The sequence below is a fragment of the Nymphaea colorata genome, chromosome 9 (genome assembly GCF_008831285.2).
Source record: "Nymphaea colorata isolate Beijing-Zhang1983 chromosome 9, ASM883128v2, whole genome shotgun sequence".
In the NCBI taxonomy this organism is placed as follows: Eukaryota; Viridiplantae; Streptophyta; class Magnoliopsida; order Nymphaeales; family Nymphaeaceae; genus Nymphaea; species Nymphaea colorata.
In genome coordinates, this window is record NC_045146.1 from 5147907 (window position 1) to 5408099 (window position 260193).

The 260193-nt window shown below is 37.9% G+C and overlaps 5 protein-coding genes across 18 annotated transcripts; 2 read left to right on the forward strand and 3 right to left on the reverse strand.

Moving 5' to 3' along the window:
• The first annotated feature begins 26584 nt into the window (after window positions 1-26584).
• On the forward strand, window positions 26585-31811 carry LOC116259797 (50S ribosomal protein L22, chloroplastic-like). The gene is made up of 6 exons (XM_031637719.2): window positions 26585-27175; window positions 28093-28175; window positions 28534-28701; window positions 30770-30880; window positions 31043-31109; window positions 31218-31811. The coding sequence occupies exons 1-6, from the start codon at window positions 27055-27057 to the stop codon at window positions 31493-31495; spliced, it is 828 nt and encodes a 275-aa protein (XP_031493579.1). The 5' UTR covers window positions 26585-27054; the 3' UTR covers window positions 31496-31811.
• Window positions 31812-35186: 3375 nt separating this feature from the next.
• LOC116260309 (probable splicing factor 3A subunit 1) lies at window positions 35187-39769 on the reverse strand. Of its 5 annotated transcripts, none has more exons than XM_031638550.2 (4): window positions 39605-39769; window positions 38229-38261; window positions 35974-38116; window positions 35187-35725 (listed from the first exon to the last, which is right to left on the reverse strand). In XM_031638550.2, the coding sequence occupies exons 3-4, from the start codon at window positions 38113-38115 to the stop codon at window positions 35456-35458; spliced, it is 2412 nt and encodes an 803-aa protein (XP_031494410.1). In that variant the 5' UTR covers window position 38116; window positions 38229-38261; window positions 39605-39769; the 3' UTR covers window positions 35187-35455. The 5 variants fall into 5 exon arrangements, with proteins under 5 accessions (XP_031494410.1, XP_031494406.1, XP_049935448.1 ...); XM_031638546.2 differs by adding an exon at window positions 38625-38827 and having other exon boundaries at window positions 35974-38261; XM_050079491.1 differs by adding an exon at window positions 38516-38827 and having other exon boundaries at window positions 35974-38261.
• An 11366-nt stretch (window positions 39770-51135) lies between these two features.
• Window positions 51136-103216, reverse strand: LOC116260328 (probable LRR receptor-like serine/threonine-protein kinase At1g53430). Of its 3 annotated transcripts, XM_031638573.2 has the most exons (24): window positions 102879-103216; window positions 95624-95783; window positions 95447-95518; window positions 94711-94779; window positions 92287-92358; window positions 87813-87884; window positions 87023-87094; window positions 86699-86770; window positions 86547-86618; window positions 86159-86230; window positions 86000-86071; window positions 85591-85662; window positions 85411-85476; window positions 85079-85138; window positions 84944-84979; window positions 84782-84831; window positions 84278-84660; window positions 84004-84199; window positions 83526-83684; window positions 55626-55744; window positions 54507-54717; window positions 54036-54273; window positions 52901-53051; window positions 51136-51690 (listed from the first exon to the last, which is right to left on the reverse strand). In XM_031638573.2, the coding sequence occupies exons 1-24, from the start codon at window positions 102991-102993 to the stop codon at window positions 51409-51411; spliced, it is 2943 nt and encodes a 980-aa protein (XP_031494433.1). In that variant the 5' UTR covers window positions 102994-103216; the 3' UTR covers window positions 51136-51408. The 3 variants fall into 3 exon arrangements, with proteins under 3 accessions (XP_031494433.1, XP_031494434.1, XP_031494435.1); XM_031638574.2 differs by lacking the exon at window positions 94711-94779; XM_031638575.2 differs by lacking the exons at window positions 86547-86618; window positions 86699-86770.
• A 9412-nt stretch (window positions 103217-112628) lies between these two features.
• Window positions 112629-178794, forward strand: LOC116260243 (probable LRR receptor-like serine/threonine-protein kinase At1g53420). Its single transcript, XM_031638420.2, has 23 exons — window positions 112629-113628; window positions 144956-145001; window positions 145835-145903; window positions 146837-146908; window positions 150233-150304; window positions 150816-150887; window positions 151159-151230; window positions 152087-152158; window positions 152476-152547; window positions 152630-152701; window positions 159641-159709; window positions 159816-159881; window positions 160923-160982; window positions 161059-161097; window positions 171966-172015; window positions 172134-172504; window positions 172580-172775; window positions 172953-173105; window positions 174300-174418; window positions 175023-175233; window positions 175442-175679; window positions 175779-175929; window positions 178588-178794. Exons 1-23 carry the CDS (start codon window positions 112629-112631, stop codon window positions 178792-178794), a joined length of 3549 nt encoding a protein of 1182 aa, XP_031494280.2.
• Window positions 178795-203228: 24434 nt separating this feature from the next.
• On the reverse strand, window positions 203229-207845 carry LOC116260756 (seipin-2-like). 8 transcript variants are annotated; one of them, XM_031639218.2, is made up of 5 exons: window positions 206347-207845; window positions 204103-204715; window positions 203795-204023; window positions 203660-203705; window positions 203229-203526 (listed from the first exon to the last, which is right to left on the reverse strand). In XM_031639218.2, exons 1-2 carry the CDS (start codon window positions 207748-207750, stop codon window positions 204230-204232), a joined length of 1890 nt encoding a protein of 629 aa, XP_031495078.1. In that variant the 5' UTR covers window positions 207751-207845; the 3' UTR covers window positions 203229-203526; window positions 203660-203705; window positions 203795-204023; window positions 204103-204229. The 8 variants fall into 8 exon arrangements, with proteins under 8 accessions (XP_031495078.1, XP_031495079.1, XP_031495077.1 ...); XM_031639219.2 differs by having other exon boundaries at window positions 203637-203705; XM_031639217.2 differs by having other exon boundaries at window positions 203637-204023.
• Window positions 207846-260193: the final 52348 nt, after the last annotated feature.

Here is a 260193-nt window from a genome sequence, read left to right on the forward strand (position 1 = left end):
AAATATATAGATTAAGAGTTGCTATGCCCATTTTCGGTCTTGGGTTGTTCTGCCATTAAACTTAAAAGTTTTCACAAAAATTTAATGACAAACTTTATAGGATTTAAATGATTAGGGGATCTAAATCTTATAGGGACATTTATAGTTTGGAGCCATAGTGAACAGCAGTTGCCTGCCCAGACCTGAGACATCTACCCGATGCCAATGGTTTTGTTCAAGGTTATAAATATTGATCTTAGCATCGTATCGATTTGATTAGCGATACATTGGAATTTTTAATTACTGTCATCAGCATGTACTTAAGGATGGCCGTCAAGTTGGCTGAGGCCTGGCCCAAAGCTCAACACAGATGGGTTCAAGCTACCCCAAAACTTTTTCTAGCAGCCCAAAACTGGCCCGGTCGTGCCCGACCATCAATTTTATACCATCGGGTTACCCGATTTATTTTAATATCTCAGAAACCCTTAGTGATGTGCTAAGAATGTCATCGATAACACATGATGAGCTTTTAATGGAGTTATCGGCCATGATCTACAACCATGTTTACCCATCGTTTGTGTCTACCAGTAACACAATCCTCTCTACGGTCTTATGTGGAGTAGATGAAACCTTCTCTCTGAATATCTCGAACCATCTCTCCAAACCTCTTGAAGTCTCTCACTCTCTCTCTCTCTCTCTCTCTCTAGCCTTTTTGGAGAGTGGAGGAACATTTCCCTCTCCCCCCTCTCTTTTTTGCATGTGCTATGGCTGCAATATTAGCATAAAAAGAAGTTTTTGTGCTTCATGTGAATATTTTACTCTCTAATGTTCTTGTAAAGAAAAAGAAAACTTCAAGTGAATATTCACTCTTTCACAGCAAGACAAAGCTTACTATGGTGGATGTCACCCAGTGCTACCGTATCCACGCCCTTAATCCTCCATTTAGTTAGATGTAGTAAGGTTTTCCAACCCCAAAAATGCTCTGCTAGATCCATGAGTCATGCTTATCACTTTCAACAAGCCACATTTCGTGGACCTCATGCCAACCCCTCCATTACTGCAAGGTTCCACAATTATTCCCATTTCATCATATGTATATATCTAAGGAAATTCCACCATAATTCAATTAAGTCTAAAAATAGTTCCTCATGGGATTTTGAATGGAAAAGGGCACATTCATTGAGGTAGCATCTGCCAACAAATTAAAAGGAAATTGTGTTCCAAAGAAAAATTCTTTTGGCCACTTTTTTGCACTAAGAGATCATTTGAATGCGGTGAAATGCTACAGCATAAACAGAACAAACACCTTTTCCATGCCGTTGATGCAAACACTGGCCACATAATCTTTTCCACAATTTCTCCCTCTCCATTGATTTTGCAGGCTCTTCTTGTGACGTTCGTTGTTTGGCAGGACGGGTCGGGTCAGGGTCCAGACCCGGACCCGAGCCCCTCACTCGTGAGCGAGCCCGACCCCGCCTCCCCTCCCCCGTCTTTCCTTCTTCTCCGCCTTTCCCCCTCTTCGTCTGCTACGACAGTAGCTTGGTGAAGCTCGAGGGCGGTGGGTGGAGCAGCGGCGAAGGTGACTGAAGGGGGCAGCGGCAGCGACGGCGACAGAGGTGGCAGCGGCGGCGGCGGCGGCTTGGTAAAACTCTCTCTCTCTCGTTCTTTGTTTCCCTTCTCCACCACTCTCATGTTCCTTTGCCCTCCCTATCGAATGCTCTCTCTTCCTCTCTCTCGCCCCTCTCTTTTCCCCCCCCCCCCCTTTCCGATAGCCCTCTCCCACACGGTCCCTCTCCTTACTCTCCCACCGACTCTCTCTTCTCTCTCGTCCTCTCCCCTCACTGCCCTTCTTCCCTTTTTCTGTCTGAATCTCTCTCTCTCTGTCTTCCCTTGCCTCACGTATCCTAAGTGAGCTCGTTCTCCCCATTTTCTTTCAAATTGTTTTTCCCCTTATCCCAATCGAGCACTCCCTCACGGTTTTCAACCTTGTTTGTTAGGATTCCAGCTTGGAAAACGTGTTTTCCCCGTCCTAGCAGCGAGTAGGCAGTGTTGGTGGTGGAGGTTTAGCACGATTTTTGCCGTTCGGGGACCGATTGATCGTTTGAGGTGACTGCCGGAGGCGTTGCAGCAGTTCAAATTCTTGATTGAGGGTGAGTGAGACCTAATCAAGCCCAAATTATTGACTATTATCTTTTAGAGCATGTATAATTATGGTTCGAGCATGCTAGAGCTTAGAATTGATGATTTTGGGACGCATGTTAGTAATTTTGTTTTTGGGGGAAACTTAGGATTTGCGTTGGAAAGTGATGATTCATGTATTTAATGATCGTTTAAGCATGATGGATTAAGTTTCGAAGCTTTAAGGAAACATGGTAGAGATTGTGAGGTTGTGGAGAAGTTTTGGAACCGTCTTAGGGAGTGTAGCGCAGACTTCGGTGAACGGGTGTATCATGAAGTTAATTAGGGATATATGCGTATTGGGATGTGACTTGAGGTTGATGTCTTACTTAAAGAACGTTATTGAGGAAGGAATTAGTGATGGTTTGATTGATGATTGAAGGCTTTGATAATTCGAGGCAACGTCAAGACGTAAAGGATGAGGCCTTGTGGAGAGCTCGTTGGTCGACACTACCTGTCGACACCCTCTTGAGGCGACAACCCGTGCCTCAAGGATTTTATTTTTTGTATCTGTTCGTTTCTGTTTGAATGGTGTAGGCATCTAGTAGAAACCTTATTCTCGTTTATGTTTGCAGGTGCACCGGGCTCATCCCATCGACCTTGAGTTCGAAGCTTGAGGCATTTTGAAGAATTTGGTGAGCGCGCCACAGGTATGGCAACTTTCCAGGCAAATTCCTGCCTGGGGCAATTGTGTGATTAGGTGCTCCTAGGATCAAGGGATCCTAGGATTGTGATGTTAATTGATTGACTGTTTTGTGATTGAGTATGTGTATGTTGCTTACATGATATGAATGGGTTAGAAAGATTATTAGTCATTCGATTTAAAAATGTTACGCATTGGCATGTGCATGCTAGAATTGATATCTGTTTAGGACAGATGAGGTGGGGTATCGAGTCGAGTGTTTCCTCGACCCCAATTGTGCATTAGAAAGCATCATAGAATGATAACTGCATAGGACAGCTATGAGCCAACCGCAGATCGAGACTACTCTCTGTGGATTGGCTAAGTTTTTCGAAAAGGTGATTGACATGATTGATGTGAGGATTGATGTGATGATTGATATGAATGTGTATGTTGTTGCATATGCATTGCCATGGACAATGATGCAAATTGATGTTTTGGAGGGTAGTTGTACCCGTATGGTATGACGGCTAGCAATGACTGTTACTGTATGTATAGACCTCATGTGGAGGTAATCGGAGGTGTGGGTGCACTCGGGAAGTGTACTAACCTCGTGTGCTAGCCAGTCATCTTGTGAATGTGTAACTATAATGATAAGAATGAATAACTAAGAGATGAGAGGCCAGTGGGATGTGGCTATGTGTTTGGGAGACGTCCCCCTTGATTGCCACTGGTCTCGCCTGTCAGAGCGCAGGCGGTGCAAGGCCCCAGGGTTCTGTTGTGTGTTGTGCTTGGAGCGTTGGGCTCCTGCCTTCTCAACCTGGGTGTCCTAGGGAAGGCTGAGTATCTCACCTTGGATTTCACACATCCAGGGATGAGTGCTCTACCGCTGCAGCGGGTGAAATGGATCCATACTGTTATGGGCCACCACGGGGGTTGTCTCTCGGTTGTAGGCCGCCCGCGGTGTGCACATGCCTGTGTTGCACCCACAGGAACTGTTAATGCACTAAAGTTAATGAAAATGCAATGTGTTTGACAGAATGCATGTGACTGACGTATATGCGATTGATATGAATGCAAGTGTTATGTTTAAGCATGCTTCGCATGTGACTGATGTTGTGTTAGTGTGGCCATCAAGTGGCTTTTACGTGTCGCACTCAGACGCGACATGACGATAGATGGGTTGATATTTGTCCCATTATTTGAGCCTTACTTGAGAGGGTTTGGCATTTTCCTGGCTTGTTGCCATACTGCGAAGGCTGAGCCTTCAGTTGTTTTCTTTTTCAGGTTTTGGCGGACCCGGGGCAACAGGTTGAGCGGATGGCTTCACTCACATCCTACTGGGGTGGTTTTGGGATTGTCGTTTGTAGTGCCGGCGCGTCATGTTTTGGTTTTATTGATGTCTTCTTTTTGTTAGGCATCAATGTTATTGATTTTGGAGCATTTTGGTCATGCACATAGATGTGAATTTGTATGAAACAAAATGGTTATATTAATTAAAGTTCGCCCCATTGTTTTGAATTGCTTGGCTCATCGTCTTTTTGAATTGTTGGGTAGTCACACCTCGATTGCTTTATGTTTAGAAAAAAAAAAAAATAGTTTGAGTGTTAAAAAGGTCGGGGCGTGACAGTTTTGGTATCAGAGCCATGGCAAACCCCATTATAGATGTGAGTTAAAGCCTATCTGTGAAGTCGTGTTGCCCAGGTACGCATTTGTTTGATTAGTTGGTTATTGTAGTTTTGATTTTTCAAGTATAGGTATGTAATGTGATCTGTGTTTTGAACTTCGTGCTAATGCACGTTGTGATTTGACTTGTGAGTTTGGTATTGGTCGTGATTTGAGAATTAAGGATCTTGTTTGTACAGATGGAATATCATCGTAGGGGTAAGAAGCGAGCTGGGCCGTCTTCAGAGGCACATAGAGAGCCCAGCCCAACCCATTCTGATGCGCATACTCTGCGGGGTGACAGTGCGACAGAGCCCCAGTATGCCCAGCTAGGTGGGGGTGCCCAAACCCCACCGAGACAGACTCCGCCAGTGGATCAGCAGACTATATTGCTGACCACGTTGCAGACGCTGACCACGTTAATGCAGTCTATGGTCGGTACTAAAGGACAAGCTTACTTCTGCCCCTATTCTAACGCTTCCATCAAGTCATTCCGGTTTTGTGGTGTACACTGATGCTTCGGGGATCGGATATGGTTGTGTGTTGATGCAGCATGGCCGTGTAGTGGCTTATGCATCAAGACAGTTGAAAACCAATGAGCAACACTACCCCACTCATGATTTGGAGTTGGGAGCAATCGTATTCGCATTGAAGATGTGGAGACACTATCTTTATGGTGCAACATTCGAGGTGTTTACAGATCACAAGTCTCTGAAGTATATATCCTCACAAAGGGATCTCAACTTGAGGCAAAGAAGATGGATCGAATATTTAAAGGATTATGATTTCACCATATCGTATCATCCAGGCACGGCGAATGTGGTGGCAGATGCGTTGAGCAGGCATGCCAAGGCGACAATGTGCAGTATCTTGACTCGTTCTTGGACATTATTGCAAGATGTGATAGCTTGGCAGCCTTGCATATGTGATGAGCACAAGGCAACGATGACAGCCTTGATACGACGTCCTTTGATGGAGGAACTTGTAATGAAGCAAAAGGAAGATTCAAAGTTTGCTAAGAACATGAAAGCAAGCCAGAAGAACGATTCTCTTTGGCATCAAGATGAAGATGGTTCATTGCGGTTTCGGTAGAGAGTATGAGTTCCTAGAGATGAAGGGGTGAAGCGTCTGTTGCTTGATGAAGATCACAAATCTAAGTTTTCTATTCACCCGGGCAGTACAAAGATGTTTCAAGTTTTGAGAAGAAATTTTTGGTGGCCTGGAATGAAGCGTGAAATTGCAGAATATGTGGCAAAGTGCTTGATTTGCCAACAGGTAAAAACAGAGCATCAGCGGCCAGGAGGCTTGTTGCAAAAAATCGATATTCCAGTGTGGAAATGGGAAGACATTACGATGGATTTTGTGGTTGGGTTATCTCGTACCAAAAGACAACAGAATGCCATATGGGTGATTGTTGATCGACTTACTAAGTCCACTCACTTTCTGCCAATCAGAATCAGTCAATCATTGGAAAGTCTCGCAGAGTTGTATATTGGCGAGATAGTGAGATTGCATGGAGTGCCAAAGTCTATCATTTCGGATCGAGATCCGCGTTTTACCTCTAGGTTTTGGGGGCAATTACAGAGGGCTTTGGGTACCAAGCTTAAGATGAGCACAGCATTTCATCCCCAAACTGATGGGCAATCAGAGAGGACTATTCAGACCTTAGAAGACATGTTGCGTGCATGTGTCTTAGAGTGGAAAGGAGAATGGGACAAACATGTGAAACTGGCAGAATTTGCTTACAATAATAGTTACCACTCTAGTATTGGGATGACACCTTTTGAGGCTTTGTATGGAAGACCGTGCAGATCGCCAACTTGTTGGGCCGAATTGGGGGATGGTAAGGTCGAAAACCCTTTAGTATTGCAACACTACACCGACCAAGTGAAATTGATACGGAAAAAGTTGTTGACTGCTCAGAGTAGACAGAAAAGTTATGCTGACATTCATCGTAGAGAATTGACTTTTGAGGTGGGTGATCATGTGTTTTTAAAGATTTCTCCTACTAAGAGTGTTTTTCGCTTTGGTGTGAAGGGAAAATTGAGCCCGAGGTTCATAGGACCTTTTGAGATATTAGAGAAGTTTGGAGAAGTGGCATACAGATTGGCACTACCACCTGACTTGAGCCATGTTCATGACGTTTTCCATGTTTCCATGCTTTGGAAATACGTACCCGATCCAACACATGTGATTGATTTTCAAGGTATTCTAGTACAAGATGATTTGACAATGGAAGAACAACTCATTAGAATTGTGGATCATCGAGAGCAAGTGCTTCGCACTAAGAGGATTCCTTTAGTGAAAGTGGAATGGCAGTACCATGGGTTGAAGGAGAGTACATGGGAGCATGAGGAGGACATGCGGAAGCAATATCCACACTTGTTCCTGCATTGAGGTATGAGCTAAATTTCGAGGACGAAATTTTCTTTTTAGGTGGGTAGGATGTGACGCTCGTTGTTTGGTAGGACTGGTCGGGTCAGGGTCCAGACCCGGACCCGAGCCCCTCACTCGTGAGCGAGCCCGACCCCGCCTCCCCTCCCCCGTCTTTCCTTCTTCTCCGCCTTTCCCCCTCTTCGTCTGCTACGACAGTAGCTTGGTGAAGCTCGAGGGCGGTGGGTGGAGCAGCGGCGAAGGTGACTGAAGGGGGCAGCGGCAGCGACGGCGACAGAGGTGGCAGCGGCGGCGGCGGCGGCGGCTTGGTAAAACTCTCTCTCTCTCGTTCTTTGTTTCCCTTCTCCACCACTCTCATGTTCCTTTGCCCTCCCTATCGAATGCTCTCTCTTCCTCTCTCTCGCCCCTCTCTTTCCCCCCCCCCCTTTTCGATAGCCCTCTCCCACACGGTCCCTCTCCTTACTCTCCCACCGACTCTCTCTTCTCTCTCGTCCTCTCCCCTCACTGCCCTTCTTCCCTTTTTCTGTCTGAATCTCTCTCTCTCTGTCTTCCCTTGCCTCACGTATCCTAAGTGAGCTCGTTCTCCCCATTTTCTTTCAAATTGTTTTTCCCCTTATCCCAATCGAGCACTCCCTCACGGTTTTCAACCTTGTTTGTTAGGATTCCAGCTTGGAAAACGTGTTTTTCCCCTCCTAGCAGCGAGTAGGCTGTTGGTGGTGGAGGTTTAGCACGATTTTTGCCGTTCGGGGACCGATTGATCGTTTGAGGTGACTGCCGGAGGCGTTGCAGCAGTTCAAATTCTTGATTGAGGGTGAGCGAGACCTAATCAAGCCCAAATTATTGACTATTATCTTTTAGAGCATGTATAATTATGGTTCGAGCATGCTAGAGCTTAGAATTGATGATTTTGGGACACATGTTAGTAATTTTGTTTTTGGGGGAAACTTAGGATTTGCGTTGGAAAGTGATGATTCATGTATTTAATGATCGTTTAAGCATGATGGATTAAGTTTCGAAGCTTTAAGGAAACATGGTAGAGATTGTGAGGTTGTGGGGAAGTTTTGGAACCGTCTTAGGGAGTGTAGCGTAGACTTCGGTGAACGGGTGTATCATGAAGTTAATTATGGATATATGCGTATTGGGATGTGACTTGAGGTTGATGTCTTACTTAAAGAACGTTATTGAGGAAGGAATTAGTGATGGTTTGATTGATGGTTGAAGGCTTTGATAATTCGAGGCAACGTCAAGACGTAAAGGAGGAGGCCTTGTGGAGAGCTCGTTGGTCGACACTACCTGTCGACACCCTCTTGAGGCGACAACACGTGCCTCAAGGATTTTATTTTTTTGTATCTGTTCGTTTCTGTTTGAATGGTGTAGGCATCTAGTAGAAACCTTATTCTCGTTTATGTTTGCAGGTGCACCGGGCTCATCCCGTCGACCTTGAGTTCGAAGCTTGAGGCATTTTGAAGAATTTGGTGAGCGCGCCACAGGTATGGCAACTTTCCAGGCAAATTCCTGCCTGGGGCAATTGTGTGATTGGGTGCTCCTAGGATCAAGGGATCTAGGATTGTGATGTTAATTGATTGACTGTTTTGTGATTGAGTATGTGTATGTTGCTTACATGATATGAATGGGTTAGAAAGATTATTAGTCATTCGATTTAAAAATGTTACGCATTGGCATGTGCATGCTAGAATTGATATCTGTTTAGGACAGATGAGGTGGGGTATCGAGTCGAATGTCTCCTCGACCCCAATTCTGCATTAGAAAGCATCATAAAATGATAACTGCATAGGACAGCTACGAGCCAACAGCAGATCGAGACTACTCTCTGTGGATTGGCTAAGTTTTTCGAAGAGGTGATTGACATGATTGATGTGAGGATTGATGTGATGATTGATATGAATGTGTATGTTGTTGCATATGCATTGCCATGGGCAATGATGCAAATGGATGTTTTGGAGGGTAGTTGTACCCGTATGGTATGACGGCTAGCAATGACTGTTACTGTATGTATAGACCTCATGTGGAGGTAATCGGAGGTGTGGGTGCACTCGAGAAGTGTACTAACATCGTGTGCTAGCCAGTTATCTTGTGAATGTGTAACTATAATGATAAGAATGAATAACTAAGAGATGAGAGGCCAGTGGGATGTGGCTATGTGTTTGGGAGACGTCCCCCTTGATTGCCACTGGTCTCGCCTGTCAGAGCGCAGGCGGTGCAAGGCCCCAGGGTTCTGTTGTGTGTTGTGCTTGGAGCGTTGGGCTCCTGCCTTCCCAACCTGGGTATCCTAGGGAAGGCTGAGTATCTCACCTTGGACTTCACACATCCATGGATCAGTGCTCTATCGCTGCAGCGGGTGAAATGGATCCATACTGTTATGGACCACCACGGGGGTTGTCTCTCGGTTGTAGGCTGCCCGCGGTGTGCACGTGCCTGTGTTGCACCCACAGGAACTGTTAATGCACTAAAGTTAATGAAAATGCAATGTGTTTGACAGAATGCATGTGACTGACGTATATGCGATTGATATGAATGCATGTGACTGACGTATATGCGATTGATATGAATGCAAGTGTTATGTTTAAGCATGCTTCGCATGTGACTGATGTTGTGTTAGTGTGGCCATCAAGTGGCTTTTACGTGTCGCACTCAGACGCGACATGACGATAGATGGGTTGATATTTGTCCCTTTATTTGAGCCTTACTTGAGAGGGTTTGACATTTTCCTGGCTTGTTGCCATACTGCGAAGGCTGAGCCTTCAGTTGTTTTCTTTTTCAGGTTTTGGCGGACCCGGGGCAACAGGTTGAGCGGATGGCTTCACTCACGTCCTACTGGGGTGGTTTTGGGATTGTCGTTTGTAGTACCGGCGCGTCATGTTTTGGTTTTATTGATGTCTTCTTTTTGTTAGGCATCAATGTTATTGATTTTGGGGCATTTTGGTCATGCACATAGATGTGAATTTGTATGAAACAAAATGGTTATATTAATGAAAGTTCGCCCCATTGTTTTGAATTGCTTAGCTCATCGTCTTTTTGAATTGTTGGGTAGTCACACCTCGATTCCTTTATGTTTAGAAAAAAAAAATAGTTTGAGGGTTAAAAAGGTCGGGGCGTGATAGTTTTGGTATCAGAGCCATGGCAAACCCCATTATGGATGTAAGTTAAAGCCTATCTGTGAAGTCGTGTTGCCCAGGTACGCATTTGTTTGATTAGTTGGTTATTGTAGTTTTGATTTTTCAAGTATAGGTATGTAATGTGATCTGTGTTTTGAACTTCGTGCTAATGCACCTTGTGATTTGACTTGTGAGTTTGGTATTGGTCGTGATTTGAGAATTAAGGATCTTGTTTGTATAGATGGAATATCATCGTAGGGGTAAGAAGCGAGCTGGGCCGTCTTCAGAGGCACATAGAGAGCCCAGCCCAACCCATTCTGATGCGCATACTCCGCGGGGTGACGGTGCGACAGAGCCCCAGTATGCCCATCTAGGTGGGGGTGCCCAAACCCCACCGAGACAGACTCCGCCAGTGGATCAGCAGACTATATTGCTGACCACGTTGCAGACGCTGACCACGTTAATGCAGTCTATGGTTGGTACTAAAGGACAAGCTTACTTCTGCCCCTATTCTAACGCTTCCATCAGGTCATTCCGGTTTTGTGGTGTACACTGATGCTTCGGGGATCGAATATGGTTGTGTGTTGATGCAGCATGGCCGTGTAGTGGCTTATGCATCAAGACAGTTGAAAACCAATGAGCAACACTACCCCACTCATGATTTGGAGTTGGGAGCAATCGTATTCGCATTGAAGATGTGGAGACACTATCTTTATGGTGCAACATTCGAGGTGTTTACAGATCACAAGTCTCTGAAGTATATATCCTCACAAAGGGATCTCAACTTGAGGCAAAGAAGATGGATCGAATATTTAAAGGATTATGATTTCACCATATCGTATCATCCAGGCACGGCGAATGTGGTGGCAGATGCGTTGAGCAGGCATGCCAAGGCGACAATGTGCAGTATCTTGACTCGTTCTTGGACATTATTGCAAGATGTGATAGCTTGGCAGCCTTGCATATGTGATGAGCACAAGGCAACGATGACAGCCTTGATACGACGTCCTTTGATGGAGGAACTTGTAATGAAGCAAAAGGAAGATTCAGAGTTTGCTAAGAACATGAAAGCAAGCCAGAAGAACGATTCTCTTTGGCATCAAGATGAAGATGGTTCATTGCGGTTTCGGTAGAGAGTATGAGTTCCTAGAGATGAAGGGGTGAAGCGTCTGTTGCTTGATGAAGCTCACAAATCTAAGTTTTCTATTCACCCGGGCAATACAATGATGTTTCAAGATTTGAGAAGAAATTTTTGGTGGCCTAGAATGAAGCGTGAAATTGCAGAATATGTGGCAAAGTGCTTGATTTGCCAACAGGTAAAAGCAGAGCATCAGCGGACAGGAGGCTTGTTGCAAAGAATCGATATTCTAGTGTGGAAATGGGAAGACATTACGATGGATTTTGTGGTTGGGTTACCTCGTACCAAAAGACAACAGAATGCCATATGGGTGATTGTTGATCGACTTACGAAGTCCGCTCACTTCCTGCCAATCAGAATCAGTCAATCATTGGAAAGTCTCGCAGAGTTGTATATTGGCGAGATAGTGAGATTGTATGGAGTGCCAAAGTCTATCATTTCGGATCGAGATCCGCGTTTTACCTCTAGGTTTTGGGGGCAATTACAGAGGGCTTTGGGTACCAAGCTTAAGATGAGCACAGCATTTCATCCCCAAACTGATGGGCAATCAGAGAGGACTATTCAGACCTTAGAAGACATGTTGCATGCATGTGTCTTAGAGTGGAAAGGAGAATGAGACAAACATGTGAAACTGGCAAAATTTGCTTACAATAATAGTTACCACTCTAGTATTGGGATGGCACCTTTTGAGGCTTTGTATGGAAGACCGTGCAGATCACCAACTTGTTGGGCCAAATTGGGTGATGGTAAGGTCGAAAACCCTTTAGTATTGCAACACTACACCGACCAAGTGAAATTGATACGGAAAAAGTTGTTGACTGCTCAGAGTAGACAGAAAAGTTATGCTGACATTCATCGTAGAGAATTGACTTTTGAGGTGAGTGATCATGTGTTTTTAAAGATTTCTCCTGCTAATGGTGTTTTTCGCTTTGGTGTGAAGGGAAAATTGAGCCCGAGGTTCATAGGACCTTTTGAGATATTAGAGAAGTTTGGAGAAGTGGCATACAGATTGGCACTACCACCTGACTTGAACCATGTTCATGACGTTTTCCATGTTTCCATGCTTTGGAAATACGAACCCGATCCAACACATGTGATTGATTTTCAAGGTATTCTAGTACAAGATGATTTGACAATGGAAGAACAACCCATTAGAATTGTGGATCATCGAGAGCAAGTGCTTCGCACTAAGAGGATTCCTTTAGTGAAAGTGGAATGGCAGTACCATGGGTTGAAGGAGAGTACATGGGAGCATGAGGAGGACATGCGGAAGCAATATCCACACTTGTTCCTGCATTGAGGTATGAACTAAATTTCGAGGACGAAATTTTCTTTTTAGGAGGGTAGGATGTGACGCTCGTTGTTTGGCAGGACGGGTCGGGTCAGGGTCCAGACCCGGACCCGAGCCACTCACTCGTGAGCGAGCCCGACCCCGCCTCCCCTCCCCCGTCTTTCCTTCTTCTCCGCCTTTCCCCCTATTCGTCTGCTACGACAGTAGCTTGGTGAAGCTCGAGGGCGGTGGTTGGAGCAGCGGCGAAGGTGACTGAAGGGGGCAGCGGCAGCGACGGCGACAGAGGTGGCAGCGGCGGCGGCGACGGCTTGGTAAAACTCTCTCTCTCTCGTTCTTTGTTTCCCTTCTCCACCACTCTCATGTTCCTTTGCCCTCCCTATCGAATGCTCTCTCTTCCTCTCTCTCGCCCCTCTCTTTCCCCCCCCCCCCCTTTCCGATAGCCCTCTCCCACACGGTCCCTCTCCTTACTCTCCCACCGACTCTCTCTTCTCTCTCGTCCTCTCCCCTCACTGCCCTTCTTCCCTTTTTCTGTCTGAATCTCTCTCTCTCTGTCTTCCCTTGCCTCACGTATCCTAAGTGAGCTCGTTCTCCCCATTTTCTTTCAAATCTATTTTTCCCCTTATCCCAATCGAGCACTCCCTCACGGTTTTCAACCTTGTTTGTTAGGATTCCAGCTTGGAAAACGTGTTTTTCCCGTCCTAGCAGCGAGTAGGCAGTGTTGGTGGTGGAGGTTTAGCACGATTTTTGCCGTTCGGGGACCGATTGATCGTTTGAGGTGACTGCCGGAGGCGTTGCAGCAGTTCAAATTCTTGATTGAGGGTGAGCGAGACCTAATCAAGCCCAAATTATTGACTATTATCTTTTAGAGCATGTATAATTATGGTTCGAGCATGCTAGAGCTTAGAATTGATGATTTTGGGACACATGTTAATAATTTTGTTTTTGGGGGAAACTTAGGATTTGCGTTGGAAAGTGATGATTCATGTATTTAATGATCGTTTAAGCATGATGGATTAAGTTTCGAAGCTTTAAGGAAACATGGTAGAGATTGTGAGGTTGTGGGGAAGTTTTGGAACCGTCTTAGGGAGTGTAGCGTAGACTTCGGTGAACGGGTGTATCATGAAGTTAATTATGGATATATGCGTATTGGGATGTGACTTGAGGTTGATGTCTTACTTAAAGAACGTTATTGAGGAAGGAATTAGTGATGGTTTGATTGATGGTTGAAGGCTTTGATAATTCGAGGCAACGTCAAGACGTAAAGGAGGAGGCCTTGTGGAGAGCTCGTTGGTCGACACTACCTGTCGACACCCTCTTGAGGCGACAACACGTGCCTCAAGGATTTTATTTTTTTGTATATGTTCGTTTCTGTTTGAATGGTGTGGGCATCTAGTAGAAACCTTATTCTCGTTTATGTTTGCAGGTGCACCGGGCTCATCCCGTCGACCTTGAGTTCGAAGCTTGAGGCATTTTGAAGAATTTGGTGAGCGCGCCACAGGTATGGCAACTTTCCAGGCAAATTCCTGCCTGGGGCAATTGTGTGATTGGGTGCTCCTAGGATCAAGGGATCCTATGATTGTGATGTTAATTGATTGACTGTTTTGTGATTGAATATGTGTATGTTGCTTACATGATATGAATGAGTTAGAAAGATTATTAGTCATTCGATTTAAAAATGTTACGCATTGGCATGTGCATGCTAGAATTGATATCTGTTTAGGACAGATGAGGTGGGGGTATCGAGTCGAGTGTCTCCTCGACCCCAATTGTGCATTAGAAAGCATCATAGAATGATAACTGCATAGGACAGCTACGAGCCAACCGCAGATCGAGACTACTCTCTGTGGATTGGCTAAGTTTTTCGAATAGGTGATTGACATGATTGATGTGAGGATTGATGTGATGATTGATATGAATGTGTATGTTGTTGCATATGCATTGCCATGGGCAATGATGCAAATGGATGTTTTGGATGGTAGTTGTACCCGTATGGTATGACGGCTAGCAATGACTGTTACTGTATGTATAGACCTCATGTGGAGGTAATCGGAGGTGTGGGTGCACTCGGGAAGTGTACTAACCTCGTGTGCTAGCCAGTCATCTTGTGAATGTGTAACTATAATGATAAGAATGAATAACTAAGAGATGAGAGGCCAGTGGGATGTGGCTATGTGTTTGGGAGACGTCCCCCTTGATTGCCACTGGTCTCGCCTATCAGAGTGCAGGCGGTGCAAGGCCCCAGGGTTCTGTTGTGTGTTGTGCTTGGAGCGTTGAGCTCCTGCCTTCCCAACCTGGGTGTCCTAGGGAAGGCTGAGTGTCTCACCTTGGACTTCACACATCCAGGGATGAGTGCTCTACCGCTGCGGCGGGTGAAATGGATCCATACTGTTATGGGCCACCACGGGGGTTGTCTCTCGGCTGTAGGCCACCCGCGGTGTGCACGTGCCTGTGTTGCACCCACAGGAACTGTTAATCCAAGGTGAGATACTCAGCCTTCCCTAGGACACCCAGGGATGAGTGCTCTACCGCTGCAGCGGGTGAAATGGATCCATACTGTTATGGGCCACCACGGGGGTTGTCTCTCGGCTGTAGGCCGCCCGCGGTGTGCACGTGCCTGTGTTGCACCCACAGGAACTGTTAATGCACTAAAGTTAATGAAAATGCAATGTGTTTGACAGAATGCATGTGACTGACGTATATGTGATTGATATGAATGCAAGTGTTATGTTTAAGCATGCTTCGCATGTGACTGATGTTGTGTTAGTGTGGCCATCAAGTGGCTTTTACGTGTTGCACTCAGACGCAACATGACGATAGATGGGTTGATATTTGTCCCTTTATTTGAGCCTTACTTGAGAGGGTTTGGCATTTTCCTGGCTTGTTGCCATACTGCGAAGGCTGAGCTTTCAGTTGTTTTCTTTTTCAGGTTTTGGCGGACCCGGGGCAACAGGTTGAGCGGATGGCTTCACTCACGTCCTACTGGGGTGGTTTTGGGATTGTCGTTTGTAGTGCCGGCGCGTCATGTTTTGGTTTTATTGATGTCTTCTTTTTGTTAGGCATCAATGTTATTGATTTTGGGGCATTTTGGTCATGCACATAGATGTGAATTTGTATGAAACAAAATGGTTATATTAATGAAAGTTCGCCCCATTGTTTTGAATTGCTTGGCTCATCGTCTTTTTGAATTGTTGAGTAGTCACACCTCGATTGCTTTATGTTTAGAAAAAAAAAAAATAGTTTGAAGGTTAAAAAGGTCGGGGCGTGACACTTCTCCTATGTCTTCCCCTCTTTCTCCTAAGACCCTAGTAGAGTCCTTTCATGTTCCCTTCTTATTCTACAAGTATGAAACCCTTGCTTGCTCTCTATCTCTATTTCTCACTCACCTTCAGGCGGATTTGTGTCGGCCATGACAGGTGCAACCAGCTCTTGCTAATTTTTCTATCTCACTCATTCACTTCCTCTCCAGCATGAGCTCTAAATCCATGGAATGCCTCATTTGCAGCCTTTAGATGGTATGCTTCAACCCTAAATCCATGGAGTGCCTCATCTACAGCCTTTCTGTGGCCAGCTTCATCTTCGCTCTTTGTGTGTCTCTCACTCCTTGCCTAATTTCTTGCTCATTTTTGTAGTAGAAACATGCGAAACAACACATTTACAACTTATTTGAAGATATGTGTTAGGACTTGCACTCTACACATTTGATGCAATGTTTGATTTATGTGACTCTTTTGACAAAAAATATCTTGGGATCTAGCTATGATTTTTTTTTTTAGACGTAAACCTTTTGTATTATATCCTCAAGTCCGCCAACTCTTATAATCAGCTGGCAAAAGTAATTGTTTTTTTTTTCTGTTTTCAAAATAGGCTACACAAGTCTATTTCTTCATGATCGCATTTTAAGTCTTCAAACTATATACAACACATCTTTAAAATATGACAACTAATGCACTTGTACTATTAGCATTTTTCTACGTTAACTTTGTAGTCATGAAAATTATTAACTCAAAACAAATAAATCTGATGGGATTTTTGAAAAATATGTTTTACAAAAACTTTTTCATTATATGATTGCTCATACCTCATCAACTTTATAGTACCCATAACATGGCTGCATATGGAGCCCTCATACAACTTCGTTCTCTATTGAGTTTTCAAGTAAAAATGGTGCATACCTTCAGCGACTCTCAACTTATCGTCAATCAAGTGAATAGAGAATGACAAGTCAAAGACAAAAAATTGGTGTCATATCAAGAGATCGCCACCTCTTTGATTTGTCAGTTTGAAGAAGTATAACTGGCTCACATAAAAAGAAAATGCAACCCTATTGCAGATGGCCTCGTGAGTTTAGAATTCTATCTCCTTTCAAACCAGCAAAGCAATCCGTTCTTATGAGATTGAAAAATTAGAACATCCCACTTTTGAAATGATGAAACATGTTCAACATATCCAAGCGATGAATAAGCCTTGGTATCATAACATCAAAAGGTACATTGAAAGAGGAGAATTCCTAACTGACTGGAACACCCAAAAAAGAATAAAAAACAATTCAACGTATGTCAACAATTTATGTATTTATGCATAAGTGTTATACAAGTATGGGTTAGTACTGAATACTCTCGGTGTCTTGATGAAGATAAGACAAAGGAAATCATCGAAGAATCACATTGAGAAGACTGTGGGGGCTATGTTGGCTACCAAACCTTCACCAAACAAATAATTCAAGCATGATATTATTGAGCTACTATACAAAAAGATTGTTACTAATTCATCAAAAGATGTAAGAATGTCAACTGCATGCTCCAATAATCTATGCACCACCTCTCACTTGCATTATGTGATATCTCTTTGGCTAGTTTCAATGTAGGCATTTGACGTAGTTTGACCAATATCCCCTATAGCTTTTGATGGTCATAAGTATTTTCTTACTACAACAGCCTATTTTACTAAATGTGTAGAAGTCATCATGCTGAGAACAATAGAAGGACATTACGTAGTATCGTTCATTCACGAAAATATTCTTTGTAGATTTGGAATCGTTCATGATATAATATCTAATAACATGACTCATTTAAAAAATGAAAAGATGAGGTAGTTATGTAGCAAATGCCGAGTCACACATCATTTTTTAGCTCCTTATTACCCTCAAGGTAATGAACAAGTAGAGGCCACCAACAAGAACCTGAGAGCGAAAAATAGAAACTAGAAGAGATTGGAATGAAAAGGTGCACAATACCATGTGGGCATATCACACTACTATGAGAACTCCAACAAATGCCACTTCAACAGAGCTAGTCTACGGAACAAAAGTGGTTCTATCATTGCATGTAGTAAAACCCACTTTGAAGTTTGTTTCTCTTATAAAGCTTCCTCTAAATCACTATAACCAGAAGAGACTAATGTAACTCGATTTACTAGATGAAAAGAGGATAAAAGCGACTGATCATGTTGAAGCCTATTGCCAAAGGGCGGTTAGACAATTTACCAAGTTAGTTATCGAGAGACATTTCAAAGTGAATGACTTTGTCATACGATCTGTGGTACATCTCAGAGAACAACCATAGGAAAAGTGGGCACCAAACTGGGAAGACCAATCTGTTATTAAAGAAGCCTTGCCCCGTAATTCATACCGGTTGATTGATACTGATAGCATGAAACTTACTGATCCTATCAACGCTTCTTCACTTCAAGAAATTCTACACCTAGTTCTCTTGTATTCACCTTTCAATCAATGACAAATACTTGTATTCAACAAATTCAATCTACTATTCATTTGGATTTTTCCCAGTTGAAAAACATAATGATTACATCGGGGCATTGTTATATATAGATTATTATCGTACAAGTTGTGTTTCTGAGCTTAAATCACTCACTAAAATGCGTCAGCGACCAACTGAACCCAATTTGGATTTAAAACGAGCTTGAAGTCAGTCAAAACGGAGTCGGCCTCCCCCTTTGTAATATAACCATTTTTATACACATTTAAAAAATGATTTTATCCTTTTTATATGAGCAGCCCTCTTTTATTTATTTATTTAATTTTTTTAAAACTCATTCGGATGATGCGTAGTCACGCACACGATCGTGCATCACACAAAGCACAGTCGCGCGCGATCGCGCGACGCTATCACCTGGTGTGATTGTGTGATGCTACTGTGCGTATCACACACAATCGCATGTGCAATCACGCAACGTGCACGACAGCGCATCGCATGGGGCAAGCTGGCATGTTGCGCCTGGCATGTGCGAGCAAAACACGTCGAATTGGGGCTTGCAAGTTGTGCAAACTCCATTTCCTGCTAAAACCACCCCTTGGGGGTGCATTTGGCCCTGTTGGGTGGGCATTAACCCTATCCACACTCCAAAGAAGTATTTAAAACCTATTTAAAAGAATTAAAATCATTCAAAAATACTTAGAATTCACATGAAAATGTTGTTAAAAAAAAGAAAATTTTGAGTTTTGGCTCCAAAAATCTCTATAAATACCTACAGTCCTCTCTCTTGAGCATAAACTACTCTTGGGGAACTTCTATTGCTTTCTCACTTAAAAATATAGAGTTTCACTAAGTTCTCTCTTTCCATTTCTCTCTTCTTCTTTCCTTCTTTTTCTTTAACATTGGAAGCAAACTTCACCAAGTTCAAATTCTTCAAAGGAGCACAAGGATATCACTTTGAGGAATGCCTTCATCATCTTCGATCTTCATCCGAGGTGACCATAGGACCATTCAAAGGAGGAGACACATTTCTAATATCATCTATATTCGAGGTAGGTAGTCCTTCTCTTGTTTTTATTTATTTTTATCCGAGCTGACCCCATGACCATGCAAGAAAGTTCTAAAGATTTCTTCTCTCAAGTTGAGAGCTACTCTTGAGTGCACCGTGAGTATGAGCAAGACGAAATAAATTTCATTTATTCATTTATTTTAAAAAATATACTCATTATATTGCTTTATTCATCATTTATGTTTGAGATGATGTTCAAGCATGATAGATTAATTTTTTTAATTGATGAACAAATGCACGACAATAATGAGTGTTTGGTTGAGATTTTTTTATTCTTACATTGATTTTTGAGGTTGAGATTTGTCCAACTTGGAAAAGTCTTTCATGAATATGTACATGTTAAAATGTATATTCATGTCACTCTCAAGTTTAGTTTCTCTTTTAATCACTCGATTAAGAACCCTAAGGAGTGCTTTATTCCATTGCTTGATTTTTTTCTATACCCATGATGAGAAAAATATATTATCTTATAACAAACGAAATAATTATGGTTTTATGTTCATGTATAAAAATATTTAGAATCATGTTTTTCAGAAGATTTTTGAAAACAAGAACCCTCTTTAATGAGACCTTAGAAAGACTTAGCCTTGGCTCTTGAATGAGCCTAAGTTCATCTCCAGCATACATAGAAAAATCGAAATTAGATATTTTCAAGTTATTTCTTGATTTCAACTCTCATAAAGACATATATGTATATACATGTTACATATATATATGTGCACATGACTATCTCTCTTTGTCTTTCTCTCTCTATGATTCAGCATATTTTTTTTGCGAATTTTCATATACATACAAATAAATATATACGTGTGTTTCATTTTTCCTCTCTAGAATCTTTTGTTTTTCTCTCTTTTAAGTTAAATGTCTTCTTTTACAAATTTCTATGTACTTACTTATATATATATATATATATATATTCTCTCTCTCTCTCTCTCTTTTTCTAAAATATTCTTGTTCCTCTCCATTCGAGTTAATACTTTTTTTTTTATTTTGTGATTTTCAAAATTTCTCTCTCTCTCTCTCTCTCTCTTTTCCTATTCCTTTTATATTAAAGTCTTTCATCTTTTCCATTCTTACGAATATTTTCCTTCTATGATCTAAAGATCTAATTTTGTATTTGTCGACTTCATCAAAACCAAAAATCAAAGTAATGACCCAATATTGGGATTATGTTAGATGGTCTACAACTTCATTTCATTTTCAAAAGTTTTTCTCTATTCACAAAATATTTATAACAATTATGTAAATAAAAATGAAAAACTTAAATGTATGTGGTGATATGAATGCTTTGAGATGAATGTTATAATAAAAATAAATGATTTGCTTTTAATTTTGTAGGATTAATGTATTTATACATCCACATTCACTTAAAATTACAAATAATCACAAACACATTTCTAAAAGAACTTAAGCAAGATCAGATTGAGCTCTAGTTAGGTAGTAACCGAATAAGAACAAATTCCTAAACTTACTTAAATTCTTAAAAGAACACTAAATCGACTTCAAAAGTGATTTTCAAAGGTTTCCAAATGATATTTGTAAAAGTTTCTTAATTCAAATTTTTTCAAATCAAAATATTTTACATTCTTAAATGATTCTTCAAAATTTTCTCAAAAAATTGGAACATCAAATCTTCAACACTTTTTCAAACATCACACCACATTTAGAATAAAAAAATTGTTTAAACAAAAAATGAAATGTATCAAGAATAACCGTAGCCCTTAGATTTGTGACTACAGGTAAAGGCACCAATAACGGTCAATCTTCATATTGATGGGCGAGTCCCTTTCTCTCTCATTTCAAAAATAATTTTTTTCTGAAGCACTCCAAAAACCAAAATAGATTTTTAGATATGCAAACAGACATGAGAGATAGAATGGACAACAATTGACACAAACATTGGACATAATAGATAGTACAAACAAAAGAGAAAACATATACAAAGTGGACAAGACAGACAAAACAAATGTACATAAAACAAATTGCCAGATAGAAGGAACACTATGTTTTGTTCCTAAAACAATCACACAATGGATAAAAAGCACCATGTTTTGTTTCTAAAACAATCACACAATGAATAGAAAACACCACTCACAACACGAATAGGATGATAGTGTGGTAGACAGGATGTCTTGTCCATTTTGTCTAGCAGGACAACTATCAAACAACCTTTAAGAGTGCGATTGGTAGATGAAACATGTTGTTCCAAGAACACCTTTTCCGTGGAAATAGGTGATATTCACCAAACGCTAGACAAAATAATATTTTGTCCTTGGAGAACACAAAAATGTGTTCTAGATTGCCCTGCCCTTAGAACCTGAGGCCATGCTCCTTTTTCAAAGCCCTTTCTAGAAACCAACCAAGGGCGACTTGCCATCATCTCCTTGTTTCTCTTGCTTTTAGCACTATTTTCAATATATATATATATACACGCACACACACACTCCGACTATCACTACTCTCGTGGGAAGGAGATTTCTTTGCTTCTGATAGTCATTTGTCTCTCTCTCTCTCTCTCTCTCTCTCATGAGGTTTCACTATCCTGTGTCACTGCTCTCATGGAAGGGGATTTCTTCACCTTTGCTTGCCATTGTTCATTGTTGTCATCTTACAACATCGTTGGCGTCTGCTGGTATGTGCAGTCCTGCAAGAGAGCATGGAGGCTTGATCTGCCTTTATCTTGCTGCGATTGGACCTATTTCTAGTGAGGTAGAATCAAGAAGTAACCATCCCCATAACATTTTTTACAGTTGAACGATTTCCTCTCTTGTTGAGGCATCAACCAGTCAACTCAAGCCATTTCCTCTCTTGTTGAGGCATCAACTAGCCATCTCAAGCCATTCTCAGTTTATCACTGCTAATAACCACAAATTGCCGCCTCAAGATCGACCATTAACCATTGCCAACAGCAGATATCGGTCCATTGCTGGAAGGAGACATCAGCCTTATCTTTTGACCTGGTTTGAGATATTCTTGATATAATTACTTTCTCCTATAAGATACGCAGAGATCTGCTATTCCTTAGGCAGATTATATCCCTTTTCAAATTGTTTTCAGACTTTAGCATATGCTCGTTCATCCCTAATTATTATATTTTTTAGCATAAATTAGATTTTGTCAGAACCAGCAATTTCCTAAGAAGTTTATCACCGTGATATAATATGAGCCACGTAATTGCTTCCATAAATATTGTAAAAAAAAAGTTCTTATTCTTGTGTTTTGATCTGTTTTAGTATTTTCATTTGCTTTAGATTTTCTTTGAATAATCCATTTTTTTGTCTACAACAGAGCGAGAGAGAGAGAGTTGTTTGTTGTTAGTTGGTGGTGAGTTTCTTTTATGGCAAATTAAATTTTATAACTTATAAATATAATTCAATCTATCATCTATCCAAACAAACAAACAAACAAACACGGGGTGGAGTTACAATTTGTCTACATGGACGAACTGTATGTTCTTAGGACACTTGTTCTAAGGATAAATGTTCTTAAAACACTTGTTCCTGCAACCAAACAGTACCTAAGGGAATGCAAGGGCAGTCTTGTCTAACTCACGAATAAGGAATGCCCAAGAAAAGTAAAGGGATCCCTCTTGCCACTTAGTGCTCAGCTTGAAGATCTCTCTTTTATGGGCCTTATGTTGAATGAGAAAAATATAGTTTGTCCTTATTAAACCACAACCTTGCTTTACTTTTCAAGCAGCTAACCCATCATATGAAGCCTTCCATAGTAATAGTAACTTGGTCTACCATACAAGCTACGAAAATAGCATCAGCAAATAAAACAGACTGGGCTACGCACTTTCCTTTTGATGAGGCAAATTCAGTCAATTCCCATTTACAAGATCCTGACTATGGCTAGCAAAGATTGTGACTACAATAATAAATAATTAAGTGGACAATGGGTCTCACTGACAAAGCTTTTTTGGAACATGGAAAAAAGTCTCTTGCTCTCTCATGAAGAGACACTGGCAATGAGGTGGGTGAGACAAAACCCATCACCTGTAGACCCAAGCCAAATGAAATCTCATGAATGAGTGCCCACTACTAATAAACTCCAAATTAACTTTATCCCAAACTTTGCTCAAATTTAGCTTCATACTGATTTTTTGTCCCCCTGTTTTTACTAGGAGTTGAGCATATAATTGGTCAGAAGATATTTTTCTCTCAATATTCCTATTGGGCATTAAAGCATTTTGGTTGCTACTTATGAATCTCCCTAGCATTGCCTACATTATTTGAGTCATATGTGCTATGCATGCTATAAATTTAAATATGTTATTGTACAATTCAATGAGCCTAAACTCGTTCAATTGCATCAACCCTTGATTTAGACTGTTCAGGGAAAGGTTTAGTTGCATCACTCATTTATAGTTAACCTTTTTGACAACTTTGTCCTCTTTAAAGAACTCCTGCATGGTTGTGGCAGTAGCTAATCCCTACAATGTTCCAACACTTTCGGCAGAAGGATGCTGGCCAGCAAACTTCCTCCTACGTAACCTCTTAGAAGAGCCTAACATTATTCTCCTCCTCAAAGATTGGACCCTCAACTAATATATCAAACAGATCCCTGCTACATTTGTCTCTCAAAAGAAGGTCGTTCAAGTACTTGTTACACACACGACATATTTTTCCTTGGTCTTAACCCATCTCTCCAATTCTATTCTTAGAGCATCAACCTTTAATGCAAGCATAATAAAACTTAGAAAATTTTTTCCCCTCAATTAGCTATTTAACCTTTGCCTTTTGATGCCAAAAGGCTTCCCCTCCATCCAATGACCTTCTTTGATTCCTCCTTTGTGAAACATTTAAATTCATGGTCGACCTTTTGTCCTACTTCTATCAGCTTTTGAGTTTGATCAAGCTGTCCTTGCATTCCCTTGATGTTCTCAATGATATAACAGAATAGAGCTAGATTCTCACCCTTTTTTAGCGTTGGCCTATTGAACATTGTCCCTTCATCAAGCAGCTCAGATAAGACACTATTGATAGCAAGTTGTTAAGGGTCTCACAGGATAAATGATTGGGAGTGCGACCAATTTTGCCTTCATCCTTCTTGATAGCATTGAATTAGTCCTCAATACTATAGTAGGTGGGACCGATTCACCAATGTTCTTAGTAAGGAGACTTAGATTCCTGTTCATTCTTAGCATATACTTGTGAAGATGAGTCCTTGTAATAGCCAGTTCAAGACCAGACAAACGATCCATAAAAATACGGTCCAAAAAGAAACGGGGGCACAAAATATGCAAGAACACTGTGAGTTGATGCCAGATTATATATATATATATATATATATATATATATATATATTGCTGTCTCCTCCCCTTATTAATCGCTCTCGCTGGGTGAGAGAAGTTTTGGGTTTATGAGACCCTGTTTTGAGAGCGTGCGGTCATGAAGGACAGGGAAAAGAGTCCTGCATCAAGAGTTTTGGTAGCAATGGTGAAACATATATAGAATCCTATCAAGTAGAAAAAATTAATATCCTTTAAACTCCTTATTCATATTAGGTAAGCAAAGATTTTTGACTGATTAAAAGCCACATATATACATATATTAATGTGCTTTAGAGGAACTGTATTGTCTTCTTCATATCTGTACCAGGTCATTACTGGCTATAAAGAAAGAAATTAAGATTAGGTTTATGATGGCGTAAACTTATAAACGAAAAACTTGTTTGCGTCAAATCATGCAACTTTGTAACAAGGAGCTTCTTCTTGTTTTTCTTCTTAGACTTGTTCTTTCGGGCACTGAATAATTAGAAGGGGATCTGTTCTTGTTCTTCTTAAATTTATTATTAATATCATTTTTTGGCAGAAAAGAATTTTATAACAAAAAGATGTGGTGTCTTTGGCTACTTTTGCCACGCCACAAATAGAAATCACGCTGATTCATGGAGCCAAAGTACCCCTCATTGAATTAATGCTAGATCACGGTGTCATAGAAACTTAGCTGATTTATTATTGCTGTCTTAAATATTCAAAGTTGGCTGTAACTCAAAATTGATGTCTTGATCTGTTCATAGCAACCCTCTTCATACTGAAATTTTGATTATTATATGTTTTCCTTCTTTTTGTTTTCCTGTTCTTTCTTGACAACACGCTCCTAAATCAGTCCAAAACACAGAAGGTAACAGTATAATTCAGTTCGGGAGATTTACTCGGCTTGTTCACTAACTAATTTAAGTGGAGAATCGATTTAAACATTATGTAGACTAAAGCAAGCATGCAGTGCGAGCTATCGTACTTCTTACTAGCCTTGGCTTTTGTTGAAGCCAACTGAACCAACTAAGATGAGAATCACTCCTGGGGATGTTAATGGATCAAATTTGGATAAGATATATCCTTAATCATATCCATTTTTTTATATATTCACAAATACAAATAAAGAAAAGTTAAATCTGATTCTGAATCCAAAATCTGATTTTACAATCCAAAACTGATTTTCATATTCATATCCGAATCCAAATCCAAATTTTGAACTAAACGTTACCAATTTTCAAAATGTAATAGCATTAGATATAGGATATTTGTCTAACAATTAATCCAATCCGAATCCTTATCTAAATCTGATCGGATATTTATGTATATAAGAATCCGATTCCAAATCTGATTGGATGTCATTTATTAAATCCAAATCCGATCCAATTTCTTAACTGGATATTAACTTTTTTTTTCCATATCCGATTTTTTCAAATCGGTTCGGTTAGACATCTGATTCAAATCGGATATATTGACATCCATAATCACTCCTAAAATTTGCAATCGATATGTGTAATGTTGAATCGATCATAATGAGCTCATCCTGATCCTCTTGCCAATTAGCCTTGTCATTAGTTGAAGCAAACTGCACTGGCTAAGAAGCGGATCATTCCCATGCTCCACAAAAGCGAAAGTAAAACGCATTGAAATTTACGATTAATAGAAGAACAAAAACAATTGAGATTACAATGAATAAAAGAATAGTAATGTCGAATCGATCAGTGAAAAATGCTGTCTTTGTCTCTTGGAACGACACAAGTGGATGTCTTTAGACATCATATTTCAAATCCCAAGGCAAGAATATAAAAAATTAATCTAAAGTGATGATGGGTCTAAGGATTCAATGTAGTTGGTTGGGCTGACAAATGAGTGAAAATTTAATTGGTGGTTTGATTCTTGTGGATGTTATTCTCCGAAGCATTGGGATAAGGTGCGACGCCAAGTTGAAGGTGCATTGTTCCCACATTCGTGGTCCGATGCAACAACTAATTTGGAGGCAAGGGGAGGGACAGTTTTTAAGGGGTGAGGGAGAGCTTTGGCATCTCATACCCCATATTGATAATTACATCCCCTTCATGTGTTTGGGATTTATAATGAGGTGCAGCTTCTTGCTGGTAGCTAGGGTCGAGGTTGCCTGTAAAATGGTATACCTTGAATTAGATCTTCAGCTTGTGACCCTTGTGGCTAGCACATGGGCTTGTTTCACAAGGCACCGTAGGCTCTGCAAATTGGCCTGAGAACGGCTTGAGCTTTAGGCTGAGTCTACATTACCTTGTAGATCCGATACGACCTGCTGATAGGCTGATCCGTGCTCATTCCCATTTGCGTCGACAGTCGAGACGCGTTACCTGTGGCTTTCGCCGCCGCGCTGCCCACGTTGACGCAGCTCACTCATTCTTACTGTGTTCTTCTCATATCTCAAAAACCCTAAACCCCTCTACAAGGCCGTCCCCAACTCCTCTGCTTCGATTTCTGCCATCCTCGAAACGGAAATCATCTCATCTACATCCTTGTTTTGTAAAAAGAAACCATCGAATCACTTCTTACCCGTAGGTGGTATTGCGTCGATCAACGCCTGATGGAGTCTGTTGGGAGCTGACCCTGTGGTCTGAGTTACACGTTTCTGAAACGATGGCGGGTTGGTATAAGCATCTGCAGGCCGTCCTGCGTCAGATTTCCAGCCGAAACGTACACAAGTTCCAGGCACCCACCAATCATTTTGGTGCATCTGCAAGATTTTCCCCTTTACTTGGTAACCCATTGGTATCTTGGTCTATTGATAGTTTCTTGTCGTCATTGGTCTCTTTGATGTTGGCCATTGACAAATCTTTCTGTTTTGGTTCGTTTCTATTTGCCTAATTTTGAATATCGTTCACCTTAGAGTGTTCTTTGGCTTCGTGTCTGCAAAATCTCTCTGTTGCGTGTTGTTGGTGTTCGACCAATTTGCAATGTTTGATTTCTAATGGTATAATTTGGTGTGCTTTGATATGTTGAGCCAATGTAGATGTTCGGTCATCGGTTCTTCTGTAAGATACAAATGGCCTGTTGGTCATTCTGTATGTTGCTGTTCGGCGTTGATTCGTCTTTCGCTGCCTGTTAAACTTCGCTATTCATGGATCTCTGATTTACGTCTGTTGGTGTTTGTTTGCAGTGCTGTTCCATTTTGCTACTTATTATTGATCTGTAGATCTGGAACTTACTAAATATCTCTCTTTTTGATATTCGGGTGTAGAAATCAAGAATTGAGAGAGAATTAGCGAGTCAAGGAATGAACGGGAACAGATCAGAGTTTTCAGAGTCCAAAAGATCACCTCTCACATTGATCTTTTCATATACATACATGTTACAGCTTGATACAGAATTCTACACTCTTCTACAGCTTAGTCACTAACTGCAATTTGTATATCAGCTTACTGATTTGCTGAACTATCTATATGCACTCCTTCTACACTTAACATGGTGTATTAGAATGTTATGTACTAATATATACAACAACATCACAAAATTGCAACGTTCATATGTCATATTTTGTGGATACAGCTAAAACGGGGTGCTAGGCACTGGTCCCGTTGGTACTGGTTTTCAACATCATATAGTTATTGTTAACTACATGGATCATGTAAGTTATACCCACCGTTGTGTTGATTAAAGGTCGTGCTATTTTGGCAGGGCATCCTTCTTCTCTACAAAGCACATTAGCTTTTCCGTCTGGGCAGATCCAGCAGCCATTTTACTACTATCTGCAACGCTTGGTAATAATCTGGACCTATCTCTTTCAGATTGAAGGAATACTTGGTTCGTACAAATAATTTGACTGTGGATGTTGTACATGATTCTTCTGGCTGTGTGAGTGGAGTTGCCAAGTGTAGCGGTTATGCTGATTGGCATGATTTTTTACGTAGTAAATTTCCATAATGGTTAATATGGGTTTCATGCTGTCATAGTGGCACCCTATGCAGCTTGTTTTTTTTTTCCCCTCTGGAGATTACTACATCTTAAAGGCAATATTTGCTGTCTATGTGTTCAGCTTGCTACTCCTTGTACTATGAACCATCCGTGTATGTTTTGCATGCTTACTTGCACTGATGGATTGGTCATGAATTATTGAAGGGAGTTTCCAGTTCACGGCAATTTCTGGCTGAGGCGTCAGCTGATGCAAATATACAGCCCATCTCTTCCCCTTTAACACCGCTACTGGGGTCAACTGGGAAGGAGAAAAGTGATGCTGTGGTTAGCAAACCCAGCAGAGTCCAAGCAGTGCTAAAAGGAATCAAACAGGTGAACGTGCACCTTCTTTCTGCCTTTTCTTTTCTAAGGTTCATGACTATTTTATATTTATATACCTTTTTTTCTCCATAATTCTTTTTCATTGAACCATGTTGCTACAGATTGTATGTGTATTTTTACTTCTCTTTTCTGTTTTTCTTTGGATCTATTTCCTTTAGAATCCATGTGGAGGCCACATGATAAAAATTAACCAGTTGCAATTGGCAACTATGGTAGTTAAATGCGACTGCATAAAGCTGTTTGCAGATTCCTATTGTATTAGTCCCAGTATTAGAAGAAATCTGGTATTTGCTTAAGATACAACATGTTCGGTGATGTGAAGGGTTGAAACTTGAAAGACATAAAACAGTTAGACATGGATGGGGCTATGCTTGATGATGTCTAACCTGCAAAATAGAAGAGAATAGAATATATTCAGCATATACTAGAGGAGGATGGTCTTAGTGTCTATTGATGCATGTAGGGCCCATGAAGTTGTTTCCAAGGCAGATCGGTTGCACAATATGTTAACCATAAAATTACTCGGAAATTCTTTGGCTTGATATGGGGCGTAAGGAGCATGTTAGATACCAGACTCCTTGGAATGCCTAGTTTCATTCTTAGGAATCTGATTTCTAAGTAGAGTATGGAGAAAAATGCTGGTGAAGTCCATTAAAGAGCGTAGACAATAATTTTTTGAAAAGGTTCAGAAAAACACGTACACAAAATCTCACGATTTTTTTAGAAAATAATGAGAAAATATCCGACTAATGAGAAGACATAAAGAATATCTGACTGAACTTAGAAACTTACAAGCTCCTCTCTTGCACAAAGTGGAAAAAATTGAAATAACATTGTTAGGAAAAAAAAAATATCATGTGCTGGAGGAACATTGCATGGAGGTCACCCAGCTTTCTTGGTGAAAGTGAGGGCTCAAAAGCCCTTATCATAGTTAAGTTTCCCTTTTTACCATTAAAAGAAAAACACTAGTTCAAAAGTGCCCTTATTATACCTTTTTTAACATATAATGCCCCTTTTTGAAAAGAAAAAAGTGCACGTGTCTGTTCAAGGTTTTATTTTTTATTTTTTCAAAATGGCGAGACCACTCTCATTTTAGCATGTGATTAAAATAAATGAAAAAATTGTGATAAAAAAGCTATAAAATCGCGATAATAATGCAACAAGTGTACTATCTATGTCACATAGTTTTAGGTACGGGTGCCGGTATGGGTATGGGGATACGGCCACACACACACACACACACATATGTATATATAACAAAAAGTAAGATTTTAAACAAACAAAACAATATAAAAGTCGTGGAAAATCCTGCTGAATAGGTGGAGTTAGACCACCGAAAACATGAACAGCCCTTTAGTGTCTGTCAAGGGCTTTTCATTTTCATTGTATATACATGATAGTTCAAAATAAAACCTAATTAGTGGACAAAAATAGACTTGGTCAGAAGTTGGACTCTTGGTGCTTTTTACGGTAAAAGAAATTTAATTTTCAATGTCTGCATACACTCATTTAGATATGGGTTATTTAGCCATAGTATGTCAGAGACTCAGATGTACCACGTATGGTGCATGTACCTTGTTTAATGAAGATTTGTCTAGGAACGTCATGCAGAAGTGGACTCGACAGGATTACAATTCTCTCAATGGAAAAAAGTTATAAACTCACAATCTTATTTGCAAATATGAAAATGCATATTACTTTTCCCTTTTACGGATAATACTTTGAAAAGCGAGATTTACTTCTTTACTTTTTGTTCTAATTGTTTGAATGCTTACATCTATTCTTATTTATACATATCAATTTAACCACTTCCCTAACTATTACCTTTAATCCTGGGGACGAGGTTACAGTAACCACTGCAGATTATTGATTCAAAGGTTCAAATATTGGAAGTTTTGATATTGAATTTTGAAATTGACCTGGATCTTTCCCATTTTTGATGGATTTAGATCTAAATTCCAACGTTTGAAACTCTATAAAATTTGCTTTCTGACACTGATTTTAATTGTAGGTCTAATATGCATAATGAATCTGATTCTGTCTTAGCATGTACTTTTAGAGTCCAAAGAAAGTAAATTTGGTGGCAGCCCTGGTTCGCGGTATGCGCGTGGAAGATGCATTGTTACAGCTGCAAGTGACAGTGAAACGGGCTTCTAAGACTGTCTATAAGGTACCACTATGTCAAGCCGAAAGAACTATGTCATATTTCATTGGAAGTAACTGAGCTGTACCTTTGATGGTGTTAGCCATTACTAGTCCAAGTCTATGGTGTGTCAGGGGTGCTGCTATTGCTAAGATTGTTCATGGAGCTGACCAAAAATCTATAATTCAGGTTATACGTTCAGCTCGTGCAAATGCAACACACAATCATGGCCTAGATTCTGATCGCCTTCTAGTAGGTAAACAACTATTTTCTGTAGTCTGCATTTGTATGAGAATTCAATTTTTAGACTCTGATTAGTACTATTTTTTATCCTTGTTTTCATTTGAGTTCTCATTTTCAACAGCTGAAGCATTCGTTGGTAAAGGGTTCTATAAGAAGAGAACTTCTTATCATTCCAAAATGAGACATGGAATTAAAGTGAGACCAGAATGTAGATTGACTGTTGTTGTGAGAGAAATCAGCCCTGAAGAAGAGGCTGAGATAGCCAGGCTTCGGGTCAGTAAATTCAGAAAGCTGACAAAGCGTGAGAGACAGCTAGTTCCTCATAAGCTTATAGAGACAACACCAAGATGGCATCGCAAGCGCAAAGGTGATGAGCCAGCTGCAGGTGTTACGGCATGATCATGTAGCTTGCTTCTTGCTGTTGGAAAATAACCATTTCTTGTTCACTGTGGTCGGTAGTGATTTTGCTTTTCTTCCCCCCCCCCCCCCCCCCCCCCCCCCCCCTCAAAGAGCCCATCTGCAAGGCAATGCTCCATCGTTTTCCTGCAAATTTAGTGAGAGAGTATCAGAAACATTTTCTTGACAATCAACCTTTTTTTTTCCATAGTTGAGCTTGGGTTGGATAGTCAGTTTATACCAAAAGTGGCAAGACTATCAGTTTCTGCCAAGCATAACGACTGGAATATTGAAATATTAAACTCTTGCCTTCCTTCAACTTGAAATCTTAAAATGGAACGGCCTTTATAAGTTGATGGTGCTCTTGGGGAAAGTATCACAGTATTATGATGAGTTTGTCTGTTCAATATTGCCAAAAGAGTGAGTACCAAACAGGGGATTGGGCTTAAATACCTTCAAGCTGGAACATGTTGCCAAACTTAACCCAGCGTTGTATTTCGAGAGAGAAAAATTTCATTTTAAAATTAACATGCTTGTGTAGTAGTATGAACTTGATAGATGAAATGGGAACAATTTGGTTCTTGTGAAATTTTAGTTGTTTTTACCAAATGCCAAGAAAAATTTGTAACCTATTTAGGAGGCAGTAATTTGTTTATGTTCTTGATGACACTCGGATTCATGTTGGCAAGCGGTGAAGAGCCTAATATGTTTTTGAAATATTTAATTTATTCCAGTAGATTTTTATTAAATGTCAAACACTAACGTTATATTTATTTACGTATCAAGATACCATGTCATGTGTAGCGAAAAAGGGTTTTGAGTACAAACTCTATGCAACATTAGTCCACACGTGCACCGGCGTACACACACGTCAGTTATACAGAAAGCTAATTGCACATCGATTATGAAATGGACATAAAAATTTGCTTAAATTTGACATTATAATTTGATTTAACATTGATTTTCCTTTTACAATCATACTTTAAATCAAGTTCTCTGAAAATTCATTCAGTATTTTTGTTATATCAGGTTTTTGTGTGCTATATATTATTTGTTAGCGTATTATCTTTATCATTTAGTCACCTGATTGAATAGTTTTAAGGCTTGGAACAATAAAATTGCTTAATTGAGACGTCAGCATTTTGAAATACGACTTGGCTACTATATTTTCAACTTAAAATCTGTTATATAATCTCTTAATTAAAAAGTTATATATATATATATATATATATATATATATATATATATATATATATATATATATATATATATATATATATATATATATATATATATATATATATCAAATTTTTAAGATGAAAATATGGAAAACAAACTATTTTTTCAAGATACCGAAATATCTCTTCAAAAGGCAATGTTCTCGTTTACGGAAATTGAATTCTGTCCCAGCTTTGATGGATACTTTAATCTCTTGGAAAATAGCTTGGCACCCTTTGATTTATCATTCGATTTGCTTATATATATACGTGTGTGTGTGTTGTTTCCATCGACCCACTTTAATATCAGGCCCAAACTTTCGATTTGGCTGATTGCAACCCATATCATAACTTTTGTTGCACCCCCAAAAGACCATGAACCAGAACATTATATCTCTTAATCAATTTTCTTATCTCTGGAGATTCTTCTCAATGCTCAATATGAAATTAGGCTTCACTTTACTTGATCCCTTCAAGACAGACGCATCCACGTCTGTGGGACCTAGACCCGAATGTTCAACCAGTTTTGATGCAAACTGTAACCAATGCCGACCTAGATCCGAATATTCAACCAGCTTTGGTACAAACTTCAACAACTCAACTCACACTGGGTTCAGGCTGTATCCCAACCACCAACCCCCTAGCAATAAAAGAGCAAAGAATTATCTCTTTACCGATCTCTTTATGTGTCATCCAAAAATCCTCTTAATTTTCAACGCAAAACTAAACTTTACTCCATCCACTCATCCACAGGTGTGGAACACAAAATTTGACTTTTATGCCTGCTCTGATATTACTATATTATGAGATAACTATATAGTGGAAATTAAATTGAAAAAAATGCAACAGTATTTTAAAGATGACAAAAAACCTCTAAAAAAATTGGTTACATTAAAGAAAGCTTATTTCCTCCTCCCTTACATACATAAATGAGCCTCTTAAACTTGACATCTGAGGATCCTATAGCTACTAGATTTATCTCTCTCTCTCTCTCTATATATATATATATAGTAACTCCTAAACCGTCATATTATACTCAAAGGAGCCGTGCATCTACAGACGGCAAAGAGCTGTGGAAACCAGAAGAAGAGGTCATCATCACACGTAGCTTCAACTTGAAAAAGCTATCAGCAGGCTGGAATCATCTTGATTCCTAAGAAATCAAATGATAGAGCTTCAGTTGTAAAAATTTAAAACCACAATAGTTCTTTCAAGTTTCTAAAAGACAATTCCAAAGAGGGAGGAGAGAGAGTAAGAAGGAAACAAATGAGTTTCCTTAGGCGAACACCTTTAGAGGGATATCTCGAGCTCTTAAGAAATAGTTTTTGACTTTTACTGTTTTACATTTGCAACTTAATTTTCATTGTTTTTTATAGAAAACAAGAGTTTCTATGAAATTAATAAACATCCATCTCTTACAGAAGATTGTATCTATCAAAGGCCAGAACTAACAAACATACAGAAGATTGCAATCAGGACACCCAAACGTGCCCAGACATTTAGCATGCAAAGCTTTCATCTCTTTCAGTCATACATCTAAAAAACCATAGTATATATGTCGATATTTAGATCCGTCTCTCTCCCTCTCTCTCCCTCTATATATATATATATATATATATATATATATATATATATATATATATATATATATATATAGCCAATCCACGAGTGTGCACACACTCCGACAAAGAACAGGGTATACCATAGGTATGCACAAGACCTACTTGTCTTAAGATGCTTAGTTAGCCAAAGATACCCAAGAAAACTCTCAACAACTCAACAGGCGCCACTGCTGGCTGACTATGCTTATGCCTCTCCAGCTAAATCTCCAATTCGTCAAATTGGCCTAATGGGCTCCCCCCTGAGTCCGTGATTCTTTCCTCTTTGCTAATCTGTCCAATAATGTTAAGCCAATTATAACAGTCTAACACAGTTAAAGGCTATCCCAATATCTCGTACAATTGTTCAAAACAATGCAGTAAAAGTAAATTATAGTTATTGATATCTCAACATAACTTTCATTAACTGAATCATTCAGTTACCACTGTAGTCATCCACCATGGAACCAGGCTGTATTTGATTGATCAAACAGAGGACATCTCAGCATATGGCTTGTGGCTGAAATTTCCTAGAAAAAGCATTCAGCTTAGCGTCAAAGCAGACCTTGGTTGTGACCACCAACAAACTTAAAGCATGAGTTGCTTAATCCAAGTAGCAAATCAAAGAAAAAAAAATATTTTTCCAAAGACATTTTCTCATAAAAATCATATTACAGTTGTAAAGTTATTCCTCTGACAGAGATTCAACTCTTCATGTATCAGTCCCCATGTTCAGGCGACAAAGATGAAGTACGCCACTGCCATTGTTGGTAACTCATGAAGCGACCATCAGCATCATAGTGGTTCAAAGAAAAAACGAACCTACAATATAATGCAGAAGCAGAAAAAGTAAAGCAACATAATGCACCAAACCACCCATTAGTAGAACTGAAGCACATTTGATCTCAAATGAAAAGAAAACAGAAGAAGCAAATCAAATACTCCTGGCAAGGAACTCACTGGATCTGACCTGTCAAGAGAATCAATCTGCAGCATATACCACATACATGGTCAGTATAACATAAGGTGCCAAGAAATGGCAAAGCAAGTTTACTTGCATAGGAGTATTGACAAGCTAAAACATTGTAACCAAAATAATGGAGTGTAGGATCTCCACAAAGTAAATTGAGATAAGGTCGAACAAGTTCTCATTTCTTTCTGCCACCACGTTCTCTCAGAGCAAGTGTCAGCACTTCTCCTGTCCCAATATTGTAATAAGCAAGAGACAGATTGTCCTTGAGGAAACCAGCCTTTCCACTGAGTTTCTGCTTGTTTGCAGGCAGTTGGATTTCACCTGCAATCTTCTCTTTCAGACTACTAACAGTTTCAGAAAGAGACTGCATGGTGATTTCCAGAACCTGCCCCTTGAGGTTCCCTTCATCAAGACTTGGCACAGATACAGAAATACATGTAGGTCCCTGCATAGACAACAGAAAACCAAAAGTATATTAAGTGATTAGTAAACATACCGTTAAGTAGACAATGTGCAAAATTTGAATCTCATGCAGAAACTAGCCCTCATCAGAGAATGAATAAGACACTCTAGATACCTAGCAATATAGATGCATATTAACTGTACATGTGAGAGTTTCCCAAAAAGAAATATAATTTTCATAAGGGGGTATATGATTTTATGATTTTTTTTTTAGAAAGTACAGGTACTTACTGGATTTTGTGCCAAGAACTGGTCCTCTGGAATCAAGGAGACATCATCCACTTTCTGTCTCTTTGGTTCTGGCTCATCTGGCAGCGGTGGTGGTGCCTCCTCTGGAGGTGGTGGCGGAGGTATTCCTTGAGGAAGAGGAGGAGGTGGAACCATGGACATTGAAGGCAATGGGACAGGCATAGGCATATACGGTCTATGAACCCCCAATGGAGTATACTGGGCACCTGGTGGAGGTGGTATGCTCATGCTAGGAGGCAGTGGGGGGCGGTTCAACATCATAGGTTGTGAACCTAGAGCCATGGGGTGAGGAGGAGGTGGTGGCCTAACAGTAGAGATCATAGGAATAACACCAGGCCTAGGCACAGGTGGAGGCATGATCAACCCAGAACCTGGAGGAGCAGAATACTGAACAGCACTTGGAGGGCGAGGAATGTTCAGGGCAAGACCAGGAGGAGGAGGAAGAGGCCGAACTGATGGCACCCCAGGCTTTGGAGGAGGAGCAGGGCCAGGTAAAGTAACATTAGCATTAGGATCTGACATTTCATCTGCTGCAAGGTTTTGAGACATAGCCTGAGTTGCAGTGCGGCCTATACTACCTGTATGACCATCCCAAATAACCTGTTTTGGTTGTTCCTCTTTCTTTTTTTCAATCTCAGCCTTAACAGCATTTGAGACCTCTTCCTCTGTGGTCCCAAAAATATCCGGTCGAGTTCGAGCAAGACCAACAATGTTTCTCGATATCTCGTCATCTTGTGCAAGAGTTGTCTCCCTGATCTTGGCCATCATCCGCTCCTTCTGCTCCTTGTATTTAGGATCAATAAGGGAAATACGCATGTGCTCTGCCATCTCCTCAATCGGTATCAGTTCCTTAGTGATGGGGGAAACAACATACTTTGTAGGATCCCTTTCAGCTGCAATCCTTTCCTCGGGCCTTTTCCAGTTCTTGACAATCCTCATTGGTGTCTCCTGTTCATCTGGAGCCCCAGATTTATTTTGCATCTCACCCTCATTTTCGTCGATACTTGCTACCCTCATACTCTCCTCAACAAGTTGAATCTCTTCTTCATCCATTTCCATTTCCACCTCTTTTCCAGGCTCAACAGCTTCTTCCATTTCCTCTTCTTCAACGGCAGACATCTTACTTCTCCTAATAACCTCCTCTAGGGTCATGGGTTGAGGCAATTCATCGTCTTCATCATCTACAAACTCAATGGTTTCAACAACAACAAAGTCATGCCAGTCGATCATAGCCATCATCATCCTCTCCTGCTCAATTTCATCTTCTGCCTTCTGCCTGGCCTGAGCTTGTGTCCTCTCCCATTCAAGCCTGTGCAAACACCTTTCAAGGACGGTGGTCATATCAGTAATGCTCTTCCTGAGTTTGTCCGTCAGTCCCTTAGGGGGCATCAGGACCTTCGAGTACGAGTCAGTCAATGCTGTAAAAAAAGTAAACATGCTATGTGTAGGCTTGAGAAAATGAAATTGAGGATTGTTAATCTCTCTGCTGGTCAAGCCAGTCAAGAATGGCTTTCCGTTCCTGGCAACAAACTGTGCCGTCAGTTTGATGATATCCAACTCCTCTGCTGTGATTCCTTCCGGCAGTCTAACTGTGTATTGTTCAGCCTCTGGTGGCTCAAGAACCTTACGGACAGGAAGGAACTGGGAGATGTCAGGTTTTACAACTTCTTCACCCGCTTGAGTAGCTTTTTCCGATTCAGGCTTAGACTCTGGTCGAACCCCAGCTTGCAAGACAGGTTCAGAAACAGCAGTCTGTTGTTGATTGCGAAATTCTGTCAACTTATGCTGATAATAGGCATGATAAGGGTCGGAAGGGTTTAGAAAATTGAACTTCGCATTGTTTTTCTCATTCACCAGAATCCTCTTCTCGAATTCTGGCCCATTTTTGGCGACAAAAGTTGCAGTTTTATCAACGATATTGCGAATATCTGGGGGAGGATGGATTATTCCGATTGTTTTCGTATGGGTTGCCACAGGAGCAGGTGCAGCATTTGCAGGTTTCTGATCCTGCGGTTGTGCAGCTTTGTCCGGCGATTCCTCTGCAACTTGGGCTGCCGGAAGGGGGCCAAGGTTTCCATCAGAAGGTGGTGCCGGGAGCAGCAATATTTCAGCTAGCCCGGGCATACTGGCAATAACAAAGAGAACGAAGATGAAGAAGTCACGAGCACAACGAATGAAATCTCAAATCTGCTATGCTTTCTTTCCCATTTGTTGCAGAAACATTAAACTCTTCTTACTGATTAAGACGTTCACGATTCAGATTCTTGATCCTATACAATAAAATAAAAAGCATAAACTTACAACCAAAAGATGAGGGGAAAAATGCATAGCAGTATCGGATTTCTTAAAGGCTCAAAGAAGATTTCATCTAACAGAGACAACACCGACACCAAATCATATTTGCACCATATATTCGCACTCATTTTAGAAAAAATAAATAAAAAATAGTAGAAAAAAAAGCCCTGCATCGAAGAAGAAACCCAACAGCCTTTCTGTTCTATTTAGGGCTTCCACTCGGCCTTACCGCCTCCACAGATGCGCGATTCTTCAATCCTCCCAACTCCCCTTCCCAAATGCTCTACCAGAACCCAAAAACCAACAAAACACAGGCGAACAATCTCAGATTGACTCACACAGAAAATCAACACACAGACGAACAGTTTCAGATTGAGCCGCACAGAAATCAACACAAAAAGGGAAAGTTGAAGGGGGAAAGAGGATGAGGACGGGGTCGGATGGGAAAGCAGCGAGATAGCAATAACAGTGGCGTTCAGAGGTGATAGCTCCACAGGCGGTGCAGCAGGAGGAGAGAGTACTGGCGGTCGGCGGTTGAGCTCTGCAGGTAGAGAAGAAAACCGAGAAAGGGGAAAATGTGAGAGAGAGAGACCGCAGTAGGGTTACGATTAAGACCAGTATTTTAGAATTGAGAGATAAGGGCGGAAGCTGAAACCTGGCAAACAAAATGAGTTTTTTCTTTTTCCTGGGTGTGTGTGTGTGTGTGTGTGTGTGTGTGTGAGAGAGAGAGAGAGAGAGAGAAGCGACAGTTTCGTCTGAAAACTTCAACAAAGGAAAAACCACTCTAAAATCTAGATGATATACCAGCAGACCTCAAGCGAAAGTGCAGAAGCTCGGTCATTTTCAAAATCCCAACTGCCCCAAAGCGACAGAAAAAAGAAGCATGTAATTCACCACTGACATCAAACTTCGAAGCAAAGGAAAGGATATCAAACCTCCAGTCAGTTCCCACTCTCATACAAGCTCCCCCAAAAGCCTTAACTATCGTACAAACATTAAACTTTATCAGATAAGCACTAAAAAATCATCGACTTCTCCAATTTTCCGACGAAAAAGACAACAAAGCAAGTCTACCGAGGGCACTGCGACACCAAGTGAAAGGGAAGCACTACGCCCAACAACAACCTGGCGAAAGGGAGCGCCCAATTTCACGGGAAAGGAAGACAATGGATCGAAGAGCTCGTGGGCAGGACTAGGACAGACACAGAACGTTGCCCCTGGAAACTTGGTAGAAGAGAAAGGGCTTCTTCCGAGAGAATTTTTTCCCTACAAATGTTGATGCGCCAAAGAGAGAAGAGAGAAGGAGAACGAGGGATACCTTGCGAGAGAGAGAGTGAGAGAAATGATGGTGGTGGCCTGCTGCGGAGGAGGAGGGCGCTGCTTCTTTGTGCAATGAGACGATGCCCTAACCGGCAACAAAAAATCCGTGGAAGAAAAGTCGCGAGGTTCCTAGTTCCGACTTCCGAGTCGGCCACCCCTCGACTCCCCCGGCTCCCGCCCCCACTCTCCCTTTTATAGAGGGAGAGGGAGAGGGAGAGGATTGTGGATCCGGGGGCTGGATTTGGATGATGTTAATATGTATATCCAAATTCAGTGCAATACAGAAATATAATTTGATTTAATATGGGTCGCGTACGAGGCAGTTTTCTCGACAACTTCAAAAAGTTCATTTTAATGTCTCAGATGAATTGATAAGACAAAAGTAAATCACCTTTTTTCATGAAAAATGTTAGCAAAATATTTAGAAAGTGTAGACGTTGGTTAATGTTCAACAAGTCAAATCTGGCTTGAGCTCGTTTGATTAAGCTTGGCTCAAACTCGACTTGTTTTTTGCTAAATGAGTCGAGGCCAAGCATCAATCAAAACTCAAGTTTGTTAATAAGTGAGTATGAGTTACACTAACTCGACTCTTTTAAATTGTGAGAATTGAAATTTACGAAATGTAAGTCACAAGCCTATTTTTACAAATATTTCATTAGAAAATGAGGCAGAATTAACATTTTATTGCCATACAAGTGTATAAAATTCTGGGGTACTTTAAAAAATTTCTCATACAAGGTACAGCAGATGCTTCCTCCAAACCCTCATTCTCTCTCCTTTGTTTCTCTCTCATCACACGCCTTCCTTCCCTGGCTTGCGGATTCCATGGCTCCTCCCAACCATTTCTGGTGTCCGGCAAGCCACCGGCAACTCCAACAGCCGGCGACCTACATCGAGAGTATGACGGCAGCCAGCCCATGGTGAGTTTTGTTTATTTTTCTTATTTATTTAAATTTCACTTTGTCTCGGTTTTCCATTTTGGTCAACGGTTTCTGGCGAATAGAGTCGAAAATAAACGGTCTCCGGCCATGTATGGCCAGGCCACGACCCACTTTGTCTCTGTCCACTGGCATGCCGCCACCCAATGAATTTGTAAATAATTTGCTTGAAGCAATTCATTGTGAAATCACTGTTGAACAACAAAAGAAAAACATGAATCCAATGACACGAGCCTAAACAAGTCGAATTAGAACTTATAAAGTTTGACTCGAGCTCGAGCTCCAGCCAAGCAATATGTGAGTAGAGCTGAGGCTCAAGCTAGCCGAACCTAAGCTAGGCTCGCCTATTGTACATTCCTACATCCTATGTTGTAGGAAAATAATAAGAAGAAAATACAGAAAGCAAACTTATTATTTCTAAATAATCTCGCTGAGTTTGTGCAGAGTTTGCAAATAAATTTGTAAGTAGTAGTTGGATTTTTTGTAAGATCGTTACTTCAAATGGTAGAACAACAACTAGAAGATGTTCTATGCATTACATTAGTCAAGTTGTTTAGCAAATTATTTGTACGTAAGACTGCTGCCGAAAGAAATGCGACTCAATGAAAACAATATCCATCTCTCTCCCACTTGTGCAAACAATCAACGTGGTTCAATCTAAAAAATAGACCTATATCCACACATCATTGAACTTGGTTTTCACCTTGTTTAGTTTGTGTTTCTTAAGCCATGTTAAGCGATCCCATCAGTAGAGATAGGGGCAGAGCCAAGGTGGGGCCGCAAGGGCCCTGGCCCCACCTCAATTTAAAAAAAAAATTGCATGTAAATTTTAGAAAATTTCACTTGTTTTATATAAAAATTAAAAAAAAATGATATTTCGGCCCTTGTTAAAATTTAAAAATTTTAATTCAGCCTCTCTCATGAAAAATTTCTAGCTCCGCCCCTTAATAGAGATGTCCCATATTATGCATCAATTCTACACCAGGCAATAGTAGGTTGTTTTTCTAAGACACTGTAGGCCCTAGTGGACTATTAACCAATGGGATTCCCGGCCTAGTCGGCATTGCAATATCCATGAATAGTGAAGTTGGGAAATGGGGTACCATAATTAAGGGTGGGTACCGGGCCTGGTCCACCAAAAATCAGGCCCAGCCCGACCCGTTTTGTTAACTGGCGGGCTGGGTCGAGCCGGCCCGGGGTCGAGGGAGAACTCGCCGAACCAGGGGAGGCAGAACTTCGGGGAGGAGAGGACGGCGGCGAGGAACCGGCCGGCAGGGAGGGAGGCGACCTGGACGGAAAAGTTTTCTCCAACTAATATTGAACAAAGATTGAACAAGGAAATCAGGGGAACACCAAAACGGAAGAAGCCTAAACAGAAATGATTTCTCCAACTAATATTGAACAAGGAAATCAGGGGAACACCAAAAGATGTAAACAAAGGAGAAGATCAAACTAATTACAACGGCCACAAATCTAAAAATCCAAGCCCAGATCAGGTGAAGGATGAGAAAAAAGAAACGATATGAGAAGAAGAGGAAACCCTAGATCGGACGAACGAGAAAAGCAACGAACGAGTTGGAAGACGACGAAACCCTAAAAGTGCGAGGCGGTCGTTGGGTGTTGTGGAGCAAAATTTACGGCGGCGAGTCCTCGTCCTCTGCCTCTTCCTTGCCGCCTCCGCCCTCCTGCTTCTCCCAACCCGGGAGCTCGGATTCCCTCCGCGTGATCTTCGTTTCCTTCATCTCGTCCCTCTCCATCCTTGTGGCTCTGCCTCCCTCGATGGAAAAATAGAATTAGGGAGGGGAGTGCGGGGGAGGAGTGACCTAACGGGCCGTCGGGCTGGGCCAGACTATAGAAGTGATAACCGGGCCGGGCTCACTCAAGTTGAGCCCGATAAGAAAATTTCCCGGCCCATACCAGGCCGGGCCGGTGGCGGCCCAACCCGACGCCCAGGCCTAACCATAATGAGTCGTAATTTTCACAAAACAATTATCTTTTGCATTCTAGTGATCATCTATGGGTTCCTTCATGCATTAATAGACTCAATTAACTTCAACGGACAAGTCCGAGTGAGTGAGTGTGGCATACTATAAGGCACCAAAGGCATTGTGATAGAATGTCAGGTTGTCCATATTGTGATTATCATAGGGTTGCAACTAAATGGAGGTGGTGAAAGGAGTGAACATGGGCTTGCATGCTGCCATAGATGCATTTAGGAGTTCACTATATACTCACATTGTGAAAGAAAAGACCATGGGGATGATATCTTTGATGCCAAGGAAATAATGTAGATAATCAAGGTTCTTCAGTGAAATCTCTTGTGTCAGTGTGTATTACCAAATAGAGTTGTGGCAAACCATTGCTAGTGATCAAGATAAATCATCCACATAAACTAAGACAGATATAATGATGATATGCATTCTTGTCTTAACGGTATCTCATTCACTTCAGCTTTTAGGCTTATCATATAGATTCTTTGCTGGTGTTAGGTTGTCTATATTTTGATCTCTTGGGTGTGCAATTGTGTAGAGGTCTTGAGAGAAAGTGAATTTTCATGCTACTATAGGTGCTCATAAGCGAAGATCAACTATATACTTATTGTTAAAGAAAAAGGCTATAGGAAGTGTACGCTGCTTTGATATGTGGAACACTAAGGTCCTTAACTGAAACCTTTTTTTCTCAATCAATTGGTGATGGAGAAAGGTGTTGTTGACATCAATATGTCGAATTTACCATTTTGCAAAAGTAGCAAGATAAACAACTGAACTGGAAGTGTCATGAAAATCATTACCTGCTTATTTATTGTGGCCTTTAGTAATGAAACAAACTTTAAATAGTTCAATAAAGCCACCTATCACTTGACTTTGTATACTTACTTCAACCAATGAAGTTCACATATGGAGGAGTGGCTAGTACCCAATCACTAGTTTTGATAAGAGTAGAAAGCTCAACCTTCATTGTTGCATGTCACTGCAGGTCTTGAACAGCCTATTAAGAGAGGTGGGCTCAATGTCATCCTAAATCCCTGATTAGAGGAAATGTATGCTAAAGGAATAGGAGATTTTGTAAAAACATCAAGTAATGTTTCATAACTTCAATAACAAACTGTTTGTCTTCAATTTGATGCGACAACCAATCTTGTGCACATATCAAAGCTTTTACAATTTTTCTAATTGACTTCTATGTGAACCAAGAACATGCATTCCTCTATTGATCGTTGACTATAATGCAATTGTCGGTATAGGGATAGCCAAAGTATTACATTCCATTTTAGATAACACATTATTAGGTACATTATTGACTTTCCACCATGTCAAAATATCAATTGCATTGCTCTTTAGATAAGTATGCTCTTCCAAGTATAACTTTACATATGTTTTTATGTTTTGACCCGGTAATTATTCTTAAATAAAATTATTCAATGCATTAGTTCTAGGTTTTTTATGAGAAGAAAACTAACTAGAGAAGTGAAGTTAGACACACCATCATCTTTATCAACATGAACAATATAACTAATAGAGAATGCATTTGATGCATAAGTAGTTTTCTTTTCGTCATAAAGACACAAAGGTAGTTCTTGATTGTACATAGGCATTCATATGCTTTATAATATTAATATAATTCAATTATCTTCATTTTATAATGAATGATGAAAAACATCATTAGCTAAAATTAGTTTATAAATATCACAATGCTTGTTGAATTTTTCCTACATCATCTTCATCATACTTGAAGACAAATATGTATATCCATCCTGTCAATTTTAAATATTGACATCATAAAACTCTACAAAAAAGACATTGAAATCTGAATACTTTACAACAGAGTGAAATTAGTAGTATCATAAAATATTTTCAAACTGTTGTGAATGATGATGATTAAATGCATCTTTACACTTCTTAATGATGATCACAATTTTTGAAAATGATTAAATGCATCTTTACATTTCAATGCTATATCAAGCATAAAAAATAATGTATTCAACTTAATAGAAACATTAAAACATAACTTTTTTCACAAACAACTCTCATATGACATACTGTTTGATAAAAAAATTCACATTAAACTAAAAATGCCTAATATATTTAATGTTCTTTCTAATCTTATCAATCATACGACTTGTTTTTTTCGCACAATCTTGCATATGTGAAGAATATGGATAGCACAAGCAACTTGAAAGGACTTTCCATTAAAACAAGTTCATCTTTCTCAAGAGTCCACTCCATCAATTTTATAATCATGTGATCATTTATAAACAATTACCTAAAGTAATGAGAAATAATTTGTGATCAATATTCTATTTTAATATTCCTTAATAGTTGATGCTAGTTTTTCCTTGTATAAGGAGTCTCAATAGTGACAAAAATAAAAAAATCTTTTTTTATTCATTATCAATGTAATGTGTAGTCAGACACAAATAACCATGTTTATGACAATAAAATATCCACATGTCCATTATAAGGCTAATTCTCCCATCAGTCTAGATTATCATGTAACCTTGTTATTTCATTTTTATAAATATATGGACATTCTAATATACTAGATACACACATCAATCATGACAGGATTATGTACAGATTTAGAATTGTACTCCTTCACACACACACACACACACACACATCACACACACACACACACACACACACACACACACATATAAAGACCAATATTCTAATATAGTTGTGCAAGAATCTCACTTTTGCAAACATTAGGAATAAATTTAAAATGGCATGTCACATGACAGAATGTTGCAGTAAAGACAGCTCTCATAATCATACGTCATAAGGAAATTATTCATCGGTTAAGATGACTGGTCTGTGTTCTCCACCCATGCATCGGGCCAAAGCAAATACCCCACTAGTTTAAATTAAAATGATATGGATCATCACCATAGGGTACGTTTTTCATATGCATTTGATGCCATGAGAAAAATATTCACTTCATCATATGAATGGAGAATGCTTCATATTTGAAGAATAAGTCACCTTCAAAACCATAGAACATTAGCTCACACGTTCAGAATCCCAAGCTGCATGCATCAGACTGTGAAGCCTTCTATCATGCACATACTGTAAATCAGGCCCAAGTTAGGCAAATACTTCAAGAATATCACTCTTGAATCTCTCACTAACTCAACAATGCAATACACAAGAATCCTCTAACAAGAGGATAAGGAAAATATATTGATCTTCAGCCAAACAAAGCAAAATACTATAAGATGTGGCTTAACAAGCCATAACCTAAAAGGACAACAGTCCCTTATTTATAATACAAGGGAAGAAGAGAGGAGGAGGGGAAATGGCTGTTGGGCCATTTCCAACGGCTAGAATTCTGGCCGTTGGAGAGAGGCCCAACAGCTAGTTCCCCTCTTAAATAATAATAAAGGTGTAAAAAGAAATAGAAAAATACATAAAAGAAAAAAGAAAATTACAAGTATGACCTAGGTACCCTAAAATATACACATATCTATATACGTAAGACATATATTAGCACACTAATATATGTAATGTATATATATATATGTATATATATATATATATATATATATATATATATATATATGAATACATACATTCTAACATCCCCCCTCAAACTTACGGTGTGATAACCGAAAGTTTGTCAAGGAGAAATTGAAACCTGGTAGTAGCAAGAGCCTTGGTAAAGAAATCTCCTAGTTGATATTCAGAGGGAACATAGGAGAGATCTATGTTTTTCTGAAGGAACTCTTCACGAACATAATGACAGTCCATCTCTATATGCTTTGTTCTTTCATGAAATGTGTGATTGCTAGCAATATAGATTGCACTTTTGTTGTCGCAACAAAGCTTGACAGGATTCATGATATGAATTCTCATGTCCTTCAATAAGCTTTTAAGCCACACTATCTCTATTGTTATAGTTGTCATCGCACGATACTCAGCTTCTGTTGATGATAGTGACACCTTATTTTGTTTCTTGCATCGCCAGGAGATCAAGGAATCACCTAAAAACACACAAAAACCAGTGGTGGAGTGCCTATTGTTGGGATCTCCATCCCAATCAGCATCTGTATAAGCAATTAATTCTAATATAGAAGAGGAAGACATAAATGGTCCTTTGTTGATAGTCTTTTTCACATAACGGACAATCCGCATTGCCGCTCCCATGTGCACTGAGGTGGGTCTTTGTTGAAATTGGCTTATCACATGCGCGGCATGAGCAATGTCAGGTCTGGTGATGGAGAGATAAGAGAGACCGCTAACTATTTACCGAAAAGGAGTGGGATTCTCCAATATATCTCCATCATCAATTTTCATTTTTACTCCCAGTGCCTCTGGAGTATCCACAACTTTGTCATCTGAGATACCTGTTCTGTCAACTAATTCACTGACAAACTTCATTTGAGAAAGAAGATAACCCTGTTTGCTATAAGCAACTTCAATTCCAAGAAAATAAGTTAGTCTTTCCAAATCAGTCATCTGAAAGCATTTGTTAAGAAAATGTTTAACCTCTATAATCACTTTATCATCACTCCTAGTAATAACCATATCATCAACATACAATAATAAAACAATTACACCTACGGAGGTGGTTTTTACAAACATGGCAGTGTCAGAATAGCAAGATTGAAAACCTTGATTAAACACAACACTACTAAACTTATCAAACCAGGCCTTGGGAGCTTGTTTTAAACCATAAAAGGCTTTCTTAAGACGTAAAACTTTGTTTTGAGGTAGATCAAAACCAGGGGGAGCACTCATGAAAACTTCTTCCTGCAGTTGACCATTTAAGAAAGCATTTTTAACATCCATTTGAAAAATAGTCCAATGTTTAACAAAAGCAATGGCAATAAGAGTTCTAACAGAAGTCATGCGAGCAACATGAGCAAAGGTTTCTTCATAATCAATCCCATATTCTTGAGCATATCCCTTGGCAACAAGTCTGGCCTTGTATCTTTCTAAGGTTCCATCACTTCTAGTTTTGATTTTGTAGATCCATCTACAACCAATAGTCTTTTTTCCTGTTGGTAGAGGCACAATATCCCAAGTTTTGTTGCTTTCAAGAGCTTTAAGTTCAAGATTCATAGCTTCAATCCAATTGGGATCTTTCTTAGCTTCAAGGTAAGAAGATGGCTCATAAAAAGAATGATGTGTCATAAGACAAGCTCGAAATTTTGGGAAAAAAGACTCATAAGAGATAAATCTTTGAGGAGGTCTAGTGTGCCTTTGGGATCTCCTAGGGAGAGATTGATTAGTTTCTTGATTTTGGGTATCACTTCTTCTATACTAAGATCTCTTTTGGAGGAATCAAATGAGTAGAATTGTCATTGTTGACTTCTTCAATTGGCACTTCTACAACTTTATCGGGTTCATCATCATCAATATCATTAGTCCAAAGAAAAGTATAATCTTCTAGTTTCTTGGGTTCATCTTTGAAACCATCTTCATTTTCTAGAAAGATCACATTTCTTGAAACATAAACTTTATCTTTTTCAATATCATAACATCTATAACCCTTTTGAGTTTCGGAATACCCAATAAAAACACAAGAAATGGCTTTGGAAGAAAGCTTATCATCTTTGTCACTTAACACAAAACATTTGCAACAAAAGACTTTAAGTCTACTGTAATTAGGTTTAACATGGTGAAGTTTCTCAAAAAGAGAAACATGTTTCAAAAGTTTGGTAGGCATTCTATTAATTAAATAGGTTGAAGTCAAAACAGCCTCAGCCCAAAAGTTTTTGGGAACATTTTTAGATAAAAGAATGGCTCTAGTAGTTTCAATAATGCCACTCCATTTTGTTGTGGAGTGTTAGGACAAGATCTTTGATGAACAATGCCTTTTTCTTTTAGAAATTGTTGAAATTTATTTGACATAAATTCTCCTCCCGAATCACTTCTAAAGACTTTGATATTTGAGCCAAATTGGGTATAGATCATGTTGTAGAAATTTTTAAAGTTTATGAAAACCTCCGATTTGTGTTTGAGAAAGTAAACCCAAGTATGCCTAAAATAATCTTTAATAAAAATCACATAGTACAATATCCTCCTTTCGACATAATAGGAGCGGGTCCCCACACATCCAAATGCACTAAATCAAAAGATTTTTGGGCAATAAAGTTTCTATTATCAAAGGGTAAGGCTTTCATTTTAGCCTTGATACAATCATTACAACAAAAGTTCTTTTGACAAAAATTCTTCATGAAGGGAAGATGAGACATTTTTTCTATATTGGCATGTCCAAGTCTTTGATGCCAAGTTTGAATGTCACATTCTTTGGAGATATTGCAAGATGGTCTTGAAAGATCCAAAAAGTCTATGTAGTAGAGATCTTTTGTTCTAAAACCTTCCCCAATCGTCTTCTTGGATATTCGGTCCTGTATCAAACATTTGGATTGTGAGAAGATTATATCAAAACCAAGGTCGGCTATTTGAGAAACGGACAATAAATTTAAGCTTAATTTAGGAATGTGTCTTACTTGAGGTACTTTTAAAGTTTTGGATCCAAAATCTAGGTCAAGATTTCCAATAAAATCAATTTCAAGAGAAGTACCATCCGCCGTTTTCACAAAGGAATAAGAATAATTTTTAGTGCATTCGGTGAGAAGGGATCCACAAGGCGTCATATGAAAAGATGCACCCGAATCAATAATCCAAGAATACTTACTTGAAGAAGTAGATGCCACCGTAGCTCCCAAAGTGGAAGGTTTGCCTCCTCCCTTTAGAAACGGTTGAAGAGCACTTATGAGTTGATCAAGTTGGAATGAGCTTGCTTCTTTTTTTTCTTCTTAGATTGGAGCCGCAACATTGCTTCTTTTGTCAAAAGTTCTAAGTTTTGGACATCTTGGCTTGGTATGTCCTCCTTGACAATGATAGCAAATAACTTTTCTTCTTGCTCCTTCATTTGTACGATTGAAGTGAGGAGGTCTATAAGGTCTCAAATGGGCCCCTGGCCTAGATGTGGCAAGCACATTGTTGACTTTCTCTTTATCAAAACAAAGACGATTTTCCTCCATTTGAAGTTCCGCAATAGCCTCATTCATATATGGTGTTTTAGAACGATGAAGTAAAGCGGTTTTGACACTATCAAATTTCGGTCTAAGACCTATGATAAACTTGTAAAACTTCTCACGTTGTATTTGCTTTTCTCTAAGAATAAGATCTTGTGTCCAATGTGGTTCAAAAATACTCAATTCATCATACAATTGATCCATTTCAGCCATATAATCTTTAATGGATCTATCTCCTTGTTGAAGATTGTGAATTTTGAGTTGAACATGATGCATATAAGCAACATCTCTCATGGTATGAGTTTTCTTTAGATATTCTCAAGCTTCTAGGGCAGAATTTAATTTAGAGATTTGCCCGCTAGTAGCATTGTCAACACAAGTCAAGATCCAAGTAATAATTTTGTGATGACCAACACTCCATTCTTCCCATTTCTTGTTGTATTCAGCCATTACCTTCTCTTTTTCGGTTGCATCTAATTCCATAGCCCTTCCATCAACAACTTTCGTAAGGACTAGTTGTGGTTCAAGTTTTGTCCCATCAACTAGTCCCCAAAGGCTTTTACTACGAATAAAGTGTTCCATAGTTCTAGCCCATTGTATGTAATTTGTTGACGAGAGTTTGGGAAAAGGAAGAGAAGAGACTTTGTCAATCATGGGCACAATCAACAAGGTAGATCCACTTACAAGTTATGAAGAAGATGGCAGACAGGTGAAAAGAAGTCCACGGCAAGGATAAAAACTCAACAATAATAGAAACCATTCACCCTTCCAACAGCCACGAGCTCACCACCAAGGGAGCTAAATTTCGTCAAGAAATCATCAAAAAGAAGCCAGCAAAAACACTCTTCTTCTTGTGTAAAACTGCAGCAAGCAATATCTCGAACACTTGGAGTGCTTCACAGCTCCAACGTAAGAATAAAAACTGAACCTTCAATTTTGAATGGCAGCAAGACAAAGAGCCAAAGACAAGGCTCTGAAGTTAGGCAAATACTTCAAGAATATCACTCTTGAGTCTCTCACTAACTCAACAAGGCAATACACAAGAATCTTCTAACAAGAGGATAAGGAAAATATATTGATCTTCAGCCAAACAAGGCAAAATACTACAAGATGTGGCTTAACAAGCCATAACCTAAAAGGGGACAACAGTCCCTTATTTATAATACAAGGGAAGAAGAGAGGAGGAGGGGAAATGGCTGTTGGGCCATTTCCAACGGCTAGAATTCTAGCCGTTGGAGAGAGGCCCAACAGCTAGTTCCCCTCTTAAATAATAATAAAGGTGTAAAAAGAAATAAAAAATACATAAAAGAAAAAGGAAAATTACAAGTATGACCTAGGTACCCTAAAATATACACATATCTATATATGTAAGACATATATTAGCACACTAATATATGTAATGTACATGCACATAGATATATATATATATATATAGGAATACATACATTCTAACACATACATCCTTTCAACATAAAGTCTAAGCAGTCACAAGTAGTGGGGAATGTTTTGAATGAAAATGTAGGTCATATACTCAGAAAATATGATAATCGGAAGATGGAGTTAATTGAAGTATTGCCAGTCAAAGAAGACAAAGTATTGACAGAACTGGTAAACTTCAATGTGTTGATCATGCCACTGGTACTCTTGACTTCTATTATCTCCTCATTTACAAGACACATTTGAAAAGTTTCTAAGAAGCTCCATACATATGTATCCACAGCTACATTTGTGTGACAGTTTTGACATCACGAATGCATATGGTACATCTCAATCTCAGTTATGGAGCATAGACTGCCTGTATACATTTGGTCGGCTGATGAAGCTAATGACCCTGCATATGACCCATATCCACTACTATGGGGTCCAGCTGATGATTCACTGGTCTTTGAGATTGCTGGATAGATAGGGATTACTGGATCTCCAAGCACTGCTCAGGGAAGCTTTGCCAAGAGTACTACTCAGAGTTGGTGCTCTTGCCAGGATTCTCCCTTCAAGCATCTCAACAACAGAAGACATTGTCGGCCTGAGAGAGGGAGAGGGGCTGGTGCAAAGAAGAGCGATGTTCAGCATTCTTAGTGCCTGATCCTCTGATAAATCTGAGCCTAACCTTGGATCGACTAGTTCCCAAAGGCTCCCCTTCTCTTGCAGAAAAAAGGCCTGTAAGTTAACACCACAGCTGTTATAAAGTATTGGTATGTGAAATGGCGTGCATATCAATAACAATAAACTAATAGGTCTTTTTATTATGAATACTTGAAATAGTAAATGAGTATGTGCTTTTCAGAAATACAGAGACTAAACAGGAAAAGCAAGGTCACCAGTCAAATATTTAGTAAGCAAGATGAGTATAAATATGTTGCTTAAGGAGCTATATCACATTAATACATGGCCATGATGACCTGATGGGGATTTGACTTGTTAATTGGATAAGGCACGACAAAACAATTTTTTTTATTTTTAATAGGAAAAATGAGCTTAATATTACAAAGTCTGATTGTAATACCTGAAAATGTAAGAAATAATAGCAACATAATATTTTGCATGCCAGTGTTTGAGATTTAACATGTCCAAGCTTATCTACTCATATCAACAGAAACATGCAACCAACATGGTGTATTCCTGTAAAAAATGGAAGCAATAATAACAAATCGATCCCTCATGAATCTGGTGAGATCAAATGGTTCTCAAGAACCAATATAAACATGAGATCACCGAACACTCATAAGAAAGAATGCTGAATACAAGGAGCGGCTCAGCCTTTATATATATGTATATAGCAGAAAAGAGAACTCGCTGCTGGTAGTCCCAATGGCTAGTAAATCTAGCCATTGGCACTAGCCAACAGCTAGCCTCGATAGCCCTATTATGGCTAATTAAATGTAAAGAAAAAGAAATATGTTAAAGGAAAGAAATAAGCAACACACAAAAGAAAAATGGAGCAGACATAAACTACAAAAAGAAAATATGGATAATGTATACATATACACATCATAGAGAAACTATGTAACATGCACATGTACAAGCATGTGTAAATATGCATATACAGTGCTTCTGTATGTACATAACCACACAAACACGATCTTTGTTAGAGAATTTAACAGCTCTTGTCTCGTAGTTAATCAGCCAACATATACATAACTATTCCAGCTAGGAAATTATGCCAAGGTATGTCAGTCAAGAGAGCATACCCAGTCCAAAATGAAGACAGTAAATATGCATATACAGTGCTTCTGCATGTACATAACCACACAAACACGATCTTTGTTAGAGAATTTAACAGCTCTTGTCTCGTAGCTAATCAGCCAACATATACATAACTATTCCAGCTAGGAAATTATGCCAAGGTATGTCAGTGAAGAGAGCATACCCAGTCCAAAAGGAAGACAAAATCCTCTTTTGGCATGGCATGTGCATTGCTTCGACCAGTAACAATCTCCAAAGCTACCACTCCAAAGCTGAAAACATCTGCCTTGTCTGTTAGGTGTCCACGCGTAGCATATTCGGGAGCCAAATATCCCCTGTTACCAATCATTTTGAACAAATGTTAGCACATGCAGCATGTGCAAACACATAAAACTTATGATTTGAGACAACTTCGTGTACATATAACACTATAGCATTCACAAATACCATTGAAGTAGGGAGAAGCATCAAGATGATACTGGCATATTTACTGCAGCACATGAATCTGGCATATGTATTAGAGTGCATGAATCTGGCTTTCATAGCATGCTTTATAGAAAATAATACATGGCTGTCCTTATATGGTTAATGCATGTGTATTTGTGTGGAGAGAGAGGAAACAGCACGTCCCTGTGAAATTGGAGTGATACAGTTTGACAAGGTCAAATCATCTTCATGCAGGGGATCATTGCATTGCGCTAGAAAGATAGTTCTGCTGTATATTTTTTTTCTTGTGGTTATCTATCAAAGTATCTCTTTGTTTCTAATCATGGCTGGTACCAAATGATTGTGTAGGCTTACTCAGGTCATGATTTTGACTTGGAAGGCAAACAGAGAACCATCTATTAAGATGGTAAAATGATTTTGCACATTAAAAATTCATGTTTTATCAACACTATCTAATTGGGTAGCTCCATTTTTCCAACATCAAACTCAGGGTTTAAATATCATCTGCTTGTATAATGAGGAACAAATGCTCAACCAGAAGAAGTTAAACCTATTGCTTGTGAGATTCTCCAGAAGCTATCACTGTAGAAAACGAGAAGAGAGGAAGAGAACAGAGACGTCTCAGCAGCCCTAGACGTGGTTCATTCAATTAATTAATACCCTAAGACTCAGTCTTTACAAGAATACCCTTTAGTAAAACATTATTTACAGCATACAACATTTAGAACCAGATTTGTAAGGATCCAGATCCAATAACTTACAAACAAATAACTTACAAACCATCACGTCTTAACATTGCTCAACATACTTCTTCAGACAAATTAGAAAGTGATCTATAAATCCTCAAGAGAGAGAGAGAGAGAGAGACTCACAATGTCCCAGCTATTCGAGTGCTGATATGTGTTTTATCGCCTTCATCAAGCCTTGCTAAGCCAAAATCTGAAATTTTAGCATTGAGGTCTTTATCAAGAAGGATATTTGTAGCTTTGATATCTCTGTGAACAATCTTCAGTGTAGATTCTTCATGAAGGTAGGCTAGACCTCTTGCTACTCCAATGCAGATCTTCTGCCTTGTTGGCCAGTCCAATATCAACTGATGCTCGCATGGTCCTAGTATACAACATTGGGGAGCATTAGCCTTTTGAACTACAAAATTCATTTCAACAAGTTGTTCCACCATCTTTATATATATCCTGTAAAAGATCATAATTCTGGTACATGTGATTGTGAGCCTTCATATGCTGGCCACAAAGAATAATCACAAAATAAGATGAAGATTGGTGTCTTGCATAAATGAATTACTAGAATTATGTGAATTGCAACTATGTAGTGCAGATTCTTACCAAAGAGAGCATGTGCAAGGGAATTATTTTCCATGTACTCGTATATCAGCATCAATTCTTTGTCTTCAATACAGCATCCAAATAACTTGACAAGATTTGGATGCTGCAAAGCTGATATCATGCCTACCTCATTCAAGAATTCTCGATTCCCTTGTTTTGATTTTGATGAAAGCTTCTTAACTGCAATTGCAGTACCATCTGCCAGAACTCCCTGCCTCCATGCGGGATATAGAAGTACAAGAAACCATTAGGAAATCAACACAAGCTCTCAAAATTAATAACTAAAAAAAATGCAAGATCTGTTTCGCAGGAAAGCCAAGCTTGAATTGCATGGTGCATGATAATATGCTTTGGTTTGAAAATGTACCTTCGCAGATAATCCATACAATTATCTATGCCACTTCATGCAGGTGCAGGTGCAGCAATGTATGTATACATGTTTGTGTGTGCATGTAAAAGTTAAAAATAAAGAAGATTCTTACATAATAAGCCTCTTATTGTAACAAAAAGATCTGGGAAGGAGGAAAATTGAAATCAACCATCAACCTCTGTGGCTAGATTTTTTTTTTCCTTTTGTATCACTAAAAACCATTGCAAAAGGTGCATTCCATTGCTAAAGGTCATGGTCAAGCAATTGCCATCACCAATGTACCTTTTGCAATGGTTTTTAGCAACACAAAATGAAAAGAGTCCATCCAGCCACAGAGGTTGGCTGGCTGATTTCAATTCCTCTTGGAAAGTAGGAGAGCAAGAAGCTAAAAAGGACTTTTTGGGAAATGATGTTATAGGGGAGGTTTATAGCAAAAAGGTACATATATGCCTGTCAATATCAAGAAGTTGTAGTTATTACCACAAAGTCCAGTTAGGAGCCATTAGTATCAAAAAATGAAACTTCCAGTTGGGGCTTGTTTTTGTCACAGATCATGTTCCTTTTACCAATTGAAGTTAACATAACAAAGGTCGACAGCAAATGATGCGTTTATTTACATTCTCAAAATAGTTTTACATGTTAGAACTCAAACCATAATGAAATTGACATTAGCAAATTGGGACATCCAATGATGACCAATTCAAAGTCATATTTATGCATATAATACCTTAAGTATTTCAGAAATATACCTTGTAAACTGGCCCAAATCCACCTTCCCCTATCTTGTTCTCAGGATGGAAGTTCCTCGTAGCTGCTTTTATCTGTTTAAGGCTGAAATACCCAGTTTGCAGCTGTAGAACCCTAAGATCTACCATGAAAAGAAGAGAGTCAGTTAATAATAATATTGTCGGCCAATGTTTGCAACCAGAATTTTTAGTAGTTATAGGACATGCAGTTACCCAGTAAAAATAGAGTTGCATTCTACCATTTTTTCCAGAGACATATCAATATGTTATCTGAGATTAACTGCAATGTATGCATATGGACATGTGTCTATCTGACTATACATGTAAAGCAAATATTTATTGGTCACACTGGGCTGAACGTAATAGGACCCAAGGGACTCAATCTGAACCCAAGAGTTAGCCAGGCCAGCATGGCTATTTTTGGGCAGAGGCATATCTAGGCTACGTGACCCTTGTTGGGCCTTGGATCTCAGTCACCTTTCCAAGTTGAGTTGCTTCCTGTCAGAAAATAATGTAACTAACATTTTTCTCAATTTTATGCTAAACATATACATGCATACATGTAAGTATCTATTTAAAGCAAATAATTATTCTATATACGGCTTAAATGTATTTCTATTTTTCTTTTTTCTCCTTTTCCAAGGATATTTTAGTCATCCTAAGATGATAGAATGCCAGCAGTTGGCTATCCTCTTGTCTTCATCTTGCATATTTTGGGGTTAGCCCTTCCTGTTATGTCAGTAATTATTTGTTGTGAAATATATTACTATTTTTACAATGTCACTTAGTACATGTTGATTGATCAAGAGTAGTTCCCATTAGATGTGGCGACATTGTACTGGGTTTTCTCTTGATCCTTTTATTTCCCTGAGTTGAGTTTTTCTTTTGGCTCTTATTCTTCTGGCTTTTCACGTGAAAATCAGAGGTGTATAGCTTTTAGATCTGTGTGTTTTGTATGTGTGAAAATTGAAATAGCTTAAAGAATGCTTGGAGTGTGTGCCTATTGGAGAATTCAGGCTATGGGATCATCAAAGGAGCTGTCCTTACCTCTAAGGGTTATGGGGCTGTGCTAAGGGAACTATCTCTGGATGGAACGTCAAAATCAGATTTCTTGATTAATCTCTCTCCTATTCAAGATGAGCAAACACTCCATGATCCCAAGACAAGACGGAGACTAACTGAATGAGACCAAAATAACTTGAGAAAGAATATTCTTTCCTCCATCGGCATAGACCTGAATTTGAGCAAACAAAGATGTCTGCACTATCAACTGTTTATCTGTCACCTATTGTGGATAGTGAAGAAACTTGCCATAACTTAAGCAAAACTAAGTTAGTGCACTCATAACTTCAACTACAAATAAAAAGATGCCTCAAGAAGAAGAATATGCTCTAGTTTGGCTAGACTAGTCTCTATGAAGTATGAAGACATGTAGGGTTTTTGGAAGAAATGTGGGAAAAAGAAGTGTTTGTCATAACTGCAATGAACCTGAACACATAAATCCTGTGTCCAACATCTAGGGAAAATGACCAGCGAAGAGCTACTACAGTGAAAGCTACAAGCCTACAACATTGGTGATATGTCTTTGACCCAACTTGTTGAAGCCCTCCAACAACTTAAGAATAGACATTTATCGTATCTTGGAAGTTGCGAATTCAACATCTTTGCCATCCAATATGGGTTCATTTCAATGTGTTGTAAAAATCAGTTTGGAATTGGATCATCTAAGCTGCTACTTGATTATTCAGCCAACTCAAGATTCAGCTGAATTGGTTGTAAATTGGAAAAAATTCCAAAAATCATGTTTTGAAAGAAAATAAATGGAAAAATATACAAAAAAGTAATTAAGAAACTCCTTCAATATTTAAAAATAAATAAAAATGACATGTAGTACTCTTGAATCTGCCACTGCATCAAAGTACCTTGTCACCAATTCAACTCGAATTGGCTGATTCTGATCATGTTGGTTTATGGCTCCTTGATTCTACAGCATCATCTAATATGATTTCAAATAAGTCTATTTTGTCACATTGCACCAGAACTTGAATTTCTTATATGACAACCATCCTTGGCTCATCTTTTTGTGTAGAAAACATAGGATATTTTGGAAAATATTTTGAAAACTTTATGTTACAAAAGTTAGATGTATTTCATAAATTTTAGTATTTTCTTAAGTTCTTAAACTTCAAACCTTGGATATGATGTCCTCTTCTCAGCAAAAGATTGTCAGGTATAGGATCACTTGGTATTTCATAAGACCATATGAATGGAGATTGCTATTATATGGTTTTTGTGTATTCTAAAGAATTAGTCTAAAATCTGTCACATAGGTGTGGGGTGTGGGTGCGGGTGCCGGAGCACATCCCCAAAAATTTAGGTGCGGCGGTGCAGCGAGAATATTTATTTGTTATTCTTAATTTATTATTATAATATATATATATATACACACACATATAAGAATTAGGAAATTTAGAGTATACACTATAGTCTATACACTCTACACTGCACACTTGATGGAGACATTATATATGAATATTATATATTAAATACTTATAAGTTATAATGTATTGTGTATATGAATGTAACATATTAAGCATTAACATGCTTACAAAGTACAAACATTAAACAAGTAAACAAAAAACACAAAACAAGGACAAAACACAGAAATGGAAAAAAAATGTTAAACCCTCTTTTTAATGTTAAAAATTTTTAAAATAAAAAAATATTGAAAAATAATGAAAATAGGCTTGACGTGGTTTGAACTTTGACTGCACCCGCCTCCAGTCAAATGCGAGTCAGGTGCATGTCCAAAATGGACAAAAATGATCGGGTGCGGTCAGCCACACCCGACTCTTGTTGACTTGTGTTGGGTGTGAATCCGAGCCGCACCCACACCTGCACCTGAGTTGTGTAGACACGGGTGTCGGCAGTCACTTTGCAGTATCTGTGTAACTTATAAAACTTGTTGTTAAAAGACTATAGATTTGGAATGAAAGACTGGGTCATCAAAATCTAAAGAAGCTCTCTTCTACTCTATTGTTCAAAAATTAGGCAATGAAATCTACCTCACAGGGACGTGATAATGGGTTACAACAATTTTATTAAGTCCACATCTCCTATTGTTAAAGGATATGGAATAGGTTCCAAAATGCCAGCATCTTTTGATATCAAACGAGGCATTTACCTGAAAACATTGTATTCAAGCTTTTTCTTCTGAAAATAAAAATTACATGACTTAGAGACCTTTGAGCTGGTGCACTAAGATGTCTAGGACCGTCAGCTGTTATGCCAAAAGGAGGAGTATTTTATTAATTTTTGTGGTTTATAATTTTAGATTGTTGGATCTATTTTGTCACTTAAGTCTTGGGTTCTTCACTCTAAATTTTCTATAACATGGTTAAAAGCCAATATAATACAAACATAGTAACCTTCAGATCTGACACCAAAGAAGAATATTTATCAAATGATTTTATAAGGTTTTGTAACGCCCATTATATTTTTGGGCAGGTCGGGTCGGATCGGGACCCAGACCCGGACCCGTAGGTTACCCGCGTAAGAGCCCGACGAGGGTTGTTCTCCCTCGTCCTCCTCTCTCTCTCTCCCTTTCGTTGCCTCTCTTGCTGCTAGGGAGCTCCACGCAGAGAAGAAGAAGAAGACAGAGGTGGTGCCGGCGGCGACGGTGACGACGGCGACTGAGGCGGCGACACTTGGGTAAACTCTTTTTCTCTCTCTCGTGCTTTGTTTTCCTTTCTCCGCCACTCTCATGTTCCCTTGCCCTCTCTGCCGCACGTACTCTCTTTCCCCTTTCCGCTAGCTCCATCCCGCACGGTCCCTCTCCTCACTCACCCTCACTCTCCCACTGGCTCTCCCTTTTCTCTCACGTCCTCTCCCCCTCACTGCCCTTCTTCCCCATTTCTGTCCGAACTCTCTTCTGTCTGCCCCTTTCTGTCAGCACCTCCCCTTGCCTACACACTCCTTACGTGAGCTCTCTCCCCATTTTTTCTATTTGTTTTTCCCCTTTTTCCCCAACCGAGCACTCTTTCTCATGGATTTCATCACTGTTTGTTAGGATTCCAGTTTGGGGAACGCATTCTTCCCCTCGTATCAGCGTTTAGGTGGTGTTGGTGGTGGCGGCTTGGCACAATTTCTGCCATTTGGGGACCGATTGTACGCTTGAGGTGGCTGTCGGAGGCGTCACAACAGTTTGGACACTTAGATTGGGGTGAACAAGGCCTATTTGAGCTTAGATTATTGAATATTATCTATGAGAGCATGTATAATTATTGTTTAAGCATGCTAGAATCTAGAATTGATGATTTGGGATGCATGTTAGCGATTTTGCTTTTTGGGGGAAAAGTAGGATTATGTTGGAGAAGCATTGATTTATGGCTATAATGATCATTTGCACATAATGGGTTAATTTTTGAAGCAATAGGGAAGCATGGTTAGGATTGTGGTGTTGTGGAGAAGTGTAGGACTGTCTTTGTGAAAGCTTGGGAGTGTCTTTGTCGACGTGGGTAGCATGTGTGGGAAGGAAGAGGGGTACCTGTTGGGAAGACACCTTCACTAAGGAAGCAAGAGAGAAATGGATTAGTGATCGATTCAAATCGATGGTGCGAAGCTTAAGCCTTTGGAGGTAACCTCTAGGGCAGAGGAGAGACCCTTTTGAGGGCTTTGTGGGTCGACACTACCCTTCGATACCCTCTTGAGGCAATGGCGTGCCTCAATGATTTTGTTTTATATTTGTTTTGATTGTAAATCCAAACTAATGTAGAGTTTAGTCATTTACCACTTGTGTATGTTTGCAGGTACACAGGGCACGTCCCGTCGACCTTGAGCGACCAGTTTCGAAGCTCGAGGCATTTTGAAGAGTTTGTGAGCGCGCCACAGGTATGGCAGCATTCCAGGCAAATCCCTGTCTGGGGCAAATGTATGAATGTGTGTTCCTAGGGTCGTGGGATCCTAGGATTGTGGTGCAATTGATTGACTGTTTAGTGAATATGGGTATGCATGTAAATGTTTTGATATATGATATGAATTGTTTTGGAAAGACTATGAGAAGTTTGTTTTGAAAATGTTATGCATTTACATGTGCATGCTAGAATTGATAACTGTTTAGGACAGATGAGACGGGGTATCGAGTCGAGTGTCTCCTCGACCCCAATTGTGCATTAGAAAGCATCCTAGAATGATAATTGCATAGGACAGCTACTAGCCAATCACAGATCGAGACTACTCTCTGTTGTTTGGCTAAGTTTTTGAAGGTGTGATTGATATGATTAATGATGTGAATGTTTTGTTCTGTTGCATACACATTGCTGCGGGCAATGATGCAAATAATGGAATTGGAGGGTAGTCGTTCCCGTATTGTATGACGGCTAGCTATGACTGTTATTGTTATGTGTAGACCTCGTGTGGAGGCAATTGGAGGTGTAGGTGTACTCGTGAAGTGCACCAACCTCATGAGTTAGCTAGTCAGTTTGTGAATGTATTAATCTAATGATAAGAATGAATGAATAAGAGATGAGAGGCCAGTGGGATGTGGCTATGTGTTTGAGAGACGTCCCGCTTTTGCCACTGGTCTCGCATGTTCGGAGCGCAGGCTGTGCAAGGCCCCAGGGTTCTGTTGTGTGTTGTGCTTGGAGCGTTGGGCTCCCGCCTTCCCAACCTGGGTGTCCTAGGGAAGGCTGAGTATCTCTCTTTGGACTTCACACATCCATGGACGAGTGCTCTACCGCTGCAGCAGATGAAATGGATCCATATTGTTTTGGGCCACCACGGGGGTTGTCTCTCGGCTGTAGGCCGCCCGCGGTGTGCACGTGCCTATGTTGCATCCACAGAAACTGTTAATACACTGAAGTTAATGAAAATGTATTGTATATGATTGATTGTACGTGATTGAGATGCATGTGATCGTTGTGCTTACAAATGCAAGTGAAATGTTTAAGCATGCCTTGCATGTGATTTGAAAGTTAGTTACTGTGGCTATTGAGTGGCTTTTACGTGTCGTGCCCTGATACGACATGATGATAGATGATCTTGATGTTTGTTCTTTTATTTGAGCCCTACCTAAGAGGGTTTGGTATTGTCCTGGCTTGTTGCCATACTGCGAAGGCTAAGCCTTCAGTTATTTTCTTTTTCAGGTTTAGTGGACCAGGGGCAGCAGGTTGAGCAGATGACTTCACTCACGTCCTACTGGGAAGGTTTTGGGATGTGTCTTTTGTAGTGCCGGCACGTCTTATTTTGGTTTTATTGATGTCTTGTTTTTGTTAGGCATCAATTATACAGTTTGGGGCATTTTTGTCCTACATAGATGTGTTTTTGTATGAATTGAAATGATTACATAAATGAAAGTTCGCCCCATTGTTTTGAATGACATGGCTCCTTCATTTTTGAATTGTTGAGTAGTCGCACCTTGATGCTTTATGTTTAGAAAAAAAAAATGTTTGAGTGTCAAAAGGTCGGGGTGTGACAGGTTTTCTAAAGAGAGTGAAATTCTTCATCGAAGATCATTCCAAATGCACCTTAATGGAAGTAGTAGGGCTAGACGAAACATAATTATTTTCAAAAAGCATTCCTAAAAATTATTGGGCTCAAGTGGTCTTGTATTTTTTAAAAGGTTAAATTGCAATAGAAATCCATCTGTATTGTGAAGAAGTATATCTTCATTTCAAAAACCATGTAAATTAGAACTCACCTATAAAAGGCAAAGGGAATTTTGGAGGCAAAGGGATTTTGGTCAAAAACGTCCCATATTAACAAATAAAAGGAAAATCTACTTTTAAAAGCTATACCATACCATCTGTTTGTCTTGGTTATGTCAAAAACGAAAAAGTTAACATTGCTACGGTACTTAAATTTGCAAACTTGATGTTCAAGAGTGCACCTTTACAGAAGTGAAAATAGTTTTGAAGGACATAACACTAAAGTAAAAGTATATTGTATATTCCTATTTGATTTATTAACTAATCTCGATATCAAGAGTTTTATGAAGAAACTTTGAAGATGTGCAAGATGAAGTCCGTGTGCACAATGGACCTTAAGATGAAGAGTCGTGCACATAAAGTAAAAATAGAAAGTGAAATGATGATAGAATATCTCCAACCTAGAATCAGAAATAGAAGTAGGAGATATCAATTGCAGGAATTCTAGAATACCAAATAAACTTGTATAATAAGAGTATTTCTCCTGCATGACATAGAGCATCCTTCTTGCCATTCACTCATATTATAAACCAACAAATCATATAGAGAAACCAATGATCATTCTCATCAGGTTTTAAATATAATAATCAAATCAGACGCCCTTGAAAAGGCTCATACATAGTATGTTCAAAATTTTACTTAAAAGGAAAGAAAGCTATAGGAAGCAAACAGATGTAAATGGTAAAAACCCAGATTGATGGAACACTGTAGAGATATAAAACAAGGTTAGGATACTCATAAGAGTATGTACACTATGAAGAGAATTTTGGCCACATAGCTCATATGAGTACCACTAGGGCTCTCAGATAGCTTTCATTTAACTGAGAAGTGCACAAGAAGGCTCCTCTTGGCTTGATTGTTTCTCAAGGAAAGACTATATGCTTTAGAAAAGGTCTTTATGGGCTTAAACAAGTGCCTAAGGCTTGATTTGATAGCAAACATGATAAATTTTAGATTTCAATTTTGTTATATTGACATGACTTTTTGAAAAAAAATGCACATGCAGGTATCGTAAGATTTTGATATCTAATGTCAAACCACCGAATGAAGTTAGATGCAAGAGGAGGAAGAGAGAAGTGGGCTGCACGTCCAAGCAAGAGAGAGATGAAAGAGAGAAGCAACAAATGATGTCTGCCTCTTGTTATCATTATATACTAATCATGATTTAGGATACATTATAAAATACACAAAATAACATTAAGATTTACAAGTATGCCACCACCCATGATGTGTTGGGCATGTGAATCAAATGGGTCGGGTCTGGGTGACCCGATCCATATTGTACAAATTTAACAGCCCCCCTTAAGTTGTGCATGGGGTTTGATCATGCACAACTTGTTCTTAAATTCCCAGAAATGGTGCCCTGTGAATCCCTTGGTAAAAGGATCAGCCACTTGTTCAGACGTGGATATATAAGTGCGAGCAATCTCGGCTTCCGCAACCTTTTGACGAATGAAGTGTTGATCAATTTCTATATGCTTAGTGCGATTATGTAGAATAGGATTGAAGGCAATCTTGATCGCGCTTTGGTTGTCACAAAATAGAGATGACTGAGCAATGGGAAGAGAGAGTGCCCCAAGCAGATGACGTAACCATGAAGCTTTAGTTGTGCCTGCAGTCATGGCCTTATATTTTACCTCAGTGCTAGATCTGGCAACTGCACGTTGTTTCCTGCTATTCCAACAAATAAGATTGGAATCATGGAAGAGACAATAACCGGAAACTGATCATCTATCGTCTGGATCACATGCCCAATCTGCATCAGTATAAGTTGAAATGTTGTGGCCATGCAAAAAAGTTGACAGTCTTGTGTAGATGAGTCCATCCCCAAGAGTAGCGTTAAGATAACGCAAAATACGTTTGGTAGCATCCATATGCCCTTCTGTGGGTGCGTGCATAAACTGAGAGACTTGATTCACAACATATACTATGTCTGGGCATGTACAAGTGAGATATTGTAACATGCCAACCATACTCCGATAGAAACTAGGATTTGGGTACGCATCACTCCCGTTAGGGGCATTTAATTTTGTATTGAGAACACTAAGTGTATTTATGGGCTTGCAATTCGTCATACAGGCCCTATCCAAAATATCAAGAGTGTATAAGAGTTAATGTGTCACCTTTTCTATCAAGCTTAACACCCAAGAAATATCGTAGTTCGCCGAGATCCTTCATCTTGAATTATTGTTGCAATACCTCATTATCATGGGATATATGACATAAAGAGTTTCCAATAAGAACTATGTCATCTACATATACGAGTAGCCAAGTGGTAACTTCACCTGAATGACAGATGAATAAGGAATGATCAAGTGAACTTTTGAGAAAACTAGCCTGCTGTATATGAAGGGAAAATCTATCGAACCATGAACGAGATGCTTGCTTAAGCCCATACAGTGATTTTTATAATTTGCACACCCATTTGGTTGAATCATTGGTAGCATATCCTAAAGGTTGTTCCATATAAACTTATTCCTTTAAAAAGTCACAAAGAAAAACATTTTTAACATCCAACTGATACAAATTCCAACCATATGAGACGGCAAGAGAGATGATAACTTGAATTGTTCCCATCTTGATGACTGGACTGAAAGTCTCATCATAATCTTCCCCGTACTGTTGAGTGAAACCTCTAGCCACAAGTCAAGCCTTATATCTATCAATGCTTCCATCAGGTTTATACTTGAGTTTGTAAACTTATTTTGAGCCCACTACATTCTTACCATCTGGACGAGGAACAAGCTCCCATGTTTGACATTCATTTAAGGCAGCCATTTCTTCATTCATGGCCTCGGTCCAATGTTTGCTTTTGCACGCTTGCTCATAGCATTTTGGCTCCACATTTTTGTTCAATTCTATCATGAAGAGCTGAAAATCCAAAGAGAAATTATCATAACTTACCCATCTATCAATGGGGTGCCTCACACGTTCTGATCTACGTGGATAAGTAGTGGCAGTTTTTGGATCAGTCGGAACTGATCGTCGATGATACACCACTCCTAAAAACCGATTAGGTGAAGTCATGCTCATGCTGTTGGTCTGAGTAGATGAAGGTATGCTGTCCATCTGAGTGTTTGTGGCTGTCTCGAGCTCATCAATAGTTCTGTCATTTTGTGCGTGGTGTGTATCAGCTCCTTGGTTTAATATTTCAGCATTCAGCTATGAATCATATACATCATTTCTAACATTAAGTGTTGCATGCGGCTCCATTAAATCCTTCAACCTGAGCTCATAAAAAACATGTCGTGAAATATGCACACGTCCAGTCTTTGGATTGTAGCAGCGATAGCCTTTATAATTTTCTGCATAACCCATAAATCTACACATGACAGATCAATCTTGAAACTTATTTCTCAAAGAAACATAAACATGAACATAACAAATGCATCCAAAAACACGTAGCTCATCATAATTTGGCTGTTCTTGATGTAAAATAAAGAATGAAGATTTTCCTTCAAGCATGGATAGTGGTAGTCGATTAATAACATGAACAACAGTATGAAACTTCAGTCTATAAAGTCATGGGCACATCAGTGTTATGCATCATACTGAAAGCACTTTCAACTATATGCCTATGTTTTCTTTCAGCAATACCATTCTGTTGTGGTGTGTGTGGACAGAAAATCTGTCTAATGATCCTATGATTTAGTAAGTACTCAGTAAATTCATTTGAAATGAACTCACCACCACCATTACATTGGAAATGCACGATATTACCAGAGTATTTGTTTTGGACCAAGGCGTGGAATTGGGTGAACAAGCGGAAAACTTCTAATTTGCTTTTCATGAAGTGAATCCAAGTGTAACGAGAATAAGGATTAATGAAAACAACAAAATATTTACTCCCGGAAGAAGCAGAAATAGGAGCAGACCCCCAAACATCAGAATAAATGGTGTCAAACAACTTCGAAGCTCGCTTATTTATTGATTGAAAAGGAAGAACATCACTCTTACAAATATGACAACTTAAGCACATGCTAGACTCACTGATAGGACTTAGACTGGACTTTTGTAATAGTCCGTTTGCAACAAGACTTTGAATGAAAGACCGACTACAATGTGCTAAATGACCATGCCAAAGAGATAGCATATCATACTCTGTGATATTGACTTCACTATGACTGGGAAAGGATGAATCTGAAACACAAGACTGAGACACTTTTGGAGTTTCTTCAATGACGTACATGACTCATTTGCGAACACCCTTAGTGAATGTCTTCTTGGTTCAAGCATCCTTAACATAAATAGAAGGAGTAAACTCAATAAAGGAATCAGTATCATCAATAAGCTTTGACACAAAAATGATATTTTTCTTGACATTTGGAACAACAAGAACATTCTTTAAGGGTATTGAGGAATGAACCATGGATAAGTATGCATTTCTAATATGTGATATTTTGTGATGAGAATCATCTCCTGTGATGACTGAGCCTTTGGCTAAATAAGGGAGAGCACTAGAAAGCTTACCTGCGTCACCAGTTACATAAGCTGCAGCACCAGCATCTACATACCATTGTCCTTCTTCATTTTGCTTGAGATTGACTTTAGACAACACCGTCATTAGAATCTGCTGCACATCAGGGGAAATGTTCGATGCGGTAGTCGTGTTCGAAACAGATGACCCTGCTGCCCTAATGTCACGCCTGACCTGTTTTCCCTTGTTATGAGGGTTATCCCAACATTCTAACTTCACATGACCTCTCTTAGTACAATAAAAACAAGTAGGTATCCTTCGTGGTACATTTGCCTATGCATTTGTGTTAGGTGTAGGAAGGATACCTCTCCCCATCCATATGAGTTCCAAACTCTTGGACGACTTCCTTGCAAAGCATGGGCCCTAGTGACCAACACATTGTGACTGCCAGAATGAACTAATTCATGTTGCTATACATGGCTTGCTTCATGTTGAATCAATTGTGCTTTCAGGTCTTCAAAAGAAGGAAGAACATACAATTCCTCTAAAGCAGTGTGTTGACGTGTTTTAATGTATGGGTCTGGGTCTAGACCCGGTCCAGTGTGTGCTCCTATTTAGGCAAGTTGAGGCTCTACTTATATCTTTGTAACCCTAATCTTTGGGTATGAATGAAAGTTTATGAGAGAGTGTCTGGTTGCTAGTGGGCACCAGTCCTCCTTACCCGTGTTTTTTTCCCTCTAGTTGAGGGGTTTTCCACATTACATCTGTTTTCGTTTCTCGTTCTCTCGCTTTTACTGTTTCTACATAGTATCAGAGCCAGGTTGGTTATGAGTTTCTTGTTTGTGCTCGTATTGGATCACCGTTTGAGTGGTGATCGTCTGCCGCCGTGAAGTTCCGGTGGACACCATAGACTCTTGCCGGTTTGCTGTGCGAGTTCCTTCACCATCGACTTGTGGATGACCTACCAGCGGATTTGATCGAAGGAGAACCAATTTGAGGGCCGTTTGAAGACAATCATGCCATATTCTGTATACTCAGTATTAACAGGCCTCACTAAGCCTGTTTCTGTCCGAGCTTCAATCGAGGGTTTAATGGGCTGTAACTTTTGGGGGTTTTGATTCTGATCACTTCCCAACAAACCAATCTATCGAAGGGAAGTGGAATTGTGTCAATCGGTGCAGTATTGAGTGAGATTCAAGCTAAAGAAGTCTGATCAGACACTGTTCTGCTTTACCGCCAACCAGTCCCTGTTTCCGGTGACTTTTTCAGCGATCTGACCGTTGGATTTTGATGATTCTGGTGCCATTCGATTCCCAACATCCAGGTGATCCTCTCCACCAAGTTTGACATCGATCAGACCATAGATGGGGTTTTTGGAGGCGATGGACGGAATTTGGTGGAAATCGGCGGCGTCTTTTTGAAGCAGGCGATTGGCAACCTGCGACTTCAAGGCTCAACGACCTGAGTGTAGACTGCTCAGATTCAGCCCAAATTTTGAGCGTCCACTCCTTGGCTCGTGCTCTTGTTGTGGCCCAAATTTCAGGATTTTTGGAGGTCTACGATTTTATACTAATTTCAAGTGAAGCCCTCTCCCACAGGCCTGAAGCTGAGTTGCGCCTGAGGACTTCTCCCGACGGTCCCAGTGCTCTCACGCCTTGGATCATCAGCTGAGTCGTCTGGCTGTCGTCCCCAGCGTCGTCGGTTTCTTCCAGAGCTGCCTATTCTATCTGCGCAGCGCGGCCAGTGATACTGTCTGCTTCGTCCTGTGTCGTCTGCTCTGCGTCTGACTGGTCTCCCTCCTGTGTCTCTGCATTTCTGCCCATCGGTTGCTGCTCATCATCTGCTGCCGTGAGTTTTGGTGGTGTTTCTGCTGTTCCCTATTACCGTTGGTAGTCTAGGACTGTTCACTGCCACCGTGAAGTTTCGGTGGTGGTCTAGTGTTACCTTCATCGCCTCCGTGCTGCGATTGCCACTGCTGCCGTAGCTCGTGTTGGTCGTTTTTTGCTCTGTGTGGGGCTGTCATCTTCCTTCTAGCAGTTGGCCACCATTTGTTTCACGCTTCTAGCCTTTATTGCTATTTTAGTGAGCTTTCGTGATGGTAGATTCTAGTATGGGCGAGTGGATTATTGATAGTGGTGCTACTCACCACATGACTGGTGATCCTAAGGTCTCTCATGGGTATAAGCTTTCTTCAAGAAAGGAACGTGTGTGTCTTGCCGATGGTTCTTCTATCTCTGTGGATGGAAAAGGGAGTCTCTCACTTTTGAACAAGTTCTTAGTCCACAATGCTCTACATGTTCTTCATCTTCCCTTGAACCTCTTGTCGGTTAGCAATATTACAAAAGAATTGAATTGTGAACTTATTTTTTCTGCTGATCGTTGTGTTCTGCAGGACTTGGTGACAGGGAAGAGGATTGCGATTGGTTTGTTTTCTGAAAGGCTATATCGTTTACCTATGCATGCCGCTACTGCCCTCATGACAGACACCAGCAAAACAACGAAGAGTAGAGAGGACTCTTTTCAATCGATTCTGCGTTGGCATGAGCGCCTTGGACACCTTCCTTTTGGAATTCTAAGACAGTTATTTCCTGATCTGTGTTCCAATTTAGATATGACTATGGTGTCTTGTGATGTCTATCACCTGGCCAAACATATTAGGGCTTCATACCCTGTGTCTATCCATCGTTCTAATGAGGTGTTTGCCATGATTCATGCTGATGTGTGGAGGCCTTCGAGAATTCCTTCTTGTCATGGTTTTCAGTATTTTATCACCTTTATAGATGATTGTTCTCGGAACACCATTGTTTATTTGCTAGAAGACCGTAGTGAAGTTCCTACTGTCATAGAAACTTTCATTACTTATGTGAAAACTCAATATGGAGCATCTGTTAAGACCTTTCGGTCTCACAATGCTCGTGAATATACATGTCAGCCTGTTGATAGGTTTTTTCGAAAAAAGAGAATTGTTCATGAGACTTCATGAAGTTATACTCCTCCTCAAAATGGAGTTGCTGAACGAAAGAATCGCCAGTTATTGAATATAACTCGGGCTCTTGTCATGTTCCAAAAAAGTATTGGGGGGGATGCTGTGTTAACTAGTGCGTATCTTATCAACTGTCTGCCTAGTCGGGTGTTGAATGGGCAGACGCCTCATTCTATGTTACTGGGAGTCGTGAACCTTTCTCTCTTCCACCCAGAGTTTTTGGTTGTGTCTGCTTTATTCACAATCATAGTCCCCATATTAAAAAGCTTGATCCCAGGTCTATTAAGGGCATATTTCTAGGTTATTCTCTCACTCAAAAAGGGTACAAGTGTCGGGACCCTTCCACTGGTTGTGCCTATGTTACCAAAGATGTCACTTTCCTTGAACATGCTTCCTATTTTGGTGAGAATTCTCTTCAGAGGGAGAAGTCTATGTCAAGGGAAGAGTATTCTCTGAGTCAAGATGTTCAGTTCACATATTTCCTGGACTATAGGCGGGAGGAGAGTCAAGCAGTTGATGAAAGAGGTTCTACTGGGACTGAGGAGGAACGTAGTGATGAAAGGGGTTCTACTGGGACTGAGGAGGAACATTGTCACCGTTTTGGGCAAGTTTACTCTAGGCGAAGAGTTTGTACAGATGAGGTGACAGGTGGTGAGAATTCTACTCTCAATCCAGTTAGTCCTTCCCTGGATGATCCAAGTCATGCTCGGGAGAAACAAGTTGAAGAAGAAATTCAGACTGTTGGTGCAAATGAAGAGCTTCCCATCGCCCTGCAAAAGGGTGTTAAGTCATGTACTCAACATCCTATTGGTAACTTTGTTTCATATTCTAGACTGAGCAAGGACTACAAATGTTTTGTATCTTCTCTTTCTTTGGTTGTGATTCCTAGGAATGTTGCTGAGGCTCAGAGTGATCCCAAGTGGACTTATGCAATGCAAGAAGAGATGGAAGCCTTGAACAGAAACAAGACATGGGAGGTGGTAAAGATTCCTGAAGCCGCTCATCTGGTAGGATCCAAGTGGGTTTATGCCATTAAGTATAAGCCAAATGAGAATATAGACAAATATAAAGCTCGACTTGTTGCCAAGGGGTTCAGTCAGAAATATGGAATTGACTACTTGGAGACCTTTGCTCCCATTGTAAAGATGAAGACTGTCAGAGTCATTATATCCTTAGCTATGATAAAGGATTGGAAGATGTACCAACTTGATGTCAAGAATGCATTTCTCAATGGAGACCTTGAAGAGGAAGTATATATGTGTATGCCTCCTGGAAATGAGGAACCTGAAAAATGTTGCAAGCTAAAAGAAGCTCTATATGGGCTCAAACAATCTCCTCGAGCATGGTTTGAACGACTTAGACTTGTAACGAGACAATATGGATATCATCAAGGGAATGGAGATCATACACTCTTTGTGAAGACAAATGAGCAAAATGTTACTATGCTGTTGGTATATGTTGATGATATGATTGTCACAGGTGATGATGAAGATGAAATAAGTAGGTTAAAAAAACTGTTGGCGTTCGAGTTTGATCTCAAGGACCTTGGTAAGTTGAAATATTTCCTTGGCATTGAAATTGCTAGGTCTGGTACTAGGCTTGTGCTAAATCAATGGAAGTACACTCTAGATTTGTTAAATGAGACCGAGAAACTGGGTTGTAGACCGGCTTCTACTCCTCTAAATGCTGGCCATAAGCTGAGTCTTAGAGATGGGAAGCCTCTCTGTGAAGAAGCCAAGAGAAGATATCAACGTCTTGTGGGAAAATTGATTTATCTTACTCTCACTAGACCTGATATTATCTTCGCTGTGAATGTGATGAGTCAGTTCATGCATGCTCCCACGGATGCTCACTTGAAGGCTGTCGACAGAATCTTATGCTACTTGAAGAGGAATGCTAGCAAAGGTCTCCTGTATGGTAAGCAAGACACTCTTGGGATTGAAGGTTATTCAGATGCAGACTGGGCAGGCTGTATTGACACTAGAAGGTCCACCTTTGGCTATTGTATCTATTTGGGAGGGAATCTCATAGTGTGGACGGTAAGAGGCAAGTCGTTTGTTTTCATTCCAGTGTTGAAGCAGAATACAAAGCTGTTGCTATGGGAGTTTCTGAGCTTTTGTAGTTGAAAGTATTGTTGACTGATATTGGTATAAAAGTTGAAGAACCAATGAAGATGTATTGTGATAACAAGTCAGCAATCAACTTGATCAACAACCCTGTGCTTCATAACAAAACAAAGCATGTTGAGATTGACTGGCATTTCATTCGAGAGAGAATTGATGTTGAAGAACTTGTACTTCCTTATATGAGATCTGAAGTCCTGACCAAAGCCTTGTCTTCAATTTCATTTGAGAGAAATGTATCCAAGTTGGGCATGTTTGATCTGTATGCCCAACTTGAGGGGGAGTGTTGACGTGTTTTAATGTATGGGTCTGAGTCTGGACCCGGTCCAGTGTGTGCTCCTGTTTAGGCCTGTTGAGGCTCTACTTATATCTTTGTAACCCTAATTTTTGGGTATGAATGAAAGTTTATGAGAGAGAGTGTTTGGTTGCTAGTGGGCACCAGTCTTCCTCACCCGTGGTTTTTTCCCTCTAGTTGAGGGGTTTTCCACGTTACATCTGTGTTTGTTTCTCATTCTCTCGCTTTTACTGTTTCTACACAGTGCAGAAAACATCAAATTCTGGACTCAATCCACTCAAAGCTTGTTGTACCTTGTCCTTGTCGCTGACTGGATGCCCTATGATGGCAAGCTGATCATTGACATTTTTGAGCTCATGTATATATTTCACGACTGAACGTGTGCCTTGCTTGATATCCTGAAATTGCCTCTTGAGTTGTAGAAATTTCGCTTCTGATACTTGAGAATACGTGGTAGCAAGTACATTCCACAACTCAAGTGCTGAAAGATCATCATCAACACCTGCCAAAACTTCCTTTGATAGTGTGGAGGTGATTAAACCTGGGCACCGGGCCGGGTCGCCGCCGAGTACCCGGTACCTGGGCCTTGAACAATTTATTAACGGGCCTGATTTTATCGGACCTGACCGGGCCCAATACTTAACGGGTCGGACCCGGGCTGGATCTAATCATCGCCTACTATCTATGGCATTCGACAAGGGAACTCTTCTGTTGCAGATTACTACGGGGCTTTGAAGGCCAAGTGGAAAGAGCTTGACTATCATTCTGATATTCCTTGGCATTGTCCCTAAGATCAGGCACTTTATGTAGCTCAGGTATGGGAAAACAGGGTGTTCCTCTTTCTAGCTGGTTTAAATGATGAGTTTGAAGGTGTTAGAAGCCAGATTCTGAATTCAGGAGAGGTGCCCAGTATTGAAGATGTGTACTCCTGTGTTGAAGCAGAATAACAGAGAAGGCTGGTTACAAATGAGGGCAAGAGGGATCTCGTGCCCTATCATGAGAGATCCGCTCTTGTGAGTCGTGGTCCAGGAGGCCCGACCAGATCTCTTCGCAGATGCACTTACTGCAAGAAAACTGGTTATACAGTGGATTATTGTTGGAATCTTCATCTAGAGAAAAAGGGAAACAAAGGGAGGTCTTCTATTGGGAAGATGCTTGTGTCTGAGGTGCCCAAATCCAGTGGAGAAAAAGTCTCCATTTCTGCTGACCAGCTTTGTGAACTGAGGGCCTACTTGGGTCGGATTGATGTCAACCATGCCGAGACACCAGATGAGACAAAGGCTAATCATGCTCTTGCAGTTATTGGCGATACAAGTAACTCTTATGTGGGGAAATGGATTGTGGATAGTGGTGCCACTCACCACATGACAGGTAACCCAAAATTATTTCATGAATATAAGTTTTCTTCGGGAAGGGAATGAATTTCTCTCGCAGATGGTTCCTCTACTGTTGTGGCAGGCGAAGGGACTTTGTCCTTGTTGAACAAATTTCATGTGCGGGGAGCATTACATGTCCCCCAGTTTCCATTAAATCTCTTGTCAGTTAGTAAACTTACTAAATAGCTGAACTGTAAACTCATTTTTTCTGCCAACCGTTGTGTTTTGCAGGACTTGGTGACAGGGAAGAGGATTGGGATTGTTTTGGCGTCTGATGGCTTATATTGTCTTCCCATACATGTGGCTACAACTCTTGTGACAGCGATCAGCAAGAGAGAGAAACGAAGAGAAGATTGTCTTCAGTCCTTCTTGTACTGGCATGAACGTTTTGGATATTTACCTTTTGGGATTTTGAAACAATTGTTCCCCGATTGGTGTTCTTCTTTGAATTTGTCTTTGATTTCCTGTGATGTGTGTCAGTTTGCCAAACATGTGAGGGCTTCATACCCTATTTCTACTAGTTGTGTTAATGAAGCTTTTTCCTTGGTTCACTCGGATGTGTGGGGGCTTTTGGGAATTCATACCCGTCAAGGTTTTCAATACTTTATCACTTTTATTGATGACTTCTCTCAGGCTACCTTTGTGTACTTGTTAAAAGATCGCAGTGAGGTTCCTCATATCATAGAGACCTTCATTCTTCTTGTGCATACTCAATATGGTGGAACTATTAAAACCTTTCGGTCCAATAATACCCGTGAGTATATGTGTCAGTCGGTTGAGGATTTTCTTCGAAAAATGGGGATTGTTCATGAGACGTCCTGTAGTTATATCCCCCCACAAAATGGGGTGGCTGAAAGGAAAAATCGCCAGCTTCTTAATGTCACCAGGGCCCTTCTGTTTCAGAGAAATCTTCCTAAACACTATTGAGGTGATGCAGTTCTTACTAGTGCGTATCTCATCAATCGCATGCCCAGTCGTGTTCTGAATGGTCGGACTCCCCATTCGTTACTCCCTGGTAGTCGTCAACCATTTCTACTCCCCCCTCGTGTTTTTGGCTGTGTGTGTTTTATACATAATCACAGTCCCAATATTAAGAAACTTGATCCCAGGTCTATCAAAGGTGTGTTTGTTGGGTATTCCCCTACTCAGAAAGGATACAGATGTATTGACCCCATCACTGGCCGAGTCTATGTTACGAGGGATGTTACCTTCTTGGAACATGCCTCTTACTTTGGTGAGAATCCTCTTCAGGGGGAGAAGTCTGTGGTTAGGGAAGAATATTCTCAGAGCCAGGAGCTTCAATTTACAGATTTCTTGGACTACAGGAAAGCAGAATCTCGCACTGTGGTTGATGTGCCTGAGAAGGAGGAAGGGTGTGACACTGAGAAGGAAGGCCATCGTTTGTTTGGACAGGTCTATTCTAGACGAGATGCTCGGACAGAGGAGGTGATTTGTGGTGCGAAATCTACTTCCAATCCCAATGCCACTCCTTCCCTGGATGAACCAAGTCCGACCTTGAAGACTCAAGATGAGGTTGAAAAACCAAATGAAGATCTTCCCATTGCCCTGAGAAAGGGTGTGAGGTCATGTACTCAACACCCTATTGATAATTTTGTATCTTATTTCAGACTTGGTAAGAATTACAAGTGCTTTGTTTCTTCTCTTTCTTTGGCTGTGATTCCCAGGACCGTTGTTGAAGCTCAAAGTGATTCCAAGTGGGCTGATGCTATGAATGAAAAAATGGAAGCCTTGAGAAGAAACATGACATGGGAGGTTGTGAAGATTCCTGAGGCGGCTCACTTGGTTGGATCCAAATGGGTGTATACCATCAAGTACAATCCAGATGAGAGTGTTGAAAGGTATAAAAGCTCGTCTTCTGGCCAAAAGGTTTAGCCAAAAACATGAGATTGATTACTTGGAGACCTTTGCTACTGTTGCGAAAATGAAGACAGTCAGAGTTGTTATATCCCTAGTTGTGATGAAGGAGTGGAAGATGTACCAACTAGATGTTAAGAATGCTTTCCTCAATGGTGACCTCGAAGAAGAAGTATATATGCATATGCCTCCAGAATATGAAGAACCAGAGAAATGTTGTAAGCTGAAAAAGGCCTTATATGGCCTCAAGCAGTCACCCAAAACATGGTTCGAACGACTGAGACGAGTAATGCAATGTCATGGGTACAAACAAGGGAATAGAGACCACACTCTATTCGTGAAGAAAAAGGAGGGCAGAGTCACTCTTTTACTTGTCTATATGGATGACATGATTGTCACAGGTAATGATGAGAAGGAGATCATCAAGTTAAAAGGGTTACTGGCTACGGAATTTGATCTCAAGGACCTTAGCAAGCTGATGTATTTTCTTGGTATTGAGATTGCTAGATCGAGTACTAGTCTTGTGCTAAACCAAAAGAAATACACATTAGATCTGTTGGAAGAGACTGGTAAGTTGGGGTGTAGACCTGCTTCCACCCCACTTGACACCGGGCACAAGTTGAGTCTTAGGGATGGAGAGCTGCTCTGTGAAGAAGCTAAGGGAAGTTATCAACGTCTGGTTGGAAAGTTGATTTACCTTACCCTCACGAGACCTGATATCACTTTCGCGGTAAATGTATTGAGTCAATTCATGTATGCTCATACTGATGCACATCTAAAGGCTGTGGACAGAGTATTATGTTACTTGAAGAGAAATCCTGGTAAAGTACTCTTGTATGTAAAACAAGAGAATGTAGAGGTCGAGGGGTATTCCGATGCAGACTGGACAAGTTGTGTTGATACCAGACGGTCTACTATAAGGTACTGTGTCTACCTGGGAGGAAACCTTGTAGTATGGGGGAGCAAGAGACATGATGTATGTTCTCGATCTAGTGCAGAGGCAGAATATAGAGCCGTTGCTATGGGAGTGTCAGAGTTACTATGGTTGAAAATATTGCTGACTGATATTGGAATAGAGATTGAAGGACCTATGAAGATTTACTGTGATAACAAGTCTGCAATCAATCTAGCCAACAACCCTGTTCTACACGACAGAACCAAGCATGTTGAGATTGATCGCCACTTTATTCGTGAAAGAATTGATGCTAAAGAGTTAATCCTTCCTTTCATGAAGTCTGAAGACCAAACCGCTGATGCTCTGACAAAGGCTCTATCCTCAACTTCGTTCGAGAGGAATGTATCCAAGTTGGGCATGTTTGATATGTATGCTCAACTTGAGAAGGAGTGTTGACGGATATTGGTGTACGGGTCCAGGTCTGGACCCGATCCAATATGTCCTAATTAGGGCATACTTATATCATTGTAACCCTAATCTTTAAGGTTAATGGAATCTTAAGAAAGAGAGAGTTTGGCGGCTAGTGGGCACCAGCTCCTCCTCATCCGTGGTTTTTTTCCTCTTGTTGAGGGTTTTTCCACGTTACATCGTGTTCCTCGTTTTCTCTTTCTCTGTGTTCGTGTTTCTATAGCTCTCATGGAGGATTGCAAAATTTCAATCGAAGGAGGAAGTTATTATGCTCCATACAAACTTGATGGAACCAATTATATGTTATGGCTAAAATGCTTGGAAATGCATATCAAAGGAAAATATCTATGGGGCTTCATAAGAGGTACGTCTATCCCTCCTTCTCTTACGTTAACCAAAGTAGAAGATGAGATCGAGAAACAACTAGATGGAGAGGAAAGACAAAATGCCATAAATGAATATTACAAAAAATTAGACGATTGGGAAACCAAAAATTCTAGGATTAAAGAATGAATTTATGGGAGTATTGAACCTAGGATTGCTCAAAATCATAAGTATTATGAAAAAGCTAGTGAAGTTTGAGAATATCTCAAGGGAATGTTTACTCAAAAAGATATGGCCCGTAAGTATCTTTTGATTCAAAAGGCCCAAAATATCAAACAAGGAGAAGCGCGTCACATAAGACCTAGTTGTCCAAAGTTGAACAATAATGAAGGACAATCTCAAAATCATGGAGGAAATCTTTTCAAAGGAGGAACTTCATATCCTCAAGGAGGGCAACACAACCGGGGAATTTCTTATCCTCAAGGTGGACAACACAACATTAGACAATTTGATCAAAGAATGCAAATGTTGCAAGTGAATGATGTGATCTTTCATCAATCTCCACAACGTTGAATCAAATCATGACGGCCCTTCAACCTATGATCAAGGAGTCAAATTCCGAAGCACTAGCAACAACCGCATCCATCTCCAACACTCCCGGTATGTTTTCTTGGCTTTTAGATTTCGATGCATCTTTTCATATGACACCAAATATATCATCTTTGACCAATTTTGAACAAACAAGAAAAGAATCAAATGTAGTTACCGCTGATGGTACTTCTTTGAGTGTTAAAGGGATTGAGAATTTTGAAAAAGAATTTGGAAAACAAAAATTTTTTGTTCCAAAAGTTAGTTATGTCCCTAAACTTAATCTTAACGTACTTTCTGTGTCACAAATCTCAGATCTTGATTTTGACGTAGTTTTCTCATCAAATAAATGTTTGGTGCAGGATCACTAAACCGGGAGATTGATTGAGGAAGGTTTTAGAAAAGGAGACCTCTACTACATGGACAATTTATGTATCCCCAAAGAAAAATTTTGTCACTATGTCGAAAATGTGAACATCAATGTTTGGCACCAAAGATTAGGTCATCCAAACATTAGAAAATTGTCTATGATGAGCCATATCAAGGACATTTGTATTGAAAACTTTAAATGTAATGATTGCATACATGGAAAAATGAAATCCTTATCTTTTAGACAAAGAAACTTCTTCTCTTCTTTGCCTTTTGAGCTTGTTCATTCCGATGTATGGGGACCATCTCCTATCATGTCAAAAAGAGGATTGTCATATTATGTAATCTTTGTTGATGATTTCACTAGGTATTATTGGATATATTTTCTAAGATATAAATATGAAGTTTTTGAGATATTTAAAAATTTTCACAAGTTGGTACAAACACAATTTAATACCAAATTAAAAATTTTAAGGACTGATTCTGGGAGAGAATATATTTCAAATGAGTTCAAAAGATATTTGACAAACTATGGTACAGTTAATCAAAAATCATGTCCAAGAATACCTCAACAAAATGGACTTTCTGAAAGAAAACATAGGCACAACAACAAGAACTCTTCTTATTGCCAAAAATGTGCCTAAAAACTTTTGGGCTGAAACAGCTCTTGCTTCTGTTTATCTCATAAACAGATTGCCTTCAAAAGTTTTTAAACAATACAACCCCATTTGGAAAATTATTTAAGTATGAACCCGATTTTAATAGACTTCGTGTTTTTGGATGCAAATGCTTTGTTCTTAATGACAAGGCTGATAAACTAAGTTCAAAAGTTGTTGAATGTGCTTTCATTGGTTATTCTGAGACACAAAAAGGCTACAAATGTTATGATCCAGTCAAAGACAAGATCATAGTTTCAAGAAATGTAAAGTTTTGTGAAGATGAAAATGGATTTAAAAATTGTAGAGGGTCACAACACAACAATGATTATTCATTTTTATTTAAATATCTCTCTCAATGTGATGATGAAATGCATAATGTTGATGGTAGTAACACTGATGATAATGATAGCAGAGTAGCCAATGATATAATCACATATCATAGAAGAAACCAGCAATAAGATGTTGGTGAGGAAGAATATCATGAGACTAGTGATCTCCAACCAACTCCAACTCCAAGTGAGGAAAACCTTAGAAGATCCACTAGAAATGTAAGACAACTCAATAGGTTTGTATCATATGAAACTGTTACCCCAACACATAGAGCTAGAATTAATGTCATTCATTCTCACTTTGAACCTTCTACGTTTAATGAAGCCTCCAAATATATTGAGTGGAAGAATGCCATGTTAGAAGAATTAGATGCTTTGAGAAAAGCCCAAACTTGGGAAATACAAGATTTACCCATAGGGAAAAAGACTATTGGATGCAAGTGGGTATACAAGGTGAAAACTAAAAGCGATGTATCTCTAGAGAGATATAAAGCAAGGCTTGTTGCCAAAGGATGCGCTCAAGAATATGGTATTGACTATGAGAAAACATTTGCCCCTGTAGCTAGAACGACTACTGTTAGGACATTTATTGCTTTAGCATCTATTAAAAACTAGAATATCTATCAAATGGATGTTAAAAATGCTTTTTTAAATGGAGATCTTATGAAAGAAGTCTATATGAAAATTCCACCAGGGCTGTCAGTTTCTCAAGGGAAAGTTCTTAGACTTAAGAAGACTCTTTATGGCCTCAGACAAGCTTCTAAAGCTTGGTTTGACTGTTTTAACTCTGTTATTTTTTATTATGGGTTTCATTCTTGCTTAACTAACACTGCCTTGTTTGTTAAGTATACTACTACAGGTATTATAATTCTTCTACTGTATGTTGATGATATGATTATTACAGGTAGTGATAAGGAAGGTATTAAAGAATGTAAGAAATTACTACAAGAAACTTTTGAAATGAAAGATTTAGGTTGTCTAACGTATTTTTTGGGTATTGAGGTTGCATATTCTACTAGAGGATATTTTTTGTCACAAACTAAGTTTGTTGCAGAGATCATTGATAAATCAGGCATAACAGATGATAAGGTCACAGAAACTCCTGAAGCCGTAGGAAACAAGATGAAGATTGATGATGGAGTTCCACTTGCCAATCCCACTCCTTACCGACAACTTGTGGGATCCTTCATGTATCTTAGCATCACTCGGCCAGACACTGCTCATGCAGTTCATACTGCGACTCAGTTTCAACATGCTCCATCAACCGTTCATATGGGAGCTGTTCTTCGTATCATTAGATATATTAAGGGAACAATAAATAAGGGAGTATTTATGTCTTCCTCTTCCTCCTTGAACTTGATTGCTTATACTGATGCTGATTGGGAAGGACATCCAAATGATAGACACTCAACTACTGGATTTTGTGTTTTTCTAGGGGAATCACTCATCTCATGGAAGCGCAAAAAGCAACAGAAAGTCTCACTATCCTCTACTGAACCTGAATATTGAGCCATGACTTCTACAACTATGGAAATTGTCTGGCTTCGCCAAATGCTCCTCGATATGAGAACAAGGATAGAAGAACCCACTGATTTATGCTGCGACAACAAGAGTTCTATCTACATTGCGAAGAATCAAACATTCCATGAACGAACAAAGCATATAGAGATAGACTGTCACTATGTTTGTGAAGAATTTTTGAAGAAGGCTATCAAGCTTCCATATGTCTTCTCCAAGTTCCAGCTGACTGATTTATTCACAAAGCCCCTATGTTCTCCCATATTCAACTTTCTTTTAGATAAACTCTCGGTGATAACACCATAAGTGTAAGGGGGTGTTAAGAAATATGATTTCTTATTGTTGTTATCTCTTAATTAGGTATTATCTTAGTTAAGAGTTAGTTTAGGATTAGTTAGGATTTAGTTTAGGATTTAGTTTATTTCTTTCTTTTCTTTTTATTTTTTATTTTTTATTTTTTATTTTATTACTGCCAAACTAGCCGTTGGCAGTTCCAACAGCCCTATTAAGAGACGTTGGAAGTAGCTCAACGGCTAGTTCAGCTCCACTCTTCTTATTCCCTCTTGTATATATTCATGTAACAGTCTTTGTAAAGATATGTTGTGTTTTACAACCTTCATATGTTATATTGAATCAGTTTTATCCTTCCTCACTTGGCCTTAGTGCCTCTTTATTGCTAAATACATATTTTGTGACTGTTATAGTCACTTTTTACACGATTATGCCCGAGGCCCGATACTTCATCGGCCCGGCCCGGCCCGATGCCCAGCCCTAGAGGTGATATAAGCAATGAGAGATTGATCATGAGCCATCACATCTCATATTCAGGATTGATTTCTGCAATGGTCTCTTGAACTTGCCCTGCAGCATTCTTCACCTCTCGCATAATCCATTCAGGTGGCGCAGGTGTGGTGCCATTGAGATGTCCATAGAGACGATGACTTTTGATGAACGGGACTATTTGACGTTTCCATGTCAAATAATTAGTATGATTTGGCTTTTGTAAGATGAGTTGGGAGAGGAACTTGGACGACATGATGTTGGAATTGCGGTCGGGATCCATAGATGCAATAATCAGAAAATAGAGAGAAAATAGAAATTTTGAGATTAGGGTTAGGTGGCCGACGGTAGGAAAGATTAGGGCAGACAGTAGGATTAGGGCAGACAGTAGGGTTAGGGCAGACGGTAGGATTAGGGCAGAAAATTTGGGGATTAGGGTTAGGGAAACAATTTGGGGACTAGGCCAGAAAATAGAGATTTGAGAATTAGGGCAGAAAAGAAACAAAGATTAGGGTAGAATTAAAGATTCTTACCGGACATTCTCAGTGGCAAAACCCTGCTCTGATACCATGTAAGATTTTGATATCTAATACCAAACCACCGAATGAAGTTAGATGCAAGAGGAGGAAGAGAGAAATGGGCTGCACGTCCAAGCAAGAGAGATGAAAGAGAGCAGCAACAAATGACGTCTGCCTCTTGTTATCATTATATACTAATCACGATTTAGGGTACATTATAAAACACACAAAATAACATTAAGATTTACAAGTATGCCACCGCCCATGATGTGTTGGGCCTGTGGATCAAATGGGTCGGGTCTGGGTGACCCGATCCATATTGTACAAACTTAACAGGTATTGGTTTTTCCTACTGTATCATGTGGCAAGGTAATTCTCAGATGGGGCTAAAAGATTAGATTATTTAAAAAAAAAGCTGAAATAATTCATTTTAGGTATTTAAGTTATTAACATATTTTTTAGATATTAAGGGAGCATATTCCCCAAAAAGAGTTGTGCTTCCAAGTAATCTTCTAATACCATGGAAATGCAAGCGACAGAATGTATCTCTTCTCAACAGATGCAAAGTACAAGACAATGACACTACTATAAAAGAAGATCGTATAGCTAAGGCATTTGATTCAGAATAGGAGAACTAGCATTTGTTGATATATCAGAACGCATTGTGATAGTAAGAGTACTATCTATATTACAAGCAATCACAACTTCCATGAGCATACTAAACATATTGAGATGAATTTTCCACTATGTCAAAGAACATTATTTAAGGAAGGATATAAATTTCACTGATGACTGATGTTACTTCAAAGTTTCAAATTGATCAACTTCTTCACTATGGAGCTTTGTCCTTTCATAAATTTCACAAAATTTCAGATGTAATAACATATGTTTGAGGGAAGGTATTAAGAAAGATGTAAAATACAACAGTACTTTCTCTATGAATATACTAAATATATGCATGCATATATGTCTTTCCTTGTGTATATAAGTATCTGTGTAAAGTAACACTCGTTGCACATTGATTGTGCACAGGATTTAAGTGTGCTGCCATTTGGTTGTTTGTTTTCCGTTTTTAGGGTTTAAGTGTGCTACCATTCCGATTCTCCATTGCCCTAAAATGACTGCATACTAGTTGCTGGCTACTCCAAATAGCTTAGTCACTGGGATGAGCTCATCTGCTAGCCCCTTGTTGTCCTTGTATATGCTGAGTTAACCCATCCCATTATGTGTGCCATCAATTGCGAAGCATATTCATTATTTTTACACTATCCTTAGTGCACAAGGGGTGAATGTAGGTGAGTTTTAATCCCCAATTTTGCTAGTCTTGTTTGTGCTTCTTTTTGAATCTCTGTCTCTGTTGAGTTGAGACTTTCTTACTGTTAATGGTGGATTTTTTCACACTTCTATCCAGGACCAATGCACAATAGCTCAATACTGTACAAAAGACTTCTGACCTATCATTATCTGGTTAATCAAGGTCTTTTGTGTTTCATATGTGGTTAATATGTCAAGTAAGAAACCTATAATGTGGCTCATTCCTGAGTTTTAGGATGGGAATAAGACACCCCTGTTACGAGTAATGCATTACCAACATGATTATTCTTTAATTATTAGAAATCTTGTCATTAACAATGAGCAGTCAAAGATAAGCCGACAAGCTAATTTCATTTCATGCCTTGTACCTTCATCCACAGTTTCTCTGCCTCCAAGGTAGCCTTTTATCCGAAGGATCACTAAAATAAGGAAGATGATGAGGCAAACAAAGAGGACAATCAGAACGATCACTACAACTGAAGGTTCATTCCTGGTCCCAGCTTCGGAATGGTCCTCAGGTTTAAACTCTGTAAAAACATAAAATACCAGATATTAGTTTCATTGCCATATTGCACTGGTTTGGACCATGAAGTTGTTTCAACAATCATTTAGACATGAATGAAGAGTATTTCACTGCTCTCAATAATATAAAAAAATTATGGTGCTATTAGCAGCTCTACCAGGCACCAACGCGTTGGACTTACATTATTTGATAGAACTACAGGATTGATGTCATGATGTGTTGTCAACCACTATTTGTATGGATTAGGTTTTCTTCAAGAATATGTATGACTTTCAACATGACACTATGACAGTGCAAGAACAACCCAGAAAAACAAAACTCACTGGGTGTCACTGAAATTGCTGAAATAAGAGGCCCATATACTCCTCTAGTTGGAATCACAATTGTCCCTTTCCCTGCCCAATATAAACTGACCTCAAGAGTATTTTTCGTCACATTAACATTGAAACTTTTAATGATTTTCTTGCCCGGGCCACCAGCTTCTCTTGCAATGTTAAAGTTCTCTAGAACTTTTTCATTCTGCACAGAAACAGTTGATAGAAATTTAATACCTAATATAGAAGCTATCCAGTAAATCAGTTCATCTAAATCATTCACCTGGATGGATACATCAAAAACACGCTCACCAAGGCTGCTAAACGTTTGGTCATCAGTGAAAATTATTTCAGCAAAGTGAAGGCTGACACTGTAACTCCCACTCTGTAGGCACAGACCATAATATGTCATTGCCATCGGTGACGTACGTGCTGTCATATACAATGTTGGATCATTCATTGACAATCTGCTTTTGTTGGCTATTATGTAACTAAGAGGGGCACCAGTGGTATTCATATCCATGAAAGCCCCAGTGCTGGTGAGGGCCCAGTTCCTTTCAGTACTAAGATAGTATGTGGACTCTCCCAATGGTGTTGGATCTGCTTCGTATTTGTTTTCATTGTCATTGTACTGATTCCCTCCACAATTTATGAACAAGGAAGAGTCTGGGAGTAACACATTCAAAAATCAATCCAGTCCCTGATGCATAATAAATTTCATAGCTGAACATATCAATTGGTTTAGAATTTCAATAAGATTTTTAGCTTCATCAGTTGCTTTACTTACGTTTTGCAATCTCAGAACATGGATAATCCTTCCTAAAACACGAATTCACACTGTTAAGAAAGAAATAAATTTTCATGATTTCTGCAGCAATACAAATTAAGTAACTTTAACTGATTTCTTCCTGAGCACCTTCACAACTTGCATAAAAGAATGAAAGCTTACAAGTTGTCAGTGGAAGAGAAGCTGGACACCAGGTTCCTGGAGGCATGAGGAATAGCACATTTACCACAACACATACATGACAAGAAGATGCTGATTTAATATGAGGAGGGTGATCTTAGAAGAGAATATCCTTACAAATTCCTTTGTGGACATGATGATGGAGCGTTTCCTGTGAAATTGTTCACAGACAAATCCCTGGAGAGTTTTTTCCTTTTCATAAATGGCTTGCATAATCCAAAATATATCCACCCACAGAATGCATTTGACATTTACACACTCTTATGTTAAGGCTTGGAATAGGTTCATAATGCGTTAGCATGAATGCAGTATGATGAGAAAACATTCCACAAATGTAAGCAATTAGGGTCCATGGAGCTATACAGAGTTTTTTTGAGAGATCTATCTTTGGTTTTCAGCAAAGAAAAATAAGTTGTAAATGAAAGTAATTAGGATCTGTGGAGCCATACAGATTATTTTTGCTACTGTAGATCCACTGTGGTACCATTCCAGTAAAATTGTTGTTCCGTAGGAACCTATATTAAAAAGGTTAGATCATACAAGAGGACCATTAAGGGAAACACCATGTGAAAAGGCAATGAGAAAGGTACAACATAAAGATTGGTAATTTGTAACACCAGTCAGCTTACATTTCATTTAGATTTGCCTCAATAGACAAAGAAGCTGGGACATGTCCTGTTAAGCTGTTGAAAGAGAGGTCCCTGCAAAAGTAATATGGCGAAATAAGAAACATTATGCCAGGTTCTAGCATAATTATTCAACCATGATAGTCTCAGAGTCAGAACATTATTCTTCTGTACCAAAATGAATAAATTTTACTAGTTTAGAAATTTATTATGTCCCTGCTCTGATTCAATACTTGGAGTTTGATGATTACTCAATTCAAGCAAGACAATACCGACATCTGATTCCTTACAGGAAAGAATGCCAACAAAAAAAAAACATTTTTATCAAAGGACAAAATCCACAACCCAAAATTGGATACAGCTTCAGGTACCTATATCTGAATTTATCACTAAATCAACACAAGAAACTCACAGATGTGTCAGTTTAGTCATACTCCAGATATATGATGGAAGTTCGCCAGAAAGTTTGCAATTTCTCAGTATCCTGCATCATTATTGCCAGTTAAGTGATTTGAGAAGACTTGGATATTGAATTAGTCATTCAATACAGGGAAACTGTGAAGGAACTCACAATCTTTTCAAATTTTTCATATTCTTCAGAGGCGGGAAACTTGAGCCAGGACCTTGTAGATCAGAAATTCTCCTGAAAGTTAAAGTAAACAAGATTAGCATTCCTTGGCTAAAAAGAATCTGTGTGCAGCTTTTGGCAGTTGGACCTGACTGGGGATGGTTCCTTATTATCTTCAGTCATTGCAAACCCTACAGGCTGGATCTCTATGAAGAGATAGCTGAGTGCAAGTCCAACTGCTGCAAGGCACGTCATAACTGGCTAGAGAGCCCATGAAATGCATGCAGAGAAACCAAAAGTAATTTGAATTATGACAATTGGGTAGCTATCTAAGTTCAAAAACCTAGGCATTAACTTGAGCTTCCAGAACTGCCATTGAAGTTGCACTTACAGGTGAGTGATATTCTCCAAAACTGACAAGCTAGAAGGTATAGGACCTTCCATATTTGTACCCATTATCATCCTGCATTTTGGTTCAGATATGATTAAGATCACAAAGAGAAAAGTTTGACTGGTTCAGATTAACGTGGCTTATTTACATACAAGTTCTGAAGCTGAGTCCAGTTTCTAATGAAATCAGGTATCTTCCCAGTGAAATTGCTCCCACTGATCCAGCTGCACATACTAAAATCATTAACATCTTCTACAGGGTGTAGCCTACAAGAATGATGTATTCATATATTTATTGCCTGGCAGTTTAGTAGTTTCTATTGCAACCATGCTTCTGATTAGCTCCAGAAACCCATAACAGGTAAATAATAGGAGTCACATCAATGATCAACCTCCTAGTTAATTTTAAGGACAGCCTTCAAGATGGGCTCCTACCTATGAAAGAGTCACCTATACAAAGCCTTAATTTTCACTTACAAGTAAATTAAGTTAGTTAATTTGGCCAATGCTGGTGGTAGCTCTCCAGTGAAGTTGTTTGAAGTCAGGTACCTGCATTTTGTGGCTGGCATTAGGTTAACCATATATAACTCATCTTTACCAAAGGCAACATGAGGCAGGGCATAAAGGTAAACATAGTCAACTTAATAGTTGCTTTTTCCAGTAAAAAAGTAACTACATTTTAGTCATTGATTTACTGTTCAATCCAAACATTGGAGAACAAGCAAAACAAAACGTGCACTACGGATCTCCATGGAGAGTTGTGCTCAATGCCACTTGTGCCGAGGTAGACCAGAAACATAATCACAAATATCAGTTCCAGATTTTTATTGGTAAGGTTTTCCAAAGGCCAGAATTGTTTTCAGAACAAAACACTGTGAAGTCAAAAAAATGAAAATATGTAGAACATAATATTAACATTATGAAATTAAGTTTGCACTGTATACATACGGACATATTAATAAAGATTCAAGTTATATTTAAAATTTTAAAATCAACAAGAATGGAAACGTACAGCAAAAAATATATTTAACAAAGGATTTTATAAAAAAAATGGAAAAGCTGAATCATCGCAAGAAATAATTTTCAGTAACACTTTGGAAATATCATGAGATTTTCCCATTGAAGACATTTTATTTTGCTTCGCGATAGACAGGTGATGTTTTCAAAATATTGCCAACATTTGTGACCATAACTAGAGTAATAATCATAACAAAGTCATTGATATCAATCTAAGATAGCAAGTCGAAGTAGTGCCAAGGTATAGTACATTCTTTGCATTCTGGCTAAATTACCCAGCTCTGGAGGAAGTGGCCCTTCAAGTAAGTTTGCTTCAAGTCCCCTGTATTTGACAACAGAAGAAATGAGAAAAACCAAGAGTTGTATATGGAAAGTTAACACAAGTTCTATGAGATCAGTTGGCTGCAAATTGTACTGAACAGGGGAAAAACGTCCTTATCTCTAGTTAGTAAGTAGCCTTCACATTGTAGAGGATTAGCACAAGTTCTAGAAATCAGTTGTTTCCGAAATATAGTGGACAGAGGCAAAACGTCCTTATCCCTAGTTAGTTAGTAGCCTACATGTTCCCCTAATGCCCTCCAGTTTGAGTGACAAAATGAGCATGGCAAACCAGAAAACTGTGTTTCAAGCATAGTTTCAAATTTTTTGATGCTAAAGAAATTTTACAAAATTTGTTTTTGCATTAGAGAACGTTACTCTTATAACTTAATTTAGAATAATTACTATTTTTCTTCGCTTTTTCTTCCAACATGGGTTTGAACGGAAAGTTAGTCCTGAACCGTCTCAGGGGCAGTAGTAAAACTAAAACCAAACTAAAACCACTTAGGCGTACCTCCTAAACCACACACCTAATAACATTGGCTTGCACAAGGAGTAGCAACCGTGGATCAGAACCATAAATGCTCACGAGACAGCCAGAGCCATGGCCCACTTCCGCTATGCCAACCCCTTTGGACGTACCTTTTGTTTCTTACTGCTTTTGTCTTATTTTTTTAAAACTTTATCCTTTAAAGAGTTCACTAGACTCTATACATTCATTTCTTGATCCAAGCTCAAAAGCTCACGTTTTGTTGCTTGCTAATTTGTTATTTTGGTATAATGTATATATGCATGTAGTCATGGGTCTAGTGGTTGTGTCACACTGAGATGGAAAACATCTAATGGTAGTAGGCAAATTGGCATTAGGTAGCCCTTACTGGTTCCAGCCAAGAGATACACCTCAGGAATCAAACTCCTGACCTCTAAAATTTGTAGATCCTAAGTTCAACCCCTCAGTCAGGTTGTAACGGTCGACTTTTGCAGTTGGGCCAAATCGGGTCCAGACCCGGACCCGGACCCGGACCCGAACCCACACGCGTGAGAGCCCAAGGCGAGGACTCTGCTCCCTCCTTTTCCTCGGAGGACCCCTCTTCTTTGTCTCTCGTCTCGCTGGTGGGTAGGCGTTCCAGAGAAGCAGGAGGCCGGAAATAGCAGCGGCGACAGAGGTGAAGACGGCAGCGGCGGCGCGTAGGTAAGCCTTCGGTCTCTCTCTCTGTCTCTTCCTTCTTCTTCTTCTTTCTTCTTCTCCTCCTCCTTCTCTAGCTGTTCTGTCACCTCTCCCACTGTCCCGATTCTCCCTGTCGAGTCCCCCCTCTTCCTCCCACGCTCCTCACACGCCCTCTCTCTTCCCACGCTCTCTCTGCCCGTCTCTCTCTTTCTCTGCATTCTCTCTTGCCCTCTCGTCTCTCTCGCTCTCTCTGTCTGTCTGCCCGTCTCTCTCTACCAGCGCCCCCTTCTGCCCACGCCTCGACCTCCCTCTCTGTCTACGCTCCTCACTCCCTCTCTCCATTTCCTGTTCTCTTCCCCTTTGACCTGACTCTTCTCCCCGTCTTCCGCATGTTCTGCCTCCTACGCAACCCTCTCCCATCCCTCTGTTCGTTTCCTTTCTCCACCGCCAGTCTCACGCACCTTTTTTCCCCTTTCCTCCAACCGAGCTCTCTCTCTCTCTCTCTCCTTCTCGCCTCTCTTTTTTCCATGCCTGAACTCTCACCTTTTGCCCTCATCATCGTCTCCCCATAGCTGTCTTTATGTCGTGACTATCCCCTCAACCGAATCACTACCTACCTCAACCTACCTCACAGCCGACTGCCTCCTTCTCACGGCAGACCCTCTTCTGGCATTCTTTTTCACTCTTTTCGTGTGGCTGTTTTGTTTGATTGGACTGCAGCTTGGGCACGTGTCTTTCCCTCCTAACAACGGATATTTCCCTCCTAACAACGGATAGAAGGCTTTGGTGGTGACAGCATTGTATGATTTTTTGCTGCTAAAGGATCAATCTAACATTTGAGGTGGCTGTCGGGAACACTACAAAAGTTTGAACTCTAAAATTGGGCAGAGCGAGGCGTGATTCGCGTTGAATAATCTCACATGTATAATTATTGATTGAACATGTTAGACTTAAGATTTGATGATTTAGAATGTATGTTAGCGAATTGACTTTTTGGAAAAAGTCTAAGGTTATTTTGGGAGGACGAAGTCCATGTGTATATCTATCTTTTTAGCATGATGGGTTGATTTTCGAAGTGATTAGGAAACATGGTAGAGATTTGATAAGATTGATAAGATGTAGGACTGTCATTACGAACACGTGGTGCACATTATTGTCGATGTGTATATTACGTTGTTGGTTGGAAAAGAATGTGTAAGTTGGTGAGCTTATTGCGGGGTTGACGCCTCTACTTGAAAAGCAAAGAAGAAACATATTATTGATTGGAACAAGCAGAGCTTAAGTTGTTTGGTCACCAAAAGGGACCTATTGGAGGGTTTTGTGAGTCGATCCTACCCGTCGACACCTTTTTGATGTGATGACCTATGCCTCAACGATTATATTTCATACTTGTAGATATTATAAAGCGAAACAAATAGAAATTTTATCGCTTGATTATCTTTGCAAGTACATCGGGCACGTCGAGTAGACCTTGAGCGACAAAAATCAAAGCTCGAAGTGTTTTGGACGACGTGCGACCGGTATGGCGGCATTCCAGGCAAATCCCTGCATGGGGCTAACTTTTGAATGTGTGTTTCCAAGATTGTTGGATCCTATGATTGTGATGTGATTGAATGAGTGTATGCATGAGAATTGAATGCTTATGTGATTAGTTTTGTTTTTAAAATTTCTATGCAATTGCATTTGCATACTAAAAAGGATAACTGCTTAGGACTGATGAAGCTGGGTATCGAGTCGAGTATCTCCTCGACCCCAATTGTGTATTAGAAAACATTTTAGAATGATCCTTGCCTATACAACTACGAGCCAATCACGGATCGAGACTACTCTCCGTGGTTTGGTTAAGTTTTGAAAGATGTGATTGATTTGCATGACTAACGTGAATATTATGATATGTTGCACATGCATTATCGTGGGCATGAATGCAAATGAATGAAATTAAAGGGTAGTTGTACCCGTAATGTTACCACGGTTAGCTAAGAATGTTAACTATATGTGTATCCCACATGTGGAGGCAATTGGAAGTATGGGTGCACTCGCAAAGTGAACCAACCTTAAGAGCTAGCCGGTCATTTTGTGATGTGCTTTCATAATGATAAGTAAGAAAGAATAAGAGATGAGATGCCAGTGAGTTATGGCTATGTGTTTGGAAGATGTCCCACCTTCGCCACTGGTCTCGCCTGCTCGGAGCACAGGCGGTGCAAGGCTCTAGGGTACCGTTGTGTGATGTGCTTGGAGCGTTGTTCCCAAATTGGGTGTCCTAGAGAAGGCTGAGCAACTCTCCTTGAAATTCACACATCCATGGATGATTGTTCTTTCGCTGCAGCGTAAATAGATCTATATCGTTTCGGGCAACCACGGGGATCTCTCGACCGTAGGTTGTCTATGGTGTGCACGTGCATGTGTTTGCACCCACATGAGCTATCAATTCACTAAAGCTAATGTAAATAAAAATGAATGTAAATGTTGTGTTCATGCATAGATTGCATGTGACTAATGAATACGCTATTGTGGCCATTGAGTGACATTTACATGTCGTGGTATATGTGAGGGGCTTCCATGACAAGTCATGTGAATGTATGCCCTATCACGACATGATAGTGATTTGCTTTCATATTTATTATATCTCATATTTGAGCTCTTACCTCAGAGGATTATGGATTTATCTGGCTTGTTGCCATACTACGAAGTTGTCTTTCTTTTTGAGGTTTTGGCTGACTCGGAGTAGCAGGTTGATCATATGGCTCTATTCACATCATACTAGGGAGGTTTTTGGTCTATTATAGTGTCGACACGTCATATTTTTGGTCTTATAGATGTATTGTTCTTATTAAGCATCAATGTTGTGGTTTTGGAGCATTTTTGTTTTGTGTATTAGTGAAAAAGTATGATGAGATTTTGTACGGACTGAATTGATCATATAATGGAAAGTTGCTCCACGTCTTTGAATTGCATAACTCATTTCCTTTTGAATTGTTGTGTCGTCGCATTTCAATGTCTATGTTTTAACAAAAAAAAAAAAATTTGAAGACCAAAGGGTTGGGGTGTGACACAGGTGATTAACCACTTGTTACATCATGTACTATGTTCTAGTTGCTTTTCAAAAAAAAAAAAGGAAAGAGACTATAGACTTCTCTCATGGCCTCAATATAACAGTATAACTAAAGGCAATGGTAGTGAACACCTCAGCCTAGCAAACTGTAAGCAGAAAGTAACCAACCAAAAGATCAATACTTACAGTTTTTCAAGCGTGCTGATGTTCCCAAGCTCCTTTGGGATCTGGCCAGACAAACGATTTGTTGACAGCACCCTAAAATAGTTGGACATGTAATATACGGCGATTGGATGAGAATATATCTAACACAGCTATCAAGCATGAATAGATCATGTTGATCACTTCCTTGAGCTCAAAGATGAACAATGTAACTAGGTGCTTATACCGTGCAAACTTACTAAGATCGGCTCAGTGCCATAGTGATGAAATCTTCTAAAGGTCTTCCACAATGGTGATTCTAAAGGAAAAATAAAAGCATGATAGCATATGCTCATTCATGAAGATGATATGGTGTCTCAACCTCAAGGGGTTGTCTCATCTGCAACCACAGGCTGGCTAGATTTGGCAACACCAAATATTTATAATGATATGGTTTCTCAACCTCAGACAAGGAGTTGTCTCATCTGCAACCATAAGCTGGCTAGATTTGACAATAGCAAATACTTGGATGTGTTCACAAATTTAACACTGTTGATATGTTCACCATGGTTCATATGCTAAGAACAGAAACTTGAACCATGTTTTTACTAAAATATCTACAGAACTTTTGAGAAATTCATTTTTATATCTTTATAGAGACGTATATATGCATCATAAAATGAGACTCGAATTGTTGATCCCTATAAAACCAATCATATAGATCACATGAAAGGAAAAAATTTGCCAAAAACTTTAACTGTCATATCTTGATATCCACATTCTAGTTGCTCGTATAGAGTAACTATATACCAGAAAATGAATCCTGAGTTCTGTAAACACAACATGCTGATTACTTCACTATTTTTTCTTTGACACTGAATTTCAAAGGGCAAACGGAAAATTCACTGAAGAGAGACAAAAAAACAAACAAGGTGACACAAACAAGGTTGTCACGTTCATACAAGTCATAAATTAGTGTTATATATATATATATATATATATATATATATATATATATATATATATAAAAGAGAGAAAAGTGTTAGTCTACATATGAGTTTAATGCCAACCAGATGAATACCTCAGTTGTGAGTCCATCTACTACCAAACTAACTAAAAAGATATTGTAACATTCTAAAAGTTTAGTCTTGTATTGAAGATTTTGAAGGATCATTAAGGGCTTATAAAGAGGGTTGTTAAGTTGTTGATTTTTCTGATTCCTAGCTTTTTTTATTTTGGGCTGAAACCAAAATTGCTAGGGGGTGGGTTGAGATCTGTCAGGGGCCCGAGTCCAGGAGTGGGTCAGGTTGTTACAGTTTTAAAGAAACATAATATGGATTTGAACATGAAACCTCCCACATACCAGTCACGTGCATACTCATTTGAGTAATCTACTTTTTCTATTATAACACCTCAAAAGTTTATTTTTGTATTAAAGATTTTGAAAGATCTTTAAAGGATTATAAAGGAGGTTGTTAAGCTGTTGATTGTTCTGGTTCCTCACCTTTTCTTGGGTTATAACCGAAACTAGGTGGATTGGGATCTGTTAGACCAAGGGCTCGAGTCTGGGAGTGAGTCAGGTTGCTATAATGGTATCAGAACACGGTTCAAACACTAGACCTAGGGTCTCACACGCACGGATGCATATGCCTTAAGGGGGGTGAATTGTAATTCCCCAAAAATTTAGTTTTGTATTGAAAATTTTGAAGGATCTTTAAGGGTTTAAGGGGGTTGTTAAGTTATTGATTGCCTTTGTTCATAGCCTTTTTTTTTTTGTGCTGGAACCAAAACTGCTGGGGGGTGGCTTGGGATCCGCCAGCCCAGGGCCCGAGTCCGAGAGTGGATCAGGTTGTTACAGATGTGATTTCCATATGCAAGAACCTTGAAATAAAAAATACAATGCTCTTTTGCTGCACATGTAAGATTTTACAGACTGAGTTCATTCATTGGTTTTAAATCGTTAAAGAATAGGTGGTCTTAAAGGATCACAATGCTTTGCAAAATAATGAATTTTTTATTCCTAAATTTGCAAACATGTATATCACATTTATGTGGTTAATTTTGCAAAAAGAACATTACCAAGAGATAAACTTCTAATATCAGTTTAAAGTTTAAAACTTAACAAAGCACGTTACTATAGTATGCGTCAGCCTGAAATGGGACCTAACCAAAGGTTGTGCTAACCAATGTACTTCCCAATCATAAACACATATTATCTATATAAGACTCTTTGAAGTGAAAACCCATGCAAACTATAACAAGCTATCAAGTGGACTCATATGTTGCCACATAAAAATGGCTTTTCATATCCAACTACCAGCTGACACCTATTTTTCCCAAAAGTTACTTTGATGAGAAATTGCTCATAATGGTTTAGATGCAGCCTTTTGCAGTTTATCAAACCAATGCATGATTGAGATCCACACTATCAAGAGCAAATATACCACTTAAATGCTAAGCATGACTTACAGCGCAACCAAAGGCAAGGAACACCAAGTAACTGGAATGGTGCCACTGATATAGTTAGATCCAAGAAATCTGTCACAAGAAACGTATGTTAAGAGAGGTCTATACCTCTCTTTCCAACTCCAAAATAGACAAAGAATGCCTGATAACAGAACAATACACTTCTCAGTTACATACATACACAGGAATTGGTCGTCATACGGTTAACTGGAAGATGCTATGGTATTTACATTTTTAAAATAGTAAATAAGATGTGGTTGAATTAGTAAATAAGTCATTCATGATGCATCTCTATTTTTACATATTTAAGTACAGAGAACCACTTTCACCTATCGACTAAGCATGTTTCGATTGAAATCCAGGAAAAGCTTCATCTGCAATCTAATACACAAGACAAGAGCCTCTCAAATATTGTACTTACAAAATTTCACTGTGTACATGGAATTTACATGAGTGCTTTGAGAAGAATCAACCCTTGAACTTTTAAAAATGCAAATAGACGCATACAGTACAGGAGGCAAAAATGACCAAAACCTTGTGAAAAAAGCACATCTGTGTTCTCAAAATGAGAAAGTCAATCATGTAAATCACATCTATAAGGTAAAAATGCAATCAAAACAACATGAAAAATCAAACCGAGGAAACTTGCACGGTGGCCTTTGTTGGACGATCCTGAGTCAATTAATATGTTTTACCAGTGAAAGTATTTTAAGACACAAAAGGTCACAGAACTGCTTACAGTTCTGATAAGTGGGTGAGCTTGCTCAGCTCCTCAGGCAGCACTCCTGCTAAGTTTTGCTCCTCTAGTTTTCTGAACATGCAACAAACACAACAGACAATTTTAACGTCGTTTAATTGTAAGTTACACAAGTCGCTATGGTAAGGAGAAAGTTTGTGTGATTGAAGCAAATCGTACATGCTTACTACGTGACAAACCGTTCCGTTTGCGTAAGAACAATTACATGTGACATTGTTGTTCTTTGAATCGATCCACCCTCCACTCCTCGAGCATGGATCCACGGCGAAATTCCAACCCTTCTTTCCCAACTTGGTTGCAACTGCTTTGAGTGCAGCGGCTAATGGAATTCAAGGAAGACACAGTAATCAGTTAGAGTCTCGCTTCTCCTTTTCTTCATCTTACAATCCTTGATAGCACAGTCCATCACCAATGAGTCCGTCGTCAATAGCAGAAACATAGAAGAAAATGTACTGATGAACACCGCAAACTTATTCTCAAACTTGAGTTTAAAGAACACAGAGTGAAAGCACCAACAGTTATGGTGGCAGAATAATGAAAAATTTTAAACAGTTACTCCGGACATGAGTTGGAGTGAATTGACCCTTGACTCGCTGTGTCTACTCAAATTCTTAATCACTTGCCAATATTTTCATATGCATAAATAGTGCTTTTGATTCGTTATAAATTAGTATTTTATTATAATAATGTATATGTATATGTACACTGCAAGCTTTAGCAATATATTTACTACAATTATATAATATTACATACATCTCTTATATATGTAATGCACTCAAAATTTGGTATAACATGTGGGTTTCATATCATTTATAAGTACACTTATTGCGTATAATTTGAACACTTATATCATATTCATAGATGACTTCGTTAAACCAAATTTAACTCCGGTAAAATTCGGATCGTTGGGACTCTTCATCCTATAACTCGGTCCGATCCTATAACATGTGGTCTTATGCTTGAAAAATATGAGGGAGATCTTCCGACACTTTAAAGCTTTTATTGTTCTTGAAAAATAAGGGTATAAGGCACACAAAATATGTAAAAAGTATGAACGTATGAAAAGAGAGCCGGAAAAAGGACCGTGTTAGATCAATAGTTTGATAGAAAGATGCAACACTTTAAAGATCGGTATCTTCTGATTCTGCCAATATCATATTTTTCTCACATTTATATTGCCATTGGAAATTTTAAGAATCCGAAAAAGCCAAGCTTTTATAATCACTTTGGGCGTGTTTGATTGTTCCTGATGTTTAAGTACTCAGAATTCTTAAGGTCTTCACTTTTGTCAATGCAAAGAGTATCAGCCTAAGAACTTGACTGGGCCAAGCTTGTTTACCTGTGGCTGTGACCATACCCAATGTATGGTATGCCGAACCCAAATCCAGACTTGGATCTACGACCGACTGTGCTAGAAGCTTAGCATTGGATCTAGGTCCAGAATCATTTGACTCTGAACCGGTGACTTCGTTGGATTTTTTGGGATCTGTTCATAGTGCCAAAAGCTTTCAACATGTCCTTCTAAAATCAGGAAAACCTATGGGTGTGGAGACCTTGATGTCAGGCTTTGACTTCGTTTAAACAATTTAAGTAGGGGCAGAGCCAGAATTTTTAAATTCATGAAACACTAAATATATAATTAACAAAATTTCTATTGATTATGAGACAATGACCTAGATCTCGTGGGGCTACCTCATATAACTAGACTCAGGTTCTACCACTAAATAGAGCTTTCAAAGATTGAGCTTTCAGGGGCATATGCCCCGCTGAGACCCACGCATCCCTTCCCCTGAGGTTAAGCTTAGCTAAGCTCGTCTTGAATGAGAAAAATCAGCCATAGTCCCGAATAAAAGAAGCCGATGCTTAAGAAGAGCAAATTAACGCATAAATATTTACAGAAGATAGACATAAACCAAGAAATTTTGGTAGTTCGACTAATGTGGAAGTCCGGCCTTGAGGGCAAGTTCTCCACTCAGATCCAACAGTGAGAGGCACGGGGAAGTCGTCGAGGGAGCTTTTCCATCAAGGCATAGCCTAATTACCAATCCATTAATTCCAGGAACCAGGCCATGGAATGATGTTCTGCCCACTAATAGTCTTTTGAGCTTTTTGTTTCTTTATAAGTTTATGTAAGTCTATTTCAACCAGCGCTTGACAATTTTTATGCAAAGTGAGGCTGTTTTCAGAAAAGACTCAAAAAGTGACTTCACCTTTGAACGTTGTAGGCCAAAAGTAAGCCTAAAATATATCACACATATGTTTGTTTGTTTTAGACTTACTTTTGAACCACATCCTTCAAAGGGCCTCACTTTGCATGACAATTATAAAAATTATCAAGCAAGCTTAGAGAGAGGTGGGAGGGAAGAGAGAGAGAGAAGAGGTCTCCCCGTGTCAATCTATCGAGATGATGCATAACTCTATTGTGTCATTCATATTTTTAAACATAGAATTTGATTGTAAATATCCTAATTTAATTTTAAAAACAAATATATATACGTACATGCTAACCCTATTTCGTATCTCCATATGGCCAATATAACACGTCTTCGCTGACACATATCGGCTTATATCAATATGTCCGCTGCAACACGGTGCCCTTTAAGCAATAGATGATCATGAGCTAGCCTTGGGTGAGATCAGCGGCCAGTGGGTTCGCCATTCATTCACTTGTGCTATTAATGATGGAGCAGGCATTCGCTAGTCTCTTGCTGGGTGCATATCCTAATACTTTGTCGAGGAAAAAAGAAAAATATATATAAAAAAAGGAAGAAGAACCTATATACGTGGGAGTGGGCTCCTTCTAACTTTATCGGTTTCTTTCGCTCAAAAATAAAAGGCTAGAAAGCCCTCCCCCTTCCCCCTCCTATCAATTCCTCTTTCTTGCAGGGTCCTAAACTGCTTGATGGTAGTACCTTTTAACTTGGATACTACGCACGGTAATTAAATTAAAGACCCATCTTAAACAAGTCCCTAACCTCACCAGCTACATTATGCTCCTCGAGTCAACTTCATGCGCTACTTAGTTTACCAATATTTTTTGATCGAAACTCTGACACTAAACATTAGACTCGCTACTCATTTCCGCAGTTTGTAAAATCAAAGACATTACTTTAGGTGTGAGTTGCCAGGATGCTATTCAAACATTGTTTCCTTATGCGATGCTTTCGATCCTTTTTTTTTTGGGAGACTGGATAGGTTAAGCTCCTAGCAAAACTTAACTTTCTCCTAATAATGAAACTAATGTGTTTGCATGTGATCCAACGAAATGCGAACAATATTAGATTAAACGTATTGATAAATCCAAGTTGAACCAATAAACAACAGATAAACCACTCAGCAGATCTAAAATTGGCGCCTACAGTACAAAAAATATATATACTCGAAGGTTATTAAAAGGTACTCATATTTATGCACTGACCAAGTATAGATATGGTGCAAATCCAAACACAAACTTAAATCGGACACCACTTGAGATTGGTGTCTACAAAGGTATGCACCTGACAGGCAAAATAAGGCTCGGTTCACACCCAAGAAGCTAACAATTGCTCGGCCTACACCTAAGCACAGGGCTGTACAACAATCTGAGACAATTTGACCTTGATTCGAACTCACTTGGTTAAGCTTGACTCCAGCTCAAATTGTTTATAAACCAAGCGAGCTCAAGCTGTGTTGAAACTTGAGCTTATAGAAGAGAAACTCTTTTTTTTTTTTTCAAACTTAAAACCAAGGAAATAGATTAAACCAAATGGCGAGCTGGTAAACAAGCTTAAACAAGTTGAGCTTAAGCCCAGACTCCGTCTATTGAGTCAAGCTCGAATTGAGCTTGTATTTCGGAACTCAAGCTCGACTCAGCTGATGTATAACCCTACCTAAGAAGCTGACTTCACCGGTATAAGTAATTGCCGCAATGCTGAACAGCTGTCATAATAACATTATAATATGCAACTTAAGTTGCCATTAATGCCACTCATGTTTAGAACTTTCTGTGCTTTAATGTACAAAATACCCTGATTTCTGTTTCGCATTTATTTCTCGATATTTTGTCCAGTTAGTTGGATACTTTGGCAATGTCTATATATTGCTCACCCGAAACAAAGGGTGCAAGAATAAAAAAATTTCACAACTTTTACACACATATATATATATATATATATTCAGATCCACCACCAACTCCAAAATCAACCAACACCAATACCTATATATATATATATATATATATATATATATATATATATATATATATATATACTAAATTTAAAATTCAAAAAAAATCCAAAAAGTAAGGTTACTGCTATACATACACACACACACATATATACATACATACATACACACACACTGTATTTAAAAAATCAACAAAATCCAAAAGGTAAGGTTTGGATTCACAAATTCAAGTACAATGAAATCTAAACGATTACCTCCGGTATTTATTACACTTATGTATATTAGTCATTGGTGGAATCTTTATTAAAATAATGTGTGAAAAAATGATTTGCAAAAAAAAATTATTTTACTTGTGTATATTAATTTTTATTTTGCATTTCTTGCCTTTCAAAATAAATATAGCCAACAATAATTCCACAATAAGGAAAAAAAATTAGTTGCCTTACAAGTTCAAAATATGTATCAACTTCTTAGTAATTAAGATCTCATGTTCCACTTTTTAGATCAATAATGAAGGGTTTAGATTGTATTAACATTTGTTCGATGTAAATGAAGACTCAAACTCTGATATCCAATTGAAACTCCAATGAGAACCCTTTCCGCGCCCGGACCCCCACCCCCGCAAGGCAATGAAATTAGGACGAAGCGAGACATGCAAATACATAGATCTACTTTCATATCTGCCTCCAAATTCGTTCTATCAGATCAAACATTCAATTTCACTTTATTTGCGCTCTTACAATAAATTAAATCGTCTTTCAATATTTCACAATGCCTTCGCCAGTTCTTTTTATATAAAGCATATATAGCCAAACATGTCAGCTTTTGTACTTTATGTTTTCGCGTGATCACGGCCTTCAATACCCAGCTTTTCGTATTTTGTCTCTTAAAACTATAATATTTGCCGTTATATAAATAAATGTAAAATGTTTCAAATTTATAACGTTTAAAAGTATATAAAAAATTGATGTACAAATCAAATTATATATATATATTTTAAATAATCACTTTAATTTATCGGTGCCTTAAATTCAACCTATAGATACTTTTTTTATTCTCACCGAATTATTTTAATCACTTTAATTTACACATAAAGCCTGTCAGCAAAAGACAACATATGTATATTTCATATATAAACTACCTTTACGACGGGTGGTATTTTTTAAATTTGCGATACTAAATACTGTCCCAGAAACGTGCATTCTGTGGAAAAAAACATAGTGAGTCAAATGTCCTCATGAAATTATCGGCTACCTGATATATATATATATATATATCAGTTGAAATCTGATACCCAAATAGCTGAATCGTGGTTAAATGAGAAGTAAATCATTGTTAAAAACTACATAAACTGTCATTATATATTAGACTTCCACTAAGAGTGGTTTTCAAAAAAAATTTATCCGTAGAGAAAGTGTCTCCCCTTACGTTAGTTTTTTTTTTTTGCGTAAGGAGACACCCAACCTTTTAGATCGGACAGTCCATTTGCTTGCCCCATACCTTGCGATTTGTAAGGGGACGCAAGTCCCCTACCCTGCGTGGTGTGGGCGACTTGCCAGCCACCAAGAATGATTGGTGACACCTCACTAGGTGTCGTCGATGCCATGGAGGGGAGGCAACAGCTCCCCCTCAAAAAAATTGCCCTGGGCAAACTATTTTGGAAGGGGGAGGTGGTAGCGACCCTGATGAGGACGGTCATTCCTTCTCTTCCGCTACTTCGACTGGCTGCCGGTGAGGCACCGGCGGGCGTCACCGGGCCGTGCAGAGGAGGTGACGCCGCCTTCCCGCAACAAAACTCGATGGGCACCAAGAGTGAAGGATTTTTCTATCAAGACACTTTTATATATATATATATATTCAACTGGCTTCCAAATGTTATCGGATGACAAAATTTTTTAACCATGCAACATGTAATCATTCGACATCAATATATATGTGTATGGAGCTGCCTGATGAAAATATCAGGCGACCTTGATGGGAAGTAGGGGCAGAGGCATGTGTGCTAAAACTTATTATTTTTATATTGTTATTTCTAAGCAATTTTTTCATTCGTATACTAGTACTCCTTTAAAATTTAAAATTTTATAACTAGTTCCCCCTAACTACAATTTTTTTTTAGCTCCACTGCAGATGGGAAGGGATCCCCCAACCCAATAATCAATCTTTTTTCTTTTTTTTTCCCTCTCCCTCTTGCTCTTTATATATATATATATATATATATTAGAATCAACAACTTGCTACTTTCTATAATTGGATGGTCTTTTATTTGTTTTGTATTACTGAAAAGCATAGGCGACAACAAGTTGTTTGGCCATAGTTTTTAACAACGAAATACGTATTTTACTACATTTTTTAACTATACTAATGAAAAAAGTAAATATTCGACCGTAGAGGTAGCTTACTCATATATATATATATATATATATATATATATATATATATATATATATATATATATATATATATATATATATATATATATATATATATATATATATATATATATATATATATTAAAGTCGGTCTGCTACCATTGAGTGAGATTATTATTTGTTATTTTATATCACTAAAAATCGTCGCAAAAGTTATAGTTACGACGGCCAGTTAGTTGGCCACAACTTTTAGTGACATGTTTTAAAAACGCAAAAGAAAAACATAACTAGCTGACTGTAAAAGTAAGCATCAAAGAAACCTTGGTATACTAATTTTTTATTAGAATAATTCATACTGTCATCTAACACTTTATTTTTCCATCTCGTATTTGTTGGTCTCTCTCTCTCTCTCTCAGGACATGGTTGTGAAAAAAAACGAAAAAAAAAAGAAAGGTAATGCTCAACGATAAAAATATTGTTTTTTTTAAACTGTATTATCACTCCCAACCGCATCAAATCGCAAGATAGAGAAAAAGAGGGACGCGGGTCGCTGTCGAGTCACAGCTCCCATCGCCCTTCTGAGATGCCCTCGGCCTAATGATAAGGGAAATAACATCCGGTCGCTCCTGGTTCTGAGCCGTACCAGCTCAGATCCCCTCTACTTCACGTGAACCGATCCATTAAACCGGATGAACAAACTCCAAAGAATCAGTTGGAACTAAAAGGAACAAGAGTAACCCATTAAATATGCCGGAATTAAAGCGAGATCGGAAGGACGAAATGAGTTAAAAACTAAGTCGAAAGTCCGAGACCTTAGAAAGGAATTTAACTCGGAAATGGAGGACCGGGAAAAGACCAAGGGGGAGAGAGATCCGCACCTTCACCGTCGGGGAGCTTCGCGGCCTCCGGTCGGACGATGTCCGTGGACTTCGCAGCGAGCAGCAAGAGGACGACGAAGAAGAAGAGTCTCAGAAGACGGGATACCGGAGTCATTTCTTCCGATCTTTCACCGATTTCCAGTATTTCTCGTGAGAGTGGAGGAGCAGAAGAAGCGAGCAGGTAGCAACTGGGAGGAAAGCGAGCTCGCCGTCGCCCGGAAGGGAGAGGAAATGGCTCCTTCCTCGGGATTTTCCCTTTATTATATTAAATTGCTTGTCAAATGTTTTAGATGCCTAGATCTGTAACGTAATTACACGAAGGTACCCTGAAGTATATCAGCCAGCCCATCAAGCGTGAGGCCCCAATCCAGTTAACAAATATTTTGCATGTCTTAATGATGATGGGAGAGTGTATCATGTAGAGCGGACGGTTTTAATTGCTCCCTCAAATAAAAAGGTGGGTGAAGCTAGAATTTTTTTTTTTTTTTTTTTTTTTTTACATCATCAATTTTTAATTGGCCTTCATGTAGGGACCCTGATTTTAAGACTGCCTGGACCCAAGTTCACCCAAATAAGACATGTAAATTCAAAATTGTAGATTGCATAGCATATGTCACGGAACCCCACTTATTCTCGATGATCTTATGCTCTATAAGCGTTTTAGAACTAAAAATGAAGAGTGAGAGCTCATAAAATGGAAACATAAGAGATATGGAACTAAGCTGGAGCAAATGCCAACGGATGGAGAGGTCAACGAGGATGGTAGAGAATGCAGGTTGAATGAAGAACCGGATGAAACATACTGATGTGGTCAAAGGTAATAAGGCAACTATTAGCATGAAGGAGTCAAGGTAAAGAAGATAGAGACACATATGCAGGGCATGACATGAAAACTAGAGAACTCAACTGGTAAGCAAGTAGCAAAGAGGTAGATGAGGGCAGTGCAACTGGGAGGCAAGGCGGCTCACACTTAAGTGGCTTGAGGTTTGAACAATGTAGTTGCAGTCACACTTTGATGTGTTATTCGTTTGGGCTGCAAATAGTACAATTGGGCGGCAAGGCGGCTCACACTTAAGTGGCTTGAGGTTTGAACAATGTGGTTGCAGTTACACTTTGATGTGTTATTCTTTTGGGCTGTAAACAGTGCAACTGGGCGGCAAGGCGGCTCACACTTAACTGGCTTAAGGTTTGAACAATGTGGTTGTAGTTACACTTTGATGTGTTATTCTTTTGGGCTGCAAATGGTTGTAACCGCAACAAGTGAATTAAAGATGTTTTGTAGGTTCAAGCCCCCAAGTAAATCAGATCTTTGGAAGCATAAAAGTATGGTTTGCGAAGTTTTACGCCAAAGGTGATTTTCCCCAAATAAGCATTTTAAAAAATGAATTTATTTTTAACAATTTTACTTGTGTAAAATGTTTTTTACAAATAAACTTTAAAAGATAACAAATGATGCATTAGAAATTATTAGTCGAATCAATGACATGACCCACGGTTAGTGTTTGTGCCTTATTAGAATCTCCCTATATGTATGTGCACGCACAGACACGCGCTACAACAATATTAGAAATAATGACATCACAGTCTATGTATGAAATGCCATTTTCCAAACAGATGACAACTTTAAAATTTATCTTATGCACGACAATGAGCAACACTTTTATTGCTCAAATAAATCGTTGCCCATACTTGCTTCCTCAGACACTACTTGTGAACGTACTCAAAGAATCACTCATATCCCTTAATTACGGTTCTGATCCGGTAGTTCCTTCCACAGCATGGTTAGCATCTTAATTTTCTGTAATTTTGGTCAATTTTGATGTTCTTTAGATCAATTTTAGATGGAATTTATAAAATAAAAGCATAGTTATCAAAGCACGTGCTTTCGATGTATAACTCAAATTTTCAAGATCAAATTTTTAAAGCTTCCAAATATTTCATATGCATTAACCAGTATAAGCATGTTGACTCATAGGTTTCTGATTCCATAAACCCACTTTCATGTAATTAGATTAACAAAAAAGCACCTCTCAAGTCCAAGTTGTTATTTTTCCAAATGTGTAATGGACTGCGCACATACACACACACACACACACACAATGAGACCCTTAGGTGCTAAATCCATAAAGAATCATCTTAACCATCTATCTTTATAATATGAATTGTTGAGAGAAAAATAAGAAAAAAAAAGATATAGATCATATTTAAGTCATCTATCATTAATTAACAATGTTTTCTCCTTTTTTCTTCTTTCAGATGGATGGCTAAGATGATTCCTTACAAGTTTCGCAATTAAGAGCCGAGTACTTTTATATAAAAGCTATTTTTAAGTCATTATATGCTTTATAACCTTGCAAACATGTAATGCTAAATTTTAAATTTGCTTTCCTCATGCTATACACCTTTGTGTTTAAATGATTCAGCTTTGTAAATTAATTATTTTAATTTTTTTAGCTATTTCTTTTGTCATGTCATGAACATTTAATTATGTCAAATCTTTTAACTTTTTTTTTGTTACGAGCTGATAATTATGTACATGTTCTTCATAGTAGTGGTACTTATTATTGGTGATTTTTTTTTAAACCACATGATTCACATATGCGTGCTTACTGGTTTGGTAAAACTCTAAATTTCCTAGCATTATACACTTCTAGTAACATTTACCAGTAAGCAATCATCACGCTATTTCTGTTTTATGAATCTGTTTCAAAAAATAAAAAAATTCATAAAATAAAATAAAATTTTCTCTTTTTTTGGAATAGATTTATAAAAAGTACTAACTACTGTTCCGAGGGTCCGGCTGGACTTGTTCCCCAATATTTATGATTTTTTGGACAAGAAAGAGAGAGAGGGGCCGGCAATGATCACTCTACCTCGAAACAGGCATGTTTGAAATGCTGTCACGTCTTCAGTAGTTAAAGAATTGTTAGTAATCTAATGGAAAATAAGAATCTAACATTCTTTATAAGACATGTTTCTTATAAAAAGGTAAGCCCTAGTTTGACAAGAATTTTTTGGACAAGAAAGAGAGAGAGAGGGATCCGTGATGCCCACTCTACGTCGAAGCAGGCGTGTTTGAAACACCGTCGCGTCTTTAGTGGTTGAAGAATTGTTAGTAATCTAATATAAAATAAGAATCTAACCTTCTTTACAAGGCATACATTTCTTATCAAAAGATATGCCCCTTGTGTGACAACGATTTTTTGGACAAGAACGAGAGAGAGAGAGGGACTGGCAATGCTCACTCTACCTCGAAACAGGCATGTTTGAAACGCTGTCGGGTATTCAGTGGTTGAAGAATTGTTAGTCATCTAATGGAAAATAAGAATCTAACCTTCTTTATAAGACATACATTTCTTATCAAAAGGTAGGCCCTTGTTTGACAGCGATTTTTTGGACAAGAACGAGAGAGAGAGAGACTGGCGATGCTCACTGTACCTCGAAACAGGCGTGTTTGAAACGCCGTCGCGTCTTCAGTGGTTGAAGAATTGTTAGTAATCTAATATAAAATAAGAATCTAACCTTCTTTACAAGGCATACATTTCTTATCAAAAGATAGGCCCCTTGTGTGACAACGATTTTTTGGACAAGAACGAGAGAGAGAGGGACTGGCAATGCTCACTCTACCTCGAAACAGGCATGTTTGAAACGCTGTCGGGTATTCAGTGGTTGAAGAATTGTTAGTCATCTAATGGAAAATAAGAATCTAACCTTCTTTATAAGACATACATTTCTTATCAAAAGGTAGGCCCTTGTTTGACAGCGATTTTTTGGACAAGAACGAGAGAGAGAGAGACTGGCGATGCTCACTCTACCTCGAAACAGGCGTGTTTGAAACGCCATCGCATCTTCAATGGTTGAAGAATTGTTAGTAATCTAATGGAAACTAAGAATCTAACCTTCTTTATAAGGCATACATTTCTTATCAAAAGGTGGGCCCCTTATTTGGCAACAATTTTTTGGACAAGAAAGAGAGAGAGGGACCGGCGATGCTCACTCTACCTCGAAATAGGCGTGTTTGAAACGCCGTCGCGTCTTCAGTGGTTGAAGAATTTTTAGTGATCTAATGGAAAATAAGAACCTAACCTTCTTTATAAGGCATACATTTCTTATCAAAAGGTAGGCCCCTTGTTTGACAACCATTTTTTGGATAAGAAAGAGAGAGAGGGACTGACAATGCTCACTCGACCTCGAAACAGGCATGTTTGAAACGTCGTCAGGTCTTCAGTGGTTGAAGAATTGTTGGTAATCTAATGAAAAATAAGAATCTAACCTTCTTTATAAGGCATACATTTCTTGTTGAAAGTTAGGCCCTTGTTTGACAATGATTTTTTGGACAAGAAAGAGAGAAAGGGACTGGCGATGCTCACTCTACCTCGAAACAGGCGCGTTTGAAATGCCGTCGCGTCTTCAGCGGTTGAAGAATTGTTAGTAATCTAATAGAAAATAAGAATCTAACCTTCTTTATAAGTCATACATTTCTTATCAAAAGGTTGGCCCCTTGTTTGACAAGGATTTTTTGGACAAGAAAGAGAGAGGGGGACTGGCGATGCTCACTTTACTTGGAAACATGCGTGTTTGGAAGGCCGTTGGGTCTTCAGTGGTTGAAGAATTGTTAGTAATCTAATGGAAAATAAGAATCTAACATTCTTTATAAGGCATACATTTCTTATCAAAAGGTAGGCCCCTTGTTTGGCAATGATTTTTTGAACAAGAAAGAGAGAAAGGGACCGGTGATGCTCACTCTACCTCGAAACAGGCGTGTTTAAAATGCCGTCGAGTGGTTAAAGAATTGTAAGTAATCTAATGAAAAATAAGAATCTAACCTTCTTTATAAGGCATGCATTTCTTATGAAAAGGTAGGCCCCTTGTTTGGCAATTGCACGCCTACAGGAAACTTCTACCTTACGTCAAGCAAAATATGAAAAGCCTGAGGCCTAATTCGCTGATGTTTTGACCATGGATAAAAAAGGTCAGCTTCTAAAGTACAACCTTATGTATCACCATGCTTTACATCTATGAAATTCCAAGTACACACCCAATTTTTACTATTAATTGTTGAGTAAAGGTTAAAGTCAAAGTTTCTAATGTTCCTTTCCAGTTTAAAAATGTTTTCATGCTCTAGATAGAGTTAAAACAAAGCATTCAAATATGCCTTAGGTAGTAAATTTAAATATGAGAAAATGGCAGAGCCTTAGGAGAGCTACAAGTCAATCACGAATCGAGACTATCCTCTGTGGTTCAACTAAGTTTTCATATGAAGTGATTATTATGGTTTAATTTTTATGATTGTATTTCCGTGGTAAAATGACATTATTGAGTGGAGTAACGGGTAGAAGTACTCATAGAGTGTGTTTTGGCTAGCCAAGAGTATTGGTTAAATGTGTGATCTTCTCATGAAGGTAGTGGGGTTAGGTTCCACTAATGAAATGAACCAACATCGTGTGTTAGCCAATCCTATTGTGAATGTGTTTTCCTAATGATAAATTAAGAAATAATAATTAATTTGAGTCGAGTGGGTTATTATAATACGTTTGACAGTTTGAGATACATCCTGCCCTTGCCATTGGTCTCACTTGCTTGGAGCGCAAGTGGTGTAAAGCTCCAGGATATTATTATGTATTGTGTTTGGAGCATTAGGCTCCTGCTTTTCCAACTTGAGTGTCTTAGGGAGGGCTGAGCAACTCCCTGTGGATTGCTCTATAGTTGCAACGTGTATATATCTGTATTGTTTTGGACCACCATAGGGTTGTCTCCCAACTATCGATCACCCATGGTGTGCACGCGTCTGTGTTTTGCAACCACTTGAACTATCAATTAACTAAAATGAATGTGAATGTACCTCCAAGGTTTTGTTGTGCTTTAGGGTTTGGGTTTGCTTTAGAGTTCTTGCTAGTTGGGTAAGAACATAAACTCCAGTTTTTTTAAGCCGCCCGTTCTCACAAAAAATGGTTCCCCTATCTCCACAATATACATAATTATCCACAAGACCCAATACAAGTCGTGGGAATGCTTCGTCTCGGTTCGAGCCCTTTTTGACCATGAGAAATTAAAGGGGCTCCATTCCCATTGGCAAATTGTTGGGTGAGAAATGGTAAAGTTCAAACAAAAACACTTAATTGGGAAAACGATCGCACCTTTGGGAGAAACCGTCTTCCCCACGAAGCTGTCAATATCATATAAAAACTTGTACTTTCAAGGTTTTGTCCTGCTTTAGGGTTTGGGTAGGCTTTTAACTTGTTTGTTTTGTTTTAGGGTCTGGGTAGGCTTTTAACTTGTGCGTTGTACTTGTCACTATTTTCTTTCAAGGTGTGGCAATGACCATTAGATTCAAACCTAAAAAAAAAAGATTTTGAAGATTGGACATTTGCCGTACCAAGATGGAAGTATGGTTTAAGGAGACAAAGACCTAGTTTATAAGTTGCCAATATCGCCTTCTTTCTTACTGATAGATTAAATTATCATTTTACATATCAATATAAACGCGACCTGATCATGTCATTAGGTTCAAATGGCACCATTTGTGGTTACTTTGCTGTCTTAAGCCCAATTAGACATCGGCCTTTGATGGCTAATATGCTTCATTCATATTGGTCCTTTTACCACGACAACAATATGCAGACTAATTACCATGAGTATCTTATCTTTTGGTCCTTAGCATAGTTTAATTTAGTTTTTAGTTGGTTTTATTGCACAATGATTAAAAGCCGCATCTGAGGGGCGCACATGTGGATTTTGGCAAGACTTCTCCTAATCTTTTGATTAAATATTTTATAGGAGTGCTTAGTAATGCAAATATCGTACTAGTGCTTCATAAATTTAAGATTCATAGCAGGATTTCCATAGCAGGTACACCTGTACCTATACCCATGTGGCTTAGCCGCGTACACCACAAGGTTAGATGAGAACAGACACATAAATGTGGATCCTGATACATGGACCTTTTACATTCAAAATCAAATTTACGTTCTAAAACAAAAAAATGATAACGAAAACATCAACTAAAACTTAAGAATTTATGGCTAAACTCCATATCAATTGAATCAATTGCCTTGGGATCCAATATGCATCCCATGTCTTTTGCTTCTGCTACCATCAACTTTCTTTCTCCAAAGATAAACAATGTTTTTTTCAATAAAAAAAAAATCATCGCTTTGTTTGATATATGAATGATGAAGGTAAGGTAACGAGGATTATACAATGCAATTGCACATAATGGGCAATTACATGTTAAGTAGGGATGTTAATATATCTTATTTGAATAAGATATCTGACTGAACTGATCTGAAAAATCAGATATGGAACAAATTTAATATTCGATTAAGAAATCAGATGAGATTCAGATTTATTGGATTCAGATTCAAATATACATAAATACCCAATCAGATTCGAATACAGATTCAGGTTGGATTTACTTTTAGACAAATATCCTATATCTAATGCTAATATATTTGAAAACAGACAAAATTTGGTTCAAAATTCGGATTCAGATTGTCAAATTAAATTTTGGATTTTCTTTATTTTCATTTGAATCTGAATATTCGAAAAAGCTGACATAACTAAAGGTATATCTTATTCTAATTTAATCGATTAACATCCCTAACCCTAATGTCAAAATTGGTAGGCATTTTCTAAAAGGAATTTAACCAATAAAGCAGATCCTGAACGTCCAAAAATTGACAAATCAATTGAGAAGTTCAGGCAAGACTTTATACACCAAAGACTCATTTGTCCCCAAAGCTTGTGTTAGGTGGCAGAGGATGACGTGTCTTCAGTCCATAAGGACGTGTTTTCCGTGGTAGAAGTGGGACCCTTGTCCCGATTTTTAAATTTTGAGTCCGTTTCCACGAGAGAGGATGGTAATCCTGGCTTGTTGGACAAAATCGTCAATTACGATCCATGGATTTCGGGTGCAACTGAAATCTTGGAAACAATCTGCCCGTTAGGACTTCGTGCTTTTCTGCTTCTGCTACCTCACTCCCTCCCCCCGACACACACACCTCTCAATTTTTTTAAAAGAAAATATTATATGTAAATTTAAAAAGAAAATGTATTTATCTTATACAACATTTTTGAAAATTATATTTAAACTCATTTGAAATAATAATAAAATTTTCAAAATTATATCTAACCAATTTGAAATAATAATCAGTTCATTTCATAAAAAATTTCTAGCCCTGTCCCTCATCTCCGGTCGTCGCCGTTTGCTACACAGCCCGTTGAAGACTACTTCCTCGTCGCCCCCTCATCGCTCGCTCCCATTTCATTGCACAGCCCGTTGAAAACCCTCCCTGCTCGTCGCACCCACGTTCGCTCAGCTGGTTGAAGAAAAAGGTTTTAGTGGCTAGTGAAAAATGAATGCCGTTCAAGCGATCAAACGTAGGTCCAATTTTTTTTCCATGCTGCAGACAAACACTGGGATGGAAATTCAGTAGATTATAATCCAAGTTCAACAGACACGCCTGCCGTTCTCTCATGTCTATGGCTATCAATTGATCTGATTTCAATCGGGATATGCTTTATCATATCAGCCATTCCTGGTAGTTATATATTTAGATTTGAATTCATATTCGAATTTCCATGAAGAACATTCTATACCATATCCCAATGCCAAATTCATAATTCGAATCTGGCTTGAATGCAGTTTTTAGATTAACATCCGAATCTGAATCCTACTTTTAAATTGAATCCAAACAACATTATAGACATTGACTGCAGGATGTTTATTTAAAACTTCTGAATCCAAATCTAAATCCGGTCAATATTTACTTAAATTCGAGTCAAAATCTAAATCCAATTAGATGTCATTTCTTTTATCGGATTCTCATATAAATTCTTAATTGGATGGCAAAATCTGTTTCATATCGTTTTTATTTTCTTTTTAATACGGTTTAGTATCGGATTCTCATAAAAATTCTTAATTGGATGACAAAATCTGTTTCATATCGTTTTTATTTTCTTTTTAATACGGTTTAGTTGGATCGAATTTATAACCGTCTCCACTAGAAAGCGTATAAAAACAAGTTGACGGTAAACTTTCCAGAAAGAATGCGCATGATGGCAGCATATTTGAATATTATAACTTAAACAAGTGGTCAAAATTGAAAATTTCCCGCTGGCGTCTGTAGTCCCGTCTAGCGAAGGTCTGCCAGATTAGTCGTTAAAAAAAGGACGGCTTGGCAGTTCTTACGGAAAAGTTAGATAAAAAGAACGAAGAAGGGGAGAAAATCCGGAGAGAAACATCCATTAAGTGTTAGGAGGTTTGCCTAGAAAGTTTAGAATAAACAGCTGTAATATAGTTGTCTACAGCTGTATCCCATTGACAATGGGTCTCATACATGTATATACATCTGAGTTACACTGTATATATATATATGATAAATAAGAATACGGGATTTTAATCCCTCGCATAACATTGGCCCTTTCTCCCTGTTTCTCTGTTACCTTACGTCTCCAGTCGGTCCTTCTCTCTCAACTACGATCTTCCCCAACTTCAAGATGGTATCAGAGCCAGTAGGCTGAAACTCAAGGACAGGCGTGAACACCTACAGCTGATCAAGCTACAGGTCCTCCATGTCGAGGTTTCTGTAGACGTCGACGGATTCCCAAAGTTTAGGGAAAGTTTAGGGTTTTTTTGTTCCTGCACAAAAAGAGGAAGGAACCGACAGGCTAGGGCTCGGCTTTCTGGTCTCAGCTTCCCAACTGGTGCGGTGAGCGTGGATTCTGCAGATCAAGGGATTCTCAGCAGCGATGGCAGAATCAGAAAACCAAAACCCCCAAATCTCTACTGTAAAAGCAGTCATGAAGGAATCAGATCCGGCTCTCAAGATCACCACAGCACCTCTCAACGGTGGAAACTATGTGGTTTGGGCGAAATCAGCAAGCTTATACCTCTGTGGAAAGTCAAGAATAGGCTATATCAATGGCAAGATTACAGCTCCTGAGAAAGATGATCTGAGTTATGAAGAATGGGAAGCTAACGATCGAGTTGTAATGTCTTGGTTGCTAAATTCAATGGAGCCCACCATCGCCGAGAGCTTCCTATTCTTGGATTCGGCCAAAGAGATCTGGGACACCTTAGCGGAGATCTATGGTGAAGGCCAAAACCTGGCCAGGGTCTATCTTCTGCAACAGGATATCACACGAGTCACCAAAGGAGAGAAGCCATTTCACGTATATCTAAGCTCCCTTAAAGCGATGTGGGATGAATTATCCCAATATCGTCCCCTCGTTCCTGATATGGAAGTACTGAAACAGAGAGCTGACGAAGATAAAGTGTTCAAGCTTCTCGCTGGGTTAGGGGTAGAGTTTGACTATCTAAAAAGTCAGATTCTCATGTCTTCCCCTCTCCCGTCCTTCAACAATGTTTGTTCTATCATACAACGAGAAGAAACCAGGCGAAAAGTCATGAAGACTGAAGACGACTTCAAAAAAGAATATGCGCCTGCTGACAAGGCTGCATTTGTCGCTAAGACAGAAACATCTCATATTGCTCCAAGAGACAAGAACAACTTCACAGTAGATACCAGGTTCGGTCGAGGACGAAATTCTCTGTTCTGTACTTACTGTAAAAAACAAGGCCACAGTAGGGAACGTTGTTGGAACCTGAATGGCCGTCCAAACAGAGGGAGAGGACAAGTTCGTAATGCTGGACTCAGACGTGAAGGTGACATTGCTGAACTTACACGTTTGCTCAAACAAATCACCTGCAGCAATCTTGCTATTACAACTAAACTAGGAACAGAAACAGGTAAGACTTCAAACCCGTTACCTTGCTCTTTCTTGGCTCGTTCCAATAACTCAGCATGGATAGTCGACAGTGGGGCTACAGACCATATGACTGCTTGTTTAGAACTGTTACATAATGTCAAGTATGATAAACATATATCTGTAAAACTAGCTGATGGGTCGACCACATCTGCAGTAGGATATGGCTCTGTTTACATAAATCAACATATTACTTTGCAAGACGTGTTGTATGTGCCTAAGTGCACAACAAACTTGATATCTGTTAGCAAACTGAGTAATACTCTGAGCTGCTATATAATTTTTGTTGGAAAAAAGGTGATACTAGTAGACAGCAAGAATCAGACGAAGATTGGTGAATGTGAAGAGGAAAATGGCCTGTACTACTTGACTCAAGAGCACAACTCCAGTGTATACACTGCAATAAAAACTGCCAGTGATGCTCGCATATGGCACTGCAGAGTGGGTCATCCCTCCAATAAGGTCCTGTTGAATATGTTTCCAGGTTCTAGATTCTTAGTAGATGATTGTGAGGCATGTACCCTGGCTAAGATGACCAGGTTGCCTTTTACAGACTCTGAATATGTTGCTGAGTCATGTTTTGACTTGATACATACTGATGTCTGGGGACCAGCCCCCATAACTGGACATTCTGAATATAAATACTTTGTTACTTTCATAGATGACAAATCTCGAGCCACCTGGATCTATTTCTTGAAAAGGAAAAGCGATGTATTTCTTACGTTTAAGCAATTTTTTCAGTACATAGTCACTCAGTACAATCACACAATTAAGACATTGAGGTCAGACAATGGAGGAGAATATATTAATGCAGAATTTGAGGAATTCACAAACAAACAAGGAATATTACATCAAACCACTTGTAGGGGTACTCCTCAACAGAATGGGGTAAGTGAACGACGAAATAGACAATTGCTAAACATCGCCAGATCTCTAATGTTTTACATGAATGTTCCTTCACAATTCTGGTGTGAAGCAGTGGCCTGTGCTTGCCATGTCATGAATAGAACCTCGAGCCACAGACTAGGCAACAAGAGCCCATTAGAAATCTTGAATGATAGACCCCCTTCTTTACAACACTTACGAGTTTTCGGATGTGTGTGTTATGTTCATGTACAAGAAAGTTCAAGACACAAGCTTGAAAGACGAGCTGTTAAGTGTGTGTTTCTAGGGTATTCCTTTAACAAGAAAGGATACAAGTGCTATGACCCTATAAGAAAAAAGATGTATGTATCTAGAGACGTCAAGTTCATGGAAAATACACCTTTCTACACTGAAACTATATCAGATGCTTTCAGCAAGGGGGAGAATGACCAAGACAATGATCTCATGCCTGCTATACCTCTTCCAATAGCAAATGAAAATGATGATGCATTGGTAATATCTGGAACCAGTTTGGCTAATGAAGAAGCAAGCACCAACTCCCACTTGGAGGTGGGTGTGGCTGAAAGTGCTCAAAATAGAAGGATTGACCGCATAAGAAGAAGACCAGCCAGATATAATGACTACTATACATATCATGTCCAGAAAAACGACAAAGTCAACATAGCTCCCTGCCATGAAAGAGAACCACATACTTATGAAGAAGCTAACACTGAAGATAAATGGAGGAAAGCAATGCATGAGGAATTAGCTGCCCTGGAAAAAAATCAGACCTGGGAACTAGTAAATAGACCCCCAAACAAAAAATTGATTGGCTGCAAATGGACATATAAAATCAAGTATGACAGTAGTGGGCAGGTGGAGCGCTACAAGGCAAGACTGGTAGCGAAGGGCTTTACACAAGAACAAGGCATTGACTATCATGAGACGTTCGCCCCGGTTGCAAAGATGAGCTCATTACGAATATTACTTTCAGTAGCTGCAGTAAAGAATTGGAAAATGTATCAACTTGACGTGAAGAATGCTTTTCTTCACGGAGATTTAGAAGAAGAGATCTTTATGGAATTACCTCAAGGACTACATGTTCAACATGGTACTCAATCACAGGTGTGCAAATTAAAGAAGTCACTATATGGGCTTAAGCAGTCGCCCAGGGCGTGGTATGAAAAGTTGAGCTCAAAACTGATTGAAGGAGGATATAAGATGAGTAGTGCTGATCATTCTATATTTGTAGCATCTACCAATAAGGGAACAGTCATTGCTGCTATCTACGTTGATGATATAATTTTAACGGGAGAAGATCTGAGTTTTATTGAAAAAACCAAGAAAGTTTTGAGGAAATGCTTTGAGATCAAAGATCTAGGAGTATTACACTATTTCCTTGGCATGGAAATAATACATAAACCAAAAGGCATATTCGTGTGTCAAAAAAGATATGTTGCAGACCTGCTACATGAAACAGGAATGACAGATTGCATAGAAGCCGATACTCCAATGGAAACAAACTTGAAGTTGATGCATGATGGCGGAGAGCTAATAGATGAAGCAAGAAGTTTTCAGAAGTTAGTTGGTAAATTGCTATACTTGACAGCTACTAGACCAGATATCACTTACGCAGTAAATTTGCTAAGTCAGTTTATGCACAGCCCCAGAAAACCTCATGTAGAAGCTGCCCATCATGTGCTCAGGTATCTTAAGAAGACAAGTAACAAGGGCATCACGTTTAGAAGAAACAATCATCTTCAAATATATGGATATGCAGATGCTGACTGGGCAGGAAATCAAGACGACAGGAGATCAACCACTGGTTACTGTTGTTTCGTTGGTGATAATTTAGTCTCTTGGAGGAGTAAGAAACAAACGGTCGTGGCCAGATCAAGCGCAGAAAGTGAATATCGAGCAATGGCTCTCACTGTGTGTGAATTGCTATGGATAAAATACTTGCTACAGGATATGAAGATGAATGTAGAACAGCCAATAAGCCTCTTCTGTGACAGCAAGGCTGCAATTTACATTGGAAATAATCCTGTGTTTCATGAACGAACGAAACACATTGAAGTAGACTGTCACTTTCTTAGAGAGAAAATTCAATCAGGAATCATAAAAACAGAACATGTTGCCTCAAGGAACCAATTTGCAGATATTCTAACCAAAGCTGTGTGTAAAGATACATTTCACAAGTTATGCTGCAAGTTAGGTCTTCAGAATTTGGAAGATCTAACTTGAGGGGGAGAATGTTAGGAGGTTTGCCTAGAAAGTTTAGAATAAACAGCTGTAATATAGTTGTCTACAGCTGTATCCCATTGACAATGGGTCTCATACATGTATATACATCTGAGTTACACTGTATATATATATATGATAAATAAGAATACGGGATTTTAATCCCTCGCATAACATTGGCCCTTTCTCCCTGTTTCTCTGTTACCTTACGTCTCCAGTCGGTCCTTCTCTCTCAACTACGATCTTCCCCAACTTCAAGATTAAGTCCTTTCCAATATCCACGAACCCTTTCACTCTTTGTCTCCTCCGTCGGCTTGCTCGATTCGTAGAGGAAGTTGGCGAATCGTGAACAGAAAGAGAAGAAATGGAGGGAATTAGCTGCGGCTCTACTTCAAGGCTTTTCTCTGCTTCGTCCTTCTTCTTCTTCTTCTTCTTGATTTTGCATATGGCCGTGCATTCATCTGAGAATTCTCGATCCGAAGCCGCGAGACTCCCAGACGAAGAAAGTATGAGCTCTTTCCCTAGAATTTTCCCGATATTTTTCTGCATATCCTCAGATTTTCATGTGAAACTTACCGTCTGGAGCTCCGGATATACGTTCCTTGTGTTTTGCTATCATTCTTGGTATGATTTTTTTTGTTTATGTACCCGCGAAATCGGTAAAGCGTGAATCCAATGACTGGCTAGCCGGTTGTTCGAACTTCCTGTGTTCCTTCGTCGTTAACGGATAATCTCGAAGAAGCCGCTAAGGATGTGAGATTTTTCAACTGGAACGAGGCCATTTTGCGCCTGGTTTCCGAGAAATTTTTACGGAAATGCTTGCTGATCCTGTCGATGGAGACGATGAAGTGGGGTTAGAGTTTGTTCCCCGTCGACTATTTTTTTTTTAATTGTCCTTTTTACGACCGTCGGGGACAGGAAAAAAAGTAAGGGTAAAATAGTCCGTAAGATGATCTACCAGCTACGATCATCCGTTCATAACGTTCAGTTAATAAAAACGGGGTGAAGGGACAGGTCTGTGAGTTCTGCTGTTGGACCTGCTTGGGCCACCAGCTCGGGATGGGGAATAGGTCACACCCGCATATGATCCTCCTGGAGCAAGACTACCTCTGTGTGCACGCCGAAGAGTTCTCTTCTTTGCGTGTAAATATATAATATAATTTTGAGAAACTTTCAAAATCGCACCTAAGGACTTCTCGATAACGCAAAAGTCATTTAACTTGTTAATATTTTTAAAATGCACTTGTACAAATATAGGTATAAGTGCTGGTGCGGGTACAAGTATTGAGTATTTTAAAAAAACTTAGGTCTAGGGTATATATATATATATATATATATATATATATATATATATATATATAAATACTTAAAAAATATATATCAAAAACAAAAAATATATATCAACATAAAGTCATTAACAAATAAATAACATACAAAATATATATCAACAACTCTTGTATTAATGTGTTTAAGAAACCTATGAAAGACTTCAAACATATGAACAACCGAGCAGCTTTAGACAATCAAATATGAAATCAGTTGAACTTTTACATTCAAACCGCAACTCAACATTGTGGAACTAGAGTTTAAGCGCTAAATGCTAAACTGGAATGGTTCAGTTACAGACAATGTGAAATTTAGGCACCAAATACAAAAAATATTGGAACGACTCAACATTGTGGAGTATGAGAAAGGGCAAACAATATGATTTTCAAAAAAGAAAAAGATTAAAAACGACAAACCAGAAAAAGAAGAAAAACAAAAATACTACTAAGAACAACAATAAAAATAAAAATAGTTGATGCATGAAGGTTGCAAGACGTCGTTGGAGGTCGACGAAAGAAATATCGCCCAAATCAACAATCGTTGGCCCAAATTGTTTTCGCCAGAGGTCGATGGAAGAATTACCAAATCAACCAATGTTGGTCCAAATTGTTTTCACGAGAGGTTGCTGGAGGTCGCCAGAGGTCTTTCTCAACAAACAACAGTTGAGAAGAGCAAAACAGAGCCGGTTCTGTTGAGGCTTTGTGCCTTTAAGAAAAAAAAAACCCTACATTTTTGGACAAAAATGAACTAGGTCAATATTGACCGAGTTTGTTTTTGGATAGATACAGACCTGAGTATGTTGATCATACCTAGTACATGTTGACTTGTATTTGGCCCCCTATCAAACGGCATACCCGTACCCATACCGGTGTCCCACCCAACCGGTACAGGTACTCCACCAAAATTAACATACCCATGTTACATAGACTCCAGGTTATTTGCAACTTAAGTACGGACCAGTACAGTATGGTCATTGTAATAAAACAATATCAGGCTATATGTTATAGTCAATGTGATAAAACCATATCAAACCCTACATTTTTGGACGAAAATGAACTAGGTCAATATTGACGGAGTTTCTTTTTGGATAGATACAAACCTGTGTATGTTGATCATACCCAATATGTGTTGACTTGTATTGGGCCCGTATCAAATGACCTACCCAGTGTCGCACCCAACCGGTATAGGTACTCACCAAAATTAACATACCCATGTTACATAGACTCCAGGTTATTTGTAACTTGTGTAACCCATGTTACATAGACTCCAGGTTATTTGTAACTTGTGTAACCCATGTTACATAGACTCCAGGTTATTTGTAACTTGTGTATGGACCAGTACGGTATGGTCAATGTGATAAAACAATATCAGGTTTTATATTTAATGTTATGACAGGGTACGGTATGGCCAATGCCATGTATCATTGGCCAGAAATGACCAGAATGCCTCCTGACAAATTTTCCTGCAAAGGCAAAATAGTACGGATGAAAATGCCCCATAAAATGACAGAAATGCTCCCAGGGTTAAACTGTGGAACACTGTTTTCCACGGCATGACAGGGAAATCGTTCTCATAAAAAAAAACTTAAAAGACTTTAGAAACGCCTTCAACTAAGATAATTTTCCAATTTATTAGTTTTAGTTAGCCTATTGAACAACGCTCCGGCATGATTAACTATATTCAAGTTAGTTACTTTCTTATTGGTTTTAATAAAGGAGTTTGCTGAGAGATAGGCTCCCTACCTTTTATTAGCAGAAATGAGATACGCACAAAAAATGCAAAGTATCAGCAATACAAGTAAAGTAGTAAACCACCAAGCCAGTGATTGTAAGTAGCTCATGCTATGCCACAAAAAGGACACATCAAAACTATAAACATGAGAAGAGAAACAGCAAAAAATCAGCCTCCATCATCTTTGCCATCCAAAAATCCACATCTTCTTAGGAAAGCTCCAGCAGCTTGAGTGGGATGAGAGAGCATAACTCCAAACTTCCTGCCTGATGAAGAAGACCTCTCCAGCATCCCGGAATGTGCCTTCTACGTCTAATCATAGAGGTGATGCGTTTGCAACAATTTTTGTTAGGAATAATTAGTTTTTTCTGCCCTGCGGTCCAGGTGTGACCTTCCAGCCACTTGTTGATCAGCTCTGTGTCTGCCCAACAAGCCTGATCAGTTTCCTGCATAACACTCCATTTAAGCTCCTCCTGCCTTGGATCATACCAGATTGTGATAGCTATGGATCTACTATGCCTGTGAGCTGAGATTATTTGCAGCACATTAGGATCCTTTTCTATGCTTTCATCCCTTTCACAGATAATACCGAATTTCATTCAAATGTTCAGCATACTTTCCTCAGTTCCATTCCATTTTTGGCCATGATAGCAGTCCATGCACGCCTGCATATAGTGTCTTTAAGGAGGGAAACACCCCTTTGTGTCCCAATGGTCATGCATCTTCATATTCCTTGCCTTCCATAGCTGCCAACAAACAATTTGGAAGGTTATATCCCAGTACTTTTTGAGCAAAAGATGGAGAAACTTTAATAAAGCCCAATGACTCAGCTCTTCAGGGATAGAAGTTCACGGAATTCTGCTGGAGTTATACTTTTCAACCACCCACTCCAAGACAATTTGGCCACAGGCAGAAAAGGATTAGGTGATTATTGGACTCCTCTGCATTTTCACAAAGGATGCACTGATTAGCTATTGCTGTACGGTACATGAATATAGTTTTCCATTAATGGCCGACAGTTGTTCAAGGAAATCGAGAGATGCATTAACAAAGGTTTGTTTTCAATGTTGCTTTTTGGAGGATAAAATGGTAACTTTAACAACTGATTTGGCATGTATCATCTTACGGATTTTTTAATTAACGATAAAAGATTTACATATGTCAAATCCAAGTTGTGTTTTTGAGAATTTCCCAATTAATTTGAAAGGTTAGTCAGATCCTTACCAGTATCTACTAGATGTTAACGAAAACAGGTTTATTTTTATTAAGTTTTTGTTAAAAACACTAGCAAAAAAAAGTGTTTGTGAAGTAACTCATCTGACTTCCGTAAGAATGACAATTCTCACACTTAACTTTTCTCGCTTTAGCAGCATGCTGTGCTGTTTTGTGGTATTTTAATTTCAAAATTTAGTCGCCAGGTGATCAAGACTGAAGTTATCGTGTCGTGATGGGCCTAGCCGTTAAAGTCAAGTTTATGTTGTTGAAAATTGAATCCGGATGAAAAATTCTCTTCTAAAAGAATTCATCTGCACATTTTTCTCTCTCTCAATTTTTGTGCTTACTGCCTACTGAACCTTTTTTGGACTTCACTTCTGCCCCTCTCTTTATCTCCTATAAATATAGAGAGAAATTGGTAGGTGCTAGACACTTATATTCTAGGCAGATAAGAAACAATCTTAGCCTTTGATCTTTTTCCAGTTGGCGGATGAGATAAAACAATGAGAACAAGGTGCCGAGACATTTTGTCAACTAGTCTTTTTTTTCAAAAATTTTTCTCCTTGTTTTTCTCTCAATTGCTGATTTGAAAAAGATCGAGGTTTGAAATTGTTCCTTATCCTCTCAAAATGTCTAAACTTTTTCACAATTTCTATTGTCTAGCATTTCATTTGTTAAAACTGTAAACCAGGCTTCAACTCGAGAACATAAACAATTCAACAGTCACACACTCTTGAAGATACCAGCCACTCCAAGAAATCACACAAGGGAGAAACCTCAAACTAGAGGTGTAACACTTCTAATTAATCTCAAATAAGGTACAAAACCAGGCTTTAAAGCCTATACAAAGCAAGGACCCAAGTCCCTTATTTATAAAAGAAAGTAAGGACGAAGGAGAAAAGGAGCTACCTATTGGGCAGCTCCAACGGCTAGTTTCTAACCGTTGGGAGCAGCCAACTGCCAGTTTCGTTGGTCAAAAAAAGGAAATAATAAAAGATGTACAGAAAATACAAGAAAAATAAAAAGAAAATAAATACATAAAGATCTATGCATGTATATTTATATATACAAATCCTTCATCAAACTATAGGAGTTTAAGATATATGACTATACATATAAAAACATATGTGCATACTTACATTACAATTAATCCTTAAATTCGCCCCTCAAACTTACATTGTGATAATTGAAAGTTTGCCAGGAAGAAACTAAAATCTTGTTGAAGCAAGTCCGTTAGTAAAAAAATCTCCAAGTTGACGTTTTGAAGGAACAAAAGATATGTCAATTGTTCATCTAACATATTCTTTTCTTACGTAGCAACAATTCATTGCAATATGTTTCGTTTTTTGATGAAAAGTATGATTGCTAGATACGTAGATAGCATTTTTTGTTGTCATAGCAAAGTTTAGTGGCTTCACTCAAGTCTAGTCAATTCTAATGTCTTTCAATAAACTCCTTAACCATACAATCTCCATGGGTGGTGTAGCCATAGGACGATACTCTTCTTCGGTTGAAGATAAAGAGACTTTATTTTGCTTTTTGCACCTTCAAGAGATAAGAAAATCATTTAGAAAAACACAAGAACTGGTGGTGATATGCATATTATTAGGATCTCCACCCCAATCAGCATCAATATAGGCAACCATATTCAAATTTGATGAAAATGATAAAAAAAGTCCCTTAGTTATAATGTGTTTGACATATCGAACAATCCTCAATGCAGCTCTCATGTGTATAGAAGTAGGTTTTGTTGAAATTGACTTGAGACATGTATAACATGAGATATGTCAGACCTTTTGATAGACAAATATGTGAGAGCTCCAACCAACTGACAAAAGGGTGTGAGACTTTCAAGAATTTCTCCATTACCAATCTTCATTTTTACACCTAAAGCTTCAGGAGTGTCAACCACCTTATCATCAGTGATTGCAGATCTGCTTATGATGTTATCGATAAACTTCATTTGTGAGAGTAAGTATCCTCTTCTACTATAAGCTACTTCAATACCAAGGAAATATGCTAAATTACTCAAATCAGTCATTTTAAATTCATTCTTTAGGAAATCCTTTACCAGTATAATTTCTTTAGCATCATTACCTGTAATAATCATGTACATATAAAAGCAACATAGTTATACTTATAGTAGTATTTATAACAAACATAGCAGTATCAGAATAACATGATTTAAAACCTTGTTTAAGCATAATATTGCTAAATTTATCAAATCATGCTTTTGGAGCTTGTTTCAAGCCATACAATGCTTCTCTAAGACGGAGAACTTTATCTTCAGGTAAATCAAACCCAGGAGTTTCTGTACACCTTTTTATTTAAGTAGCCATTCAAAAAACGTTTTTGACATCCATTTGATATATGGACCATTTCTTGATGACAGCAACTGCCATTAGGGTTCTGAGAGATGTCATTCTAGTAACAGGAGCAAAAATCTCTTCATAGTCTATGCCATATCTTTTAGTATGCCCTTTGGTAACTAATCAAACTTTATACCTTTCATGTGACTCATCAATTCTATTCTTAACTTTATATGCCCATCTACATCCTATTGTCTTTTTTTCCATGAGAAGAGAAACAATATCCCAAGTTTTATTGTTTTCAAAGGCTCTAAGTTCATAGTTCGTGGAATCTAATTTAGATGTGACTTGACTTCAAAATAGGGTGAGGGGTTCATCAAAGGAGTGAATAACTAATAAACAGGCCCTATGTCTTAGGAAAAAAAAAGTAGGGGACAAACTTTTGAGATGGATTATTTTCTCTTTGAGATTTCCTAAGAATAGATTGAGACTCTTGGGTGTTTTTTTGAGTCATTCTCCAATAAACTATAATTTCTCTTGATGATCTATTATCAAAAGGAATATTATCAATCTTATTCAAAGTATCATTACATAAAAGAATGCAAAACATCATCGTTATTATCATCTTTTATCCATAAGAAAGAATAATCATCTTCATGCTTGGGTTCATTTGTATCAAAACCATTTTCTTCTTATAAAAATATCATATTTCTTAAAACATATATTTTATCTTTTTTAATGTGATAGCATCTATATCTTTTTTGAGTTTCGGAATAACTAATAAAGGTACATCTAATAGCCTTAGATGAAAATTTGTCATTTTTGTCATTTAAAATGTAACATTTGCAACCAAAGGCTTCAAGTCGTTTATAAGTTGGTTTAAAAGTTTTTGAAAAGGTGAAATGTTTTTTGAATTTTTAGAAGACATTCTATTAATCAAATAAATAGATGTCAAAATGACTTTCACCCAAAATTTTTAGGAACATTTTGTTGTTATAATTTGTTGTTTCAAGAATATGTCTATGTTTTCTTTCGGCAGCTCCATTTTGTTGGGGGGTATTGGGATAATACTTTTGATGTATAATTGCTTTTGATTTTAGAAATTCTTCAAATTCATTGGAAATGAATTCTCCCCCAAAATCACTTCTAAAAATTTTTAGGTTGGCATGAGATTGTGTTTTAATCATATTGTAAAAGTTTTTGAAATTCATAAAGACTTTCAATTTGTGTTTAGGAAAATAAACATAAGCATATCGGGAATAATCATCCACAAAAAAAAAGAAACATAATATAGCAAACCACCTTTAGACATAATAGGAGCGGGTCTCCATAGATCCAAATGCACTAATTAAAAAAGTACTTTTATAACAAAGCTTCTATTGCCAATAGGTAAAACGTTTAATTTTGGCTTTGATACAATCATCACAAGGAATCATTTGTTGACATTTTTCATCCAAAAATGAGATACAATCACTCAAGACATTTTTCCTAAACTTCAGTGTCCAAGTCTTTGATGACAAATTCGAATGTCCTTTTCTTGACAATGTTGCAAGTAGGGGTTGAAGAGATTCAAATAATCAACATAGTAGGGATTATTTTTCTTAAAACCTTTCCCAATAATCTTCTTGAAAAGATGGTCCTGTACCAAAAATTTATTTGTGAGAAAATAATATCACATCCATGGTTGGTTATTTGAGTAACTGACAAAAGATTCAAGTTAAATTTGGGAATAAATCTCACTTTTGGTATTTTGAAAGCTTTTAAATTAATCGATTAAAATTTCTAATATATTTGATTTCAAGAGTAGTTTCATTGCTGGTTTCATAAAAAAGACATGATTCTTTGCATTCGGTAAGTAGTGAACTACAAGGGATCATATGAAATGAAGCTTCGAGGTCAAGTAACTAAGAGTACTTACTTGATGATGTAGATGTCACCATTGCTCCCAAAATTAGAGTCCCTCCTTTGAAAAGCGGTTGAAGAGCATCAATGAGCTGTGGTTGGAGAGCATTTACAAGCTTGTCTAGGTCGAAATGGTTGCTTTCTTTACTTTTTTCATGCATTAACCTAGCCACACTTGTCTTTTTTGTGAAATTTTTTCAATTTAGGACATCTAGGTTTAATATGTCATTCTTCTCAGTAATGAAAACATATGATCTTTTGTTGTTATCTTCATAATTTCAATTGAAATGAGGAGGCCTATAGGTTTTCATATGAACACCAGGTCTTGAGGTGGCAAGAACACTTTCATTCTTTTCCATAGAAAAGATAAGCCTGCCCTTTTCTATTTGAAGTTCCCTATAGTTTCATTCATGAATGACATTTTATGCCTATGAAGTAAGGAGGTTTTGACTCATCATATTCTAGTATAAGTCTACAAACAAATTTATAAAATTTATCTCTTTAAATTTGTTTTTTTCTTAGCACTATATCCCTTGGATCAAACCGTTCAGGTTCAAATAATGCAAGTTCATCCCATAATTGCTCCATCTCTTCAACACACTCCTTAATAGATTTATGTCCTTGTTGGAGATTTGAAATCTTCATTTGATGGTTGCACATATAAGCTACATCCTCTAGAGTATGGGTTTTCTTTAGGATTTCTCATGCTTCATGAGCACAATTGTGTTTGGCTATTTGACTCATAGTTGTATAATCAACATAAATAATAATCCATATAATGATTTTATGGTGTCTTATCTTCCATTCTTCCCATTTTTTCTCATATTCATTCATAACTTTATCTTTTTTCAATTTCATCTAGTTCAAGGGATTTTCATTTATAGTTTTGGTTAAGACTACTACAGCCGGCTGTCTTGGAGAGAGAAAAACTTCTTATTTACTAACCCTAATCTCAATAATACATAGATTAGGGCAGAGGTAGGGACTCACAATTAGCATCAACCAAAATAGAGAAATGTTTAAAGAGAACTCCTAACTATTAAATATTGAAAATGACCACCTAGAAACTTAAAGTCTTTTAACTCAACACTACCCCTCAAGCTGGAGCATACACATTAATCATGCTTAGCTTGTCACAACATCTAGATAAATCACCAATATGAAGAGCTTTAGTGAAGACAACAACAATTTGATCTTAATATGATGCATGAATGGTGGCCATGGTTCCTCCTTAAATAAAATACCGAATGTAATGGCAGTCCACTTCAATATGTTTAGTCAACTCAAGGAAAGCTGGATTATTTTCAATGCATGTGGCTTCTCTATTGTCACAATACATCCTCATAGGAAGAGGAATTGACACACTTAGGCTAGATAGCATATATTTAGCCCAAGTCATTTCAGCGGTAGTTTGAGCCATAGCTCTATGCTCAGATTCTACAGTAGATCTTGACACCAGGCCTTGCTTTTGCTTCTCCAGGATATAAGATTGCCTCCCACAAGTACACAGAATCCTGTGGTAGATTTCTTGTCTTTGGCTGAGCCAGCATAGTCAGCATCACTATAGGCTTCCACTTCCAAGGTCTTGCCTTTTGTGAATAAAAGTTCTTTACCTGGAGATGATTTCAAATATTTGACCACTATTAAAGCTGCAACACAATGAACTTTCGTGGGTCTTTCAATGAATTGACTTAGATTTTCCATTACAAAGCTAATGTCTAGTCTGGTCACATTAACATAAAGAAGCTTCCCAATAAGAGATCTGTATGATAAAAAATCTACTAATTTTGATTGGTCATCATGAAGATATATATGTGGATTCATAGGTAGAGTGTTCGGTTTAGCACCTAGCATCCTGGTGTCATGCAATAAATCAAGAACATACTTTCGTTGGGATATACTTGCACATTCTCTATTACAAGTAACTTCTATTCCCAAGAAATATCGTAGTTGACCAAAGATCTTTCGTCACAAATAAGGCTGATATTCAAAGAATGTGACATCCGCAATACTCTTTTTGAGTCAATGAGTTAAAGCATTTGTAACCTTTAAGATTTCTAGAGTAGCCAATAAAGTTACACTTAATTGCTTGAGTAGCCAATTTATCATGTGTAGGCCCAAGGATGTGAACGAAGCATGTGCAACCAAATATTTTGGGAGCGATCGGAAATAAGGTTCGTTGTGGGTGCACAAGTTTAATGAGAACCTACTTGTCATGGGAGGATGAGGGTAAATGGTTGGTTAAGTAACATGCAGTGAGGTTGACATCTCTCAAAAAATATGTAGATAAATGAGCATGAAACATGTAAAAGTTGGTGATGTTTTCATTTAGCTACTCCATTTTGCTGGAAGGTATGGAGACAAGTAAACTGAGGGGAAATGTCATTATCAGAGTAAAGTTTCATTAAGGTAGATGCCTTGAACTCAAGAGATCAATGCATTTGCTTTTAACAAGAATGCTAAACTAGGTCTTTATTTCAATAATAAGGTTCTTGAGAGTACATATGACTTCAGAACTTTGTTTCAATGGAAAAACCCAAGTGACTTGAAAATAATAACCAACAATGACAAGAAAATAATGAAATCTAGATTCACTAGCAACTCTGCTAGGACTTCACACATCAATATGAAGAAGAACAAATAGTCCACAACTAGACAGACAAAGACTAAATGAATAACTGCTACGGGTGTGCTAAGAACTGCTCATACTCTAACTTGTTGATATTCACTGTCACAGTCTTAGGATGGGAATAAGACAAAGACCCCTCTGCTACTGATGAACCTGTTTGGACAGATCCAATAGAAGACTGTAATGAATTCTTGCCATGCTTAGATGCAACACATCTGCCTTGGGATGTAGCAGAAGGATGACCATGCTTATCCCAACATCTATCTTCCAAAGGCCCTATTGTCCCATAGTAGGTACATTGAAATCTCTCATGACCTCATCCTAACCCTCAACCTGTGCCCCTCTCCCTGGAGAAACTACCCTACGACCTCCTGAAGCCACCAAGGCAATGGAAGGTGGAGAAAAGGTCACAACAAGGCAGTTGAGTACTGTTGTAAGCCTCAAATAGGTCAAAGATTTCTGCTTCAATCAACATCTGAGCCTTTGCTATTGCGTATTTGGGAGAGAGCCCTTGAGTCTTGCGGCATGTGGGGCATGGAGGACATAGAGCTTTTAGTCTTTCATAGATTGACTTGATGCAAGTGAAGTACTGATCAAGACTTTGATTGTCTTGTCGCAAATTAAGTAATTCTTCCTTCATTTGCAAGATCTTGCTAACATTCTTGTCATCAGAGTACGTTTGTTTCAAAAGGATCCCACATCTGTTTGGCAGAAGTATAATATGCAATAGTAGAAGTAATTTGTGGTTGCACACTATTTATGATCCATAACATGACAATATTATTATCTTCTTTCCATAAGCTATATTTTCCAATCACCATAGGATGAAGGTTCATCAAAGGAGTAAATAACTAATAAGCAAACCCTATGTTTTGGGAAAAAAGACTCATAAGAGACAAACTTTTGAGGTGAATTCGTGTGACCCAACGTATGTGGGCTGGGTCAATTACTATCTCTTTCATATGTCCTAAGAGTAGGTTGAGACTCTTGAGCATTTTTTTGAGACCTTCTCCTATAAACTATAACTTCTTTTGGTGGTCTAGAATCAAAAGATATGCTATCACTCTCATTTAAAGCATTATCGTATGAAGAACGCAAATCATCATCATCATCATCATCTTTTATCCATAAGAAAAAGTAGTCATCTTCATGCTTGGGTTCATTTGCATGAAAGCCATTTTCTTCTTCTAAAAATATCACATTTCTTGAAACATACACCTTATCTTTTTAAATGTAATAGCATCTATATCTTTTTTGAGTTTCAGAATAGCCAATAAAGACACATTGAATAGCCTTAGATGAAAGTTTGTCATTTTTGTCATTTAGAATGTAACACTTGCAACCAGACTTTAAACATTTTATACATTGGCTCCAAATTAAAAAGTTTTTGAAAAGGTGAAATGTTTTCTAAAACTTTAGAGGGAATTCTATTAACTAAATATAAGAAGAGCTTTTATTGTTTCAAGAATATGTCTGTTTTCTTTCAGCAATTCCATTTTGTTAGGGGGTTTTTGGACAAGACTTTTGATGTATAATTTTATTTTCCTTTAGAAATTCTTCAAATTCATTAGAAATGAATTCTCCTTCGGAATCACTTCTAAAAAATTTTAAGTTGGCATCAAATTGCATTTTAATCATCTTATAAAAGTTTTTGAAATTCGTAAAGACTTCCAATTTGCATTTAAGAAAACAAACCCAAATATCGAGAGTAATCTATGTCACCATGGTACACTCTTATGACCTACGTACCTGTACTGGTACATCGGTACGGCAGAATCGGTATGCGGGTAATTTGTGGTATGTTTGGATCTGGTTCCAGGATGGAACCAGATCGAAACCATAATAAAATGTAAAAAGTAACCCACGACGCTCGTCTTCTCCCTCTCGATTTCTTTCGTCTTCGAGCGGGTGCTTGATTGGAGTCCGACAAGAGCTTTGGCAGCCATTGGCGACGGACGACGACCGACGGCAGACTGCGACGGATGGTGAGTTGGCGACGACAAGTTTCTTCATTTGACAGTTTTAGGGTTGCTGCAACTATTGGGGTTTGACAGCTTGGGCAACTACCGACAGATGGTGACTGGGCGATGAGCGGCGAGTCGGGGACGACAGTTTTTCATTTGGCTGTACTTAGGGTTTAAGTTTTAGGGTTTGAGATTTCCATAGATTCATTGGAGTTCTTTGATACAACATTGGAGAAGCAGGACAATCAAAACGTTCCTTTAGAGGATCCACGTTCCAACCGATGGCCATGGCCTAAGCCGGGCCTCACCGGCGGCAACTGGTGAATTCTCATGATCTCTTCCACCACACCATCCATTGACTCCAAAAGCAAACCCATCTCGCCCACCAAAAAAAACTCCCACCTGCCCCTTCTCTGCCCCCTTTGGAATTCTAGCTCATTCTGGAGATGCCAGCAAAATGGGTATCTTCACTTTGTGCTTTGTAATCCAAGAGAGAGAGAGAGAGAGAGAGAGAGAGAGAGTGGGATTTTAGTCTGTTCCTGTGCATTGCAATATGTTTAAATGACTTCAACTTTCAACAAGGTGGGAGAGGATTATGTGTCTACTGCATTGCACCTGTGATCAAGGGTCATAGACTGCTTTAAGCATCGCAAGCAAATTTGTCATGCTGATATTTTTGATCCTAGATGTTGGTGACAATATAGAGAGAACATAGCGTCTAGACTTTTGTTTGTGGACATCGAAAGTCTTGCCTAGTCCTGATCTAGATATGTTGTGTCTATAAAATGTATATTTCTGTCTAGTGAATTGTTTGTCAATTTGATTATAACTTATAAGTTATGGAGCTTATGATTGTTGTTGTTACACACTGCTTTATGTTGTTGTTGTTATATGTTATTGATGTGATGATATCATTTGTTTTTTTTTTTAAATTCTTCATTTTTTAAATTAAAAATATATAATTATCGCCGAACCACCATACCAAGATTGACAAAATCGCCGTACCCATACATGCTTTCCCATACCCGTACCAGCATCCATACTCGTAGCTATGTGACATAGAGAGTTTTCATCCACAAAAATGACATAATATAGCAAATCACCTTTAGACATAATAGGAACGGGTCCCCATACATCTGAATGCACTAATTCAAAGGGTGCTTTTGCAACAAAGTTTCCATTGCCAAAAGGTAAAACCTTAATTTTGGTTTTAATACAATCAATACAAGAAATTGTTTCTTTACATTTCTCCTTCAAAAAGGGGGTTACAAGACATTTTTCGTAAACTTAAATGTCCAAAGTCTTTGATGCCAAATTTGAATCTCACTTTTCTTAGTAACATTGCAAGTAGGGTTGGAAAGATCCAAATAATCAACATAGTAGAGATCACTTTTTCTAGAACCTTCCCCAATCATCTTCTTAAAAAATATGGTCTTGTATCAAAAATTTATTTTGTGAGAAGATAATATCACATCCAAGATTGGTCATTTGAGAAACCGATAGCAGATTTAAGTTAAGTTTGAGAACAAATCTAACTTTGGGTATTTTGAAAATTTTTGAATTAAAATTTTGATCAATATTTCCAATACATTTGATTTCAAGAGGAGTTCCATCGATGGTTTTAACAAAAGGGCATGATTCTTCCTTAGTGCATTGAGTAAGTAGTGAACTACAAGGGGTCATATGAAATGAAACTCTGGAATAAAGTATCCAAGAGTACTTACTTGATGATATAGTTGCCACATGTTGCTCTGAAAATTGGAGAAGCCCCTCCTTTAAAGAGTGGTTGAAGAACATCAATGAGCTACGGTTGGAGAGCACTTACAAGCTTGTCTAGGTTGAAGTGATTACTTTCTTCATACGTTATGCTGGCCACACTTGTTTTCTTATCAAATTTCTTCAATTTAAGACACCTAGGTTTAGTATGTCCTTCTTCTTGGCAATGAAAACATATAATTTTTTGTTGCTATCCTCATAATTTCTATTGCTGCCGTGAGACTTGGAGAGAGAAAACTTTATTCATTCACTGACCCCGATCTCTATTATAAAGAGATTAGGGTAGAAAAGAGATTTATAGATTACATCAACCAAAAATAAAGAAATGATTAAAGAGGTCATATAACTCTTTAATATTACAAAGAGCCACCTAGAAACATAAACTCTTCTAATTCAACACTCCCCCTCAAGCTGGAACATACATATTAAACATGCTCATCTTGTCACAATATCTAGAGAAATCACCAATAGGAAGAACTTTGGTGAAGATATCTACAGATTGATCTTCTGGAGGAACATGAATGGTGGCAATGATTCCTCCTTGAACGAGATCTCGAATGTAATGGCAGCCCACTTCAATATATTTAGTTCTCTCATGAAAAACTGGATTGTTTGCAATGTATCTGGTTGCTCGATTGTCACAATACATCTGCATGGGAAGCAGAATCGACACACTTAGGCTAGATAGCATGAATCTAGCCCAAGTCATTTCTGCTGCAGTTTGAGCCATAGCTCTGTATTTGGATTCTGCACTAGATCTTGACACCACACCTTGTTTTTTGCTTCTCTAAGATATAAGGTTGTCTCCCACAAATACACAAAACCTTGTGGTAGATTTCATGTCTTGACTGAACCAACATAGTCAGCATCACTAAAGGCTTTCACTTCTAGGGTCTTACCTTTTGTGAAGAAAAGGCCTTTGCCAGAAGACGATTTCAGATATTTGACCACCATTAAAACAACATCCCAATGAACATTCCTGGGTGTTTCCATAAATTGACTTAGCTTCCCCACTGCAAAGTTAATGTCTGGTCTTGTCACAGTAATGTAGAGGAGTTTTCCAATAAGGGATCTACATGATCGAGAATCCACTAATTCTGATTGGTCATCATGAAGATGTATGCATGGATTCATAGGTAGATTGGCCGGTTCAGCTCCTAGCATCCCGATGTTATGCAATAAATCAAGAACATACTTCCGTTGAGAGACAACGACACCATCCCTATTGCAAGCAACCTCTATTCCCAAGAAATATCGTAGTGGACCAAAATCTTTTGTCACAAAGTGTTTTTGAAGAAATAGCTTTTTTTTTCAGAAATTTCTTGATTGGGATCACCTATTAGGATAATATCATCAACATAAACCACTAGAACAGTTATACCCCTAGAAGTCTTCTTAATAAACAGAGAATGATCAAGAGGAGATCTCGCAAAGCTACACTTTGAGACTACCTTAAAGAACTCGTGAAACCACACACGAGGACTCTGCTAGAGTCCATAAATAGTTTTCTTCAATTTGCACACTTTTCCACACTCCCCTTGTCATTCAAACCCTGGTGGTTGTTGCATATAGATAATCTCACCGAGATCACCATGTAAAAAGACATTTTTGACATCGAGCTGATACATGTGCCAGTCATGGTGTACAACCACAGAAATGATAGAACAAATGGTTCCCAATCGAGCAACAAGAGAAAAAGTCTCAAAGAAATCCACTCTGTAAGTCTGCGTGTAGCCCTCAGCAACCAACCGAGCTTTGAATCGTTCCATAGAGCCATCAAAATTATATTTCGCTGTGAATACCCACTTAGAGCCAACAATGTCACAACCAGGAGAAGGATCAACAAGTTTTCATGTGCTTCACTGAACTAATGCATCCATCACATTTTGCATAGCTTGTCTCTATTGGGTATCTCACAAAGCTTATTGGTGACACGTAGGATCTAATAGAGCTTGAATAAATTGTTGCGTACTTTTACAAACACCGTTAGTAGACACAAAATGAGATATAGAATGCAGAGTACAATGTTGCTTGCCTTTGCGAACAACAATAGGTAAGTCTTGATAGGGATCAGATGGACTAGGTCTACTCATTTTAGATGTACTTACCTATTGAGAAGTGGTTGGGAAAGGATCATGAGAAGGGTCCTGTCGACGTGTGTAGACCAGGGGAGGATCACAAAACTTGGACACTACAAAAGGAGATCCAAAATGGAATGACTCCAAAAGAAAAGGAGGAATAGGTAGTGGGTCTGATGACAGTGGCATCTCAGTAGAGATAGGAGAGGAACTATAATAAGGTTGAGACTGAAAGAATGTGACATCCGCACTGATATACTCATTTTGAGTCAAGGGATCAAAGCATTTGTAGCCTTTATGCTTTTTGGAGTACCCTATAAAGATACACTTAATGGCTTGGACACCCAATTTATCACATGTGGGTCCAAGTATGTGAACAAAGCAAGTGCAACCAAATACTTTGGGAGCTACTGAAAACAAGGGTCATTGTGAGTGTACAAGTTTAATGAGAGCCTTGCTATCAAAATGAAGTATATACAACTTCTGACCTTTCCTTCAAAAGGAAGACCCAAGTGACTCGAGAATAATCATCAACAATGACAAGGAAATAACAAAATCTTGACCTACTAGCAACTCTGCTAGGACCCCACACATCAACATGAAGAAAATCAAATAGTCCACAACTGGACGGACTAAGGCTCTATCAATATATGCTATGGGTGTGTTTGCCAAGTTGACAGACTTCACACCGGAATGACTCTGGTACTGGAAGATGAGGAAGAAGGTGACAAAGCTTAGAGACAGATGGATGACCAAGTCTGAGATGCCACTAGAAGGAGGAAGACAATGAAGTGGTTGATGATACTTCAATACCCACATAATATGATAGGAAGTAGATGCCTCCTTTCTCATAGCCTCCATCAATCGTCTTTCTAGTTTGCAAGTACTGAAATCAACATAAACCAGAGTCAAATGTAACACGACAATATAAATCATTAATCAATTGTCTAACCGATAATAGATTTGTAGGAAACTTATGAGCATATAACACATTAGGAATAGTCACAGGCTGAGAAATCTTGATATCTCCATAACCCATAATAGGAGACCATCTACCATCTGCAAGTCTCACATAACATGTCTGAGATAATGAGTGTTGCACAATAAACATAAAAGATCTACTACAAAAGTGCATCGATGCTCCTGAATCAATAATCTAAGTAGTACCTGTATCATGTGAGACAATATCAACAGACATAGCACTATCTATCATGACTATAGAGGCAGACGGTTGGGTAGATCTGTGTGCTAAGAAGTCCTCATACTCTAACTTGTTGACACTCATAGTCACTGTCTCAGGGTGAGAAGAAGATAAAGGCCTATGTACAACTGATGATGCTACCTAGACAGATCCAATAGAAGACTATAAAGAATTCTTGCCCTGCTTACACGCAACATTTTTTCCTAGGGATGCAGTGGAAGGACAACCATGTTTATCCCAACATCTGTCTTCCAAGTGCCCTATTTTCCCACAGTAGGTGCGCTGAAATCTCCCCTTCCTCTTCCTAACCCTCGACCTATGCCTCTCCTTCTGAATGAACTGTATCCACGACCTCCTGAGGCTACCAAGGCAAAGGCATGGATATCACTAGAGAGTGTTGAAAGCACCACAGCAAGATGGCTGAGTCTTTTGTAGGTTTCAACTTGGTAAGGGATTTCTGCTCTAGTAAGATGGCTGAGTCTTTTGTAGGTTTCAACTTGGTAAGGGATTTCTGCTCTAGTAAACATCTGTGCCTTTGCTACTTGCCTATTCAGAAGAGAGACCCTGTAGAAACTTCGCAACCATAGATTGCTCACCATGACTCTTATGGCATGTTAGACATGGTAGTCGTAATGCTTTAAGTCATTCACAGATCGACTTAAGGGAAGCGAAATACTGAGCAAGACTTTGGTCACCCTGTTGCAAATTAAGTAATTCCTCCTCCACCTGCAATATCTTAGTAACATTCTTGTCATTCAAGTAAGTTTGTAGCAAAAAATCTCACATTTGTTTGGCAAAGGTATAAAATGAAATAGTATAAGTAATTTGTGGTTGCATGCTATTCATGATCCATGACATGACAATATTATTATCTTCCTTTCATGAAACATATTTCCCACTCTTTGCCACAGGCTCATCTTCTTCGATAACATGCTCCTTCTGATGTCCAATCACAAACATCATAAGCACGTGAGACCAAAACTCATAGTTAGATCCATCTAACTTTACAGTGAAACCATAAGAGAATGAATTTCCTTCACTTTTAACCTCATGAGAGAAATCAGTTTTGGGATTTTCAGCCAGCGTAAATCTGTCCACAAGTGAGCAACCACCACCAACAAGAGAATATGTATATATATAGAGAGAGAGATAGAGAGAGAATGAAACTGATCAACAATAAGAAACATCCAACACCACATGGCAGCGTTATATGCGCAGCACTTCTCCCAAACAAACTTCTAAACAACCAGACAACGTAATCAAGTGCGGATGGAGCAGCCCTCCTTAAAAAAAACAAGTACCCCACAACAACATATTGCTGCCCAACTGCTAACAGCACCAACGATAGAAAATTCGGCTGACAGCAACCCCGTGACAAAAAAAAAATCCAAAAATAGTAACCCAACATCTGTTAACAACAACTATCACATCCCAACCCTTTGACCTCAAATAACTTTGTTTTTTAAAAAAAAACATAAAACATTGAGTTGCGATGACACAACGATTCAAAAGGAAATGAGCTATGCAATTCAAAACAACGGGACATCTTTCATTTATATAATAATTTTCAATTCATACAAAAATCACATCATACGTCTCAATAATACATATGACAAAAATGCCCCAAAATCATGACATTGATGTTTAACAAAAACAAGACATCAATATAACCAAAACAAGACGCACCGACACTACAATAGACCCAAAACCTCCCCAATAGGATGTGAGTAGAGCCATCTGATCAACCTACTGTCCTGAGTCCGTCAAAACCTAAAAAAGAAAGACAACTGAAGGCTTAGCCTTCGCAGTAAGACAACAAGCCAGATAAATCCCTAACCTTCTAAGGTAAGGGCTCAAATATGAGATATAACAAATATGAAAGCAACTCATGTTGTGATAGGGCATATATTCGCATGACTTGGTATGTAGGCCTCTCACATATACCACGACATGTAAAGGCCACTCAATGGCTATAATAGCACATTCATTAGTCACATGCAATTCATGCATGAACACATCATTCACAATCATTTCATTCACACACACTTCATTCACATTCTTTTTATTTACATTAGCTTTAGTGAATTAATAGTTCATATGGGTGTAAACACAGACACATTCACACTGCAGCGAAAGGTTGTGGATCCATTCACGCTGCAGCGGAAGAGCACTCATCCATGGATATGTAAATTCTAAGGAGAGAAACTCAACCTTCCCTAGGAACCCAGTTTGGGAAGGTGGGAACCCAACACTCCAAGCACATCACATAACAATACCCTGGGGCCTTGCACCTCCTGCGCTTTGAACAGACGAGACTAGTGGCAAAGGCGGGACATCTCCCAAACACATTGCTAAAACCCACTAGCCTCTCATCTCTTATTCTTTCTTACTTATCATTATGATTGCACATTCACAAAATGACCGGCTAGCTCATGAAGTTGGTTCACTTCACGAGTGCACCTACACCTCCAATTGCCTCCACACGAGGGCTACACATATAGTTAACATTCTTAGCTAGCCATCATAACATTACAGGTACAACTACATTTCAATTGCATTATTGCCAATGACAATGCATATGCAACATACCACAATGTTCACTTTAATCGAATACATCAATCATATCTTTCAAAACTTAGCCAAACCATGGAGAGTAGTCTCGGTTTGTGACTGGCTCGTAGCTGTCTTATGCAGGTATCATTCTAGGATGCTTTTTTAATGCACAATCGGAGTCGAGGAGATACTCGACTTGATACCCCACCTCATCTGTCCTAAGCAGTTATCATTGCTAGCATGCAAATGTAATTGTGTAGTAATTTTAAAAACAAAACTAATCACATAAGCACATTCAATTCTCATGCATATATTCATACAATCACATCACAATCATTCAATCACATCACAATCATAGGATTCAATGATCCTGAAAACACATTCAAAAGTTGGCCTCAGGCTGGGATTTGCCTGGAATGCCGCCAATCCTATAGCACGTCACCAAAATACCCCAAAATGCCTCAAGCTTCATGTTTTGTTGCTCAAGGTCTATAGGACATGCCCGGTGTGCATGCAAACATAAATAAGCGATAAGATTTCTACTCATTCCGCTTTACAATCCATACAAGTATAAAATATAACAATTGAGGCATAGGTCATCGCCTCAAGAGGATGTCAACAGGTAGTATCGACCCAAAGCCCTCCAATAAGTCTCTTTCCAACTCATTGAGGTTGTCACCAAACGATTTAAGCCCCACACTTTCGATTTGAACCAATCACTAATATGTTTCTCCCTTGCTTCCTTAGTTGAGGCGTCTACCTCGCAATTATGCTTCCCAACATACGACGTATATGCACATCAATAGAAGCATATTTCTTGAGCTCGCTAAAACGGTTCTAAACCTTCTCAATATCATCAAAATCTCTATCATGTTTCCAAATCGCTTCGAAAATCAACTCATCATGCTTAAAAGATCATTGTAGACATGGATCATCACTTGTCCAAAATAGTCCTAGACTCTTTCCAAAAAAGCAAAGTCGCTAACATGTATTCTAAATCATCAAATCTTAAGTCTAGCATGCTCAATCAATAATTATACATGCTCTAACAGAAAATATTCGACAATTTAGGCTCGATTAGGCTTTGCTCACCCCAATTATAGAGTCTAAACTGTTACAATGCTCTCGGTAGCCACTTCAAATGTTTGATTGATCCCCAAGTGGATAAAATCATACAATGCCACCACCACCAACGCAATCTATTTGCTGTTATGAGGAGAAAGACACATCCCCAAGCTGCAATCCAATCAAACAACCACAAAAATAGTGAAAAAGAGTGAAAAAGAATGCAAGAGGAAGGTATGCTGTTAGAAGAAGGCATTGGGTTGTGAGAATGAGGTTCGGTTGAGGGAGACTCACACACGGTTAGGAAGAGCCAACGATCGTGCGTGGGGAAAAAGTGATAGGTGAGAGGGAGAGTGTCGAGAGAGTGAGATTGGCAGTAGGGAGAGGAAGCAAACAGAGAGAGATGGGAGAGGGTTGAGCAGTAGGGTGAGGTTGCAGACAAAGAGGGGAGACAGGCAAAAAGAGTTCAGACAGAGAGGGTGAGAGCGTGAGAGTGGCGAAGGAGGGGGACAACACAGGAGGGAGAGAGAGGAGACAGAAAAGATGGGGAGAGGGCTGTGAGTGCAGACAGAGAGAGAAGAGACAAACATAGAGAGTAAGAGAGACCGCAGAGAGAGATGCGAGTGAGGAGTGCAGAAGAAAGAGGGGGATTCGACAGAGAAGAACCAAGACTGAGGGAAAGGCATCCAAAGAAAAAAAAAAACAGTGAGAGAGGGAGCAGGAGAAGAAAGAAGAGATAGAGAGAGACTGGCATTGCTCACCTGTGTGCCACCACCGCCGTCGTTCACCCCATCGGCGCTACTCTTTCCGCCTCCTGTTCCACTGTGTCTTGCTTCACACCTGCGAGATGAGAGAGCGACGAAGGAGATGAAGAGGGAGACGAGGAAGGGGAACGCATGTGGCTTTTCACGAGATGGGTTTGGGTTCGGGTTTGGATCCCAATTCAAATCCAACCTGCTAAAAAGAATAACGTTACAACAACCCCACGATAGAAAAAATTCATCCACATTGCTAGTACTGTCTGCTGCGACCAATTGTTTATTTATGCATCTAACATTGCTGTATCAGCAGGTTGTTCTCCACAAATAATCAACAATGACAAAAAGAACATTCAACATAAACTGCCACAACATTCATAGAGAGCAGCCTCCACTTGGTTGTTTTGATCATAGAACGCATCAGACCATAATAAGTTAATCAATGCAGACTCCGACACTGCTGCAATAATATATATACTTGTTTAAATCCATGGCTGGAGTCTATTCATACATATTTCATAGCGTGAATAGACTCCTCCACACGGTTCCTTCGTTGAAAAACAGTCAACTAGAATAGATGAAGGAGAAGGAGATGGTAGGCAGACAAGGAGAAGGAGACAGTGGAAGAGATATAGCCTGAGAAGAGAAGGATGGTCACCGGCTGTTTGCTTCGCATCGCCAGCAGCCTGATTCACATCGCCAACAGCTTGATTCACGTCGCCAGCCACGTTTTTGGCTCTGATTCCATGTTGCAGCCATGAGACTTGGAGAGAGAAAATTTAATTCATTCACTAACCCTAATCACCATTATAAAGAGATTAGCGTAGAAAAGAGATTTATAGATTACATCAACCAAAAATAAAGAAATGATTAAAGAGGTCTTATAATTCTTTAAGATTATGAAGAGGCACCTAGAAACATAAACTCGTCTAATTCAACAATTTTGATTGAAATGAAGAGGCCTATAGGTTCTCATATGAGCATCGGGTCTTGAGTAGCAACAACACTTTAATTCTTCTCTCTAGAAAAGTTAAGCCTATTCTCTTCCATTTGAAGTTTCACTATAGCCTCATTTTTGGGATGACACTTTATGTCTATGAAGTAAGGAAGTTTTGACCTCATCATATTCCGGTCTAAGACCAAGAATAAATTTATAAAATTACTCTTAGAATTTGTTTTTCTCTTAGTACTATGTCTCTTGGATCAAACCATTCGGGTTCAAATAAAGCAAGTTCATCCCATAATTGTGCCATCTCACCAACATACTCCTTAATAGATTTATCTCTTTGTTGTAGACTTACAATTTTCATTTAAAGTTTGCACATGCAGGCCACATCCTTCATGGTATGGGTTTTCTTGAGGAATTCTCAAGCTTCATGAGCAAAATAATATTTTGCTATTTGACTCATGGATGTAGTATCAACACAAGCAAGAATCAATGTAATGATTTTGTGGTGTCCTATCTTTTATTCTTCTCATTTTTTCTCATATTCATTCACAACCTTGTCAATTTTGATTCCATCTAGTTCATGGGTTTTTCCATCTATGGTTTTGGTTAAGACTAATTGTAGCTCACTTTTAGACCCATCAACAAGTCCCCAAAATCCTTTACTTCTAATGAAGTGTTCTATAGTTCTTGCCCATTGAACATAATTAAATGAAGTAAGTTTAGAAAGAGGAATGTAAGTAGGGCTCTCATCCATGATGTGTACCTTGTATAGATGTAGTTGAATTATTGATGTAGCACTAAGATGAAAATAGCCACAAAAATATCAGCAAGAGAGCTTGAGGCAGCACCAAAACAATCCACAAAATTAGCCACTTGAATAGTAAGATAGAAGCTTGTGACAGCGTCAAATAGCCACAAAAGTCTGAGAGATACCATGAAAAAAACCTACCAGAAAGAAGCAAGAAGACACTCTTATGCAAAACCGCAGCCAATAATTTCGTCAAACAGTTGGTGTGCTTCACAGCTATGAATAGGCAACAAGGACTGATTTTTCAAGACTTTGAAAATCAGCAAACGAAGAGCCAAACTATGGCTTTGATACCATGTAAACCAGACCCAAACTTGATGGTCAAAACACTTCAAAAGTTACACTCTTGAAGATGCCAGTCACTTCAAGAATTTACACAAGGAGAAACCTCAAACTAGAGGTGAAAAAGAACTTGTATTGAATAAAGTTTGAGGGCACCGTTATGTTTATCAAGAAACTGAATTGTGTCTCTGGACTTTGTCCTTCCTGAAATTTGTCCTACTGCATGTTGGACCATTTGTGGCACCGACATTCTGCATCTCTATCAGAAGAAACAAATGCCTCAATATATATATATATATATATATATATATATATATATATGGGGGGTAGGGAGCCTCAGATTCCCACATACAATGCATATCCCCCCCCTTACACTCCCTCTCACTCCCCTTTTTGTTGGGGCACATACCCCTTTATCCAAATGTCCTCCGGCCAGATATGACCAGGGGAACCCAAGTTTCATTGAGAGCGAGTGAGAAATGGGTAGGTGCCAGACCCTTAGGTGCTATATCTATTAGTAATAATTTTGACCTTCTGATTTTTTACGTATGGATGGTTGACAGAAAAAGGAGAAAAAGTTGTGCATTAATACTAGATGATTGAAGTGTTCCACCTTTTTTTTCTCTCAACTATTTATGTGTAAAAAATCAAAGGCCAAGATTATTCCTCACAGATCTAGTACTTATGGGTTTGGAACCTACCTGTCATATATATACATACATATAGTGTATCATATCACACACACTGACACACATACACACACATGTAGAGGTGTGTGTCAACTCCATGCATGACATGCAGAGACACACAGACATGTATAGAGGTGTGTGTCAAGTCCATCTAGGACATGCAGAGAGAGAGAGAGAGACACATACACACACACATATGTATAGACATGTGTTATCTCTTAGCAGATTTGTCTATTTATTATTTGAATGCAATTATGTGATTTTATGTAGTGAAGGGTGGCACTGTACTTCTAATGGACTTATTGTATTGCTGACCCCTGAGGCAAATTCCCTATGTAGAACAAGTCAATGGTTGCTTTCTGAATTGATTTGTAAGCATGAGCAAGGGAGTAAGTTAATCTAAGGCATCCTCTGGGGAAGTGTATAGGCATAAGAATTGTGCTCCAATGACATCATAGACTGAAGATGATGACACTGTTTTGTGTTAGTTTAGGCTATTTTCTCCATTGAGTATGTTCTTTTGATCTTCCCTGCTTCCAAATTCGCAATCCAATTATCAATGTTATTTCCTTCACCGAGATATCTAGAGTTGAGGACCTCAAGGAATCAAATTTTTTATGTCACTAGCTGTGTCATTGCCTGAAGTACACATTTTTGTTGTTTCCATATAGCCAATTGTGGCTGAGATAGGTGCAGTTGCAGCTTGAACTTGTGGCATATTCTCTTTCTTCTTTCAAAGTATTGGTTGGTGCTTGGCAGGCTCCCAGCCATTCATTGTTGCAGGAAAAACTGTATACTGAAGATTGTCTGTCTGCAATGGAAGGTTCCCGATTCCCAGATTGATTCTCCAATTGAGAGATTCTAAGCAAAATAGGCAAACCTTTCAGCCATAAAATTGTTTGTAGGTATACATTGTTTACATTTCAGAATGAGGCAATACTGCTAATGCATCTGTTCTGTAAACTAAGGAGGAGATCCATAGTCTACTTACAATAGTTTGTTCTTTATGGAAGCTGAAGCCAATTAGGTATACATAAGGGGTTTTATCATGGCTCCTGAGACATTTCAACATCATGACAAGGTTTTGCCATTATTAAAAAGAGCTTAGGTTCCCATTTTCCCTTCACATTGGAAGGCATGAAAGGATTTCATTTGACTCCATGATTTCAAATAAATATTAAAGTTATTTTCTTGTGAGAATTTTCAACTATTTTTGTCTTTATCTTCTTCTGAACTACAGGGTAGTAGCAAGGAGACATAACAGACTTGTTAAATAGTGTTTCTGCAATATTAGAAAGTTGAAGAGTAGTTCTTTAAATATTTTCTTATATTTAGTGGACTAAATCTGTAGTTGTTATATTGCCAACCCTAATCTCTTTTAATATGAGATTAGGGTCACGTGAATAAGTAAGAAAGTGTTTCTCTCTCTCTCTCACTCTCTCTCTTCCCCTTCTTCCTCCAATATGCAACATGGTATCAGAGCAACAGGCCTAGAGCTGTGTGATCTAGGGTTTCACGCCTAGGGTTCCCTTCTCCTCCCGTTTCTCCTCTCTTCTGCCAAACTAGGGTTTCACACCTAGGGTTCTTGCTGTTTACAAAACAAGCAAGTTGATTGGTTAGTTGGATAGGGCTAATCACGTTTTTAACATGTGAAAACGTGATTAGCACCATTGTGTTGTTGCTTCTATCATGAAGTTGCTGAAAGCTGCTGTCGTTGAAGCTTATCACGTCGCTGAAATGCTGAATGAGATCAGACTTTGCTGCAAAATCAAATCTAATTCAAGTGCAGCCGTGGAAGATGTTCATGCCAAAGAACGTCGGATCTACTAGGACAATCTGATCTGTTTAGTCGTGTGGTACTTGGTGGATTCCCACAGGCAAAGGTATGTCGTGTGGGTAGGTTCAGTCTTTTTCCTGCATCGTTGAAGTGAGACAAGTTTGAAATTGTATGGAGTAGGCAGATTTCTGTTTTCTCTCTTTATCGTTGAAGCGAGACAGGTTTTCTCTATTGTCAAACTTGTGCCTGTTTGCTACCTATTATCAACATCTGAATGTGTTGCATGCTATCCACGTCTGAAAATAGTCTGCCAATTTGTTTTGTGTTTGTGTTCAACCTGATCCTTAAGTGGATCTCGTGGAGGTTACTGTTGCTGTAATCAGATTTTTATGTTGACCGTGTGGGGCAGAGTTAATCTACTGCTTGTGGATGTAATTTGATGTGAGGAGCAGAATGATCTATAGATCGTGGATATGAAATCTATAAGTTGAGGTCTCATTAGTTGTGGACTGCTGCTAGTTGTAAAGTTCCTGCTTGTGTTGCAGTCATCGGCTGAAATTATTTTGTTGAGTTGCTGCCTGAATTTCTGCCTATGTTGCTGCCTATTTTAGTGAATTTCTGAGTTGATGATTGGAGCCATAAGTGTGTTCCAGATTCTTCTATGCTGTCGTGCCTTGGTTGAAGTTAACTACTGCACCTTATACACACATAAGTGTGTTGCATGCTATTCCAGATTCTTCTATGCAAACCAATGTAAGTCTCCCTTATCCTTTGAGAGATTAAAGCTACTCAAGGAGTTGACATTTGATGCCAGCTATCTGAGAACCTTGAAGGCACCTCTATTCTTGTGCTGGATGCAGCACATGCGAGTATCGATCTATATATTAACCAAAGGAATGCATTATGAAGTAGGCCAAAATGGAGGTTGTTATTTGGTAACTGCCATTTCTCTTTGGTTGCAGAAGGATGTATACATGTATTTGTGAATATCATATCATTGCATCACATTAATTAAATATCTTGTCGTTTTATATGATTCCGTGTGTCTATCTGTGAAGATTATATCCTTGCACAGCACTAACAAAATATAAAATCTGTGTGATTTGGAGTGTGTGTGTGCGCACGCAATGGCATTGACCAAATATTTTGTCGTTTTGTATGATTCAGAGCTCTAAAGCGTCAGAATCTAACAGGTGTCCTTCCAGAGGAGTTGAACAAGCTGAGGTTTCTGAATAAATTGTAAGTTCCTCAGTTCAATAAATTACTGTTTCTGTTTCAGAAGAGTTGAACAAGCTGAGCTTTTGTAAGTAGTTCCTCAGTTCAATAAATTACTGTTTCTGATGATGGATTGGTTTTATCGTGATGATGGTTACTCCTAACAGTAGTCTACAACTTTGGAGATATTCTGAAATAACTGTGGTAATATTGCCTTTTTGAAGCGACCACTAGTATTGCCACAATATCCCCATTTTTTAAAATATCTCCTGGAGCAAAACTATTGTGATATAACTCTACTGCGTTCCTGATATTTTCCCAAGATTTTCATTTTTTAAAAAAATTTTGAAGCATGTGATTTTTTTCTTGCTTTATCTATGTTTTGAAAAGTTTTTTTTTTCGAAATTTTCTCTTGATATTTTTGGAAGAACCTGTTCATCTCATTCTTTAGTTTTTTAGGTTTTGAAACTTCAGAGATCTTCTGCAGAAACCACATTTTGGAAAACCTTTCCAAGGTTTGGACATTGTGCTTAGATAGGACTTCAGGTAAATATAAGGTTAAAATAAATATTTGAAATGGATTGCAGAGATTATAAAATATAGCTTCTTTTCAGTTAAATGTGAGGGTGGATTCAGAATCAGGTAAAACTGCACAAAGCATGTAGCCAGCTAACATGTGGCTTCTATCTGCAGTCCAAACCGGCCAGTTGGCATCTAGTGCTAATGATTGTATCCAATTATCAACCGTTTTATGCTCAGGACCAATTACCTAATCTAAATTAAGCAGGTGTGCTATATATATATATAGAGAGAGAGAGAGAGATAACCTACTGCTAACATTGATCTTTTACTCCCAGTGATCTAGCACTTAATTACATCAACGGGACCATTCCAGCTGGCTGGGGCTCCTTACCATTGGTTTTTCTGTAAGTTTAATCTTAGTGTTTTCTACAGTCATTCTAAATTGCTTGAATTATTAGGTAGGTATTTCTGGATTTGAGGTCCTATCCAGTTTTATATTTATAATGAGTCTGACACTGCATCTCTGGACTACACCATTCTTATGAATTTTATTAAGCTCAATCACACAACAAGAACTTCTGTGAATGACATGATCCATGATGCTCATCTTGAAAGATCCTGCTAGCTTTAGTAGGTAATGGTTTAAACAGTTAAGTGGATGGGCCAAATAATTTAACATGAATTAGTAATTTGCATACAATCATGGATTATGTCTTTGCACTAACAATATCATGCACACATGATGGAACCCCTTGGTTATCTAGTATTTATACTCTTATGATACCAAGGGACATAAGTCTCGGAACTTAAGTTGACCCAACACTTTAAAGCAATTGCTACAACCCAAGTTGACATTACTTGGGTGCGAATTCGGCAATGGTATGGTTTGGGTGTGGCAATCAACAATCTGCTTTCATTTTTATAGGATCATTGATAGAACTGTAGCTTGTTGACGATTGATTTTGTTGTACCTGCACCTGTATCCCACTGGTGTGCTCAACACACTGTTAACTTAGAAAGAAAGATCTTGAAATGTTTGTTTTAAGGTAAATGTCATAAAAAACTTGGAAAATAAAAAAATGAAAAAATACTGAAAAATTAGAACGAATAATACTATAAAATGAAAGTATGATATCATGAAAATTATTTTGAAGAAATTTATTTTTTCTCTATAATATCATGGAAAAATGATACATTTAAAGTATCTTAGTCATCAAACTTATGCAGGGGAGGAAGCTAAAATTGCATTACTGTATCATTTATAATAATAATATGTTGTACCATTCATGTTACTTGAAATTTTTGTCTTGCCATTGATGTGAGTTCGCCTATTGTAGGTCCCTTATGGGAAATCGTGTATCTGGATCCATTCCAAAAGAGCTTGGAAATATCACCACCCTTGAACAGCTGTAAGTATCCATTTTGGAATATTATTGCTACAATGACAATGCTTGCTTTTCGAACAGTAAATCCTTATTGCTAGTTCCAAGGATAGACCCATCAAGGTGGCTGCCTCATCATGGGACAATACACTTTTTGCGGATTTACATAAAACATTGAATATACTTTAGAAAAATATATAAAATTTAAAGAAGAACCAAAGTGATGTAGAAATAATATAATTAGTTAGTACTTTCTTATAAAAACATAAAAGGTATGCTAGAAGAGCTCTTTAAAGTAAAATAAACCGATAACAAAAGAATATATATTGAAGATATATGCAGCAAGTCCCCTTTCTTGTAGCGTGAATCTGTACAAGAACAGAATTTTCCTTTTTTCATGCCACAACAATAACATTCATAATGCCAAGCAGATTTTTTTTTTTTAATATTTCAGTTTTTTAAAAAAATGTCATGATTTTTGTTGCTTTGAACATATGAATAAAAATTCTTGATGCAATCAAGATCCTAAGCTTTGAAATTGAACATTTTTATGGAATTGGGATTCTCAAACATGGGAATCAACACCTCCAATCTTGGAAACTCATTCCTGATAGGTTCTGGTTTTGCTTCAAGGCCAATGCATTTTTTTTGGAATAGCATAAGTGATTCATTTGATCATGGTTGACTTCCTTCTACTAAAATTTCTTGTGGTTGAATCATGGTTAAATAATATTAACAACAAGACAAGGCTTGTATGGAATGACAGCACAATGGCACAGGCAAACCATCCATGTGCACAAAGGCTCATAGGAAATAAAACTAACTCACAAAATGCTTAGAAAAGCTTAACAAATAGAGGGGAGTAATCCCTCTACTCATACACAAAGGCAGATTGCCCAGAACTGCACTGAAACAAAAATTATTGGTACACACACACACACACACACACACACACACATAGCCACAAGTATTGTTTTTTTATTGTCTTTGTGAGGTTTTCTTGGTAATTAAACAGGAAGTTTGTTTTCCTTGAGAAAAGTTTGGGCATTTGGAAAATTAAAAAGCATGAAAATTTTATGAAAATTTGATTTTTCTATTATCAAATGATTCAACAAATCCAAATATTTGTTAAACTTTAAATATTAAAACAAACATAAAGAACTTTTAAAATACATTATTATTATTTCCTAGAAAAGGAAAAAAAAGTGAGCATGATATTTTTATACATGTACATATATGTATATGTACATATCCCTACTTTTTTCCAAACTATTGTGATTTTTTAGTTTTCTTTATTCTTCTTTGTTTTTCCTTTTTCATGTTGCTTTTTTCAAAATGGGTGATATTTGTGACAGTATACGCACACACACAAACACCATGTACATGCATATTTAACATTGCTCTCAATCTTATAGTGCAATGACAGATAGTTTGCCAAGAAGGAAACTAAATCTAAATGCAAAATGCCTTGGTGAATAAATCTGTCATCTAATGCTCTGGTGAAATATAAGGAAGATCAGTAGTTTTCTTTGAATATATTGTTGGACGGTATTGAAGAAATGGGGGGGGGGGGGGGGGGGGGAGAGAGAGAGAGAGAGAGAGAGAGGAATGAACAATATGTTTCTATTATCTTACCCTAATCTAAGAGATATTAGGGATCGGCCGAATACCTTACACATGAGAGGTACATAAAGATGTAAAATGACATAAGAATACTCTAACTTTTAAATAATCAGAAAACTACCAAACTTAAATATAAACTTTCTAATTTCAACACTCCCCCTCAAGCTAGAGCATAGATATCAACCATGCTCAGCTTGTCACAACTTCTAGAAAAATCACCAATAGGAAGAACCTTAGTAAACATATTTGCTGCCTGATGTTCAGAAGATACATGAACTGTAGACACAACGCTTCCTTGTATAAGGTTCCGAACGTAATGACGATCCACCTCTATGTGCTTTGTTCTCTCATGAAATACTGGATTGTTTGCAATGTAAGTGGCAGCCTTTTTATCACAATACATTTTTATAGGAAGATGAACATGAATATTTATATTTGTTAGCATAGATTTAACCCACGTTATCTCAGCAGCCGTTTGAGCCATTTCCCTATATTCAGATTCTACACTTGATTTAGAAACTACATTTTGTTTCTTCTCCCCTGTGGTGGATTTTCTATTATCAAGAGATCTTGCATAGTCAGCATCACTGTAAGCAACAATTTCTAGAGACTCGCCTTTCTTAAAAAAAGGCCTCTGCATGGGGATGACTTTAGATATTTAAAACCATCAACACAACATCCCAATGAAGTTTTCTAGGTTTTTCCATAAACTGACTTAGTTTCCTAACAACAAAGCTAATGTTTGGTTTTGTCACGGTGACATAAAGAAGTTTGCAGTTCAGATGTTCTCTGGCTCCGATACCATGTTCAACGATATAGAACAAAGGAGAGAAAAAGAGAGAGAGAGAGAGAGAGAGAGAGAGGAATGAACAATATGTTTCTATTATCTTACCCTAATCTCTACTTAAAGAGAGATTAGGGATTGGCTGAATACCTTACACATGAGAGACACATAAAGATGTAAAATGACATAAGAAGGCTCTAACTTTAAAGAATAAAAAAACTACCAAACTTAAATATAAACTTCCTAATTTCAACACATATCATTCAGCAGCTATCTAAGCCAAACTATTTCCATTGTAATCAGTTGATGAAAGTGACTTTTGGCTCTATATCTCTAGCATACTAATATTTCTCCTGTAGTCCAATAAATAGAAAAGAGAAGGAGCCGTTGGGGATCCCGATGACTTACAAGCTGCTGCTTTTACAAAAATTAAAAATAAAAAATAATTTCTGAAACCTAATCAGTTTAATACATTTAATACATATTTCTTAATAGTTAAAAACTGATTAACATGCACTACATGTGCAATAACTGGACTGGAGACACTTAGATACAGCAATGAAACTACTTCTGGGGTGTAGGATTAAAGGAAAAACATCATCTATCTTCAGTTTGGTTTCTATGATTTTCAGACTCTCACAAACATTATTATCAGTTGTTATAGACCTATCAATTTCAGTGCAGCTTCTGTATTTGACAACCATACAATCTATACCTCATCTTATAACAGGAAAGCTTAGAAATGTTCAAAGTCCACATGGTAATTTTGTTGGTGATGTTTTTATTATCACCAACGGTCCACTGTAACATTCAAGATCTAGTAGATGCTGAAAATTATTTCCTGTTTATGTAGAAGTCTGTAGCAAATATTGAAAGTTGGAACATTGGGTTCTCAATATACATGTTTCTTAAATATCATATGGTCTGTGCAATTGGCAATTCAGAGCATTTGATGCAAACAAGCTTGATGGGATTCTTCCTCCGGATCTTGGAAATTTGACCAGATTGACTAAATTGTACGTTCTTCTATTCCCTTTCTTTCACTCCCTGAAGTTTTAATTGAAACTGAGAGTTCTATCTGGGGGCATAGTAAAAATCATCCATCTTCAAGATGAAAGGTGGTTTCTCTTTTCTTGTGCAGTTCATCTCGAGCATGAATAATATAAGACTGCAAAGAAATTCTCTTGCATAATGAGACTGTTGTGTCTGAAGAAAAAGAACAGGGGAAGAAGACCCGGTTTGGCAGAGAACTTGGTTCATTTATTGGTTCCTGTAACATTTCATGTTCCTTTACATTGCCATTTCTTCTCCAGAATTATATCAGAAGAAAAATTAATGAACAGGGAACAATTCCCATTGGGCCATTCAAGCAAAGAACTTGGTTGATTCCTTGGTTGTTTTCGCATTTTTTTCCCTTGTGTTGCCATTTTTACTCAACACAACTTATCTAATAGCCACGAACCTTTGTTGTAGATTGTGACCAGTTAGCTATATGCATTTACTGATGGTTGTGTGGTACTCATGCAGGTTCCTCAAGTCAAATAAGTTTACAGGTTCATTGCCATCAACCTTTGGTAACTTCACAAGCATGAAAGACTTGTAAGGGAATAATGCCGAGATAAATAACTATTTGCTCAAGCACACTGCATCTAGGATAGAATCCTTATTTATTTATTTTCTGCCTTGGAAAGATATTTGCATCTATTAGGATGCAAGGCATGTTCTGTCTAAGGGTATATAGTATGCAATTTGGAAAAAGAAAAGAAAAGGGGTGGATAAAGTGAAATTCACTGAATTTCTAATGACATTTAATAGTTGTACAATATCCATCTTGTGCCGGTTATGAGTCAACATCTTCTTATGCATGCAGCCGGATCACAGGAAGCAACATCACTGGGAAGATACCAGATTTTATTCGCAATTGGAGCCAACTTGAGACTTTGTAAGAACTGATTTTCTTGGTTTATATGAATTTACTTAACTTGTGAGCCTAGGACTTAGCATGATGACTGAAAAATATTGGCAACGTTTTTCAGAAAAATGCAAAAAAAGGGGAAAATAACGGAAAAAATTGGAAACAATTACAATATGTTGAAAAAATGTCAAAATGAGTCCATTGCATTTTTACTTTATTTCTTAGAAAAAAAATTGACATATTTTAATATCTGGATGTTTCGTTTAAAATAGTATTGATATTTTGGGGTTCCTTTTATAGGAAAGTTAGCTGAAACTCATTTTTTGTCATATTCTTTTCTGTTTTTATATTTAAAAATTTTTTGAGATTCCAAGAATTCTAGAGAAAAACAAGTTTTCTGATTAATACCCAAGAAAAGCCTTGCTATTAAAAAACCCAAGAACAATATTTGTGTCAATGTAAAAAATTAAATGATTCATATTAGATGGTCAAATGGACCAAGGATCCTACTGTTGTTCAGTTGCAGCAAGTTGTATTGGACCAACCGTCCATGAGAGGGCTATCTCTTGGTGCACTAGCAAGGACGAGAATCTGGGCCCATGTTCATGATGTTGAACACAAACCTTTGGGTGCCCACTGTATATGTCCCCTTTTTATGCCTGAATCATTCCCATTTGGAATATTCCATATGGAATGTTCTATTTAGTACTCTTCCAAACTGAGGTTGTGTTCTTTGTGTCCTTTGTCGTACCTTATCTTCTCCATATATAGGATAATCAATTCTTTGGGTGTCCTTTGACATACCTTACTTTCTTTGTAAATACGATCGTGGATTCTCTTATTTGAACATGCACATCTTATATACATTCTTCAACCTGTTCAGGGTAATAATGGGCACATCTATGGGAGGGCCAATACCTTCAGGAATATCTGTTTTGCAGAATATGACTGTCCTGTAAGTGCTACTTCATCGCTAATTTTCAGGATGATTCAATCACAAATTAACTGGTTGGATACACCAAGCTCGTCTTGTGTTAGCCCAGCCATACATTTCACACTGGTGCCCTCCAATTATTTAGGTTTCTTTATGAAACTGTAGACCGCCCAACAGTACCTAGGTGGCCATATTTTGACTGAAATAATACCTTAGGAAGCATAATTTAGTTAGCTACCTGACATCATGGTGTTAGAAGTTTAGCTGATACATTATCTTGAACTATGCTCGTTCTTGCATAATTTACAGTTGGTGACCGTTACTTGCATAATTTACAGGATAATTACTGACTTGAAGGGACCTGGTTCAGGGTTTCCATTGCTGCACAATATGAAAAATTTGAAAAAATTGTAAGTTCCAATGTGCACTTTCTTTTTCATGACCTATTGGATGTTTGATTCTCCTAATCCATTTAAATCGGCATTGTTGCAGGATATTGAGAAACTGTTTAATTTCAGGTCAAATTCCATCATACATTGGGACCCTCACCAATCTGGAAATACTGTGAGTCAGTAATTTATAAAGTTTCTAGCTTCTTGTTGACTAAAACTTCTACATTCTCACTTATCTCTCATTCGTCAAAAATAAACATTATAATATATGGTAAACTTCTAGCCCTTCATGTGTGCAGAAAAGTAAGAGGAAGACCATCTTAACATGGAAAACCCTCGACTCGAGGGATAAAAAACCATGATGGAGAAGATCCGGCGCTCACTTGCAGCCGGGCTCACTCTCTCTCTCAATTTTTCATTCACACTTTGAAATTAGGGTTACAAAGGCTTAAATAGAGCCCACCATGAACAACAGGTCGGATAGGATCCAGACCCAAACAAACAAACACGTGAACCCTCCCCTCAAGTTGGGCGTACAAATCAAAGATGCCTAACTTGGATACATTTCTCTCAAATGAAGTTGATGACAAGGCCTTGGTCAAAACATCAATTGTTTGGTCTTTCAGACTTCATGTATGGTAGAACAAGTTCTTTAGCATCAATTCTCTCCTGAATGAAATGGTGGTGAATCTCCACATGCTTCGTTTTATCATGTAATACCGGATTGTTGGCCAAGTTGAGTGTAGACTTGTTATCACAATACATCTTCATTGGTTCCTCAGTTTTTATTCCGATATTGGCCAATAATACTTTCAGCCACAACAACTCAAATACTCCCATGGCCACAACTCTATATTTAGCCTCAGCACTGGAGCGAGAGCAGACATCTTGTCTCTTACTTCTCCACACTACGAGATTCTCTCTCAAGTACATACAGTAGCCTGAGGTGGATCTCCTAGTGTCAACACATCTTGCCCAGTCAGCATCTAAATAACCTTCAATCTCAAAAGAATCTTGCTTAACATACAAAAGGCCTTTGCTAGGATTTCTCTTCAAGTAACATAAAATCCTGTCGACAGCCTTCAAGTGAGCATCCGTGGGAGCATGTATGAACTGACTCATCACATTCATAGCAAAGGTAATATCAGGTCTAATGATAGTAAGATAAATCAACTTCTCAACAAGACGTTGATATCTTCCCTTGGCATCATCAGAGAGGCTCCCCACCTCTAAGACTAAGTTTGTGTCTGGCATCTAGAGGAGTAGAAGCATGTCTACACCCAACTTTTCCAGTCTCTTTTAATAAATCTAGAGTATACTTCCATTGATTTAACACAAAACTAGTGCCTAACCTAGCAATTTCAATGTCAAGGAAGTATTTTAACTTACCAAGGTCCTTGAGGTCGAACTCGATAGCCACCAGTTCCTTTCACTTTGTTATTTCATCTTCATCATTACCTGTGACAATCATATTATCAACAAATACAAACAGAAGAGTAACTTCATTCTCCTTTCTCTTGACAAAGAGAGTATGATCTCAATTCCCTTGATGATATCCATATTGTCTCATTACAAGTCTAACTCACTCAAACCATATCCAGGGAGATTGCTTGAGCCCATACAAGACTTTCTTCAACCTGCAACATTTTTCAAGTTCCTCATATCTTAGAGTATAAACATATACACTTCATCTTCAAGGTCTCCATTAAGAGATGCATTCTTAACATCAAGTTGGTACATCTTCCACTCCTTTATTACAGCTAAGAAGATAATAACTTTAACTGTCTTCATCTTTGCAATAGGAGCAAATGTTTCCAAGTAGTCAATCCCATATTTCTGAATAAGCCCCTTGGCAACTAAATGAGCTTTATATCTGTCCACACTCCCATCTAACTTATATTTAATGGTGTAGACCCACTTGGATCTACTAGATGAGCTGTCTTAGGGATATTTACCACCTTCCACGTTCTGTTTTTATTCAGTGCTTCCATCTTTTCTTGCATCGCATGAGCCCACTTGAAATTGTTCTGAGCCTCAGTTATAGTCCTAAGAATCACAACTACAGAAAGAGACGATATAAGACATTTGTAGTTCTTGCTCAGTTTAGAATATGATATGAAATTACCAATAAGGTGTTGAGTATATGACCTGATACCCTTTCTAAGAGCAATGGGTAACTCTTCGTTTTCAGCTTCTCTGAGTACCTTTGACCGAAATCTCCCGAGCACGACTTGGGTCATCTAGGGAAGGTGTACATTTGGATTGAGAGTAAAATTTTTGTCACCAGTCAACTCACTAGTGAGCTCTGTTGTAGTCAATCTTCTCCTAGCGTAAACCTGTCCAAACAAGTGGTCACGTTCCTCGTCATTCCCAATTGAGCAATCATCTTTCTTGTTGTGCTCTAGAAGGTCTGTAACCTGAATTTCTTTCTTTTTGTACTCCAGAAAATCTGTAAACTGAATCTCTTGATTTGGAGAATACTTTTCTCTTTTTGTAGACCTCTCCTCCTGAAGAGAATTCTCACCAAAATAGGAAATATGTTATAGGAAGGTGACCTCTTTGATAACGTAGACTCGACCAGTGCAAGGGTTTAGACATTAATATCATTTTGAGTAGGGGAATAACCTAGAAACATGCCCTTAATCGACCTCGGATCAAGTTTTTTAACATTAGGACTGTGATTGTGAATAAAATAGACACAACCAAAGACCCGAGGTAGAAGAGAAAAGGGTTTATGACTCCTAGCTAACATATAATGAGACGTTCTCTCATTCAACACATGGCTAGGCATACGATTAATTAAATACGCACTGATGAACACAACATCCCCCTCCAATACTGCTTTGGAAGATGACCCTAGTAACATTTAGCAATTGACGATTCTTTCATTCAGCAACCCCATTTTGAGGATGAGTATAACAACAAGATGTTTCATGAACAATCTCCCTTTGCTGAAAGAAATTATCAATAAAGTGACACATATACTCACGTGCATTGTCAGACCGAAAGTTCTTAATAAAAGTTTTAAATTTAGTTTCCACAAGAATGATGAAAGTTTATATGATATTAGGCACTTCAGTACGGTCATTTAGCAAGTACACAAAGGTGTTACGAGAGAAATCATCTATAAAAGTAAGTACTGGAAACCGTGACAAGAAGGAATTCCCGTAGGCCCCAACACATCAGAATGGATAAAAACAAAAACTTCATTAGCACGATTTGTAAATACAGGGTATGAAGCTCTAACATGCTTAGTGAAATGACACACATCACAAGATGGCATAGTCATATCTAGACTAGAACATAAATCAGGAAACAACTGTCTAAGAATTCCAAAAGGAAGATGCCCAAGGCGCTCATGCCATTGCAAGACCAATTGAAGAAAGTCCTCACTACTCTTCTTTGTTTTGCTAACCACTATGTCACATAGGTACGAGTACGGGTACAGGTACTGGTACGGCATTTTCGTAAATCTTGGTATGGTGGTACGACAAAAATTATATATGTTTAATCAAAAATTGAAAATTTTATAAAACAAATGATATCGTCACATCATTAAGGCAATGTCGTCTCATAAATAATCTCATAAGTCATAAAAAAAAACATAAAATGTTCCTTCCATAGATAATCTCATCTCATAAGTCATAGAAAAAAAGCATAAATAGAGTTCAGCATAAAGTATCAACTATGCCGCTCAAGGGGACAGTCTTAAAAACATGCATTGCAATTTGCATTCACCTGATTTATCTAATACACAATCAGTAATATGCATATGGACAAACAACTTACAATTCTCAAATACATGCAACATTTACCCCAAAATCCGATGACCCCATAATGGCTGGTCCCCAAATTGAAACCCAGCAGCACCCAAAACAGACACAAAAGATCAACAAGAGATTCGTCAAATGCAATGCTAAAGAGAGTTCCAAGATCGCTCGTTTCCCCTTCTTCCACGACGACATATGCAGTCGAGCTATCGAAGAAGAACACAAAGACAACAGAGCAATAGAACTCTAGCATTTAAAGTTCAATGTACAAAAAGAGGCCATATCAGATGTATTAGACGAAAGAAAAAGATTAAGATAATACACAGAGAGAGAGAGAGAGAGCTCTCACCCCTCCGCCTAATGAAGAAACCGAACCTTGCTCACTCACCGTCTGTCGCCGGTCACCTTCTGTTGCCATCCATCACCGGTCGCCATCCATTGTCAGTCATCGTCCATTGCTAGCCGTCGTCTACCGCTACTGCTCAAAGTCACTGGCGAACCCAACCACCTGCCGGCAGAAGAACAAAGAAAATCGAGAGGGAGAAGACGAGCGTCGGGTTTTTTTTTCATTTTGATATGGTTTGGATCTGGTTCTGACCCAAAACCAGATCCAAACATACCACCACATACCACCGTACTGGTTTTGCCGTACTGGTATGGGTACGTAGGTCAAACCGGTGTACCATGGTGACATAGGTTAACCGCCATCATGAGAGCTGTGGCAACACACATGGGTAATCAATATAACCCTTCAGAAACCAAACCAATCTCAATCCTCTTTCCCGTCACCAAGTCCTGCAGATACAATGAATAGCAGAAAAAATAAGTTTGCAATTCAACTCTCTTGTAATCTTGCTAACTGACAAGAGGTTTAAGGGAAGGTAAGGAACATGTAAGACATTGTGAACTAAGAACTTGTTTAAAAGTGAGAGGCTCCAGCTATAGAAATAGAGGATCTATCAGCAAGATAACCTTGTACCTTCCCAGACGAGAGCTTATACTCATGAAAAAACTTATGATTGCCGATCATGTGGTGGGTGGCACCATTGTCAACAATCCACTCTCTCATACAAGAATTACCTTTTTCTTCAAAGATAGCAAGAGTGCAATTAACTTTTACATCATCTGATGCCTCGGCCTAACTAGTTTCAATTTGACTTAGGTATGCACGAAGCTCACGAATCTAATCAGTAGAGATTGTTTTTTTTCCATCATTTGGATTAGTAACTTCAGAAATATACTTCTTCCCACTAGAAGGTCTTGCACGAATATTCTTCCTCTGAGATGCAAATCCCAATAGAACTCAATGGTGTGACCGGTTTTCTTGCAGTGAGTACATATTCGATAGGGTTGGGTAGCCCCCACAAGAGCTCAGCTAATAAGTGCATACCTATCAGCACATGTGGTATGAGCCCCCCATTTTCTTTGTTATAAGAAGACGTCATTGCTCTTCAGCCTCAATGTGAGAATAGGCATTCTCAATGCTAACCATATCTTTTGAATTAAGAATTTGACTTCTTAATACCTTCGAAGTCATCATTCAGTCCCGCCAAGAACAAAAACACCCTCTTCTTTCATTCCTTTGTCCAATAATGCAGCTGATCTTGGGGACAATTCCAATTATCATTGGAGTAGTAGTCAAGTTCCTCCCATTTTGATTTCAACACCGCATAAAAGTCTACCACATAAAGTTTTTCTTGCCATAAGGCATTAACATCTTTCATCAGCTGATACACACGAACATCCTTCTTCTTCTGGCCATGCATCTATTCTAAAATAACCCTCATATAGAATGATGGATTGGATATTAGAAGACACAAAGTTGACAATCCAAGTTTTGACTTAGTTGTCCTCAAAAACCACTTATCCCATGCTGGGGTAGTCTCAAGTGTTCAATGTTTCCATTGACATAAGCAATCCGCCGCCGACCAACAATCCCCATAGTGATGGACGCAGACCATCAATTATCCTTAGTAAGACGAATAGTGGTGACTTGAACAGGAATATTTTCAGTTTTAAAAACCCCAACATCTGCCCGGTCAATACTAAGAGTTGATGAATCTGATTCAGCCATCACTGAGGCTCAAGTCCAAGTACAATCAAGCAGCGATGGCAGCTGCGAGTAGAAGTAGTGACAGTAGCTGCAGTTAGAAGCAGCGACTGCAACTGCGCAAGCAGCGGCAAGGAAGATATACAGCTGCACGCAGGTGACAGTGGCTGAAGCAGTGCAGTTCAGCTACGTAGGCGAGTACAACACTCAACGTGGGATGCAACAGTAGACTAGAGCGAAGGAAGCAAAAAGGTCGGGCGGTAGACATGGGCTCAGACGTGCACGCAGGCGATGGGAGCTTTAGACGATGCGCAAAAGACTCGAGGGGCTGCAGACGAAACACAAAATGCTTGAGCGAGAGACTGCCCAGGCGACCTCATCGGGAAAATGCTGTCGTCGACAAAAGCAAGGCCCTCGCAGGGTTCAGGTGAAGACTGAGACGACAGTGTCTGCACGACAGTGGCTCAGGCAATGTAGTAGGTTCAAGCGAAGGCTCGGGCAACACAGCTCAGAGATCTCAGGCACCAGACAATCTAAGAGACGAAAAACTCGAGCAAAGGTGACTCAGGTGACAACAACTGCAGCAGCAGCTCAAGTGGTAGGAGCAAGTAATGGCAGAAGAACTTAGGCCACAACAGATAGCAATAGCGGACAACGAACAAAGGTGTCTAGCATTTGGCAAAATATGAAGAGAAAAAAAATGGCAACAGATGGAGCGGAGTCGGGCAACCCTCGGGGGATGCAGCAGAAAGGTCGACGCACCCTAACTTCATGGCAAAGCTTCATGGGTCTTCACGAAAACACAATAAAGGAGGTCGACGCACTGGAACTTCACGAAAACAACAACTGCGACCACAGAAAGAATAGTAGAAATGAGCAGCATCGGTAGAGTCGGGTGACTTTGGCGATGGCAAGATTCTTCGTCCAAAGCGAACAGAAAACTCAGAACCTCGTTGGCTCTACTACCCTGTAGAAAATTAACAAGAAGACGATCTTAACGTGGAAAACCCTTGACTTGAGGGATAAAAACCACGATGGAGAAGATCCAGCACTCACTAGCAGTCGGGCTCACTCTCTTTCTCAATTTTTCATTCACACTTTGAAATATAGGGTTACAAAGGCTTAAATAGATTCCACCATGAACAATGGGTCAGATAAGATCCAGATCCAGACCTAGACCCCAACCCAAACAAACAAACATGTGAACAATGTTAATACTCTACTCACAACATGCTTATGATGTGATCTAGGCAATGAAAACATTCTTTATTTTCCGTACATTCCTTTGCAGTGATCTTTCATTCAACAACTTATCAGGACAAGTCCCACAGTCTATCAGTGGCCTTACAGTTCGAGCTGTGTAAGTCAAGTGACTCATGTTGTAAATTGGTGTTGTTTCCTACTTTCATTTAACTATTGTGCTATTGTTTCTTCTTTAGCATTTTCTTATGTTATTCCTGATGTAGGTTCCTTAGGAACAATAAGTTGACTGGAGCAATACCTGATTGGGTCTATCGTAGTACCATTAACTTGTATGTACTCTCCACTAATAAGTCGGTGCTCCCAGGAACACCCTGTTATTATTCTGTATGCATAATCTGATTAAAATGATTAGTTGACCTATAATGGTGTTTACAGTTCTCATATTTCCGAGTCATACATATTTTTCATGCTTACATATAGATATTTGTCATACAACTATTTTTGTGTGCAACATTTTTATCTTTCTTGTAAATCCATCCCTGTATGTGTGATTTGTAAGGTTGGAATAATTTACATTGGCTTTTGGATTACCAGAATTCCTCATTTAAGTTTCAGTTTTTTTTTTTGGTTAGCTTAAAAGGAATATTCTTTTTTTTTTGGGTTAGAAAACAGAAAAGGGTTGATGGATATGTCTTTGATTGTGCTGAATACATCTGTAACACTAGATTGAGTTGAAAAAAACAAATTTAAGATGGCAAAGCAATTCCCTCTCTCTTTTGATCTCGATATATATATATATATAAGAGAGAAAAAAAAAGGGGAGAGGAAAACTCAATGCTTCAGTGTGCCGGATAGTCGTTGGATGGCTAAAATTTAAAAATTCATCACTAAAAAAAGCTACAAATCATTGTTAAAGCCAATAAGCCATCATAAATTTTTACTACATCATAAACTGTGGCTACCAACTTATTGACTTTTTTTAGTGACAAATTTAAAATTTGAATCATCCAACAATGTCCTGCAGATGGTAGCATTGAACTCGCCTTTATTTTGGGTCTTTGAACACACATGGGTTTATTTGATTGGTGCACCTTTGATCATGATGAACACATCTGTGACACTAGATGGAGATGAAAACAACCTGGATTTCAAGATGCCAATGCAATTATGTGACACTTAGTGGCCCATCCCTTTTGTTTCATACTTCCTACTACTCCATACTCACTTTATGCCTTGTCCCAGGCCACAATGTAGATAGTACATATATTGTTTATTTGTTTATGCATAGAGCAAAATATTGTGCTTTCTGATCTCTACTTTTTTAGGCTATTTGGAAAGTGAAAAGTCTTTTGAAGATAATTTTTGTGCAGGGATTTATCAGAGAACAATTTCACAGTGGCAGCATCATCTTGTTTTCCACAAGCGAAGTTGTAAGGATATTTTTTTATGATATCACAGTTGTCTTTAAGTAGCATTGATATACTTATGTGCTGCTTCTTGTTTCAGGGACGTGGTCTCTAGCTTATCTTCAGTGGATGATACTTTGTAAGATTCTTGTCCTTTTAGAAATTAAATTTTGAGACAAATGACCATGTTAGTTTGCTTAGAGTATTGCTGATGCAGCAACTGTAATCATTGTGGTTACTGTTGTAGAATATTGAAGAGAAGAAAAAAATCATTAATTGGTTAACTCTAATCTCCTTTAAATAGAATATAGGAGTGGTGGCAAAGAAAAATTACATAGAAATCTAACAAATGAATAAAAATTAATAAGAAGCTCCTCCCTACTTTCAAATATTTGTAAATCACTACCTGCGGTCCTTTTGTTTGCTCTTAACTCTCCCACTCAAGCTGGAGCATGTATCTAACATGCTCAGTTTGTTACGACATTTAGAACCTAGATATACATAAAGGTTTAGTAAACACATGGAAAACTTGATCTGCAGCCGAGACATGAATCATGAAGATGTTTCCAACCTTCACCATGTCTCCGATGTATTGTCAATCGATCTTTATATGTTCAGTCCTTTCACGAAAGACTGGATTATTTACAATATAAATAGCTACTTTGTTGTCACATAGCATCTTCATTGGAAGAGACACTTGGACTCCCAAGCTAGTAAATATTGTCTTTATCCATATCATCTCAATTGTAGTTTGGGCTACGGCTCTACACTTAGACTCTGCACTCAGTCCCACCATTGACTGCTTTTTACTCCTTCAAGTAATTAGATTTTTCCCAACAAAGATGCGTAATCTAGAAGTAGATTTCCTATCTTCAATTGTTCAAGTATAGTCAACATCCTTATAGGCCACGACATCAAGAGAATCACTTTTCTGAAATAGTCATTTCCATGGTGCAGATTGACCCATAAACTTTTCTGAAATAGTCACTTCCCAATAAACCGTTTTAGGTTTTTCCATAAACTGGCTTAGCTTTTTGTGGCAGATTGAAGGAAGAAGGAAGAGAGAGAGAGATAGTGAGAGAGAGAGAGAGAGAGAGAACCTTTCTTCTATTAATCACATAACCCTAATCTCATATTAAAAGAGATTAGGGTGTCAACAATATGTATTTACAATTTTAACACTCTCCCTTAAGCTGGAGCATAAATATCAAACATGCTCAGCTTGTTACATCATCTCAAGAAACCTTTGATGGGAAGAGCTTTAGTAAACATATCGGCTGCTTGATCTTCAAAGGACACATGAATCGTGCTAATGCCACCTTCTTTACCAAATCTTGAACATAATGTCAATCCACTTCAATGTGTTCCGTTCTCTCATTAAAAACAGAGTTATTTGCAATGTAAGTTGCTGCTTTGTCATCACAATACATCTTCATAGGAAGTTTCACTGAAATTCCCAATTCTAAAAGCACTGATTTGACCCATGAGATTTCCGCCACGGTTTGAGTCATCACCCTATATTCAGACTCAGCACTATATCTAGCAACCACAGTCTATTTCTTGCTTCTCCAAGAAATAAGATTGCCACCAACAAAGACACAAAAACCTATAGTAGATCTCATGTTATTTACTGACCTTGCATAATCAACATCACTATATGTTTCTATGCCCACACATTCTCCTTTTTTTGAACCATAACCCCTTTCCCGGGGCTGATTTCAAGTATTTTACCACCATTAAAGCAGCCTCCCAATGAATTTTTCGAGGTTTTTCCATGAATTGACTTAGCTTATTCACAACAAAGCTGATGTCAGGTCGAGTGATGGTCAAGTATAAAAGTTTCTATATCAAAGATTTGTAAGAACGAGAGTCAAAAGCCTCTTATTCATTATCATGAATATGAATTCGAGGATTAAATAGGAACCGTAGTAGGTTTGGCTCCCAATAACCTTGTTTCCTGTAGAAGATCAAGAACATATTTCCTTTGAGACATCACAATCCCTTTACTACTATGGGCCACTTCAATACCAAGGAAATAACAAAGTTGATCATGATCTTTTGTGACAAAGTGTTTATGTAAAAACTCCTTTGTCTGAGCTATCTCTTGAGTACTTTCTCCAGTGAGGACAATGTCATCAACATATACAATCAATATCACTATACCAGAAGTCTCTCGCTTGATAAATAACGAGTGATCAACCTGGGATCTTCGAAATCCACATTTAGAGGCAACCTCACTTAGCTTATGGAACTATGCACGGGGACTTTGTTTAAGTCCATAGATAGTCTTTTTTAGTTTGCATACCTTGGAACCCCCCCTGTTGTTTGAAACCAGGTGGTTGTTGCATACAGACTATTTCAGAGAGATCACCAAATAGAAATACATTTTTCACATCAAGCTAACTGCTGAACTGTTAGAGATATAATTAGGCGAACAGTACCTAACCGTGCCAGAGGCGAAAATGTCTTGAAGAAGTCCACTCCATGAGACTATGTATAACCTTTCGCAACATGACGAACTTTGAAGTGCTCTACGGACCCATCACAATGATATTTGATGGTGAATACCCATTTGGAACCGACAATGATGGGTCCACTAAGTCCCAAATCCCCCTAAAAATAAGAGCATCCATTTTTTCCTGCATGGGGTGCTTCCATCGTGAATCTAATAAGGCTTAGTGGTGAGAGATCAGAATGGTGTGACTAGCCATTGCTCAATCAAACTGCACTAAACTTGTGCTCAAATGGTCCATAGAAACTGAGTTAGAGATTGGATGCCTTGTGCACTGTCGCTGGCCCTTGCATATGGCAATAGGTAGATCATCTGCAGAATGGTTATCATTTCTTCACGAGTCAGTCTTATCTTTGGAATTTACCTCATGAGAAGACTCTGGTGGATAGTTTGGAGAGAGACCTTGATGTCGAGTATAGGAAGAGGAAGGGATAGACTCAAGTGATACTGGGGGAACAGGAAGAGGAACAAACATAGTCGTATGTGGAGTAGAAAATAAGGACGGGACTCAAAGAATGTAACACTCGCATTGACAATCTCTTTCTTGTTCTAGGGATTAAAACATCGATATCCTTTTTGATTGACAGAATATCCAATGAATACACATTTGACAGCTTATGCAGCAAGTTTGTTTTTGTTTGGGCCCAAGATGTGTGCAAAGCAAGTACATCAAAAAACTTTGGGAGGTATATGAAATAATGGTCGATCTGGATACAATATTCGAATGAAAATGCATTTTTGGATGGCAGATGAGGGCAATCTAGTGGTGAGGTAGCATGCGGTAAGAATAGCATCACCCCAAAAGTAGGCAGACATATGAGTATGCAACATGAGGGTGCGAGCCACATTTAGAAGTTGTCGTTGTTTGCGTTCAACAATACCGTTTTGTTGGGATGTGTGGGGACATGTATATTGTGGTTGAATCCTATGATTGTTACAAAATTGAAGTAGAACTGAATATTTAAATTCAAGAGCATTGTCATTGTGAATATTTTTTACAATAACACCAAATTGAGTTTTTATTTCATTGACAAATTTCTGAAGAATACAGATGACTTCAAACCTGCCCCATAACAAAAATGCTCAACTAACTCTAGTAAAATCATCAACCAGAACAAGGTAATACCAAAAAACGTGAACGAAAGGAAACTCAACTGGGACCCCAAACATCAACATGAAGAAGATCAAAAGGACTTTGATTCAATGGACTCTGACTTGAATGGAAACTACTACTTGTATGCTTGCCTACCTGGCATGCATCACATAGGAAAGACTCTGATGCATGAATATTTGGAAAAATGCGACGAAACTTAGACACAGAGGAATGACCCAGTTTGAGATGCCACTGCAAAGGAGAAGGCTTCGACATGAAAGAGGAAGCAGCAACATCTACAGGAAAAGAAGGAAATAGAGCCCCTCACATTCATGGCCGCCACCAATCATATTCCCAGTTTGTAAGTCTGAAAAGAGCATGAACGAGGGTAAAAAAAAAATGACTCTACACTATATATCTCTAACCAATTGCTTAATAGATAACATGTTAACAGGAAATCTAGGAGCATATAGCACATGTGTAATAGTGCCAAAAGGTGTGAGGTAGATATTACCACTGCCCAGAATAGGGGACAACTTGCCATCAGCCAACTTGACATGTTGTGGTGTAGTGAACCTGGTAAACGATAAAAACATTTGTGGCTGATTTCAACAATGTCTGGATGCGCCTGAGTCAATCATCCATATGATACCTAGGTCACTAGTAGGGGCACCAACAGAGAAAGCCGAGTCTACTGTAGCCATGCTGGTCGAGGAGGGGGTAAACCTCTGAGCTAGAACCAGATCATATTCTTCATTACTTAAGTTGAGAGAATACGATGGATGTATAGAAGAACAGGTAGGAAACTTGTCAACCATAGAAGCTGTAGCCTGTGAAGTAGTTGCAATAGATGAAGAAGACCCTTTTCCTGCACTCATCCTCCATGCACCATGTCCTAGTGGACCAGTAGGACGGAGATGGGGGTGCTTGTCCCAACATGGGTCCTCTAAATGCCCTAATTTACCACAATAGGAGCACTGAAATTTGTCGCGTCCTGCACCACGTCTCTTAGATCCAAGGAAAGAACTATAACTATGTCCTCCTGACATCACAAGTGCAGAGACTAGGGTGTCATGCATTGGTTGAGTAAGAGTGACTGCAAGACGACTCAGTCTATTATAAATATCTGCTAAGTCTGGAAGGTCACTGCTTGTGAGAATTTGAGACTTCGCCACAGAATACTCTGAAGATAACCTAGAAAGAAACTTTGCTACCATGCCAGTTGCAAAATGTGATACATAACAGTGCTTGAAAAGTGCATGAATGGCTTTTAACCATTCATATGTAGTAGATAGATCTTGATTTCTTTGCCGTATGTTACAAAGCACCTTTTCCAATTGTAAAATTTTAAGAACATTAGTAGCATGAGAATAAGTCTTCTTCAGGAAAGACCACATATCTTTAGCTTTGGTGTACTATGCAATTGTTGGAGCTATACGAGACTCTACACTGTTCATAATCCATGCCATAACAATGTTATTATCTTCATCCCACGCAGCATATTTCTCTTTTTTCTTAAGGGGTTCATCTTCTTCAATAATATATTTTTTTTCTATCACCAGCCATAGATATCATAAATACGCTAGACCAGATTTCATAATTCGAACCATCAAGTTTGGTTGTGGTTCCATAAGAAAAAGAGTTCCCAGCCATCTTGTATTCATTAGACTCTTCTAATCTACTACCGTCAGCCATAGTAGAAGATCAATGTAATAGAACACGAAGACCACAAACAAATGACATGCAGCAGGTTGAACACAAGCAAGCAAAAGTGGCAAGTTAACGTGCAATAGGTTGAACACAAGCAAGCACAAGTAGCAAGTTATTTTCAAACGAAGGCAGAATTTTTTTTCAGACAATGGCAGCACTTTCAGATATAGATTGCAGGCAGTAAACATACACAGGTTGAACAGTAAATCTCAACACAAACTGTCAGCTCCACTCAACTTCAACCATGATGTAACTTCATAACATTTCAAACCTGCCCATAAAATATACCTTTTCCTATTAGGGTTCACCAGGCACCACACGACTAGGCATATTTGAATATCCTACCCAATCATACGTTCTCTGGTCTGACCTTTTTCTACGACAGCAAATAAATCAAATTTGATACATTTTGATCTGATCCACCATTCAGCGACATCATCTGGCTGAAGTTCTTCATCGTTTAGATCTGGACAACGACATTAGTTATGTTTTTTTTTTCCTTGCAGCAACTCAATGACTCCAATAGTAACACAAGGGTGCTAATCATGTTTGTACATGTTAAACGTGATTAGCCTCTTTCCACCAACTAGTTTACTCGCTTCTCTTGTAATCAACAAAGATTGTAGACATGAACCCTAACTTGGAGGAAGAGGTCAGAGGTGAGCGAAGGAACGTGAAACCCTAGATAGCACGGTCCTAGATCTAGGGCTCTGATACCATGTTGTAGATCTAAGGAAGGAGGAGGCGAGAGAGAGAGAGAGAGAGAGAGGGAGAGAGAACTTTTCTTCTATTCATCACGTAACCCTAATCTCATATTAAAAGAGATTAGGAGATTAGGGTATCGACAATGTGTATTTACAATTTTAGTCCACTAAAAGTAAAAAAATAATAAGTAGTGCCACTTCTACTTTTTTATATTTCAAAAAGACTCGAGAAAACTTTAACAATATGTATATATATATATATATTAAGGTGTGTCACTTTTAGAAGTTTGTCAGCCAGTGAGCAATATGATTTGCTATCTACCTGTTTAGAGTTTTCATCATATAGGAGGAGCTGATGGTTCATAGAAATGCTTGTAGGTTTAGCACCAAACATCATTGTCTTTTGAAGCAGGTTGTTCCGTGAGACGAAGGGAGAAGAGACTAGGTCGAGAAGGAGAGAGAAAAATTATTTTGATATTAACCCTAATCTTTGATTAAAAGAGATTAAGGAGGGGCGGCCAAAACAAAAATTACATATGGTTCCTCAAGAAATATAAAAGATAACAAATAAGACATGTAACTTCTTAAAAATTCCATAAAAGTACCTAACCCATTAACCAATATTCGAACGCAGATCAAAAACATTTTTCCACCAAGAAAAAAAAATCCTTTCACTACTCCTTGCAACTTTCTTCCATAAGAAGTATGTAAAAGGACCAAGACCCTTAGTAACTATTATGACCAGAGAGAGAGAGAGAGCCAAAAAAGCTTATTCACATTACCCTAATCTCAGAATTGAAAGAGATTAGGGCTGGGGGTAACAAGATTTACAATATCAGTCCAAACAAAATAAGATAGCTTTAAAAACACATACTCTAACTTCCTAACATTGCAAAAAGACTCTAAACGACAGCCAAAGGTATTTAACGCTCCCCCTCAAGCTGGAGCATAGATATCAATCATGCTGAACTTGTTACATCCTCTCAAAAAATCACTTAGGGGAAGAGCTTTGGTAAAAATATCAGCTGCCTGATCTTCAAATGAGACATGAATAGTACTAATTACTCCTTCCTATACCAAGTCTCGAATATAATGACAATCCACTTCAATGTATTTCGTCCTCTCATGGAAAACAAGGTTGTTGTCAATATAGGTGGCTGCCCTGTTAGCACAAATACATCTTCATTGGGAGATTTATTGACAGACCCAAATCTAAAACCATTGTTCTGACCCATGACATTTCAGCTGCAGTTTGAGCCATAGCCCGATATTCAGACTCAGCACTAGATCCGGCAACCACATTTTTCTTCTTGCTCTTCTAAGAAATAAAATTAACTCCAACAAAGACACAAAAACCTGTAGTAAACTTCCTGTCATCTACAGATCCTGCATAATCAGTATCACTAAAGGCTTTCATGACAATACATTCTCCCTTTTTTGAACCATAACCCATTGTCCGGGGTTGATTTTAAATATCTCACCACCATTAATGCAACTTCCCAATGAACCTTCCAAGACTTAGCTTATTTACAACAAAACTAATGTCAGGCCGAGCGATAGTCAAATATAAAAGTTTTCCTATCAGAGATCTATATGATCTTGAGTCAATAGTCTCTGATTTATCATCATCAATATGAACTCACGGATTCATAGGAAGTGTGGCAGATTTGGCCCTCAATAAACTTGTTTCCTGCAAGAGATCAAAAACATATTTTTTTTGAGACACTACAACCCCTTTACTACTACAAGCCACTTTAATACTAAGGAAATAACAGAGTTGACCAAGATCTTTTGAGACAAAATGCTTTTGTACGAATTCATTTGTCTGAGTTATCACTTGGTTAGTCTCCTCGGTGAGAACAATATCATCAGAATACACAATTAATATCACCATATCGGATGTGCCTCAGTTGATGAACAATGAGTGATCAAGCTGGGATCTTTGAGATCCACACTTAGATACCACTTTTGTTAGCTTATGGAACCATGCATAGAGATTCTGTTTAAGTCCATAAATAGCTTTTATGAGTTTGCATACTTTGGAACACTCTTGACACTCAAAACTAGGTGGCCCCTGCATATAGACAGTTTCAAAGAGATCTCCATGTAGAAAGACATTTTTCACATCAAGCTGAAATAAAGGCCAATACCTTTGGACAACAAGAGATATAATTGGCGAATACTGTCTAACCGTGCTACAGGCGAAAAAGTCTCAAAGAAATCAACCCCATAAGTCTGTGTATAGCTCTGTCACACAGGTACTCCTTTTTAAGAGGAGTACCTGCATGGTACCGGTACGACACCAGTACCAATGCGGGTGCGGCATCGCATGGTCAACATACATGGGGTCATTTTTGACCATTTTTGGACTCGGTGAATTTTGAATTTTAATGTTATATTTTAACGTTTTTTGCAATTCTCATGTTAAAATCTTTGAAATCCTTAAACATATTTTCGTTACGCTTCTTCCCCTTCACCCTTCACCGAAGTCCGACAACGCTTCACTGAAGACTGACGACAGCAGGTGGCGAGCAGCGACGGTAGGCGGCGAGCGGCGACGCATGGCGGTGAGCGGTGATGGCAGGCAGCGAACGGCGAGCCAATCTTCTTGGTAAATGTACTCCTCATCATCTTCTCGTGTGCTCAGCCTTCCATCATCTCCGATGCCAGTGGACCAGATGTAGGCGTTGAGGAACAATGCTCTCTCTCCCTCTCTAGAATGGCTTTTGTTTCTCTTGTTTGAGGAATACGTTTAACCCTTTTTTCTCGATTCTTTGTTTTACTTCTTTCTTGATTCTTTCTTCACTTTTTTCCTCTTTTGTTTTATTGCTTGTTGATTCCTAGTTCTTAACCCTTGTTCTATCTTCTATGCTGATTTTACATGCTTGATGGTTGCACTCTATTGTTCTTGTCCCCAGGTTGGTTTAGGGTAGCTACTTTGAACTAGAAATTTGTTGACTATGATGTTCGTGTTCGTAGTCAATAGTCATAGACTTTCTTGACCTCATTATGTTGGTTTAAGTACGAGGTTCTATTGTTATTCTTGGGAAATGCCTGGTCTTCGTTGTTTATGCAGCTTTCAATTGATTTTTCCTCTTTATAGGTGACAGAGACTGCTGATTTTTAGAAGGAACTCTAGTTCTTAATCTTTGTTCTATCTTCTATGCTGATTTTACATGCTTGGTTAAGTCTCTTTGGCGATCTCCCCCTTATATGGCTTTGGTTCTGTCTTCCTTTTTAGTTTGCAATTTTTTGTAATTTTTTGATGTATATATATATATATAATATATATGAATATGTTATTCTGTTTGAAATTTTTTGACATGTATATATATATACGTACGTGTGTGTGTACGTCCATACCCCCGCACTCAAGTTTTTTAAAAATGGTCTGTACCCATACCTATACCTATGTGACATAGGTGACATTGGTTTAATCACCTTGTTGTAACTTGAAGATCTCTTGCTCAACTTGAAGAACATGTTTGACATTTTCCTCTTGAGAATAGATATCTTTCAAGTTGTCCCAGGTATCTTTGGCTATAGAATAATAAACTAAATTGTCTCCTCCCCTTGTGTATCATACTTTCCTGTTTTATTGGCTGGTTCTGGTTCAAGGAGAATGTGCTTGCACTGATGGCTTGACACAGAGATCATAAAAGTCTGGGACCATCTTTCATAATTATTCTCGTCCAACATAACAGATGATCCGTATGAAAATGGATCCACAAAATCCTTGTATTATGCTGAATTATTAGTTTTGAGCTCCGTTTTTTAGTCCATAGCAATAATTGAAAAAACAACCTTCAAGAACTTGTTGGCATTGGCAATAAAGAAAGCCGCAAAAAGTAGAAAATCTGCCCCATGCCAGACTATAGTATACTATTCCAGCAATAGAACTGATCTGAAAATCAACCACATCAAGATTAAGAAAACCACAGTTTCAATCAAATATGAAGTCCATGTCTACTAAGTTGGAAAAAAGAAATGAAGTACAGGAAGAAACACTAAAAGAACTCCACGGTATTGAGGTATCAGTCCCACGAGAATATGTTTTGCAAAATTGAAAAAGTAGAACCTAAAACAGTCCTCCATGGAAGTAACAGAACTTCAGCTCCTGAACTGACACACTGAATATGTTGATAAGTGAAACAGTTATTAAGGTTCATCACCTAAACAAAAATGAAAAATTTCTTGAACAAATACCAATCAGGATGAACAGCACCACCAAGCAATCAGTCCCTAACAGATACAAACTCCACGCCAAAAATAGCCACCAGGACTTCTAAATAAATTCTCAGGAAATATATAAAAAGGATCCTGTTTACCACAATAATTTCAGAGCTGTCCATGTCGTCTATTCTTCAGAATACCCCAGGGTGATTACTTCCTGCACAAGAAACTCTTGCTGACTTCAACACGGAGGCTGATTGCTGCAACAACTACTAGGATTAAGTCTCTACTCCATAGCTAGAGGTGCTGCATCCATCCACACAACTTCCATGATGAGAGTCTGATCATGATGGCATATAACTTCAACTGTGATCAGTTCTCTGATTACGTGACCAGAAAAAAAAAGATGTTGAGTGCAAAAGTATAATAGTGAGAGATGGAGGGAAGGAAGAGGAAGAAAAGAACAGAGGGAAAGAAGAAAACGAAGATCGAGTAGGATAGAAGATCAAAGCAACAGACATCAGAAACTCCAAGGGCCCGGTAGCTCTGATACGACGTTGCAGGATATTGGAGAGAAACAAAAATCATTCATTGATTAACCCTAGTCTCCTTTAAATAAAGATCAGGAGTGGCGACAAAGAAAAATTACATAGAAGTCCAAAAAATGAATAAGAATTAATAAAGAGCTCATCCCTACTTTAAAATATCTGCAAATCACTACCTACTGTTCTTTATTTTCTCTCAACAGTTACTGTAAGCATGATGGATGAATTAACAATGCCTCTGTTCTTTTCCTTACATTTTTCCACATATAGGGTGCCTTCATGCTTAAGGAAGGATTTTCCTTGCGATAGTACACCAAAATGTAAGTGAATTACTGGTTAGATGGGATAATATTAAAAGGTTATTGATGATTAATCTAAGTTGGTGATCATATTCCTTTCATATTATGTTTTATTAACTACTCACATATTTATTGTCAGACTATTCCTTGTTTATAAATTGTGGAGGGAATCCATATACATCTCATGGGAATACATACGAAGGAGACACAGAACCAAGTGGGGAATCTATGTTCTTCTATAGCCCAACAAAGACTTGGGCTTTTACCAGTACTGGGACATCCATTGATTCTCAAAGTTTTGATTATGTGGTTACAAATGCAACTCGATTGCTAATGGCTGATCCGACACTATACATGAATGCACGTTCTTCACCAATCACAATGACATATTATGGACTATGCCTACAGAAGGGAATTTACAACGTCACACTTCACTTTGCTGAAATAATTTTCACTAATGATCAGACTTATAGCAGTCTTGGAGAACGGATTTTTGACATATCAATTCAGGTGAGTACATGAAAGATTATACCTGTAGATACTTTTAATATTGGTACTGAATATTTTGTTCTTTTCTTCTTGCAGCATGAGATAGTACTAAAGAATTTCAACATTCAGAACGATGCTGGTGCCCCAGGCAAGGAGGTTATTAAAAGTTTTAATGCCAATGTGACAGAACACACTCTGGAGATCAGTTTCTATTGGGCTGGGAAAGGAACTCTTGATGTTCCTTCATCGGGGGTTTATGGTCCTCTGATTTCTGCTATTTCTGTGACACCAAGTAGGTCCTTTATCGATCTTATTTAGTGCATCTTTCCTTTCAAGGTTGTCTCTGAACACTTATTATGTGTTCTATTTAAACTTCAAATGATCAAGACTCATAAACGTTACTACTTTGTTGATCTGTAGCTCAAATGTAATTGTTTGATACATACTTTTGCTAATAACTTTTTTGCAGAGTTCAAACCTACCAACTATGACGAGCCTTCCGAGAAGACCTCCATTGTGGTCATCATTCTAATAGTCATTGCCATCTCCTTCATCATTATCTTGGTTTTGGTAATCCTTTGGCTAAAGGGCTATCTTGGAAGTGGAGATGTTCTGGACAAAGGTGAATTCAACAACAAAATGCTTACCTGAATATATATGAAGTTAGCTCTTTATGAGGAAAATTTTATATAAACATATTATCAAGTTTTTGTGTGTATGAAATTTTGTTTGTATGATCCACATCTGTTAGGTCTGTCATTTGTGTCCTCCAAGAAGCATAGCTGCATGCATCCTTCCCCTTCATGGTAAACTGTTTTAAAATAAATTTCGTATACATTTTTTTAGAAAAGTGTATTGCATTGGGTGTCTTTCCAATAAGTGCTTTTTAAGCAGATAAAAAATCAATGATATACGTAGCACTCTAGTAGAAAAAGGAGACATTTATTTTTTTTCTTTAATAGATAAACTTAATATAATCTCTCTCTCTCTCTCTCGCGTGCACACGCGCATGCCTGTGTGTAATAATGTAATTATTTGTGTCATTGTATGCATGTGCATGTATAATTATTTTCCATCATTCCATGTCATTCTTTCCAGCTTGATGTTTTATCTTTGAAGTTGCACAGACCTATGTTGGTTAAATGACGTGACCAAAGTGTCTGGCAACCAAAACTGCTGGGACTTCTGTATAGGAAGTTGTTTCCATGCATATTGTTTTTAAAACTTGATGTATCTTATTGAAGTACAGTTTTTTTACTTGTCTAAAATTTGAGGTGTCTCTAGGTCTGATTGACTGGGCAGCTTACTCGCACAAATGCGGGTTATGGTGTCACATAGTTTGGGTGCATCCTGCATCATAGGTTTCTGTTTTCTTTCTTGTTTCTGTTCTCTTTTCCCAATTCTAATAAGAAGAGTGTGATGGCTAGATATGCACATGTTGGACAGAAACTTGTGAATACATACTCTTGGAGCAAGAAAGAATTTTACTAGTTCATGGAAGCAGGGACAGGAAATCTAAAGTCCCGTAACATGAAAATGTCCTCTTGGTGCTCTGATGTGATCAAAAGCAGCTTCTTGATGCATCCACAATTACTAGTATCAGCACAGGCATCTCTAGACATTTTAAAATATCTATATTTGCACAAGTCTACAGTTTTTAGGACTTTAGTTACTTCGTGGTCAATGTAACTTGGATCACATGTTTTCTTGTGAGTTGATGACTTTAAGTTAGAGGATAAACTAATTATAGTTTATGAACTAAATTTGTTAGGATTGTCATGCCTAAAATTCTTTGAGTGTTTTCTTGTTGTTGCAGAACTCAGAGATCTCAAGTTGAAAAAAAGCTATTTCAGCTTGAATCAGATAAAAACTGCTACAAATAACTTTGATTTGGAAAAAAAGGTTGGAGAAGGCGGATTTGGACCAGTTTACAAGGTACCTTTTGAATTTTGTGAAATTATAAATGATTTTGTTCATGCTAGCTCTTGTTTAAGAAACATTTTTTGCATAATAGTTTAGCAATATTTGTTTCTTTTAGGAAGATAAATTCCTCTACGAAAAGTCATACATATGCTTGGTTTTTGTATTATATACACTAGGTCAGCAGAATGAGAAAATATGATTTATTCTTTAGGATCATTTTTAAAGCTGGTTTTTGCTAGGAAGCACATTTAAAATAGTCTATTCTCCACACTTGCATACTTTGAGAAAAAAATTAATATATTTATCATAGGTCATAGGGTTGTGATCTCATGTGATCTCATATAAGCTTTCATCTCTCCAATAGTATGTCATATGTCCATGTTAAAGCTATTTTTAATGAGGGAAGTGCATTCTCTACCTCCACACTGGCACAGTTTGAAAGATTAAATATATATATCCGTTCTGGGGTTGTAACCTTGCATTTTACAAGATTAGTATGTATCTATGCTAGGGTTCTAACTTTGCCTTGTATAAGATTTTCTTTTACTTCACCAGTATTCTGAAATTTGTGGTCAGCATCAACATAAGTTGCTTATTTTTCATGCTTTAAACACAGGGAACACTACCAGACGGAAGAGTAGTTGCAGTTAAACAGCTTTCATCATGGTCAAAGCAAGGAAATCGGGAATTCCTGAATGAGATAGGTGTTATATCTGCTTTGCAACACCCAAATCTTGTGAAGTTATTTGGCTGTTGTATCGATGGCAAGCAGTTGATGCTAATATATGAATACATGGAAAACAACTCCCTGGCGCGTGCTCTTTTTGGTAAGATGTTGATGTGCTTGACAATTGACATAATTCTTTTGATGATGGTAGATCAGTTAACTACTCTTGCAGAACTCAACCTATGTTATACAGTCCTAATAGTCTGCAGCATCATCTCAAAATCAATAGTCCAGTCCAAATGTTTTTTTTAAATAAATGACACATCATTACCTAGCATTGAAAATTATAAGAATTTGGTGATTCATAGGTCCAACTGAACACCAATTGAAGCTAGACTGGGCAACAAGATGCAGGATCTGCATTGGAATTGCAAAAGGTTTAGCTTATCTGCATGAAGAATCCAGGCTAAAGATAGTTCACAGAGATATCAAAGCTACAAATGTCCTCCTTGACAAGGAGTTGAATGCTAAAATATCTGATTTTGGTTTAGCAAAGCTTCACGAGGATGAAAATACACACATCAGCACTCGAATAGCTGGCACTATGTGAGTCACCGCTTCAAGTGCTCTCTCTCTCTCTCTCTCTCTCTCTCTCTTATTTCATTTTTAGTTAGCACAGAGCCTTGTTGTTGATTGTCCTTGCAGAGGATATATGGCTCCTGAGTACGCAACACGGGGATACTTGACAGAAAAAGCAGATGTTTACAGTTTTGGTGTTGTAGTCTTGGAAATTGTGAGTGGCCAAAGCAATACAAGTGGCTTACCTGGGGAGGATTATACTTTTCTATTAGACAGGGTATGTCTCTACTCACTTTCTTATAACTCGTTTAGATAATAAATGAGAATGCCACCAAGAGAGCTCTTGAATTGAAACTAAATGCTAACGGATTCCTTTCTTTAGTCCAGTCATCTTAGAGATTGATGCTTTGATTCTATGATTTTATGCTAGATAATGGACCGTAGAGTCTGGACATCTGAGATGAGATACAAGCAAAACTTGTCTTTTTTTCCTTTATATTTTTTTTTTTGGAAAATTAGAGTTCATAGACAGATTGCATCTTCTATCTAATTTCAATAACATACCCGCATGCACTTGCTTGCAACTAAAACCGAGCATGGGATCCCTTAGTTTGAAGATCTGTTGACATTTTCTGGATGCACCTCACATGATGATGCTTGAAATACCCTAGAAACACAAAAGGGCCTTGTGCCTTTTCTTTGTAATCTGCTTGCCTTTCTGTCTTCAATATTGCATTGCATTGAGAATGTATCCCCAGTTTACTGTACTATCTTATCATTCGTATTAGTTGCAAGATATTTTCCAGACAATTTCCTTAGCTGGCGTTTTGGCTCTATAATGTAAGTTTTATTGAGAAAATGAAGATGGCTAGTTTTAGTCTTGTATTGAATATCTTAAGAAAGATAAGAAATTCACAAGTCTCGGTCTCCCCATTACCAGCCATCCTAGTTTGCAGAAGAATTCTCACTGTTCCTTAGATTGATGGACCCACATCGATCCAGTGGTGTCCTCCATTTACATTTTTTTTTCCCACCACTCTGCCAGAGTAGACATTTGAGTCCGTTTGGGTTAGGTTGTTGTAGTTGTTAATCATAAATGGGATGTTCCACTAGTCTTAAATTGGTACTTCGTTTGGACTGCTTTTCTTGAAAATGATGTTATGGCTTAGGCAATCTCGTTTGACAAAATGGAAATCAATCAGTTAGTCTAGTCTTTGGATCCATTCAAGTAGTATTTTTCCGTCACAAATGTTCAAATAGGTTATCTACCATGACTAGAGACCATTCAGGTTACATGCTTTATTAATATCAAACATATACCACATGGATACCATTGTGACACGGGTGCGCCAGATTTGCACCGTATCCGTGTTGACACGTGAGTACGGGTGCAGCTGAGTAGGGCGTTGACCGCACCGAGTACACCTGACGTCTGACCATTTTCGAATTCGGTCAAAGTTGACCAAATCCAAAATTGTACATGCGCAGGCAGGTAGTCGACCTGGTCGAGGGCTTCAGAAACCCTCGATTGAGTGTTCCTGTTCTAAAACGGGGTTTTGAAACCCTAAACCTGGTCGAGGGTTCCTGTTCCCTCGACCAAGGTCAAGGGTTCCTATTTTGAAACCCACGGCTTGGGTCCTCGACCTGCTCAATAGTTGTAGAAACCCTCGACCAGATCGAGGGTTTTTGAAACCCTCAACGAGAGAGAAAGGGAGAGATGAGGTGAGGAGAAGAGGAAGAACAAGAAGGAGGAGGAGAGATAGAAAGGGACAGAGGTGAGAGAGAAAGAGAGAGAGAGAGAGGTACCTCCTTCTGTCCTCCATGCTTGCCGTTGCGGCCAGAAAGCGAGATGGAGAGGAGGTGAAGAAGAAAAAGAGGAAGAAGAAGAGAAAGAGAGGGGAGGTTGTGACTTACAGTTGCAGCGCGAGAAAAAGAGGAGGTGGGGATGAAGAAGTAAGAAAAGAAGGAGAGTGAGAGCAGGAAGGAGGGAGAAATGAAAAACAAAAAGGGAGAAACAAAAATGAAACTTGTACGAGTAGAGTCGAGAGTAGAGTCGAGCTTAAACGTTGAGATCATAAAACTGTCGAACTCGCCTCTTTTTATAACTCGAAATCGACTCGTTTTATAACTCGAGTTCGAATTTACACTCCAACTCGTTGAGCTTATACGAGCAACTTCGTTGAACATCCTTACTTTCGAACGTTTCTCTTAACACCGTCTTTTACTTTTCATAAAGGGATAATTTTGTCATTCTTGACTCATCATCATAACTACTCCACTTCCTTTCTCGGGCAAATGTCTAGTACTGTCTGTTCCTTCTTCTATAACACAAATTACATTTAGTGATATTTATTGGTATTTTAGAAGGGGCAAATGTCTAATACTATGTCTGTATACAGTCGTACTCATGCACCCAAATTTTTTGAAAATATTTCGTACCTGCACCTATACTGGTACTCATACTCATACCTATGTGACATAAATAGATACATGAATTACTCTCATGTCCGTGTCCATGCTATACTGGTCTTGCTGGTGAACCTTGTACATCACAAATCAGGTCTAGGTCCAAGTGGAGATCAAATCCATTTTCCCTTTAATTGGATTTTGGATTTCATTTTCCCTTTAATCCATTCTTCCGTTTTTATTTAAATTGGGCTTTCTTGGTCATAGGAAAAAATTATATATATATTCTGTAATTCCTTATTGTACCTTTTGTATTGACAGCCGTTCCTGCACTTGAATGACATAGTATTGAACTACTGGGGTCGTTATGAGTACATTTTGTGACATTTGAATGTCATACTAGATAAGTAAATCTAGAAATCAGTTTGATAGTAACTGAAAAGTGAATTATTTTTTTGATGATATTGCTAGCTCCAAAAACGAGATGAAAAGAATGTGCCTTTCTAATTGCTGTAACATAACACTACAGGCTTATGTGCTGCAAGAAAACGGCAACCTCTTGGAGTTGGTAGACCCCAAATTGGAATCAAACTTTTCCAATGACGAAGCAATTGTGATGCTGAATTTGGCTCTTTTGTGTACCTGTCATTCACCTTCTCTTAGGCCCAAAATGTCTGCGATTGTTGATATCCTTGAAGGGCGAAGTTCAGTTCAGGATGTTCTAAAATTCGAGTAGCAGCATTTATGAGTGGAGCTTTCTCAAGTGCAAATGTTCACTCTTCTAAGTGCAAGAACTCCAATGTAAAGTGCTAGCTTAAGATGTGTTAGGTCAAGCTTAAGAGTTTAATAAAACTTGCTTTAGCTTAATAGGGGTTTGCGTTTGTCCTGATGACACTTGTTCGTTGTTCTAGCCATGCTCGATCTATGTTGTGTGTATTATTATAAAGGCCATACAGTCACTGGCAAAGCCTATTGTTTTGTCTTTCATTAATGTACTCTTATGTAATCCTTGTATTTTGTGTTGTAACGATTAAATAGAATTAGGGCATGCCCAAGACCGTGCTGCTGCCATGGTATTGTCTTCTATTTCTTGGATTCTGTCTGTCTAGCTTTTCATTTGTTATGACGATTAAACCGATAATTGGCTTTAATATGACCCTAATTTGGAATACAAAACAAGTGGGAACATTTTAATGTTCATGTTCTCATGTGCTTGGTGGCATATTGGAAGTAGGGTGGGTGCTTCAGCCCGAGATCTGCTCCTGCCGTGGCTCCTTGTTCCTTGAAGTTTTGGGTCAATAGCAAAAAACCCCTAACCTTTTGATGGTCATTTACAACTGACCACATTTGGGACTGTTTCCAACGAAAACCCTTACGTGAAAAACAAATTTACTGAAGTACCCATTAAAGGTTAATGAAAGGACCCACGACCTTTTTTTTGGAACAGAAAAAGAGAGATTTTTTTTTCTTCCGACCCTCTCTATCTCATCTCATTTTTCGGCTACCTCTTTTAGAAATCTCTCGCTTAATTTTCCGGCACCCATTTCCAGCCGTCTCTCTCTCTCTGGTTTTATGGTAAGGCGTGCTGGTTCAACTTTGGAATTTTTGGCGTGGCGGAGCAGCAAAGAAAAAACTTCTAGAAATGATGCAGTAATGGGCGGGGAATGCCACGTTATACGATAACCTTTCGTTTGAGAGATGACTGTCCTTGTCGGTTGCATTTTTCTGCTGTTACGTGTTGTTATTGTGAATGCTTCTTAAATTGAAGCATCTTAGTGCACAATGTTTGCTCGTGGAATATCATTTTTGTGGCAGACGCTCATTGCCAGCGCCTTCATTTGTTTGTTGAAATGCCCACAAAAGCATTCAGTAAGTAACAGTCTTTATGGTTGTATACGTAGCTTGTCATGTGTTCACTGTGACATAGTTTGCAGGTAGAGGGAGAGAGAGCGAGAGATTATTAAATCATTGATCTGAATAACAAAATTATAGCAAAAGGATATATACATAATCTAAAAAATTGTAGTGGTGGCTTCAGTATAGAAATGTCCACAAGAGGCCTTCCAAAAAGATCCTGTATTATCAGGCCAATGTGTTGCAATACCTTAACCAACATGCCAAAACTAAGTCACTAACCTATTGCAAATTTGTAATTGAAAATTTCAGCACAAAAAACGTAAAAGCCAGAGGGAAGACACGACAAGATAGATGGCTTTTTGGGATCTTACAAGCAGTACATTGTTGGCTGAACGAAGAAAAATCCACTAGAATTCAAATTGGAAGGAGAAAAAGGACAACGTAGGTTAGCTTTTAGAGGTCGCCATTAGAATTTTTAATAAGAAAATAGGAAAAAAACAAGTTTACTATAAAGGTTGGTAATGGCATTTGAGATTCTTAGAGCTAGCCGGTGGAGGTCCCTCCCACAACCTGGCATGTCTTCTCCGAGCAACAGCTTCAATTAGTCTCTCTTCCTCATCAATGTTTCTTGGAAAATGAAAGGAAAATAATAAGGACTAAGCTTCAGTAAGCTCTTGAACCTTGAACTGTGACCTGTACTTTATGTCACCAGAATGCAGGGTGCTGGTGCTGGTGCGATCCATCTCAAATAATTATGGTGCGGCGAGGATATTTATTATTATTATTATTAAATTATTATTTTAATATATTAATAATATCAAATTTGATAAAAAAAAACTGAAATCAATAGGGTGCGGGTTGGGTGCGAATCTGGGTCGCACCAGCACCCGCATCGCGTCGACGCGGGTGCGTCACCAGGGTTGCCGCACCCTGGTGACATAGCCTGTACTAACACAATCATTGGCTGAAAAGCTAATGCCGAAACTTGCATCTCTATTCTAGAATTTTCTCGCGGCCAAGAAACTCAAATAACGAAAAATCATCCTGAAAGTGTAGCCGAAGTTCGTGGGAGCTTTCAAAAAAACCCTTGGGTGCCATCTCATACTGTAATAGCTTGACACTCAACTCTCATAAGTAGGAAGGACAAAGAGACGTAATAAGTAGCAATCACATCGTTCCTAACCTGCTGAAGATAAGTTGCACCATGTCACCGTCACAAGCGAGATATCTTGTAATTGCGAGCTGATACATGATTATCTTCAGCTTGTTCAGATATTACAATATATACTTCTGAAGAAAGTCTATGGATCTTGACTCATAACATGAGCTGGAACACATGTCTGTGCAATATAGAGCATTTGATATGTGCGTAGAGATTACCTTTGCAGCAATTTCCAACAAGAATGAAGTCTCGCATTAGAATGCCATGAATATGTTTTGATTGATTAAATAATTTAAAAAATGTCTGAGTTCCTATTTAGGAATGCTGTCAAGTTCACATATTGTACTTGTTGTTTAGTTTGATGTCTATCTTATCTATAAGTGATGACTCTACTTTTTCCTCCTGCATCACACACACGCACACAGATATATATATATATACTTTTACTAAACGCCTCCCTTTGGCTTGCCAACATATGATTCTGCCCTAACCCTAATTACAAGGTCTATAAAGGGTCCCCTTGCTATTGGATCTATCTCCCATGACTCAGCGCCCCAACACCAAACTAGTTGGAAGCTTAGTGTATTCTTCTTATTAATGGATATATTGCACCAACTATACTCCCCCTACGTGCCAAAGTTTCACCTCGTCCTCCAGGGCGAGAACCCCGAGAAATCAATGTTATAGTACAACTTTCCCATGTTGGCACATCTACCTCTTTACTGATCCATTTCACAAGCCATTTAGTTTGCAACCGTATGTCATTTTGCAACCCCTCCACTGATCTAGTATTTTGAAGGGCTTAGGCACCCTAGGGTCCCCTGAATTGGATAATGGAATATATGTGGTACCTTTTGCTCTTGTCCTTTGTATGCCTTAGGTCTAGATACATGAAAGATAGGGTGAATTGTTGGCCTTGGTGGCAGCTTCAACTCATAGGCAATAGGGATTTAGAGCTTTCAAAACCCTAAAGGGCCCATACTATTGTGGTAATAGTTTGTTTCTTCCTCTGTGTCGGCATCCTTTCAACGTTGGTAACCATTTAAGTAACGCAAATTCCCCAATCTGAAATGTGTGCTCTGTTTTTTTTATTTTTATTTTTTAATTGTAAGTCTGCCTCAAGATTTTTACCCTTGCGAAGATTCTCCTCTAAATACTCTTAGATTTCATTGTGGCTGTGAAGCTTCCTGTCAACTTCCTCACCTGTTGCACTGCTTACTTTTGTATTTCGTGAGTGTTAAAGTTGGCCTTCCATATAAGCACCAGTGGAGCCAGAATGTTTAGGTTAATGGCCACTATTTGAAAAGTTTTTTTGCTTTAAGGGGCACTAATATATAAAAATTAACAAATAGTTGAGAGCACATTTATAGAAATAAAGGAGATTTGATGGGCTGCCCCCATGTAGCTCCGCTACTACATATAAGTGAAATATTGTACGAGTACTTTCCCCAGTCAGTATATCTGACCCAATTATATGGTTGATCCCCTCCAAAACATCAAAGGTAGGTTTCTGAGTCCATCCATTGTAGAGGGTAGGTTGAATTCTTATGCAACTTCGTTCTCAGAGGTTGAAGTGGCCAACAAAAGGAACTTAGGCAAACTGTGTCTGGATTGCTGACATGCAATTTTCCCATGTGTGAGTGAAAGGCCTTTGCCATTGTTTTAGCAGTATAAGGATGACTCAAGGGGTCAAAATGGGTATGTTTAAATAGTCAGTCCACCATTACTAGACAAACTATTTTCTCCTGTGATTTAAGTAACCTTTGATAAAGTCTCAAGAAATGTCTTCTCAGATCCAGTGTTGAATGATTAGAGGTTACAACAGCCCAGGTGGATTAATGGCTTCATATATGTTTTACTTGGCATGTTGGGCATTTTTTATAAATTGCTCCATACTGTGCCACTGCCTTTTCCCAAAAAGGTTAGAATTTAGGTGGCAAACTAACAGCTCTACTCTGCCATATCTACCTTCCAGTGAACTATGAAAGTGCTCTGACAATGGTGGGATAAGCAACGAGTCACTTGGAAGGTAGATGCATCCGTTGTAGCATAATGCCTAGTCCTTTTCCCACCAGCATGACCATGCAGATGGTCCTTTTTTTTTCGTTATTGTCTTATCCTTTGAAGTGGAGCAGGTTCTTCATACTCCTTGGCTAATTGCTTCCATATTTTAAAGGTCAGCAAATTCTATGCACACCACTGTCTTGTGCAAACCATCTCTTGTCATGATAATGCGTCTGCCACTTTGTAATCAGTTCCTCTTCCCAAATGTTGATGAGAATCAAAAGAGAGAGCTCGATGCTCCTTGTCGTGGATGTAGGAATTAACGCCGAATGACGTTAATTGCTGTTTTTACTCTTTTTTCTTCCCAGTCATCTTAATAGCAAGCTCGTTAACATGGTATCAGAGCCATTTTGGCGTCTATGAGTTGTTCATCTCTCTTGCTCCCATTTGTATCTGGGACTAGGAGAATAGCTCGAACACATTGTTGACTTTACGCCACAAATTTATTTGCTCTTACTCATCAATCATGCAAGAGAAAAGATTGATTTGGTATTCAACACCTTGTGTATCTAAACATATATTGTTCAGACTCATGCCTGGATCTTTTGCATACAAGGCAATATTTTTCTCTATGCTTAAACTTGGTTGTGTAGGACATTTTTTCCTTTATCGCAACCTTTGGTGCACATTCAATTCCTTTCTTTAGAAATTGAAATTCTTTGGTGGAACTTCTTTATCTTCATCAATATTGAGTCACGCTGAAATGCATGCTCAATATTAAGAGGATTGATCCTTGTAAGCTGCTTTTCATGTGCCTCAAGAGATCCCATCAACTTTTGTAATGATAGAGTTGATAAATATTTTGTTTCTTCTATGGTGGCTCTAACATAATTTTACTACTACAACAAACTTTTCAATATCTTGTCAACTATTTTTCTTTCTTCAATTTTATTGTATAACTTTTTATTTGATTTATAATTTCAATAACTATGCAAAAAAACTTTTCAATACATTTATTGTCCTTTTTAGACAATGCATCCAAATCTCTCTATAATCATTGAAGCTTGTTGGAGATGATTTTTTTCGAAGCCTTGGACTTCATTCTTTAAGATATTCCAAGCTTGTCTAGATGAAATTGCATTCATAATCTAGAGAAAGATTGCACTACTTACCCTAAGCTGGATACATAAAAGTGTCTTTGCATCTCTCCCCTTGACATCCTCAAATTCTTTTTTGTTTTGTTGATGTCTATGGCACAAGAATCACATCATCTGTTGGTTCTCCATAAACACTTAAGATAATCTCCCAAAGAGGTCCTGTGAGGCAAATAGAATCTTCATTTTGAATGTTTCTTTTTTTTTTTACAATTATAAATTAAGGGGGATGTTAAAATATTAATTTGTAAATTGGTTTGGATTTTAACACTCAAAATATAGATCCAAAGCGAAAATGCATGAAAATACAAAGCTGCTTTGAATGGAGATATTAATGTTTGGTAAAAAGTTGTAATTCTTTGAAATTCAACAAGAGGTGTGTTACTTCACTTCAAAAGGTACAACCTTTTGTAGAGGGTTGTAATGTCCCTTTTGAGGCTTAAAAATTCCAACACTTGCAACTTCATGCTGCCAATTAAGACTTGATATAAGACTTGATGATATAAGCATGAGTAGGTGGCAAATTCAAGGTAGGGAGTATTCTAGAATCCAAGTACTATGTGGGATGACTAAAAATAAAAATTTATTGTTAAAAAAACCATAACTTAATGTTAAAAGTACCATGAACGATTGAAAAAGATAAAATTGTCACTAATGCTTATGCACATTTGCATTTTAGTGATAGTTTTTAAATTTTTAACCATCGGGCATACGATAGCATAGAACTTACATGTGTGTTTTGAGTGTGTTTGTGTGTGTGTGTATAGAAATCATTTAGTCAACTTTTAAGGCCGGATGATTTTTTTATAGTTTGCAACACTAAAAACCCTTGCAAATAGTACATTTTGGGACAACAATTGATTGGGCACAATGTTTAGCTATAGAATGAATAATTCCTCAATTTTTGGCATTACAAAATAATTAAAAAACCATCTGGCCATAAAGGTATATATATATATATATATATATATATATATATATATATATATATATATATATATATATATATATATATATATATATATATATATATATATATATATATATATATATATATAGAGAGAGAGAGAGAGAGAGGGATTCAATTGGAGGGCTAATGATAGTCATGTAAGTGATGGGGAATTGGGACTAATGTTAGATGGACTTGCTCATCAATACATTGCTTGCTAATATATATAGTTAAGTATCGATTTATACTGCTTTATTTTTTATTTTTTAACAGAAAAATTGATTTAAAATAGTTTAAAATAATTTAACAGTATAATGTGTATTAATATACATATCAACCCAATATTATATCGACAAAGAGCCAATAGAATAAGTATTAGCCATTTTTTTACAACACCTCAACGAGTTTGAGCTATCAATAATTAAGTGGCATTTGATAGTCTCTTTATGGCGGCCTACAAGCCATTCCTACTCAGCCTCAGGAAAAAAAAACTATTCAGGAGTTGTTTGACAACTATGACACACAGACACTTCATTTTCAGTGCCGCACCCGAGTCGACACTGCTTGGGTGTGGTTGTGGACTCAGACCAAGATTGTCCAATTTTGGTGCGGGTCAAACATGAGTTAGGTGCAGTCAACCGTGTCAAGTCTAAATTTATCTATTTTTTAATTTTTGTAATCATTTGTTAAAACACAAAACAAAAGGGAAATAGGGTTTTGACTTAGTTGAAAGCCCTTCATTCGCCCTTGAGGTGCCTTGCGACATGATATCTTCCAACAACCAGCGGCAATTTTCAACACATCTCTAGCGCAAGGCAGCCGGCACAAGATCATCTGGTCCATCTCCATTTGACGTTTAGAAGCGCTGGCCAGTGGCCGCTGGGTCTCCACCCAAATGTGTCAGAAATCAGCTGAGAGTCTGTGATCCATCTAATCTATTTCTAGCTGCCGCTTGCATGTTTGTCTTTCATTGCTGTTTCTCTTTAATTTGATTATTATTTTTGCACCTTATCTTTTGGGAATGATGGCTGCAACTCCGTTTGGCATTTGCTCATATTTGCAGCGTGTTTTACTGTTTTTCAGTTCTTTTTTGTGATGTTCAGCATTCAACTATTATTTTATTGAGTTTGACTGTTAAAATGTTGATGTTTTTTTACCTATATCAGTTTTTTGTTTTGCTGCAATGATGGTTATACTGTTGTCTAATGTTTACTTGCTTAGCATGACTAATTTCTGCTGGGTTTCGCTGTTTTTTATAGTGTCCATAATTTGATTTATTTTGCGGCAATGACTTAGCACCCAATGTTTGGAGTAACCCAGGCCCAGCCCAAGTTGACGGGGCCCCACTCTGAATCAGGTCGGCCCGATGAGCACCCCTACCTCTGTCTGCTATTAACATATTCTTAATTATGAGTTCAACCAAATGAATTCATCCTTTATAAGTCTAGTGCTTGTGTGTTTTCTGTATATAAAGTTGGACATTTCTTGGGTAATGATCTTCCAGCGCCTGTGGTTCTAACCAAATACTGGTGGTTTATAGGGAACCCTGCGTGAAGTGTCATTTGCCATGCATCATTTTCAAAACTTAACATTGCATAAGACACTAAAATATAATTTAGTTGCAAGAACAAGTGTTTGGGACATTTGTCCTTGGAACATATGTTATAAGGACAATGAGTTATTTAACATGTGGACAAGTTGTAATTGTGTCCAGTGTTTGTTTGCTTAGACATCTTTAATTTGTCCTATCCAGCTTTTGCTTATTTCATTGGGCAGACATGTTTAACACATAGTTAGCATTTCTCTCTCTCATATACAAATCAAACATCTATGTATAATGAAATAAAACATAAGAAAACATATAAAAACAGACATGAATGGATAAAAATACTTTCTTTTTTCTCTCTCAATGCACACAAACAACCTAAAATAGACATGTGATGAAAGAAAATGTTCGACAAAGTTCCTCTCATTCTTTATGAACATATGAGACTAAAATCAACACAAAATTAAAGAAATTACTTAATAAAATATGTAAAAAATATTTGAGCCAATCAAAATTTTCTCTCTCTCACTCTTTGTGTAACATAACAACGACCTAATCATCTGCATAGTATGAAACAAAATACCTAACAAAGCATGTAAAAAATATTTTTTCTAAACTCACATTCTCTTTTCTCTCTCTACACATATGTATGACCTAAAATTCACATACAGTGAAAGAAAGTACTTGACAAAATATATAAAAATAGGTGTGCTAGTACGAATATACTTTCTCTCTCTTTCTCTTTCCCCCCTCTTTCTCTTGTTTTTCCTCTCTCTACAAATATAAACAACCTAAAATACATGTACGATGAAAATAATAGACAACAACAAATATTAAAAAAAAACATATGAGCCAAAAAAACTCTCGTTGTCTTGTTCTATTCTTGTTTTTAAGCTCTCTATAGATACAAACAACCAATTTCTAGAATAAATTGATGATGTTCTAACTCACAATCGTAATTTGTTCTCTTTTTCTCTGTGTTGTAATTATACTGCTCTTTTTTGGCAGTTATCTTGTTCAAAATAATTTATTATTTAGAATCTCTACATGCCCATTATGAACATGTTCAAGCTTACTCGTCACCGTAAATGCATATAGTGACTTCCCCTCATTGAGAAGAAATAATAAAAATAGAATAATCCAAATATGCAATATAGTACTACTTTGTGGCCATGATCAATTAGCAATCTCTAACGTAACTATAATATCAATCCTGGGCATGATGATATTTTATGAAGACGAAAATGGGAAATTTTCTCCTTTCATAGCTAACATTGAAAATTTTTTCTTCGTTGCTTGCTAAAATGTCTTTCAACTTTATTAAGACATTTTCACAAACTATTGGTATGCAACACTAAATAATGCTCCGTTGAAGAACAACCAACTACCGAAATGGAACATACTGTTTTTTTTTTTTAGTAAGAATTCACCCTCGCATATTACCTCATCATCCATATAAGCAGGGGTAGACGAAGGGGGGGCTGCCTAGGCCGTGGCCCCACCCCAACTAATTGAAAAAAAAATTACATTACAAAAATTAAAATTTTTTTGCTGTGTAATGAATTTTTTAGATTACTGTTTAGTTCGGCCTTACCCAAATAAATTCGTTGGACCGTTTGGCCCGCTTTTCACCCCTGCATATAGGTCTTCCATCTTACCAATTCCAAGGAATTTTGCAACTTTCAGTAGGTTTTCATACAAAAAGGTGTCTTCTGAAATTATAGACTTTCAAAATATAGAATTGTCAAAACAAAGAATAAGTTTTCTTTAGAACCAATTACTTTTTGTTGCAGCACAAGAATCCCTTTTGATCTGCGCCGTTGCTTCAATCATAAGAACACCAGGCATGAAAGGTCTCTCTTGAAATTACCACGGCAAGCAATTGTCGTGGATGGTGACATTTCTTTACTACAACAGAAATGGTAAAGATTATATTTAATAGCTTGGTCACGAGAAGAAAAGAAAACCTGTGTGGCAGGATATCTAGAATATAATTGATACCAAGAACAGTAAGAAACACCGGAAATTTTTTCCTAATCTTCTTCAGCTTCCACAGCGCCCTCTGTTCCAATAGAAAGTGCATTGAGGCTGTTCTAATTCTTCAACCAGCCTAGGAGTTAGGGACAAAATTCAAAAGCATGAGGAGCAAGACATCCCTGCCACAAAAATGCAGAAGAGAGGGATATAGAGCTGCAGGTGTACTGAGCGGATGAGAGCGGTGGGGCTGGGGAGACGAAGGACTTCAAACTCAAAGCCATTGAAAAGGAAGAAGAAGAGAGATGAACACGGAACCAGGGGAGAAAGAAATGATAGGTTTCACAGAGAGAGACATTGTAGCCTCTGATATTGGCAAGAGGGAAGAAAAGCCTATGAATCCTACCCGAGTGACTGACGGGAGCCATCAGAAGCGGAAGGAGAAAAGGGCGAAAGCGTCGAACCCAAGAAAACACACCATGTGTTCCAAGTGGTTTCTGGGCATGGGGCTGATAGTCACATGCAACTTGCTTTTAAGATATGCAAACCGATGCTTGGGTAATGGTTTTGTGAATATATCTGCAACTTGATCTTTGGATGATATATACTGAATTTTGAGTTGCTTCATAGCAAGTTTCTCTTGTACAAAAAGTAGATCTATTTCCATGTGTTTGGTTCTGGTATGAAACACTGGATGAGAAGCTAAGCATGTTGCACCCACATTATCACACCATATTGTTGGAATTGTCGTGGAGTGTATATTGAGTTCTTGCAGCAAATACTTCATCCATATTGTTGCATTTGCTAGGGCTTGGTACTCTGCTTCAGTGCTGAATCTAGATACTACATTTTGTTTTTTAGATCTCCAGGAGACCAATATTTGTCCAAGGAAGACGGCATATCCGCCGGTGGACCTTCGATCAATAGGGCAGCCTTGCGATGAAGCATTTATATGTAGTCCCTCATGGATAGTGACTTTCAAATATCGTAAAATCCTTTTTACGGCAACCCAGTGGTTCTCTGTTGGTGAGTGCATAAACTGACACACCCGATTAACAGCAAAGCTGATGTCAGGACATGTCAAAGTTACATATTGTAATGCTCCAACTGTACTACGATAAAGAGTAGCATCATGAAGTTTTTCTACAGAATTTTCCATGGTTCTTGTGGCCATTGGTGTGGAGACAAGTCAAACTCCTTCCATTTTGACCCTATGTAGGAGATCCAAGATATATTTTTGTTGTGTAAGAGTGAAACCATTAGGTGTTCCTATGGCCTCGATCTCAGTCAAGTAATGCAACTTACCCAAATCCTTTACTGCAAATTCCTACCCGAGATGGGATATGAGTTTTGATACTTCTCCCTTGTTGTTTCCTGTCACAATGATATCATCTACATAGACTAGCATAAAGAGTTTAACTTGACCATTAATGAGAATAAATAGAGAAGTATCAGTCTTGGCAATTCTGAACCCAAGCTTATGCAAATGTGAACTTAATCTAGAGTACCATGCCCTGGGGGCTTGTTTAAGTCCGTATAAAGCTTTGTGTAATTTAAAGACATGGTCTGGTTTGTTAGGATCTTCAAATTCTAGGGGTTGATGCATATAGACATCTTCTTCCAAATCACCGTGAAGAAAGGCATTTTGTACATCAAGTTGTCGTATGGGCCACTTCCTACTAACAACAATAGTTAGTACTGTCCTAATGGTTGTAGGTTCTACCATAGGACTAAAAGTTTCAAAGTAGTCTAGGCCTTCTCGTTGAGAGTATCCTTTAGATACAAGTTGTGCCTTGTATCTTTCAATAGATCCTTCTGCATTTCTTTTTATTTTGAAAATCCACTTGCATCCTATAATGCTTTTAGCTTGACTTGCCGGAACCAAAGATCGAGTTTCGTTTCTCTTGAGGACATTAAATTATGCTAGCATAGCAGCTCTCCATCTGTAATCTTGAACAGCTACTCTTACATCGCTTGGCTCTACTTCAGTTTGAACTTGCGAAAGTAAAGCAAGGGGTGGTGGGTGCTTGCTTGATAAGTATACTTTCGGTTTTAGACTGCCTGTCTGTGATCTGGTTATCATATGATGTGTGCGACCTGACGATTGTTCCTCACGTGAATATGAACCCTCTAGAGATTGAGTTTCTTGCTTAGTTTGAGCCAGTTCATTAAATTCAGCTTCATTTTCTATGTTACTTGGTGTTGACGTGGTATAGGCAATATTTTCAGAGGTGTCCAAATTGATGTTTTGCATTTCTCTATATGAGCTCCTTTCTCTTGGCATGATAAATGATGGCACATCAAGGATCTACATATTGGGGTGAATTTTGTCACCATTTTCTCTGGATGGTGTCTCCCTTTGAAGTTCAATAAATGGGAACCTGTTTTCATCACACTTTACATGTCTAGAAATGAATATTTTTTGATCTCTCATTCTTAAGCACAAATACCCATGGTGGTTGGGAGCATATCCAATGAATGTGCATAACTTACTTTTGTAATCTAATTTATTTTGTCTATATGAATCGAGGCAAGGGTAACAAGCACTGCCATAAACCTTGAGAAAATTGTAATCTGGCTTTTGTTTAAACAAAACTTCCATAGGCGACTTGTATCTTAAAACTTTGGATGGGAGCCAATTAATGAGAAATACAGCTGAGTGAAAAACTTGTGCCCAATATTTTTTCAGTATTCCAGCATGAGCCATCATGCTCAAGCTAGTTTCAACTATGTGGTGATGGTGGTGTTCAGACATACCATTTTGTTGTGGGTGTGTGTGGGCATGAAACTCTTTGCCCGATCCCATGTTTTTCCAAAAATTTTGAGAGGGCTTGAAATTTTCCACCCCAATCTGAGTGAAAAATTTTTATCTTTCATTCAACAACATTTTCAACATGTGCCTTGAAAGCAGTAAAAATTTTCAACACATCTGATTTCTGCTTCATGCAATGTAACCAAATATATTTGGAGTACTCATCAATGAAAATAACATAATATTTAAAACCACTAGAGCTAAGTATTGGGGCTGGTCCCCAAACATCTGAAAAGATAACTTCTAGGGGTTTGGTGTAAGCACCAATTTTATTTTTTAATGGAAGCCTATGTGACTTGCCATTCTGACATGCTTCACACACAAAATGTTCAAAATAAGTCATAAGGTATATTCAGAGAATTTAAAATTGACTCAACAGTTTTAAACTCAGGATGTCCTAGGCTTTGATGCCAAGTATGAGTCGTCTTCCTCTCAACATTATTTGCTTGCTTATTCTGATGTTGCAATCTGATTTGGTATAGCCCTTCTCTACTTTGCCCGTGCTGGATGATCTCCCCTCTGCCCTGTTCCTTAATGTAACAAGGAGTGGGTGTGAATTCAAATATGACGTTATTGTCTTTAACAAATTCATGCACAAACAATAAATTCTTCGTAATGCCAGGCACATGTAAAATATCCTTCAAATAAAAATTATTGGAAACACAGGAGGAGCCAATGTGTTGAATTAACAAACCTGATATGTTGCCTATCTTCACTTCATCCTTCCCAGGACATGGTGAATATAAAGAGAGGTTGTTAATGTCATTTGTAATATGATGACTTGCTCCTGAGTCTGGATACCAAGTATCATCATCCGATGCAATAGAGTTGCTTGAAGGTGCAGCGACATAGGCTTGGGGTCTCGTTCCCCTTTGATCCTTGGGTAGTAGATTAGTGTAGCAATAGCAGCTCTTGGCAGTGTGTCCAATCTTCTCACAAATTTGACACATAGGTTTATTTCCAGATTGATTCGGTCCCTTTCTCCAATTTTTCTTGTATTTGCTTCTGTTATAAGTCTGCTCATTGTAATGAACATTTTGCCTCTGACCTTTATCGCTGCTGCTCTTCATAACGACATTTGCATTGATATTCACAAGATCATCATTTTCTTTGAGTCGAGCTTCTTGGAATCAAAAGTAAGCTATGCAATTCATTCAAGGAGGCAAGATTTGGACGTATTTCTATAGATGTCATGAACTCCATATACTCATACGGGGGGAGGCCTTTAAGGATTTGCATAACCATATCTTCATTAGAGATTGGTTTGGATGCAACAGCCAACTGATGAGCCATGTTTTTGGCCTTTTGAAAGTATTCATCTACAAACTTATCCCCTTTTCTAAGATCTTGAAATTGTGATCTTAGTTGCATAACCCGATATCGGGAATGAGCAGTGTAAGACTCCCTTAACGCTTTCCATATTTCATGTGAAGACTTTAAACCAACAATCTGACTATGAATATTTTCTGTCAGAGAAGTTATCAGCCAACTGACCAGTAACTGATCACGCTGTAGCCAATCATGGTATTCAGGATTAATCTCAATTAACCCACTTTTGTGTTTCTCAAGAGCAGGTGTCCTGCCGTCAACCATGCCCATTAAATCATAAGCAATTAAGATGGGAGTAAACTGTGACTCCCATAGGAGATAATTATCTCCGGTTAACTTAATCGATAGAAAATGTTGGACACTATTGGGCGATTGGAAAAGCAATTGAGAGGGATGCATACCAGATTGTGATGACTTAGATGGATTTACTGAAGATGCTCCTTGAAATGCCATAGATTAACGCTGATCAGAATCCCATCGGAAACCTGTTGTGAAATCAGCCGGCGCTGTCAGCTCCGGCGATTTCAGGGGTCGAGCAATAGCTCGTTGGAATCATCTTCTCTAAGGAATATCTCTACCAATTTTTAGAATTTTTGACGCTGCCCGTGAGGAGATATGAATTTTGGAAGAGGAGCATGTTGCTGGAACTGCTCTGATACCATATAAGAAATGGATCTCTTCATAAGAGAGAATAATACTCCGTTTTAACGAGGTTCAGCAATGTGCCTACGTCCTCGGTGGAAGTTTACTTAACACAGCTTTCATTAAAACTCTCTCTTTTTTTCTCACTTTACAATGAGGATGAGTGGTCGTATTTAACAATTCATCACGATCATTCTAAGGATTTCGGTTACAACCTTCACACCTTTCTGTTTTTTCTTCATCTTGGTGATCTTTATAATATTTTCTTTCCTTAGTTCTTTCACTCGTTGAGGATTTTACAGTTTGCAATTCTTACCTGCTATTAATATCTTCTTGCCTTTCAAGTGCCCTTCTTACATTAGTCCTTTCATCCGTGGAGGATTTTACAGCTTGCAAATCTTCCCTGTTGTTAATGGCTTCTTGCCTTACAAGTGTCTGATCATTTCCTCCAAGTGTCAAGTTCTTTCCTTCAACACAGTGAAGGTGCAATTGAGCCAGGGGAGAGGAGAAGGGCGGCATGAAAGCAGCTGCGGGCTGGCTGTGGGTTTAACTTGGGTTCACACAGCAAAACCTTGCAGATGCATGTTTCAAGAAAATGTTAGGGACTATTCTAAGTTTTATACCTTACATTGTTGGATGAAACACGTCGTTTAGTAGAGGCAAATGGCGATTTTTTATCCGATTGAGGTTGACGAGGAACAATCCTGAATACAACACCATTCTTCAGCACTCTTTCATTTGGAACACACCATACTAAAGAGCATACAGTGTTTGTAGACAAGGTTTTTGTCCAACATCGACATTGAATACATCCAGTAAGTGTGGAAAACATCCCTATTGTTAGGTTGTGGTCAAAATGCGTCAATGGTTCAATGTGAGTGCCATACAGTGGCCTTGTTCTCATGAGCATGAATGTATGAAGGAAAGCAACTGACAAGTGATCGCGAACTTTGCACAGCAAAAACATATGGTTGTATGTTCGAAAAAAATGTTAGGGGCGATTGTGTTCGATTGAGGTCGATGAAGTGTGATTGTACAATCAATCGTGCTTTCATGTGTGCACTACTCAAGCCAACAAATAAGGGACTGCAATTGCGTGTTCAAATGTCAAGCAAATGGTATATGTTCTTGTACCTTGAACTGTTAGTCAAGCAAAACATGATTTCATGTCCATTTGAAGCCGATGAAGAGCGATATCAAGTTGGACACTGTTTTCCGAGGTCCTTTCCCTATATGGATGTACCATACTAAAAGGTATCAAATTAGTTTTTACAAACATATTAGGATGTTTAGATTTTGTTTAAAATATTTTTTAGTAAAAATTAAAGAATTTGCTTTTTATCCTTGACCCACTAGTATGAAACCTACCAATTTCCTAATCCCAAGTAGTCTGGTTTTTACCAAAGTTCTATATCTAATATATATATATATATATATATATATATATATATATATATATATATATATATATATATATAACACTAATATTATATAAACCATGCATTAGTTCAAGTTATTTTTGTAAAAAGATTGATCTTTTTTACTATCAAAATTTTGATGATATAATAGATGTTCATTTTCTGATTATTAAAAAAATATCATTAAAGTAAAAAAATGAAAAAACTTAAGTGTTGCACCCGCAATATATATATATATCTGTTTGATATGTATATCTCTCTCCCTCTCCGTAGGTTGTTTGGGTTGAAGTTGTGGACATCGGGATCCCGACTAACTCCTTTTGAGTTTTGAGTATACCCTGACAACCGATGCTTCTGTACGTAGCAAATGTGGAGAGATGGAGGTCGATCTGTGTCACATACATAAAGGTTAACAATATTAAATCCTTCTACCTTTTGTTCATTAAAAAAACATGCTTCTTTCTTCTATTTTCATTCCCCTTCTATTTTCATTCTCCTTCCAGTTGAATTTCAAAACATGAGATTGGCCCTGGCCTTTGGGTTTAAAACTGCCCTCGAAAGGGAAATTTTTGGCTTGCTGTGCAGGCACTAGCCCTGCCAACACCTTCCAAAGCATGTTTGCAGGGCTAAGAGTCAATTCTCTTTGGTCTAGACTTATTTTAAAAAAAATCAAATTTTGTGTTTTGGCTCCAAAATTTTCTATAAATAACCCTAAATCTTCTCTCTTGGGTGTGACCTAACCCTTGAAGAACTTCTAGAGCTTTTCCATTTGAGATTTTGGAAGTTATTCCCTTTGCTCTCTCTTCAATTTTCATTTTCTTCCTCCTCTTCAACCTTGGGTGCAAGCTTCTTAACTTCCACTTTTCTTGGGAGTACGAGGAGACCGCTTGGAGAGACATCTTCAACACCTTGAAGGCTCACTTTGGGAGGCTTCAAGATCATCCAAAGAAGAAGATTTGTTCCCTTTAACCAGTCTACTTAGAGATAGGTAGTCAATATCCCACTCACTTTTACCTTCGTCATTTCCCTATGGCCATACAAGATAGCTTTAAAGTCTACTATCTAGATTCAAGTGCTACTATTGAGTGCACCGGGAGTATAAGCAAAGTGAAATAAAATTTCATTTTTTTTTCTAGGCTTAAAGTATGTTTCTTTTGCATTCATGCATAGTTGGTTGTTTCTAATTAAGATGTGAATGAACGGTTAGAACGAGTGCTTGGGCTAGAATTTAGTTGTTATCATTTTAATTTTTGATGTTGAGATTTGTCCAACCCGAGAAAACCCCTATGAATATGTATATATTAAAATGCATATTCATGGCATCCTTACATTTAGCATTGATTATTTCTCTTAATCACCCGATTAAGAATCCCAATGAGAGCTTTCTTATACTATCAACGTTTCATTCCATGCATATTTGATTTTCTTTTGTGCCGAATGGTAGGAGAAATAAGTTTCCTTGTAATAGATGAAATAACTATTATTTTACATGCTTATATAAAAATATTTTGATTCTTATTTTCAAAAAGATTTCAAAAATAAGAACCCTCCTCAATGAAGCAATGAAAACTTAGCCTAAGCTTAACCTATATAGAAAAATCAAAGTAAAAAATGCTTTAAGTTATCTGTTGACTTTAATTTTCATATATGTATATGCATATATATACATATATATCTATTTCTCTTTGTAAATCCTTCTCTTTCTCTTTTTGATTTGAAATCTTCTTTTTTAAACTTTCATATATATATGTCCCTCTCTCTCTCTAAATTATTTTTCTCCTTCTCCTTTTCTTTTTTATTTAAAATCTCATTTTCTAAACTTCCGTGTGTGTGTGTGTGTATATATATATATCCCTCTCTTTCTAAAATCTCTATTTTTATCCCTCTCTAAAAGCTTTCTCTATCTCCCTTCCTTTCTTTGATTTAAAATCTTCCTTTATAAACTTTCATATATGTATATATATCTCTTTCTTTCTAAAACCTCTTTCTCTCTCCCTAGAATCTCTCTCTCTCTCTATCCCCTTCTTTGGTTTAAAGTCATCTTTTATAAATTTTCATACATGTATATATATTAATATATATATGTGTGTGTTATATCACTTTTTTTTAAATCTTTCTCTAACCCCCTCTTTCTCATTTTAAAATCTCTCTCTCTATTTCTTTTGGCTTAGAATCATATTTTTTGAATGATCACATGTGTAACTGAATATACATATATACATACATATACATATATCATTTTATTTAAAATCATTCATCTCTTTCTTTTTTTTTTGCTTTCACTTATCCAAATATCTCTTTCTAAGACCTAAACATTTTAATTTTCATTTATTGACTTCATTAAGACCAAAATTTAAGTAATAACCTAATGTTGGAACCATGTTTAATGGTCTACAACTTCATTCCACTTTTAAAAACATTTTCTTGTTTGAAATATGCAAACAAATATAAGAAATATGGATATATGCGATAGTTCAAATACTTTTAGATGAATGTTATGGTAGGAATGAACAATTTATTTTTATAATATAGAATCAATGCATTCATGTGTAGTCACAATCACTTGTAAAATTCACGAATGATCACAAACACATCTCTAAAAAAACATAAGCAAGATGAGATAGAGCTTTAGTTTGGTAGTAACCAAATTAGAGCAATATCTCAAACCTACTTAAGGTTTTAAGAGAACACTAATTGACTTCAAAAGAAAATTTTCAAAATATCAACATTAGCTTTTGAAGATTTTCAAACACTACTTGTAAAGATTTCTTGATTTCAAAATTTCTTAAATAAAAAAAGGTTTACCTTTCTCAAATGATGTTTCAAAATTTTCTTATACAAAAGTCTTTGAGATATCAATCTTCAAAACTATTTTCAAGCACCATAGCGCATTTAAGGCGAAGAAGATGTTTAAGTAAAAATGAAACGCATCAAGAATAAGCATAGCCCTTGTATTAGTTACCCTCAGTAAATGTGCCAGGAATGACCCATCCTCATACCAAATGGTGAGTCCCTTTCTCTCTCTTTTCAAAACAAAAACCTTATTTTTTTTAAAGCACTCCAAAAACCAAAATAAATTTTGGGATGTAAACAATGTTTCTACGATGACAAATAGGATCACATCAAGGTTAATTCTTAGTACAATCCATAAATAAAGGAACTATGGAAGAAAGTAGAAATACTTTGACACAGGGTAGATGCATATGGATTGAATGGATCAGATTCACCTATATTGAATAAGTTTCACTTTGTTTAGTCAGGTTTTGGACTATTCCATTCTTTTGGTTTTGTGCTGGATCCAAGATCCAAAGTGGCTAGGTAGCCCTATTTAGGGGTACATTTATTCTTTGATGGATTATTGTTCAATTGCTTAATCATGTTTAGCCTAATTTTGGTGCTTCTTTACATTATTCTCTTCATTTTTTTGTTTAATTAGTTTTCAAGTTTATTCAATCTATCTTCCCACAGGTTATTAGAGCAAGAACTTCTAATCAATTACATGATATTGGTATTAGAGCCACGTTCCTCCTCAATCTTCTTCATAACAAAATACTCAAAGAAACATGTGCACATGCATGTGTGTGTGTGCGGGTACATGCATGTGTATATGCATGTGCATGTGTACATGTATGTGTGCGTGTATGTATGTGGGTGTGTCTGCATGTGTATGTGTGGAAAGATAAGAAATGAGGATCTTTTACTAACATTTGCATTAGTTTCTATGCATTCCATGTGTAAATCAGGCAAAAGAAAAAGAAATCAAGAGAAAATGACAGGAACAAGTTATGAAGATGATTTGATATGGTTATGCAAGACAATGTTGTGGATGCAAGAAAAAATGTTGTGTCTGACTAAGGATGTAACTAGAATTTTAAAAAGGATAGATTTGTACAATGAGAAGATGCTGCAAATCAAAAGCCAAGTATTGTCCAAACCTAAACGAAGAAAAGTGTGGTAGATCTCAAAAGTATGTGGCTGATACATTTGCCATTGGTGAGGTGCCATCAAGGATGAGTGTCATACCTTTAGTCATGATGCAAACCTCTAATCACTGCATCATACTTGCACAAAACCAGGGTCAATACTTTCACAACGATGAGTGTCATATATATATATATATCCCTCTCTCTCTCTCTCTCTCTCTCTCTCTAAATTCTTTCCCTCCCTCTTTTTCTCTCTTTAATTTAAAATCTTCTTTTCTAAATTTGTGTGTGTGTGTGTGTGTGTGTGTGTGTGTGTGTGTGTGTATCTCCCTTTCTCTCGAAAATCTTTCTCGCTCTATCCTCTTCTTTGATTTAAAGTCCTATTTTATAAATTTTCATATATGTATATATATATATATACATATATGTGTGTGTGTTATATCTCTCTTTCTAAAATCTTTCCCTAACTCCTTCTTTCTGTTTTTAAAATCTCTCTCTCTATATTTCCTTTGGCATAGAATCATCTTTTTTGAATGGTCACATGTGTAAGTGAATATATGTATATACATAGATATAAATATATCTTTTTCTTTAAAATAGTTCATCTCTTTCTTTCTTTCACTCATCCAAATATTTCTTTCAAGACCTAATTATTTTAATTTTCATTTATTGACTTGATTAAGACCAAAACTCAAATAGTAATCCAATGTTGGAACCATGCTTGATGGTCTACAACCTCAATTTATTTTTAAAAAGTATTTTCTTTCTTCACAAGAATATTCATGAGAAAATAATAGAAAATATACAAACAAATATAAGAAATATAGATTATGTGATCGTACAAATACTTTTAGATGTATGTGATGGTACAAATGCTTTTAGGTGAAAGTTATGGTAGGAATAAACAATTTATTTTTAATCATATAGAATCATTGAATTCATGCACTCACAATCACAGCTCCTTTCTCTTGTTTTTCAAAACGAAACCTTATTTTTCTAAATCACTTCGAAAACCAAAATAAATTTTGGGATGTAAACAATATTTCTATGACAACAAAGAGGATCACATTGCAATCCATAAATAAAGGAATTGTGGAAGAAAGTAGAAATACTTTGACACAGGGTAGACCCATATGGATTGAATGGATCAAATCCACCTATATTGAATAAGTTTCACCTTGTTTAGTCAAGTTTGGACTATTCCATTCTTTTGGTTTTGTGCTTAGATCCAAGATCCAAAGTGGCTAAGTAGCCCTATTTAGGGGTACATTTATTCGTTGATGGATTATTGAACAATTGCTTAATCATGTTTAGCCTAATTTTGTTGCTTTCTTTACATTATTCTTTTCATTTTTTATTCAATTAGTTTTCAAGTTTATTCAATCTATCTTCCCACAGGTTATTAGAGCAAGGACGTCTAATCAATTACATCATATTGGTATTTAGAGTTGCATTCCTCCTCAATCTTCTTCATAGCAGGATACTCAAGGAAACATGTGCACATGCATGTGTGTGCGTGTGCATGTGTGTATGTGGGTATGTGTACATGTGTATGTGTGGAAATATGAGGAATGACAATCTTTTATTGACATTTGCATTATTTTCTTTGTATTCCCTGGTGTAAGTAGCATAGTTTCACAAGATCTGTCGGTAGAGGAGGCAAAAGAAAAAGAAATCAAAAGAAAATGACATGAACATGTTATGAAGACCATTTGATATGGTTATGCAAGACAATGATGTGGATGCAAGAAAAAATGTTGTCTGACTAAGGATGTAACTAGTATTTTAAAAAGGATAGATTCTGCAATGAGAAGATGCTGCAAATCAAAAGCCAAATATTGTCCAAACCTAAACAAAGAAAAGTGTGGTAGATCTCAAAAGTAAGTGGCTGATACACTTGCCATTGGTGAGGTGCCACCAACGATGAGTGTCATACCTTTAGTCATGATACAAAACTCTAATCACTGCATTATACTTTCACGAAACCTAGGTCAATATAAAGGATCTCCATTCGACCATTAGGGTTGGATTTGAAATATGATGATCAAGGAGTATGGCACATCAATTTTGAGGCTGCTACTCATGTTATATGTAATGCAATTTAGCTTAATTCCTTCTTTTGACAAATGTAATATAGTCATTAAGGATGGGCGTCACCATCCCATTGCACACATTAGAAATGATTCAGTTCCTATGTCTAGTTTTTCCTCTTAATTTTCGCCATATTCTTCATGTTCCATATATAAAGAAAAATACCATTTCTATTTAGAATCTTATCGACCACAATACATCTTTTATTGGATTTACTCGTCATATGTATGCCAAGGATCTTCAAACAAAGAAAATGTCCACTAAAGGATAGCACAAAGGAGATATATACATCCTTAAAGAAGATCTTACTTATGATCATCCTAACTTGAAGCTTAACTCCCAACCTTTACTGTCAAAGAGTATTTGTCTTTTGAGTGTGGACCAATGTAAAAAACCTGTACAGCATTCTCATCTTGGTCACTATAGTCAAACTTTCCACTAAAAAACACTTGTGTGCAGTGGTCTTATTTTCTCTTGTAGTTTGAAATTTTCTTCTGGTAAGCAAATGTGTTCAAGTTGTTATATATGAAAGAAAGTCATATTCTTCTTTTTAATTCAGTAAATAAAAAAGCTTCAAGATCTTTTGAGTTTGTTTATTTTGATGTATGGGGTCATACGTCTAAGACTTCCAACTATTGCAATTCATTTTCATTGATTACTTCTCTTGCTTCATGAGGATTTACTTCATGGAAAATAAATCTAAGTATTTTCCATTTGATAAATATGCATGTGCTCATTCGTCGGTCGATGTTGTTGGATCGATAGGGGGTGATACATTTATGAGAGAAAGATAATGATATCCAAACTTGGAGATTCAGCAAGTGAATGACAGGAGCTCTCTGATTATTTCAGCGGAGATCCATGAGCAACTTATTCGACTATTTCAATGGACAGCAATTGCTACATTGATTGGCATAAATTCTAGGATGCAAATAGATCTGGCCTGTATCTTTGAGTCCTTGATAAGCCAGTGGTTTGAGATGCAATCTATGAGAGTTACCATTCTCTCCAAGGGCGTGCTTCTGATCCACCTATTCTTAGAAGATAATCTTAATGAAGTTTTCATGCCTAGCAAATGGAGAGTTGAGGGCAAATTTCTGGGTTCCAGCTGATGGAAACCAGGAACGCCTGTGAAAGTTTCCGTTCATTTTTTATTATTAAAAAAACATTATTTAAGTAGGAAAATGACCAACTTAATATATGTTTCTCGCTAAATCACTCTTAATATCATATCTATAATGTTAGATTGCAAAAAAAACTAGTTTAATAATTAAATTTTGTAAGTTTTATTATTGTCACCTACCCAACTGGTTTGGCTTTTACCAGCTTTACTCTCTCTATTAGGAAAGTTGGTACAGTAGATTTTAGACTGTTAGGTTAAGTTATGATTAAAGTGTCCTTTTTTTTTTTTTTTTTTTTTGCAATTTAACATTCAAGATGAGTCTCGAGAATAAGTTGATGAAAAACATATATTAAATAAGTATTGAATTCCACATCTTTCATAAAAACAACATAAATTAAAATATGTTTTATATCATATTAGTTTTTACAAACATATTAGCATGTTTATATTTTGTTTAAAATATTTTTTTAAGTAAAAATTAAAGGATTTTCTTTTTACCCTTGACCTACTAGTATGAAATCTACTAATTTCCTAATCCCAAGTAGTCTGGTTTTTACCAGACTTCTATCTCTAATATATATATATATATATATATATATATATATATATATATTGTGGGTGCAACACTTAGATTAAGTTTGTAAATTTTTCTTACTTCAATAATGTTTTTTTAATAATCAGAAAATGAACAGCTCTTATATCATGAAATTTTTTCTAGTAAAAAAGATCAATCTTTTTACAAAAATAACTTGAACTAATATATGGTTTATATAATATTAGTGTTTATAAATACATTAAGAGGTTCACACTTTGTTTAAAACAAATTTAATATATATTTAAGACGTCTGGTTTTTCTCACTTATCTAAGTGGTCAGGTATTTACCAATCTCCCTCTCTTTCTTTCTATATATATATATATATATATATATGAGATCGGAGCAACCCACCTTAGCGTACACCATCACAACTCTCATCCCTCATTCCATGCTCAAAAAAGAACCGAAAAGAGGACAACGAGTTCAGTAGGTTGTTTGGGTTGAAGTAGTGGACATTGGGATCCCGACCAACTCCTTTTGAGTTTTGAGTATACCCCGAAACCAACGCTTTTGTACGTAGAAAATGTGGAGAGATGGAGGTCGAACTGCGTCACATACATAAAGGTTAACAATATTAAATCCTTCTTTCTTTTGTTAAAAAAAAAATGCTTCTTTCTTTTATTTTCATTCCCCTTCTATTTTCATTCTCCTTCCAGTTGAATTTCAAAACATGTTTCCACCATGATGAATAATCAGCACAGGAACAAATTTATGCTAGATACAGTAATTCTGACACCGTTTTAGCAGAAAAAGGAATATCCATAAACTGCATTGCAGATGCAAATTGCCATGAAAATTTGAACCAATGGAGAGCTGGTAACCTGGCATCCCAATGGTGTCACATAATGCAACGGCGATGCCACTACAAGAACTGTACAATGACGGATGCTGCAGACGACACCAAAAACTCCAGTTAATGATGGGTAAAATTCACTCTTCAAAAGGAAAATTCAACAGCTTGAATAGTAATCAGCTAGAAGGAAATAATTTTATTTTACAGCTCGCTGGAGTAGAATATAACCAGTTGAATGTTTCATTCCCGTGGCAACTCCTCCCCAGATAAAGAACTGTGTTGTCAACAAATTGATCTTCAATAGTTTATTGAGGAAAAATGAAGCTACTCTATAGAAGAGAGATCATCATACTGCCAAGATACCTTTGTTGCACAGTGGATGTCCTATAGTCTATTGCATATTACAAGCATATGCAACAATGTCTTGTCTTAATTTTTCATGAAATAACAGCAGATCCAGCTTTTAGGGTCGAGCATGTCCACTCCTACTACAACTGTACAGCATCATGTACGAACTTGCCCAACTGCAAAGTGGCAAGGATGCCAATAAACTTCTCCCACTCAGTTAGCCTTCAATATTCAAAATATAAACCTGTTAAAAACCCAATGGCGTTATCCCATTTCATGAATAAAGACAATCATTTACATTTTATAATGTCAAAGCAACATACCTGCATAAAACAAGTTATCATTAACGACATACATAACCCAAGGTCATCACCAGCATCAACATATAGCGTGTGCCACATCCGAACTTGCCTTTGGACCAGAATATTTGAAGTTAAAAGCAATATCATGTTATAACATGTCAATTGATTGGAATGAATCCTCCCTTAGATTGATAGCATCATGTGTAGTCGTTGGACGGGGAAAAATAATATGTCCACAGCAGATCAGAATTAGTAACAGTTCCATGACAAAAAATCCTGCAGCAACCCAAATAAATATCGTCCTTCTCCAGCTCCACAAGATCCTTTTAAGCAGCGGAAGTTCAGACTCAAGTAAGATTAATGCAGAATATATCTCTGGAATGCCTTCACCTGGTCTGCATTCTGCACGGTGCTTAAGCGTCACTTTCAAACAAGTAGATGGCTCAATACCTTCAACAAAGCCCGTCATTCTGACCTTAATTGTTTGGGATTCAGAAGAGTAACCAGCAAGAAGAGGAACACCTTTTAGGAGGGTTCCCACAAGTAGGATTTTATCACTTTTAAAGTGGAGCATGCATGGATGACCTGAACTTGCAAGTACTTTACCATTTGCAGACAGAAAATCCACTGTAACCTTAATGCCAGTAAAGCAATGAAACCAGATAACATCAAATAATAGAGATGTTAGTTGTGGAGAAAAACAATGTGCAACCATAAAATTAATGATGCCATCAACATGCAACATCAGATTACTTTAGTGTCGCTAATAGTTGATTTTATCCCGATATCATATGCTATAGAATTTTGATGTGCAATTTTGATGTACAAACAACACATATATTCAATTAAGTGACAATCATCAGGTAGAGGACATATGTTCCATATCATGTGGGTCCATAGATGAGACAGACATTACTCTACACAGGATTGAGTAGATCTATTATCCTTGTGATAAAACAAGACTGACTTGATTTTGAATAAAAGCATGTGACAACAGCATATCTTCATTCAAGCCATAATATTGAATATTGAATTTAAGAGCAGCTGATTAAAGAATGCAACTCTGAAAATTTTTCATGAGACTTTCATTCCACAGTGACCAACATCATATATGACATAAGCTTACAGAAATATCTTTAATCTTAAGAAAATGAAGGAAAAGTTTTACCATGAGCAATTTTATCACGATTAAACCATTATATAATTGTGATAGTATTTCAATATTATTGGCTCACAGAAATGCTGCCAATATCCCAGAATTTTCTAACTATTAACTATATTATTTACTGCCATATGTCCCAATAGCATATAGTCAACATGGATTATTCAGTGATCACACAGGTCAGTCTCGTAAAGAATATAGATAACATAAGGTTGGAGGCTGAAACCAAAAACATTCAGGAGGAGCAGCTTTAACTTTTAAGTGTTAACCTACATGACTGATAAAATTGAGGAACAATCATGATAGGGAAGCCAGAACTTTTTTTCAACTGAAAATCAACAGATTCTGATATTAGAAATGGTCATCTCACAATATCTGATTGTAAATATTACCTAATTACCATTTATTTTTTCAGATTCATGGCAGTGGTTTTATGTTAGACTCTTTTACCGCCTAAAAGCATAAGAAGTTTAGAACTGATTCTTATTTTGTCATTAGATAATTCATCAGCAGCAGTTATAAGATTCTAATGTATGACACCATTAAATATATAACGAGTCTGATTCCATAGTACATACACCAGTTAATCACTATATAAATATCCACGTCAGACTCATCTGTTTGAAGGAGGCTGTCTTTGACAAGCAAGAAGGGCTCTTTTCTCATGCTAAATAATAGAAATGTCCTCGTAAGAAAAGGAAGACAGAACCCATACAATATGTGCTAAATGTAAACCACATATTGCATTTCAATTGATAAGCATAAGATATGAATCCTTCCTATGTGACATATACTGAACATAAGCATTATTAAAAACAATTGTCCCCATAAATGCTGAAGTTCGTGATACCAATACTTAAAACACATACAGATATATTCTTACATGTAGCCAAGAAACAGATATCACAAAAGGATCTCTTTTCTCTCAGATCAAATGGATAGATCATAAAATGGACCCATTGACATGCAACGGAGTCATTTTGACAGATAATAAAACTGCTCCACAACACTGAGAGAAAGAACTAAAACAATCAGTAACATACGCTACATCCAAAGTAAAGCCATTAGTCTGTTACACCAATGAAACGATAAAGCTGGCATACCTGGAAGACTCCAAGTTTTCGATTGTATTCGGATTCTGGCAGGGTCAATGAGATAGTAAGTTGTAACTTGTGATAAGGTGGTATGAAACGACGGCCTTCACTCTTCTCAGCTTTAACATTTCCTTTACAGTACTGCATGTAATCTATCCCTTCAACGGCATTTATAGGCACAAGAGCTTCCGGATCACTCACAGTATAGTCGAAACTCAATGGTTTTGTCATTCTAATAGGTTTCTCTAAGAAGTTTCCCATCAATACACTACTCAAGATGAACGACAATATGAAGAAGCTGAAGAGTACAAATCCAACATAGGAGGACCATAAAAATCCCCAGCCAAACATCTTTGCCAATTTTCTTATCGTTGTCTGATCAATAAAATTGGCACCTATCCTCTCCCACACGTAATTGCTAACCTGCCCAAGAACATTGACTCCACGCTCTTTAATTTGGTCAACGGTTCCAAAAGGATCCGTGACGAGCTTGTACAGATAATAAGACGACCTAATAGGAAAGACCAGAAACATCACAAGTAGATTTATTTGAAAGCCAATCACTTTAATAACAAAGCCCGCTATAGAAATCAGGATATTAGGAGTCAATCCATGGGCAACATCTAAAGAAGAGCCGCTCAACTCTTCACCGGAGCATTCCACCAAAGCCAATCGATTTGTATAATCAGCATTTACATGTGATTCAGAAACTGGTTCCTCTACATTCTTACCCAGTGCCGAGGAATTCCTACCCCCACTGTCCTCAATCTGTTCCGTAACCGAAGAAGAAACCGGAGAAATACCATGGCTGCCAACGGTTTCGCTGAAACCCGAGTCCTTCAAAATCTCTGAACTCTCGATCTTTAAAGGTGAAGCTTCAGGCTTTCCGCCATCATCTCCATTACCATCCTCCGACCAATCCTTGCTACCCGAGCAGACCACAGATAGTTCATGGAGTTCATTATCCTGACCGCCATTGCCACAGCCAGACTCCTTCCTCGTCCTAAAAACATCTCCATCTGATGCCGGGACCACAGAAACTAAAGGACCCTCAGAAAGGCCCGTGACAGCAGAAGAATCCACTCGAGATGAAGAGGGTTCAGAAATTCGGAGGTTCCGAATAACTTTACCACCATCACCGACAATCCCTCCCGTCTCTTCGACATTCGAAGCATCGGATCCATCTCCGCTGTATGATCTATGAAATTCTATCCGTCGGGACGGAAATCTGCGCCTGAGATTCCGGGGAGACGGGCGGTAAGACGGGTCCGGGCGCGAATCAAAGAACTTATCCGCGGGACCTGGTGAACCGACTCCATTGTCAGTTACTTCGTTCCGGACAGAGGGGAGAGGATCATCTAGCGCGTCGAGAAAGAGATCGGGATGGGAGCCCTCCGCTGGGATTTCCGCCATTGAAGGTAAGGCCTCAGAACTTCACAAGCCTCGTACGCAACGGCAACAAGTATTTGGAGGGAGAAGAGGTCACAGGGATGACGTGCCCACCCCAATCGTCGCGTGCTGGTGGGGGCGGCCGAAGAACTTGTATACGGCGTTTGAGAGATTTCCATTTTGAACCCAACTTTTAGATTTATTTAGACAAAGGCCTTACGTTTTCGAAAATTTTAATTTTTCCCAGTTAGCATTAGCGTAGTAACCAACATTTATGGCAGGAAACATTGTTAAATGCGATGATTGAAGCGAAGCGAGGCGAGGCGGGAGTCGGGACACTGAAACTACGAAGTGAAATGTAAGCCTTGAGGCATTGTAGATCAAAATACTAAACACTTCTATTTTATTTAATGACATTATACCACACAAACATACTATTTAGTGTTTGAGACCCTATGATGAAATTCAATAATTAAGGGTGTTTGACTCTTTGATATACCCAGAATCATAGAATTTTGGAATCAAAATACTTATTTTTTAAGAAATTAGAATTATTAAACAAACATGGTATTTTATTTCTGGAGTTAGGAAACTAAAACTTGAATTTTGATTTCATTCCAGTTTGAGGAGGAATTATGATTATAAAATTTTCATTCTTGAATGAAAATTCTAAACCATCAAACACCCTCTAAGTAAATCGAATTCTATGAGATGCTAAGAAGAATATTTGCACAAATTTTTTGGAGATGAAACAAAGAGCTGATGGTATTCGTCAGTCCTAAACATTTCTATTAATCCACCAATTGTAATTGATCAAGGACTCACAACTGGAGTATACCACTGCTAAGTTGACAACCATCCTAACATCCATGGCAAGAACTAACTACCATAATCACTTTTAATAAGTATTATACACTCTTTTAAGCTCTGTCAACGTTTCCATCCTTTGCAGATGGCCATTTTTAGGAATCTAGATAACTCATCTAACACTAAACGCATCCTCTTTCTCAAGTATTTTGTCAATGCCAATAGTAGAAATTGATGCATTAGTACGTAACACTTATGGCTTTTAAGTTCTAAACCTTAATGTTCTTCAATGTGAACACACTTCAAAGTGTCTGATGAATAACCATTTGGCACCTCAATGAGCTTTAGTTCCTTGCAAAACATTTGTTTCATGATTTTGCTTGTATTAAATCAAATAGGTGGCCTTATCCAATGCCTCAAACTGCAATCAGTGAAATAAGTAGGCATCACTGTAGTTCTTTGTTTTTCTTTAAATATATACGAAGTATCCTTAAAGTATTGTAACAACTTTATTTTTGATATGTATGATATTCTGCATATGGGACGACAATTTATGCTCCAATAAAGAAAATCAAAGAAGATATTTTTTCTTCCATTTGTATGACATGTATGTCTCTTCTCTATCATGCATGAAATTTGTATTAGAAATTGGGACATGGGCATATTTTAATAGAATACTGCTATCCCATGGTTGCATATTCATATGAAATAATATTGTTTTATGACAAAAATTGGCAAAGATCCATGTAGTATTTCTTTTATTAGACTTCAATTGACGAGTGAGTATCTTTGTGATGATAAGGCATGTTAATTTCCTTTTTGTGCTCCACCTGGACAAATTTTACATAAGTTGGAAAACAATTTGTAGTCCATAATAGAGTTGCTTTCTTTTGAAGTGTTATTGAAAAAGCTTTTACCCAAACCATCATACACTTATGCACCAATAGTATGCCATATCTTCAATTCATTCATAAGTAGCTCTAAAAATACATCTATCTTCAGTATAGGCCATATAAGACCAGATATAAGTAGTGGCAACATAATGTACAACTGCTTCTTGACATTCACAATGGCAACCTCTATGGAACAAGTATGACCATCAATGTAATATTGAAGCCATTCAATGTCTTATGTAAGCAAAGCTATCACTTGTCAATCCAAGCATAACATTTTGAAAATAAAAAGCAAATGTAATTCACTAAAAAACAAATGAATGAATATACAAGATGCTTTAGAATTTTGCTTACCTTGTGATACTAACCATGCCTTTTCACAGTACAGTTCTATTTTAGATTACATGATCAACCATTTAAGTCATAATGTTAAGTGGGAATATTGCATAAATTTGAAAGGGACTTTATGTTTTTCAGATGATGCATTTTTAGTTGCACATTATGTAATTTTCATCAACTTTTTCATCTTGATAATCTAAAAACATCACAGAAATTTTTATTGACATCTTTACAATATAATAACTCTTTTGTGCAAAGGTTACTTTTCTCACAAGCACGAGCTTTGTAACAATCTTTTTGCTTCATTCAAAAACAACAATAAATTCACGCCTTTTGAGTATGCTTCTCACAACAATTCATGCATCTTAAAAGGCTTGCTTTAACCATTATCACACTTTATGTCAAACAAATATAAAATAAATAAAAAATTAAACACCTTTTACAATGAGAATATAGTTCATTATATGTGTATGACCATTCATGTCAATAGTTACCCTTGTTTTTGAGTTTAAATTCTTGAAATATGTTTTAAAATTTCATGTACAAAATTTGCTTCATTTCCAAACAATTGAACACTATTTTTCATGGGTGACAATTTATGTTTAATTTTCTTACAAGCACGAGCTTTATAACAATCTTTTTGCTTCATTCAAAAACAAGAATAAATTCACGCCTTTTGATTATGTTTCTCACAACAATTCGTGCATCTTAAATGACTTCCTCTAACAATTATCGCACTTTATGTCAAACATATATAAAATAAATAACAAATTTATACACTTTTTACAATGAGAATATAGTTCATTATATGTGTATGACCATTCATGTCAATAGTTACCCTTGTTTTTGAGTTGAAATTATTGAAATATATTTTAAAATTTCATGTACAAAATTTGCTTCATTTCCAAACAATTGAACACTATTTTTCATGGGTGACAATTTATGTTCACTATGATAGTACCAAATAGTATATCTCTTAAGAAAACCATCACATATTTGTGTCAATTTTCACTATTTGATATGCACAATTGCAACAATTTCGAGAAAGACATATGAGTCTTTCATTAGCCACTGAATTGTTGGCATAGCTAAGTAGATAAAATACTCTACATCACATATACTCGACATTGGTCCAAAATACAAAATATATCTCCAAATATTACTTTATGATCATAATAATGTCATATAAGACAGGTACAAATCACATTTATAATTATTATATATGTTTTGGCATATTCAAAACTTATGTCCTCCATGACAATTCATATGACTTGCACTATTATCAAAATATAAGTGCTTATAAGATTGGTTATAAAAATGTTTTCCAAAGATTGAAAAAAGAACATTCTAGGAAGAAAAATTTGCTTTTATAATATGCAACATATGCTTGTCACATGCAAAACATACACATATATGATAATGCATGAAGTATATAGTATTTAATCATAAATATTATGAATTTGTCTATGTTTAAAGTGTAGTTACACATCTTTATGTTGTTTCAAGAGTCAAGGTGCATTAGTTCAAATTTTTTACCAATTCGTAGTCAAAACAAAAGATTTAGAGTATAAATAGTGCAATATGGAGGTCAAAGAGAAAAATCATCCGGAACAGTTAATCTCATACGTGAAGAGAAACCCAGAAGAGGATTGAAGCCTAGATTTGATTTCCACTAGCAACAATATGGAAAACCACTTGACTCTCGTAAAATGAATTTTTAAAATTCATATGAAGAACATGAGGATTATGTGGCAGACTTTTTAGCCATGTTATTTCACACATCATTTACCATCATGTGGTGTTTGGATTCAGCTAAAGATTTGGATAAAGTGCTTTGGTAATTTATTTCCTGAAAGATGAGTCTTTTTCAAGAAATGCATAATATCTAACAACAAATCCATGTAAGACATGGCAATGTACCTAAATTGAATCGCAACATACTCAAAGATGAATATTCCAATTTATTGATGAAAGAAGTGTCTTTGCCTAGGACTTTATTTTAAACATTGTAGGACTCCAAGGGCAGCTTGTAGGTAAGGTTGACAAGAACCAACAATTAATCTATCCAAAATGTGTACCAAATATACATATATCTGATTGTAAGTTATTCAAATAAATTAAGCGATCAATTGTCAACCAATACATGCCTAGGAGCTCACCATCATTGAAAGTGAGGCTAGGTTTTTATAACATGGAAAATTTTTTATAAAATTTTCGACAAAGGCATTTCTTTCTAGAATTTTTGAAATATAACTTTTGTTAAGAGAGAAAAGTACCTTTTATGGATTAACTAACTTCAATTCTAAAGAAAAAAAATGTAGAGGGCCCAAATCATTCATGTGAAAATTTTGGTTGAGAAATTCCTCTGCATTGGAGATTGCATATTAATTGTTATCTATGATAACCAAATCATTGACATACATAAGTACACCAGTGAAATTATCACCTTAGACAAATGCAAATAGAGTATAATCATTCTTTGTTTGGTCAAACCCATATTTCTTTGAAACATGTGAGAAATTTTGGAGAACTAGTTCCTTTGAGCTTGTTCCAAACTATTTGATGATTTCAATTCAATACGAGAACAAGAGACCTAGAGTGAGGTCCATGTGTTTTTTTGCATGAATGCCCAAAAAAAAAGACACATTATGAACATGCATTTGGCATATAACCTAATTCCTTGCACTACAAAATGGCAAGAAAGCAATTTGACTAAAAAGATATTGGCAATAGGCATGAAAATTTCATTGCAGTAGGGGCCCTCTTCTTAGGGATACCTCTTGCCTAAAAAAATAGTTTAATATCTTTCTCTAGAGCCATCACATTTATATTTTATTCTATATATCTATTCGCACTTACTAATTTAACTCCTTCTCAAAAGGTAGTAATGTTCCAAATGTTGTTGGCTTGGAACACATCTTTTCTTACTCCACTATTCTCTTGGCAACCTTACAAGAATAAGCAATTTCAATCAAGGACGACATAGACAAAATGAAGGTATGATGTTTTGAAGAAAACTGATTGCATAAAACTAATTGAGCAAGAGATAACCATTTCGGATTTACTTAGTAGCATATAGAAGCTTGATTGGATGGTTGAGTGAGTGCAATAATAAACTCTATGCCAAGGAGGTTTGCAACTGAATATGAGTGCATCTTTGAATTTCATTATTTGAATAATGGGTAGGGGTTTGAAGAATTTGATTCCTAGAGAGGCTCTTGATTTTATTTTAATTGGTGACCATTGGTTCCAATGATAGGTTATACAGGTTTACACTCAAAGGTATAATTTTTTGGTTGAAAAGATGGTTTAGAGTTTTGAATAAAGTCAAATTCTTCTCATCATAGCAATGTGGTAAAATCTATTATGGGCTATGCATTTGAATGGAGTAGTATTTTATAGTAAATTACATCTCTACCTGTTATAATTTTATTTGGATCCAGATCATATAACTAATAGGCCAGTTCCCTATGAGGATAGGCTAAAAAGGTTCATATTTTGACACTAGTTTTGAATTTGTTTTTATGAAACTCAATATTGGTAGCAACACAAAAACAAAAGAAAATTTTTAGGGGGCATTTAGATGACACACTAAAACTTATTTTTATAGGTAAAAATGATTTTTGTTTTCAAACCACCATTTCATGACTTCCATTAACCCTAATCCTTGACTAAATAAGGAATAGGGGCGGTAACTAAGAATTACAATGGGAGTCCATAGACTCATAGAATCTTTAAAAACAATCTTCTAACAAAAGACTTACGATGCGAGCTAATTTACCAAAAACCTCAATTTTTAACTCTCAACGCTCCCCTTCAAGCTAGAACATCGATATCAACCATGCTTAACTTGTTATGTGTCGTGTGAACTCAACAATGGGAAGTGGTTTGGTAAAGACAACAACAACTTGCTCTTTTAAAGGCACATAACCTATAGAGGTAACTCCTGTCTGTATCATGTCATAGATTTAATGACAATCCCCTTCTATGTGTTTGGTTCTCACATAAAAGGCAAGATTGTTAGCAATATATATGGCAGCCTTATTGTCGCACTAAATTTTCATAGGAAAAAGTACATGCACCCTCTATATGTTGACTCAACACTTGATTTGGCAACCACTGCTTGCTTTTTACTTTTATATGTTACCAAATTACCACCTACAAAAGCATAAAAGTCAGTTGTGGACTTCCTATCATCAAGGGATCCACATAGTCGGCATTAGTATAAGCTTCAACTTCCAATTATTCTCCCTTTTTGAATAACAGTCCTTTGTTAGCAAAGGATTTAAGATATTTGAGAACTATTAGTGTTTCATCTTAATGAACTTTCTTAGATTTGTCTATGAACTAACTCAATTTGCTAACAATAGGACATGTATTCAGCATCATCATAGTCATATAAAGGAGTTTCCCAATAAGGAATCTAATGATTTACGTTCCACATATTATTACTCATCATCATGAAGATGTAGCTTGGGGCTTATTAAGATGTTCATAGACTTTGCTCCCAACATATTTGTCTCTTGCAATAGATCAAAGACATACTTCTCTATGATAGAACAACACCTTTTTTTATTCCTTACAACCTCTATTTCAAGAAATTGTCTAAGAGGTCCAAGGTCTTTGATCACAAATCATTTTTGAAGGTATAGTTTACTAATTAAAATAATCATCTGCCAAAATAATGTCATCTACATAGGCGACCATCACCACAATTCTTTTAGAGCTCTTCTTTATGAATAATGAATGATGTGAGGGTGATCTTTGAAAACCAAATTCCTACACAACCTTGAATAATTTATGTAACCATGCATAGGGAATTTGCTTCAGGCAATATGTATGGCTTTCTTGACTCGGCACACCTTTCCACAATCCCCCTTATTGCTTGAACCCAATGGTTATTGGTTATAAGCTGTTTCTAAGAAATCACCTATAAAAATGCATTATTCACATCAAGCTACCATAGAAATCACAAGGTAGATGGTCCCCAATCATGTGTCTCAAAGAAATTGACTCTATAACTTTGAGTTTACCCCTTTACTACCAGACAAGCCTTATACCTCTCCATGGAGCCATCAATGATATTTGTTTGTGAATACCCATTTAGATCCAATACCGATCCCAGATGGTGGATCATACTAGTTTCCAAGTTCCACGAGAAGTCAAGGCATTGATTTCTTCTTGCATAGCTTTGCCTCCATTTAGGATTTAAAAGAGCTTGCTAATGATGCATAAGAATAGACTCAGTAGACTTAGATATGGTTGCATATGCTTTCCAATATGATTTAAGAAGCAAAGTGAGCAATGGGGTGCGATGTACATTGTCACTTTCCTTTACATAGGATAATAGGTAAATCTTCTTCTTCTACAGAAAGAGACTCTGCAAGGCTGCTAGGATCACTATCAGGCTCATCAAAATTATCAAGTGTATGCACCTCCTGAGAGAGAGTCGATGGAGAGTCATAAGGAGGAGGCTATCTTTGAGCATATACTAGTGAAGGGTCCTGGAACCAAGTGGATGAGTACATGGGAACCAAAGGACTAACACATGGGACAAACACTTATGGAAAAGGTAGAATGGGGAGAGGAAATGAATGAGGCACCTCAGTAGTGGCATGGGACAAAAAAAAGATTACGACTTGAAGAATGTGACATCCGCACTGGCATACTCTCATTTAGATGTGTGTCAAAGCACCTCTACCCCTTATAATATTTAGGATAGCCAACCACACATTTAATGACTTGAGCTCCAAGTGTATTTCTAGTTGGTCCCAATATGTGAACAAAGTATGTACAACTGACAACTTTAGGCATAGTATCAGACAATGAGCACTTATGATAGAGTAACTGAATATAAATTTTGATCATCAATGGAAGAGGTAGGGAACATGATTTTAAAGCATAAAGGTTCGAGTGACATTGAAGAGGTGTTTATGTTTTCTTTTGGCTGCCTCATTTTGTTGAGAGGTGTGTGCACATGTGAATTGAAAACAATTTTTTTGGTTTTGTAACATTTTAACAATGGTGCATTTTTAAATTCTAGAGTATTATCAATATGAACACACTTGACTAAATAACCAAACTGAGTTCTTATTTCAAGAATGAACACTTTGAGTATATAAATGAGTTTTGACCTTTCTTTTAACAGGAACACCCATGACACTCTAGAATCATCATCGACAATGACTAAATATTAGCAAAACTTAGACCAACTAGGAATTATACTAGGTCCTCATACATCCACATAAATATAATCAAAGGAACTCACTAAAAGGACGTTGACTGGAAGACAACATGTGAATGTTTCTTGAGTTTACATGCTTCACACTAGAAGAAAGCTAAAGAAGAAATCTACTAAACAACAAGATGAAATTTAGACAAATAGGGATAATAAAGTTGGAGGTGCCACTAGAAAGGATTAGTACTTGACTCCATAAATGATGCAACTCCAACTGATTGAGAATGTCTCATTCCTCATGGCCTCTACCAATCATCTTCTTTCTCGATAAGTCCTGAAAAATACATGAACCAGATAAAAAAAATTGACACATAGAAAACCTCTTCTATGTGCAATGTGAGAGATATCTGAACATCTCCTTGTCCCACAACAACAGACATTCTCCCATCTGCCAACCTAACATGACAAGACTTGGAAAACTTCTACACAAAAGAAAAACTATGTTTTCCCACAAAAGTACCTTGATGCACTGGAGTCGACTATCCATATATTCCATGTATCCTTTGTCACCACACCGGCTGAAAAGGTTGTATCAGACATAGTTGTGGAAGTAAAAGTAGATCCAGACCATTGAGCAAGAAGATATTTATACTCAGCACGACTAACACTAAGGGTAACTATATCAACAAAGGGTCTGGATTATGTTGAACTGTAGGAGAAGCAACCTGAGTGTTACCTATGGGAAATGCAATCTAAGCTGTGGTCTTACCAAGAGATGGAGCAAATGAAGAAGAGGAATAGTCATTTTTATTCCAACACCTATCCTCCAAATATCCTTGCCTTCCGCAAAACGTCACTAGAGCTTTCAACAGCCTACAGTCCCTCTATCACCACCTCTTCCACAAGATGGTAAGAAAGAGCCGCGTCCATGACCCCCAATAATTACCATCACTAAGAAGGACAGCTAAGCTTATTATAGGCATCTACAAGTTTAGGAATTTATCTCTATATGCACATGCACCTTAGCAATGTGTACTCAAGAGACAACCATGATAAGAAATTTGCCACCATAGTTTGCTCCAGATGAGTTTGTAACAAGCTTTGCATGAAGTTCAACCTACATTCAACCTTTCATTGGCAGACTTGACTAAAGAGAAGTACTGAACAAGGTCTTGAGCTCCCTACTGGAATTAAAAAATCTCTTGCTCCACCTATAAAATTCTGCTCACATTCTCATCTTAACAGCATGTCTCTCGCAGAAATTCTCATATATATCTGGCTATGGTATAGTAACATAAGCTAGTGGAAATGTGCAACTAGACGTTGTTCATAATCTAGATTATGGCAATACTATTATCTTCCTTCCAAGGGACATATTTTCCCACCTTTTGATTTGGCTCTTCATCATCAATAATTTGAGTTTTTTGGCATCTAATTACTAACATCGTAAATATGTGTGACCATATTTCGTAACTAATGCCATCTAATTTTAATAGTTGACCCATATGAGAAAGGGTTAGCAAAAAGCTTTCTAATCTGCCACATGAGTCACCAATATTTTTATCTTTAGCCATGAATCCTACTAACAATGAAATAAGTATTGTGTTACAAAGAATAGGAACTACAATATAAAGTGGGCAGCAGCCGCCTAATGCACCGAATTGAAAAAACTTTAATGTCCTAGACAGTATGAGCAATATAGGAAACAAACTAAAAAAAAAGAACACCACAGAGATTAACATAAGAAACACAAACATTAGCTTTCAAAAGATGTTAACCTCAAGTGCTAAGTCAACCAATTCATATCCAAAACTACTAATGTCCACGGTCAGAGGAAAGAGAAGAATCTCACATCATCAACAAGCTTTAAATCAACATAGCAAAAGACCAAAATCCACTCCAATAGATGATAGAAAACCGACCAGTAATAATGACAACTCTAACCAAGAATCTACTATGTGAACAAAGATACAATTTCGGCAATCAGATTTGACCTGACGATTTCTTTTTCAATGTTGGAGATGAAGCAACAGCAGAAATAAACAGGAATATGACTTTAACATATAGATCTGTACGAACACTGGGCTCTTGATGTCATCTTATCAGCATCCTCAACTCCCAACAACATCAACCATTCCACAATGCAGCAATCCTTTTAGTGTAGATGGTAACCAACAATTTCAACAAAAAAAAAAAAGAATCTTGATCAATCTCCAAGACATCTACTCCATTTCACTTCAAATCTCCATAGTACCAACTCAGCCTTATACTTTATGTCTTAACTCTGCCACGTTACTGTCATCCTACAATAACTTTTCATCCATGCAGATTGAAACTTGCACATAGCAACATCAATCTCACCGACATCCTACAATAACTTTTCATCCATGCATATTGAAACTTGCACATAGCAACATCAATCTCACCTTGTCATCGATCTAGGTTACTGAAAACTTGTTTTTGGCAAAAACTATCTTTCCAAAATAGAGTGAATAACTTTGGCACCCCTAGGTTATTCACAAAAAAAAAGATGTTTTGGTTCTATTGTCTAAACAGACAAACCAATTTTCAAAACTGATTATAAAAAAATTCTTTACAAACTAGTTTTCATAAAACCATTTCTTTAGTGTGCCATCCAAATGCTACCTTAGTTGATAAGAATTTGTCTCTTTTTGGAAGGAATCTTTTAAAAGGTGTTTTACCAACAATTCTAGTAAAGGGTATTTCATTTATAAGTTATGAAACAACAAATATGTCATCACTCCAAAAAAGTTTGTAGGATTTCATGAAGTTGTAGAGCTCAAACAACTTCTAAAATAAGTTTGTGCTTTCACTTGACACGCAAGTTTTTGAAAAATTCAAACGTCATTTCGCAATGTCAAAATTTGTTAGAATGAATTGATAATCTTGTGAGAGAAAAAATTCAATTCAGTTGTCCAGTTTAGGATTTTTGTGTTTCTAACAAGTTGATTTTGAACCATATAAAATATCCTAATATGAGCCTCTTAATTTCCTGTTTATAACTCCTAAGATGGGCCCAGTTTAGCATCTCCATCTTATTGTATATCTTGCATCTTTGACCACCATGAAACATCAACCAAGATTCATCCACCGCTAAACATTGGCTACTTCTATGCATGATTCCGAGAATGCGCACCTTTTAATGACTCATTAAGATACCATCATTGTCGTATTTACAACTCTGAGAGAAAGAAAATTCACTCTATTTGTGGGCAAATGGTTCGGTGCATTTCCAAGCTAGCAGATGTTCTTTGTTTGCCACCTCAATTTAATAAGCTTACAATTGGAAATATTAGTCATGCAGTTGACAAGCCCAATGAAGTATGCATCACATAACAACCTAAGATTTCTTCATTTATCATCCAACAAACTTTTATTAGCAATTGCTGGCCACAAGTTATTAACAAATCTGAGTGGGTCTGATATTATTTACATATCCACATATTTATTAACAAAAATTGTTTGCAAGATTTTGTTTTTTCACTTTCAACATGTTTCTTATCATTTCAACCATAATGTGATTCTGACGTGGAGCATGTTAGCCTTAGGATCCCTTGTTGGGCTTGTCATAGATGAAATCAAGAACACAAGCACATTCTATCCAAACAAACCCGTTGCAAAGTAAACCCAAATACATGAGTCATGCTCTATTTTAGTCATCATCACAATTTACACTCACTATATGCAAAATGGCTCTAATCCAAGTAGGTGCACAAGTCCAGCCAAAACCATAGGAAAAGTGGGAAATCTAAATAGAAGAAGAGAAGGAACCTCAGAATAGGGCCGAGGGCCAAGAGCAGCATGGCAGAGTTAGAAGCTCTAAACTTGACGGCCATGTAATGGGGTAAAGAGTATTCCCTAGGGTCAAAACCCCAAATTGGATTAGATTCCCCACTACCCCTGTGTCTATGGGTTCTTCCTGGACCCAGCCTAGCTCTGCCCTTAGGGTGTGGCTGGGCTGGTATGTCGGGCTTGCCACAGAAGACAGAGCAACTTGGCCAAGGGTCACAAGTGATGGAGGCGCAGAAGGAGGGAGCCGGTCCTTGGGGCCCGATGCTTCTGCCTGAGTTGGATGTAGCATTCTTGGGCCACATTAGAGAGAAGGCCGAAGATGAGTTGCAATGGTGACCGAAGGAGAGACTCCTTTCAATGGGAGAGTCCGGTGACAATGGCTGGGTTGCCACCAAGGAACACCAGAGTTGTAGTGGAGAACCGCCTCCTAATTAGGGATTAAGTAGGCAACATTCCACAATGCAATTCTATTGTGGTGTTTTTACTATATTTAATTGTCATCTTTATGTCACGCTTTTAACTGTAGCTTCAAATTCATTGGATATGAACTCTTTTCTATGGTCAATTCTTAATTTTGTCAACTTAGGTGAGCTTTTTTTCTTTGCTTAAGCTTTGAATTTTTGAAAATAAAAATTATTTAGACTTTTTTAGAAAAACATATTCACATCATTATGCTAAAAAATAATCGTTAAAAAGCCAAAAAAAAATTGTTTCTGAGATTTTTGTCTACATTGGTACAATGCACCAACTTAAGGGCATGTTTTGCCTTCTATTGCAAGTCTGGAACATGAAATCTTTTTTTAAGGATAAAGCCTTCACATATGGTATACATAAGAAAGCCAATCACCAAATTTTTTTGTTTTAACATTTCCAAACTTTGATAAGTTAAGGGACCAAATTTTAAATGCCGACTATTTGATTTATTCAATCTTTAAATTCGTTTGTTGTCCTTTATATGAAATCATTTTCAATGGAAACTATTTTTTCCTGATATTTTCACTTTGCCTATTAACTTCTGACTATTCTTGTCAATTATAATGCACTACATGTCATTAAGACTGATTGGGTATCCCTTTTGTATATTCTAACTAACACCCAGTTAATCTTATGCTAAACTAAATACGTAAACGACATCTTGCATAAGTTTAGTTTGGCCAACTTTGGTTTTGACAACAATGAATCATTTGCCTTCAAAAATTTTTGAATTTACCTCTCTTGTTCGCACTTTAGTGATGTCAAATTCACCTAATTTGACAAAACACTTTCATTTTTAGTCACATAGATGCTATAACCGATTGTTACATACCATATTTCAGATCCCTTTGTTCAATGTCCATGCAAGAGAAAACAACTTGATCTCTCATATTCATTTTCTAAAAAATTTGGCTTCATGATTCACTTCATGCTTTTCTTGAAACCAATAACCTTTTTTAGAATAATTTTGCTATTCAGCAATTTGTTCATCTGAATTGACATTATTTGTACTCGTGTGCACATTTCTTGCATACATGGCAATTTATTGGTTAAACTTTCTTTGCTATGTAAAATAATTTTCCCTTCATCAGGACTTTGACAAGCTTAATTTCTTCATTTTAAAATTTGGGATTCTTTGTTGGAGACTTCTTTTTCTTCATCAATATTCAGTTTTGTTTAAAATGCACCTTCAATAATGTAGGACTCAAACTTTGAAATTTACTTTTCGTGTGCCTCAAGAGATCCCAACAATTTTCATAATAATGTAGTTGATATTAATGATAGACTTGATATTTCTTTGCTTCTTTTATGACAGCTATGATGTGGGAAAATTTCTAAAAGTCTTCTCATCATTTTCTCTATCTTAAATTTTATAAACATGACTCCTTATTTTATTATGATTTCAATAACTCTAGAAAGGAACTTCTAAATAATATTATTGTTCTCCATAAAAATGTATCAAAATATCTCATAATCTTTCAATCATGATGGAGTTGAATTTCTTGAAATATTGTAATCTATTTTATAAGATATTTGAGGATTCTTTGGATAAAGTGGTGCTCATGATTTGAAGAAAGATTATATTACTCACCCAAGCTGGACATGTGGAAGTGCCTTTGCATCATTTTTATTATCATTGATTTTTTTTTTCATTTTTTGATGTTTATAATGTAAGAAATGCATCATGTATAGGCCTTTCTTAACTCTTTTGGATGATCTCCCAAACCTCTTGTGAGACAGGCAAAGTCTTTATTTTGGGACCCTAAAATTATAGGTGGTGCTTGGATGATACCCACACAAAACCTGGTTTCCTCATAACTAGGTTTTGTAGATACTGGTTTCCTAGCTTTTCTATTTGTATGACAACAAGAAGACTGGGCTTTTACTTTTCTAACCTAATTTTTTGTTTGGATGACAAAAACAACTTTTTGATATATAAATTAGGCTTCAGTTGGATGTTGATGTTTGCACCCCAAAATTTATGTTGGCTTTTAGAGTGCTTCAAAAAAATGAGGTTTTATTTTAAAATAAGAGAGAAAGGGACTCGCCCATCGGTACGAGGATTGACCGTTTCCATCACCTTTACCGGGGGTAACTAATCCAAGGGCTATTCTTAATTTTGATGCATTTCATTTTTACTTAACATCTCCTTCATTCTAGATGCAATGTGGTGCTTGGAAATAATGTTGAAGATTTGATATTTCAACGAACTAATCTGTGCCTTCCATGGTGGAAACAACTTTTGGATGAGAAAAGTTTGAAAGATCATTTAAGAGTGTAAACCATTTTGATTTAGGAGATTTTGGAATCAAAGAATCTTTACAAATATCGTTTGGAAACCTTTGGAAGATAATATAGGTATTTTGAAGATCACTTTTCAAAGTCAATTTAGTGTTCTCTTTAAGTAGGTTTAAGAATTTTCCTCTAATTCGGTTACTACCTACGTAGAGCTTCATCTCATCTTGCTTAGATTCTTTAAGAGAGGTTCTCATGATCATTTGTAAACTTCACAAGTGAATGTGAATGTATGAACTCATTGACCCTATATGATTAGAAGCAGATCATTTATTATTGTCATAACATTCATCTAAAAGCACTCCTTCCATCACATACATCTAAGTTTCTTATTTTAATTTATATAATTGTAGTGAATATTCTTATGCAGAGAGAAAAAGTTTTTTAAAAATAGAATGAGGTTGTAGACCATCAAATTTGATTTCAATATTAGATCATTACTTGAGTTTTGGTCTCAGTAAAGTCAATAAACAACGATTAAAATCTTAGACCTAAGGGAACTGGGAACTGGTGTTTGAAAAAAATGAAAGAAAGGAAAGGAAAAGAAACAAGAAATGATTCTTAGTAAGGTCTTATTTTAAAAGAAAGAGGTGCATATATAATATATGTATGTGAAAACTTATAAAAGAAAGATAGGGTTCTTGCTTTCAAAATTCTTTTGAAAACGTGATTTTAAATATTTTTATACATGAGCATAAAACAACAATCATTCCATCTATTGCAAAAAAATCTATTTCTTTCACCATTGGGTATGAAAGAAAATCAAACACATGAAATGGAGAACAACATGAGAAAACTCTCACTGGGATCCCTAATTGGGTGATTACGAGAAAATATAAACGTGAGAATGTCATGAAGATACATTTTAACATGTACACATCCGTGAAGGGTTTTCTCTGGTTGGATAAATCTCAACCTCAAAATCAACATGATAATGAAGAAATCCCAACCCAAACGCTCATTCTTACAATTTATTTGCATATTAATTAAGAAAAAGAGATCAGTCTACTATGCATGAACATCATCTCAAACATGAACAATGAATAAAAAAAATGTAAGAAGCATATTTCTGAAATAAATGATGAAATGCACTTTATGTGCACTGTTTGCATCCCCAAAATTTTTGTTTTTTTAGAGTGCTCCAGAAAAATGAGATTTTTATTTGAAAATAAAAGAGAAAGGGACTCGCTCATCGGTACGATGATCAACCATTCTCGGCGCCCTTACCGGGGGCAATCAATCCAAGGGCTATGTTTATTATTGATGCGTTTCACTTTGGCTTAAACATCTTTTCTACATGCAGTGTAGAAGAATATTGAAAGTTTGATGTTTCAAACTTTTGAAAAGGTTCTTGAACATTTGCTTGAGAATATGAAACATTTTGATGAAAACTAGAGTTGGGAAATCTTTTAAATAACATTTGAAAAGCTTGGGGAATTACTTTGAAGTCGTTTTAGTGTTCTCTTAAGACTTTAAGTAGGCTTGATATTTTGCTCTAATTCGGTTACCACCTAGTTAGAGCTTCATCTCATCTTGCTTAAATTCTTTTAGAGATGTGTTCGTGCTCATTTGTGATATTGAGTGGAAGTGAATGCATTGATGTATCAATCCTAAGGAAAAATGACTCATTCCTACCACAACATTCATCTTAAGGCATTTCTACCATAACATACATCTAAGGTTTTTGTTTTTATAATTATCATATATAAGAAAGAAAAGTTTTTGAAAATGGCTTGAGATTGTAGACCATCAAGCATGAATCCAATATTGGGTCATTACTTGAGTTGTGGTCTTAATGAAGTCGGTAAATGAAAAATTAAAATATTAAATGGTAAGATGTTGGAAGAATGAAAAAGATGAAGGATTACATCCAAAGAGGGATATAGAGAAAGAAAAAGATCTTGAAAATCATAAAATCACATGTTTTGAAAAAGAAAGATATATATTCACATACATATATGAAAGCTTATGAAAATGATTTTTATATCAAGTAGAGAAGAGAAGATCATTTTAGAAAGAGAAAGAGAGATTTTAAAATGGAATACACATACATATATATATATTTATATATACGTATACGAGAGTTTATAAAAGTATGTTAAATCATAGAAAGAGAAACAACAAAGAAAGATATTCATGTGCATGCATACGTATATAATATATACGCATATGTTTTCATGAATATGAAAATCAAGGAATGATTTGAAAATAACCGACTTCAAATTTTGATATAGGCCGGAAGGGAGCTTGGACTCATGCAAGAGCCTAAGCTAAGTCTCCAAGGCCGCATTAGAGATATTTCTTTTGAAAATGTTTTGGAAAATATGATTTATATAAGAACATAGAATGTTATGATTTGGTTTGCCACAAGGAATATATTTATTCCACCGTTGGGTATGAAAGAAAACAAATCATACAATAAGATGCTCATTAGGGTTCCTAATGGGATGATTAAAAGGAAACTAACGTGAAATGTCATGCAAATGCATATTAACATTTACATATTCGTGAGGGTTTCCCTGGGTTGGACAAGTCCCAACCTCAAAAATCAATATGGAGATAAAGAATCTCCAAACCACACTTTCATTTCCACCATATATTCACATATAAATGAAAAACCAAGCAACTATGCATGGATAATATATAGACAATATTCAATGAGAGAGAGAGAGAGAGAAATGGAAAGAGAAAGATTCAACTAGTAGGGAGGGCATGAAGTAACTATGAAATGAAAGATCATCTCATCTTTCCATGCTCCTGGTGCGCTTGAGCATAGCCTCTTGTCTCTAAAAAAAAGAAATAGAGTGTTATCTCCTTTGACAATGGGGAGAGGAAGATGAGAAGAAAATGAGGAAAGTAAAAGAAGTATATATTCAAGAAAGGAAAGAGCAACAACAACAAGATTATATTTGAGAAAATGAATAACATGATTTAATTGTAGAATGAAATATTATCTCATCTTTTCATGCTCCCGGTGCTCTCGAGTATAGCCTCTTGACTCTAAAATAGAGAGTGAGAGCTATCTCATATGACCATGGGGAGATGAAGAAGAGAGGAAAGAAAATAAAGAATGGAGTGAGGTTTGGATTACATACCTCTAAATGAGAATGGCTTAGAGAAAATGAACATCTTAACTTGAAGATTCTCTTGAGTGAAGCTCCAAGATAATGCCTCCAAGAGGGTTGTAACTTACTCCAAATTGGAGAAGAAGAGAAATTGAAAAAGGAAGAGGGAGAGAGAAAGAGCTCAAGAGAAACCCTAAGTCTTCAACTGAGAATACTCTAGGTTTCTCCCAAAGCTCTTGCCCAAGAGGGGGAAAGTGGAAGGTATTTATAGTGGATTTTGGAGCCCAAACCTAAAATTTGATTTTTTTTTGTAAAAGACCAAAATCGCCCTCTAAAAGGAGGTTCTTTGTCAAAAAGGAGGGACAAATGGGTCTTGTTTACAAAAAAAACCAAAATTACCCTTTAAAAGGAGGTTCTTCGTCAAAAAAGAAGGGCAAATGGGTCTTGTTTACCAAAAAGACCAAAATTGCCCTCTAAAAGGAGGTTCTTTGTCAAAAAGGAGGGGGAAATGGGTCTTGTTTACCAAACATACCAAAATTACTCTCTAAAATAAAGTTCTTTATAAAAAATGAGGGAAAAATGAGTCTTGTTTACCCAAAAGACCAAAATCACCCTCTAAAAAGAGGTATTTTTGTTAAAAAGAAGGGCAAATGGGTCTCAAATGTTTGATTTGGATTTGAACTTGGGTTTTTGGATCTAATTTGGATTTGGATTGTGGCTTTGGACCAATTTAGATCCAAAAATTAGGTTTTGTGTTTTTAGTAAAAGAGGGCATTCTTTTTTGAAAAAATTGGGGTGATTACAGATGCCCCTCTTTGTTACTGAGTCGGTGCTAACTGTGCTTAGTGACAAAGATAAGCACCACAAATTTTTCAAACAAAACATTTTTGGAGGGATGTTTTAGACTTAACCCCCTTACCTGAATGGGTTGTTTGAGCTTATATTGCAGGTTTAACCCCTTGCCTGCATGGGTTTGCCAATATTGAATTCAAGTTTAACCCCCCTGAAATGGGTTGCCTTGGCTCGCATTGCAAGTTTAACCCCTTACCTGTGTGCATTGCGTTAGCTTGTAGGTCCAACCGCTTACCTGTGTGGGCTGCATTGACTTGTAGTGCAGGTTTAACCCCTTTACCTGCGTGGGTTGCGTTGACTTGTAGTGCAGGTTTAACCTCTTTACCTGCGTGGGTTGCTTTGGCTTGCATTGCATGTTTAACCCCTTACCTGTGTGGGTTACTCTTTTGTCCATAGTTTCAGATTTTGCCCCTTTCCTGAATGATTTGCTCAATAACAAGTGGCAATGCTAGGAAATAACCTTCATCATCTTGAACACCTTTGTTGAAGCAATGGCTGAGACCCTATTGCTCTTTCATTGGTTGTGAAAAGAAAATTTCCTATCACCTCCAGCGCCTTTTGGTAATTGTTTTCACCCAAGGCTGGATTTTGAACTTGTTAAAATTCCCCAAACTAGTGTTTGGGTTGAGCTTGCTTCAAAAAAGCCCTTAGCCAAACGGCCAAGTTGCGCTTGCTCCATAAAATTCTCTTGTCAAATGGCATGGTTGAGCTAGCTTTTAGAAAACTCCGGGCCTAGCGGCCGGATTGCACTTGATCAAATCTTCACCTTAATAGCTGGTTGATTTGATTGAGATATGATCCTTTTTTCTATGGACAATGATAATTGTTCATGAGAAATATTTGTCGCAAAAAAAATTTTAAAATGACCTTAAAATATTAAAAAAAATGCCCAAGTATTAGCAATTGTCATGATTGATAAAGGAAAGAATGTTGCGTAGAAGATAAATGGCTGATGTCTTGGATTGAGACAGAGGCCAATAAAGTAATGAAAATTGCCTCAATCAAATAAAGTATGTGCTAAATTATAAAAATGAGGTATATGTTCCCTTAACAAGGAAATGAGGGTGCAAGGTAATGACATATGTATGAACTTTGGTATGCAAGAATTTGTGTTTTGTCTTTGAGGTGAAGAAATTAAGACAAAGCTTGTAAGAGAGAAATTGCCCTCTAAAAGGAAGTTCTTTGTCAAAAAGGAGAGGCAAATGGGTCTTGTTTACCAAAAAGACCAAAATTGCCCTCTAAAAGGAGGTTCTTTGTCAAAAAAGAGGGGCAAATGGGTCTTGTTTACCAAAAAGACCAAAATTACCCTCTAAAAGGAGGTTCTTTGTAAAAAATGAGGGGCAAATGGGTCTTGTTTACCAAAAAGACCAAAATTGCTCTCTAAAATGAAGTTCTTTATAAAAAAGGAGGGGCAAATGGGTTTTGTTTACCAAAAAGACCAAAATCACCCTCTAAAAAGAGGCCTTTTTGTTAAAAGAAAGGCAAATGGGTCTCAAATGCTTGATTTGGATTTGAACTTGGGTTTTTGAATCTAATTTGGATTTGGATTGTGGCTTTGGACCAATTTAGATCCAAAAATTGGGTTTTGTCTTTTTAATAAAAGAGGGCATTCTTTTTGAAAAAATTTGGAGTGATTACATGCACTCAAAAGTAGCTCTTGACTCCGAATAGAAAGTCTTTAAAGTTTTCTTGCACGGCCATAGGGAGGTGGCGAAGGAAAACAAAAATCAACAAAAATGAGAAAATGACTACATACCTCTAATGGAAATTATTTTAGAAACAAGTCCCATTCTTCGGATGATCCTAGGGCGTCCTCGAGCAACACTCCAAGATGTTGACGATATTTCTCCAAGAGGTCTCTTTGTGCACCCTTGAAGAGTTGGAAGTTGGAGAAACTTATTCCCAAGGTTAGAGAAGAAGAAGATGAGAGGAGAAAATTTAAGAGAGAACTAGGGAAAATTCTAATTATTCAAGTGAGAAAGCACTAGAGATTTTCTAAGGGTTAACTCATGCCCAATAGAGAAGATTGTAAGGGTATTTATAAGGAATTTTGGAGCCAAAAATCAAATTTTGCATTTTTTTTAATTTAACAATATTTTTATGCGAATTTTAAGTTTTTTTAATAATTTTATTTTTTAAAATAAGTTTTGACTAAATGGAATTAGCCCTTAGCCTGCAAATAACCCTTTGAGTGTGGGCAGGCTAATGCCTACCCGTCAGACCTAAAACCACCCTCAAGGGGGCGGTTTTAACCAAAATAAGCCTGCCTCAGCACGGCCACATGCGCGCAGCTGTGATTGGCTGCTCGGCCACGCACACGCGTGCTGCCTGGCATGGCCCTGCCACACACCGCGACACACCAAGTTTGTATGAGGGGGACAAAATGCCCCCTTATTGGCATGTTTTTGGACCAATAAGAGGTGGCTTTCGGCTCCCTTTCCCTCAAGGGATCCAACTCATTAAAAAAACATTAAAATTATTTTCTTTAAAAAACGCATATTAAAGGGTAAAATGGTCTTTTGTAATAAATAGGGCCGACTCCATTTTGAGGGATTCCAGGTTCATTTTAGATCTGGATCGGGTTCGCTTGATCGCCAACGCATTCTAGTTGATGCCTGAGGCTTGGATCAAGGGTTAGGAGAGTGTTTTAAGCTCAAAACACATTTTTTGGCTCAAAAACGAGACACAAAACAAATGGAAGGTTAGTGCATGTATAGTGGCGCTCGATAGCATTGAAATTTGTTGTTTTGGTCTCGACTTTGGATTTTGAGTTTGAAATTCTCGATTTAGATCTAAACTTTGGTTTTGAATCTAAATTGGATCTGAGAGTGGCTTTATGGGTCCGATTTCCTAGTTTGACTTAATTTCATTCGTGGGGGTTTAGTTATGGGCTTTGGCTTTGTATTTCAGATTAAGATCTGCATTTTAGTTCTAAGACTTGGATTTGGATCTGAATCTTGGTCTAACATTGGATCTTAGACTTGAATCTTGCATTTGAACTCAGATATGGGTCTAGATATCCATTTTGGATTGAGTAGTCATGAACTGGGCTTAAGTACAAATATAGAAATTTGTTTTAGGTCTAAGGTTGGGTTCGGGTCCAAAATTAGATCCCAATAATTGTAAAGATGATTGGAATAACTGAGAATCTTGTTTGAGTAATATAGTCTTTCGGAAAATGATAGTTATGAACACACTCAAACTTTATCCAAAACTGTTAGGCATACTACAATTACAACATATTGTAAAATTAGTGCAAAAAACGAACAATCGGTTCTTCTTTCTCTTACTTGGGGCAACTTGGTAAAGGAAATATGAACAACTCCTGCATGTGTATTGCTTTGAACATGTTTTTTGTGACTAAAGTGGAAGAGAGTGAAGGAAATTCATGGCCATCAAGAAAGAACTGTGAATCGGACCTTGGCCTCCGTGATGAGAAGCACCTATGTTTTCTTGCAACATTTGCATTATCAAACCACCAGTTCCTTCTATGGCAGCAATTTGCCACTTCCATATACTAGAATTAGTCTAAAACCAAGACAAAATGATAGTAGTTTGAAATTTGAATTTAGAGCTAAATAAACAAATAATATTTTTGCAAACTACATGCATCGTCATTTATCTTGACATTAACATACCAAGTATAAAAGATGAACATTTTTTTAACCAAAATGCAGAATGTATGTGTTATTATAAAAAGAATGCATTTTTTATGCATGAACAATGTTGAAAACTAAATACCTAAAATATGCTTAGATCAAAGGAGCGAAGTATATATGTACATGCCAATGTGCACTCACACTCATGCACACTTATATTATAAGAACTTGTACCAAAAGGAAATTAAGTGTTGGCTTCAAGCGGATGATAGTAAATGATATTTTACTTCACTTAAGTTGGTCTAGAGTCAAAAAGATAGGACGACTCCAGCAATTTCACTGATCCTGCATAGACATAAAAGTCATAGAGGAACTCCCATTTGCCTGTATCAGCATTAGTTTCTAGCAAAAATATCAACACTAGGACCAACTAGGAACTCCCATTGTTGAAACAAAAAGGCAAATGTAGAAAATGAGAGGTAGAACTGGACCAGTAGGAAGGAATTGCCATGACTAGTAAAGAGATCTACCTGCGCATGCTTAAATTCACCATTGATCACATTGCTATTCATTCCAGCATAAAGACATGCTTTATAATGTGAATTGACAATTAGAATAAAGATGAAATGTCCAATTAGATGAAATGTAATAATATAGGCGGCTCCCTTTTCAAATTATCAGCAAATTTGGCAACAAAAAAGTGAATGTCGACCTTCAATGAACTGTTGAACCAAAAATTGCATGTATCAAATTTTCATTGGAAGAGTCCACTAGAACAACAGGTCAGACACAATAGCTAAAAGTTCAAAAAACACTTGTTACAGAACCAATTCATGCGGCAAAGGATGATCATATGCATAAGTTGGACAAATCTGATAAATCTGATACCAAGAAATCAAAAGATGATGCGCCAGTTGCCAAAAATCAGGAGTTGTTGAAGAAGAGAATGACGTCCAAATCTCTTTATCTAAGGAAAGAGATAAAATAGGAAGCAATGTCTTAAACAAAACAAGTTGTAACAACTCCACGCTTTTAGGAGTTGAAGATTGTGTTTTGTTCTCTTTAAATAGTGGAACCTCTATCTCTCATAACATGTTGAAGAGAATAGAGATACTTTGAGGACTTAGGTGATATCAGCACCGAACCTCCTTAAAATTTCTTGTTCATATCTTTTTCATGGTATCAGAGATTGTAATCACCCCAAATTTTTCCAAAATGCTACACTCTTTTACCAAAACACAAAACCCAATTTTTTGGATCTAGATTAGATCCAAAACCACAATTCAGATCCAAATCAAGTATTTCAAACCCAAAATTTGAATCGAGTTCGAAACGACAAAATTTAAGCATCGCGTGTGCACGGACCCTCACTTTGTTTTAAGGACTCATTTTAATGCCAAAACATGTTTTTAAACCCTAGTCGCATGCTCAAACGAGTCGACAATAGACTGAACCAAAATCGGATTTGGAGCGAGTTCGGAGTTGTTCAAAATGGAGTTGACCGCCCATTTGTAACAAAAAAAAAACATTTTTCAGATAACAAAATAATAATTTTTATTTATAAACAGACATTATTTATTTTGTATAATTTTATTAATTTAAATTTTATTTAAATTTAATAAAAAATGTTGAGTTTTTGTGCGTCCCGACACGCACAGTCGCACGACGCGCACGTGCGCAAGAGAACGATGCGCTGTCACGCGTGCTCGCGTGCCACATGCTTACACTGCTAAGGAGCCTTCCCGGCCTGCCTATGCAGGCTCCATTTCTTTCCAAAAATTGATCATTGGAGGGCATTTTTGAACATTTTTAAGAGGCATTAGCCCTACCTACACCCCAAAAATGAATTTGTAGGCCTATTGTCAATCACACTCATTTCAAACCTAATTTTTTTCAAAAAAGTTGAAAATAATTCAAAATTATTTGAACTTCGTATGAAAATTTGTGAAATTCAAAAAAATTTGAATTTTGACTTTTAGCTCCAAAACTCTCTATAAAAACCCCATATTATCCTCCTCTTGGGCAAGGAGCTAGCCCTTGGAGAAGCTCTAGTGCATTCTCACTTGAGGACTTAGAGTTTTTAGCTCTCTTCCTCCATTTCCTTCTCTTTTTTTTTTCTTCTCCAACTTGGAGCTTTATCAAGCTACAACTCTTCAAGGGAGCACGAAGATCTCTTGGAAGCCTCTTCTTCATCACCATGGAGCTCTATTCAAGGTGAGTCTAAGATCATTCGAAGCAAAGGTGATCATTTTTCCCTCAAATCATTCTCATTAGATGTATGTAACCAACATCTCGCTTCATTGTTTCGTTTGTTTCTTCCCTTCTTCATCTCCCTATGGTCATACAAGATAGCTCTAAAATCTCTATTTTAAAGTCAAGAGGCTATTCTTAAGTTTAGCGGGGGCATGAGAAGGTGAAGTGATATCTCATTTTATGATTGAACCATGCTATCTCTTTTCTTGAATATAGCCTTGATTTGCTTATTTCATTTTCTGTCCTCTTCATCTCCTCATGGTCATATGAGATAGCTCTCAATCTCTATTTTAGAGTCAAAAAGCTATGCTCGAGTGCACCAAGAGCACGAGAAGAGGAGATGATATTTCATTTTATGATTGCATCATGTTCTATCTTTTCTTGAATGTAGCCTTGTTTTGGTTTCTTTATTTTCTCTCATCTTCATCTCCCTATGGCCATATGAGATGGCTCTCAAATCTCTATTTTAGAGTCAAGAGGCTATGCTCGAGCACATCGAGAGCATGGAAAGATGAAATGATATTTCATTTTATGGTTGAATCATGCACTCTTTCTTTTCTTGAATATTGCATTGTTTCAAGATATTATCCATGCATAGTTATTTGATTTTCCAATTACATGTGAATGCACGGTGAGAATGAGAGTGTGGTTTGGGATTTTTTTTTTATTCTTATTTGTTATGTTGAGACTTGTCCAACCCAAGGAAAACCCTCACAAATATGTACATGTTAATATGCATTTTCATATCATTTTGTGTTAGTTTCCTTTCTAATCATCCGATTAGGAACCCTAATGAGCACTTTATCGTGTGGTTTGATTTTCTTCCATACCCAACGGTGGAAGAAACATATTCCCTTATAACAAACTAAGTAACCATCTTTTATGTTCATATATTTGAATCATGTTTTCTAAAATATTTTCGAAATAACCCTCTCTAACATGGCTGTGGAGACTTAGCTTAGGCTTTTGCATGAGTCCAAGCTCCCCTCTAGCCTATATCAAACTTGAAGTCGGTTATTTCTCATTTCTTAATTTTTAATCCCATGAAGGTATGTATGTATATACATGTTATATACATATATATGCACATGATGATTTTCTTTTTTTCTTTCTATGTTTCCATATTTTACAAATTTTCATACACAAATGAATACATATATACATGTGTTCTATTTTCTTTTCCTAGAATCTTTTATTTCTCTTTTAAGGACAAACATCTTTCCTTCTAAATTTTCTTATACATACACATATAAGTATGTATATATATTTCTCTTTTCCTCTAAAAATCTTTCTTTATATTCAAATCAATATCATTTTTACAAACTTTCATATATGCATATATGTGATGGTATGTACATCTTTTTTTTTATCTCTTTCTCTCCCTCTTTTTTTTTTACGAGAGTATTTCATCTCTTCCATTCTTTCAACATTTTCTTCTCATGATCTTTTTATTCACCGACTTCACTAAGACCAAAAACCAAGTAATTACCATGCTTGATGGTCTGCAACCCCAATCCATTTTCAAAAATTTTTCCTTCTTATATATGATAATTATCAAAACAAAAATTTTGGATGTATGTTATGGTAGGAATGTTTCTAGATGAATGTTATGGTAGTAATGTCTTATTCTCTTCTAGTCGTATAGGATCAATACGTCCATGCATTCACACTCACTGAATATCACTTATGATCACGAGCACCTCTCTAAAAGAAGTTAAGCAAGATGAGATGGAGCTCTAACTAGCTAGTAACCAAATCAGAGCAAAATCTCAAACCTACTTAAAGTTTTAAGAGAACACAAAAATGATTTCAAAATGATTTCCCAAACTTTTCAAATGATATTTACAAAGATTTCCCAATTCTAGTTTTCCCTAAAATATTTCACATTCTCAAATAATTCTTCAAGGACTTTTTCAAAAGTTTGAAACATCAAACTTTCAATATTTTCCTACACCGCATATAGAATGAAAGAGATGTTTGAGCCAAAATATAATGCATTAATAATAAACATAGCCCTTGGATTGATTACCCCCGATAAAGACGTAGGGAACGGTCCATCTTCATACCAACGGGCGAGTCCCTCTCTCTCGTATTCAAAACAAAACTAATTTTTGTGTACCACTCCAAAACCAAAAGAAATTTTGGGGATGCGAACAGAGCTGCAAGGTATCTGCTCTAGAAATTGATCCTTGGATGATGAGTCACTCCGCATCATAATTTCATAGATTTATTCCTTGGACGTGTGTTCTTTATTTCCAATGGAGTCCAACTACTTCCAGCGTTAAATTCGTCAGATCCTGAGATCAAAACATCTTTTTTGATCATTTGAGGAGAAAGCCAACAAAATTCCGAGCAAATGGAGCCCTTACCCATCAAAAACCATTCAGAATCGCATATTTGTTCCTCGGACATGTGTTCTTTATTTCTGGTGAAGTCTGACTACTTTCAGCATTAAATTTGTCCTATTCTAAGATCAAAATGGGTTTTTTGATCATTTGATGAGAAAGCTGACAAAATTCTGAGCAAATTGAGCCCTTTTCCATCAAAAACCACTCAGAAATCAAGGAGAAATCAATTTTTGAAGACCGCCGTCAATTTTTTCTACTTATTCCGGTGTGAAAGAGGAATTCTGGCGAAATCGACGAATTCGGTGGAATATTTCGTCGTGTCCTTCGTTCCCGGCGAGTCACCTGTCAATGTGTCTAGACAAATCTCACTTCGCCGTGTCATAGCTACTTGACGAGTTCCGCCATCGAGTCTGGATGTCTTGCCGGCCATTTGAGCAATGCCGACACTTAGCAAGTGCCGGCAGACACATCAAATTTTTCTTAGCTTCCCTCAATCAAACTTACAACAGATAATTATATGTTTTGAGATACTCAATTCAAACTCATCTTGAATACTTATGGACTCATGATATTGATGGAACAAATCATTGTCCACCCAAAACTATTGAAAATTTTGATGATGTTAATCCTGATTATATAATATGGTTAAAGCATGATCAACTTGTTTTGAGTTAGATTATTACCTCATTGAGTGAAAATGTTTTGAGTCAAGTCATTGTTTTGGAAACTGCATATGAAGTCTGGTCATCCTTAAAGAGATCATATGCCTTTCATTCTCGTGCACGCATAATTCATCTTAGAGGTCAACTTCAGGATCTAAAGAAAGGAAACAAAATAGTAGATGAATATTTTTAGCATGCGAAATTTATTGTGCATCATTTAACTATTGTCCTATTGATGGTCACATGAGTATTGTGCTTTTATGGTCTCAATGGAGACCCGATCTACACCAGTGACGTTGGCAGAGCTTCATGGTCTGCTCTTGACTCAAGAACGTAACATAATAGAGTATTGGTGTTGAAACTGATCAGCTGAATGCTTCTATTAATTTGACAAACAAGACTAGTTTCTTTTCTCACAATCAACACCGTGGAGGATCGCTTTATCGTGGTGGAAGAAGAAACTGTGGCGGCAATTTTAGAAGTCGTGGAGGCCGATCTCTAATCGACCTTGTATCACTTGCCAAATTTGTGAAAAACCTGGTCACTCTATGCGCTCTTGCTATCAACTTGCCTCTTATGTTCAAAATAATTCTCCTTTGGCACCAAAGCATATCATGTGGCTCCTCACCAGAATCCCACCAATGGTCAAAACTGGTATTCAGATTCTGGGGCATCGTATCATGTGACCAGTGACTTGAACAACTTATCTCTACACTCTGAATATCAAGGTGACGACAATTTTCATATTGGAGATGGATCAGGTTTGACTATTAACCACATTGGTTCTACTGTTTTTGACAGATTTGTCATGAGTGATATTCTTCATGTGCTTAACATCTCTAAGAACCTCATGTCAGTACACAAATTTGCTAAGGATAATAATCTTTTCTTTGAATTTCACCCCTCTAGTTGTTATGTCAAGGATCTCACCTCAAGGAAAGTGCTGCTCCAAGGTTGAAGTGAAGAAGGTTTATACAAATTGATGCTGAACAAGAAAAAGCATACCTTCTTCAGCACTAGACATGTTGGCGTAAAAGACTCGGTTGACACTTGGTATAGACATTTTGGTCATCCCTCTTTAAAGACTGTTATGAACATCTTGAATAATTTTGGTTTGTCTTATGATGATTTCATGCAACATAGAGTGTGTAAAGCTTGTCAAAAGGGTAAGAGTCATCGTCTACCTTTTAACAAGACTTCTTCGTCAGTACATAGATTCTTAGATATTGTTTATTCTGATGTGTGGGGCCCTGTGGCCGTAATTAGTATTGATGGATATAGATACTATGTTTTATTTGTTGATACCTATTCTAAATATTCTTGGATATATCTTCTGAAGAACAAATCAGACTTATATCCAAAAGTTTAAATCGCATGCTGACCTTGTTACAAATAGAGTTCCCACCAAAAATCTTGGAGGACTAAGTCCATTTGAAGTCATGTTCAAAACCAAACCAGATTACAATTTCTTAAAAAATTTTGAATGTGCATGTTTCCCATGCTTGCAGCCGTACAGGAAAAATAAATTTGAGCATAAATCTGAAAAATGTGTTTTTCTAGGTTATGCTCCAAAGCATCATGGATATTTCTGTCTCAATCTGAAAAATGTGTTTTTCTAGGTTATGCTCCAAAGATCTACATAGTTGAAAAGGCAAAGGTTGTCGGCTCAACAAGATGATGTCTGCCTCTACTATGGAAGAATAGGCATTGAGGTGTGCACCCTTTCCAATTGATGGTGTCCACCTTTGTGATTGGCAGTGGATCGGTCTTGTGGATATTGATCTTCCATGGCATTTTTCTGATGAAACAAATGGAAACTATAGAAAAATAGATCAGAGTGTTTCAAACAAGGATAGGAAAAGGAAATGGGTTTGCAATATAGGGGATTTCTGCTCGTCCACAATACAGCCTCCCCCTGAAATGTCATTTTGGGTGAAAAACCAACGGTGGCAGGTTATCAAAACGGTGTTTTTGTTAAAACTGAGTCTTGTTGAAGCCCAACCTAGCACCTAAACATGAGCAAAAATCAGTTTCATAGGCAATGATTGGCCTCTGAAACGCTATTTGGGCATGTCATCCAAACACGTCTATAGTCTTTGTCATCAAAGGCACTTCAAGTTGGGAAACACTGGTGAAAGAGTTATTTGCATTTACTGTAGTTTCAATGCAAGCATTGACATGTTCAACCTTCCATCTGACACCACTCGCTGGATTTAAATATTTTAATTGGTGCAACAGAAAATCGTAATAGCCACACAAAAAATAAGTTTGGGAAGAGGGATAAAAGGGTATTTCTCTCACTTATACAAATGCACTCAAAGTACTATTTTATTAGAGTGAAGCAAGTAGGATTCATAAGAGAAAGGGTTCTATAGGGGTAAAAGAGGGCTGCAAGTAAGGATTGATGGTGATTCAATAAGTGAAGAGGAAGCTTGGTATTCTTCGGGGGAGACAGAGCTTAAATGCAAGTCGATCTTGGACCAGAGGATGGTAGTTTGTTAGGAATTCCAGAACAGATTACTTTTGATCTTAATTTTGTATGAAGATCATTAGTTGGAATGTCAAGGAGTTGGCAAACACGGCCTCTATGTGTGATTGGTTAGAACTGATTCTTAGTCAAAAACAAGAAATTTTGTCATATATGATTATATATTGACTAAGGAGAACTTGTTAAAATTTCCTTGTAGTTTGAAAGATTATGAGGTTGACTCTAATCTCAAGGTAAATGGTCATTGGGCCCAGATTATTGTGGAATGAAAAAATATGCACTTTAAATGAACAAATTGTTGGTTCAATTTGTTTTGGTTTGATTATTCTTATGAGGCTGTTAACAGACCCTGTACATTTGATATTGTTGGAGTCAATTTGCATACAGATTTTAGAATCCATAGGGGAAATTCACGATGTTGGAAACCATCCGTGCCAACAAGCAAGTCCCAACTATGGTGGTTGGAGACTTTCCTAGCTTTTAATACCTTCATTAGTTTTGTTTATCTTTATGAAATTAGTGATCCTGATGGTCAGTTTACCTAGATGAACCATTGTAATGTTGAGGGTTTGGTGAGCAGCCAAATCAATAGGCACCTTATTAACAAGATGTGGCTAGAACATATGAATGGATTCAATTCTTTGGTAGTGATTTTGAGAGCTTCATCTGTTCATACCACCTTCGGTTTTCAGTTTACAAAGGACAGCTTAATCAAGAGATTCAAGACTAGCAAGGGGATTTTTCATTTATTATGCCATTGGAATTTACGCCCTAATATCAAAACAACAATTGCTAACCTTCGGGCTATAGACTTACGTGGACGTCCCATGATCAGATTATTGACTAAACTAGACAAAGTTAGGCTCTTTCTTAATTCTTGGAATAAATCAGTTGATGAAAGGGGATTTAGCTGTTTTGAGACTGCAAAAAGAGCTTGAGGAGCTGTAGATCAGTCCTAATTTTGGCACAACAACATGGGTTTCCAGGGTGCAGCAGGTTGGAGGTTAGCTGATTCAAGTTTGAAGGTAGAGGAAGTTTTATGGAAACAAAAAGTAATGGTGGCTTGGTTAAAAGAAGGAGATGGTAATAATAGATTTTTTAATAAATTTTCTCAATGTAGGGCTAAAAAGGAGACTCTTAAAAGTATAATTTCTAAGGAAGAACAGTGGAGGATCCGGTGGAGGTTTCTAGATTATGCATCCAACATTATAAGCAGTTGTTTGCTAAATATTCTTAATCTGGTCAGGTTTCAGCTGAGTTATGTGAAGGTGCACATGTAATTAAAGAGGAGAATGACAATCTATTCTCTCTCGTTTCATATGATGAAATTCATTGGGTTGTCCTTGGGGCCAAATCTGATAGCTCAATAAGACCAGACAGATACCTTAATGCCTTTTATCAACATTATAGGGATATTGTGGGTCCATCTGTCACTTGAGCAATTAAAGATTCTTTTTTATAAGGAAAATTGGTATAAATCACAGTCTTGGTGCTTGCATTCCAAAAATTTATTTTGGTCTTGGAGTGCTTCAAAAAAAATATTTATTTTGAAATGAGAGAGAAAGAAGATTCGCCCGTCGGTACGATGATTGACCGTTTTTTGAACCTTTACTGGAGGTAACCAATTCAAGGGCTATGCTTATTCTTGATGCATTTCATTTTTGCTTAAACATCTTTTCATTCTAAATGTGGTGTGGTATTTGAGAAAACGTTGAAGTTTTGATGTTTCAAATTTTTGAAAAAGTTTTGAGGAATCATTTCAGAGTGTAAAACATTTTGATTTGGAAAATTTTGAATTAGAAAATCTTTACAAACATCATTTGAAAACCTTTGAATATCACTTTTTGAAGTCAATTTAGTGTTCTCTGAAGAATTTAAGTGTGAGATTTTGCTCTAATTCGGTTACTACCTAGCTAGAGCTTCATCTCAACTTGTTTAAGTTCTTATAAAGGTGCTTGTGATTTTCACAAGTGATTGTCAATGTATGAATGCATTGGCCCTACATGATTAAAAGCAAATTACTCATTCATACTATAACATTCATCTAAAACATTTCTACCATTACATACATCTAAGTTTCTCATTTTTATTTAAATGAGTGTCGTAAATATTTTTATGAAAAGAGAAAAAAATTGAAAATGGAATGAGGTTCTAAATCATCAAGAATGATTTCAGTATTAGGTCACTACTTGAGTTTTGGTTTTAGTGAAGTCAACAAATGAAAAATTAAAACCTTAGATCTTGAGGAGAAAAATATTCAAAAGAATAAAAAAGAGGAAATATTTTAATACGAGAGAAATGGGGAGAAAGAGAGAGAAAGAAATTTTTGAAATCACAAAACAAAATATTTTAAAAAGAAAGAGAGAGACAGTATACATATACATACATTATATATATATATATATATATATATGAAAGCTCATGAAAGGAAAGTGTGAACTCGAATGAAGAAGATTTTAGAAAAAGAGAGAGATTTTAGAGAGAGCGTGTGTGTGATTTTAGAGAGAGAAAATGAAATCCACATATATATTCATTTATATGTATAAGTATATGAAAATTTATAAAAAAATATGTTAAATCACATAGATTGAAGGATAAAGAGAGAAAGTCATGTGCACGTATACGCATATAACATGTATATACATATATGCTTTCATGAGAGTTGAAATCAAGAAATAACTTGAAAATATCTGATTTCGATTTCTCTATGTAGGCCAAAGAGAAACTTGGGCTCATGCAAGAACGTAGGCTAAGTCTCCAAGACCTCATTAAAGAGTGTTCTTGCTTTCGAAAATCTTTTGAAAAACATGATTCTAAATATTTTTATATGCGAACATAAAACTATAATTATTTCATTTATTACAAGAAAATATGTTTTTCCCATCATTGGGTAGGAAAGAAAATCAAACACATGAAATGGAAAGTAACGTAATAAAGCACTCATTGAGGTTCTCAATCGGGTGATCAAAAGATAAACTAAACGTGAGAATGTCATGAAGATACATCTTAACATGTATATATTCGTGAAAGGCTTTCTCGGGTTGGACAAATCTCAATCTCAAAATCAACAGAATAATGAAGAAAACTCCCAACCCAAATATTCATTCTCACTGTTCATTTGCCCATTAATTAAGAAAATTAATCTATCATGCATGAACATCACCTCAAACATAAGACGAACAAAACATTATAACAAGCATATTTCAAAAACAAATGAAGAAATGGAAGTTATTTCACGTTGCACATACTCCTGATGCACTCAAGAATAGCTATCAACTTTGGATATAAAATCTTTAAAGCTTTCTTGCATGGCCATTGGAAGGTGGCAAGATGAAATGAAAATACATGAAAACAAGATGAGAATTACATACCTCTAATATAAATGATTTTAGAAAAATATAAATGATTTTAGGAACGAGTCACCTTCTTTGAATGATTCTAGGGTCACCTTGGGTGAAGCTTTAAGATGATGAACATATTCCTCCAAGAGATCTCCTCGTGCACTCTTGAGGAATTGGAACTTAGAGAAGTTTGCTCCCAAGGTTGGAGAAAAAGAAAAAGAGAAGAAGAGAGAGAGCAAAAGAAAACTATAAATCTTCAAGTAAAAAAACACTAGAGGTTCTCCAACCTTTAGCTCATGCCCAAGAGAGAAGATTGTAGGGGTATTTATAGAGAGTTTTGGAGTCAAAACTCAAAATTTGAATTTTTTTTAATTTAACAATATCTTCATGGAAATTTCAAGTAATTTTGAATGATTTTTAATATTTTTTTAAATAAATAGGTTTTGACCAAGTGGGATTGTCCCATAGACCAGCAAATACCCCTTTGGGGTGTGGGCAGGGCTAATGCCCACCCAACAAGCCCAAAACCACCCCCATGGGGCAGTTTTTAGCTAAAATATATGGCTTGCACAGTACACAGGCCCTTGCTCAGTGCGTTTGCATGCGCATGCAGCTGATCGGGCGCAACAGCGCTAGGCGCGTTAGCATGCGGCACACGGCAATGGGTTCAAATGAAAGGGGGGCAAAATGTCTCCTGAATTGTCTCATTTGAACCAATAAGGGGTGGATTTCGCCCCCCTAGCCTTCAGGAGGTCCGTTCATAAAAAAAATCATAAAATCATTTTTTTTAAATGTGTATAAAAAATGGTTTTCTTACAAATGAGGTCGACTCTACTTTGAGTGATTTTGGGTTCATTTTAGATCCAGATTGGGTTCGATTGGTCACTGACGTGTTCTAATGATTGGTGAAAGCTCAAAAACACATTTTGGCACAAGAACGAAATATAAAACAAAGGAAAGGTCCGTGCATGCACGCATGGTGCTCGATAGCATCAAATTTTGTTGTTTTGATCTTAGCGTTGGATTTTGAGTTTTAAATTCTCGATTTGGATCTAGTCTTGGGTTTTGAATTTAATTTGGATCTAAGATTTGGATTTTGGATGTAAAGTTGTGTTTGGAATTTGAATCTCATGTTTGGACTCAGCCATGGGTCTAGAGATTCATTTTGGATCGAATAATCGTGAATTTGCTTTGGGTCTAGGGTTGATCTTAGGGTCTAAAAATTAAATCCAAATGAAATAACTGAGAAGTTCGTTTGGGTGAAATAAAATACAGTCTTTTTGGAAAATTTGGGGTGATAACGGTGCTGAAAAGGGATGCCAGACATATAACTGACCTTTGGTGCATTGCTATAGCTAATAGTATTTTCAAATTTATTTCTAAAATTATCATGCTTAGAATGAAAGGAATATTGAATAGAATCATTTCTAACTATCAAGGAGCTTTCTCGATAGACAGGAATATTCATGACGATTTTCTTATTGTTGATGGAATTGTTCATGCAATGGCATCAAACAAGGCCTCTAGTTTATGTGCCAAAGTTGACATATCTAAAGCATATGATAGAGTCACTTGGGGGTTTTTAGAGGCTGCCTTTAAGAATATTGGTTTTCATTTTGTGTGGATTGAGAGTTATGTTGTGTATCTTGGACGCTTCCTGTGCTCTTCTCATTAATGGAAGGGAGGGAGATTATTTTGATGGTGGTAGCGGACTCGAACAAAGAGATCATTTATCTCCCCTCTTATTTTTACAGGCATGTGCCATAAGAAGCAATTTGAAGTTCCTCATCTTGCTAAATGCCTCGTAGGAATTGGGGTTTGTGATTATGCAGATGACGTTATGTTGTTTTCTGAGGATCCAGGAGATCTTTAACATGCATTAATACATGTTTGTGGGTTTTTTCTGAAGGAACGTGCATGCAAATTAATGCAAAAAAAAATTGTTTCCTTCACTTTCAACATGTTTGGCAGGGATATTAATGATAATGGAGAAAGGAAGGATTCCCTAAATATTTTGATCTTCCATCATCTCCTGGGCCTTTTGTGTCCTCGAACTGGGAATGGGTGATCAATAAGACTTGAAACAAGGTGGGCGCTTGAAAAGGAAAACATTTATCTTATGCTAGTAGACTGATTTTGATCAAGTCTATGATTGTAGCGCTACCAACATATTGGACGTTCTTTTTAAAATGTCCCATGGGGGTTATTAAGATGTTGAAAGACCTCTCAGCTAAGTTTCTTTGAGGGGATTCAGAATCTTGTGCAAGACCTCACCCAATAGCATGGAGGACATTAATATTGTCTGTTAAGGAGGGTTGTGTTGGTATTAAATGTTTGTCATAAATGAATTCTGACTTTCTTGGCTTTCTTGGGGAGTGTAGCTGTGACTGATAAGGGGTTGTGGGCCTGTATTTGCAGATTGAAATATCTTGGTCGGGCAAGTGCATGGGGTGACAATATTCGTAAAAATGTCTCTCCCGTTTGGAAATATATTATTAGAAGTTGGAGGGATGTTGCCTAAAGAATTAAGTGGGAATCAAAGATATTTCATTGCCAATTTCTGGCTGAATCCATGTCAAAGAGAAATTTTGGTGAAAAAATCATTGATGAGGTTTGTTGAAACATTGGTTCCGACCTTTATTTGACTGCTCAGGAGGTGATTCTTAGGCAAGGGGAGCTGTTAGATCGATGGTGGAACAATGTGCAGGACTTGCATGGATGCTGTAATATCTCTCTTTCTCCAGGAAATGATGTGATATGGTCTGATTCTAATCATAAAGTCACTTCTAGGAGACAAATTTAGGAAAAGTTTAGGCCAAAAAGTTCTGTGATAGAATGGAGGAAGAAAATTTGGAATGCTAAATCTCTCTTGATGTCTCGTTGGTTGTCCTGTCTGGCCAGTTTTGGTAGACTTCCCATAGATGCTAGGCTGCAAAGAAGAGGTTTTACTTTGACCTCCAAATGTATTTTCCATAGAGTGACTTGTGAAACGCAGGAACATTTACTTTTTGACTGGTCATTCTCTCATAAAATTTAGAAACACATTTTATCTTGGTTTGGGATTTTCAAAATTCTAATTTCTTTTTTCGGTGCGATTGCTTAGTGGTGGTTTAAGAAGAATTTCTCTTCGAAAGGTTTTAAAATTTGCTGGGACATATGCTTCATTATTTAGAGAATTTGGAGCCTTAGGAACATGTTCATATTCAGAAGTCAAATTCAGTTTATGGTGGCCCAAAAGGAGACATGGAACAGCTGTATGGAAGTCATCCTCAAACAAGACTGATCTGGTCCTAGCAAAGGTAATATTTTGAGATGGTTGGAAATTAAATTTTTTTTCCTCTGTATCCTTTCCAAAATGATTGCATGGAATGGTGTCTTGAAGTTATTGTATATGATATAAGAGGTTGGAGAGAGTTTGCAACTATCCTTTAGCACAGTGAACTTGTTAAACTGAAACAAAAACCTTTCTTTCTGTCTGAGGCTGGGTTCTTGGGTAACCATGAGTTGTTTCAGATGTTACATGAATCTGTTTTCGTGTGTTGTAAAGTTGAGATAAGATATAACTGTGCTTGGTGGAGACAAAGGCTTCAAAGCATGTTGCACAGCCTTGCTGCTATTAATGAGCAAAATACGAGTTTTGGGTGTGTATCAGATAATTTTTGGATTGGAAGTGGGCCAATATCTGCTGCTGCTGTATGTTTACTGGTTGGATAGTTGTCCTAGTTGCCACTGATGGCTGTTCATATTTTGTCTGTCATTTGTATATAGCTTTTTGATGCATTCTTTTATTCATTTCTCAATAAAATTCAGGGGTCTCCCTCAGCAATTTTCCAACAAAATAGGATTGATGTGTTACCAAGAGAAGAGGGTTTCATATAGAGCCCAAAAAGGATCTTATACGTTCCTACAAAAAGTTACATCTTTCCAAATGAAACTCAATATTTTTCAGCAAATTCCAAAAGCATAAACTTCAACCAAGGAGGTGTCACTTTAAAGCACATTTTCATTTTTGCATGGCCCGTCACTTTATGAATATAGATATGGATATTAAATCTGAACTAATATGACAATTATATGCAAGGGTAGCATGCACATTTCTTTTGAATTGGTGATATTTGGTCATCCATCTACAAGACCAGTGAGCCACATTCATGAAACAAAAATACAACTTATCATTTCGTGGATAATGAGTCATCATCAAAATTATTGCTAAGAGATCAAATTTGTGGACATTATGGATCAAGGTAATTAAGTTTTTAAGGGACAGAAATGATCAACTGAAACACTGGCAACAATTTCTTCACTTCACTAGGATGTCTGCTAGATGAACTTTTTCTCCATTAACAAAGTTTAGTTTCATTTCTCCTATTATTCATTGGCTTTTGAAGGGTCTATTCTTCCACATTGAAAGATCGTAACATGTTCCATTCCATTAGGTAGCATCCAAACACCATCTAATATGGGAAGGTGAATTTTTAGCTCACAAGCATGTGAAAAGCTTTTCTTAAAGCAAGAAGAAGATGTACAACATATACATTGGTTTTCCCTAGTCATGAGTATGTCAAAGTGTCCATCCATGAAAGTTGGGCATAACTGTAACGTTATTCATTTTGCAAGTTGGATTTGGATCAGGGTCCAGACCCGGAACCAAACTCCAGCCATGAAGAGGAGCCCGATGCCGGCTCTCTCTTCCTCTTCGTCTATTATCCCTCGCCTTCCTCAGCATCTCCCTCTTCTTCGTTCTCTCGTCTCGCTGGTGGGTAGGCACCACAGTGAAACAGGAGGTGGAAGGAACAATGACGACAGCGTGTAAGTAAGCCCGTCTGTCTCTCTGCCTCTTCCTTTTTCTTCTTCTTTCTTCTTTCTTATTTCTTCTCCTTCTCCCTCTCTCGTCATTTTCTATTGCCCCTCCCTCTGTCCCGATTCTCCTCTGTCGACTCCTCTTCCTCCCATGCTCCTCACTCGCCCTCTCTCATGTATTGTTTCCCTCTACCACTCTCTTGTCTCTCCCCTCTGCCCAAATCCTCTCTCTCTATCAGTCTCCCCTCACTGTCAGCACCCTCTCTCTCACATGCTCCCTCATACGCAACCATCTCTCCCTCTGTTCGCTTCCTCTCTCTCCCACCAGTTTTTCTTCACTACGAGTGTTTCACACCTTCAGCCGAACCAGCTCCTCACTACCGGATGCCCCATTCTCACGGTAGACCTTTCTTTTGATCTCTCTTCGGCTGACTCTCATCATATTTATTGCAATTTTGGTTGGATTTCAGCTAGGGAAGTCCGTCTTCCCCATCTTACCAACAACAAAGTTGGTCACAGCAGCGAGCAATCAAGGGGTTGGCACTTCGTCGAACACTTGAGGTGGCTGCCGGGAGCATTACAACAGTTTGGATTCTAAATGTGGGGTGAGCAAGGCCTAACCAAGCCTAAATTGTCTAATAATTCATGTTAGCACATGTATAATTATTGATTTTGCATGCTAGACTTAAGATTTGATGATTTAGAATGCATGTTAGCAACTTTGCTTTTTGGGAAAGGTCTAAGACTATTTTGGAGGAACGAGAATCCACGTGTATGTCTATCTTTTTAGCATGATGGATTGATTTTTGAAGCGATTAGGAAGCATGGTAGACATTTTGATATTGTGGACAAGGTTTAGAACCATTGTTACGAACACATGGCGCATGATATTGTCGATGTGCGTATTGTGTTGTTGGTTGGGAAAGAGTACATAAGTTGGGTGTAATTGTTGGAAGACACCTCAACTAAGAAAGCAAGTGAGGAACATATTAGTGATGGGTTGAATCAAAGCTCGGAGTTCAAATCATTGGGTCATAACCTCAGAGGGTTAGGAAGAGACCTATTGGAGGGCTTTGGGTCGATACTACCTGTCAGCACCCTCTTCAAGCCATGACCTACACCTCAATAATTCTACTTTATACTTATGTAGATTATAAAGCAAAAACAAGTAGACAACTTATTACGTGCTTATGTTTGCAAGTACACCATGCACATTGAGTAGACCTTGAGCAACAAGACTTGAAGCTTAGGGCATTTTGGGTGTTTTGTTGACGCGCGACATGTATGGCAGCATTCCAGGCAAATCCATGCCTGGGGCCAACATTTGAATGTGTGTTTTTAGGATCGTTGGATCCTATGACCGTGTTGTGATTAAGTGAATGTATGCATGTGATTGGATTGTTATGAGATAAGTTTTGTTTTGAAAATTACTACGCAATTGCATGTGCATGCTAGAATCAATAACTGATTAAGACAGATGAGGAGGGGTATCGAGTCAAATATCTTCTCGACCCCAATTGTGCATTAGAAAGCATCTTAGAATGATAATTGCTTAGGACAGCTACGAGCCAATCATGGACTGAGACTACTCTCGTGGTTTGGTTAAGTTTTGAAAGATGTGATTGATATGTATGACTAATGTCAATGTTGTGAAATGTTGCACATGCATTGTCGTTGGCATGAATGCAAATGAATGAAATTGTAAGGTAGTTGTACCCATAATGTTATAATAGCTAGTTAAGAATGTTAACTATATGTGTAGCTCTCGTGTGGAGGCAATTGGAGGTATGGGTGCAAAGTGAACCAATCTCATGAGCTAGCCGGTCATTTAGTGAATGTTCTTTCATAATGATAAGTAAGGAAGAATAAGAGATGAGAGGTCAGTGGGTTATGGTAATGTGTTCAGGAGATTTCGTGTCTTTGCCACTGGTCTCGCCTGTTCGGAGCAGAGGTGGTGCAAGGCCTCAAGATATCATTGTGTACTGTACTTGGAGCGTTGGGCTCCCGCCCTCCCAACCTGGGTGTCATAAGAAAGGCTGAGTAATTCTCCTTGGAATTCACACATCCATGGATGATTGCTCTTCCGCTGTAGTGTGAATGAATCTATATCATTTCGGGCCACCACGGGGGTTGTCTCCTGACTGTAGGTCACCTGTGGTGTGAACGTGTTTGTGTTTGCACCTACATGAACTGTCAATTCACTAAAGCTAATGTAAATGAAAACAATGTGAATGAAGTGAAAGTAAATGATATGTTTATGCATGAATTGCATGTGACTATTAAATGAGTTATTGTAGCCATCGAGTGGCCTTTACATGTCATGGTACATATGAGGAGCTTTTATGACAAGTCATGTGATGCCCTAGCATGACATGATAGTGATTTGCTTCTATAATTGTTATACCCCATATTTGAGCCCTTACCTAAGAAGGTTAGATATTTACTTGGGATGTTGTCATACTACGAAGGCTAAGCCTTCAGTTGTTTTTTTTTTCAGGTTTTGGCGGACCTGGGGTAGCAGGTTGATCAGATGGCTCTGCTCACATCCTACTGGAGAGGTTTTGGGTCTATTGTAGTTCCAACGCATCATGTTTAAGTATCTTTGAAGTTATGTTTTTGTTAGGCATCAATGTCATGGTTTTGGGGCATTTTTTTCATATGTGTTATTAAGAAATATGAAGTAATTTTGTATGAACGAAATTTAGTATATAATGAAAAGTTTGCCCCATTGTCTTGATTTGTATAGCTTCTTTCCTTTTGAATCGTTGTGCCATCGCACGTTAAGGTTTTATGTTTTAACAAAAAAAATGTTATTTGTAGGTCAAAGTGTTGGGATGTGACAGCTTTGGTATCAAAGCTATGGAAAAACCCCACTATGGATGTGAGTTAAAGTCTATCTGTGAAGTCGTGCTGCCCAGGTATGTGCTATTTGAGTTAGCTTTTAGTGATGTTTTAATTTTACTATGATATATACGTATGTTAGGGATTGATGTCTTGATGATTGTGATGCATCTTTGTAAATGGGACTTCTAAAAGTTGTCTCAGACCTTGTAATAAGAGTGAGGGTTCTTGCTTGTAGAAACGATGTGGACACTCTACAAAGGCACAAAGAGAGCTGAGTTCAGCCCATTCAAATGCACATACCCCACTTGATGATAGTGCATCAGGGCAACCATTCGGTGAGAGTAGTGTGGGTGCCCAAACCCCACCAAGACAGACTCCACCTGTGGATGAGCAGATTATACCGTTAACAACCTTGCAGACACTGATCTCCCTAGTGCAGTCGATGGTCAGTAATCAAAGGAGTCATGCATCTCATATAAGAGACACCACTGCACCACCTAAAGAGAAAGCGACTTCTATATCATTCAAGCAGTTTATGTCAACATAGATTGCAGAAATAAGCAAATACAGTTGTTGACTAATGAGATGCAACTAGTAGAATTCTAAGCACGAAAAGCCAATCAAACTGATAAGATAATGGTGTCTGCACTAAACATTAAACAATTATTAGAAAAGGAGAGTGTTGCCTTCTTGGTCAACGTGTTGACTAGTGAGACCGAACTAGTGAAGTTAGAGGATGTTTCCATTGTGAGTGAGTACCCTGATGTGTTGCACGAGAAGTGGAATTCAAGATAGAGTTGTTACCAAGGACAACTTCTATTTCTAAGGCACCATACCGTATGGCACCGACAGAATTAGAAGAATTGAAGAAGCAATTACAGGAGCTCCTAAATAAGGGCTTCATTCGTCTCAGTGTATCACCATGGGGAGCACTCGTAATGTTTATTAAAAAGAAAGATAGAACTATGCGCTTGTGTATAGATTACCGTATGTTGAATCAAGTCACCATCAAGAATAAGTATCTGCTTTCTACAATTGAAGACTTGTTTGAACAACTCAAGAATGCAAAGGTATTCTCTAAAATTGATCTGAGGACAGGTTATCATCAACTCTTGATTTGGGATGAAGATGTTGCTAAGACTGTCTTTCGAACTAGATATGGGCACTATGAATTCAGGGTCATGCCTTTTGAGTTAAACAATGTTCCTGTAGCATTTATGGACATCATGAATCTGGTTTTCCAAGACTACTTGGATCGGTTTGTTATCATCTTTGTGGATGATATTTTGGTGTACTAACATAGTGAGGCAGAGCACAGAGATCACTAAAGGAGTGTCTCAAGTATTTTGCGCAAGCATAACTCATACACTAAGTATTTAAAATGTAAATTTTGGTTAGAGAAAGTAAACTTTCTTGATCATGTGACCTCAAAAGATGGAGTTTTCATCGATCGGGCTAAGGTGTCAGCTATATAGGACTAGAGGACGCCATGCAGTGTAACTGAGGTTAGAAGCTTTTTGGGATTGGCAGGATACTATCGTATGTTTATACAATACTTTTCTAAAATAGCTACGCCCATGACTATGTTATTAAATAAAGAAGTGAAGTTTGTTTAGAATGAAAAGTGCGAAAAGAGTTTTCAAACTCTGAAGGACAAGCTTACTACCGCTTCTATTTTGACACTTTCATCGGGTCATTTTGGATTTGTAGTGTACATCGATGCATCGAAAATCAGTTATGGTTATTTATTGATGCAACATGGTCATGTAGTGGCTTATGCATCTAGACAGTTGAAGGCACATGAGAAACATTATTTCAATCATGATTTGGAATTGGGAGTGGTAGTGTTCGCACTGAAGATATGGAGACACTATCTCTATGGGGCAATATTTGAGTACAGACCACAAGTCATTGAAGTACATATTCTCCCAAAAAGATCTCAATCTGAGGCAAAGAAAATGGATTGAATACTTAAAAGATTATGATTTCAAAATATCGTATCATCTAGGAAAAGCGAATGTGGTAGTTGACGCTTTGAGTAGACATGTTAAGGCAACAATATGCAGTATGATAAATTACTCTTTGACATTGTTGCAAGATGTGATGACATGGCAGCCTCACCTATGTGATGAGAACAAAGCAACAATGATTGTCTTGATACGACATCCTTTGTTGGGGAAGCTTATATTGAAACAAAAGGAGGATCCTGATTTTGCTAAAAATATGGAAGAAAGTAAGAAGGCGAATTCTCTTTGGTATCAAGATGAAGATGATTCATTATGGTTTCAACAAAAATTGTGTTCCTAGGGATGAAGGGGTGAAGTGTCAGTTACTTGATGGAGCTCACAAATCCAAATTTTCAATACACCTTGACAGTATAAAGTTGTTTCAGGATATGAAACGAAATTTACGGTGGCCTAGAATGAACCATGAAATTACAGAATATGTGGCAAAATGCTTAGTTTGCCAGTGGGTCAAAGCAGAGCATCAAAGGCCAAGAGGCTTGTTGCAGATGATCGATATTCCAGTGTGGAAATGGGAGGACATTACGGTAGATTTTGTGGTTGGTTTGCCACACACCAGTTGTCAACATGATGTCATATGGGTGACTGTTGATCGACTTACGAAGTCTGCTCATTTTCTATCAATTAGAATCAATCAGTCTTTCGAAAGTCTCGCAGAATTATCAAACCATGCTCGGGGAGATTGCTTGAATCTATATGAAGCTTTCTTCAGTTTGCAGCATTTTCCTGATTCCAGCATTTTCCTTATTCCTCATATCCTAGGGGCATACACATAAACACTTCCTCTTCAAGGTTTCTATTGAGAAAAACATTCTTAACATCAAGTTGGTACATTTTCCACTCCTTTATCACTGCTAAAAAGATAATAACTCTAACAGTCTTCATCTTTACCATAGGAGCAAAAGTCTCCAAATAGTCAATTTCATATTTCTAACTGAACTCCTTGGCAACAAGGTCAGCTTTGTACTTATCAATACTCCCATCTGGTTTGTACTTAATAGTGTGAACCCACTTGGAACCAACCAGATGAGCCGCTTTATGGATCTTTACCACCTCCCACATCCTATTTCTGTTCAGAGCTTCCATCTCTTCTTGCATTGCATGAGTCCACTTGGGATCGCTCTGAGCCTCAGTGATAGTCATGGGAATCACAACCAAAGAAAGTGATGATATAAAACATTTGTATTTCTTGTTCAGCTTAGAATATGACAAGAAGTTAACAATAAGGTGTTGAGTACATGACCTGACACCCTTTCTCAGGGAAATGGGTAGCTCTTCATTAGCAACCTCTATCTGAAACTCTTTTTCGACTCCCGAGCATGACACCCTTTCTCAGGGAAATGGGTAGCTCTTCATTAGCAACCTCTATCTGAAACTCTTTTTCGACTGCCTCCTCCCGAGCATGACTTGGGTCATCGAGGGAAGGTGTAGCATTGGGATTAGGAGTAGAATTCTTTCCATCATTCACTTCATCTGTAGGTAATCTTTGCCTAGAGTAAACCTGCCCAAACAAGTGGTTACGTTCCCCCACAGTCCTAGTAGAACAACCTTCATCCTTCTCATGCTCAAGAACTTCTGTAATTGCAACTTGACTCTCTTCCCTTTTGTATTCTAGAAAATCTGTAAATTGAATTTCTTGGCTTGGAGAATACTCTTCCCTTGTCATAGACTTCTCCCCCTCAAGAGAATTCTCATCAAAATAGGAGACATGTTCCAGGAAAGTGATATCCTTGGTAACATAGACACAACCAATGGAGGGATCAAGACACTTATACCCATTTTGAATGAGAGAATAGCCAACAAATACACCCTTAATCAACCTTGGATCAAGTTTTTTAACATGATGATTGTGATTATGAATAAAGCAGACACATCCAAAGACACGGATTGGAAGAGTAAAGGGTTGACGACTCCCTGGTAGCATAGAATGGGGGGTCCACCCATTTAGCACATGACTAGGCATACAATTAATTAAATATGCACTAGTGAGAACAGCATCACCCCAAAGTGTTTTGGAATATTCCTTTGAAACAAGAGGGCCCTGGTGACATTTAAGTAACTGACATACAAGATGTCTCATGAACAATCGCCCTTTTTCGAAAGAAATCATCAACAGATTGACACATACTCACGAGCATTGTTAGACCGAAAGGTATTAATATATCTACTATATTGAGTTTCCACAAGAATAATGAAAGTTTCTATGATCTTAGGCACTTCACTACAGTCTTTCAGTAAGTATACAAAAGTATTACGAGAGCAATCGTCAATAAAGGTTATAAAGTACTGAAAACCATGACGGGAATGAATTCTCGAAGGCCCTCACACATCAAAATGTATCAAGAAAAAACCTTCATTAGTGCGAGTAGTGGAAATAGGATATGAAGCCCTAACATATTTAGCAAACTAAAATACATCACAAGATATCATATTCATATCCAAATTAGAACATAAATCAAGGAATAGTTGTCTCAAAACTCCAAAAGGAAGATGGCCAAGATGTTCATGCCAATACAAAAACAACTGAAGGAAGTCCTCTCTCTTCTTCTTTGTTTTACTGACTACTCTCATGAGAGATGTGGCAACACGCATAGGTAATCGATATAGGCCTTTAGACACCAAACCAATCTCAATCCTCTTTCCTATCACCAAGTCCTGCAAAACATAACGATTGGCAGAAAAAATAAGTTCATAATTCAACTCGTTTGTAATTTTGCTGACTAACAAGAGATTTAAGGGAAGATGCGAAACATGTAAAGCATCATGTACTAAAAATTTGTTTAAAAATGAGAGACTCCCTTTTCCGACTATGCAGGAAAGGTTCCTCATGAATGGCTGAAGAGTTACCTACCAAACCCGCATCTAACTACAACAGCACACTATCTACATGCTGCTGGAGTGGTATGCTGGATTGTTTAGAAAAACTGTGTGGCTGTGAAACTGATACTTGCCAACGTTTTTTTTCTTTTGGAAACTAACCTCCAGCCTTGGTGGAGGTTTCTGCTGCTTATCCTTGACAAAATGTAGGTCCCTCATGTGCATGCTTCCTTTCTGGCGACAAAGGAAAATTCAGGGCTCCCTCCTTCTTCGTAGGGTCTAGAGCTGCATCGATTTGTGCCGGAGGTTGACGCATATGGGCATCAAACCAGACTGCCCTTCTAGCAGTCACTGTCACTGGTCTGAAACAAGCCCCACCGGCGTAGTCAAAATTGTCGTCGGAGGTGCTGTATCAAAGTTGCAAGCAAACATTAACCAACTAAATACATTAAAAAGAGGGGAGTACACTTATACCTTATCTGGTCCATTCAGTTTCAGCACCAACATAAGTGGGAATTCCTTTTTGCCAGCCTACCATCTGAGACAGCTAATATGAAGGACTCTTTCGTAAGAAAGCTCCTTTTCTTGGTACGCAGTGAGACATAAAAAGTTCTCTGTTGTGCAATAGAGGAGGAATCCCTTTCCCATGAGAAAGGGACGTGCCCTGGAAGGACCAGGACATGTCCTTCTTTTTCTCATTAAAATTGGGATAGCTCCTCAAGGACAAGAAGGAAGCACATAAAGATTCCAAGGGCTGGTTGCTTTACGTTTGCGAAAATCTGTGTTCTATGATCAAATGGCTGACTTTGGATCTAAACTAAGGCGGATCTAAGATCCACGATTTGGGTTGTTGAGGAAATCCACTGTTTGTTTAAACAATGGGTCTCGCAAAACAAGGTTTTCAAATCCGCCTCGATTTGACATCTGTGGGAAAACAAACGCATCCTCAGTTTCATAAATGAATCGGGTTCAGAAAAACTCGGATCGATTGGAAGTTCAATCCAGATCATACACGACATATCAGATCCGACTCATTTGCATACTTAGCATAATCACTAGTGCTTGTGCTGATTCTTTTTTAGAAAGTTTAGACGACCACGGCTTTTCCAAAATATTAATGCTAATAGAGAGAGAAAATGACTTCAGGGTTTTCAAGATTTCCTTCTTTAGACTAGATCACCATTTCCTCCATGACACAAGTTGTAACGCTCGTTGTTTGGCAGGATGGGTCGGGTCAGGGTCCAGACCCGGACCCGAGCCCCTCACGCGTGAGCGAGCCCGACTCCGCCTCCCCTCCCTCGTCTTTCCTTCTTCTCCCTCGTTTCCCCTCTTCGTTTCCCCTTACCCAAGACCAGAACTCAGCGAAGCAGAAGAAGGCGACGGCGACGGTGACGGCGGCGGTGACGGCGACGGTGACGGCGGCGGTGACGGCGACGGCGGCAGCTCGTGGGTAAGCTCCTTCTCTCGCCCTCTCTACCTGTTTTTCCCCTCCTTTCCTGCTCATCCCTCCCTCTCTACAACACTCTCTCTCCTCCCACACGCTGTCCCTCTCCTCCTTGCCCGAGCTCTCTTCCCTTCTTCTCTCGCCTCCTTCTCCCTTCTCCCTCGCCTGCTCCTCCTTCCTCTTCTTTCTTCTCCTCCTCCTTCCAACGCAGACCCTTCCCTCACCGTCCGAACCCTACCCCTTTTGTCTGTCTCCCATCTTTGTCGACGTTTCCTCCCTGCTCATTCTCGTGCTCTTTCTTAGTTCTCAGCCTCCCCCAATCGAACCAATATTTTAGCTGAACTCCTCCTCTTGAGCACATTCTTGCTTGTTCTCTTTAGTTGTGGCTGTTGGATTGGAATTTCAGTTTGAGTTGAGGGTGCATCATTCTCTTTGTAACAGTGAATAGAAGGCGTTGGTGGTGGCGGCTTGGCAGGATTTCTACCATTTGGGGACCGACTGTATGCTTGAGGTGGCTGTTTGAGGCATCACAGCAGTTTGGACGCTTAGATTGGGGTGAGCAAAGCCTCTTTGAGCTTAGATTATTGGATATTATATAGTAGAGCATGTATAATTATTGTTCGAGCATGCTAGAGCTTAGAATTGATGATTTTGGGACGCATGTTAGTGATTTTGTTTTTGGGGGAAACTTAGGATTTACGTTGGGAAGTAATGATTCATGTATTTAATGATCGTTTAAGCATGATGGATTAATTTTCGAAGCTTTAAGGAAACATGGTAGAGATTGTGAGGTTGTGGGGAAGTTTTGGAACCATCTTAGGGAGTGTAGCGCAGACTTCGGGGAACGGGTGTATCATGAAGTTAATTAGGGAATATACGTATTTGGATGTGACTTTGGGGTTGATGTCTTAATTAAAGAACGTTATTGAGGAAGGAATTAGTGATGGATTGATTGATGGTTGAAGGCTTTGATTTTTCGAGGCAACGGCAAGACGTAAAGGAGGAGGCCTATTGGAGAGCTTGTTAGTCTACAATACCTGTCGACACCCTCTTGAGGCGACGACACGTGCCTCAAGGATTTTATTTTTGTATCTGTTTGTTTCTGTTTGAATGGTGTAGGTATCTAGTAGAAACCTTATTCTTGTTTATGTTTGCAGGTGCACCGGGCACATCCCGTCGACCTTGAGTTCGAAGCTTGAGGCATTTTGAGGAAGTTGGTGAGCGAGCCACAGGTATGGCAACTTTCCAGGCAAATTCCTGCCTGGGGCAAATGTGTGATTGGGTGCTCTTAGGATCAAGGGATCCTAGGATTGTGATGTTAATTGATTGACTGTTTTGTGAAAGAGTATATGTATGTTGCTTACATGATATGAATGGGTTAGAAAGATTATTAGTCATTCGTTTTGAAATTGTTACGCATTGGCATGTGCATGCTAAAATTGATATCTGTTTAGGATAGATGAGGCGGGGTATCGAGTCGAGTGTCTCCTCGACCCCAATTGTGCATTAGAAAGCATCACAGATTATTGCATAGGACAGCTACGAGCCAACCGCAGATTGAGACTACTCTTTGTGGATTGGCTAAGTTTTTCAAAGAGGTAATTGACGTGATTGATGTGAGGATTGATGTGATGATTGATATGAATGTGTATGTTGTTGCATATCCATTGCCATGGGCAATGATGCGAATGGATGTTTTGGAGGGTAGTTATACCCGTATGGTATGACGGCTAGCAATGACTGTTATTGTATGTATAGACCTCATGTGAAGGTAATCAGAGGTGTGGGTGCACTCGTGAAGTGTACTAGCCTCATGTGCTAGCCAGTCATCTTGTGAATGTGTAACTATAATGATAAGAATGAATAACTAAGAGATGTGAGGCCAGTGGGATGTGGCTATGTGTTTGGGAGACGTCCCCCTTGTTTGCCACTCGCCTGTCAGAGCGCAGGCGGTGCAAGGCCCCAGGGTTCTGTTGTATGTTGTGCTTGGAGCATTGGGCTCCCGCCTTCCCAACCTGGGTGTCCTAGGGAAGGCTGAGTATCTCACCTTGGACTTCACACATCCAGGGATGAGTGCTCTACCGCTGCAGCGGGTGAAATTGATCCATACTGTTATGGGCCACCACGGGGGTTGTCTCTCGGCTGTAGGCCGCCCGCGGTGTGCACGTGCCTGTGTTGCACCCACAGGAACTGTTAATGCACTAAAGTTAATGAAAATGTAATGTGTTTGGTAGAATGCATGTGACTGACGTATATGTGATTGATATGAATGCAAGTGTTATGTTTAAGCATGCTTCGCATGTGACTGATGTTGTGTTAGTGTGGCCATCAAGTGGCTTTTACGTGTCGTACTCTGACACGACATGACGATAAATGGGTTGATATTTGTTCTTTTATTTGAGCCTTACTTGAGAGGGTTTGGCATTTTCCTGGCTGGTTGCCATACTGCGAAGGCTAAGCCTTCAGTTGTTTTCTTTTTCAGGTTTTGGCGGACCCGGGGCAACAGGTTGGGGAGGTTTTGGGATTGTCGTTTGTAGTGTCGGCGCGTCATGTTTTGGTTTTATTGATGTCTTCTTTTTGTTAGGCATCAATGTTATGATTTTGGGGCATTTTGGTCATGCACATAGATGTGAATTTGTATGAAACAAAATGGTTATATAAATGAAAGTTCGCCCCATTGTTTTGAATTGCTTGGCTCATCGTCTTTTTGAATTGTTGGGTAGTCACTCCTCGATGCTTTATATTTAGAAAAAAAAAAGGGGGGTTTGTGGGTTAAAAGGTCGGGGTGTGACAGTTTTGGTATCAGAGCCATGGCAAACCCCATTATGGGTGTGAGTTAAAGTCTATCTGTGAAGCCGTGTTGCCCAGGTACGTTTGATTAGTTGGTTGTTGTAGTTTTGATTTTTCAAGTATAAGTATGTAATGTGATCTATGTTTTGAATTTCGTGCTAATGCACGTTGTGATTTGACTTGTGAGTTTGGTATTGGTCGTGATTTGAGAATAAAGGATCTTGTTTGTACAGATGGAATATCATCGTAGGGGTAAGAAGCGAGCTGGGCCGTCTTCAGAGGCACATAGAGAGCCCAGCCCAACCCATTCTGATGCGCATACTCCGTGGGGTGACAGTGCGTCAGAGCCCCAGTATGCCCAGCTAGGTGGGGGTGCCCAAACCCCACCGAGACAGACTCCGCCAGTAGATCAGCAGAATATATTGCTGACCATGTTGCAGACGCTGACCACGTTAATACAGTCTATGGTCGGTAATCAGAGGAGTAATGCATCTCTTTTGGAGGACACCAGTGCTCCAGTTCGGGAGAAGGCAACGATAGTGTCTTATCAGCAGTTTATGGCGATGCAACCGCCTATCTTTTCAGGAGGGGGCAGTCATGACAAGGCAAAAGACTGGATTGAAGAGGTTGAACGTATTTTTGGGCTTCTGAAGGTGCCAGAAGAAGATAGAGTGAACTATGGCTCCTATTTGTTGAAGGGTGATGCCAAGAATTGGTGGCAATCAACTAGTGAGATTCGGTTCGCTGGCCAAGGGTCAATCTCATGGAAGCAGTTTAGAGATTCCTTCTTCAGCACGTACTTTCCAGTGTATGCCAGAGACAAGAAAATGTAAGAATTTCTAGATTTGCAGCAGAATCAGTCGAGCTTAGAAGAGTACATTACGAGATATCGGCACTTGGAGGTGTATTGCCCACACCTTTACACTACATATGAGGCCAGAGCGGGCAAGTTTGTGCGTGGGCTGCGAGATGGACTATGAAGCAAAGTGTTGACAAGTAGACCTCATGACTTGGATGAGGCGGTTACAATGGCACGATGTATAGAAGAAGATTGGGTAAGGACACAGAAGGATCATCAGAAGAAAGCAGGCCAGCATTCACAAGGTGGACGGACACAGGTAAAGCGCCAACACTTTACGGGCAGGACAAGGCCTTATGAGAGGTGGGATGACCGAACTTTCAGACGGAACCCGTAGTGAGGCCACACAGGGGTCAGTGGCCACTCCGACTTCTCAGAAGTGCCCCACTTGTTCTCGTGTGCACCCCGGTAAGCCGTGCTATCGGGTGACTGGGGTTTGATTACACTGCGGAGGTATGGGATACTTTATCAAGGATTGCCCGTTGAAGAAAGAAAGAGAATTGAAGAAGCCTGAAGCTGGTTCTTCTAGCGCACGACAGACGTCTGGACGTGTCTACGCTACTACTGTGGAGGAGCTTCAGGCACACGACCTCGTTGAAGGTACTTTACTTGTCAGTTCTCATATTGCTAGAGTGTTATTTGATGCAGGAGCGACGCATTCTTTTATATCTAGTCGATTTGCTACCTCACTAGAAGTGTCGGCTAGAAGAATGTCGTATGTTTTAAAAGTTGTTAGCCCAATGAATGCTCAAGAGTCGTGTCGTGAGTATCTTCCTGATGTGGACGTGGAAATCCATCAACTTCACCTACCCGCACAGTTGGTGATCCTAGGTCTCAGTGAGTTTGATGTGATTTTGGGTATGGATTGGTTGTATGCGCATTATGCCATGATAGATTGCAGGAAGAAGCAGATACAGATGTTGACTAATGAGATGCAGCCTGTGGAATTTCATACTCGTAGGGCCAGTCGAACTGATAAAATATTGGTGTCTGCATTGAAGGCTAAGCGATGGTTAGAGAGTGGAAGCGTTGCCTTCTTGGTCAATGTGTTGATCAATGAGGCTGAGCAGATGAAATTGCAGGATGTTGCCGTGGTGAGTGAGTATCCTGAGGTGTTTCCTGAGGAATTATCGAGTTTGCCTCCAACTCGAGAAGTGGAGTTCAAGATAGAGTCGTTACCAGGGACAACTCCTATTTCTAAGGCACCCTACCGTATGGCACCAGCAGAGTTAGAAGAGTTGAAGAAGCAACTGCAGAAGCTCTTAGATAAGAGCTTCATTCGACCTAGTGTGTCTCCTTGGGGAGCACCTGTATTGTTTGTGAAAAAGAAAGATGAGACTATGCGCTTGTGTATAGATTATCGTATGTTGAATCAAGTCACCATCAAGAATAAGTATCCACTTCCAAGAATTGAAGACTTGTTTGATCAGCTTAAGAATGCAAAGGTTTTCTCTAAGATCGATCTGAGGACAGGCTACCATC

Coding starts and splice junctions, on each gene's coding strand:
- LOC116259797 (XM_031637719.2), top strand. CDS start 27,055: ATGGCGGGTTGGTATAAGCATCTGCAGGCCGTCCTGCGTCAGATTTCC. Junction 30,881..31,042: donor CTTCTAAGACTGTCTATAAG/GTACCACTATGT, acceptor TCTATAATTCAG/GTTATACGTTCAGCTCGTGC. Junction 31,110..31,217: donor TTCTGATCGCCTTCTAGTAG/GTAAACAACTAT, acceptor CATTTTCAACAG/CTGAAGCATTCGTTGGTAAA.
- LOC116260309 (XM_031638551.2), bottom strand. CDS start 38,115: ATGCCCGGGCTAGCTGAAATATTGCTGCTCCCGGCACCACCTTCTGAT. Junction 35,726..35,973: donor AGTTCTTGGCACAAAATCCA/GTAAGTACCTGT, acceptor TTGTCTATGCAG/GGACCTACATGTATTTCTGT.
- LOC116260328 (XM_031638573.2), bottom strand. CDS start 102,993: ATGACTCCGGTATCCCGTCTTCTGAGACTCTTCTTCTTCGTCGTCCTC. Junction 85,477..85,590: donor GAGGCAAATCTAAATGAAAT/GTAAGCTGACTG, acceptor TTTTTAATATAG/GTTCCTACGGAACAACAATT. Junction 54,718..55,625: donor GATTTGGGCCAGTTTACAAG/GTATATTTCTGA, acceptor GCATGGAGGCAG/GGAGTTCTGGCAGATGGTAC.
- LOC116260243 (XM_031638420.2), top strand. CDS start 112,629: ATGGCAGAATCAGAAAACCAAAACCCCCAAATCTCTACTGTAAAAGCA. Junction 145,904..146,836: donor TCCTTACCATTGGTTTTTCT/GTAAGTTTAATC, acceptor CGCCTATTGTAG/GTCCCTTATGGGAAATCGTG. Junction 173,106..174,299: donor TGGAGATGTTCTGGACAAAG/GTGAATTCAACA, acceptor TTGTTGTTGCAG/AACTCAGAGATCTCAAGTTG.
- LOC116260756 (XM_031639218.2), bottom strand. CDS start 207,750: ATGGCGGAAATCCCAGCGGAGGGCTCCCATCCCGATCTCTTTCTCGAC. Junction 204,716..206,346: donor GAAAACTTGGAGTCTTCCAG/GTATGCCAGCTT, acceptor ACTGGCATTAAG/GTTACAGTGGATTTTCTGTC.